The sequence below is a fragment of the Microcebus murinus genome, chromosome 7, assembly GCF_040939455.1.
Source record: "Microcebus murinus isolate Inina chromosome 7, M.murinus_Inina_mat1.0, whole genome shotgun sequence".
Lineage (NCBI taxonomy): Eukaryota > Metazoa > Chordata > Mammalia > Primates > Cheirogaleidae > Microcebus > Microcebus murinus.
Window position 1 is genome coordinate 56,049,621 of NC_134110.1, and position 288,358 is coordinate 56,337,978.

A 288,358-nucleotide genomic window follows, 5' to 3' on the forward strand; every position below is an offset into this window, starting at 1 on the left:
GCCTGTTCTTCATAGTGTTCCCTAAATTTTAACATCTTATAAATTGTGCACCATTTCTGAATAACCAGCAACCACCAAGAGTGTGGTTATCTTTTAAGTTCATGGCCCTGAAAGCATATTATCTTGAGTGTGTAAAGATCCTTAAATGTATCTACTGTCTCTCAGCTGGAGTTCTAAAAACATAGGATCAATTTTGCACATTTCTGTTTTCTAATTACTTAAGACTGATCTTCAGTCATTTTTTTCCTGATTGACACCAGTACTTCCAGTGTTATGATTTCTGGTTGTTTTTGTTTTTCTGGAAAAAAAATAATTAGTTTCTATCTTTTTTTCCTCTCTCTTTCTCCCCTCCTCTTCCCCCACCCCCAGCTCTCTTTTTTAAACTTGCAGTTCAGCCTTCTTCTTAATTGTCTACTTTTCCCTCAAGAAATTATGTATTCCTTCTTTTCATTTATTCAAGTTGGAAGAATTCATGTGGACAAGCACACATAGACACATACAGACACATAAGTGGAGGAACATATTTTTAACAGTCTCGGCTATTTGAAAACACAGGAGCACTTTAATGGAGACCTTACCCTTCATCTATTAGTCTTCTGCCAGTTTTCTGCTGTATTTAGTTCTTAAAAAAATACTTATAGGTGTCAGTTTTGGACTCTCTTCTTTCCATGGATAATTTTCAAATCCAGCAATGTTGGAAAGTGTTCTTAGACAATCTGTGCTTTGCCAGTCCACTTAATCCTTGTGACTGTGGTGTATGGGTTACCTGTCTCTTTGTGTGTGTGTGTGCATGTGTGGAGGGAAAGGATTAAATCACGTTGGAGGTGTAAACGGGCTTTCAGTACCCTTTTTTTCCTAGGTACCATCACTCACTCTGTTTTAGGACTGTAAATCAACATATCTGGAGACCTTTAGAAATTGCTTTTATTCCTTGCAGAAATTTTTCAAAGACAGGCTGGCCTGGTGGTTAGAAACATAGGCTCTGAGTCAGTTTGCCTGAGTTCACATACTGGCATCATCACTTGCTAGCTATGTGAATTATGACCAGGTAGCCTTTCTGTGACTCAGTTTTCCCATTGATAAAATGAGGTTAAACATAATACTCATGTCTTAGGTTTGTTGTAATGATTAAATGAGATAGTGTGTGGTGCTTAACCAAGCAAGTAGTAAGCTCTCAATAAGTGTCATTATTATTGTTACACAGAAGTGACATATCACTCAACAGGGAGACATGCAATAGTATAAGAGGAGGCTGCAAAAGTGGTTTAAAGAATTTTTTTTTTTGCTTTGTTTGGCATAATTTGCTTCCATATCTGTCCAATCAGAAATTTTTTATTTGGTGTAGAAAGAGCTGATGCATCTCTGCACGTTTTTTTTCCCCTCAAGTAAATCACAATCTTTCTGGAATTTGTTTTGACCTCTCCTCTAACTTCTCCCTAAACGTCCATCTCTAACCACTACTGACCGTCACCCACTGCCCTGCTCCCATTCCAGGACATGGGGGATGACATCTGTGGCTTCTGTTTTTACACTATGTCTGCAGTTGAGAGGCTCCATTGCCTAAAATCTCTCCAGTTCCTGATGAAAACTCCTGCTTATAATTCATGTTTTCTGCACACATCTAGTAAAGATCTCAAACCTGTACCCTAAGTTCTGTAATTATCACCTGTTCTTTATATTTTGGTGGTCCCTTTGTTCAAATGTTTATACTGTGCTTAAAGGAAATCACCTTCTGATCATTTTTCCTTCTGTCTTATTAGAACCACATAGATGTCTGCTGTACAGCACATTGCCGGCTGTTGGCACACCTGGTATATGGTTGTTCTCAGATGGTTTGTCTATGCAGCCACAGGAGGATTTATATGGAACTTCCACACCAGTGTTAAAGATAGCCATAGCAATACTAAAGAGGTTCTTGTGAAATGTATGATTAGGATGCACCACAGGAATTAATAATTCTGAGGCCACTGTTTTAAATCGTAACCACATTGTTTTTGTAGGGAAGTTGCTCAGTTTATATACACAGAACATGAAGAGCTGCATTCTGATCAGGGCACCAGTTTCATTTAAGATCTATATCCTAAAAGGTACCTGGATAATTCTATTTAACATCCATATGCTATATTGCTGTGAATGACAAATTAAGGTAATTTTCTTGCTAATTTTATCCTCTCTGATTATTTTTTCTAACTCTTAAAAGTCTAAGTGAATACAGTGAAAGAATACCATCTCTAAAAATGGTTTTAATATATTTTTCCTTAAAGTCAAGATTAAATTTTTTGAAGAAATTTATCAAAAATAATTTTTGAAGATTTATCATTCACTCTCAAAAATAATTTTATTGGACATTATGCCAATTTTCTTCTTAGGGTTCCTCAATTAAATAGTGACTTTGAAAACATTCTGCTAGTTTGCTGGATTTTAGTAGGTCAGCATGCACACCAAACGTGTATTAAGGTGGACTGCTCTATTTATTGATTTTCCATGAATCTGCTAAAGGCTCAAGGCAATTGTCTGCCAAAGGGGCGGCGGGAGGGCCATACATGATCGAGGTCATGCGCATCTAGCCAATTTGTAAGACGATCCCGCCGCCCTAAGCCATCAGCAATCCTTCGCATAGGGGCACACTCATGCATTCCTGTCAAGTCATCTTGTGAAAGGCTGCCTGCTTCCAGCTTGGCTTGGATGTGCAACCTTAATAAAACTCACTGAGGTCTGGGAGAAAATAGCAGATCTGCAGCAGATAGGGTAGAGGAAAGGGTCTAGAATATGTACACGCAGCTGACTCAGGCAGGCTCCAAGCTGAACGGTTACACAGAAAGGAAACAATAAATCTCAGCTACTATGCAATAAATATCTCAAGTTTTAACGAAGGAAACTACAATTACAGTGAAATAAAAAAAATAACATTTTAGAACAAAGCTAACAAATGGCTAGTTTTCTATGATTCTTCTTCAAACGCTTTCTTTGAGGGGGAAAAAGTCAAACAAACAAGCCGTTTTACCTGAAATAAAGAACTAGTTTAAAGGTCAGAAGAAAGGAGCAAGTTTTGCGAGAGGCACGGAAGCAGAGTGCGGGCAGTACAATGACAGTTTTCCTTTCCTTTGCTTTCCTCGCTGCCATTCTGACTCACATAGGGTGCAGCAACCAGCGCCGAAGTCCAGAAAACGGTGGGAGAAGATACAACCGGATTCAACATGGGCAATGTGCCTACACTTTCATTCTTCCAGAACACGATGGGAACTGTCGTGAGAGTACGACAGACCAGTACAACACAAATGCCCTGCAGAGAGATGCTCCACACGTGGAACCGGATTTCTCTTCCCAGAAACTTCAACATCTGGAGCATGTGATGGAAAATTATACTCAGTGGCTGCAAAAAGTAAGTCATTGCTTTCAGTTTCTAATTGCACGGAGCCTTTTCCGTTCTTGCACTGCAGCTAACTTAGAGTTCCTTAGAGGGCATTTGTATGTTTACCTTTTGCTCCAGGGGGGCAGTGTTTGCAAATGCAAAACTGCTTTCTCAGTTTGACTTCTTTGGTAAGCCAACGTTTTTAGGCTTGTGCAAACCTATGAATGTATGATAGCACTCCATTTGTGTATCTAGCACTGGCAAATTTTATGACATTTCTAGTTTTCTCTTTTTTGAAGCTTGAATATTCTGCTTATCAAAACTCAACTTTAAAAAAGAAAGCATGTACATATTAAGCAAGTTAGTGAAAAAAAGAAAATAATAATGACAATACCAATTTAAGATCAAATCTTCTGCAACAGGAAATTTTTATAGCTAGGATGGAAAATCATCACAAAATATTTTTTCAACCTTTTGTCAAATTAACATGAAGTGAGAATAAATATAAACTATAATATTTGGGTGGGTAGAGAAATTGTGTATGTCAGTAAAGGGAACTGTTAATTTCAGCAAGTTATAGCATAGTAGAGGACTGATTCGTCATACACATCTTCTGTCCTTGAGAAAAAATAAAGAAGATGAATTTTAATGTTAACTTACAGGAAAAGGGTTTGCCCACTATGAGAGGAGAAATAGAGCCAGTGCTGGCTCCTTCATTCAGGAGGACATGCACCTGCGGATTTGGGCTGAATGTAACTTGTGGGCTCTGCCATATTCCTGAAATATCTCCTTTCTCAGGACATGGTAGTTAGAGAGAACAGTACCTGGGGAGTCTAAGTAGCCATGTCACTTGATAAGTGTTAATGTTGAGTATGCATTTAATCCCAATTTAAATAAATCAAATTGAACATTTTATTCAGCTATTTATCTATAAATAATTTAAAAGTTTTTGTTGAAGATATGCCTATTATATTATGAACACATTTCTGCAGTCCATTCTCTCTTTGTTATCCCTTTAATTCTGTAACAGATAAGCAGCAGATAATAACTGTATTCAACTGACTCTGCTACTAGAAGGGAGGCAATGTCCTTGTTTGTGAAAATCTTTTCCCTCAAGACCTTAACTAATAGATTCACTTGGTGCATATAGTTAGGAATGTAATTAGGCTTCTTTAAGTTAGTCTGTTAACCAACCAAACCCTTTAGGAAGATAAAAGATAGGGAAAGGACAAATGTTCTTTTTTGTTCCTGTGTGGTCACTCTCACTTAGGTCACCGCCTGCTGAATCATGCCAAGTAATAGTTATTCTACTTTTGTCCACTAGGGACTGAACTAAGATCACTGTTATTTTATTTGCTATATTAACTGGAACTTAGTAGTTCCGCAGTTTCCAAAATTGGAATTGTAGTTGGTCTTTCTATTACCACAGATCTGTTATAGGTTATTGATAGGTAGGCAGAAGAATAGAAAGCAAATGAAATTCTGTAGTTTTTTGAAAATTGTAGCTTAAGTTTCAGGTACTACTTATGGTAGTACTTTAAAATAGGATATCTGTTTTTTTTTTTTTTTCCTTTTATAAAACTTATTCCCATAGTAAACAAATGAATTTAGTTAAATAGTTTATTATTTTCATTATACCATCCATATATTTTTAATGAGAATTCAATCATTATGAATTAGTCTGGATTCTTTGAGGGGAATGGGGAAGGATGTTTAATCCCAAATTTTCCTGAATGACCTATTCTACCAAAAATGTAATGTTTTGTTTGCTTAAAACATATAATCAAAATAGTAACTCAAACATAGTAATGCATATTTTTTGTTGCTATGCAATTATTCAACAGTGACAGGGTAAACACACAATTCTGCTGGACTTAAATCATGTACATGTTTCATATGTTAATTTATTTTGTGAAATAAATTTGATTCTTGTTTGTATTGTTTTTGGTCAATGATTATGGGATAGCTTTCAGATTATAGCCAAGAATAACTATTAAAATGTTCTTTTGTTACATTGACCCTTTCAAGTGTGAAAATTAAGCTGAATATATGCTGAAAATGTCCCTGTTGGTATGAGTCAGAGCAGTTTGGCTTGACTATTGTCAGTTTAAATTTGCATATCTTTTGTCATCGTTAATGTGATTGGTTGGAGGATCAAGAAACCAAATAAACCTATTGAGCAGAGAACTTGCTAAAGGCTCTCATAGTTTCCCTTAATTAGAAGGAATTAGAGGTTTTCGTCACTCCAAATTCTAAACTTCATGTGATATTTTTATTTTGATAATTGAAATGGAAATCTTTATACTGTAACCATTTGTCATGCTTAATACTGCAATTTGTACTACTTGTATTTTGATTCCAAATAGTTGCTATAGGAAGAAGCAATCCACTGCAGAAACTGAGGTTACTGGGGTATGTAAATGAAATTAATTCATCCATTTATACAACAAAGTAATTAATTAAAGCACAGTGATTATTATGCAGCTCATGGCATCACTGTCAGGAAAGTTTTTGATGCAGAATAAATGTGTGTTATCAACGCTGGTTGAAGCTAGATGATAATTATGTTAATCCGTTCCCTTCCCTGGAGATTGGTAAACTGGAGTCTTTTTAACATTCTTCACAAGGCACTGGCCTTCACTAGAAGTAACTTTCTGCAACTTACACTCTCAAACCTCATTCCTCAGCTTTTCTGGTTCTTGCAAGTGAACAGGATGAGAAGCAAGGTACGGTATGCAAGGCAACAAATGATTTCTTGGTCACCAGAAGTACTGGAACTATTATGGCACTGATTTCTCGATGTGTTGGATTTAATTCAATTTTCTATGATAACTTGTTGATCAATATGAGGTAGGTTGATAGCATCATCCTGACTTATCAGACGAGGAGGAGTAGTCTACATACCATGCCCAATATCATAGTTTTACTGGATAAAACACCTGGGTATGTGTCTGGGTTTGACTCTTTTCTATCATATAGCTCTTTTTAGAATTATTTGACAAGTCATACCAAATACCTGAGGGTGACCAGATCTTGGGTAAGTACAAATAAATACAACTGGTCTTTTGTGTCTTCTCTACTTTCTTAAATCCCTTCCTACCTTCCTATGACAGAGAAATGTACTGGCTAACATCTAGCCCCCATCCTGTGCTTCTTAAACTATTGTTTTCTGTCTCCCACATCTCAAAAGTTCATAAAGATGTACATTTAAAAGATTTAGATTTAAATATATATAGTATTCTAGGATTTGGGGAATCCTTAGAAGGTCTGTTTTGTTTTTGCCCAATGATGCCCTTTTTTTTTTTTTTTTGGTTGAAAGTATAAGTAAATTGAGTAAAAAATATGCCTTGTAACAGAGAATGAGAATCTATCTACTATAAATATTAGATATTATTAATAGTTAACATTGATTATTAGTGGAAACTGTAGTTGTGAATTAACATACAAAATATTTTAAGAATTGAAAATCTTTTATTGGAATGTTTGGCTAAGTTTTTCTATTGACAGCATTTTTTGACTAAGGACATCCTCTATTTGCATATTATATTCGTTGCTTCACACAGTTAAGATTTGGGATGCTATTACCTGAAACACATTGATATTGATTTTTAAACTCATATATTACATATATTAACATCCACTAGAATGTCACCTCCATGAGGCCAGTGACCTTGAGTGTTTGTCCACTGCCATATCCCCAAGGCCTAGAATAGTATATGGCATATATATACAAAATGATATACAAAAATGTTTGTTAAATGAATAAATGAATGCATTAGCTATTGTAATCTATACTTTACTGTCCACCATTAACACTTTGTTTGGGGTATATGCCTTACTTCCTAAATAGATTGTAAGTTGTGATATAGGCAAGGACTACACTCTATGGTTATTTTTATCATAATATGAATTAAAACAATATTGGGTCCAGAGCAGGAGAGTATTAAGTATTCAAATCATTTTTAGCCAATGATCTGAGATCTCAAAAACTTCTATATTCACTCTATTTTGTCCTCTTAATTATTCTTTAAGGATCAGCTTTGTGGCCAGTTTCTCCAGGAAATCTACTCACACTCTACTTCTCCTCTCAGGCTGTTCTTCAGTATCATCCTAGTACATTGCCTGTACTGTGTTTAGCACTGTACTTCTATTTTGCTGTGGTGGTGGTTGTTTTAATTATTTGTTTATGGGTCTGTTTTTTACCTAGACTGTGACTTCATCAAGTATAGTGAATGTCCCTTATCCATCTTTATATTTCTGAACATGTTTATTAAGTGTCTGAGTAAATATCTCTGTTATCATCATAATAAAAAGTATTTTTAAAAATCAAATGCTCCATTGTGTGGAGCTGAGTATAAAATAAAACAAATTAAGGGACCTTGTAACTACTTAAAGATGCTAAAAATTTGCTTAAATGTTAGTGCCAGCTTACTTGAAGGTCAGCTAGATCTTCCTTTGTACAAGAATTCTTTGTACTTCCATAAGCACAAGAATTTAGTATTTTCAGACCAGTAGGGAGCCATTAACTGCATACATTTATGGCATATATTCATATATAATATGTGCATATGTGTATATATATATATATATGTATATATATATATATGTATGTAACTAGAACTCACTTCTCACCTGTGTATTGTTGTTTTGGTGGCTAGAGGTGACTGTGAAATACTATGTCAGTGTGGATGCTCTTTTATATTATTTTCACAGGTATGAAATGTGTAGACAGTTAATAAATATGTTTTTAATAATTTGTCACTAAACTTGAAGAAATATACACACATAATTTATGCACAGAGATTGGGATAAATGGCAATTGCCAAGAAATGTTAAAGGAATAACTGTCTTTTAAATCAAGCTGTAGAAATGTCCCCACCAACTTCATTTGAAGAATACACTGTGATTTTCAAGCCAAGTAGGAGCCATCAGAATCTGTGTTAACTTTTCAACCAATAGTTAGGTATTATTATTTGCTTGTTACATTTTAGAATCAAAAGATCCAATAAGGAATATAAACCTTTTCAGTCCCAGAAGCTAGGCAATTAGAATTATAACAGCCTTTGGCAAGCTTCGCCCTAAACTGTCTTCATTGATGGATCTCATGTTTTGAGACAGCCAGTGGATCCTTTTCTATGGGTGTTTGGAGTCTTTCCTCATCCCGACTTTGAATTTTTTTTGAATAGCACTCATCTGATGGTGAAATTATTGGTTTAATGTACTTTAAATGAGGGTCATTTTCTTCCTTTAAAGTCCTCCTACAGTGTCTCGTTATATAAGAATAAAATCTGAATTTCTTACCCCGAAGACGTGTATGATCTGCCCCCACGCCCCTCTCTGGCCTCATCATTTACTACCTTCAAAGGACATTGCAGACACTCAAATGACTTTGGCCTTCTTGTTTCCCCAACAGACAAGCTCATTCCTGCCTCTGGGACTTTATAAGCTGTTTATTTATCTTGGAAAGTTCTTCCCTGGGATCTTGATATGGATAATTCTTTCTCTTCATTCAGATCTTCCAGTGTTTTACTTAGAAGTCTTCTCAGAAAGTCTTCTCTAAGCGCCATTACCTACCACCTTCCCCACTTTGCTTAGTGATTTCCTATCATATTATATTGTTTTATTTCTTCATGGCATTTACCACCATGAGATGTTACACTCCTCATTGTTTGTCAGATTGTTTATTCTGTCTCCCCCTACTAAGAATACAAACTTCACTAGAGTAGGGTCCTTGTCTATCTTGTTGATGTGGTGCACTGTACACCTAGAAGACTACATGGCTCATAGTACAACCTCAATAAATGTTGCAAAATGAGTGACTCTGTATTCTCACATACACTATGCTCTATGAGGTAAACCCTGTACCTGTCTTGTTCACCAGTTTTTATTTATATTATTTATTATTTTTGGTAGCAGATTGACTTTTCTAGCACAATGCCTAGAACATAGTTGGCAGAGAATACTATTTTTTTTTTATGATTAGAGAAATTAATGTAGTCCATGGGCAGATTTAGACTATAATTAAATATATGTGAAAATGAGACTCAACGATATTCCATACATTACCCTTTTAACTATGTAATAGTAGAAATTTGTATTAATAATTCTGAATTTCCATCCTCTCTAGCAAGAGTCAGCAAATTATGGCCATTGGGCCAAATCCTTCCTGCCACCTGTGTTTGTAAATAAAGTTTTAATGGAAAGCAACCACACCCATTCCTTTTTACATTGTCTCTGCATTTGTAAATAAAGTTTTATTGGACAAGAGCCACACCCATTTGTTTATGTGTTGTCTATGGCTGCTTTCCTCTGAGGAAAGCAGAGTTGAGGAGTTGCAACAGAGATCAAATGGCCCATAAAGCCTAAAATATTTAATATCCGGCCCTTTTCAAAAAGTTTGCGGAACTTTATTGCAAGAGGAATTAGTATTAATACTGGGACCATTGCAAGGTAAATTGTGAGGTTTGTGGTGTGGGAAAAAGATTGCCCTCCAGGAGGCCCAGTAATCTACAGGTCCATGCCAGTTGGCAGAGAGCCTGACTAAGCCATTTCTTGGCTTGGTGTCTTGACATGCTGTGAGGTGACATTTTAGAGTACAGGCAAGGAAATTTCAAGTCTTTTCTTTCCCTTACCCATCATGACATGAACAGGGAACTATTCCCAAAGCAGATACATGTCAGAAAAGAAAAAGCACCTGAATAGCAATACAGATCAGCAGCCTTTGCATAAACAAGTCTGGGCCACAGGGTCCTCTGGTTTATGTGCCCTGCTTCCTCCTGTGGGTTGTGGCGTTAGGGAGAATGTTGACAAAACACTGGAAGCATTCTCTTTTCTTAGAAATGGGACTTTAGCTCAGCCTCCTGCATTCAGTCTATTTAGAAACCTTTCTCCCCTGTCATGTGTTTCCCATATAAACGTTAGAATGTTCTCACTTGTGTAGATGATGAGAGGGGAGGAGCAACAAGTGGGTTGCTCAGCTACAAAATACAGAGTTTTATTAGCCCCTATGCTATAATTTGCTAATTAAGGAGGTTTTGTTTTCATTCTGCCATAGCTTTGTCTCTGTGTGGAAGCATTAGCAGCCTTTTCCTGGATCTTGTCGTCTTCTTTTCTCCCCACCACCCCCTTTTTTCATACCACAAGCTATATTGTGTCATTTGCTCAGATGCACAACTCTAATTACATTCTGAGTCATCCTCGACTTTTGTTCCAATACAAGATTATCTTTTGCGGTGAAGTTGGGAAATTCCAAACCCCCTTTGGTTTTGGCCTCATAGTCTGAAAGAGGGAGGGCATCTTAGTGTTTAAATCTTTTTACAATGTATACAAAAGATGTGCCCCTCTCTTATCAAAGAGGTTTGTAAAGAATGAGGCTCTCTGTGAATTATCTTCTCTTTATATTTAGATTCTATTTACATCTAGGGTCTGTACCTGAACACTCTGTTCTAATTATTATATAGAAATAGTTAAAGTGAGAGGTTTTTAGGGTTGTTTGGTCTTAGGCATCTACCTAAATTGCCTGAGTTTCTTCCATCAAACAAAGAAAAAGGTAAATTTTAACAGAGAAAGTGATGTAAAACATACAAAGCCAGATGCACCCTTATTGGTAGCTAATAATTTCATTGATAATGCATTTAGGCTTTTGCAGATCTTTTCTTTTGTCAGTGAGTATTGAAAGTGTAGAGTAAGGTAAATGTTATTTGTTTATCCTATGACCTATATTACATAATATATGCAGATCACTTATTACAGGTCTAAATTGGAATGTATTTCTTAAGTTTGTGTTGAAGTACTAAAAATGTATGTAAATTAGCACAGGCATCAAGATGTATCTGAAGTAAATCAGCAGCTGAAATATTAATAAATGCAATTGCAATGTAAATATATTAAATTATTAGTAATATGCACATGTAAACCATCAAGTTCACTGGTATCAAATGGTAAACTTACTATAAATTTTGAAGAAATGGCTGATGATAATTTTGAAAGATGGTACATTCTTGTTTAGTGACGCATGTACTTAACTCTTCAGGAAGAGTACCCTTTATTAGTAGTCTTGATTTTATTTCTAAAAGCTGAATTATATCACTAGATGCTAAGATTGTTGGAAATTTTCCATTCCTGGAGAACCAATACTTATTTTAAAATCCCAAACTACATTTCCTCTCTTAACAGTTGAAGGTAGTCCAAGAATTTTGTAAAACATTTTAACACTATTCTTGTTTTTACTATTCATATACAGTTAAAGTTCAGTGGCTATTTATTGCAGTTTAAGATTTGCCAAACCCAGAAGGTCTTCATGTCAACTTTATATTCATTGCACAGATATGAGGGGTGAGGATTGCAACCTAATTACTGACATCACTAGTCTTTTCATTAATATCCAATTTTTCTTAGTTTTTAAATAATAAGAACAGATCTCTAAGATGATAGTTGTTTTAATATTTAATAAATTAATAGATTTGTTGAATAAATTGAATATATCATAACTTAAAAATGCTAATAGTAAATGTTTGATATTTTTTAATAAATGAACTGATGAATTTTAAATAATTCTTAGTAATGCAACTAGATTTTCAAACAGATTAGTGGGCAGAAGTTTAATATGTCATCTAGAAGCAAATGGAGGGGCTAGAGGAGAAGTGGAGGGAGGCCTCCACCCAAGACCTCTTCTCCCTCCCCTCTCCCAGAGACATTTCTCAGGTGCATCCTTTATGTTCAAAGGAATATAGTTTCAAAACAGCTGCAATAAAACTTTCAAATAATCACATATTAGGTAGGTAAAGCTGCGCAAACCAATCTACTCGTAGGCAGGAAGAAGCAAAACATACCTGATACCTTGAATGTTTGTTGGCAAGCTAATGTAAAAATATCCAAGTCTGCTTATAGAAAGCAGATTAAAGGTATCAATGTGTAAGTTACAAAAAATAAATGGAGGTTGTTATAGACTCTTAAAATGTTGAGACCCACCCATATTTAACATGACCCAAATTTGTTAAGATAATAGATAACTCTTGGCTAATTGGTGGCAAATTATATAATTTGTCAAATTCCTAAATTACCCAGTTGTATGATAATATGTATTTATCTATTTTTCATTTAGGAATGTGTAGTGTTTGATGCTTACCTAATATTGCAAACTATAATATTCACTTCTAACAGAGTTAATTATTAAGGACAGAGAGAGAAAATCTGAATTTTAAGTAGAGATTTTGGTATTTTCAAAATTTCCCAGCTGATTTGTTCGATCTACTTAGCTAACCTTTATTTTTTATTTTACTTGTGGTATATGGCACTTGCCAGGAATTGGAGTCTCAGAACTCCCATTTTCTTGTTCATGTGTGCTGGTATTTTGGTGTTTTTTTTTGTTTGTTTTTTTTTACCATACTTATCCATGTTGTGAAAGTTAATTTACTTAAAACCGGGTAAAATAATTCTACTACTTTCCCAGATCACATGTAAGCTGCAACATGTCACAATACGCTGAAAGATGACAATTAAATGAAGGAAACACTGTTAATTCCATTAACTCTGTGAAGCTTTTTTTTTCTTTGGTAGATGCATAATGAATGGCTATTTGAAGTACTTGTAGAGTGAAGGCTCCAATGTCAGGCCTTATATGAAGGTTATTATTATATGAAAGTTATATTACATATAACTTTATATGTAAAGTTATATTATTATATGAAGGTTATTATTAATTTTCTTACTGTTTTAGAAATGGAAGTTCTAATTTTCTGGCTTCCCAGTGGCTTGCATTTTTCAAACTCTGGTTTGCTTATTCTGCACTTTAGAGACTTCTGAGATTAAAACCAGGAAAGCAGAGGCAGTGAGGCAGTCCTCCGATCTATGAAAGATAAAAGGATTCAAAGAGACCTCTGTGGCCTGTCTCTCCTTTTTATTTCTCTTCTCTCCTCTGTTAGTGTTTTTAATAAAGTTGCGTGTGATTCTCCTCCTACTGGCCATGGAGTGGGAGTGCTGCAAAGAGAGTAGACAGGAGGGAGGGCAAATGAACAAAGAGATAAGTGACTGTCCTTTTAATGGGACATAGTGAGGGGCCACTGGACTCTAGCAGTGTCAGGAGGACTGTTCCATAAGGGATGACAGTGAGTTCTGCCATGGATTTTGGGATATAGGCAGGAGTCATGGAACTTAGCACCTACCATTATCAAAGGATAGGCAACCAGTTAGCCAGTTATCTAATCAAATGTGTACTGCATACAAGGTAGTCTGCAAGGTATGGGGAGACAGCAATAAATCCACTAAAGCCCCTGTTGTTGGGAAGCATGAACCCACTGAAATAGACAGACATGAAAGCAAATACATTGTTCATTCTCACTATTTCCTATGGCAAGTTTAAAGACAGTACAGCCCAGTGATGAAGTGGGTTGTGATTGGACCAGACTACTTAGATTTGAATCCTGACACCACTTACTGGCTGTGTGACCTTGGGCAGGTTTCTTCACTTCTCTGTGTCTCAGTTTCATTAGGGTAAAATTGAGGTAATAATAACATTTACTCATAGGGTTATAACATAACTCATAGGGTTATTAAGTGTAAGCATAATCTTTGTAAATTACTTTGCATAAATTCTATCCATAGAAAGACATATTAGTTATTTATTACTAAGGTAACTTCTGGGTATAGTGCTAGTTAAATGTTGAGCACTTTTACTAACTAAAAGGCCCATTGGAAAAACTTTATATGTGTTAATTTATTTGAACACTTTCAAATGCCAATGGGAGGTAGATAGTATAATTGTCCAAATGGCAAATGGGGAAACTGAGGCATGGAATGGGGAAGTAACTTGCCTGGGATTACACAATAGCTAAATTACAGGGCCAGCACGCAGTCCCAGGGAGTCTGGCTCCATGACCTATGCTTTTAACCAACTATGGGATTAGCAACTCTTAGTATGTCTCCTCTTGTCAATCCTCAAACCTTAAGTCTATTTAAATTTTTTTTCTGTAGTTGTATTTGTGTCTAAACCCTTAATTCTTTCATACTAAATGAATCACCGCTTCCTCAAGTTCTGTTTCAGACAGCCATTTGTCCCCATCCCAACTCTAAAGCTCCATGGTTAAATTGAGTGTGGCACATAGGTTATGCTGCTGATTGAAGCACAATAGCCCGATTCTCTCAGCCCTCCCACAGGTCTGTTAACAGACCATGGAATCCTACGTCTGGAGTTCCTACTGCCTATCTCCTTAGAAGCACCATCTCTTGAAGTTATGGAGCTTAATTGAGTCTATTTATCTAAAAACTTCTAAAACATAAAGAAAGGCTTACAATTGCTTTACATGGGGTGAAGCCGCCTATTCTAAATATCTTCCTTTCAATTTAATGACCTCCCTCTTGAATTTATCTGTAGGCAATCCTGCTTTCAAAAGCAGAAGCACATTCTGGAACTTAAAATATTATTTGCATGCACTTTCTTGTGTGGGTCATTTGGAGAGTTGTAAAAATGAGAAAAAAAGTCTTGTTTTCTCAAGCAACGACCTCTTATCTCACTTCCTATTTTATTTATCATTGTCCCTATTAATTAAAATATTTCTGGTATTTTGGTACAAGGCCAAGAACACTGCTACTTGTAGGCAATTGTGATAGCTCTTCCTCTCTTTTTTCTGATCTTGGAGCCCTGAGCACTCAGATGCCTGGGCTTTGAGGGTTGCTGCCTTTATAGCTGATTATCAACCACATGAGTTGGGAAGACTCCAAACTACCCTAACTTCCCTCTGTCTCTTCTTCTCCATAGAATCTCACAGAGGAGAGAGGACAAAGCAAGGTGGGGACAAAATATAATTCAGTCATGCTTTTTACCCATCTTTGCATGGTGGGATGCATGAAAATACATTTTAAAAACCAAATAATTCAATGTGTATCTGCTTAATGACCTGAGCTCTCCATTGAATGCTGAGCACCAGCAGTATGTGGCATGTTGACATTACAGGTGTCAGATACTATGAGGATATATACATGAATAAAATGCATTTTGGGGGCAACTGTTTGGTCAGCGAAGTGATTTGAAGGATTCCAGTGCTAATGCTGAATAGCAGAGATTTATTTTCCCAGTTTGCAGGAAACTATTAAGTTAAGGAGTTCATCTTTCTCAATTTTAAGTTTCTTTTTTCATCTTGTCCATATTTTTTATCTTCCATCTATTGTGTCTGCTACTTTTCATCTCCTCTCAAGAGATAGCTGACAATATAGCAAATATATAATAATAGAAGCTGGGAAGTGACTTCTCATGTTTAGTCATACAACTGATACTTTATGGGACATGTGATTATCTTATTCTTATAACATAAATACATTTCCTGCCAATGAAATTGCTATTGCTTTGTGTGTTAAATAAATTTAATTTATCTGCAAAGAAGGCAATGGATGTTGAGTATTCTATTATACAAGCAAGTATGAAAATGGTTGTTCTGACAAGGATATTTAGTGACAAATAGGGTATTAATAAGTTTACCTTGGTAAACAATGTCATCATACAAGAAAATAGATAAGTACATATATTTTTATGAGTATTAGGCATTATCAAATCCATTTTATAGAAAAGCAAACTGAGGGCCAGTGAAATCAAATGATTTTTAAAAGGATGTATAATTTTTTTTAGGATGTAGAATTTGAACCCAGACTTTCTGAGTGGTTAAACCTGAAGCTTTTTAGTCTTTCACTTTTTCTTCACAAATTGCAACAAATTCTGAATGGTGAGGAGCAGGGAAAAGGTTCAAATGAATGGTGCTGTCCTGTAAGTTTTTGGAGAATATAATCATAACAAATAACCTTCTTTGGAGATCAGAGTAATTTACTACATATGTGTATAAATTGCTGAAGGAAGGCTACTGTTCTTAGGAGAATTGCTTCCTAGCATCATTTCTGTCCTAGTACATTTTTTTAAATTTCATAAATATATGTCAGAGGGAAATAATCCATTGCTATTTTTACTTAAAAAAATGAGTTGTTTAAACAAATTGTCTCAGTTGGGGTTATCTTGATATGAGTGTACAAATAAAGATAATACTTTAAACTGGTTTATCTGCATTTTTGCTTAGAAATACTACATTGTAGTAGTAGGTTATTTCTTTCAGCCAAAGACCAAATAAGATTAAAATATAGTCAATACAGGTGATTGTTTAATATTTTCAACATTAATAAATTAGGGTACTGTTTGTAGTATTTGGAGGAAAAGCCACCATTTGAAAAGACCATATGCCATATGTGTTTTGATATACATATTTTAAAGTTCTTTGGTATATGAAAGTAATCATTGATCTCAGGTTTATGCTTAGAAAAAAAGAAGAGAAAATTAATAAGCATTTGTGAAAATGAAGCTGTCAGTATCTCTTTCATAAATGTTTATTAATTGTCTGTTCTTTTTTTCTAAGCATAAACCTGAGATACTGTCAGTATCTTTTACTGACAGTCAAGATAAACTAATGAACTAGAGAGACCATGGTTCAAATAAATGACTACAGCTGACAATAGACATAGAAATCCCACACACAGCCTTCAACAAAGCTCTTAACTGAGAATTGAATATGTGTAGGAGCTAAGAAGTGTTCATGTCAGAGAGAAAAAGACATTTTTATTTTGTGAATATTATGTTTCACATGGGATGAAAGCTTACATATTTTGAGTTCACAAATCAAACTTGTGTAATTTGCAAGGGAAAAGGTCACAATGGAAATGAATTATCCTGAGCATAAATTATCTGTCTATATTATCCTACTATTTTGAAATGTCTTTCATTGAATCTAGTTTTGAAAATCATGGCCAAAAAGAGATCATAAACTGAAAAAATCAAATAAACTCTGCAAGCCTATTTTAAAATTATTTGTGTTTCAAATAATTCACCAAATATGTTGAGAATTTCTTTTCTTGTCAAATACAAAATATCCCCTCTGAAAAATGAGATTAACATGTGTGTGTTCCTTCTCCAATTATTGGGCATTTGAGAAATCAACAGCAAGGTGATGGTTTTCTGTTAGGAAGACACATCAGACTCACTCAGTGGAGGTGTATTAGAATCTCTGAGGAAGGTATAGCTTTAAAAATTATATATAGTTTTAAAAATTTAGAACCAAAAATATTTCCACCATATTTGAGTACTGAAACTATGTAAAGAAGTGCAGTTTTTTTTATCAACAAGGTGAGAAAAGAGTACAAGTAAAATAAGTAGAGAACAGAAATAGAGGTATAATAGTACCTCTTGTCTTACATGCCACCCTCTCATGAAGAATTCTACTTCCCTTGAATCTGGCTGGGTCATAAAAGGGAATTCAGTTTCCACCTTATTCATTACAACACTCGTGCTTGGAGCCACAAACCGAACTGCCATGTTAGAAGTCCATCTACCCTGTGGGCACTGTGTTGTGAGAAAGTCAAGCCACATGGAGGGGCCATGTGTAGGTGTTGTGGTTAGTGAGCCTCCATATTTTAGTCATCCTACCCTGGGCTCTAGACATGTGAGTAAATGAGCCTTCAGAGGATTTCAACCCCCACCCACTGAGTTACCTCCAGATTTGGAGTAAGGCCCAAGTCATCATGGAGTAGAAATAAGCCATCCAGCCATACTTTGCCTGAAATCCTGACCCATAGATTCTGTGAGCCCAATGAGCATAATCAAATGATTGTTAAAAGCTGCTAAATTTGGGGGGTAATATAGTAAATCAATGATAGTGACTGGAACAGTCGCCATTTACCTATACGGACATGCAGGGCCTACTGTGGGTGCCTATCACTATGCTAGCTGTTGACGAACAATGTGATAGATATGAGATCTGCCTTCCAGAAGCTTGCATTCAAGTAATGCTTTTGACGTAGAATGTCGTAAATTTTACTATCCTTTTAGTGACTTTTTCTATTCTTATGAGTTAACTGTTAATATTTCAGTCTCACATAAATTTAATGAGATTTAATAAATGTAACTTGAAGACTTCATATATCTTTGTGCTCCTTTGAGCAAAATTATTATTAGTAAGGATTTTTCTACCTTCAAAATAGTGTTCGTAAAAACCCTCAGAGAATGCCTAAACTCTGAGCAGAATTCCATAATATAAAAATGATTTACTGTATAGTTTATGTGTCTTAATGCTTACATTATTTTCAGTTTTTCTGATTATTTAAAAATTGTAAAAATCTCAGTGAATTCAGATTTTTGGGAATCTAGCTACTCATTAAGCTATTTTATAACTGTATACTACTTAACCTGTCATGTTTAAGCTGTAAGTTTAAATCCAGATGTTTCTGAAAGCTGTTACTGAGCATGGCTGACTGGTGATCTCTCAAATGTAAAATGAGTTAGCACCATCTGTTCAATTCCCAGCAGTTTGAAATTCCTGCAACAAAATCCATCCCAGATTCTTCTCTTCTTAACTGGTGAGCATAGGATCTGGATTTAAATGAAACAGGTATAAGAACATTCTTTAAATATATGAGGTGTTTTGCTTATTACATTATGAATTGTTTGAAACTTTTTGGAAAACAACATAACAGTAAATACAAAGACTGTGGCTATTTTCATGTCCTTTGACTCGGTAATCCGACTTCTGGAAATCATTCCCAAGGAAATAATTCAACAGAAGAAAAAAGCAATATACATGAACATGTTCATTGCAGCTATCATAGCAGAGACATTGGAAACAATAGGTATTATTATTTATTTAGTATTTACTATGATACCTTCCACACATGATCTCTAATCCTAAAATTAAAAAAAATTTGGAAAGATAAATATTTCCCACAAGCTTCAAATAAGGAAAGCACATACAGGCTCCCACAAGTAGTAAATGGCAGAACCAGTAGAAACTCCAAACAAGGATCCCCCTATAAAAGGCAGTTTCTTCAGTGATCCTGTAAATGCATTGCTAAAAATCATATTTTGACAAGAGAAAATGCCCACAGGATGTTGTATGAGCAAGGAGAAGGAGATTATAGACCTGAAAAATTATAGTAATAAAAATAATAGCTAATATTTTGAGCATTTATTATGCACCAAACTCTGGGACAGATAGTTTAAAGATGTTATTTTAATAAACTCTCACAGCTCTGTATATAGATACTGTTACTGTTCTCATTTTATAAAAGCTGTATGTATATTATAGCCCTGATTTTGTATAGGAGGATGGGAAGTAAGTATGAATTTATAAGCATAGGCATAAAAGTATTGACAAAGAATACACTGAAAACATTCACAATGCTTAATTTTTAAGGATGGAAATGGAGAAGATTCTTTTCATTTTGTTTTTTATGCATATTGTATTTATTGTGCAAAATGAGCATTGCACTTTTATAATCAAAGCTATATAAGCTATTTTTTTAAATAAAAGTAAGCATATCTAGACTGAGGTCAAATAAAAATAAGCACAAGTGAAGTGGAGAAGATGGGATTATGGGGACTTTATCATGTTACAATTTCCATCATGTTTCAAAATAACTGTTCTTGAGGCAAATAAATATGAAGGAGTCTTTAGAAATAGCATCAGAATCTGCAGGAAAGGAAACCTAGGAGAAGGATTTTGGACCATGGATTTTTCCTTTGATATCTTCATATTTTACCAAACAAGTAGGTGCCTTCCTATGAGACTAGTTCTGAATCCACTTTTATCATGTGATAGTCTTTCATTTTATACCAATTTTTTATTTCTTACTTCCTTTTTTCTATACTTTTGTGGAAAGGTTAATTTTGAAGGCACCAAAAAGGGTGAATTACAGAGACAGAACTTGGGTTGGTGTAGTTCACAATCCTTGGCTAATTTTATTCTTTGTATTCAAAGAAAAAAAGAAATTTAAGGAATTTTATTTAAGACTAACAGAAGTAAATTATAAAACAGGAAGTGAATGGGTAAGCTAGGATGGTAGAATATAAAATTAAGGTTAAATGCTCCAAGATTTAATGTTGCAAAGGGAGCAAGAAGACATAGAAGAGAGAGACAAGTTATGGTTATGTGAGGTGATATACATGACATTACTTCACAAGATCTCCATATCTATCCCAATGCAAGCCACATTGGGCAGCCAGGGCTTTTCAAAACATCCAAACTAATCATACAATTCTCCTAGTTCAAAGGCATCAACAGACCCATTTAATCCTTACAATAAAGTTCAAACTTCATAACTTATCTCTATAAGCTGACTCTTGCTTGCTTCTCCAGTCTCATCTTTTATGATTTCTTCATTGTCCTTTATGTTCAGGCATGTCTAAATCCTAGCAGGTCTGTTACAATATCATCATATATTTGTCTACCTTAGCTTTGTGCATGCTATGCCACAGCAAATTCCCTGCATCTCTCCAGTTCTATCATCCATATAGAATTTAATAAATGTAAGGGTGGAGAGATGGATGGACAGAAGATTGGAGGGGTAAATGAAGGGACGAGTGTGACTCAGGTCTTGCAGCTTACTCCTAGGTAATTGGAATTTGATAGGGAAGGTAACGAACAAGATGATAGAAACTTACTGTCAAAATTTTAAAGGACATTGACATAAACAGTAATAACAGTGAAAAAATGGATTTGGATTCTGAGGCTGTGATATGAAAGGATGAATGACCAGAATCTGGGATGATGGGGAGAGTGTCAGTCCTGACACTCCTCTGAAGTAATAGGATAATAAGGTAAACAGATGAAAGGATGGAGAATTAGATAACAGGTTAAATTATGAGGAGAAAATCATGAGAAACTTAAGTAAATAAAAATAAGCCAGAAGTCTTTGTCAAAGAGTATACTGAGATTTTAGAACCGGAATCATCACAAGAGTGCTTTACTTATAGAGTAAGTACTGTGAAAAATGCAAATATTTCTATGTTTGTATCATATGGAGCTGTTAATGTCAGATGCCTGTAAGAGTAATTCTCAGTATTACATAATGTGAGACTGATTCCATTTCCATCTTCATAAATGAGAGGAGGAAAGGACATTTTTAAGGTGCTTTAAAATTTATTAACTCAGATAGAGGTAGAGTTCCATTCTGTTTTCCATTCCTTTGTATATCCCATGCATTTGCAGGTTATATAGCACAGAATGTGTTATGGAATTGAGTTAAATTACTCACTAAGTCTAAAGTTAATAAGCCTTACACAGTGGCTTCCACCCACTTAAAAATACACACTTATACAGTATTATCAGGTAAGATATACACTGCACTATTCTATTTATATATACATACTTATATAAGGAATTATTTTATTCTTTTAAGTCTGTTTGATCCTTGAAAATGGAGTGCATCCCAACCTTGTGTTTTCAACTGGGTCATTGCACATTTGTAAGCATGTGCATTCTGTAATAACAAACTGAAATGATCTTCAGCGCTTATCGAATGGATCAAGCCTCATAATGCATTTTGTGACTTTGTATAGCATGAAGAGACTCCTGGTTACTATTAGGAATATGCATGTGATGGTGGTTCTGCCAGTTTGGGATAAAATGTTTGAGTAGAAATCTGGTTCTGTGAAAAAATAGAAGTTCTATGTTTGCTGAGCAAGATTAATGGTCTTGTAACATGGACGATATGGATGTTTATGCAAACGTATATTTATGCCTAGAAATAAAATATGCTCCCTGGGAAATTCACTTCCTCCTAAAAACACACACTCCTCTTGCATTCTCATGACTGTATCATGGAGTCAAATTCACTTAAATGACCACAATCCCTGGAGAACTGACGAGCTCAAACCAGGGATGATCAGTGCTGGTGGTAGTAGTGTTGGGGAAACCAATCACATTCTTCATGATGAAAAATGAATGGAATAAGATTAGAATCTCTAATTAGTCAAGACGTTTCTTCTTTAACAAAAAAATCAATATCTTTACAATGTTTCCTGCCTTTCTTATATAGGAAGGTATTATTTCATCATACATAATGCCCTTATATATGTTTGTGTGAGTGTGTATACCTTTGAGTATATAGTTTTGCTTTCAGCATGTGATGGATTAAAGCTCTGGATTGGGTGAGCTACTTTACCCTCTGAACTTCAAATTTCTGTATCTGTGAAATGAGAATAATAATTCCCTCCTTGTAAGGTTGTTAAAATGATTATATGAGATAGAAATCACTAAGTGCCTATTAATAAAGCCTGGCACATAGCATATGTTTAGTACATTACAACTATCTCTTGTTTTTAAACATGTTCTTTAAGAAGTGTATCCAGCAAACCTAAGTGCCTTTCTTAGACTATAAGATTTGTTAGTAATCAGATGAAGATTGATTTAAGATCCCTTTGTTCAAATCCTAGTGAGCAAATTTGCTATTCAGAAGAATTTAAATTAGTTTTTATGGCTGTTCTGCCCTCAAGGAGGTGAGCATAACTCTCTAATTCCTAAGTATGGATTATGCATAATGATTCCTTCTAAAGCATATTGTAATAAAAGAGGAAAAATCAGTAACTTTACACCGGAGAAACTTAACAAACACTACCTTCAGCCAGATGATCAAAGTCAATGTCAACAGTGATAAGTCATGTTGATACTATGTTTGTTTATTAATGTTATAAGAATAGCACAGAATAACACTTTTCTTCTGTGGTCTCTTTCTCAAGGCTTATAACCTCAGTCTAACCATGAGAAAAACACAAGAAAAATCTCAATTTAGGGACATTCTGCAAAATATCTGACAACTATTCCTCAAAAGTGTTCAAGTCATCAAAAAAATAAGAGTAGCCTAAAGAGACATCATGAGTAAATGTAATGTGGTATCCTGAACCAGTAAAGAACATTAGGAAATCTGAAAAATATGACTTTAGTTAATAAAATGAATAAATAAGTAAATAAACATACAAATAAATCCCACATTTACTGCTCTGAATTCAGTAGACACCATGGTTATGTTATACAATAGATTTCCACAGATCTTAAGAAGATATATCAGCTAATTCTGAATAATTCTTGAATGTAGCATGAATGATTGTTTTCTCAATGAGAATCTGAAAATAGTTTGGCTAGATAATGCTCGCTCCTTACAGTGAGATATTCGAAAAGGAAAAGACCTGCAAAAGAATAGATTCCAACTTCTCAGATCCAAAGAATCCTTTATGATTTTCTTGAAATAAGAGGGAGAGATAAAGTTTTTCCTACCTGGCAAGAAAACCTGGGACACTTCATAGAGTTTATGGGTGACATGATAGTTATATGTAGAGAAGATTATACTTTTAAAGAACAAAGACCCTCGTTGAGCATATAAAAACGAATATGCCAAGTCATGGAGGATGCATTACATGTAATCTGCTGTATTTTATTACCCTCCTGCAATAATGCAAATAAAAAAAATCTTTAAATTTGCTAACAACACATACTTAACATTACGACCTATATAGATGTCATTCTTTTAAGCCCTTTAGGCTACAGGCTTATAAAGTAAGAAAGCTGAGGATATAATTTTTCTTTCAAAGAACCTATTAATTTCCTTTGTCTATAATTAAAAGGACTACACATTGTACCAGAACAAGAAATCAGGACTATACTATCATTTTATTGAAACGTTATTGTTAAACAGAATATTCTCAAACATTTTTTATATTACATCAGATCTGTATTTTGTTTTGTGCATATGGATGTGGTTTTGATGCCTCTGTTCTGTAACAGCTGTAATGAACATTGTACAGATTGTACACAGATCAATTGCGGAATAGTCTCTGCTCATTTTAGCCTACAGAGAGTGGTTAAAGGCAACACTCAAGCAAGCCAGCAAAATCTGCATCATGTTATCGTATTGTATGCCTCATGGAAAGGTATTTTTAAGATGTGATATGGTGGTGTTAGCCATGTTGCCTGATGGCAATTCTTATAGCTTGGTACCTCATGAAAAACCTGTTGTGTGTTAGTTGGGAGCTTATGGAATACAATTTGAAAAGCTAGAAATCTGGCTTAGCTTTAAAAAAAAAAGTGGATTGTAGTAATAAAATTGCATAAACTAGGGATGGAAAAACATTCCAGACTTTTGTGGATTTGTGGGCTGTGTTTATCGCGCTGCTTAGTTTTCAGAGATGACATAATTAATGGTATTATTCTCCAACAGTGTGAGAATGGTTTTGTCTTAAATGTCCATCCTAGAGCTTGTGTAGATAGTTGATAAAGCCTGTGTTTAATAAAAATTTGTTCTCCAAGGTTGCATTTATTAATTTATTCATTCACTGATATTTATTGACTGGTACCATGTGTGCCCTCAAGCATCATGTTAAAACACTGGAGACAAAGGTGAGCAAAAATAAACATCCCTACCCTCATAGAGTGTATAGACCAGTGAGGACTTCAATATTAATCAAGTGATCACATAAGTAATTTTAAGTTAACACACAAAGATGATATACATAAGACAATGAGAATATAAATTAAAGGGTTGGATTTGATCAAGATATAAGCTGTTCAGCTACTGAAAATACACTTTACAACAATCAGATAGTTCACATTTCCCTTAAATATCAACCCTAGATATTAGGAACTGGTACATGGAAGTCGTTCATACCCACGTATGGCACTTATTACACACTATTGACAATAAAATATTTATCAAAAAAAAGAAAGAAAAGTACTAAATAAATGAGTCAAATTTGTATTGCTATATCCTATTGTCTGTCTTTGTGTTTATATAACAGACATGTTAGGGTTTTATGGTTCTATCCCACCAACTAACAAATACTTGCTCTGCATTCTCCCAGTTTCACTATTGTTGCTTCATGCATATAACACATACTTACTATCGTCTTTTTTACAACTTGAATTTGACTCTCAAGCAATTGACAAGAACAGGAGAGGAAAACTGGTTGCGTTCACATAGCTCAAATGTGCCAAGTGGATAGGCAACATTCTCTTGTGTATTCGTTGTAATTTGATCTTAAATAGAAGGATTCCCTTCTCTTACAACAGGCCTTGTGTAATACTTGAGGAGTTTTCAATTCAGGGAGGATACATGTTCAAGAAATAGTAAATAACTTCTGTTTTTCATTGACATACTTTGGTTGTTTTCTTTCAGTTGTTTTCAGTTGCGGTGTTAATATATTTTCAGAAATAACTTGCTAGAGGCTCACCCTGTTCAGCAGCAACAACCCGTAGGCGTGTGTCCAATGTGAGCAGTGAGAGAATTTGGAGTCCCTGTATTCTATAATATTGTGATTAAAAACCCTGTTATTAATCTTGCTATTAATATTATATGTAGGTGATATTCATAAAATTGCTTTAAAAATGACAAGTGCAAATGAAATGTAACTTATCGCAGAAGTAGATTAAAGGATGTAACTATACTGAGTAATAGGAATGACTATTTTGATAAAATAGGCCTGTCAGGGGTTTGTCAGTTTAGCCTAACAGCTGGTTTGAATGACTTTTAAAATATTTTATTGTTATTTTTTTAAATGTATTTATTATATGATTGATCTTCATTTGACCTAAATAGTATATTATGCCACGGCAACAGAAGTACTCAGAATCAGAATCATGGACTTTAATGTTGGAAGAGAGCTTAAAGATTACCGAACTTCACCTCCCAATTAGCACAGAAATACTTTATTTCTGGAGATTCCATCCCTGACAGCTCTCCTTGGCTTGATCACATGGAGCAAAGGAGAACTCACTACTAGGTGGGGTGGACAACTCCACTCGATTGCAGTTACAATACTAGGAACTTCTCTCTGTATCTAGTTGTAACTTTCATTCATTTCTCTCTGGAAAGAACAGTCTTTCTCTCTTTTACACAAATGTCTTCAAGCATTTGGTATAAAATTAATCTTAGACAACTTACTCCTTCCGAGCATCAGGTTCCTCATCTAATAAAAGGGAGCTAATACTACCTACCTTTTAAGATTTATGCAGCAGTGAAAGCTGACGACTTGTTTAAAGTGCTAGCACACTGCACGCAGAAAGCATGAATTTATCAGTGGTGGGTTATTATAGTATTATTGTTGTCATTGCATTTTGGGGAGGCTATTTTACCTCCCTAATATTTCTTTTTGCCTAGATATGCATTATTTTCTTCTTCATTTGTTCTTGCCATTTTCAGGTCAATTTTTCCTTAAATTGTAGAGCTGAACATAGGAAATGCAGATAACCATGGGACTGTTTTGTCTCATGGACATTCCACTTATTTTCTTACCCATTCTTAGTAGCTTAATCATACTATTGGATCATATTATCCCAGATAAGTCCCCAGGTTTCTTTATGTGAAAAACTTTTATAACTGTTCTTCCTCATCTATACTTTTTTTAAAAATTTTAAGCTAAAAGTAGAACTTTTAATTTATCTTTATTAAATTGTATTTTTGGGTGGCTTATTGTTTCAGCCCAGTGATATTCTCTGGTGCCTAATATGGACACTTTTGAGATTGAAAGGGGACTGTATTAATAATATCACCAAGACAATATGTAAAAACAGCATTGCCCAGGAAAACCTTATATTTCAGAATCATATTTTATATTCAGTTAATGAATGTTTAAGTAATTGAATTGCACATTGGAATTGAGTGGACATTTATAAGTCATTTAGTCCACATTCTCCGTCTATACCAAAAAACCTCTTAATCAGTCCAACCTCTCATCATCCATGTTATAATGCCCTTATAGATGATTATTCAGTCTGCTTGAATGCTTTCAGCACCAGGAATGGCACTTTCTGGAGGGATAGTGAAAAGTCTCCCAGAGAACAGCATTAGAAAGTCCTCCTAGATGGACGTCCTTCCTGGAACTTGTTCCTAGAACTGCACCTCCTAGCAATATATATGTTAAATTAATGTTCACTTGGCATCTTCCTATTTGGAGAGAGTTAGGTAAGTGGTGTGATGGCAGGACAATGACAACAGTCCCTTGCCCAAAACTGCATTTGAAATGCTACTAGTTAACATTGCCTTTAGAATCAAGTTTTCTAAGGGGAATAATATGGTTATCTGGATTATTCTTCCTAACCTATGGCTGCTACTGACAATCTTGGAAGAGGCTATTTAGTACTATATTGCATTTATTGGAAAATAAAGATGTATGCTTAAAGGACAAAGGATATAAATATAGATTCATCATTTAGTTTGTATTGAATGGAATAGGTCTTTGGTTACATTTGGTGGAATTGTGTTATACTTCTTTAATATTTCACATTGTAATTTTTCATTTAAAATGTTTTATTGTGAAATACAGCATCATTTTTTAAAGTGTATAAAAATATAATGCATATTTTCAAGATACATGCTTCTTTGAAATAGTCCAGTTCAAGTGGTTTTATCCTTATTAATGAAAAATCCACTGTAATTTGTTCTTACTATTACCAGATAATTAAATTCCAGACCTACAAGAGCCAAAAATCATCCCTAACATGTTTCACTAATACATGCAGCAGTTTGCCTATGTGAGGACTTTTCTTTGACAAAAGCATCTGTTTTTTAATGAAGAATTTTTAAAAATTAGAAATTTAGGCCACAAAGTTCTGATATTTACCCTGAAAATATCTGATACTTTCTGGAACATTTGAATTCTTACTTGTACATATTTGGACATAATTTACTCAACTGAGCCTGTCTGAATCATTTCCACCCCAACTCAAGTCCCACTTCCCCTATGGAGATAATTTATTAACATCTGTTGCTCTTATTCCATTACATTAAAATGCTTAATTGTACTGTAACTACCTTCTTCAGCCACTTTTCTTAATTATTTAATGTGTGACCAATATTGGCTCTTCTGAGAAACTTTCTTGAGTCCTCCGTACTGTTTAGCATCCTCTTTGCTTTACTGCTTTAGCTCCCTGTGCACGCCTACCCCCATCACACTTATCATACACTGTTTGTTTTTCTGTCTGACTCTTCTCCTAAGAGGAGTAGTATTTATTTAGTACTTAGTATATCCCAAGTTCCATCTATGGGCTTTACCTGTATTAACTCAGTTAATCCTCACAATAAATTATAACTATCATCACTCCTATTTCAAAGGAGAAGAAACTGGGACACTGAGAATTAAGGAAATTGTTCAGAGTCATAAAACTCTTAGTTCTAGAAAGTCTGTCAGATTCCTGAGCTTAGGCTCTTAACCACTACCCTATGCTGCTTCTCTAGATTAGCTCCCAGGAGTCAGGAGCAGGCTTTCTTCTTAGTATTATCAGCATCTAATACAGTGCCTAGAATATAGTAGGGACTTGATAAATATGTATCAAGTGAATGAATGAATATACCTACTTATTTGACATTTTTTTAGTGATAGAAGACAAAAATAGTCAATTTTAATACTGGAAAAGACATTAAAAACCTGTCTTATTTTATTCAAGCTCATATTTTGTACTTGAAGAAATCATCATGTATAAAGGTAGGTCATACTCATGTGATCACTTTTGTAGTTTAGCTGTTACTTTTTTAATCTCCTGCCATAAGCCTGAAACTATTTCAAATGTTATATATGTATGATCTCATCTAGTATTTATCTGTGGTAGATGGTTTCATTATCTCTATTTTGGAGATGAGGAAACTGAGGCATAAAGAGATTGTCCAATGTCTCATAGCTGTTAGAGGATAGATCAAGGAAAAGAACTGAGGTTGGCTGTCTTCAGTATTCATGCCCTTACCCTCCACACTAAATCAGTTCTCACATATCTAATTATTGCCGAATTCTAGACCCGAATGAATTCTCAGTCCCAGAGTCTTTCCATAGCCTGTCCCTAATTTTAAAAAATACAGTTATTCTAACTGTATCTCAATCTTTAAATGGTCTAAATTTCCTGGTGTACTTAATATATGTTTTGTTTAATTTGAGATTTAGAATTTCTTGATCTTTATAATATATTCTACATGTCTATAAAAGTTACTGAGAGAAATCCTTATGCAGCTTATAAAGCAATCCTTTAATTTATCTTAGAGAAGTTCCATTTTTAAATAGGTTATTTATGAGTGCCCTCAAATTGCTAGCAGTTGTACATAGGAGTTGATTACATGATATAATATTTTATATAATATTTATATATTAATATTATTTCATATATTTGTATTATATATTTCATATAACATTTGTTACATAATATTTCATATAACATTTTATATAATTTATATATATTTATATTATGTATTAAATGTTTAATATATAATATTTAAATATTATAATAATTAATATAATATTAAGACAATATTTAAATATTGTCTTATCCAAAATAGATTAGGAAATTTGCCCTGAAACCATAGATTTCTATTAAAAATAAAAGGTATTGACAAAGTCACTGCCTTCCATTTATTTTTAGATAGTTGTGTTGTTGTTGAAAAGATGCTGTTAATGGAATTCTTGTTGATACTTGATGAACTGGAATATAGTCTAACTCTCAGGAAGACATTTAGGGACTGCATTAGTTTTCTAGTTACACTGTAAATTATCCAGAATTTAGTAGCTTATAACTTCATACATTTGTTATCTGATAATATCTGTGGCTCAGGAATTTGGGCACAACTTATATGGTTCCTCTGTTTCAGTCTCTCATGAGGCCATAGTCCAGATGTTGGCCAGGGTTGAGGTCTCCTCTGAATGTTCAACTGGGGAAAAGTTGCTTCCAAGCTCACTTGGATTCATTTCCTTGTGGGAAGTTAAACTAAGGGCCACAGTTTCTTGCCACATGGGCCTCTCCAGTGTTCAGCTTACTTCCTCAAAGCATGAGTGCTGAAAAGAAAATAGAGAGTCTACTGCAAAGATTTCTTTTGCAACCTTATCACAGGAGTGTTATCCCATCAACATGGCCAGTTTATTGATTAGAGTAAGTCATGCAATCTAGTCCATGCTATACGGGAGGGGATTACACAAATGTGTGAATTTTAAGGTGCAGGAAAGATTGGGGGCTATCTTAGAAGCCTGCCTACTACAAGCTCAGAAATGAAAACTTTCTTTTATAAATGTAAGAGACTGAGAGGGAAACAGCGTTGACTCTCAGCATTCAATTTATGATTTCTTACCCCTTTATCAAAGTTGTGTGTTTTGTGGGGGAGGATTGATTGGTTAATTGGTTGGCTGTTTTATGCTTGCCATTAATTTACAAATTGTAAAAAATAAAAACTTTTTTAACTTTTTTTTTTTACCTTGTTTTAAGGGTTATATTGAATATATAGTTGAATAGCAGCAAGAAATTATTTTTGTGGACCCTGATTTGTGATTCATAAGGCTTTTACTACTAAATGACCCTCCAAACCTAAGTCATGTTTTATTTCATTATCTGTGGAGCCCCCACAATGAAACCTGATAATCACCCATGAGATGGGGCATGGGTTCCAGCGACCTCATCTGTAAAGATCTTATGCATTTAACCCCTTGATTTCTAATGTCTCCTTTACTTATCTGGTCTAAACTTCATCTTTGAATCTTTGGTTTTCACATTAACACTATGACCTCAATATTTTTTGTGTGGCTGAGCCAAATTATCTAGTCTGTGTTGGCTCTTTCATGGGAGGCTTAGGTTATTTTCATGCTACCTAGAACCAATCTGTGCTGCCTAAGAGATAGTAGTGAGAAGTCCTAGTAGAACAAATTTCAGTTTTGGCTTTCAGGTTTTGTCTTATTTTCTCTCTCTCTTCACATCTTCATTGCGAATGTCATTGTCATCATTACTATTTAAAAGCATGTACTTATTCTTTAATTAAACAATAAAATGCTAAAGTTTACTTAACTTCCAAGAAAGTGGAACTAGACACTTAACAGCACTGTCTGTCCTCCTGAAGGTTTACAGTCCAAAGCAAAGGACTCATGTAATCATAATGCAGTTAATAAATAAAACTTTGACCACATAGGTGTTCTTACCTAGTGGTTTGTTTATTAAATTGACCCCTCTTAGAATTGTTTGCTATATTCTTTCTTCAATAAGAACTGATAATGATACATTTAGTGGCTTGTTTTGAAAACAGAATGTTATCTAACACACTTTGTATGTTTCAGTGTGTAGAGAGAGCCTTGTATACCACCAGTATACATTTATTTATATGCTTATTCATTTATTTATGAAAACAGACCCATCCATAAGCGAAATGTAATTAGCATCCAAAATTTGTTCACTGTTTATTGTATAGTTTGGCCACGTAACATATCCTATTTGAATATAGCTTAAAAATTGCTGGGTTTTAAAGGATAGGTTTGGTAACATTAAGTCCATAATATAGCAAAATTATATGATTTTTAAATGCATTTGTTGACTTAGATGCCAGTGATTGTCAGCAGCATCATTATTTTAAATAAAAACACTGCCAATTAAACTATGACACCATCATTTCTTATCACTTTGATGGTAAAATGGAAAAGTTAAAATGGAATAGGACTGAATCTCAAGCTGATTGATAGTAATAACTCAGAGATGAGGAAACACTGAGCTGCTTTTTGTTTTATTTATTTTTTTTAAGACGAGTCTCACTCTGTTGCCTGGGCCAGTGCCATTGCCTCAGCCTAGCTCACAGCAACCTCAAACTCCTGGGCTCAAGCGATCCTCCTGCTTCAGCCTCCCGAGTAGCTGGAACTACAGGCATGCGCCACCACGCCTGGCTAATTTTTTCTATTTTTAGCTGTTTGGCTAATTTCTTTCTATTTATAGTAGGGACAGGGTCTCACTCTTGCTCAGGCTGGTCTCGAACTCCTGAGATCAAGCAATCCTCCCACCTTGGCCTCCCAGAGTGCTAGAATTATAGGCGTGAGCCATCGCAGCCAGCCAACACTGAGCTGCTTTAAGTATCTATTATGAATACAAACAAGTGGACTGCTGCTTCTGGTTTTCATAGTACTAGATGCCTTTCTGAAAATTATTTTATGTTGATCTTAGTATAATTAATTACCAGAGTTTCTCAAACTTTCACACTGAAATTCTCCTAAATATATAGAGAAAATGTAATCCCAAGTACCCTCAGGTATAGCCCAAAATGATCTAGCCCAGCTCAAAATTTGTAAGTATAAATAAGAGTGAAAAATATGATGTTATCAATTTTTAAATATAAAAATGATGCTTTTATTTACACATTCTTAAGTAAGATTAGCTTTCATAAGATGTTGCATATTTTTCCTTTGGCTTTGTGTGTCCTAGGCACACTGCAATGTGCCTCTCAGGTTCAAGTGCCCTTGGAGACTGAGGCAACCAGAGCATGGACTTAGAAAAGGATCTTAATAATTTTTGATTACCAAAAAAAAAAAAAAAATCTGACAAAGGCCAAAAATAAATCGCCTAGTCTCATTAAAGAGCATTAATACAAATTCTCTGCATTGGACTCTATACAGGAAAGGTCTTCTTGTGAAGAGTTATATCTGTTAAAATTTAACTGAAAATTATATCTAAATGAGAGATAACCGGAATTGCCTTGTTTGAGCATAAAAGTTGCCTGTAGTTTAATTGAATGCTGATTTTCCTTCCTCCCCCCATGTGCATTAATCAGGCAGCAAATTGACTAAGCATATAGTGTTCTCTGCATATGTGTGTGTTTGTTGCAGAAATATTTCTTCAGAAAGCCTTTCATTTTATAGCAAGGATTTAAACTTACCTGAGATGAAAAACAGTGGCAGGTTTACACCAAGATCTGGAGTTGTTCATTTGTCCAACAGCAGAGAAGTGCTCATTGATACACACACAAATGTTTGAATTGTTAACTCACTGGTTCAAACTACTTTATGAAAGATTAATCTCATATCGTTTTTAGTTTTATTCACAACATTCAAATAAATAGCTGTGCCTTTTTTATGCATCCAAAGACATGGTCTTTACATATAGCTCCTGCTTCCTCTGATCCCACTCGTAGCTGATCTCTATTCTTCAACATCTGGTGCCACTCCTATCCCCAGCCAAAAAAAGGGTTGGGAATGTGTACATGCTACAGAATATGTTTGTAAATACAGAATTAGAAATAAGTGCTTTTCACCTGCACACATCTGATGATTGTTGAACAATTCAACTTTGAGGGACCCTGGAGTGTTTCACCAGATTTGTACCATGAAAGCTCAGATATGTCATGAATGGAAGCATAACATGGAGACATGAATATCTAGAAACAAGTAGTGAGACTGTGGTGATGCTTTTAGTGTGTTTTCGTAGGGCAAGTTACGTCTACTGAAAATCATCTGGAGTCCATGAATTTATGACAGAAGTTTTTATCACTTAGTCACTTTTGCTGTCTTTTCATTTATTTCTAAAGAAACAGGCAGAAAATTGAAAATGAGTTTTAGAATAAATTTACATTATCATTCAATGGCCCGTACTGTTCATTTGATGCGTCTTTGAAGCTTGCCATTTTTCCTTCTACAATGACTTTCTAGGAAGGCAAGCAAGCATTTTTTAAAAGGTCTAAGACAGGTGTCCTCAAACTACATGCCACCCTCCTAGGACATTTATCCGGCCCGCTGGGTGTTTATGCCACAGCTGCCTGTCCTGCTTAGCAGCCGACTTGCCCTGGGCCTACAGTGCGCATTGTCCAACAGTCTGAGGGACAGTGAACTGGCCCCATTTAAAAAGTTTGAGGACCCCTGGAAAAATAATGTATTTAATGCAAACTGGTTGGACTATGCAAGAAGTCTAAAAATGGTCAACTGAAATTGTTGTAAACATTGGTAGTAGGGTGCAGTGGGTTTTCTTACTCATGTCCGGTTCCTACATACTATGGGTTGAATTCAAATCTACTTCTCATTTTGTTTAATTGACTGAAAATGTTTTACTTGGTTAAAGTGTTTTATACTGTATCTCCATAGAGCTGCTTACCAATTGGATAAGTTTACTCCTTAATATCAAATGAAACCAAAAATTACTTTGTGGGAGAGAAAGAAAGAGCGATAAAGAGGGAGACACACACAACTGGGATGCAGAGGTGTACATGTTTGGAGCCTCTCATATGGACAGAGCATTACAAAAAATAGGAATTTGCTGAATAGAGCTCATGAAGTCTTAAGATGGAGTTACAAGTCTCAACCTTGAAGTTTGACTCTTCTGGGTTTGAATTTGGGCTTAGACACTTGCTAACTATGTGATTTTTTGCTAGTTACTTAACCTTTTTGGGCCTTAGTCTTGTCATATTTCATATGTAAAGGGAGGATATAGAATTTATTTGATAGGGTTATTGAGAAGATTTGATGAGATAATACCTGCAAGGCAATTGACAAAAACTTAGCACAAAGGATTGGATCAATTAATATTAGACGTATTCAATGTGTTTAGTATTTGTTTAGTGGGAGGGTGAGGAACTAATATTTTATTTTAAAAATTACCTTTCTTTGTAATTATTTTAAAAATTACCTTTCTTTGTAACAAGGGATTTATTGCTATACGAAATATAGCATTTTGATGCATTTGAAATTAAAAAAAAAAACTTTCAAACTCCTTAGATACAGTTAATCATTCATACTCACCAAAATAGAGATTATCTACTAGGTTTAGTTGCAAAGTTTTGTTCAAAATATTTTAAATTGGTTTTTCTTTGTTTCAGTGTAGAAAATATTTTATATTTTATGATACTTCTACTTTTTGGTTAGAAGCATTTCTAACCTATGATTAAGTCAAGGGGTTCAGACTTTCTTTTGACATGGACAATCCTAAGAACACTTGATGAGCTTAAGTTTGCTAATGTCAAAGCCAAATTTACAAGTCAAATTTTCCATTAGTAGTTTTTCTGTAATACATTGCAATGAAGAGACATCAGTTATTGGAATCTCAAAGATAAATAAACTCATTGTTTATTCATATATACATCCTGTATGTTACAATATGATTATAAAAGACACAATTAAGGCCAAAAGGCCAATTAGCAGATCATTGTAATTAATGTCAGCATCATCAATCATATTTTGTTTATCAGTACATACTGGAATTTCAGCTACACATGGACAAGAACTGTTGTAATTGGCCTTCAGTTTCAGAAACTGGAAAGTAATTATTAGGCAGAACAGAAATTAGAAGATCTATTTTCTTTTTGGTTTAACACTCAGTATGAACATAATTTTTTGTAAAAAAATAGCTTTCATAGAAAGAGGAACTGAAACAGATTTATTTACTAATTCACTTCCATCTACAGTGTCAAATCCAAAGAAAATTCTCTCTTAGGTATTTTTTCCCCTTTTGATGTGTGTGTTGTGTGTGTGTCTGTGTGTGGTAGGTGATGTAGGGCGTGTGATTTCACAAATCAGAGACTTCTTGGGAAGCATAGTGAATGGTTTAAACTTCAGACAGTAAAATAGACTGCTTGTTTCTGTTAAAGAGTCTTATCCACATATTAATAGTTTCAGTTGACAATGACTGTGAGATATAAAAAACTCGGTTGCTTGGTTTCAGGTTAGTGGTAGAGCCAACAGTTGTACTTTGTAACTTAACCTCTAAGAAAAGAGAGTTTGTGATTGGCAAAGCTTTATTTATTATTTTAAATTTCTGCTAATGGCACTAATTTGGAGTTATTAGAATTCGTTTTCACCTCAGCAACCACAAAGAAGGCTTATGTGGAAACATGACTTAACTGCTAATCATATTATAATTTATTCCAGTAATGTTTAACTCTCTTTAAAAATGGCAGCTTGGTTAGTTGGTTGACAACTCATCTCTTAGCACAACTTGTTAGCTATTATTATTAATATTATAGCATAATCACTGTTAAGGTGATTATCATTATATCTAAATAAAGGTAAGACATAAGCATATGCTAATTTTTTTCTGTAATCTGTACATTAGGATACATGTACATGTATTAGGATACATGTACATGGAAACATCTTACACAGGAGTTTTAGATTTGTGTGTATATCTCTATGCAGTGATATGTAAATTAATATGTAATAATATAATGTTTGTACATTAAGAGAATGTGTGATAAATATTATTGTGTAGAATTTTTATTATTCCTCATACTAGAATTATAACACTAACCACATAGTTAAATTCATAAAATTAAAAGAGTATATGATACAACTCTACTATTGAGTGGAAATTACAAGTTTTGGTATATCTTCTATTGGTTCAAAGCAGGACAAAAAGTAATTTTTATCATAGAAATATTGCTTTATTAAATGTTATCTTGATCAAACTCCTGGGGAAGTAAGATGTTCAAAATAAATATAATTCAGAGATTTGCATTTTATTTTTACATTTGGATCTCTAGGTTTTATATTTCTATTTTTTATAAATAAATGTTATTATCATATAAACTGTGAGACATATTTTGGAAAAATTCCACGAAATGGTAGGCCACATTTAACATTTTTATTTCCAGGCCTTGAAAAAAATTATGCAAGTGGGTTTTATTGTGCATTTCATCTTCTTCTCTTTTGCTCAGTATTATGTGCAGTAATTTGTCTTGTTTGTAGAAACCTCAAACATTTGAGCAGATTTTGAAGAAGAAATTGGTCTAGATAGCTAAAAGTTTGAGTTTCAAGATTTAAGTAAATTCGTACTTTGAATCAATATGACTTTTAAGCATAAATGATTTAAAAGAGAAGTCAAAAAGCATATGACCTTCTCTACATCTCAATTTTTAGAACAGGACTTTTGACTTGAGATGCTTTTTATTCAGGCCTTGAACCCAGAATACCACTGGGCTTGGAGTTTCTTTTTAAAGAGAAATATGCATGTGGAATGTTGTTGCTACAGAAGAGATTATGCAAACATCTCAGCTTTGCTCAAGACATCCAAGTTCACAGAAAACTATTTGTGACTTCAGCTGCTACCCAGCTTTCTGTTTGAATGTTGACCAAATCATGTTTGATTGACTTAATCACAACAGCACAAAGAACATTTTTGAACCTATAATAAGATTTTTCTAAAAACTTTGTTCATTTGAAAGAAAGGCACAGTGAGCCTTGTCATTAATACACTAATGTTGATCTCCCATGAGCTGATATGCTGAGGCATATACCAGGTCTCCAAGGAGCATTCCATATGGTAGGCAGAAAACCAATGAAGATCAGCTTTCTGGCTTCTTGTCCTTATGAAAACATGCTTTTTGCGGCTTCATTCCAATCCCAAAGTCATGTATTTTGAGTCTTTCTAAGGCTGTGGCCATGCTTGAAAATGTTAACAAAAGAGACTGATGAGGTGGGAGGTTCCTCAACCAGATTCCTTCTTGAGGATGAAAGCCTTGATTGTGAGTTTAGTCAGCCTCCACCTACCTCTTCTGTTGGAAATATTATTATTGTAAGGTTTGCCACAGGTAAGGAATATTTAACAACAACATTGAAATCACAAACACAATGACTCATGAGGAGAGGGCAGGAATTACCGTATATGTCTATTTTCTAATAATAAGCTCTCCCTTTGAAACATTTCACCCAATTCAAAACACAAGTTGGTTCACCAAGACATATGATGCAAAGGCTCTTGTATTTGCTTGACTTTCAATCCTAGGACGGAAGGCCAGGGTTAAACCACTTAACTTACCCCATTGCCAGGGAATTCAGTGATAGCTACTAATCATAGGATATGGGAAAACAGAAGATATTTGCTGGAAATATAAGCAGAAAATTCAATTAAGACATTTAGCAACTGACTTGATGTGTTGAATTAGATTAGTAGTTGAATATGTGAGATTGCTCCATCTATTATAAAATTAAACAAATACTGACATGTAACCTTAAACTTCAAAACAAAGAAGTTGCTACAAATTTCAAACATTATTTATAAGTAAAGTTATAAAAAACAGTTATCCACATTCCCAAACTATTTACAATTAGACAAAGAAAGGACTGCTAAGCAATGAACTTATTTTGAACCAAAAAAGATCCTGTTCTTAAACTCTTCCTGCTATCTTTTCTAATCATACAATCTCAGTAAGGGGGAGAGAAGCAACAAAAGAAGGTAGCAAGACATCTGGGAGCTATTTTTAGGTTGAGTAAAAAAGCTTCCGAGGGAGAAGATGGCCAGAGAGAAAGACATATAGGAGTCAAAGGTCAGTAGAAAAGGGTGGAACTTTTCTACAATCCACTTCATTTTATAAGTATAGGCAATGTTTCAAGGAAGGACATTGTGGACATTTATACCTTTTAGACAGTTCTCCAATTGTATGTCCTTTGCTTTCTCACTAAGGACATACAAATGTATTTTACAGACCACTTTAATAGTGAAATAGATATATGTATGCATGTATATATTTAAAAGACAGGGAAATAAGTACTATCCTGAATTAAAGAGCCCAAAACAAAGTTAGACAGGTGAAATTTGTCAGAAACTCTCATTCTGAGTTCAAGTCAGTATCTATTAATACTCATGGTTGATACTACATCTCAGTGCACTAGCATGTGGTTTAGGTTGGCTGACAAAATATGTGACATTACTTTTAAGTAGAAAATGTATAATACTACTGCCTAAGTAGAGGGTACTTCTGTAAAATAGGAAGTCATGTATAAATAACAGTTTATTAACTAAAAAAAGTTATAGGTTTGTATCAAGTTGCCTATTATATTATCAGGTAATCAAAAAGGAAGGAAAACTGGCTCAAAACTTATTCTAAATGATTTGTTTGGGAACTGATTTCTATTGTACCAAATAAACAAAATAGACAATCTTATCCACTAGCAGCATGTCTTTATTAACTGAAAAGAGATAGAATCTAAATGCTGCTGATAACATCACAAGTCACCCTCTTCACACAACTCCTTCTCAACTATTGCATATTTAGGTTTTTAAGGTCACTCAAGTATATCTATTATATATAAAACAAAAAGTCAAGATTGTGGAGCACATTGTGTGCTGTGCTCAGTTCTTTTCCAAACCATTTGCCTTGGGATGTACTCCCAGTGGAGCAAAAACCTGAAGGGAAATGGAAAGGAGTTGGGCTTTAGGCAGCTGTTTTTTGTTTTTCAGTTAATGACTCTTATTACCTAAGTAGCATGTGTTCATCACTGAAAATTTAGAATACTGATAGGCTAACAGAAGTACAAATCACCTGCCGTCTTGCAGAGACCACCATAGCCATCCTTAACACATCTTTTCAATAAATTCTGCCAGTTTTTTTCTTCACATAGGTGTGAATTTATTTCTTAAAAAAAGGGTCATTCTATATATGGTGTTTCAAGATTTGCTTTTATATCTCAGCAATATACTGTGTACATCTGTTTATGTCAAGAATGTACTTTGCCACCTCATTTAATGGTCATTTCAAATTCAACTTTTTAAATGTACTCCACTTTACCCAGTCATCCACTGTTGAACATCTAGATTTCTAACCCAATTTTTCTATGATAAATAGCAAAATGTCACAATGTACATCATATATACATGTACATATCTTTAGTTATTTTTAGTCAAAATGATTGGAAGTCAAATTTCTGGATCAGGGGTGATTTGCAGAGGCCGAAAGACTTCCTCAGACAATTTGTGTCAAATCAATGTATACTGACATTAGCACTATTTGAGAATGACCATTCCTCAACACACAGAAACACACACATGTTGCGCATCTTTACAAGCATTGAGTTACCATCATTTAAAAAATTATTTAAGTGTTTATCCTTTTTGGATATAAAGTTATAGTGAATTTCTTCCTATGAAATCAATTTCAATAAAGAAAAATAGGCCCATGTAAATTTTTCATCAAAATTAATTTATTAAACATTTCAGAATGTCTAGTGTGTGTGTTTAGTAAAAAAATCTAATGAATGGAGATTTCCATGAGGAAGACTAAGAATGGAACAAGCATTTATTGAGGCTGTACTATGCCAAATTTATTTAATATCATTTAATCCTCATAAATGGAAAATAAAAATTATTCTCTTCATTTTAAAGATAAGCAAGCTCTTAGAGGTTGGGCAGTTTGTATAAGTTGACATAGGTAGCCCAAGCTAATATGGAATTGGGATGTACATCTTTTGGGCTTATTGGTCCATGGTCTATACACAGATCTTAATTGTGAAGGATAGGAGGAATTTTCATTGCTCACATTGTCTCTAATTTCATATTCTATTTAGAGGAAAGAAATTCAGCACACGTCTCTCTGTATGGAAAATAGTAGAATACATAATAATAAAATTTGACGTATTATGGTAGGCATTGTGTCAGAATGCTTGTTGATTTTATCTTTTTAAGTGTTAATGCACTGTCTTATTCTATTCATTCTACAAAGAACTTGCACCTAGGACATATTCATATGGATGCACATATGCAGATATATGTAAATATATACACACGTGCACCTATAAAGTATAAAATAAACATTTTGGAATTAGGTAAACAGAAAATAAAGATAGGAAAATAAAAATCAGCATGGTAAAATACATATTAATAGTTTTTTATTTTAAATTCCTAGTGGTGAATCAAAAATTAGACTCTAAGTTTTCTGGCAGGCAAATAATAAGGTAAATATTAATATATGAGATATAAAAATTTAGGAATTCAGAAGAAACACAGTTTCCCTGATACGCAAGTCAGAGAAACATCTTCCTTTGTTTATAAACAAGGGATACTGTAGGTGTGAGATGACATCCATGGTAACATCCCTGTGATAATTGGATTTTCATGTTTCCCAATTAGAATGCCCCAGTTAGAATCTCTCACAAATCATTGTCCAAGTGATTTATAAAATAACTTTTGCCATGTTTAAAGGAATTATCTATTTCAGTCACTTTGAGAAAATGTGAAGTGAATGTCATCATATAGATATAGATCTGTTTATACAGTATTAAAGCATTCACGAAGTTGTTAATAATAAGCCAGAATTTCCCATTGATAAAATCTCTCCCCTCATGGTAAATACAACTCAATATATGTAAAAACTTAACTTTTTTAGAGCTGTGATATTTTTTGAAAGATACATATGCTAGTATCATAAGGTAAAAAAAAAAAAGCATGTGTGTGTATTTGTGTTTAAGTGTAAGTTTTGGGAGAACAGTTTTTCTACTGAGTTTTAACCCTTTTCTTAAATCTGTACTTCCTATAGGGTCATTGAGCAATTGATGTCTACTGTTGGTAATCATCATTTAGGAAATAATTGGTAGGAAAGAGTTAATGCAAGTCCCAGAAGTGTATTATTTTTACTTAAGAAACATACATATGAAGCCACTTTTTCTGGCATTGAATAAAGCTATAACGATTAAAAGTGGGAACAGAGAGTAGGCATTGCCAAATAATTTTTACCTAAATGAGATGTGAATTGAAATAAAAGTATCATGGTGCATTTACAGAATATTCTATTAAATATGCAGAAGGCAGTCATAAATTTCCTCATCTGCAATATAATACTAATTGCATGGGGTTATTTTAGGGATTAAACAAGCTAAATCCAGGGAAATCAAATAGTGGAGTGTCAAACACAGAGTAAGTAGTGCTTGATAAATATGATTTATTCTGCCAATGCTGGTGTTACTGGTATTGCTATAGCTTTAATATCTATCATTTCCTACTCTAAAATAGGAATATATATATATATTAATATATATATACAAACACATACATCTATTCCCATTTTCATATTCTTGGCAACATCCTTGAAAATATTTCATTTGGGTCAAGAATTTTGCAGGAGTTTTGCTTAAAATAATATTACACTTTGTTTTGTTTGTTTTGGTTGGTTTTGTTTATTTTTTTAATGCTTTGGCAATTTCATGTGTGGTTGTTATTCTGATCCAAACCTGGGAGGAAAATACCTCATAACGCTGTACAATTTACAAGACCACACAGTGATTTATAAGGGTTCCCTCCCTGCCCCCCATAGAGCTTTTAATGGGGAAAACTCATCTGTATTGTTGTGTCAAGAAATCACCACCTTTATCACATGCCACAGACATAAATGAACCATATAAAAGCAAATAATCCTTAACTCCACTACAGGAAGCTAGAGCAGAATTTGAGCTTTAGCAGATGCTCAGAATGTGTAACTAGCTGTAGAAATCATGAAATGTGGATGCTAACAAGAAGTAATACAGATTATTTATCTAGTGCAATGGCTTTAAAATCACTTTTTAAAAAATCAAAATTTTTCCAACAATATCTTTTATACCATTTGGTTTCTCTAAGAGCCCAAGTCATTTTTAGTGTTGTATCAACTTTACTTGGACTTGGATAGAATGCTTTTTCTACACTATGTTGTTAAATTTTGTGCCTTTAGTCAAAATATTAATGAATCTAATATGTTTTCATATTTTAAAGATTTGAGCAATTATCTATTATTGTACTCACTGTTAAAGCCATAATTTTAACATCAGATATTTAGCTGCTTCTAAATTTTATAAATGCATTCATGTTATAACAAACCAAGATAAGACAAGTTCAACTCAAAGAAAATTATTTAATGAATAAATTCAATATAATTTCTTCTCAACTCATCATCCAGGGTGAATATGCAAAGACATATACATAATGTTACTTGAGTTATGTGAGTTAATAAAGACCTAAGAAAGAGTGCTTTGCACAAACTAAGAAATAAATAACTACTAAAACATAGCCTGAATTCAAAATGTGTTTTGCCAAATGCAAGGAAGTCATGCAAGAGTTGAAAACATCGATTCCAGGCTAAGGTACATTTGGCTATATGGTTTAACACAGAGGTAAAGAAAGAGAGTTCTCATTTATATTATGTAACAGGTAAAGCACATCCCCAGATGAAATTTTGTTTAGGTACCCACTTCCAAACACTGGCGCTTAACTGTTCTATCAACTTTGGGCCCAGAATCTCAAGTTAAAATGCAGATTTGGTGTCTTGTTCTTCCAATATAGTCTTCCTTAATACATCAGATGTTTTGTGTTTTTTGCTTTATTAATAGGAGATCATAAAGGCAGCAAAAAACTCTATCTACACTCTAGACTGAAATATATAGTTAATTAAATAGGTAACTTATTTATGTCATAAATGCAAATAGACCAAAAGTGTCCCCAGGGAGGAAATCTGTGTTTTATTCCCTGTACCACTAACTGCCTATGACAATGTTAAGAACTATGTAGGGTTTCAATAACTTTTGAAGGAAAGAGTGAATGAACAGATATTACTGGGGTAATAGAACTGTACTTGCTATTGAGGTTATTTCTTTTTTATTATGACTAGAAAAGGAAATCACTTTCTAACTTTTCTCCTGTGCTCAACCCAATTCATGTGGTTCATTACTATCTTCTGTATCCTCTGCCATCCCTGGCCCAACAATGAGCCAGACTTTGTCTATTCAGACTGTGAACTGTACATATTCAATCAAAATTAATTCTTTATATATAGGTCTGGCTACATCCCTATTTACTTATTTACGTGTCTGTGCAAACTCTTGATAGGTTGGATTCTCTCTATAGAATGTCTTCTCGAAAGACCTTTTTGCATAATTTTTATGGGAGTGGTTTATAGTTTATCTTGGTTTTATGTATAAAGAGAATTACATAAATTTGTGTATAAAGAGAATTACATAAATTTGTGTATAAAGAGAATCATTGACCTAGTAATACTGAAGACATTTACTTAAATGACAAAGTTCATTTGTTTTCTTGTCACTTTCTGTGTTACCCACCCCATCTTCCTGCCTATCTTCAGGGTCCTACCCTGTCCTGTCCAGACTACCCCCACTAGCGCAGAACAGGGGCAGACTATACATTTTTGCTTAGCGATCCTCCAGAATCTTGATATTTTACTGTATACTTATGAATGACCACATATTTAGCTTTGTATACTCTAAAGAAGAAAAGAAGGGAATAGAAAAGAAAGGAAGATGTAAGAGAGAAAGAAATGAATGAATCTGTTTAGTGAATATATCCTCTATTTTAGGAACAATAATATAGAAAACAAATTCCTTTAAGATAGGACAGTATGTCACTAGTTTTAAGGAATGTAGAAAAATGGATTTATGTATAAAATACTTTGAGCAATTTAGTAAAGAATCATCAACATGATAAAGTTTATATCAGTAAGTTTTACATATGTAATTACCTTCCTATTAAAACTTGACATGGATGAGCATTATGTGGAATATACCATAGTTCCTGCATTCTGAACTCATGTCCTTTGTCTTTCATGTAATTATCAGAAAGCAAATGCCAGAGATTGAGCTGTCACACAAACAATATAGCTTTGCCACTAACTGTAGGACCAAGGGTAAGTCACATAACTCAATGAGGCCATAGCTTCTGCCCAAGTCCAAAGAGCAAATAGAAATTCAAATTCATGACTTTCACAATTGTTTTAACCTTCAAAATCCTTTACTCAGTCTTACTCAGAAGTAAGTTTGCAAAAGAGGTAATCATTGAATCTGCTTTGGTGGATTGTGTGTGCATGTATGCGTGCGCATGTTTGTGTCTGGAACTCTACTGCAACATAACCCCACACTCCTGCCCTACAAACAAATCCCTGAAGCATCACTTGAAAGCCACTGAACTGATGGCCCTCTGAATTCCCTTCTAATTCTGTTATTCCCAACTGTGTATGTGTCATGATCTGCCTGTACAATGTAAGTGGTGATGCCTTTTGAAAGGGTATCAATTTGGCAGACCCAGCATCCACATTTATCTTATGTATGGAGTTTAGTGCTTTGCAGTCTGCAATAACTAAATAATAATAATTTGTAATAATAATGATACCTCTCTTTTTCTGTAAACTTCAGGGAGATAAAAAAACAGAATCATTTTGCCATGTAAATATAGTCTATACTTTTCAAAGTGGTGTAAAATGTATTTGATCGCATCCTTTGCTTTGAAGAGTAGACCTTTGTGTTAATTTAAAATGTGTGTGGATTTTGTCCTCTGGAAAAATTATCTATACTAGGATTCTATACCTAAGAGTTTTAGAATTGAGGGTTTCTCCCTCTGAATATGTAAAATAGGATTCTTGTTCTTTTTTTTTTTTTTTTTTTGACTGGAGTGGGTATTAATCATGATTAACAAGTGATCCTGAGCTTATTCGATAACATCATCATCTACCAGGTAGACCACCTAAAAGACAGGTAAACAATCAAACAAACAAAAACATGAGCTTCACTTAAAGAAGGGAAAGCTAATAATGATTATGATTTTCCAGGCACTGTTAGGAACTATACCTTATTTTCCTCACTTAAGCCTCATATTCCTATGTAGTAGATGTCATGAGGGAACTTGGTGACATAGTAATTGAGTTACTTTCACAAGGTCTCACAGCTAATATGCGATAGACTCAGGACTTGCTCCAAGTGTGTCTGATCCTGAATGGTTTACCTTTGTGTTGCCCCAGCAGAGTCTATACAGGAGCTAGAATGTCTCTGTTTCTCATTCTCTTCCCCTAACTTACTAGTTGGGTGACTTTGGGAAAGCTATTGACTCTTTCTTTGCTTCATTCAGTTTTTTCATTTGTAAAGTGAGGGTAATGATAGTACCCATCACAGATATTTTGGAGGATTAAATAAGTAATATGTGTAAAGCACTTAGAATTACATTGAGCATCTAGTAAATGCTCAAGAAGCAGGTGTTGTTATGATGTTAGCTATCATCAAACCTATTCTCATTGCCATTACCACTTTCCCAGCTTACTCTTTGATCAACTCTCTCTTGTTTTCATGCAACAAAGATTTACTGAGTACCTACTTTGTGACAAGAACTTTCTAATAGCTTGCAATATATCTGTGAACAGATCCCTGCCCTCAGGGATTTACATTTTTAGTTGTTCTAGGTGGATGAGATAGACAGTAAACAATACAGTTATCACATATTAAAGGTGGTGAGTGCTCTGGAAAAGAAAAAGGTAGAATAGGGTAAGGTGAGTAGGATATGAACAATGGGAGGCACTTAAAATTGATATTATTTGAGACTTAATGGAATAGTTGTAAGAATAGTACAAAGAACTCCAAAATGCCCTTTACCAAGATATGACAATTACATTTTGCTCCATTTGCTTTGTTATTCTCTCTCTCCATCCACAAACATATACATGTATACACAAATTTTTCTGAACTTTAAAAAAAATGTTATTATATATTGACAAATTATAGTTGTATATATTTGTGGGGTATAGTGTTATGATTTTTGAATATAATATAGAATGATTAAGCTAATCAACATATGTAGCACTTCAGGTATGTAAATGTGGCATCATTATGCCCCTCAACTTCTAAATATTTCAGTAAGTATTTTCTAAGAATAAAGATATTTTAAAATATAATTACATCAAAATCAGAATATATGCTATGGTATAATACTATCATCTAATTTAGAGTCTCTATTCAAAATCATCAGTTCTATCAATATTCTCCTTTATAGATGTTTTTTTCATAGCCCAGAATTCAATCCAGGATCATGTAGAGCATTTTGTTGTCAAATTTTACTAGTGTCATTCAATCTGGAAACTTTTCTGAGCCTTTCTTTGTGTTTCTTGATGTTTTGAAGAGTCCAGGCCTATGACATTCGATTTGGGTTTTCCTTGTTTCCTCTTGAGTTGAATCAGATTTTTTAAATAGGAAAAGCACTAAAATGATATTCAGTTTTTCTCAGTGCTTTATACCAGCTGTCAAAAGATGTTGCCTTGTTACAATGTTGATGTTAGCTTAGATCTTCTGGTTAAGGTGGTGTCCGGTAGGTTTCCCCACTGTGAAGTCAACATTTTCACTTTATAATTAGTGAGTAGTTTGTAGGGAAATACTTTCTATTCCTTATTGCACTTTCCATCACTAGTTTTGTCATCTGTTGTTGATGCCAAAAATCATCCGTGATTACTTCCACATTTACCAATTGGCATTCTACTATAAGGAAGAGGTTTCCCTTCTCCATTTTTTTTCATTTATTTACATCAGATGAACTCTTGGATTGTAATTCTATTCAATTTGCTATGATCCATTTTTATCACTATTTATTTTGATACAGGGTAGTTCCAAATTTAGCCAGTGGGATTCCCTTTAAGCTGGCTACTGTGACCATCTGAGGCATGATGCCCTGAACACTTCCTTACCTTCTGATGCACAAAGATATTCTAGCTCATTTTGTACTTTCTCTGCCTTTGCCAAGGAGTCAGCCACTTATCCAAGGAGGAGGGCCTTTAGTAGAAAATGGTATACAGAAACCAAAATCTGGTAACTAGTTGTGCTTGTTGTTACTGGTGTGACATTGCTTCTAGACCCTTTCAGTGAACAGAGATAAGATATTTATCTCTATATTATCTGTATACCTTTATCAATTTCTGTAATTATATCTATCTAAATAACGTGTATGAACTATTAGTTTATATTTCTAGTTCCAGTTCCCTTTCAATACTCAGTGTACATTCCATCTAGTCCATTCTTTCCATGTACCTATTGATATCTTCTCCAAAAGAAGAAACCTATTTTTTATCTACAACATATTTACTCATTTACTTGTGACTTGAATATAAAAAAGTTTGATAATTGATAGCTGATACCACTGTGGAAAACAAACCTATTAACTAGAGTTCAATATTTTCAGCATTTCTTTCCATTTTTTGTAGTAAAATTTTATACTATGATATACACACATCTTAAATGTACAGATTGATGAATTTTGTCACATGTGTACATTCATCTACCATATATCCCTGCATGGAACATTTACATCACCCTAGAAAGCTCCCTCATTCCCCTTCTTCATCAGGTCTTGGCAGAGGGGATTGACATGCAATTTTAAATGGCCTGTCAAGATGCATATCATTGAAAAGGTGATAATGAACTTGGAGAAAATGAGGGAGTGAGCATGCAGATAACTAAAAGAAAAGTGGTCTAGGTAGAAGGATCTGTCTGTGCAAAGATCCTAAGGCAGGATCTTTTCCACAAATTCCATTGGCCAAAGAAAAACATTTGCTGGGGCTCAGAGTTACTGTGGCTGGGATGTGTACTCTGTTTGCTCTTGTGAGAAATACTAAAAATTCACATGGCAAAAGACGTGAGTGCATAATTCTGTTCCATATAGGGAAAGATGATTAGGAACAGTCCAGTCTGCCACATTGGCACCTTGCCTCTGAGTGAAATGGGTAGCCTTTGTGTAGTTTCAGGAGATAACCTAACTTCAGTATCCAAAGTGCAATTCTGGTTGCTCTGCTGAAGATATACTCTAGGGGGTAAGGATAAGAGCAAGGAGTCCAGGTGAGCAGCTATTGCAATAATGCAGTGAGAGATGATGGTGGCTCAGACCAGAGTGGTAGCAGTTTAAATAGAAGTAGTTAGATTTTGAATGCTTTGAAGTTAGAGTCAACAGAATTTCCTGAGGAATTGGCTATGAGAGATGAAGAGAAAAAGAAGTTTCAGTCTAAGCAACATACTAAAAGGAAAGAGTAGCCCTCAACTGAAATGGAGAAGGCTGTATATAGAGAGGTCTGAGTGGAATATTAGGAATTGAGTTTGTTATTTTATATTAGAATTGCCTATTAGGCACCTGAGTGTGAAATCAAGTATGAAATTGTCAAGTCTGGAATTTAGGAGAGAGAGCTGAGTTGAAGAGTTAAATTTGGCAGCCTTAAGCATGTAGGCAATATTTAAATCCATCTCCCGTACTCTATGCATTAGCCACATGATCATTTTCTATTTGGTTCTGCTCTTTCCATTGTCCAGTGGATCTTCCATCCTGCTAACATTTATCATTTGAAAGCGAAACTCTGATTCTGTTACTCCCAGCCTTAAAAACCTAGCCATAGCTTAAAAGACAAAATACAAACTTAATAGAGAGATTTATAATCTTAGCAAAATCAAATCCCATTGTACTTAATAAAATCCTTTTATCATTATAGGCTGAACTCAGATGTCAACTACTCTGTTCAGTTTTCTTGATGGCCCAGCAAGAATTAAACTTTTCCTTCTTTGTGCTCCCTCCATACTTACTATATGCTCCTTTCTGTATTGTCCAATGTGGTGACCACTAGCCTCATGTGGCTATTGTGCACTTGATATATGGCTAGTCCAAATTGAGATGTGCTGTGAATGTAAAATCTACATCTTATTTAAAGATGTAGTACAAAAATATATAAAATCTATCACAAGAGTGGAAAAACAAGCACCACATGTACTCACCATCAAATTGGTATTAATTGATCAACATTTATGTGCACATATAGTAGTAACATTCATCAGGTGCTGGGCAGGTGGGAGTGGGGAGGAGGAGATGAGTATATCCATACTTAATGGGTTCAGTGTGCACTGTCTGGAGGGTAGACTTGCTTGAAGTGCTGACTCAGGTGGAGCAAAGGCAATACATGTAACCTAACATTTGTACCCCAGTTATATGCTGAAATTATATATATATATATATATATATATATATATATATAATCTAAAAAATACTTTTATATACTTGTGAAATGGTACTATTTTGGACATAGTGGGTTAACTAAAATATATTATTCATTGCACCTGTTTGTTTTTTTACTTTTTACATGTGTCATACTAGAAACTTTAAAATTATATATACAGCTTTTCGTATGTAGCTTGTATTTATTTCTATTGAACAGTGCCGGTTTACAACACTGTGTGATTACATATATGTTGGTCATATCATATCTGTTTTTCTGATAGATTCTGAGTTTTTGCAAACAGAAATTATGTTTGATTCCACCTTTTAGGACCCAGTAGGAATTTTGGCTATATGCTCAATAAAAGTTAATTGAAAATTTATTGATAAAAATAAACGGAATTTGAAAAAGAATAGACAATAGAAGGTCCATAAAATATATTTAAGAAACCCAAGTGCTTTACCAAAGGCAGCCAACTTTAGCTGACTTCATATAATTTTTAAACTAAAAATTACAATTTTGATGCCATCCTAGGGACCCAGGAACATTTTCAAAGGATAAAAATAAGAGTAATAATGTAAGTTTCTGCTCTTCATTTTTATATTTTTTCCATCCCCATTGCATCCAAATACCCTGTCTGATTTTGGAACTAAAATTTAAATTTAAATTAAAAATATCCACTAAACAATGAGATGAGACCAGGATCCACCAGAATGTATAATCAATACAATGTGTCATAATCTAATGGGAAGACAGTTAAAATGCTTCATGAAGCCCTTTGCCTCTGAGAGACAAGATTCTGATATGATAGGAGATGCGGTATAATTCACTACAGGGAGCATGTGCAGAGAGAACCAATGTTGTAGAAAAAGCAAAGTTAAAAGGTGCAAATTAGTATATATTGGCATTCCTCCTTAGGGTGAAGTGCACTGGTTCTAATGACCAGTCCAAGATGTCTAGACAGAAATACTCCTGCTGAGAAGAAGAATTAACGTCTCAAGATATGTTAATTTGATGTAAATCTCCTTTTGGCATGCTGAATTTCTCCTTTATGGTTGATTCAATAAGGTTTTGGTTTGTTATTTGGTCTCTGGACTGTTCTGCCCTTCAGAAAATTGAATAGAGAGGTAAAATTTACCTCCTATTATAAATTAATAGAAAACATCTAATCTATAAATCATTGTCCTATGTGCTTGGTCAGGTTAATAATTTTTCACTCTCATAATTGTAAAGTAATATAATAAAATGGATGTCTGACCCTGAGACTAAAGGGAGTCGCTGTTAAAACTCATAAATATTTAGGAAACCCCACATAAGCATGGTCTCGTCAGTCTGTCCCTTTCTACTCTGTATCAGCTTGACTTACCCAAATTTTAAACATTCTTCTAGACATTATAGATGATAGCCTCATACAATTTTTATCTGTTTATACAAAATCTTCTTAGACATTTACGGAACTATTTCATTTCAGTGAGAGCAAAGGGTCAGACCTAGTGCTTCTAGAATGCTGAGCTTATTTGCATGCTCAGTAACATTGTTCAACAAACACTTTGACCAATGACATAAAACAGAAGAAGGGTGGTCTATTACCTTGATTATAAATATATCCTTGCAGAATGAGTGACTTACTTCTCCCTCATTCACTGTGTCTGGCCTTTATGAGAGACATAATGATGCGCAAGGTTCACTTTAATCCTAAAGACCTGTCCTTTCCCCTAGGTATCTGAGCCAAAATAAGATGTACTTTCAGAATTCCCAGTGTTGCTAAATATCTTGCTCAACACTTAATAGTTTGAGGTTTAGGGGTTTTGTTTGGCATTAGGCGCTGGTGCCAGTGATTCAAACATGATACATTCACATATAACCCATGGACAATTGAGCCAACTTCTCCCTGCACGGAAGATATTCTGAGAGCAATTTAGACAATTATGGGAGGACATTGACTCTTCTTGGACACTCTTACTGTCATTGCCAGTAAGCATAGTAAATCATAATCAAATAGTCTGAATCTGTGCTTAAAATCTGAGAGAAGACATTAACCAGAGATTATTTTGTGTTCATCTGCCCGGTAACTTCATGTTCAACAATACATCTGACCCAATCTCATTTAATCTTTTTGGTTAGAATGGTATATCAATATCTATCAAAAATATTTCATTATTCCCATACATTATTAAGACTATCGTGGATGCTTAAGTCCTGAGAATCAGAAATTTAGAAAGGAGAAAATCTGTTGAGCTAGCTATTGTTCCAGATCTTTGGGATGACTAGGATATTTTCCCTTCCTTCAGAAAGCTTATGGTCTAAAGAGGGAGGCAGCTAAGAAAGCAGAGGTTTTTTCTTTAATTTTTATTTAGTGTTATTTTTTTAGAAACAGGGTCTTGCTCTGTTGCCTGGACTAGAGTGCAGTGGCATCATCATAGCTCACTGCAACCTCAAACTCCTAGGCTCAAGTGATTCTCCAACCTCAACCTCCTGAGTAGCTGGAACTATAGGTGCACACCACCATGCCCCACTAATTTTTAAATTTTTTTGTAGAGATGAGTCTCGGATCTCATTATGTTGCTCACGCTGATCTTGAACTCCTGCCCTCAGGCTATTTTTCCACATTGGCCTCCCAAAGTACTGAAATTTGGAGCACAGATGTGAGCCACTGCACCTAGCCCTGAGTGTTTAAGTTATATAGATACTCTGATGAAAGTATATAAAATAAAAAAAACGGAAACACACACAAAAAATTGCTAATTATACAGGCAAATAATTGGAACATGCTTAATAGGGGATGAATCTTGAGGATTTTAAAAGAAAGACTGGGCTGGGCAATTTACATTAGGGGGAGAATATTTAATTCTAGTCTCTGACATGAAGACATTGTGCAGATGTTCCCAGAAATATGAGTGTAGCTGAAAGAATGTTTTTTTACTTGCCCTATGCAGAAAAAAATGTGGCACCTTCTTACAGGCAGATGTTTAACAGGCTGAGTTAGTTGGACTTGTGGGACACAGTGAAATTTAGGGACAGTTTTAGCAATATTTCTATACTGTCAGATTGTGTGTGTGTGTGTGTGTGTGTGTGTGTGTATGTGTGTGTCAAAATGTAGTCATTGCCATCTTTCAAAGTAATCGGCTAAAACTCCTATATTTGGAGGATGGGAGAACTAGGGGAAGTGAAAGATAATGGAGTTAGGGTAATCATAGGGGAAATATAAAGCTAACTCAAGACCTTCCATTGTCTTACAGAAAGAAATCATTTCAGAAGAGAAGCAACTCACAGTCTTGGAAAATATTTTAAGGGGCTTGATTTGCTTATTCTTACACTTCATTCTTGAAAAATCTGTTACCTGGTAAGGAGTTACATAATGGCAGATATGACACTTTTAAGACCTTTAAAATAAAAGCAGATTAAAAAAAGAAGCTAATACAGCTTGAAATTAGGTTAGAAGGTAGCATAAGAAACTACAGGAGTTTGAATTTATTGCTCTATACTACCCTTTGCCAAAGTTTATTATTTCTCTTTTTTCCTTTTGCATTATTTCCCACTTACATTGCCAAAGATGTTCAATGGAAATATTTTGTGAAGTCATACTTGTGATATCTTTATAGAGGAGGTATATATGTGAGCACGTGAGAAACAGGCAAATATTTAAATAAACTTTCAACTCTCCTTAGTTTCCAGCTAATACGTGATATTTGGATCTAAGAAGTGATGGGACTCCCCTTTTTGTCTGCAAAGGTCTGGCTCCTATTATGGATATAGGTTGAATGAGAGCTGGGTCAGTCACTGGAGCATGTATGATCTCATTTTGTCATGACAGTAGAACTCTGAGGTTATTATTCTTATTTCAAATTTGACGGGTAAGAAAACTAAGACTCAAGGAGGTTAAATAAATTGTATAAGATCAAACAGCTTATTAATGATGAAGCAGAGATTCAAATAAAGATCTGTCCAACTCCTGAGCTGATGACATACTTTATAATACTGCACCATATTAAAGAAAGTCTTAAGTGAATAGGAGCAAATTCTGTGGATAAAATACAGTACAACAGTAGGCTTAGGACAACTCGGAGGAGGAATGACCAGGGTATAAGTAAATTCAGAAGGAACCTAGCAGCTTTCTTCAAATATTGAAAGGATTACCAGGCCAAAGGAGCTATTATGAGTGCTTTGCATGATCCCTAGGGGCAGAATATAAACCAATATGTATGTGGAAGTTTCAGGGAAACATTATTATATGAAAGAACTTTCCAAGAAAGATGGTTAAAGATAGACTGCACATTCTTGGAAAGCAATCAGTTTTCTGTCATTGGACTTATTCAATTATAGGTTATATAATCATTTGATAGTCTATTACCAAAGAACAATCAATGGTAAAACTCACTGTTTAGTCAATTTGCCCTTTCTTTATTCTGGCTACTGTCAGTTGAATAAACTGTGCAGTTAGAGTAAGTACCAGGAGAGTGATTGAGTGATTTTCTAAATAAACAACTGAAAGCTAACAACCTAGATTATTGCCATGTTGGGTTTCTGCTTGATTTATTTATATTTTCCTTTGATTTTATCCAAGTGTAAAAAAGGTGACTTGGAAAGTGTACCTGTTTTCTCTGGTTTAGAGTGTCCACATTATACATTTCAAGTTAAGCATATAAGATAGCTGGGATCAACATTAAAAAAAAAACAGGAATCTTATATGTCTTCAAATAGAAATTCAGAAAATATCATGTATAACCTATAGGTTATTCTGACTTACTCCTACTAAAGCAAGGAAGTGTTTCTAAATGTGAATACGTTTAAACATCAGCAGCCTGGTATTTTTAAAAAGACATATTAATGTTTGTAGATAACCTTTGATTTTCCAATTATGGTATTATATATGGCTTTAGGTCGATCATTTAAAGCATACATGTTTTAATTTAGCACAAGCATGACTCTAAATTATAGTCATGAAAGAATTAACCATTTATAAATAGAAATGCATTACCTATATAGAATTTTGAATCATTCCATATTTGTTGTCATTTATATCTGCATATTTGTACTTATTGAATGAAACAAATGAAAACTTATTTATTCAGTAACTCTGAGCATGTCACTTCACTCCCTTCGGCCTATGCCTGTCCATAAAACTAAAGGAATTGTATCAGAAATCTCTCAAGTTTCTTCTAGCTCTAAATGGGTAAGTATATAAAATTTGGTATTATATTAACTCCCAGAGAGAATGCAGAAATACTTTAAAAATAAATGAAATTAAAATAGTGAGTTTTAAAAATAATCTTCTGTGGTTTACAAATCATTTCCTCTGAAAAGTCAGAATGCTTGAGCTCCCAATTTTATTTACCACCCACCTCTATGCAGACAATTTCCAGATCTTCCTCTCCTGCCCTGACCTTTTATATTCTCCCTAGTCGTAGATTTCTTTCTGTTTATGGAACATCTTCACTTAGATGTTCTGCCATCACCTAAATCTAAACATGGGGAAAAGGAAGGAAATTCATGGTCTCCCCTAAGCTCATCTATTCTTCTTTTCCTACATCCTGGTTTCCTAGGCAGAGCCCTTGGGCTTCACTTCCCTTTTTTTGAGACAGAGTCTCACTCTGTTGCCCCGGGTAGAGTTCCGTGTCATCAGCCTGATTTATAGCAACCTCAAACTCCTGGGCTTAAGCAATCCTTCTGCCTTAGCCTCCAGTGTAGCTGGGATCACAGGCATGTGCCACCATGCCCAGCTAATTTTTCTATATATTTTTAGTTGTCCAGCTAATTTCTTTCTATTTTTTTTAGTAGAGATGGGGTCTTGCTCTTGCTCAGGCTGGTCTTGAACTCCTCGAGCCATCCTCCAGCCTCGGCCTCCCGGAGTGTTAGGATTACAGGTGTGAGCCACCACTCCTCGCCCACCTCCCCTTTCCTTTGACCCAGGCTAGTATCAATTCTGCTTATTCCTGCCCAACATTTTTTATTTCTCTACTTCTGAATTTCAACAGTGTCAGCTTGGTCCAAGCCTTGTGAACTCAGACTCTTTTAGTTACTCCTGGTGAGCCTGCCTGCCTGTATTTTTTTCCTTATTTTCATGGACACTCTGAAGAGCCATAGAATACTTTGATTCAAATGCCTTTTGAGCATCAATACATTCTCCTTTCCTGAATCTGGTATGTACCTTTAGGATGGTATTTATTTTTACATGAAAATTTCAAGCATAAATATTTACTTACATAAGTTCTGTCTCTCATAGTAGAACTGAAGTTGGTTTACCATTGGAAACAGGTTCTTTTTTCCTTTCTTCCTTATTTCTACAGATTTTATTGAACAACCAACTACTCATGTAAAATACTAAGTTCGCTGAGAGCTATAAATGTAGCTCAAGTATGGCTCTTGTCCTTAGGGAGAGTGTTCCTATTTCTTAAAGTAAGAGAAACTAAAATTTGTTGAATACATTTAGGCACTGAGTTTAGGCCATGATACAAATTATCTCATTTAAGCCTTCTTGAAAACTTTGTACAATAAAGTATTATCTTCATTTTATAAATGATAACAATAAAGGTGGGAGAAGTCAAGCAGCTGACCTCCAGGTTTGACTCTGAAGCCCTAGTTTTTAGGTCCACTGGTCTGTACTGGAATCTGTATTTAATGTTTCCTAAATTGACATTTCCATATTAAGTTTAGCATTATAACAATCTAGAAATTTTCTAAATGATTTCCTATAAATTCAAGTGACTAATATGTATTGACACTTTCTTTTTTTTCTCATAAATAGGTGATGCTATGGTCACTATCATAAAAAATTTAGATCATAAACACTCTCATAACCAGGATTCTGTATTCCATAGTATACAAGAAACTCTATATACATGAACAACTTTATAAAATAATATGCTGTATTTCTATCTGAAAAATTCATTTCATTAAAGATATATACTTTGTTAATCAAATAACATGCTTTTAAAAAAGACTGTATCTAGCGTAAAATCTTTCTATCACATTATTTTATTTGTTAATCCTGTCCTTTTATAAACCTTGCTAGAAATACTTTAGGATGCTTATTTTGTAGCTAAATAAGACTAATATGTATTTTTTTTCTTCCAAGACCACACACAACACAAAATAGATTTGTGTCTGGAGTGGTTTTTGTCAACAAACTTCAAAAGAACATATCAGATAATTTCTGTGATAACCATAGCCTAAAATCTCTATCAGGTTTAGATTTATGTAAATAGTAAAGATAAACATATGAGGTTTTTTTTTCCTGCCTATAATTTGCTGTGTTTCAAGATTACTTTAATAAATGATTACAGTGTATGGCAAAAATTTTTCAGTTTCCTTGTTTAGAATGAAATTCCTGCCTCTCTGCTAGGAACTTATTTTGTGAGAACCTGACATTTAAAATAAAAATGTTGAAATTATATTTTCAGTAAGTATTTAAAATATATTTGTGTGTGGCTGAGTAATCCTTATCAGAAAATAACATTGAAATTATTTGAAATGAAAATAAGACCACCCCCTCAAAGATGAATAAAGATGGAGACAACAAAGAAGAAGATGATGAGAGAGAAAAAGAGGAAGAGGAGGAGGAGAAGGAAAAGGAAGGAAGGAAAAGAAATAATCTTAATGTTAAAGGTAAACTGGGATTCCACATGGACCATTATTGACAGGGGCTCTGTCGTTTCTACATTTCTTATCCCTGCATTGTAAAACAAATGTAAGAGCTTTTTTCCTTCCTAGGCTCTGGTAACATTGTGGAGAGTTAAGGTGTTTAGCACCTATCAAGCCCTTACAATAAGGAGTTTCAGTATGGATTTAGAGGTATGGAATTTTGCTGACACCAGAGAGTGCTAGTCATCTAGGCCCAGCAGGTGAGAGCATAGTGGAGCGAAGCAGCCTTTAGCAGTTCCATACACAGGCTCTAGTGTCTGGTAAATAGATGTCAGTCTCCAATATTATCAGTCCTTTGCTTTTCAGAAACACTTAATTCGTTTAAATTTTTTTCTTTAGTCCAAGATAAAAAGATAGCTATGTGTCCTCTTTGTGTCTGCTCCAGCCTATCTGCCATCATATATGATCCCTGATGATTTATTCCTTCTGTAGCTTGTCAATTAAAAGTGCTCACAAAGATAAATTATGCAGTAATGTTTTTAGCATGTTTAATAGAGTCTGGTTAAGTAAACATCCTCAACAAAAGCAGCAAACGGGATCTTAAAATAAACAGAGCTACTGTGCCAAGTTCATAACGACTTATGCATTTAGCACTCTGCCCATCTTCTAAGCATGGCCATTAAAACCAGATTTGTATACTTAATATAATTGCCTTGAAACCATAGCTGTTCAAATACTATAGCTTGTTTACATACTTGAGTCCTTTTTTTCCTTCCCTTTTCTCTGCCAGCTTTATAAAAACTGGAATTTGTTTCACAAGACTTACTTCAAGGTAGCTAGTGGTAACTCTTTATAACTGATGAATTTTTGTCAGGTAATTACTGGTTCTTGTAGAGTCAACTATTCCTTGAAGAGACGTATGCTTGTCTAAAGTCCTCACATCAAGGACTCTTTGGGAAAGTATGAGAAGTTTCACATCCCAAATTAGAAAGGTAGCATAATTAGATTCTTAATAGCCCAATTAAAATAACCAAAAATATGTATTTATTGAAGCAATATATAATATTAGAAAAATATATGAGCTTAGGAGAAAGACAGCCCTGGAAATGTCACCTCACTTCACTGTCTCTCAGTTTCTGGCCCACCAGTTTCTGGTGGTGTTGGTGAGAACTGTAACTACATTGGAAGATGGTTTTTAAAATTAGAGATGCTAATAAAATTAAGTGATTGGCATATTTATTTTCAACAAATATTATCTCTTATTATTTAAATATACTAGCATATAATTTCCCATTTTATATTTCCTATCATTGTTCATAGTCATGCAAATAAGTTGTTGATTTTTAAACTATTTCTCCCACACATATCTAGGAATTGATATTCTTGTGTAAGCTTCAGTGGTTTTGTTCTTGTCCCAGTATGAGCACTTTAAGCTAAGACCTTCAATGGAAGGAATGGATGATTGACATAAAATGAGCACAGAATCTGAGGGGTTGTCCTCATAGGTCAGCATTTGGTTCTATTTGGTTTAACAACATCATTAGTGAACTGAAAAAAGGAAGTAAGTAGCATGAGAAGTACATCTGCAGATGATAAATGAAGATGAACTTCAAATTCCTAAGAGAGTAGCATATAAATAGATCCTCAGAAGGTTACTGAAATTGGTAGCAAAGAAGAGAAAGAAATGCAGACCTAAATTACAATCTTCCATATAAGCACAAGAGTGCTTTAATAATGTGAGACCCAGAAAGAGAAAAGAGCTAAACTAACAAATAGTACAATTTGCCAAGGGCACCAACGCCCAAAGGAACATAGTATTCTGTGATGATAAATGCAATCCAAATTTCTCATTTCTTACATCTAACAATGAGATTGAAGAGAGTATAGTTTAGCACAAAGTTGAGATAAAGTTGGTTTTGAGGCCTGACACCAATATTATGTGGCCTAGGGGAAAATACTTACCTTTTCTGACTCTCATGTTTCTGCTTTTGTAAAATAAAGAGTATTGCATTATACACCTCCTAGGGTTATTTTGAGGGTGCAGTGAATCTAGTACTAGATTGTAAATTCCGTGGCATCAGAAATTGTGATTTGCTCACATCTATCTACAGTTCCTATCGTGATTCCTGGCACATAGTAGGCAGTGGATAGGAAGGTTTTGAAAGAATGTTGAATCATATGGTTGTTCGGAAGGCTATATATTATATATAAGAAACTATCTTGAGCTTTTATTTGTTTACTTGCATATTTACTTGCATATAACCTGCCTCCCTTCCTAGGATGTCAGGATGGGAGCAAGAAAATTACATTCTTGTTCCCTTGCTGGAACCCAAGTGCCTAGAACCTTGATATTCAGATGTGGTTTCTTAGCCAATACATGGCAATACCTGGAAGTTTGTTAAAATGGAAGAATTATAGACCCAGCCCTGGATCAACTGAATTAGAATCTGCATTTACTATCCTTTGGTAATTTTTAAAGACATTAAATTTGGGGAATTATTGACCTAGAACATACTTGTCCCTACTAATTTCTCTATAAACTGTTATTAGATAAATGACTATAAGTGTTACCATCACAGTTAGCAGATTTAAAATCCTTAATACATGTAACATCAATAGTGCTTTTAATAGCTTTATTGGGGTATGATTTACCTATTATAAAATTCACCCATTTTAAATGTACAATTTACTTTTAGTAAATTTAGAGTTGTGCAGCTACAGCACAAGCTAATTTCGGAACATTTCCATCACTCTAAAAGGATCCCTTGTGCCCATTTGCAGTTATTTCCCACTGCCAACCCAACCCCAACCACTATAATAATATTACTTTAATATCCACCCCTGCCATTTCCCATTTTAGATAGAGAATCACTAAAGGAAAAACAAATATACCTCTTTCATTCACACTTCACTAAATAAAAGTGATTCTTAAGTAAGTTTCACTGTGGTCTAAATAGTCATTAACCATTTCCAAGTGGATTTGCTAAACAATGAAGCGTTCAAATATGACTCAAGGAGGATGTTTACCACTTTCAGGGAACAAAACATTTCAAATAATTTATTTTCTAAACTTATTGGGTACACATTTACAAACATTATCAGTCTAACAAAAATAGAAGCCATAGCGTTTAGTCTTTTCTTTCTTAATCCACTAATTACAAATCAGTGCTATCCAGTCGGGGCCAGGGCTGGGCTAGCCTACATACTCTAACTTAATTTTCTATTTGAAGTTTTGTATTTCTTTAAAAGCTTTTGTTAGCTGAGACTAACTTACTTTGGGCAAAAAGTCTCTTTAATTGTCCATCTCCTCTGCTGAATTCATGTCCTTCCGATCTTTCCCCAGGACTTTCTGAGTAGGCCAATAAATGACTTCATTGACCCCAATCACTCTGGCTTTATCCCAGGTACTTCCACCTCCCAGCCCCAAGAGGAAGTATTTCAAATCCTCTACTTAAAAACCTTCCATGATTTCAAATAGCCCATGTAATGATGTCCAGAATCCATAGCATGCATTGAGTCCACCAGACTGTTTTTTCTGGTTCATTGCTTGCCACTCCCACATTCCCACCCGGCCTATTAGACATGCTACACTTCTCCAACTACTCTCAAGATTTGCCAAGCACATCACACATCCACATCTTTGTTAAAGCTGTTTCCTTCCTGTCCAATGCTATCCCTTTTTCTCTCTTAGATATTCTAATCTTCATTGGACAACAGCTCAAATAATTCTATGACCCCCGCCCCTTAAATGTTCACCCCTTTCCTCAATCAGAATTGTCTTTTTCTAAAATTTATACTCACTCAATATGACATTTTAAGACTCAACTTTAGTATATGAAAATATGAGAATTAGACTTTAGTTAATTATGTGTTCCTACCACTTTTCACAGTATTTGGAATAGTAGGAGCCTAATAAAGAATATGTACGTTTGTGAATGAATGAGGGACCCTATGAAATCCCATCTTTAAAATTGTTGAATCTGGAATGGCTCAGACATCTGGATGAGATATATACTTCCAACTCTCCTGTTAATGCCAGTCTACTTTGTATTTTGTCTACTGAAACCTTTAAACCTCCTGTTAAGGATAAGAAAAAGTGTGAACAGGATGAGATATTTGTAGAATTGGTCCTAGAAGCCTTGCTTATGATAAAAATTAATATCCTATTTCATCCTTTTAAAATTATAGACTTATAATAACTGAAAGAACATGGAAGATAATTTTTTTAATCTGCTAGTTTTCTAGATGAGGAAACTGTTACCCAGTGTCTTTATTTCTACACTTTTCCTTCTTTCTTGGCAGAAGATTGGGGTAATCTTTTTGTTTGTAATCCTTTACCAAATGTCTCTTTATTAATAACATAATTGAATAGTTTGCCTGGAAATATCCTTTCTCTGCACAGGATTTTGAAAGCCACAGAACTATTTCATAAGGCAAATGTGGTTTTCTGGGAGAACTCATCCCTCAGACCACTTGCAATAGAATATTCCTTCCCTGATATTTATTTGCCACTTGGTCACAATAATGAAAAAGAACCATCTGAAACTAAATGAAAGGTCTCAAATTCACTTCTGGCTGCTCCCCTATGTATCAATTATATCTTTTGGGAATCATTAAAACAACACACACACACATATTCTCTCTCAATTTCCTGTACAACCCCTCCAACTGGGCAGTAATCTCAACTACTATTTAAGAAAGTTGAATGCTTAAATGTCTTTTAAGATAAAGTAGAGAGAGAAAAAAACTATTCCACATGAATATGAAATATGGGTGTTTATTAAATTGAGGAGTTTTATTTTAACAAATCAAAACATTATTGCTTTTATAAAAACTCTCTTAGTAAGGACACAAATTATAAATTGAAAATTATAATGAACCCCTATAGAAATAAATGTTTAAGTAAAAAGAACTATTAAAGTAGGATATTCGGCCAGGGATGGTGGCTCATGCCTGCAATCCTAGCACTCTGGGAGGCCAAGGAGGGAGGATCGCTCAAGGTTAGGAATTTGAGAATAGCCTGAGCAAGAGTGAGACCCTATCTCTACTAAAAATAGAAATAAATTAGTGGAACAACAAAAAATATATAGAAAAAATTAGCTGGGCATGGTGGAGTATGCCAGTAGTACCAGCTACTCAGGAGGCTGAGGCAGAAGGATCACTTGAACCCAGAAGTCTGAGGTTGCTGTGAGCTAGGCTGACGCCACGGCACTCTAGCCCAGGGAACAAAGTAAGACTCTGTCTCAAAAAAAAAAAAAAAAGTAGGATATTCTATAAAGTATACAGATAATAAGATAATAATTCTCTTGTATTGTCATGATGGCCTTGAATATTTGTTCAAATGAACCAGGGTGTAATATATCTATATCTATATCCTCTTGAAATAAATCACTGTCATTTGCAATGTTTATGAGATATCTAATACACATTAAACATTTTTCTTTAATATGGAAGTCAAGTTAAATACTTGTTCATTGAAGACTTAAAAGAAGACATTACTTGATTTCCTTAGAAAGCTATATTTCAGAAAATTTAGCAGGAAAGTAAATCCTCTTGTCTCACCTGACTCCCATTAAGGCATCGTTATAGAATAGGCAGAATTTCAAAATCATTTATGTGGAAAAAGAAATGTTTATATATTACTATAATGCCCTGGGGGCAAAGTGAAATTGATTTTTATTTTTAAAGGATTTTATAGTTTGGTTATTTTTTTAATTGCATAACCTTGTTGCAAATATTTTTTTAAAAAGCCATAAAACATCTCCTTTATCAAATAATAAAAGTTCTTAATTTTATTCTGGTATTAATTGTGTTATTTGAGAGGTACCAAGAATTTTTCTTATGCCAACATCTATTGCTCAATGGTTTGCTAGAGTTTGTTGAAATGTGTATAATATAATAACACTTTTGGATTAAAATGTTGGGGCTGAGATGCTTACTTTAAGATGTAAATTTATTACAAAGTATTTGTGTGTATTTGTATAGGAATATATGCGCTTAATGTAACTTAAACCACTGGCCACCATCATAGACTGATTTACCAAATAATCTGATTTTTAAATTTTTTAAATTATACTGTCAGTGCCTAACATGATATTCTGAGGATAGAAAAGGCAGAGCAGTTTTTCTGAAGAACTGATAGGGAAATGGATACAACCTTAAGGGGATTCTTGTGAAAGCATGTTGGAAGAACTGAAGAGTTCATAACTCTTGAGAAGGCAGGGAAGACTTCACAGAGATTGCAGATTCTTGCTAATGGAGAAAGGGACTGATGGCTGTAGGATAGAGGAGGACATTCCTGACAGAGGGTATGTGACATGTAGAAAGCTGTGAAGAGAACTACAGGTACTCTAAGAGAGCTGGAATAAAGCTGGATTCATCTTAGCTGAAATTATAGTGTGTTTTGGATCTGCCCTCAGTTCCTAAGCCTGTTGGAATATCGAACACTCAGAAAATTCCTCCTCATATATGCTCTGTGACAGCCTAGAGTGGGATATGTGTAATGGACAACAACACAAGTGACTTCCAACCAGGATCTGTGTTTTTGCAAGGCAATTTATTTAGACACAGTCAATATCTTTTATACTTATATTTTTCTAATTATAAAACAAAATTGCTGACCAATTACCATATACTAATATGTTAAACACACATACACTTTACCTTATTTAATTCTTAGAGGCAAAACAGCCTGTCCTATAGTAACTACTATTATCTCCATTTTACCCAGGGGAGACTCAGGTTTTGAAAGGTTAAATGACACCAAGGTTAGACAGCTAATTAGTACAAAGCTAAGCTTTGAATCTAGGAAGTTTGACTTAGGAGCCCAAGAGTTTTTACCTTTCATATAATTATTGCCTTTTCTAAGAACATGCAATACCAGGAGGTTCATCAGAGGGAAAAAGATTATTTTAATGCACCAAATAATTAGTTTCATATTGGTGCTGTAACAGACTATCTCAAACTTAGTCAAGGTGCAGGCCGGGCTTGTTCCTTTTGGGGGTCTTAAAGGGAGAATTCACTTTCTTGCCATTTTTTTTTTTTTAGCTTCTAGAGGCTGCTTGCAATCCCTGGCTCAGTACCACTGCTTCCTTCATCACATCTTTTACTACTGATCCTGAGCTGTGTGCCTTCCTCTTTTAAAGGACTCTGAAGATTACTTTGGGCCCACTTGGATAACTTAATCACATTTGCAAAGTCTCTTTTATCAAGTAATGTAACATATTCATAAGTTTCAAGGCCTAGGATGTGGACATCTTTAGGGGACCATTATTTAGCCTACCACACAGAAGGATGCAATCCAGAAAATAGTTATTTAAATTTTAGGTAAGGAAGAGTGAATAGGTTTGAACTTGGCCCTCAAAGAGCTCCAAGTATCATGGGGAGTGAGCCACATAAACCAAAAATGACAGTAAAATGGGAGAAGGTGCTACAGCATGCACAGTGAGCACTTAGCCTGAAAATGTTACAGAAAAAGCCACGCAAACATTTTGTATTTAAAATATCATCAGGACCTCATAAAAAACATTGGTCCCAAATTAATTTTCCATTAAGAAAATAAGCTTAATTTTAATTTAGAAATATTTCAGTGATTTCTGTGAAATTGCCAAAACATTAAGTATTACTTAAGAAGTTAAAATACTTTAAAGCATTTTGTATATATTGAAGTTAAAAATTTTAGTTCTAAAACACACACACAAAGGACAAATCCTTTCAGTACATTTGAAAAGATTCAAACCAAAAAGTTGATTCTTATGTATGTTATTACCTAACCTGTTCCTTTAAATGAAAAATGACCAAAATGACAAATGGATTTTTTTTTTCTCTCAGAAAGGAAATGTAACCCAGTTATTGACCCAGCTGTGTGGGGTTTTTTGGGTTTTTTTGCTACCTCTTTATTATTTTTATGTTAATCATAACAAACCACCATATTGTCAGAATATCTTAAAATAAAAGATTTGTGAAACCCTGCATTTCAAAAATAATATTAGTCTATAGAAAACCCCTTTGGTCTATAAAAATAGTGACTATCTTTTGACCATGCTCCGGGAATTTCTCCCTCACCAAGACAAAAGCGATCCAAAAACTAGCTAGTTGCTGGGAATCCAGCAGAGTTGATTCTTTCTGCCCTCCTGGAATTCAGCAATAGGCTTTCATTCTTTCTTCAAGCTCCCATTGGCTCTGGGGAGAAAAGACAAATAATTAACCCTGAAGTAAGAAGCATTTCACCGCAGACTCTTCCTGCTGGGTTAACAAACATCTCTCAGAAAGAGAGCTCCTTGGGAGTGTCTCACTCAGTGTCATTATTGATTAGTGACACCCATTCTCTTAGTAAAGCCTTTGGAAACTTAAGCTTCAAGGGGGTTTGATAATTAGGGATGAAGTTTTTAGTTGCCTTTTGTCCAAATTTGTTAACTGAACTGTTAAGTGATGAGATGCTTATTAGAGAGCCCTCCCCGGGAAGTCTGGGTTTCACTCTCCTGTAGTAACCAGTCTGCCTTATGTGTGGCTCCCTGTGCTCTTTCAAATGACTCTTCCCCTATTTCTCTCTAGGCTCTGCAAGTGGCACAGTGTCATCTCACAGCTCAGTGTTGTAACGTATAAGCACCTATTAATTAGAGTGATTTATAGCCAGTTATCCTTAACTAACCTAGTTATCCATTCCCTTAAACATCTTAAATACACCATTGGTTTTTGCTTATTTGTTTGTTTTTCTTTTTTAATAGCCCTCAGACCATATTACATGGCAGGGAGAATATATTTAGAATAGCAAAACTCTCTTATCCCCCCCCTCCCCAGCTTTTAGAATATTTGGAAATGAACTCAAATTTTCAAAATGCATAAAAAGCAATATTGAATAGCTTTTCTTTCACTTTACCTAAGCATTTGGGGGAAGACAATAATATGATGAATACTTTTAAAAATGCCTTTCAATGGGTTGGGAATTTTGCCAACTTAAGGTTATAGAATGAGCTAAGAGGTCAAAATAACAAGTGAAATTCATGTAAAGGTTACTTAGCTACTAGTGCTGTGGCTATTACCAACCATTGCCAAATGTGTGCCCTTGCTTACAAAAACACCTGGCAGGTGTCCGTGATTATTTTTGTCCAATCTCAGCGCTGGGAAAAACAGAATGAAACACCTATTAATACCAATATCACCATAACAAAAAGACAAAACCTGATCTAGAAACCATGATATCAAAAAAAAAAAAAAAAAGAAAGAAAGAAAAGAAAAGAAAAAAAAAAGAGTGTGTGGGATGACCAAAGAAGAGGGGATGAAGATGGAACTTTGGTTGAGAACACCTGCATTTTCTCAGAAACACATGATAATAGCATCATTCTATTTCTGTTTTGATGGGTCTTTCATGATAGCATACTGTACTTTGCAAAGTATATTGTTGCATTAAAAAGTCTCATGAAAGTCAATACTGTTTCCCACATGGCAGGTCATGGACCTTATAGATCTTTTGTAACCTCTCCAGTTGCCCAGGAGACATTCTACACGCACTAACTGAATTCATATATACTGAGATATGGGTAATAGATGGCAACATAAAAGGTGAATGTCATCTGGGAAGGAAACCCATGTGCCATCTTTCATTATTTGTAGCTTGCACAGAACCATTCTCACTCCCTAAACATTAAGTCTAGGTGCTTCATGGTTGGAGATAAGTGGAGAAAAGTCACATGAAAGGACAAATGGAAATTATAATCCTGCCTTACCTATCCTGGAAAATTTATTTACTGTACAAGCTGGCTTTCAAAATATGGCTTCTTCAGTCTCTAATGTAGGGATCCTTTTGCCTTGATCTACTTGCTAGGTAGATCTCCTCAGGTAGCCTGGTCTCCCCCAGATCCTATAATGCCTTGCTTAGTCTAAGAACTGCCTTCCCAATTTCAGCATCCTATTTTGGGAACTGTACCTTCCCCATAAATGACACTCAGAATAATAACTCATGTTTCCTCTCTCTCTCTTGTTGGAAGAAGATGCTAACCCTACCCACAGAAATTTGGTCTTACCATATGGCCATACCTTGGGACCATTCTGGAAGACAGTCTAAAATAAGTCAATATTCATACAGAGTTTCAAACCTACAGTAGCTGAGAGAGCTTTTCTTAGTGACTATAATTATTTTGGAAGCTCTTACCTAGGCAAAGGGAAAACCAAACAGAAATATTATGGACAAGGGGAAGAAGAAGGGTAGAGAGTGTACTCAGGTGTGTCATACTCTGTCCTGAGGAGACAAGAATGTCTCAGGACAGTGTCTGCAAGTGAAGGGAGGAAGAGGCACCTCAACAGACAACCAATATGGGCAGAAGTGATGAGCAAACATCAGCATTTGCTTCACCAAATGGCCCAAAGATGCTTGCTTTGAGCTGGCATGACAGCTTCATAGGACAGGATGTCTATAGGGTACTGACAGTACAGCAATGGGAAGTGCTGGTTCCTACAGGATCCTGAATCCTCCTGCTCAGAAATTTTGAAACAAAGTTCAACCCTGGACCTTAGACAGTCCCCAAACCCCATTCCTCCAGAGCACACACAAACTTATCCTTAGTTTTAACTGTATTACTAGCGAAAGCAAGCTGGTCCTGACCATAGTTAGCAAGACTCACCAAGATCACCATATCCAGGGTGATGTGATTTTCTTTTTTTTTAAAATCTGACTCAGGAAAAGGGAGTATATGGGGAACAGAGTTTGGACCCACATTATTTTTACATATTAGAATTCTTGTGTAAATTCTGCAAAAAGTTGAATTTATTTGATCATTTGATTTTAATATTTAATATACAAATTTTTAAATATATGAAGTGTCATTTTCCTCTACTTAAAATTTTCCCCTGAATTTCCACACTGCTCCATCCAGCACCACGCTGGTGAACTTTTGTTGACATAGATCCTATATTGAAAAGCATAGTATTTGTTATTGCTGTTAAGCTTCTTAATGTCTTAAGGATCTTGGTGCAAAAGAGAAAAGCCCCGTCGTTTGGTATTGTTGTGCTCCTTTATTCCTCTCCTTTTTTGAGTGCTGTGTTTATTTTAAGGACAAGGCCAAAATATTGGGATTTGGTGGCATATCCTGAGAATGGAAAGCATATGCTGCACATAAAAACCCTAGAAACGAGACTTTGAAGTATCCTCCCTCCCAGTGCAAAGGCTGGGGAAGTGAACACAAGGAGGAGGAATAGCAGAAAAGGGAAGAAGAAGGGAAGAAAAATGCAAATTTAACAGGCTTATTCTAGGATTAGATGGAGAGAGATTCTTCAAGGCACCACCCTATGCTCATCTTTTTGTCTTGTCTTCTCATTTAAATAAGATAAACTTTCTCAAACATGCTATTACTTCTTGACACCATAACTTAGTGCAAAGCATTCACACAATCTTGGATCCCCACTCATTTCCTCTGTTTTTGATCATTGACTAATCATCCAGTGAGTGCTCCTCCCTCTGAGAAACTTTTCCTAGTGCCAGGGTTGCCCTTTCTCTCTTTATTCTCTCATCATACTTTAAAACATGTGTGCTACTGGAGGCAGATTTACCTTGAAGTTAGTGAAGCCTGAGCTTCAGGGTCTCTCTCTTGCACAGGCCCCTTTGTGCCCAAGGAGTTGCAGGTTGTCCCAGAGTTGTAGCTGGGAAGGGGAGCCAGCTGGCAACTAGGAAGCAATTCTGTGTAAGCACATCTGGTAAATTATCAAAGCTGTGACCCTCCAAGTGTCCACTAACTTGTAGTTTGTGGTTTTCTTTTTCCTCCAAAATAAATAATCAGTTTTATACCTGGCTGTGCATTTATAATTTTGTTTTTATTTTCTAAAAGGATCCCCAAATGGTATAAGCCTCATGCCCCACAAAACCTGGGGCTGCACCTGGTGACTGAATTAGTGAGAAACTTGACTCAAGCTTGTTTCAAAGGATACATCCGAGGTCAGTGACAGACACCAGCTCTTGGAGTGAGAGCTTCAAAATGGTTGCTTGTGTTTTTGCCATGGCTTTCTTATGCAAGTAGTGGGAAAATAACTGTCTACAGCCTTTGCATCTTTCCAGATCCAAAAGGCAAGAAATTTTGGTAGAGACAATCCTAGGATAGGCCTCTGATAGGCTCCCCTTGAGACTGATGTGTCTAGGGATTGAGTTTCTGTGACAGGTAGCCCCTACTAGTCACATGGAAAGGATAATGGGGACAAAGCATGCACTAGAGCAGTGTGATGTTATCTGCAGAAGCAAGTAAGGCATGCTGGAAGATATCTACCAAATTACTTCTACTTTGAATTGAATTCGTTCCTTTACATATGTGCCTCTTCCATGAAACTATGGGTTCTGTGAGGGGAATAACCTTTTTTAAAATTTCTCTCATTATCCTCGGTGATGTGTCTACTGTCTTACCCAAGTGTCTGAGTAAACTAGTAAGTTAGCAAATGAATAGGAAAAAAATGAAGGTAGCTTTTACCTATAATAGTGTATAGTCACTATTTTTGCTAACTAGTCATAATTCCATACTAGAAATCAGATACCAAACAATAATCCTTTAATGTAATTTTTTTAATGCTTGGAAAGGAATGCTTTAGAAATGGTCCTTCTAATGTATTTGAGATATTTTATTTTAATATATGATCAATATGTGAATTATTATGGCATAATTTTGTAAAATTCCTCACTGGGTTCTAAGAAATATTATAATTCCAAATAAAATAATTAATCCCTTAGTAGTTGTCATGACATTCGTGCGTAACCAAGAATGTACACAGAATATTATTTTACTGGATGGCTGTGAATGCCTGCCCAGTGTTTTTCAGTTGTGGTTTGCATTGAATCCTCCCAAGGGCTGCATTATGTTTAGGTCCTGTGTGATCTCAGGAGGGGAATAACATGGCCATCAAACTAAATTTATTTTATTTTTGAAATTGACCAAAGAAGGTTTATATCGACTAATCAAATTACTAAAGAAATATTCTCTTAATCACCCTTCTCAGAACCGTGGTGCTATCAATTTTGCATTCATAGTATAATTAAAGATCTTTGACTGCAGTGTCTTTTTAGTTTAAAATTAAATGTGTTTAAGGATCACCAACCTAAAATTGATGAACTCCTGACATTCTTTTATTACCCAAGTCAAGTTTAGCCATGGATTTGAATTTATAGTTGCTTTCTTGGCTACTGAAAATACTTTATTCAGATTTAGCATTTTGAAGAGTTAACTAAGATTACAGACAGTCATTATTTTGTTGTTGTTGTTGTTATCCATAGCAGAATATTTTTTTTAACTTAAAAAGAGGAAAAGTTACCTGAAATCATTTCCCTCTATCTCCAACAACTAGATTAGGAACTAAGGTACTGTGAAAGAATGATTATACATATATTATTAACAATTAACATTTACTGAGCACTAACTATGTGCCAGGTAATGTCACAAGTACATCTTAGATCAGGTTCCCTGGGAAACAGACTGAGAGAGAGAGAGATTTGTTTAGTTTTGGGGACCTGTTCTCAGAGAAAGGAAAGAAGGGCTGGGCAAAGGGAGAATATCAACAGTTACACAGTTGGAACAGAGCCCTTAACTAAGCCCACAAGAAGCTCTTGAGCTGGAATGGCCTTTTTGGGGCCTGGCTCTTTGTATGCCCACTACACCAGGCTGTCCAAATACAATTGTGAGCCACCAGCAGTCAGCACTTCCTGTACTGGAGCAATGAGAGAACACTTCAGTATTCATGATTAATCTTTATCTCATTTAGTTAGTTTAGCAACTGGATAAAAACAGGGGGCAGGAGGAGGCAGGCTTGATTTGTAGTCTGTCAATTTCCATGGTGTAAATACTCCCACCATGGCCAATTTCAGGTTACCAACTTGATGTTAGTGAACACAGAGTTGACAAGAGATGTGCACATACAGCTCTCAGAAGTATGAGCAGGCTTCAGCACATCACCACTTTAATCTTCACTAAGCCCTTAGGAAAAAAAAAATTAATTCCTTTTGTGAAATGGGAGATCACACAAGAAATTTATTGCTCAGTTCTTCTATATATACAACCTGAAATCACCGGGTAATTATGAACTTCCCTGAAAAAATATTTACTATAGAATTTTTCACAGTGGCATTTAGACCTGCCTGTGCATATTCAGTTTCCTTTTACTATGTGTTTGAGTAGAGTCATTTTTTTTTGTTTTTTTTTAATTTTCCAAGTAACATCTAAATACTGGTTTGGGCAGTTAATGTACTGATTTCTTTAGGTTAATTAAAAAGTTTAAATTAAATGAATGCTAAGGAAACTATGATGTAAAATTAGGCCAGCCCTTTTTGTGTTCCCAGTGTGATATTTAGAGAGTTCTGAATGTTTAAGACTAAAAGCAAATCCACAAATGGAGATGGTCATATTAAAAACTTTTATGAGAAGCTACTGGAAGACAATCTGGAGCCATAAGATTTCCAAGGCCTGACCCAGAAAACAAGATCATTATCAGCTGTGCTGTGGATTTAGCCATAATAGGTTTCATGGGTCCCAGAAACATGTTTATTCTTTCATGAAAGGTTTTTTTTTGTTGTTTTTTTTTTAAGCTAGAGTTATTTGGTGAATGTTATGGGGCAAGTATGATGTGTAGTATAATGAGAGCGCCTGAGTTTTATGGAAAGAGAGATTCAGGTTGGAATTCTAACTGCATGTCCTTGGGCAAATGTTCAAACTCTCTGATTCTTTATTTCTTCAGCAGAAAGTAATGGCTTTTTTGTAGATTGTTGACAAGTTTAAATGAGGCATCAGATTGCTTGCCATGCAAGTACATAATATAGTATAGCAGTTAATGTAATTAATGTAGGAAGCTGAGCATTTGGAATTGAATATGGAGTTTTTAGTAGACCAAAGTAATTACTTTATGTTTCTTGAAAATACCCTTAAAAACTGGAATGAATTATTTTCAATTGCAGTGAATGATATTAGTAAACTCTGGAAGTATGGATGGGCTTGCCTCCTATACAATGACTCTGAAAGAATGAGTTCTAATAGGTGTTTAACATGAAACTCATTAAAATTCTATAGCAGTGGTTCAAATGGAACACCAACAATAAATGGAAGCTATTACAAGTAAGAATGTTCCAGAGAAAAATTAGCTGGCTGGGACAAAATATATGAATTGTTATGCTTATGGATAATTAGAAAATCCACTTTTTTTCAATGCAAACTCTCAAATTTCAATAAAATGACAAACTTACCATTCCTTACTTGCTTTACTGAAGCTAACTTCCTTCCTATTTAAAATAATGCACATACAATATTGTGTTCCTTGTGAAACCCCAAGCTACAGATATACTCCATTCACTGGGAGATCTTATTAAGCAAACAATTCAAAGAGCGGCTTTGCTTTTTGTACTGGACCTGATATTGACAGATGCTAACCTTACCAGCAAGACTCCTCTTTTGTATACTTGTGATGGGGAAGGAGGTTTTCTTTCCCTTTAGCAGCTCAGGAGAGGATTGCCAGAGACACTGAAGTGAAATTTCTCTTGTAAAACATAGCTTCAAGATACTTGTAAGTGGTACAGAAAAAGTGAGACTTTACTGTCTTTTTCTTTTCTTTCCTCCAATTTTACTTTGTTGTGGTCAATATCTTGAGTCATATTTATATTCTCACTAAAGGCCACTGGACATTTTTATTAGGTCTGGAGAGAAATGTTAATTGTCTTTTATTGGAAGATTTCCATGCAAACTGTGACTAATACTGCTTCCATTGTTATGGAGGAAAGAAGAAAAGGCAATTTTTCACTCACAATGAAAAATGCTGGCAGCTATTAGATAAATAAATGATACATTCTTTACCTTTTGATGAATTTCTAAGGTTTTTGATACAAAATAGAAAATTTTAAAAACATATCCAGTAATATGTAAAATCATATTTTATCTACCAAAATAAAATAAAATAAATATTGTCTTATTATTTCTATAATAATTAATAAGATCAAATTGCCAGAATTTATGACTGTCTTTAGAGAAATTCCAAATAGAAAAATTATTCTGGTAGAATTTAAAGAATTAAGCCTTCAAGAATCATTTTTGCTATAAATCCTAATTTATGTATTAATCAACTAATATAAATGTTGGAGGGAATATTAGCAAATAACTATAACTTTCATATGAGATCATTTCATTTAATGATTGGTAGTCTGGGGACTTGGCATATAGCTGTATGTTTTTATATAGATGGGCATATTTTAAAGCTACAAAGCATTAGGACAGTAAAAACTTTTATTGTTAATTTTTGTGCAATGAAAGGACACTCCTAAACCAAATACCTTGTGATTCCTTTTCCATGGGCCATACATGAATGATGACCTAAGTGACAGATATAACAAAAGTTTTGACCAATTCCCAATTCCTCCTGGGTTAACAGGAGAAGTATCATACATACGAGAGGATAATGAGATATGAAACCTAAGGCTGTTCTTCTCCACCTGACTGGGAATGTATACAACTTTAACAACTTACTCTACCAAGTTTATGAATGGAAAAGTCAAGTAAATAGAGGAGATACCAATGACTAACAATGAACCTGTAATGTTTGCCTTGGATACATGCAATCATAGTATTAAATCCCACTGATTCCTTCTGAGAATGAAACGATGACATTTTTGTTGTTTTTTGTTTTTTTCTTAAGAACTTGTGAGCTATGTCATGAATGGTGTATGACTGTTTTGGCCAGGGATTAAAAATGTTTTTTTACATTTGTACTGGGAATGAGCAAAGCCCAGATGTTTTTCTTTAGCTGCTGATTAGAGGCATCATTTTCAATGATGGCAGTAACGCTAGCAATTCCTTTCTGTACCAGTAAATAATTATTGATACAAATAGTTTTCAGATGACAGATCAGATGAATAATTGTTTGTCAGTTATTAATAAACTGACAGGCTAGGAATCATGGGCAATTATCAATACATAAAACCAACTGTGGGATCATTCGGTGAAAGCTTCATGGTTAATGGCTTTTGGAATCTGAGTCAAAGAAACCAGAGTTGAAATCTTGGCTCCTGCCCTTATCCTATCTAAGCCTAAGATTCCTCTTCATCTGTAAAATGGTCATATATTAACTCATGAAATAATTGTAGTGATTAAATGAAGTCATGAATGTAAAGCATTTATCGTAGTGGTTGACATTGAATACACAATATATAACATATTTATTACTATAATGGCAAATAAAATACATTATCCTATGAAATTAGTCAAACCTAGATATCTGATCTTTTCAATTCCCAAAGAAAGCTTTGATATAACCCAAAACTTTGGCTGGGTTGCAGTTTGTTCTGCTGGGTCAATTTGCACATTCTCTCTCTCCCTCTCTTTGTTTCTAGAAGGGAGGAATATTTTCCTCAGCTCTTATAGAGTCCCTGGCTGGGTCTGAAAATAAAACTGACAGAGACACATTAAAAAGAGAAAAACATACACTTAATAAGTTTCACATGATGGAAAAGCCTTCAGAAAAGAAGACTCAAAGAAACAGGTAAACTAATGTATGTTTATACTTAGGGTGAAGAGTGAAGAATCATGAAGGAATATGACTGGAGGACAAGAGTATGATCTAATAGAAATAAACTGAAGGAACCTAGCAAAGCCTGTTTGTTCAGATTCTTCTTGATATCTCTGTGTCTTTGAGGATAAGGATGTTCCTTCCTTTCCTCTTGGTATAGGGCGGGCACCTCTGTAATAAAGATTTTATAACCTACTTCAGAGGAAGGACAGAGAATTCTTTTATGGCCTACTTCAGGGGAGAAGAGCAAGAGAAGACCTTCTTGCTTCTGCTTTTTCCTCTAATGTCCAGGTGCCATATTTTTTTTCAGCATATCATAAGTGTACAAATGTTAAGGTTACATATATTGCCGTTCCCCCCCCTTCCCCCTTGAGTCAGAAATTCAAGCATGTCCATCCCCCAGTTGGTGCGCATCACACTCATTATGTATGTATATACCCATCCCCTCCCCCCCCACCTGCCTGACCCCACCAAAATATGGACTTTAACATGTCCTGAACACTGTTATCTCTCTCTGTGTCTCTGTGTGTCTGAATCCTCCCCCTTCCCTTTCTCCATGTGTTCGTGACACGATTAAGTGGGGTTAGGGGGTCATGACTGATTTTAGACCTAGAAAATATATTATTGATGAACTTATGAATTCGTTCTTGGCTTTAGGATACTTGTTTAACCTTCGGTATCAAAGAAAAGTAAAAGATCCATGTTTTCCTTTTGTATGAAGAACTGAATATATCAAATAATTCCAGCAGTAGGATTCTTTTCCCTTGATTTTGAGAGAGTTGTTATCCTTAGGCAGTTTTACAACTTTGTCTGAATAGAAACAAATTTCTATTAATTCAGGGAAGTTGAAAGAAGAACTAGAGCACTCTATGGTTGGTGACAGGGTGTGGTATTTGATCCCTGCCTGGCCTCAGTTGCATTGCATTATGTGAGCTAAATGCAAGCTTCTAGATTGGATCCAAAGTTTTTATTTTTCATGATCCAGATGTTTTATCATCTTTTCCTCCTTTGTCATTTACATATGAACTGCCAGTTTACTTACACTTTCAAAAACCATTAGCCTTTTTAATTTCACTATCCTTGCCGGATTTTTCAAGTAGTTTTGGCATGTATCAGCAAATATGGCACTTCATCTTTAGGATTTCCTACAAATAACTAGAGGAGCATGTAAATTGCCAACCCATATTAGCTCAATGTCTCATCACATGGGTTGGTTTATTTCCAGCCAATACCAAATTCAGTTGGATGTCACGTAATTACAAAACTACTTGGTATTATCACAAACAAGAGAATACAGATGCTCATGTGCCCAGTTTTTCTAAAGTTCTTTCATCATATTTTGTTGATGTTGTTTAAAGAAAAGCAGCTCTAATGCTTTTGGCTTGAAAATCTTATATTATGCTCAGCTAAATACGATTATCATGGAAATTGATAAAATTGTGGAAGGGGGGTCATCTTCTGGAAAAGATAGCTATTTTCCATCCAATTTGATTCAATAATCTTTGCTGCAGATTTTTTTGTATGTTCTCTGACTTAAAAAAAAAGTCTAAACCTTCCCTCTTATATAAAAAAAAATACCCAATTCATACATATCTATATTAGTCCACTTGCACTGCTACAAAGGAAATACTGAGGCTGCATAATTTATACAGAAAAGTGGTTTATTTGGCTCACAGTTCTGCAGGCTGTAAGAAGCATGGGGCCAACATCTGCTTCTGGTGATGGTTCTAGGAGCTTCTAATCAAGTTGAAAGGTGAAGAGGGAGCAGGTGTGACACATGGCAAGAGTGGAAGCAAGAGAGGGAGGAGGTGGTGCCACGATCTTTGAAACAATCAGGTCTCCTGTGAACTAAAAAAGTGAGAAATCACTCATTATCATGGGCAGGGCACCAAGCCATTCATGAGGGATCCACCTTCATGACCCAAACACCTCCGACCAGGGCCCACATTCAACACTGGGGATCAAATTTCAACATGAGATTTAGAGAACCAAACATCCAAACCATATCAACATCTCATATAAAAAAGTGAAAAGTGTGTCATGGTGCTTCAGTCTCTTGAAGAGGCTATGAAATTTTATCTTCTAGTGAGTGATCTGAGGTCACAGCATGTTAACTGAAAATAAACATCTTAATTCCAATTTACAGAGACAGAGCAATTCTATTTGCTTTGCTAGATGTATTTATCATTTTTATGAGACTATAAGGAAAACCCTGTCCCCCAGAGCCCTCATTTCACACTGTAGAATTACATGATTTAAAAAATGCTGATGTTGTTTAAATAGCTTGTGTTTAAGTACCTTGGGATTAAAACAAACTAACCCAATTTACAGTCACAGAACATTTCTGCCCCATCTTCTAACTTCTTGCTTTTTGTCGAAGAAAGAAAGTAATATGTCTCTCAAATATTCCCTGGCCAGGATTGATTCCCATAGATGAATTTGTAGCTTTCTTTAATGAGATAAGATGCACATTGGCAGCCCCATTTAGCTGCTCCTGGGATGGTCACAATCCAGTGGAAGTGAAAATAACATGAGAAGGGAAAGATGGATCTAAAGAGGTTTTTGACTGAAGACTTGAGTTAGAATGCCAGAATCCCAAAGAGAAGGGATTTGGCACATGTTAACACTGCCCTTTCCTTACTTGTTTCATAGTTCTACATAATAGCTAGTAGCATGTGATAACAATGGCAATATTCTTTAATTGGCCTTTCTATCCATTCCACATGACATCCTGATACCAGATCATGCTCTCAAGGGTACAGCTCTATCATGGCTCCCTCTTAGCAAGAATCTATTAATATAATGGTTATCTGTGATATTATGAGATGAATCTATCATGACTAACTGCAATATTATGAAATGTGTATGTAGTGTGTGTGTGTGTGTGTGTGTGTGTGTGTTTGTGTGTGTTTGCCCATGAATCCTGGCTTGTTACTCTCATAGACCTTGTTAATTCTCCTGAAGTCAGGTCATAGAAACTAAAAATATATGCTAATCTTCCCATGCCTTTCTGTCATGGATCTGGCCATAAGAAATTCTCTGACCTACTTTGTCTAATTGTAGATCATGAGACCCCGATTTTTGAAGGGGTCCTGCCCCAAACCCTGGAAAAAGGAATGCTGCAGAGAGAGGCCAAGAAGAATCTGAATAGACAGGCCTTGCTGGGTTTCCCACTCAGCCTGTCAGTATTAGCTCAAACCCTCTGTCCAATCACATTTCTACATGGTTGTCCATATCTATCCAAAGAAGTGTCCATAAAAGGGCCAAAATGGCAGGGCACAGAGAACTTCTGGACAGCTGAACTCATGGAGACTTGCAGGAAGGTGAACAAGAACTCATCCATGTGCAGGGAGGATGGTGCACCCCAACCCAACAGGGAGGAAAGCTCTGTGCTCAGGACTCTTCCAGACCTTGTCCTTGTATCTCATCTCTCTTTTTATTTGTTTCCTTTAAAATACCCCGTATAATAAACTGGTAAATGTGTTTCCCTGAGTTCTATGAGCCACTCTAATAATCTAAAGATGGGGTTATGGGAACCCCAACTTGAAGCCAGTTGGTCAGAAGTTCTGGAGGCCCCAACTTGCAGCTGGTGTCTGAAGCAGAGGGGAGTCTTGTGGAACTGAGCCCTTCACCTATGGGATCTGATGCTATCTCCAGGTAGATAGATTAAGAATTGATTAGAAGACACCCAGCTGGTACCTGCTATGGAACTGATTACTTGGTTGGTGAGTGGGGGAAAAAATCCCATACATTTGGTTGCAGAAGTCTTCTGTGTTGATTGTTGAGGTTTGAGAGCAGAGAAAAGACAGTTTGTGGTTTTCTTTCCTCAGACAACCCCATGATTATAAATTAAGTTCCTCATTTTCTTATCAGTGCTCTTTACAGTGTAGTGACCACCCATCTGTCCATCCTTTCTTCACTTTGCTGTTGATCTTACTTTATGTGGCAAGCACATTGGCTACTTACAGTGTCTTAAACACAGCCTCCATTTCCCATCTCCAAGCATCTCTCCCAAGTCCTCCCTTTACCATAAGGGTTTGCTTGTTCCTTCAGATCAATATGATATTCCCTCATTTAACTTTGTATTTTTCTTGTGACAATAGGGATCTTGAGTTAGAATTCCTATATTTTCTAGTCATATTCCTTCTCCTTTTAAATTGTTAACTCTTAACTCAGAAACAGAAAAATAAATGCAGCATGTTCCCACTTATAAGTGGGAGCTAAATTATTGCAATGCAAGGACGCACTGAGTGGTCTAATGGGCATTGGAGACTCAAAAGGAGGGAAGCTGGGGGTGAGGAGGTGTGAAAAATTACCTCTGGGGCACAATGCACACTGCTCGGTTGATGGGTACACTAAAAGCCTAGAATTCACCACTATATACTGGTGAATTCCATTACACATGGAATTCAATTTATACCCCCTAAATCTATTAAAATTTGAAAAAAGGGGAAAACAGGCAACTTAAAAAAATAGAGATTATATCTTATGCCTTTGCTACCTAGTTCATGGTTGCAAATAATTGTTCAATAGTTCTCTTATAATTACATTCCATTAGAAAGCCCACCATGGCTACCTAATCTGTACTGTATATAAGGGAAGGTTGGCTTCAAAACATAGAAGGGATTTGATGTGTTAAAATAGGCTGGATTATTGATGACACATAATATGGGAGCAGAAAAGTTTCTTTTCATTGTTTGTCCAAAAAGGGCTAAGACATGACCCTTTACTGGATCACCTTCATCTTATCAGTGATATACTCTATTGCTTCCATTGAGAAAGATTTTAACTTTTTGGTAAAAGCAGAGCATGGGTATTTTCAGACTTAAATTACATCATGTAACAGGACACAAGAGATTCTTGATATCCATTCGAGTAAGGTTTTAATGGGTAAAGTAACCCTTTTCTGGCAATGGGGAATACCTTAATAAACTCACACACTCAGTCTGACATACAAAGCCTTATGATGGGAAACTTGAGTAAGGTCTTTGAAAGGTTTCATGTTCATTTTATAAAATTATCAATGGTTTTCATTTAGGATAGAATGTCACTAAAAGAAATCTTCGTTGACTCTAAATATAAACCTAGATAATGTTAAAAGTTATTGAGTTTTTCATTCCAGATCATTCAAAATTAAGTCTTGCTCAAATGTTTTGCTCTATAAGAAAGCTCTCTCACTTAGATAAAAAAAAACAAAACCCTTCTGTATGACATGTCCACGTACACTTTACTGTATAATCATGGTGACCAGAATCACTAACAAGAAACTAATTTTAGCTCTACTTCTTTTGCACAAGGTGTCTTTAAATCATACTAGTTTTGAATGATGCAACCCACATTCTTTAATCAGAGCAGTGAAAACTGGATTTGACAACCACCTACTTCAGCAACCACTCAGAATTAAAGTTCCAACATGAAGTGTATTTTAGGGCTGCATTTTATAATTATCTGTTTAGTGAGTTCAAAGCTATTTATAATAGTAATAGTGTAACCAGTCTGACAAAATTAAAAGAGTGGCAGCTCCATGGAAGGTGACCATCATACATTTTTCCTTCTTCAAACCACCTCTCATAACCAGTGGCTATGCAAAGATTTCTCTCTGTTTAGCAGATAGATGAGATGTCCAAACTTTGATGATTTAAGTTCATTTTGTAGAGGTGTTATGCTTCATTTGGAAGTTAGTGCTCTGGTGGGCACTTGGAAGTAGGAGATGCTTTACTAGATCTTGTAGGTTAATGTTAACCAAAATGATCTTAAGAAGATGATCCTTGTTTGGGAGAGACTGCTAGTTTCCTATCCTGATACCTGCTTCCTCTTAATTATAACTCTCTTAGCCCATGTGACTAAATTCATTTTGAAATATACAGTACATTTTTATTAACTAGAGTCACCATGCTGTGCAATAAAAAACCAGAACTTACCCTTTGTACCAGTGGGTACAAAGGTTTAGTATAACTAAACCTTTAGTTATACTATATAACTATATAACTATAACTATATACTATATAACTATAACCTTTAGTTATACTAAACCTTTGTACCCACTGACCATTCATAGCTTTATCTAGTCTACTTTTTAATCCCTGGATCAAAGTGGACTTCCAGAGCTGTGTACTTGAATTTCCTAGTTTTGGGGGCCACTTACTTCTTCCTACTCGTATCCTAAAGAATTGCCTCCTTTGAGCACTCTCCCTTCAGGGTATATTGAGGGCTCCTGACAGAGCAATTAATGCTGCTAAAGGTGTCATCATGAACTCCATACCCATGTATCTAGGGCCCTTTGAGCATCACGAGCAGATGAAGGTTTTCAGGTTCTGCAATCTCAACTTGACCGCCATTTTTTCTTAATTTATGTTTGCCACCACCAAACCTGCTTATCTTCCTGTGTTCCCTTTCCCAACAGATGCTGATGTGACTGAGCCTCTCACCACATCCAGTCAACCACCCATCTTTACCTTTCTACCTACAAAATATCTCTAAAAAATCCACTGCCTTTCACAAGACTTGCTGCCCCAGGGCTTTGTATTACTGATTGTTTTCTTTTTGCCTCAGGCTCTTATATGGCTCACCAAGGCACTGTCACAGGTCCTGTCTTAATCTGAAATTTTGATATTTTGTTTGTCATGGATTTTTAAAAATTATATTTGTTACAAATATTTTATTGAAATATTGTTATATCCATATTAATATTAATGAATATTTTAATATAAATTTATAATTATTAAATATTTCACTACATGTTATTTATCTTGATAACTGAGTTTTTTGGTTAAATTTTGTGCAGGAGGCAAATACCTCACTCACTTTACTCCAGTTTTGACAATGTTCTTCAGATCCCCATTTCTTGGCTTTATTAGTTTTCCTTTATACCTGAAGACATATAGACATATAGATACACACACACACACACACACACATATGTCTCAGAATTAATCTTGTTTTCTTTTTTCCTAAATCCATTATCCCTTTCTTTCTTTCCTTCTTTCTAATAGAGCCCTGATTTTGTTCAGGAATCCACCCTTCCCTGTAAAGCCCATAAGATTCAAGGGAAGTTGACCCCTTCTTTATTGCCAGGGATTTGACCCAGTTAGTCCAAATGAAAGTATTTCTAATCTTCTTAGCAATGTTTGGTATAGATATAGCCATGCAATTTAGGTCAATTTCAGATGTTTTCCTTGGACTTATGAGAGAATTTCCACTTGTTTTCCTAGAGAACCTTTCTCTTATAGCAGTGGTTCTCAACTACAAGCTGTTTTACCACCCAGGAGACTTTTGGCAGTGTCTGGAGACATTATTGATTGTCACAATTTGGGGGATGCTACTGGCATCTAGTGAATAGAGGCCAAGGATGATGCTAAGCTTTCTACAATGCAAAGGACAGCCCCTCAACAAAGAATAATTATTCAGCCCAAATTTCATGAGAGTAGAGGTTAAGAAACCCTGATCTAACATAAACAAGAAATCATGTAGCTCTCTGATGGCTCCTTCTACTATACAATCACAGGAAAACTAGCTTTAGGATAAAGCCCAACACTGTAGATTATAGAAAGAAGAAAGGGTAAGATTGTAGGTTCTTGCTAACATTTCCAAGTACCTGTTGGATCAACTAATCTTGAAGCTGGCCTTGGCTTTGAACTTTCAGTTATCTGAGCCAATTTATTTCCTAATTGCTATGCCAGTTTGAACTGGATAATTTTTAATATTCATTAAAAACATCCTAACCTATAGAAACTGTTATATATTTATTAATAACAGGAATCCAGTTGCTGATTCCTTTTTACTTTTGACTTTTAACAAGTTCAAACCTAGTTTGTGATCCAATCTTAATAATTATAGATTTTTTTCACCTGCATATGCATTCAAGTTTTTTACATATTAGTTTATTTAAATTCTATTTGTGTATATTTTTGCCCTGAATTTGTTTAGTACATATTTTTGATAGTCTCTTTATCAATTTCACTGAATAATATAGGTAAGATAAAGTACTTGATACATAGCAGGGGACTAAAGATACACTCATACACTGCTGGTGGGACTGCAAACTAGACAATCTCTATGGAAAGGTGTATGGAGATACTTCAAAGAACTAAAAGTAGAACTACCATTTGATCCAGCAATCTCACTACTGGGCATCTACCCAAAAGATCCAATGACACTCTACAAAAAAGACACCTGTACTCAAATGTTTATAGCAGCACAATTCATAATTGCAAGGCTGTGGAAATAGCCCAAGTGCCCATCAGTCCAAGAATGGATTAATAAAATGTGGTATATGTATACCATGGAGTACTATTGAGCTCTTAGAAACAACGGTGATATAGCACATCTTATATTTTCCTGGTTAGAGCTGGAACCCATACTACTAAGTGAAGTATCCCAAGAATGGAAAAACAAGCACCATATATACTCATCAGCAAACTGGTATTAACTTAGCAGCACCTAAGTGGACACATAGGTACTACAGTAATAGGGTATTGGGCAGGTGGGGGGGGCGGGTATATATAGACATAATGAGTGAGATGTGCACCATCTGGTGGATGGTCATGCTGGAAACTCAGACTTGTGGGGGGAGGGGGGGAAGGGGCATTTATTGAAACCTTAAAATTTGTACCCCTATAATATGCCGAAATAAAAAAAAATTAGTGCCCAACTGCAGAATGAGGGAAAGAGAGGTTTACAAAACATTAAAGATTTTGATATTCATATGTCACCTGTGGACTACAGGAGTAAAAGGGAGTCTTTTGGAATGTTGCCCTGTGTAGAAGAAAACAGAGCTTGGGAGGGAGGGAATTCCAGAGACTGAGGATCCTGACCTAGGGACTTTTTCCCCAGTTCCTGGGAGATCAATCCTAAAATCTGCCAATCTCCATGACACAGTAGTGGGGGGGAGGGGAATTATGGGGTTAGAGTGTCAAAAGGCTTCTTCTCAGGGTGAGTACTAGAGCCTTGAAGTTGAATGTACCAGTTTCAAATGCCTTCGAAGTTGTTGCAAGTGTCAGGAGCCGATGATTTGTGAGGTTTGTCCTTGCTTGTGCCTCACCCCTCTAACCTTTGTCCAGGGCTGGCCTGCATAAATGGTGTAATCAGCTGCCAGTGGAGTGTGATTTGAAGGGCAGCAAGAGGCCCACTTGGCCTTAGTTATTTTCCCCTGGGTCTGTCATAACCTCCCTATTACGTAGCACAACATCTGGCTTAATAAATCTTGGATGGATGGATGGATGGATGCATGGATGGATGGATGGATGGATGGATGGATGGATGGATGGATAAATTTATTCAGCACACATATATTTAGGAGTTACTATGTGCTGGGTACTATGTAAAATGCAGAGGACCCCAAAATAAATAAAATCATTATATTTCTATTTTTCATGATGCCCACAATCTAGTTGTACAGATTGTGTACAGCTACAGAAAAGAAGGTACAATAAATACAATCATAAGTGTGGGTTCTAAAAGTTTAGAAGGAAATAAACAGAGTGCTGAGGGTAATAGACTTTAGAAGTCTTCTAAAGAAGGTGTTTCTGTTATGAAAAATGACTGTAGTTGAAATTCAAAGATATCTACAGGAAGAAATATTATAATCACATTGGCCCTGGTTATGTGTTTATAGAGTTTACCCACAAAGGGATAAAAGCAGAACACTAAAAGAATCAAGAACTTTTGATGGAGGCGAAACATTTCTAGGAGGGAAAAACTGAACGTCTGGACTGCTGTCCAAGCAGAACCGGCCTGAGCACAGACTGGAACAGGTAGGGCCTGACAAGACAGAGTCCCTGAGCCTGGGGCCAGGGGTTGAGGAACCTGGAGGGAGCTGTCCAGAACCAATGGCCAGAGCGCCATTGGTGAAACTGATGGAATGCTGCGCTCTGGGAATCCGAACTCAACAGACAAGCTGTAGTAACAAAGTCTGAGTGCAAAAAATAGTAGGAACACTAAAAGCAAAAGTGCTTTTCTTTTTTTGATGCAAAGGTGAGAAAATTGTACAGAGATGATAGAATTGGCCGCAAAGACAATTCAGTGGAATCAAATATTCTAAAATGAAAGCCTGGGGCTATTTTAAATAAACTATTTCTATGATTCAGATTAGAATATTTCATTCCACTTCTGAAACCATTTGATTTTCCATTTATCAGCTGCCTTTAGATTAATCAGAGAGAAGAGTTGCATGAATAATAAAAATGAGCTTTATCTATGATAATACTTATTTTATCTTTCCAAATTTGAGGAGCAACTGCTGTAGAATGTAGTAGAATAATTGCTGAATGAATAAATGAGTGAATAAAGGAATAAATGATAGAATATGATTTATTATTCTGCTGTCTATGACACATTGATATGATATTCTCACATCTTCCCTTCATTCACCTGACACTGTGCTTGTGGGAAAATACAAAAATAAATCTTACCTTGATACTGATTTTTATATAAAGTGCTATAGTTTTATTTTTGCATGTGATTAGCCAGGCCTCTAAAGCTCCATTATAGATTCTTGAAGCACATAAGCAGAGACTGACCTATAAAAGATGAAAGTTCAGCTTTGGGAGTAAGCCTTAAACTAAATTTGCACTGCTTCCTGATGTCTACTTTAAAATTCCAAAGATAAGAGTCCCTTTGTTTGCAATCTGTTATCACTATTTATTGCTGAAGTTGTACTTCCCAAGGAGTTGGATGGGTTGACTTTGAACAGTAGCAGTTCATAAAGACAGCAGAGCTCTCACCTTCCAACCCTATCTCCTACTTTGTTTTTCTATTTTCAGCATGAAGACTGTTTTTAGCGTCAGATGGAGGAACACATTTTTCTTTCTAAAAGACATCATGGGAAATGAAGGGAAGTAAAACCTCAAAAGCAATCTTTTCAAACTTGTAAATTTCTCTCTATAAATCATGATTTCTGCTTTCTAACAATAACCAAGGAGCCTTCTTGAACATCAAATAGCTCTTGCATAATGACATATTTTTAATATTCGATGTATGTAAACTAGAAACGGATAAAATAGCAAACATTTAGAAGTTAGTGAATTAAATGGAAAAACACCTCTGAAAGTACATCTTGTATTGTTATTGCAAAACCACAATGTTACCAATATTGGATAAACCCTGCCTGAAAACAGCTGGGTTTTTACTTTCTCTAATTGTATCTGATCCAAATCACTTTTATTTTTTTTAAGACAATATCATTTCTGTACATTACTCTTACTTTCAGAGCTGAGTTCTGGACTATGTGCCAATGCTTACTGAATTCACTTTCTCCATGTTTGTGAATGAATAAGCGTGAGTTTGCAGCCCACTGCTGAGTTTTCATAATAATGAAGGAACAATGGTCTTTGAAAGTCACAGATAATCCCCACTCCTCATTGTGGTCATCTGTTTCAATCCAGCTTTTCTCTGGAACAACCAGAAAGATACAAAATTGACTGATGATCTTCTCCCTTCCCCTGCCTGACCCTGCATGCATACACACCCCCTCTCATAGAGGTGCCAAGGAGCAGTGAAATGACCAAAAGGCAGGGAGTAGGAGGGAGAGGAAAGAAAAACAAACCGAGTGATCAACCTCAAATGACTGAGTGTTGGCTGTTTTCTATTATTTACTCCCCTGAGCTTTCTCAGATGTGTTTTTTTGAGAAGACTTTCATGTTGTCTTTTCTTTCGTCTCTTATAGTTAACCACCATTTTCCATGCAAGGGGCTGGGGTGCAGAGCACTTGAATGAGGTCCAGGTAGGCTGCCAGATTCTCAAGATGCTTAAGCACAATATTTCCATCCTTGATCTTCTGAAAACAAGCTTTTAAATTATGTGTGAACCCCTGTCTGTGATGCACAGAAAGGAAAGTCACAAAGTAATGAGTGAAAATTCACAAGCAGCTCATCGATCTTTGATATTTACATACAGCATTAAATATGTGGATATTTTTCAAATTATGCATTTTGGAATTTGGTATGTCCATTTTATAAAGGGCAGCCTGCAGTTCATAAAAACATGATCCACATTGAGTTATGTCTGATCTACTCTCTCTACCAGAGGTTTTTAAATTTCTTGTATCATGAATTAAACATAGGACAGTCTCATTCATTTGAATAAAATCCGCCCACTGGGGGTCAAACGCCTGACCTGGGTCAAATCTGTGGAAGCGCCATTGTGGAAAAGAATGCCCTCTGACCATGTCTTTTCTGTTTCAATTGTCCAAGGGCTAAGAATGAACACCAAAGAGGAAGGAACACATCAATCTGAGTCACCAACACTTCAAAGATGGTCTTTCTCAAAAGACCAATACACTGCAGGCTTTCATCAGACATAAACTGACTTAAAGGAGTTTCCTAAAGGAGATAGACTTTATGTAAAACTGCTTTTTGTTTGCTGTAGGATTTAATGGTAGAGGGAATTTCTTTGTAAGTATAAAAATAATTCTAAAAGTCATTATTATGATGATTTATGGAGTAACAATTTTGTTCCAAGCATTATGCCAAGTGCTTTACATAAATTACCTAATTTAGCTATATTAAAAACCATATGAGATAGCTATTATCATTATTCTTTATCTATATTGTTATGAATGATGAAAAGGAAGCACAGAAAAGTTAAGTATTTACTGAAGCTCACAACCCATCAGAATTTTAATTTCCTTTATGTTACTCCACAAGATAACATTAGATTTGGAAGATGACATACTTAACATATTTCATTAAGGTTTTTAAAACTGTCTCAAAGATCCTACTAATGCTGATATAGTTTGTTTTGGGGATCCTCAAAAAGGAATTTCATATAATTTCGGCTATTGATGATCATTTCTGACAACTTGAAAATGTCACTGTAGAGTACATATTGCCTGTGAATATTAGAAGATTTCTATTAATAAATCTCTAGATCAATCTTTTTCAATATTTATTTTCAATTTATATTGTCACATGTTTTTACTTAAGTTAAATCTGTACCTTATATGTATGTAAGGTACAGATTTTATTAAAAAGATAAATGTTAAAAAACAGAAAGAACCAGAGACAATATTAATGTCTTTACTATATAAAGAGCTTTATGAATCAATATGAACATGTAGAACAACTGAAATGTAAAATAGAGAGTGTGACAAGGAAATTCAATGTAGAATAAATACAAATGGTTTGACTCAAGCACATATGACAAAATGTTCAATATCAATTATAACTATATAGGAATGCCAGTTAAACAGTATAATATTTTAACTTATTATTGTAAGATTAAAACCTATGTTTTATATCTAGTATTCCAAGGATACAAAAATATGGTCATTCTCAAATATCACAGATGGGAGTATAAATTATTAAAACATACATACACATATATATATAGTTTAAAATATAAGTAGAAACCCCAAGATTTAAAAATGTTTATACTTTGTGATCAAATAATTTTACTTATAGTAATTTAGATGAAGAAAATAGAAACATCACTTTTATCTACAAAGATATTTAGTACAGTTTTATTTTAAATAAAAATTTAAATAATTTATAAGCTCAACACAAAATATAAAAGCCTGGCTAATGCATTTATAATATAGCCATGTGATAGCCATACTTTGAAGACTAATTACATACAGGTTGAATACCCCTTATCTTAAATGCTTGGGACCAGAAGTTTTCAGATTTCGGATTTTTTCAGATTTTGGAATATGGGACCCAAGTTTAAGCATGAAATTTTCATACATACCTCATACATGTAGCCTAAAGATAATTTTATACAATATTTTTAATAATTTTGTCATAAAACAAAGTTTTGGCTCAGTTTAGGTTGTGAGCCAGCACATGAGGTGAGATGTGGAGTTTTCCATTTATGGCATTGTGTCAGTGCTCAAAAAGGTCCAGATTTTTGAGCATTTTGGATTTTGGATATTCAGATTAGGTATACTCAACCTGTAATATGGAAACATAATACAGTGCATTTATTTGCAATATATCATTGAGGATAAAAAGAATACAAAACAATATATATAGTGTGATCTCAACTTTAAAAACAAATGTCTTCTATATAGCTCCACATATAATATAGCTATGTTATATATTACATATACACATTATATACATACATATATGATTGCATATAATAGAACAAGAAAAAGTGTATCTATTATATAAACGTGGTAGAATCATATGTTATTTTTGCTTTATTCTTTATATATTTCTGCATTTTAAAATTTACTATAATTAATATGTGTATATCTTATAAAATCTTATTTAAATACCAAAGATAGCATATTTCTTACAAAGTAAAGATGAAAATATGGTTGATACAATAAGGAATCAATGCATGGTGTTCTCAGGGAGTAATAACCCAATGTAAATCCCAGTCATTTCTATTAGTATAAATGTTTACTTGTGTTGAACACATGGGAGAAGTTGAACTTCACTATTACTCACAGAAATATGAATTAAAACAAATACAGCGATTTTCCTCCACATCTGGTGATGTTCAGTGCTGCTGAAAATGGAAAGAATAGGCCTTTTCAAATACTGCTGACTAGAAGTGTATAATTGGTACAGTCTTTTTGGAGGGCTGTGTGTTAATGTCTATGAAAATTTTAAATGCACAGACCTTTACAGTTAGCAAATTTACTTCTACAAAAATACCCACCTAAGTGAATAAAATTGGATATGTAAAATATTCATTGCAGCATCTTTTATACCAGCCAAGTATTAGGGACAATCTAAATGTCCTTCAAAAGAAGAATGTTTAAATAGATTTAGTAATTGCTAAAAAATAATTGAGGGAGATCTATATGTAATGATGTAGAGTGATACCTCAAACATATCAAAAAAAGCACAAGACACAACAATGTTTATAGTATGATTCAACTGAGTTTTTAAAAATATATAGAAAAACACTTGAAGACATAAATCTTAAATTTAACAGTGCTTATCTCTTTGGAGGGAAACGAGCTAAGGGTTGTTGGATGCAATGAAACAGGAATTTCATGTTTAACTTTTATTCTTCAGTGGTGTTTAAAGTTTTATTGGGAGAAGTATTTATGTGTAACATATAATTACAATGATTTAAAATGATAAACGACTCAAGAAAAGTGTTACCTATTTGTTTTAATCAAATACTAATATATTGGCACATATCATCATGCTGTTAAAACTGTAAATTAATTTCCACAAAATAAGAGTATTTTCCTCCTCCTGTTAAACTATTTTAATTTTTATGGCCAGCACAAAGCTGATCTTGGCAACAGTGGAAGGCATTCTCACAGGAGGAGAACTCCATAGAGCAAGGCATTTAATATATTAAGTTGCAACAGCCCTTTCTTTAAGGCTTTTGGTTGTATCATCAGCCCTTAACAAAACATTTTTATTTCTCCAGTTTTAAAATCCTCCAGTGGCCATTTTACTTGGTTTCTTTTTTGTCTTTCATTTCTTTATGACACTGATGCAAAACAAATTTCGATAAAAATGTCTTGTTCATTTTTTGACTGCTTAACTCTCTGCTTTCAAGCAGAGAACATTAATATTTTGATAGAAAATAATTTCTCTTTGAATTAGATTATTTTTCAAAATGGAAAGCAGCCCTGTTTTTTTAAATTATAAAAGAAGTTTATGCTAATTTAAAAATATTAGGTATCTAAAAACACAAAGAAAAGTAATTCTATCACAAAGAGATAACCAATGTTAGCATTTTGGTGTCTATATTTTGTGTGCATCAAATTTCTTATAACTCGATTATTTTCACATGAAAATATCATGAAAAGGATGAAAAGGATATTTTCACATGAAAAGGATATTTTCATATCCTTTACCTTTATCATCATTTATGATATGATAGCAACACAGTATTCTACCACATAAATATTTCATTTTTAGATATCAAGGTTTCTGGCCAGCCCAACTGGTTGCCAAGGTAATAGCCTCTTCCTCTTCCTTGTTGGCAAAACCTGCCTCACATAATACGGGCTAAATGCCAGGTATTCATGTATTCTTCTTTGCAGCTAAGGTGTGGGCACGAGCCCTAAAACTGGCTAATGGTATCAATTAATAAGGTTCCAGGAATAGGCTTTCCTCTTTGGCAAAAAGTAGACATACTTGGAGAAACTGCCCTTCTTCCTCTCGTTGGATGTGATCATGTGAGGTGAGATGCCTGGAGCTGCAGGAGCTGTATGGTGACCATGAGGAAGAATGCCTAAGAAAAAACTATGCCAAGGATAATAGAGTTTGAAGATTAAATGATTCTAGATCTTTGATGACAGTCCTGAACTGCTGAACAAACTCTAGAACTGCTTTTTCAGAAATTCTTATGGGCTAATAAACTACTATTGTTTGATTAACTTTAATCAAGTTACTATGTTACCTGTATCCAAAACCAATCCTACTGATAGGGTATTATTTCCAATTTTTCCTCCTCTCAAACAAAACTGAAATGTTCGTTGTTAAATGAACAATTGTATTAATTTGTCCAAATGTTTTCCTGAAATAGATTCTTAGTAGTTGAATTCCTGGTTCAAATATATATTTAAAATTATTTTAAGACCCTTTTAGCCAGAATTTATGATTCTCATTCTTGTGTGTGTGTGTGTGTGTGTGTGTGTGTATATATATATATATATATATATATATATATATATATATACACAATATATATATGTGTGTGTGTGGCATATATTTTATATATATGTGTGGCAATGGTTTAATTTAGAGATTAAGATCACAGACTAAGGAAATATGTGCCATCAGTTGGGTTTCTACCCATATTGCTTATTACTCCATTGACTTGAGGCCTGTGACTTAACTTGTTTCTGCTTTAGTTTGCTCATCTGTAAAATGGGGATAAAAAAGTATCTACTTCTTTGGGTTTCTGTGAGGATTACATAAGGTGATACCTGGGAAACTATTTGAACTCTAGTGCCCTTTGTTCCTTTGTGTACCCTCACTACTATCCTAGTAATTGATATATATTAGTTTGTTAATAAATATTTATTAATAGGTGAAGGAATGAATAATGGGTCCAAGGTTTTTATCTGGGCTAATGTTTTCTCATATATAAGGGTCTCTAGGATCCACTCTGTTTGTTTTTTCCTGTGTTATTTGTCTTTTTGCTGGAACTATGGTTCCAGCATTGAGCTGGATAGTAATATTACAGTTACAAGTCAGTGTGGATTTTTAACACAGAAGAAGCTCAACTATGAAACATCCTTAGGAATAGCACACTGGGTTACAAAAATGAGTTTGCTCCACTCAAATATCAACTTGCTCTTTGACAAACAACATAGCATTGGATCTTCAAAAGAGAAGGGTTTTTATAGTTTATGTAGTCTCTTCCTTCAGCCAATGAAGTAATTTGTTCCTTCTCATCCCAGACATTTAATCACCCAATGTCTGATTGAATGTTTCCATTATTATTATTTTAAAATCCTGGAGGTGGAGAGTATGGAAAAGAAACAAAATTAGAATACCATTGTCTAAATATTATTTTATCCAACAGAAGCACTAAGGCAGAACAATGACATCACATTTCCTAGATATTGTAGTTTGGGGCATTGATTGTAGATTAATTTTTTTAAAATTTTTAGATCTTTCCACACTGATTTGTTTTAGAGAAATAGAATTCATAAAATGAACTATGAGAGACATCCAAAAACATCACATATTTTATATCCATTTAAACATATACATTTGTGACAATGTATGTGTACATACAAATCTGAATTCTACAGTAAATTTCATCATATTATTAAGTGCAAATAAAGTAATCCTACATCAAAGGACAGTTGAACTTAATGGAATTTTTATGTGGAGTTCAACTATCTTACCCTTTGGCTAATGACTATCAATCAGCCCACTCATTGCCCTCAGTTATGTATTATCCTTTTGAGGATTTAAAAGAAGGTCGCATCAGATCTTTAGTGCATTATCTCATCTCTCTAATCTACTCAATAGTATATAAGGCTACCAAAATGAAATGACTGTTCCAACCTGTAGAAACAGCCAAGATTGTTACATTGGTTCTTTTATTAACTCTTGCATTTTAGTGACTCTGTGAGAGTGTTTTATTTGGAAAAAAAGAAAAAACTTGTATCTGAATATTAAACTTTTTAAAATATAATTAATGAAAAGGAAATGAAGTATTCATATTCCACAGTTTATTTATTTATTTTTTTAGTGACAGATATCAGTTACTATTAATGCATCAGCCGGAATGAAATGCTGAACAGTAGAAAAACTGTGGTTCCACAGAGGCTTAAAATAAAGTCTGTTATGGATATTTTATATAGGTCTTAGTTGCCAAAAAGCAAAGTCTATGGACTCAAAAGACTGTGTCAGTCAGTAAGCTACAAAACAGATTGCAGGAGCACCAGAAAACACATTTCAAAAAGTAACAGTTTTACAACAGTATTAATAGTTAGAAACTGGCATTTTATGTTACAATCAATCATTTGTGGGGGGGTGTTGCATTTGTCTGTTTTTGAAGACCAGCCATTTCTTGGCAGGATCTAGTGTAAATCTATACATTTCCAAGTTGGTTTTTTTTTTTTAATTTCAAATGCAAGAGCACATTAACACGATTCCCTGCTTAGAAAGCACTGATTGTACCCTGTTGCCTCCTGTATTTTCTAGTTAGCAATTACTGTTTTCCAGTGGACCATGATGCTTGTTGTCTACTGCTACAAAGAACAATCATTCATTTATTCATCAGCTGTTTATTGAGGACCTACTATGTGCTAGACACTTTTTTAAGCATTCAGAATATTGCAGGGAACAAGCCAGACAAGACACCTTGCTGTTGTGAAGCATTATTTTAAAAAATACTATTGAATTCATCAATTTGGCTGAATGATCAGGATGTGTTGGTTTTACTCATGCAGCATGCCTTTGGGAATGGGAATTTAACTTATGAAATATATTTTGAAATGTATTTGTGTCAACAGTTTGAAAGGAAGTGACTCTCCTGTTTCCTGATTTGACTTCCCACAAATGGGGGTTAGAAGATCAATGTCCTACCTCAGAAAAGAATTTGGAACAGAGTTAGTATGTGTTAAATAAATATTTTCATGTTTTAGAAAATGTCTCATTCTCCTTTTAATGAATGTGGCTTTACTGTGTTTCTAGCAAACATAGGTTCTGGAAGAAAAGAGAAGACCTACCATGCTAATTCATACTTTTTATGCTGGACTCTTCTCTGAATAGGGCCAGTCTTGGAGTGGGAGCATCTCAACTTCCTCAAAGTTTTCTAAGCCCCTTCTTCCTCACAAGTGTGGCCCTTGGTTCCTTAAGTTGTCAGTGAGATTGGCATCTCAAAGTAATAGTGGCGTTGCTGGTGTGACTGAGCACTGTGCTGACCCTTTCAAGTCATGTCACTTGGCCATGTTGGGTATCAGGATTCATGTTCTTACAATTACAGGCGTAGAATGAAAAGGGTTTGGAACTAGAATCCCAGGAAATTTCTGGGAGATGGCACAAAGCTGGAGCCTGGCTCAGCTACTAACTTGTGACAGGCTCTTGGATTAGCCACAGCCTCATTGTCTGCAAAAGATCTTGAAAGGCCTTTACTGTTTCATGTCTCTGAGGATATGAACATGAATATCATATGAATCATCTATATTTAAAATGATACTTTTTTTTTTTTGAGACAGAGTCTTACTCTGTTGCCTGGGCTAGAGTACAATGATGTCATCATAACTCACTAGGACTTCAAACTTCTGGACTCAAGCGATTCTCCTGCCTCAGCCTTCTGAGTAGCTGGGACTACAGCTGCACACCACCATATTCAGATAATTTTTATGTTTTTTCTTTTGTAGAGACAGAGTCTTGCTATGTTGCCCAGGCTGGCCTCAAACTACTGACCTCAAGTGATCCTCCTGCCTCAGCCTTTCAAAGTGTTAGGATTACAGGCATGAGCCAAAACGCCTAACCCCAAAATGGTGCATTTTTTAATGAGACAAAATGAAGAGCCTAACACAAACACTTTTGAGAGAGAAATGCTTATTTCTTCACGCTGATTAATATCCAAATCATTTTCACAGTACAATAAAAATTACAACCGTTTGTTTTGGTAACTTTTTTACTTAACACATTATAACATATTTGGAACCAACTTCTGTTTTTAGGGGAAATTTAAAAAATAATGCCAACTATCTTCCTCTTTTTGACTCTTTCCCCCAAACCAGTCAATAGTCCTTGTCTTACCCTCACTGACTTTGGAAAAGACTGTTCTTGGTGATGGAAAATGTAGAGGTCAGAGAGAAGGTCAGAGAACAGGAAGAGAAGCTTCTGAAATAGGAGATGATTTGAGAACCTCACCCCAGAAATTGTCCTGGCCCCTGGTTACACCCACTGAATGTAGCTTTAATATATTATTATGTATTTGTCAAACTACTTAAATTGATCCCAAATAAAATGGACCTGGACATTTTTGAACCCTAATGGAGGCCTTGAAAAGTGAGGGTTTTTAAATTTGTTTTCTTGTTTTAAATACATCTTCTAATATTCTTTTACATTTTATCTGAACTTATGACTTCCTAATTTGGTTAAGTACTACAGCTACTGAAATAACTCTGAAAAAATGTTTCTCACGATTTTCTCAAAACAACTAGAACTATGGAGTACTGAAAATGTCCTAGTGTCTTCTCAGGCATCGTTTCCTTGTGGAATAATGATGACTCTTTCTCCTAGTGGTAATCTCTCCTCTCCTCATTTTCCCATCCCACCCCTGTAGAAGCAGACTTGAGAAACAGAATAAGAAACACTGGTCTTTATAATAATACATGAATGTATATTTAGCTTTCTCTGGAGATTAAAAAGAAAACTTTAAAAAACTAGGTACCACTCTGTCCAGAACAGTTTTGATTTAAGTCTGCTTTGAGACCAGAAAATGGATCATATGACCCATTGCCAGACCTTCCATGCCTGTGAGTACTGCAAAAAATACAAAATCTTTGACTCTTTGACTCACAGGGCATTTTCACACTTGGTAGGGAATTTAAAATTTGTAAAGAATTTTAAAGCTTAAAAATAATTTGGCTGCAATCAAGCAAATCTTTGAGTAAAGTCCTCACATTTCCCTTGAAATAATAGAGCTTAAAATCAATTTAAAAATTTAAATTTAGATTTCATTTTCCAAATTTGCTTGACAGAAATTTTTAAGCACACATAAATAGAACACAGAGCATAATATACCTATCACCCACTACCAAAAACTATTCAAATTAACTGACACTTTGTAGCACTATGAGTAAACAGTCTAAAATTATTTACCTGGATAAAGTCAGTATTTTCCATTACTTTTTCAAATTCATCCAGTTAATGAGAAAATGAAACAGACTGTTAAAATCATCTTATTAGTATGTTATATATTATTTTTATGTTTTACATGCTTATAATCAGTTAGAAATTGTAAAACTTCAGTGAGATCAATGTCCTGACATAAAATAAGAATTCAATTTGTGAAAACTATTTCTACTTTTTGGGGCATATTGACTATGGTTATTCAGGTAACTGTGTGCTTAAAATACATACAAATCCTTCAGAGATATTTAAGGCTTCCATCCTTCCGATAATACCTTCAAAGGTATTGTCAGCACCTGGGAGCAGGCCAGTTCAGGAGAATTCATCTGCCTCATGATGAAGGGGAAAGACTCAGCCAAACCCAGATAATCTGATAATAATTTAAGTTTTATTTTGGCTTTGGTATTTGAATCATAGGAAACGAAAGCCCTTCCATGCATGAACAAGTTGGCCTTGTGTGGGCCAAGGGTATGTGTTGAGTTTGTTGAATAGAAGGAAATGTTTTGATTGAGAAAATGTCTCTGCTAGGTGGGTTTCCACCTAGCCATTGAGGACTGATAACATAACCTCCACAAACTATAAAGCAAGATTATAGGACTGACACCGTGTAGCAGTAGCTTTTCGCTCGGTAATGAAGGAATAACTACTGGAAATACAGTGTTTAGAGAGAAGGGGAGAGACCAAAATCTGAAGGAGAAAATGGCCTCCCCAGCTAAGTTCCTTCCCGTATTTCCAAGGACGCGTGGAAAAGGTCAGCGCCATTTGCTAATTTCTTTAACAACATCCATACAGGTCAGCTGTTTTCAGCAGACCTTTGCACACAGCAAACAAGAAGCTTTGGGCAGGCATTTTCTCCTGTCCATTAACTTGCTCACACTCATTCCTTCCATCCATCCATCCATTCTTTATTCTAGGCCCAGCTCCCACAATACGAGATAAGAAAAATGGAAGCAAATGAGAAAATGTTTCCAATATTAATAATTGCATTTGCTGGTTCTGAGAGCTGACTAGTTATTTTTTTAATATTTATATTTTTTTATTGATGCATAATATTCGCACATATTTATGGGTTACATGTGACATTTTGTTACATACATGGAATGTGTAATGATGAAGTCAGGGTATTTAGGGTATCCATCACCTGGAGTATTTATTATTTTTTGTTGTTGTTGGTAACATTTCATGCCGTCTTTTCTAGCTATATTGAAATAGACAATACATCGGTAACTGTAGTCACCCTATTCTGCTATGGAATGTTAGAACTTTTATTCCTTCTATCTGACTGTATTTTTGCACTCATTAACCAACTTCTCTTCCTCTCCCTCAACCCTAACTGGTTCTTTTGGCCACCTTCTCCGGTCTCCCCACACCCAACTTATGCTTGGGAGAAGGCAGCGCTGCTGACTTTGTGCTGTGGCTTCCACCGTCTGGAAGCTGTAAAAGAAGTAATCCTTGCGAACCATTTTAATGACAAAGTTATGTTCATGAAACACCTGGTATTTTTGTGAGTTATTACAGACTTGTGACTTATATAAAGAGGGAAATAAAGAAACTTCTTTTAAGGGGAAAAAAAAACATGTCACCCTAAGAAAAGGGAAATGTTTGTATGGGTCAGAAGCATCTGGCTTTATTTGAGCCTAACGCTTTCCAGTTCACATAATTTTCATATTGCTCAACATAAGCCTTTCAGGTGTCCCAGACATGCTAGCCTTAGGGGCATTTAAATGCATATGCATTTCCTTTCACCTAGGAAAGATGGTTTTGTAGCATTCGCATGCTAAATTAAAACAAAACAAAGTAATCACATGTTCCTTCTATGCGTAACTCATGTCATTATTGAAGAAGTTGAAAGCGAGTGATGAAAATTACTTAATTGAGTCTTTAAATAACCCTCTAAGGTACAGCAACTCTTCCAAGGGTGAATATATAGTTTCCTGGCCAGCATCCCTTCCTTCTTCCTGTCACCAGCAATTTTCTGCTTCCCTTTTGACAGTCCTTAGTATGGAATAAAAGGGAGAGTTGCTGAACTGCCAGTCAGTTTGCTTGCTTGTACTCTATTGCATAAAATATTTAGTTGGAAATAAAACTGTAGGCATTGGATTTTTAGTCAATGTTTTAAAAAAGGCTAACTAAAAAGAGCTAGTTTTAGTTATGTTTGACTTTAATTTCCTTACATATATCTATTATTTCCCATTTCTAAAGATAATAAGTTTTTAGTTATTATTTTGTGGTTGAGAATCTGGATTTAAATGCCTCCTTTGTTTAAGGCAATACCTCCAAGGGTCAAAATGCAAAGATGAATGAAAAATAATGTGACTAATTGGATAGGATAAATAGACACACTGAAGATAGACAGATGCCTGACGTGAATGTCCCAGCATGGTGTTTAGTCAATCTCTGATCCTCTTGTAATGTCACCAAAGTAGACAAGAGCCTTAGCTACTAAGTTGGTATTGCCATACGTTATCATTATATATTTGCTCTCTCACTGCCTCAGGTATAAGTAGATTATGATCTCTCCACCAAATAGTAACTACTGAGACAAACCTTTCTCTGTACCATTCAGGTTCTAAAGTGCTTCGTATCTCAGTGGCCACTTTTCATATCATGATAACAACACAGAAGTTTCTGTTTTAATGTTGGAGAATGTAAGCCTTCCCTAAAGAATGAGGAGGATAAATGACTTTGATAACCTCTTTGAGATCAATTCTTTTATCCCCAGTTCTGGGCATACAGTGATGAAGCACATCCTGGGTTTTTCTTGTAAACTCTAACAGTTTTGGTCTCTTAAGAACTACCAATTCTATGTCTCTGAATAGTATACATGACAGAGGTAAAATCAGATCTATAAGGTTTGTTTCAAAGTGACACATATGTAAATAATTATCCAAAGTTTTAAACTTATTTGCTAACATAGAAATGACAACATATTTTTGTTGTAGATATTATGAAATATCCTTATTTATAGCCAGGCTAATCATATATTATTGAATATAGAGGTATTTACATTTTCTGTTTTTGTTAAGACTTCCAAAAATCAATGCAAACTTGTAAAAATGTTTACTTTCATCTTTAATTAGGAAATATATGGTGAGAAAATTTTCAACAGTAGAAGATGAAATCAAATTATGACTCTAGTGGTATTATGCATGGCCTACTATATTTCTTCCGCTGGAAATTCTTAATAAAAATATGGAAACATGAAATCAAAAATCATAAAAAGGGAAGAAAACTTAGAGGTCAATGAGTTCAGTCGTATCCCGCAGCATAAAGTCTTTTAACTGCATTCCTGGTAAGAGTCCGCAGCTGCTCAATAAAGATATGGTGAATAAATGAAACAACAATAATAATAATAATATAAACCCTCTAGATTTGGCTTGAACATTTCCAGAAATTCCCTTCCAAAGTCAGATGAGTCCCTTTTGAACAGTTCTAGCATTTAGAATGCTCTTTTCTCTATTACCTGGTGACATTCATTACTTCAGTATTTATTATTAATTAATTAACATCATCTAGATATTTTCCAATTTATAGAAAGAGAGTTCCCACTTGAAAAAGATAGCTGGACCACTATGCCAAACTTAGTTATCCTGGGGGCTTTTTAAGAAGAAAAGGAACAGAAAAAGATATATAAGGAAGCTCTAGGAAGAGCTACCCTTTTTTTAGTTGGGTTATTAATGTTTCACATTGCTTTAACATGCTGTTATCCTTTCCAAATAATGAATGCAAAAGTTACATAATCTAAATAAATACAGAAGGGAAAGCCTATCAATACCATATTGAAGACTAGGATAAAAATCATACAAATTTATTCTGCACTTTAGGATAAGTGGCTAAAAAGCATTAGTGATAATCTGCTAATTCAAATGGCTCCTATCATCTTACCTCCAGATAGCCTACATTTTCACAAGTGAGAAAAAGCAGGCACTTTGTCATGATATCTCTTAAACCTAGCCTCCTTCCTTCCCTACCCCCTCCTTATTCTGACTCTGAAAACTAACTCCTCTGGGATAAACCCTGATAACATTAAATCTGGAACTACCATCAGGGCTGTTTCAATAGATCACCATGCTGAATCTCCTGGCCTCTGTCTGGGACTGAAACTGGGGCTGGCTCTCTGGGAAAGTGCTCATTAATCTTCCCTTGCCTCTGGCCTCTGGTCTCTGAAAGATAGCCTAGTTTCTTGCTTGTATATTCTAGTAAGAGTCAACTAAGAGAAGAGTTTTCCCTAAAATGCCCTAATTGAAGGGAGAAAAAGTAGGAATGAGAACACTATAGCTCTGTGGCTCTGACCATCTTAATTATCCACTCTCTCGGTTTCCTGAAATGGAAAATTACTTCTTAGATGTTCCTGAGGACCAGCCCTCTAGCTCTAACCCCTAGCTTTAGGAAAATATCAGTATCTTTCACTGTTCACAGAATGCTTATTGAGCACTGTAATGAAATTGACAAAACTTGTGAGAGAGTGAGTCTTTCCTCAGGATGAACAGTCTCCACAATGGTTGCGGAGTTAAAACAGGTCAAAGGGAGATTACTGCCAAAGACAGAAAGTCAAAATGCATCAGTGGCAGGAGTCCCCACCTATTTCTACTTATGCTTCTGCTCTTGTTTTTTTCAGTGAACTAAAGCAAAGTCCAGAATGTATTCCTGCTCTGTCTATTGCAGGAAGTAGGTCAGGTTTCATCCCCTAAATTTAAAGAAAGACCATATTTCATACAAACTTGACAAACTTTAAGCAGTCAGATTTATTGAGATATAATTAGTATATAAGTCACATTTTTTAAGTGTACTGTTTGATGAACTCCAAAAAATGTATGTAGTTGTTTAATCACCACCACAATTAAGATATAGAACATTTCCATGGTCCATAAAAGTACCCCCATAACCTTTTACAGTCAGTCTCCTCTCCCTATCCCAGCCGTTGGGAGCCATTGATCTTCTAGACTTGGTACCTATAGTTTTGCCTTTTGGAGAATGTTGCACTCAGATTTTTAAAAAATAATACTCATAGTAAAATACTTATAGATTAAAAGTTAAAAGATCAACAAGTGTTAATGGGAAAAAATAATACAAAATAACATGATTGGTATGAACATTTTATTTTATAGCTTCTGATTTGAACACTAACTTTTTTTACTTTACATTGTGTACAACTTGTTCAAACACTCACTATTACCCATTATTAGGCCCTTCTTGATGAACAATAAGACTGAAGCTGCCACCATAATCAAAACAATACAGTTCGGCTTAAGAATAGACAAAGAGATCAGTGGAAAGGAATGAAGAGACCAGAAACAGATCCACACATATATGGGAAATTAAGATATGGCAAAGGTGGCGTTTCAATTCAATGCGAAAAAGTGGACAATTTGGCAAAGCAACTTTTCCTGAGCAAATAAAAAATTACTTTATACCACATATAAAACTAGATCCAGATAGATTGAAACTCTAAATGTAAAAAAAATCATTAAAATGTTGGAAAATAGTTTAGGAGAAGAATATGAGTAGAGGATATAATCCTAAGAAAAGTGGGAAACCCAGAAACCACTCATATCAAAAATAGATAAATTTTTATGGCAAAGATGACTTAAAGTAAAAAATAAAGATAGATTTTAAGATAAAAGCTATCTTTCATAGTCAAAAATTGCCTGCAAACTGATGTGAAAAAATAGTCAAATGATAAGAAGCATTATCTTAGTAAATTTGTAACCTCAATAGCTCATAAATAAACAGGAGCTAATCCCCATTATTAGTGAGAATAGAAATTAAAATGATGATAAAATAAAATTTTTTCTTACACCAGATTGGCAAAATTTTAAAGAGGAGTAACAGTTAATGTTTTTGAAGATATGGGGAAAAATATATTCTAACACATTGGGTTGAGTGCAAATTCCTTTCATCAATTTGAAAGGAAATTTGGCAAAATTGAAATTTTAAACATCATTTTGGAAATCTACTGAAATACGTACCAATACTCATATAATTATATACAAGACTAGTTTCAAGGATATTTATTATATCATTGTTTAAGGGGCAAGAGACAAGCCAAAATTCTTTCAAGAGTAAAATGGTTAAATAAATTGTGATACATCTACATTTTGAAACATCATGTAGTGATTAAAATGAATTATATTTGCCATTAGATGCCGATGGATATTCATTATGTTCATTTGACAAAACATATTACACAGTAATGTGTATAATATGAACTCACTTTTGTAAAAAATTAATACTCATATGTATATGTATGAACACAGAGAAAGCTATAGAGTTATGCACACCAGGATGTCAGGCTCTTAACTGAGGGGTGTTAGAGTGGAGGAGATTATTATTTTAAAATATGTATTTGCATTATTGCTCCTATTACAGTCATGAGCTGCATAACAACATTTCAGCAATGAGGGACTGCATATCTGACAGTGGTCCCACAACATTATCATAATGCTGAAAAATTCCTTTTGCTTAGTGACATCGCGTAGACATGGTAATGTCAAAGCACAATATATTCCTTTTATATGTTTAGATATACAAATACTTACCCTTGTGTTACAATCACCTACGATATTCAGTCAGTATAACACACTGTACAGGTTGGCAGCCTAGGAGCAATAGGCCATATCACATAGCCTAGATGTGTAGTAGGCTGTACCATCTTGGATTGTATAAGTACACTCAATGTCACAGGGTAAAATCACCTAATGATACATTTGTCAGAATGTATCCCCATTGTTAAATGACATATGTCTATACAATGAACATATACATATTTTGAAATTGATAAAAGATACATGGGAAAATAAAAAGGGTACACCAGGCTTCCAGGCAACATGGGGCCAGAGACAATAAATTAATTGTTACATATACTGAGAAACTTGCTCCCTGCCATGCCCAGGGGACCTTGCCCCCATTATGATTGGAACCACAGGTATGAAATTACACAACATCTTGGGGCCACAGGTTTTTGTCACAAACAGAAATCTGTGCTCAGGAAGCTATATTTGTGAGTTAAAGTAAGTCTTGATTAGTAGTTAATTTTTTAATTAAAATTTTTTCATTGCAATGGGACTTGGTAACTGATATGCCAATTGTAAAATACAACTTTAAAAAAAACTTAATGACAGCAAATATTAAACATTGGAACTCTGAGTTGAAACAGATTTTTGGTCTATCGCTGTGTTTTAATAGTAGAGGGGATAAATAGCAGAGGCAGCAAAACATGGATTCTGGAACCAGACTTGTTGGATTCAGAACGTAGCCTGGCCTCATCACTAGATCGGTGAACTCGGGGGCAAGTTACTGAATCTTTCTCTGACTCGGTTCCCTCAGAGGGTTGTTCTAAGAATTATGGTTATTATATGTAAAACATTTAAAATAACACCAGGCAAACACGAATTGCCAACTTATGTGTTTATTACACAAATGAATAGTAAAACCCTCCTTTTATTTTCTGACTATTCTGTACCATTTTTTGAGCAATTCGTTGGGGATTTATTCTGGGTGCTCTTGAAACTATAAATTCTCTGATGATTTAATCTCACATATGATTTTAGTTACCAACTATGGACAAGACAATGATATCAACCATTTTATGAACTTCAGGAGAACAGCACCTTGTATCACTCATCTCAGTACCTGTACTGCTAAGTACAAGATAAGCTTCAAAGTGTTCAACTCAATATTTTGAACCAAACAGAACTGAATGGTGAAACTCTCTTAGTCACAATGAATTATGTCCTGCTTTCCAATCACAAACAAATGCATATTATTGTTTATTACAAGGTCAGTGTTAGGTTCCAATGGGCTCAGTTTCTTAAGCGTCAATTCTATACCTGCAGGCTCCTTTCTAATAGTGACACACATACTAGAAAGGTGAGTTGATAATGGAAATGTATTTTCTGAGCATGAGATTAAAGATAAGGAACTCTCTGAACTATTTCTCGAAGAGTAAGTGATGTGTTAAAATTATTATTGACAACTCACCTTATGGTGTATTTGACCTGTTAACCTTAAAGGGAATACAGCTAAGTTTAGATTTAAAGCCTTTGAAATTTGTAATTTACCACACATTTTGGAAAGGAAGTAGAAACCACAAGATGCTGATTTTGTGCTCCTAAAGTGCTTGCTGCAAAATGATTTTTTTAAGGGAAAAAAACCCTTCTGGTTCAATATTTCTGGCATGTAAGAATGTACAGAGGGATGTTATAGCACCCTTGCCACAATGCCTGGGTCAAAGTTATTTTTAGATGCAAAGAGTAGCCACAACCACTGTCTACAACTCTGTTGTTTGAATTTACTCTGTGCATTATATATATATATATATATATATATATATATATATATATTCCTAATTACATTTTAAATGTTTCTGAGGAGCTACAAACCTGCTGTTTTGCACAGAGGTTTACTTTGGCAGTATGTAATTGTTTTTATTATATGTTAGCCTTTGTTTGGCCTTACCGTAAGCTTAAACAGACAAAGGATCTCCAGGAAAATTAGCCAACTCTCAAATCTGGAGATGTGAAGAGTCCCCAGTGGAGGATTTACAATGAAACTAACAGAGACTAGAGACGGTCTTTAATTTGCTATTCTGTCAAGGTTCTGCCACATCCATTATTGTGAAGTGTAATTTCTTTATATATCAAATTTATTCCTCCCAGATTCCTGCAGAATTATACTTCTTTTCAATTCTCAGGCTAACCTGACTTTGGATAGCTGAACTCCCACATGTTATGCATGGCAGACCTGGATATAACTCAGAGAAAACCAAGGACTGATGCTGGGCATTCAGACAAAGCATATAGTCCTTGCCATGATCAGAACAAACCCTTAAAGGCCTCCAAGTTATAGTGCTAGATAGTATCAAAGTCATGATTAGAACCCAGATTTCCAGGCCCAGTAATTCTTCATTTTTATATCAGCACACTTTAGTACTGGCTCATCATGACTATAAAGGATGTGGAATTGAAATAATGGGTCCATTTGGGCCATCTGAATCCCAGACACTATCTTAACCATGTGGATGAATGTATTCACACTGTGTGTGCAGCCATTTAGACATATATCCACAAATTAAATAAACAGAATATGGCAGCCTTCTCTGAACCAATGTCTATAAAAACGACCTTTGACAATGCCCTTGCTGGTAACACATCAAATAAATTAAAGAAGTAACTTCTAGTATTAATTTGATCCACACAATGCAGAAAGAGTTTTTGGCACTAGGAAAATAGTACAGGAAATGCTCCCTACTCTCAGCCAATCAATTCAGATTAACATGAATTTCTGCCCGGATATGGAAGATTAATGCCTCAGTATCTTTATAAATTCAAGGGTGTGGATTGAAAATCCTGTCATAAAGGAGACCTATTCTGGAAATTATGCTATGTGAAGTCTATCAGAGTGGACAGGAATGGTACAATCAGGCAGTTTTTTTTTTTTTTTTATTAAAATGACAATGGACTAGCATGTTTGGGGAAGGAAAGTTCAGAATAAATTTCTGTTTACAAAAGGGAACTTGACTCCTTTCAGGTATATTGGTCATTGACCAAAATATTTTGTATAATATTTGCTTTCAGGAACTTCTGCAAAAGTTGTCAAAGTTACCATTCATTCCTCATAATTATGATTTTTATACAGTTGACATTGCTGAAAACTAGGTTGTTAAATAGAAATTAATTTCTTCATAAAAACATTTCATTTGTCATTACATATTGAGAAAACCTGTTGAGAAATGATTAATATAGATCACTAGTAATTTTGTTTGTTAGTCATACTGTTAAATTGTAGACCAACCACAAGAAATATATAACAGATTCTCAAAATATTCTTTAAGACACTGAAAATTCAGAAAGGAGTTGGAATACAGGCATTTTGATAATTTACTTCAAAAATAGAAATTTATTTCTTAAGCTGTGGGAAAAAGTAAGGAGAGCTTCAATAGTTCTTCATTCAGTACAAACTTTAATCCTAAAAATTAATCTCCATAGAGATTATAGTGTTGCTTGGAATCAAGTCTTTAAATAGTACCCACAGCCAGAATCTGAAATATTTGAACATTTTTCTACAATTTTTATATGTCAAAGCTTTTTTCAAAATTTAACCTTGCTCAAGATTGTGAATAATCGACTATTGGTATTATTATAATTCTCCCAAATGATCATCAAGTATAAAATGCCATTTCAGTTTAAGAATTATCTGTTTGAAAGTTCTGTTGCCCCAGGGATTTTGCAGAGCAAAATCCTTTCCATAGAGGAAGATGCTCGCTAGCATTTTTGTATCTTATGTCAATGATACCTTAACAATGGGCTCAACAGATGAGGAATCATGATAAGAAGCGCTACAGCAACTGTTATGTCATTTCAATACATCAGGGATCTGAACTCAAACAAAAGAATCTGTACTTGGAGAGTATCTTTAGGTCATTACATCAGTGTTTCTGATACTCAGCTCCTTCAATCCAGAGCATGCTACTTTCTCTGTCTTTTAGGACCTTGTTCAAAGCTTACTTCAATAGTCACCCTCTCTGTGAAGCCCTTTTCAACTCCTCAGAGTGTCTTACTTTTGTTTCCAAAGCACACCATACAGTTATGGGTTTTCATAGTTAGTATGTCTGTCTAGCCCACAAAACCATTAATTCTTAAAGGAATCTCATTTTTGTAACGTAGTATTTAGCACAGCACCTGGCACATAGTTCATGTCTGATGAATGCTTTTTAAATAAATAAATAAATTTCCATTAAAAATAATATAATAATACATGTTGCCTTAGATTAGTTTCTACTATATATTAATTCCATAAGAGACTAGTCTGTAGTCTATCAGAAAAAGGCATTCTGCACAGTTATTGATTTTGAGACTGTGTTGGTATATAATACTAGCTAACATTTGCTGAGACCTTATTATTAATATCTGCCAGGCACTATTATGAATATCTTACATGTGTTATCCTCCCCCAAATTCTAAGATGTAATTATTATTAACATCATTAATATTATGATTGAATATAAATATTTATTTATAAATTGAACATAAATATTTGAGAGTCAACTCCAGGCAAGCTGACTCCAGAGTCATTGTTCTTAATCACTGGGCTTCATTGATTTCTAACAAATACTCTATTGAAATGCTATCTATTGGATGCTCCACTCAATGGATAATAGCAGCTTGTGAATGACTTTATGTTTTAAGACAGTATCTCTTGTTACCCATTTTTCTGTTATTAATTCCCTATAAAACGTTACAAAACATTGAGACTTGTTACTACTAAAGAAAAATTGCTTGCCACTACCAAAGAAGGGAAAAAGTTATTTACAGAATGGAACTATGTACTTATTGATCAAGAAATCTCACTATTATAAGTAAAAACATTACATAATTTCTTATATGGTAAAATATGTTGTTTATAATTAACATAGGTAATATATATATATATATATATATATATATATATATATATAGTATTTTTCCTGAATATGAAGACCTTTTATATCCAATGTCTGTGTAGATAGATTCCCAGGAGCTCAATATGTCTTTTCCTACTTTAACACAGAAGATTACTGAGAATCAGAGAGGTTAATTAGAGGTTCTTAATCCTGTATACATATTTAGAATCATCTGGATATCTTAAGATAAACCAACAAAACCATGCCGATACCTGGAATCCCAACCAAGATAAATTAACTCAGAATCTCTGGGCTGGAGTAGAACATTAGCATTTTGTAAGCACTCTTCAGGTGATTCTAATGTGACATAAGTTGAAAACCAGTAGGTTAAATGAATCATTAAAGACTCAAAAGTTGAACCTTAAATCTGAGACTTCTAACTCCACAGGCTTTGATAGGCCATGTCCACATCCTCAAACTCAAAACCACTTTGTGTGTCCTTTTTTAAGGATTACTGACACCCTAATTACATTGTCACATGTGCAATGGAAGAGTTTTTGTTCATTCTTAAGAGTAAGTTTAGATGAATAATATCAACTATTGATGCCTAACCTGTCTCCATCCAAAAATCTCATTTAGATTATAGAATGATGAGGTTCTATGGGGAAGTCTGTTGGAAATATAGCACACACACCCACCCACACACACAATCTCTATTATGTGCAAAGTTTCCCAACCAAACAGTCTAATGTAAAACAATATAAAACAATATGCTTGCTGGGCAAATGCCCCTTAAATTCTAGCCTTCCATTCCTAAAGTTTTTAGTCTTCCAACCTCTCTTACATAAATTTCTGGATTTTCCTCTCCCTTATAGTTTAATACTTTCTCTCAAAGTTTTGATGTTAGAATGTTTCTGTTAGGTATCTTTTCAAGCTGAAAAGCTTTCAGGATGCCCATAAGTTTTAAAGAAGGTATTGTGAGTTAGTAAGTGCCTACCTCTGATGTAATTTTGAATAATTCAGAGTGAGACAGGCAGTATATTAATAATAACACCTTCACACTCTATAGCCAATGGGACTTGAAGTATGACTTGCTGCTGCTAAGGTTATTGCTATGATAAATCTGGAATTGGATGTAACAAGAACAAGTCCTGGATAAGCTCAGTTACAGCTGTTCTCTGACACAGCTGTGTTCACTCAGTTTGTAAGGCGTACTCTGCTTTGGCTACAATTAGCATGAAGGTTCTCCCCAACTCTTGCAATCTCAATTGTACACTCACCCTTTTTTTTGAGCTCTGTTTTGAATCACTCTCTTCTTGGCTGGGATCTGTACCACCAATCTAATGCTCACTGAATACCTCTCACGGTGGCCTACTCACTCCCTTACTCTGTCTCCTCAGGCCCTGGTTAGGATTGTAACTGGGTAACCACATGGATGACCTGAAATCATAGATACCTCTATACCTAACCCCTATAGCTAACAGTCTTGAAGTTTCCTTCACTGTTCTGTTTATCTACTGGTGCATAATAAACTGCCCCTGAACTTTGTGGCTTAAAAAAATTATCATCTCTCATGGATCTTGGGAATTGACTGGGCTCAGCAGGGAGGTTCTTGTTAGGGCTTCTCACATGCAGTTGCAATCAGATGGCAAATGAATGGGGCTGGAGTCATCAAATGGGCCAGATATCCAAGAGGGCCTCTTCAAATGGTTGGGAGTTGATACTAGCTATCGGCTGGGGACTCACCTAGCTTTAAAGACTAGAGAAACTATAGGCAGCCTTTCCAAGTGGCTGTTTCCCCAGTATTCCAAGAGTGAACCTTCCAAGATATCCAGGTAGAGCTGTAAGGCTTCATAAGTCCTGGCTTCAAAGTCCCAGAATATCTTTTCTGCCATATTGTATTGGTAAATACAGGTCAAAAGATCATCCTAGATTAAGAGGCAAAGAAAATATATTCCACCTCTTGACATGAGAAGAAGTAAGCCCTTAAAGGAAGAGAAGAGATTAATGGCAATCATCACTGAATATCTGTCACACTCACCATATTCTCGTTTTTACCCAAAAGTCATATCTCTTTGGAATGGTAGGTATAGACTAGCAGTTAACTCTCCGAATTCTCTTACAATCTTAAAAATTATTGAGAACTTTTGGTCTGTATGGGTTCAATCTATTGATATTTGTTGTATTAGAAATTAAAACAGAGATGTCTAAATTATTTAATTTATTGAAAAATAATAATAAACCTATTACTTGCTAACATAAATAACATATTTCATTGAGAAATAACTATATTTTCTAAAACAAAATCTTTTAGTGAGAGGAATGGCATTTACATTTTTGAAAATTTCTTTAATTGAAGACAGCTAGATTCCTGTATCTCTTTATGCAATAAATTGTTGTAATATGTTGTTTTTGTTAAAGTGTATGTAGAAAATACAGCCTTAGAGAGATATGTTGGAAAAGGGAGGAACATTTTCATAACCTTTCAGATAATTCTGAATATTCTTCTTTGATACTACACCAAAACTTGTAGTAGTTTCTTTAATGTTCATTGAAAGGTGGAATCTGAATTCATGCCAACAAATTTCTACACTCTGTTTTATCAAAATCCATTGGTCTATTTATACTTTGAAAATATTTTTTATCAATGTGTGATTTTGTGACACTGGTCATTTGGAAGATATTGGTTCACTATGTTAAACAGATCTCCCAATTATGATATATGTCATTATACAGTATCAAAAAATCATATTTGCTAACATCAACACATATTGTATCAAAAGTCTTTAAATGTTTGAAAGGTGGGACAACAGTGAAATCTAGAGTAAAACCAAGCTGGCCCAAGGTTTTCTGCAGGCTATAATATGCAGTTTTGTCAGAGTGCCATTTTTGTGTGTGTGTTCAAATGATTTTAATTATTGCTGTGCACAATTTTTTAAATATGCAAATAAAAACTTTTAAAACCTGAAAAAAAAAGATTAAATCTGAAGGAGCTATATCTCTGTGGTCACTAAAATACGAGCTGCTCCATTCTGATCTGGAGGCAGCACGTCAAAAAATCTTGATGAGATGATGCGGTCTGGTCAGACAGAGATCTAGACTTTAGTTCTCCTGAGCAGTAACTGGTTCCTCTATGGTGTAGATTTGAACCCATAAGTTTCCAAATGACATGGATAGAAGTTGTGGGAGGTAAGTACAAGGGGTAGAAGATAGCCATTCAGTAGATACCAGTGCCTGCCTCGATGTATTAGCTTTTGCTATTATCTCTATTATAAAAAATATAACTGCTAATTGTCTGTTTTTCTTTTATCATTGTTCAGATTTAAATATATGGATGCACAGGCAGATAGAGAAGTTGTATTTTAGTGTAGAAGAAAGGGCGCTGAAGTAGAAATAGATACTGGAATATCTATTCCCACCAACTTGTTGATTCCTGATTGGCTTTTCACAAGTCATTCAACCTCTAAGGCTCATTCCCTCCTTCGAAAAATTAGGGGTTTGGGTAGAGGATTTCAGGTTGTCACCTTGCTCCAAGTATGTTGATGACTGGCTAGCGCAGGCTCACAAAAAGCAATTATGCACACCTTTTCCGAATTCCATGTTTCATGACATCAGTTGGTAGCTTGAAATCCACCATGGTGGGAGTATTTACACCACAGAAAATGGCAAATACTATAAATAGGGACATATTTTTCTTTTTCAAAGAGCCAACTTAGCAACACAGCACTGTTATTTATCTGTAACATCCTTATACTAAGGAGCATATACATAATAACTGGGAACTTGCTGCAGTGTCCAACATGTGGGATATTGGAGCAGATCTATCTTGTGACAAGTATGAAATTCACACACATTTCAGCTGGACTTGGATGTTATTTTCTAATTATCATATGTGGTTTATCTAGACTGTTCTGTGATTTTGCAATCTACTTGTTGAAAGAAAAGAATAAAAATGAAATAAGAAACCAAAAGTTTTATAAATGCTGTCAAAATTACTTTTTATTTTTCTGTTATTTCTTCAGATTTATGACCTATTAATATATTTCTTCCATTCTACCATTTAAAAATTAAGTTTTCTTGTTCTGTCTGAAATAATAAGTGACCAATTTTTCGGGTCAATTCAGAATATAGAGGTAGAAATAAATGAAGTCAATAATGGAGAGTAAAAATTCCTGCCATAAAGCAAGCCTGACCATCTTACCAAGATTTCTAAATGTCTATCCTTTATGTCTTTAAAAAATCATTTTTTATTGCCCATTTTTATTAAAATCATTTTTATTTTATTGTAGCAAAAGAATAAGCAAAGAATAGGAAAAAGCAATGGACACGAAGCAGAGAAGCAGCATTTATTCTAATCAACCAAGAAACCTTAGCTAAGTCGAAAAATTAATGCCCTATAGGGCATATTTTGCTTTTGGAAAAATACCCTCCCATCTCCCATTCCTGTCACGCCCACTCATAACGTCCTGGTCTGACATGAAAAAATGTTCCAGTTTGCTTTTAGAAATGTGATTCAATCTTGCTAGCAGGGATTCCTTTGAAAGATCCTTGACCCATTCTCAGGATGCTCTCAGTTTGCCAGAAGCAAGCAACAAACGGGATGGGGTTTCACAAAGAGAGAATTCAGAAGTCTTCATGAGTGTAATTCCTCTTCAGGGCTGCCCTCACACTCTGCCAAGACCCAGCAAGGTACCTCCATGAGGGCACTTTGTCTTCTCTTTCAAAGCTATCCAATTACTCAGTCTCCAAGCTATGAAGCAGGGGTTCAGTAAGCATGAAGTGGTTCTTGGGAATCTCTGGAGAAGCAAACATTGACAGGTAATGTCCTAGCTGTCTGTCACTATCCAACAGGGTCAATCTCTGGACAAGTTCCTGGCACACACAGTGTTGCTTTTAAGTCCTGCTGATTTGGATTTAAGTTTTTCCCCTTTTAGCATTTTGCCTGAAATTTCTGTTTGAATTGGAACACCCTAACTACCAAATTAAGTGTAATGAGCATGATAAAAAAAGTTCATTGAAATTTACCACAGCCATTTGAAGAAACTTCCAATAAAACCAGAAAGAGAGCCAATGGCCATCTGCCCAGTGACATAAAACAAAAAGCTGCCCACCAGGAGATAGAAATAAAACACTAAGGAAGTCAGGAAGAGGAAGAATCCAACTTTTCTACAATCTCCACTTATCTAAATCTCAGGCCTTCCCAAGAATTAGTGAAATTCATCTGGAATAGTACTCTATATGGTCCCCAACAGAGATGAACATACTTTTATTTTGCTAATGACAAAGTATTAAGCAAACACACACAAAATCCCCATACACAAACACAAATGAGTTATTGGTGGGGTCCTTTAAAGTTCTCTGCCCCACACAGTGGTCACCAAAATAAGTAAGACTTTTTTGTGCTCTATGAGTTTGCCTCACTTTAATAAAAGAAATAGTGATAGGTAAGTGGATATAATGTGGGGAAGAAAAGATTTTCATCTCAGAATAGTGATATATTCATTTTCAGAGACACATTTCCTGTTTGATAAAACGAGAAAGGATAGTGTGTCACCAGATGAGTTGGTTAAAACAATAATCTTCTTAATAAAGAAAACTACAATTCATAGAGGGTGAACTCACACTGGCTATGTCTGTGTCACCTATAAAAACCAATTGCCTTAAGAAATAAAATTTTAAAGAATGTAAATTGAGAGGAAAAAATAATCAAAGCAGTTAAATTGGCATCTAGCTTCTTGTGTGTGCATGTGTATACATGAATATGTATATTCCCTCTCACTATGTGGATATGTGTGTGTGTGTGTGTGTGTGTGTGTGTGTGTGTATGTGTATTCTGCACACAATGACAAATAACTGGTTGGTGAATATATCATGTAGCCTTTACCTCCTGTCTTTGTAGGTAGAATCAAAGATTGCACACAGATTTTAAGTCTCCAGCACATGTGTATAATAAACTTTAGGTACTAGCATTCCCTCTGTATTCTACTTAATTATTGCATTAACATTTTCCTAGTTATTTTTCTTAGCTATTTGTATTTTCCTTCTCTCTTAAACCACATTTTCAAACTAGAATATCTCAGGGCTGTAGTATTTGATGATAAAGCATATTTGTTAAATTTTTTTGCAAACAATATTCATAGTTACAGCATGTGTACACAGTTTCTTAGATTTTTGTGTGGAAGTTCTTTCATCATTTTTTACCAGTATCCCTTTGGGATATCTCAAGACCCCAACATCTGGTTAGTGGTTTCTTAGAAAGGCACATTTTTTCAATACAAAATGTTCCTTTTCTTAAAATAACAATAACAATGTAATTTGCATGCCTTTAGTAGCTTAAAAGGCTGAATAAAACTCACTTTTCCTTAATTAATATCAGCTTCTCTCTTATCATACTACAATGCACCTGCTCTGAAATAACATAGTTTTAGATTAAAAAGATATACGCAAATAAAAAAAATTGGGAAGTTAGTATGCAAAATACAGAAATAGTTGGATTACTCATTAAAAGCTAAAGAAATGATCCTATGGTGGGAGCATGGGTAACATGAAACACCTGTTGTGTGTGGATGAGATAGACTAGGGACGGGTTTAGTGCTGATAGACTTGAGTTTAAACCCTGGTTTCATCGCTTTGATGTTTGATGAATTTTTTTAGCCACCTCTGAGACTCAGTATCCCCATCCACAACATTGTCAGGCTCCTACCTCAGGCTTTTCATGAATATTATTTATTTATTTAAACAAACAGTGCTATGTTGCATACTCTATGCCAGGCACTATTCTATTTTAAGGACTTTCTAAATTGTAACTTATTTATTTTCAGGTCAGCTTTATAAAGCAAATATTACAGTTCTACTTTAAGACATTTAAATATGGTGACTTTCAACCAGGAGGCCTTTGGTCAGTGGCATACCAAGGGAAGGAGTGAATGAGGTGGCTCACTACAAGTGCAAGTCAAAATGTCTGCCTTTTTAGGAGATAATTTAAAAATAATAACAAAACCAACTAAAAGTTGATCTGCATTTTATTGTTTTCAGGCACTGGTAATTCTAAGGAATTTCTGTGGCAAAATATTCCTCCCTTTAGGGCAGATCCCTTCTATTCCTTATCTCTGAATATCCACTGCCCTCAATATTTTAACATTGTTTTTAAAATAAAGTTAAAAGCATTAAAAAAACTTTTGAGAATTTAACAAAAATATGAATACACAGTAGGACTACAGATAGTATTGAATGAACTAATATATACATATATAAAATATAGCATATACCTATAATAATGTTAGGTATATATAGCCTATATATATATATAAAATATATATATACCTTTTTATGAATAATTGACATAGTGGCATCTGCATTTTGCCTTATATACAAGATGTTCACTGGAGATTAGAACGTTTGGTAAAATTTTTAACTCTACTTTCCTCACTACTTGCTTCATTTTTGAAATATGTGAACAGACATTTTCAGAGAAGTAGCAGGTTAAAACATATAGTTTCTAAAACAACAACAATAACCATAATAATAACTAAAACAGAATGAATAACACTTCATTTCCACAATTTTTTAAACAAAAATATTCAAGCCTGTCTAAGCCCTAGGAAAGCTTATTTAATTGAGTTGTGAATCTATCTCAATTCAGCTTCAAACTTCAAATGGAAAAGTCTTATTTTATGGGGGAGATTGACTAGATGCAATCAGAAGTCCAATTTTTCAGCTAGCCACTTAACTATGCAGCTGTCACTTGGGACATCTTAAAAAGCAGTGTATACTAAAATAACGGAGTCCACTTTGGCAACTGATGTGATTTTTAAAAATGACAATATCAAAGGTTATTTTGAATGGCTATATTAATAGAGTCTAAGGATTAATTAAACTTAACCAAAATATTACATGAATTTATGCATTTTAATCTTTGGGTCATCTTTTCTTTTATTCAATCCACTTATCTGTTTTTATATTCTTGACATGTTTGTGTAATTGAAAGGTTTGGACTTTGAACTTGGGTTTTTCAGGTTCAAATCATACCTCTACCTCTTATTTGTCATGGAAGGTTTTAGTTTCCTACTCTGGAAATAAGTGGGACAACATTTATATCACAAAGTATGCTCTGAAGATTAAATGGAGTAAAGTCTACATCAAGTCTAGTTTTGTGCCTGCTAGCTTCTTCCCTCAAGTCTCCCTCTCTTATTCCACTTCAAAGATCAAAATATTTTACATTAGCCCTGTAGAGTAGCTATCTTTAAATTTCTCCTGCAATGAGTTACTATCTTTAGGAAGTCCCTAGGTAAGGTTTGGAGATGGATTAAATGTCAGCATCTGCAGGTGGGGCTTGGCTAGAACACATAGCAGATTTATCCAGAAAGGATTACAACTGGGACTGCTATGTGTATGCAAGTGTCATGAGGCATCTAAGAAGGAAATTCAGCCTGTTCATTTTTGAACAAGGCACCAAACATGTCCAGTATGTTTATTATATAGTTATTTTGGAATAAAGGACAAACAAAAGCTATATTTCAACATTAAGAAGATGTTGATGTATACTTAGAATTTTTTGTGTGTGCCAAAAGAAATAGAACATTCCCTTGCAAAAGTGTGTATTGAAATGAAATGAAACAAATGGTCCTTTATTTATTTATGTAAGGCTAGACATTGGGTATATTGCATCATTTAAGCTTCATCCTTACACTTCATTACCTACTAAATATGGGCCCTGCTTGTAAGTATTTGTATAATCAGTGATAAGCTGTACTTTGAGACAGAGTGGTGCAGATCAAGCATTAGAAGAAAAAAAAAAAGAGAAAATCGTACTTAATCTTTTGGAACACTTAGAGAATATTTGCTTCAAAATTGGAAATTTCCTGAACTCCAAGTTAAAAAAATCTTAGAACACTATATTTCCCAGACACACTGAACCACAAATTACATGTTGATAGCTTGGAAATAATGGCCACAGTAGTTATAACAGATATTTAAAAATTTTGGAATTTAGTGAGAACACAAAGTCAGACTTGAAGGCCTATATCCTCAGATTTTCTTATTTTTCAGTGGGATAAAATTCACATTCCCTTTAGCCCAGCACTAAATACCTACCACAATTTGGCTGGGCCTCAGTGTATTTCTCAGTACTTTCTAAAGGCTCTGTTATGGTGGGAGTAGAATATGCCCTGCTCCCTCCTCCTGCACCAGAAGAGGTGTGCATTTTCTTCTGTCTTCTATCCCTTTATCAGATCCTTTCTTTCCACTAGCAGTTCCTTCCCTATTGTTCCCTAAATATTAATCAGATTTGAGTTTAACTTATACCTTTGCCATGAAAATTTTCCCCTTTCCTCTAAATTGCAGCAATCTCCCTACAAATGAACTCAGGATTCACATATTTCCATACTGAAATTATTACTCAAAACTTTGCTAAACTTCACCATGTACATGGATCCTCTCATTTCAGCCACTTGGTGTTCAACTTATGGCAAGAAGTATGAATTTAAACTTTTTCGATGTACTCTACATGGTTGTATGCAATGCAGAAATGTTAGGCAGGGAAAGAAGACATTATAGTGCTGTGCTCTACCTCTTAAGGTTGAATGTAAGGACATGTTAGTTTGGAGAAGTTATGCACTCATGGAGTGCTTGCTGAAGAAGGAAAACTTCTGTTTAGACAAAAGGGATGAAAGTCTGTAAGGACAGAGATAGTACCTGAATAAAGGAGGCAAGTGTACTTTTCCTGGGGCCCTTTTCTCTCCTGGCTCAACCTCAAGAATAGAAAAATCTACTAATCCAGTTGGGTCACATTCTAGAACAAGAATTGGCCATATATTCTAGAAGGCAGAGAAGGACTACCTTAAGACTTTACTCACATGAGCATGCCAGATTCTTGGACCTCTCCTGGGCTCTCACCAGGGCAGCTCCTCACTGCTTCCTCTTCCACTGTGGCTGGGGCAGTGAGATCCAAGTCTTGTTGCTGGTGCTTTCCTCTCTGTTCTGTTCCTTTTATCACACATCTGAAGTGTCAAATCCCACCCTTACCCTTAATGGAGTTCCTAAGCCAACATGGAGCCTGGCTGAAGTCCCTTGTTCACTCTTTTCCCCTTCGCTCGTTGTGTGCTCAGTACATGTATCAGTTCTGTCTCCTGTGCTTAACAGGAGGATGGTAGGATACTAACATTTGACTGTTAGTTTTAGTTAAGGATGAGCTGGCCTTGTTACACTCTGGTACGAAGCTTCAGGAGTTTACATCAGGCATCCTCCAACTACGGCCCGCGGGCCACATGCAGCCAGCCAAGGACATTTATCCGGCCTGCCAGTGTTTTTGCTGCTCCTGCGTGTCCTGCTTAGCAGCCAACTCGTCTCGGGCCCACAGTGCGCATGTGTGGAATGTGTGCCGCACTCTCCAATGGCCCTCCAGCGGTCTGAGGGACAGTGAACTGGCCCCCAGTTTTAAAAGTTTGAGGAATACTGGCAGTTTATCCAAGAGCTCTGTATTAGAATTTGGCAAAACAACCCAATTAATAAGAATATAGAACTTAGGTTCCTTTTTGCCATTGTCCCTTGGCTTTATATTTCCTAGGGCAACTCAAGGGGCTAGGGTTATGGCTAGACAAAAGATGGATGTAAGCATTTCTTATTTCCCTGGCTAAATATCATCACATACCACTCCAATGCCCACCGTGATTTTTAACAGTGAAGAATGGGTTTCTCTATCTCATTTAGGGGACTGAGGGTGGCATTAGGTTAGTCTGGGAAATGCAAGTCAATTCTTTGGTCCATAGCCATGTGCTCTCCCTTGTCAGATAGAATGTTCTTAGAAAAATTACAACCATTAGACGGAAAGCAACGGACCACAAACTGTCCAGAGGTGTCCATCACTAGTTCACATAATGCTCTTGAGAGAATCAGAAGACACCCTAGTCCTACACAAAGCATTGTATTAATAGTTTAGCAAGCTAAAAGTGGTTTTGATTTCAGCTCCCCGCACACCCATGGCTGGTGGGCCTTAGGCAAGACAAAATCTGCAAGACTTTGTGGTGACCTTCAGCCAGAATATACAGTTCATGTGAGCACGTTGGTTTAATTTGTTTGTCTTTTTTTAAGGTATATTTCCTCATGAGAACTGCCATTGTGTAAGGCACAATTAAATGTAAATATTATACTTTCTAATCTTATAATAATTTCCTGATAAATATATCCAATAAACTAGTCTGTAGCATTATATTACAGTCTATTGCAATTGGCTCTCCTGGTCTCCTATTTTCTTACCACGACTATATTTGATCACACTTTTATGATGGAAATAACCTGGTCTTAATCTAGTTGATAAAAAAAAAAGTTGGCAAGCCTCTTTTATGAGTAAATGGAAAGGGGTTTTGCAAGGCAGCATATATAAAAAAGAAACATTAATCCTAACCCTTCACTCTCTTAAATGGGAATTAAGGTCAACATTCTTAGAACAGCCAACTGAAGTGGTGCTAAGTTCAGAAATTCTTTGGAAAGAAAACAAAACAGCTGACTTTCACTGGAGGAAAAAACATTTCAAGAGTTAGATGCTAGCACTGGCAGTGTCTTCCCAAGCCCCTTCAACTAGGTCATTATTTTAAGAGAATAACAAAAAGTCATTTAGGAAAGATCACCACTATGCTTATCAACTTAATTCTTGATTTGAATTAAGTCCTTCTACTCCATTATAAGACACAGTAAATGAGATTTTTCCTGAAAGCCTAGGTTGCCCCTTAGGAGAAAGTAAGACATTTAGAAAAACACAGAAATCTTTTAGTCTATCAGAAATTATTGATGCACAAAAGAATATATTCAAGAGAGTCTCTAGAAAGAAAAACTTCCATTAGGGTAAGACTTACCAAATTATTTTTTCAGGCTCAAAAGTCAAATAGTATCTTTTCAGAGAAGAAATACTCCTATGAATGATCTCTCATGAACGTCACTCCTTAAATCTATGTCTCTCATTTCAGCATCCAATATGACAGATATTATGATACTCAGACACCTTGACAATGCATTCTCTTTCCAATTCCCAGAGTGATCAATTGTATAGTTTTCTTGTTCAAGCATATTTTAAAATTCAGCCTCTGAGTCTTAAATATGATATTGTGACTTATAAACACATCAGCATAAAGACAGTGTTCCTTCAAAATGTGTACATTTTCTTCAGATCTCTCCAAATACATTCTCTGATTCACAAAAATACATCTATCTTGAACTTGACTAAAAATAGTGTTGAAGTTAATTCCCACTTAAGAGAGCAGGGAATTGAGATACTGAAAAGAACAGTTAGGAAATGGAAACGGATTTACACTTTGTCAAAGAGGCAATTTTGAGCACCTTATTATAGCAACAACATGAACTCTTTGTGAATTTAGTTTTGACAGCATTGGGATTATCACTTTTCTATCTGTGATAAACTGTAGCATGTATTCACCATTTGTGTCAATGGCTCAAATGTTTTAGCATGACAATAAGCTAAATCACATTTTACAAAGGAATTAATAATAATTGGGTGGTGTTATTCCCTTGTTAAAGATGAGAAAACCATGGTGAAGAAATTCAGCCTTACCCTTAAGTCATGCAAATATCTTGCACAGACTCTAGTCAAGCTCATGACTTCTGCTTGGTACTCTTAGGGACTTATATAATGTATACAACACACAAACCCAGGGGGAAATGTATCATAGGTAGTGTTGTTGAGCTACTAACCAAAAGTGAAGTATTTTTTGTTGTTTCCACCTCACTGGAGAACAGATGAAGGTCATAGACTCTAATGTTTACTGTCATTGAGTTTCTGTGAGGGACTCTTTCTCTGGGCCATGGTCTTTAAGGAGAGGTAATTTCAAAAAATGTTAACAGTGATCATTCCAGGCCCAGCACTGTGTGACTCTGTTTCCGTTTTGAAAATATGGCCAAATTTCAGTTATCTGATAAGTTAAATAGTAGAGTTAAAAATAAAATTAGAAGTTTCAATCTCTGCCTTCTGTTAGAATACAGAATAAGAATTAGACAAAAAACATTTGGTTCTATGATACTGTAATTTTAGGAACACAAGGATAGTGGTCACCTCCTAAATAACCTCACATTTCCTAAAATTATTTTTTATATTCTCATATTATATATTCTGAGATACTTCTTGCAACATTGTAACAATTATTTATATGAGTAGTTTTCAACCGGGCATGATTCTGCCTCCAGTGTCTATTTAGCAATGTCTGGAGACATTTTTGGTTGTCATAGCTGGGAGGTGCTACTAGCATCTAGTGGGTAGTGACTTTGCTAAACATCCTATATAATACACAAGATGTCCCCACACAAACACACACACACAACAAAACATCATCCTGCTCTACATGTCAATAGTTTCAAAGTTGAGAAATTCTATTTAAATTTATAAATAAGTGAACAACTATTCTAATATAAAATTTTTTTTCTAGTATATTCAGCTTTGGTCCATTGACACAGGTAGGATACATGTATTTTCAATGATGAAATCTTCACTTGAGCTTATAATGCTCCCTGAGATTTAAAAAGTCGGAATTTAAGGCCGGGCGCGGTGGCTCACGCCTGTAATCCTAGCACTCTGGGAGGCCGAGGTGGGCGGATTGCTCGAGGTTGGGAGTTCGAAACTATCCTGAGCGAGACCCCATCTCTACTAAAAATAGAAAGAAATTAATTGACCAACTAAAAATATATATACAAAAAATTAGCCGGGCATGGTGGTGCATGCCTGTAGTCCCAGCTACTTGGGAGGCTGAGGCAGGAGGATCGCTTGAGCCCAGGAGATTGAGGTTGCTGTGAGCTAGGCTGACGCCACGGCACTCACCCTAGCCAGGGCAACAAAAGTGAGACTCTGTCTTAAAAAAAAAAAAAAAAAAAAAAAAAGTCGGAATTTAATTGAGTAAACTGGATCTTTTAGAAAATGAAAGTAGCCAGAAGAGCATTAAGTAGGAAACCATTCATTCATGCCTTTGTGTGAATTAATGCAATGAGGAATGATTGTGGAGAAAGGCAGACCCGAATGAATGCCATAAAAGGAAGGTTATGGAGCTGTTAGACAGCTTAACAATGCTAGGCACCAGGAGAGAGGAGATTCAAGAAGGATGATGGTGCCCAGTTTTTCTTACTTTCAAATTTAGTCCAACTATTCCCCACTATAAGGCATGAAGAGTAGCGGAACTCACATATCTTAGTTTCAATTCTTTTCTTTTTTCTGGTTCAGCTTCAAGGAGGTTGTGATTTTTAAAATACCAATGATTGACTCTTCTTTGGAGAAGTTTCTGTTCATTTCCATTGCCCATTTCTTGATGGGGTTGTTTGATTTTTTCTTGTTTATTCTTTTAAGTTCTAGGTAGATTCTTGTTATTAGACCTTTATCGGAAGTGTAGAGAGCAAATATTTTCTCCCACTGTGGGTTGTCTATTTGCTCTAACGATCGTTTCCTTGGCTGTGTAGAAACTTTTTAATTTGATCAGATTCCATTTGTTTATTTTTGATGCTGCAGTGATTGCCTTGGGGGTCTTCCTCATGAATTGTTTGCCTAGACCAATATCTGATAGGGTTTTCCCAACATCTTCTTCTAGGATTCTTAAAGTTTCATGCCTTAGGTTTAGATCTGTTATCCATATGAATGAATTTTTGTGAGAGGTGAGAGGTTGGGATCCTGATTCACTTTTCTGCATGTTGCTAACCAGTTTTTCCAGCACCATTTATTGAAGAGAGAATCTTTTCCCCAAAGTATATTTTTGTCTGTTTTATCAAAGATTAGGTTACCATATACAGATGGTTTCATCTCTGGAATCTCAGTTCTATTCAAGATATCGATGCTTCTGTTCTTGTGCCAGTACCATGAAGATTTAACTATTATTGCTTTATAGTACAGTTTGAAGTCAGGAAGACTGATGCCTCCCAGTTTGTGCTTTTTACTTAAGATTGCTTTGGCTAGTTCCATACAAAGCGAAGAATTGTTTTTTCTAGATCTGTTAAGAATGCTGGTGGTATTTTGATGGGGATTGCATTGATTTTGTAGATCACCTTAGGTAATATTGACATTTTAACAATATTGATTCTACCAATCCATGAACATGGTAGATTTTTCCATCTGTTTAAATCATCTGCAATTTCTTTTTTTAGTGCTTCATAGTTCTCCTTGTATAAATCTTTCGTATCTCTCATTAAGTATATTCCTAGGTATTTAATTTTCTTTGGGGCTATAGTAAAGGGTATTGCGTTTTTGATTTGAGTTTTTGCTTGATGGTTCTTGGCAAATATGAAGACAGAATAATGACCTTCAAACATAGAAAAAAAAATGCTCAACATCTCTAATCATTGGAGAAATGCAAATCAAAACCACAATGAGATACCACCTAACCCCAGTGAGAATGGCCTGTATCAAGAAATCCCAAAACAACAAATGCTGGTGAGGATGCGGAGAGACAGGAACACTCTTACACTCTGGTGGGACTGCAAATTAGTGCAACCTTTGAGGAAAAGAATTTGGAGATACCTCAAACAGCTAGAAATAGAAATACCATTCAACCCAGCAATAGCATTGTTGGACATCTACCCAAAAGAGCATAAGTCTCTCTATTATAAAGACATCTGCACCCGGATGTTTATGGCAGCACAATTCACTATTGCAAGGGCATGGAAACTACCTAAGTGCCTGTCAATTCATGAGTGGATAACTAAAATGTGGTATATGCTCACAATGGAATATTACTCAATCCTAAGAAACGACAGTGAGCTAGCACCGTTTATGTTTATGCTATCCTGGATGAAGCTTAAGCCCATAATACAAAGTGAGACGACACAAGATCTGGAAAATGGGCTACACATCTACTCGCCATCAAATTGATACTGACTAACTAAAACTATGGTGCTCAAAAAACAATAGTGTTCAACAGGGATTGGGGGGGGCAGGCCCACATCTTAAGGAAGTGGCGAGCATTGTGTGGGGGAAGGGATTAATTCTATCCCTTTTTAGGGAGAGGTAAAGATATACATTGTAACCAAAATATCTGAAAAAAAATCTGCAATCGGGAAGTGGGCAGAGGGAAGTGGGGAGGAGGGAAGGGTATGTACATACACAGTGGGTTCGGTGCACACCACCTGGAGGCTGGACACGCTAGAAGCTCTGGCATAGAGGGGTGGGGGTGAGCAGGGGCAAGATATGTAACCCTAACAATATCTGTACCCCCATAATATGAAGTAATAAAAAATACCAATGATTGAGGAGAACAAGAGTAAAGGGAATGCTGACAAATGAATACATCGGCTGACAAATTATTTTATTGGCTTCTTGGGATGAGGAGCCTCAAGAGTTCATAAATTATATCACTAGCCTCTCGTCCATGATATGTAGTATTATTCAAAAGCCAAAAAATAAGCTATCGACCTTTCTACACCATTCATTATTTAGTTTTCTTTTCTTTTTCCTTTTATTTTTCTAACCTGAGTAATCTGCTACCTTCAGACTCTGTCTTTGCTATTGAGGATGCCATGTAACAAATTCAGACAAAAACCAATGGCAATAGCATCCTGCATGGTTCAAGCTGTAACTCTTTGCATTAATTATCTATTGCTGCCTAACACATTATGCCAAAATTTAGCACAGGCATACCTTGTTTATTTGTGCTTTGTTTTATTATGTTTCGCAAATTCTGTGCTTTTTAGAAATTGAAGGTTTGTGGCAACCCTGTGTCAAGCAAGTCCATTGGTGCCATTTTTCCAACAGCATGTGTTTACTTTGTGTATCTGTGTCACACTTTCTTACAATATTTCAAACTTTTTCTTTATTACTATAACTGTCATGGTGATCTGTGATCAGTGATCTTTGATATTATTACTGTAATTGTTTTAAGGTGGCATGAACTGTGCCCATATAAGACAGCAAACTCATCAATAAACCTTGCACGTGCTCTGACTGTTCTACTCAGGGGCCATTCACTCATCTCCCTCCCTCTCCTTGGGCCTCTCTATTCCCTGAGAAACAACAATATTGAAATTAGGCCAGTTAATAACCCTACAATGGCCTCTAAGTGTTCAAGTAAGAGGAAGAGTTGTATGTCTCTCACTTTAAATCAAAAGCTACAGATAATTAAGCTTAGTAAGGAAGGCATGTTGAAAGCCGAGATAGGCTGAAAGCTAGGACTCTTGTGCCAAACAGTTAGCCAAGTTGTGAATGCAAAGGAAAAGATCTTGAAGGAAGTTAAAAGTGCTACTCTAGTGAACACATGAATGATAAGAAAGAAAAACAGCCTTATTGCTGACATGGAAAAAGTTATAGTGGTCTGGGTACAAGATGAAACCAGCCACAACATTCTTTTAAGCCAAAGCCTAAGCCAGAGTAAAGCCCCAACTCTCTTCAATTCTATGAAGAGTAAGAGAGGCGAAGAAGCTGCAGAAGAAAATTTTGAAGCTAGCAGATGTTGGTTTATGAGGTTTAAGGAAAGAGGATATCTCCATAACATAAAAGTGCAAGGCAAACAGCATGTGCTGATTAAAAATATGTAGCAAGTTACCCAGAAAATCTATATAAAATCCTTGATGACGGTGCTACACTGAATAACAGATTTTCAATGGAGATGAAAGACAAAATGGCCTTCTATTAAGAAGATGCTGTCTTGTACGTTCATGGCTAGAGTGGAGAAGTTGGTGCCTGGGTTCAAGCTTCAAAGGACAAGCTGATTCTCATGTTAGGAGCTAATGCAGCTGGTGACTTTAAGTTGAACACAATGCTCATTTACAATTCCAAAAATCCTACGGCCCATAGAATTATGCTAAATCTACTCTGCCTGTGCTCTAGAAATGGAACAAGAAATAAAGCCTGTATGATAGCATATCTCTTTACAGCATAATTTACTGGATATTTTAAGCCTACTGTTGGGACCTACTGCTCAGAAAAAAAGATTCCTTTCAAAATATTACTGATCATTGACAATGCACACCCAAGAGCTATGATTGGAGATGCACAAGATTAGTCTTGTTTTCATGTCTGCTAACACAGCATCCATTCGGTAGCCCATGAATCAAGGAGTACTTTTGACTTTCAAGTCTTATTTTTTAAGAAATATATTTTGAGAGGCTATGGCTGTCATAGATAATGATTCCTCTGACAAATTGGGGCAAAGTAAATTGAAAACCTTCTGGAAAGGATTCACCACTCTAGATGCCATTAAGAACATTTTTGATTTATTGGAAAAGGTCAAAATACCTACATTAACAGAAGTTTGGAAGAAGTTGATTCCTTTCCTCATGAATGAGGACCCACAATTCTTGAGGGGTTCAAGACTCTAGTGGAGGAATTAACTGCAGGTGTGGTAAAAACAATAGGGAACTAGAAGTGGAATGTGGCAGCCTGGCTAAACTGCTACAATCACATGATAAAACTTAAATGTATGAGGAGGTACTTCTTATGGATGAGCAAAAAAGTGGTTTCCTGAGATGGAATCTACTCCTGATGAAGATACTGTGCACATTGTTGAAATGATGACAAGGGATTCAGAATATCACACAAACTTAGTTGATAAGGTAGGAGCAGAGTTTGAGAGGATTGATTCCAATTTTGAAAGAAGTTCTACTGTGGATAAAATGCTATCAAACAGGATCACATGCTATAGAGAAAACTTTCATGAAAGAACAAGTCAATCAATGCAAAACTTCATTATTGTCTTATTTTAATAAATTGCAACAGCCACTCTAACCTTCAGCATCCACCATCCTGATCAGTCAGTAGCCATCAACATCAAGGAAAGACCTCCAAGAGCAAAAAGATTATGACTGACTGAAGGCTTAAGTGGTCCAGCTCATGAGTAAAGTGTGAAAGACTGCAGAAAAGAAAGTCCTTTATAAAAATACTGTGGGTGTGTGAGGTCTGGGGGCAGGGATTGGAGGAAGATTGTGGAAGGGAAAAAAAGAAACAGTATTTTTCTTTAACATTTTAAACATTATATAACATAATTGCCTGATCATCTGATTTCAAGGGAGATAAATTAAACTATAACACTATTCACATTATTCACATATTCATCACCTTACATAGTATGACAAGGACTTGGAAAGTAACAATATTGCAAGTGTTGAATCTTTAGCATTTTTTAGCAATCAAATATTTTTAATAAAGGTGTGTAATTTGTTGTTTTAGATATAATGCTATTGCATACTTAGTAAGATGACAGTAAAGCATAAGCATAAATTTTATATGCACTGGAGAATCAAAAAACAATTTGTGTGACTTGCTTTATTGAGATATTTGCTTTATTGTGGTGGTCTGGAACTGAACCCACAAACATTTACCTTCTCACCTAGATCGTTACAGTTGGAGATCTGGTTATGACTTAGCATAGGTGGTTCTGATTCAGGATCTCCAGTCCCTGAAGACTTGATTTGGGATGGAGGATCCATTCTAAATTGATTCACCTGGTTTTGGTCACCCCTTAGGGCTTCTTAAAATATGGCATGCCATAGAGTGAGGGATTAGCAAGAGAGAGAGAGAGGCAGCAAAATAGAAGCCATAGTAGCTTTTATAATGTAATATCTGAAGTGCCATATCATCTCTCCTGCAATATTTTACTGGTCTCAAAGACCAACTCTGGTAGAATACAGGAGTGGACTATGCAAGGGTGTTACAACCACAAAGTAAGACTCACTGGATCGTATTGTACTCTGATTACCATATTGATGGTGTCTTTAAGTTCTACAATCAGCTTGAGTCCATTTAATTGAAGTGTTTACATGTAATCATACACAGATAAGCTCTGCCATGGGTAACTTAAAAATAATGACAAGTCTTGTTGGGAAAAGAAAAAAGTGAGTCCATGTTCTAAGGAGAATTATGTTGAGTTTATCATACATATTCACAATGATATTTAAAAAAAAAACAAATATTTTTAGGTTTTGCCAGTTTTATTGTCCAGAGATAGCTTTTGTGCTAATCCAGCCAGAATTCTGTCTAGTCTGCCATGAAATATTAACTGTTGGCTTTTTAATGGTATAATTCAAATAAAAATTAGAAAGAATTAGAATGAGTAAGAATTACAAAGGACTGACTTCTAGTCCCTGTTCTCCCATTTCCCAGCTGTACAACCAGAGTTAAGTTTTTATCTTAGATGCTTCGTTTATGAAATAGATTTAATAGCACTCATCCATAATGATTGTTTTGAGGACTAAATACTATGATGTGAGGCAAAGTATCATAAATACCATGATGTGAGGCACATTGCTGTGCACATAGTGAGAACATAATAAATAGTAGTTATGAACTTTAGCTTCCATTTCAGTGTTTTTTAAACTGAACATTCTGACCATTAGTAAGTTGGGAAAATTAAAAATGGGGTGAATCAGTCCTTCTTATACAAATGAAATAAAAATTGAACAGTGTAAAAATATCAGAAGTGGGGTCGGAGACTCAGTTTCTAGGATTTATTGTGTCATTGGAGTTAGTATTGTTTCATGAAACTTTTGTTCCTTATTTATGCGCACACACACAATTATGTGTTAGTGTGTGTGTTCGTGGTGTGAGTGTGTGTAGTATTTGTTCCTTGTTTTGATTAAAACTATACTGTGGGTCCCCTCTTACTGTGGGTCACAGTCAAAAAAAATGAGAAAGCCACTACTCTAACCTGACTTAGTTATATTTATGTTTTTTGCTGAGGGGAACCAAGCTTATTCTCTTACACTGATTGCGTCTCTCTTAATGTTGGGAAGTCTTTTAACGTTTCTTTGTTGAAGAATCTCTTCCTGTTTAGAATCCCATTGAAAGATGAAATCCCAATGCTCATAGAGCCATGACCTTTCCGTGTTACACCATTAGACATGCCCCAGGCGAAGACACGGCTCATTGCTTCATGCCCAGTAGCTTGGTGGCTGCAGATGCATGAATGGTGAGAGTTACAGGAAGCTCAGAAATCTCAGCGGACTTACACATTTGGAATTTTTTTATATAGCAAGGATCTATTAAATACATGGACTTTTTTAGTTGTGTGATTAAATAAAGAAGTGCTAAGCCCCTGAGGTTTATGAAATTCTAAACATCAATCCATCTTAACGAGGCACTGCTTCTCATGGAGGAAAATTGAAGCCTTTCACTGTCAAGTTTGCCAAGTTTCCAGTAGTGAACCATACAAATGAATGGGTTTTTAAAGAATTATTTTATATCATGTTTATCCTGTCTTAATTTTGCATTGATAGTTATCATTAGTAACTTGAAATTTGTCAGCTTCAATTTATCAGAAAAACATAAAAAACCTTAAAGTCTTACAATATTGTTACTTTTCAGGTCCTTGTGATCCTATGTAAAGTGATGAATATTTTCATATGTGAATGTTTTAAAATTTATCTGCTTTGAAGTCAGATGTTCAATTAGTTAACTATAATGTTTACAATGTTAAAGAAAAAGACTATTTCTTTTTCTTCCCTCTTACAATCTTCCTCCAATCTCTGCCACAGACCCCACACACCCACAGTATTTTTATGGTGGACATCTGGGAACTTTTCTCACTGCAGTCTTTCACTTTATTCATTTCTGGCTGAGCAATTCATAGTCTAATCATCATCAAAATTTTAATTTCAGGTATTTCTGGGTTAAATTCTCAAGGAGAAATTTCCCTCTAAAGATTTGAAACAAATTGCACATGAGCTTTCTTTATACCCAGTGGCTATAAAGTCCAGAAAAATTAGTCAATATACAGAATAAATGGCTTTCTAATGTAAAATGGAATAAAATAATATTATCTGTTTCCAGACTTTATGTCTACCATATAATACATAGATATCCTGAGATAGTGTTACAAGGAAAAATACTTATAATTCTTTAAGAATGAAGATTTATAAAACTTTTTAGCATTAGACAGGCAGTATGTATAAGGGATTTAGAGTACTTTGTAATAAATTGTTTATATTTGTATGGCTACAGTTTATAAAATAGTGTCATTCTAACTTGACAAAACTGTTTTGACATAGATATTGTATTTACAGATAAGGAAACTGAGGCTTAGCATAGTTAAGTGACTTGCTCATAGTCACAACATTAATAAGTGTTAGGAAGCTAGGCCTCTAACAAATTTCTCATTAATGTTTTTTGTTGTCCAATACCATCTTTTGCATCCACACCTATTGAGGAAGTTTAAATCCAATCCTTGCCATTAAAATCTTTTATTTTATTTTTCAATGTAGGTATATTCATGATTTTTCTTGTTTAATCCTCAATAAATAGTATAATATGGGTGCATTATGCTTCCCTTTTTTTAGACACAGAAGCTAAAGCACAGAGAGGGAAAGAAACTTGCTCAAAATTTTACAGCTAATCAGTCTCTAGCCTAGAACAGTCAGAGTCCAAAGCTGACTGCTCTTTCTCATACAGCGTTTCTCATATGCTGCATTTCATGTAGGTATGAATCAGAACTTGGTAAAAGAAATAATGCAGTGGTTAATATTAGTTGTTCATTGTCTTCTGTGATAATTATGTACACCGTTACACCAGAGAATTCACACTCCTAATAAACTCTCAAACTATTTCTTCCAACCTAACCACAATCAATATGAGTATCTGACATTTGCATAGCCCCTTACAACTGACCAAGTATTAATATTTTGACATACACTATTTCATTACAACAAACTTCTGAGACAGTTAGGACAGGTATAATTAGCATGATGATTTTACTGATGATAAATGTTTTTCTTATAGAAATAACAAACCTTAAAATTCACATGGCTGATAAATGAAAAAAAAAAGCAAATTACTCAGGTCCCCTGATGACACATTCTGAGAACTTTCCACAACACCATGCTAAAGATAGCTCTGCATGCCGCAAGATTCCACCTGCCTGTGGGAGTTCACCAAGACCTTTCCCCGACTTTGGAGGAAGTCAGATAGACCACAAAGATTCTTGACTTTTGATATGAGAAATCCTTACAACTGGGCTGTTAGGCATGGTATGTATTAGTCCAGTCATAGACCAGCTGGGGAAGAATTCTGGTTCTGCCTTGAGCCTCATTTGTGTGTCTTTTGGGAAATTACCTATATTCTCTGACTCTCCCTTTTTTACAGGTGAAAAAGTTGTGAAAATTGTGAATAAACAAATGTGTGATTTCAACCAGGATGGTGGTTGTCTAGCTAACTCATTGGACATTTTTCTAAAACACATCTTGTGCTGTGGTGTGAGAATCCTTGGCTTTGAGAAGTCAAGAATGCAAAAGTCTTCAGTGAGATCCTAGGATCTATATAATGTTTGGGCTTCATAGTTTCCTGGAATAATAATGATAATTTTAATATTTAAAAGGTTATGATGAAGCTGTGAATTCTGAGAGCAGTCAGCCCTAGGTGGGAATGCACATCAGGACGGAAAAGAGGCTGATGAAGCCTGCACTTTCTCCAAGATATGAATGTGCTCAGTCACGCTGAGTTAACTGAGAAGACCAACCACACTATTTCCACTCTATGAGTATATGAATAAAAATGTCATGGATTTCACAAATTTGGTATATATTTTTCACAATCTTGTATGAGATATTTCTATTCTAAGAGTTACCACATTATAGTGATGTCTGTTTATGTTTATCTTTCTCACAAGATGGAACTAGGCAAGGATTGTGTCTTTTGCATCTTTGTATTTCTATGGCACAAGGCCTGTTAACATAGAGCACATATGAAAGTTACTCAATAGCTATTGATTGAACTGCATTTATTTTATATAAAAAATTTGTGAATATGTATTGCCTATACCCATCTACATGTGTGTGAGTATCTGTGTGTCTTTGCTGATATTTAGTCTACCATTCTGTTCTCTTATACCTACTTGGTAAGACATGGCATTTTCAAGGGAAAACAGTTACAGTCTATTACATCATGCCATATATATATTCTATGTATATAGAATATGTACATATACTGTATGCATATGTAGACTATATACATATGTATGAATATCTATATAAGATATATAAACATCTGTATAGTTTTAGAATATATAGCCATATGTTCATATAAATATTTATATATACAGAATATATGCATTTGTAGAATATATACTTATATTCATATTCTATATGTATATAATATATACACATACATATATTCTAGAGATATATATAGATACATATACACATTCTATTGATATAGACATATAGATCTATAAATATCTAAATATAAATATAGATTTATATAAATCTATTTAAATACAGACTTATATAGATCTATATATATTCTAATTAAGATTCCATAAAAATACATATATATTTATAAAATTTCTATAAGTATATTGAAGTATAAGTTTGCTTTTAATAACTAAAAAATTTTTGAGGAAAAATTATTTCAGTTCAGCAATTTCAATTTAGATATAGTTCAGCATGTTTTAATTTAGTAAACAAGAAGACATTATTTCCCAAAGAAAAAAATCTTGTTTGACTATTATTGATTGGTTTTTGTTGGTAAACTTTTTAAAATCCTAATATTAAAATTCATTCTACGAGAATAAGTTTTCAATGTGAATATATGAATGTTAGAATACATATTTAGTTGACATTTGTGTTTATTTGAAGGCGTGATGCTGTAATGAACAGAAGTAGCATGATACTAATCCACATGACATATGACAATGGTGTCTTTGTTTTGGTTGAGTAAATGAAAGAAAGTGCTAATGCTTTTCAGCAAGGATAATTAAGGTGGCCATAAATAGCCTATCACTATGGAGCTGAGGAAAGAATAAGTCAACTTGTCATATAAAATAATTATATTACATATTTATGCTGGGTTTAGGAAGGCCTCAAAGGCCCCACTAAATATTGACTCAATCATTCTTTCAGTATTCCTAAGCATGGTAGTGATGAAGGGGAGAACAAATATATGAAGACATTTTTACAATCGGAAGGTGATAACCAAATGTTAGGTGCCTTCATTTCTCCTCCAACTGGTGGCAACTCTCAAATGCCTGTAGGATCTGGGCAGCTACCCTTAATAGCTAAAAGAGCCAGAAGTTTTATGCCCAAGAGAGGTAGGAGCAGTGGATAACTGGAGATTACATGTCCTGGTTAAAGGCAGGACATGTAGTTTGGGCAGGAAAGGGCCTATATGTCATCTTTGCAGTAACCAAGGACCTGAGGCTGACTGGAGTGGAAAGAGAATGCCGTGGCCATCAGGGAGACTTGAGTTTGAATACTGACTCCAGCATTTGGGCTCTGTAATCCTAATCATGTTACCTAACTTCTCAGAACTTCTGCCATTTTATCAGTCTAAGAGAACCATACCTATATCAAAGTGCTGCTGTGAGGAATAATTAAAGGAAGTAACTAAAGACCATAGCTCATTGGCTGGCCCACAAGAATTGCTCAATAACAATGGCTTTTGATTCTAGGCTTTGCACCCAGCCCTTCCCTTTCAGTAAAGATCACCTGTAGGCTGTTTCTGTTCTTTTATTTTCTTTTGTTTATTTGTTTTCTTTACTTCTTAGGAAGCCAGGGAATTGGGGGTCATGGGTAGTGGGCAACACTAGAAGATAAAACCCAACTGAGCCAGTGGGGCACAACTATGAGGGTAGCAGTGTTTTCCAGGATTGCTCTGACCAGGCTACCACTAAACTCTGCCAGATGTTTATAAGTTTCCCACTAAAAATGAATGCATTCTAATCACATTTCTTTCTTTTTCTAGTTCTTTATTTTTTTTTCAGAATATAAAATTAAATTCTCCTTTTCTTAAAGAAAGTGGAAAATACCAAACCATTTCAAGAAGAAAATAAAATTCACCTGTATTCCCATCAGCCAGAGATAGGCACTGTTCACAATTCAGTGTTTCTTTTCATTTTCCAATGCATACAAATGTGTGTCTGCATACACTTACCATAATTAATAACATACTTAATATATCATTTTGTATACTGCTTCTTATGTTGAGTAAAGAGGGTTTTTGTTCTTAAACCATGGAAAGCTGGTACATTTTAGTCACTTAGTACCTTAAAACCTAGACTATATAGTCCATTCAACGCAAGGCTGCCCAGGAAGTTGGGAGGGCTGTCTTTATAATTGTGGCCATAATTATTTTAAAACCTTAATGCAGTAATTTATGTTTGAGAAGAACTATAGAGTCAATTTTTAGTTCTGGTAACATGTTTCCTTTTCTTTCTCAACCCCCTAATTGCTCTCTCTGGGAAATAACTATTTGCCAAGGATAAAAATTATTCATTCGGATTCTTGAGATACATTCTTTAAATGGGGGAAGATTCATTACACAGCTTTTCCTTCAGCTCCTTAGAGAAGAAACCCTGGGAGCTTTGTGAGAGTCTGAGAAACAATTTGTTTCTTCTTGCATCTGAGCTAGAACTCATGGTAACAGGAATCTGATAGAAGTTGTATTCCTCTCCTCAGAGTAAGCTAGATCTTGGATACAAAAATATTTTATTAGTAGTTAGAATTACTAAACCTAACTCACTCCTATAATTCATAATAAAACTATACTGCTAATATGTCTAAGTCTCAAAAACATAATATTGATTAAAAATGAGTTGAAGAAACATGCAATAGGGTAACATTTTTGAAAACCTTGAAAATATACTAGAGAGTATGGTATATTATTTTGAACATATAATCATATTGTAAAAGCCATATCAACTTCAGAATAAAGTTTATTCTGATTGGGAACAGAAGACACTTTGGTTGTCTACGTAATGAATTATTTCTTACTAAAAAAGAAACATTCAAAGCAAATATGTCAAAGTGTGACATCTGTTAAATATGTATGGTAGTTTCATGCTATCTACTATCAACATTTCATGAGTATAAAAATATTTCCAGGAATCCAGGATTTAGAAGTTCCAATAAATTAGACCAGCCTTCTTTCAGATAGTGAAAATGTAAAGCTTCAAGTGCTTACAGCTTGTTGGGTGACTAAATTGGGAGGAACACTATCAGGTGATCTACAGCTCCCAGAACTACACTAATGAGTCTTTAAAACTGACTTTTACAAAATTCCTCTGGCAATACTTGTAGTAATGAGAGCAGGTATTTTTTGTAGTTACTCGTGCTTAGTTTCATTCTTTTGTGCTTGTGTGGTTAATTCTCAGAGAAACTAACTCATTGTAATGGTAATGTGGGCTCTCATCCAATAGCACTTGAGATGTAACAAGCATCACCAGGGCACCAAAATGGCCTTTGTGAAAGAAGAAACAATGCCTAGTGTCTGTAGTCCTTTGATCAAAGTGAGGAAAAATAGGGATTGTAGTTAATTTATAAGGTGTCAGCAATCATTATCCTTTTCTTATGCTTTGAACGCTGATTTCCATCCTAATAATTCTTCAGTACTTGGACCAATGTAATTTAAATAAGAACTATTCAACAAATATTATTCAGAAAAAATTAGTTGGACCTCACACATAATGCTTTGGAATGTTTATTATACAATGACATTGACAGTTTTATGCCTGTACAAACTTGTTGCACATTCCATTGAGTAATCCCATATTGTAGAAGAAAACACACACACACACACACACACACACACACACACACACACACCATTTATTTTGCCTTCTTTAAGCAGATGAAGGAAAATTAATTAAAAACTCATAAACTTGAGAGATATTACAGAAGAGAAGAGAAAAAGATAAACAGAAACTTTATTTCAAGAAAGGAAGTAGCATAAATGGAATGGTGATAACAGCCTAAAAAGTTAGAATGTTGAATAAAGATGTTTCATTGGACTGAGGTTCAATTTTAAGTGCTAATATGTTGCAGTTTCATATGACATATCAAAGTAAAATGATGGCAGTTTTCTACCTAATAATGGTATTCCTGAGAAATCTATAAATCTCTTAATTATTAAAGCGTTTGAACTTCTGTTACAGAGTATCTCTTATCACCTGCTGAGTATTTAAATTTCATGACCAGTCCTGCAGTGCTTCGTTTAAATGCAGAGGTTTCTTTTAAAAGATCATCCACATAAGCTATTTGTTTGCATCACTGTCATTCATCAAAGGAGAAAAAAAATGTAGTTTGCAGAAGATGTTTCTTAGAAGAGTTACCCTGTGGCATCTCTTTTACCCCCTTAAGCCCCCACGACCTACTAGCTGCTAGGGTGGTCTGTAGTTCAAATGTCAAAGCTTTCTCTTTTTAAGTGAATCAGAATGTATTTTGTGTAACACGTGGGGGGGGGGGTGTTAAATTGCATTTCAGATAAGCAAGAAACTAAAAAGCATTAAATTAAAGGAAGACATGTTTGCAATTTTCCTTTTGAAACAATATCTTGTTTAGTTTAAAAATGATCACTTTTAAAATAATGCATACCAAGTTGCTTGATGGTTCTTCCATTCTTCTGTTATCCATGTATAAATTCAGAATTTGAGAATAACATTTCTGGGTTGTTAGGCAAAATACTAGAGATGTCCCTGACACTTTAACAGGCATTATCTATAGTGATTAAATTTTACGTCAAATACACCTCATTCAAAGGAAAGTGATGTATTGGTTATTTTAAATGGACCTTTAACCAAATAAATCACAACAAAATGAACATAACTACAAAGTATGAATGTGGAATTTGACACATACAGATTGGGAGTATGGGAATATGTGTGTATGAGAGCAAAATTGTGCAAATTTATATCTGTTTGTATACACACAACATACATGCTTATCTATGTTATTAAATGGGTATACTTTATGCTTAGTATGTTTGAAAATACAGTAAAGTACACAGAAATTATCTGCTTGAGCCTTCTGCATGAATGTCATATTAAAAATCCTACATCATGCCCTTGCCCTGTATGTGTGGTGTGACCTCAGCAGCATGCCCTTGCTTCTGATTGATTTATTTATCTCTTGATTTCCTGAGAAGCACATTCCAGAAGGTGGTAAGGAGAGTCACCTTGCGTAAGCACACACAGTTCCTTGTGTCCCACCTTACCTTTCTGGTATCCTTTCTCAAACCCCTACCCTCAAGCTATCTAGGCCATTGTTTTTTATATTAAAGGAGACAAAAGAGATGCATGCCATCCCTTCCATATTCATTTAAGACTGCCTCTGGGAAGACTTCCTTGATTTTCTCTTTTAAAGGATTCATTCCTTTCTTTATTCTACCACATCAGGCAGTCAGGATATTTGGGCTTTCATTCCAGCATTTGTAACATGCTTACATTACTAGCAGTCTCAAGGAACAGAATTGAGCTTTACGTCATTTGGTTTTATGTATGGCACAGTGATTAACACATCGTTAGTTTTTAATGTCTTCCCTGGATTTTTCTTGATTAACGTAAATATTCATAGTAGAGGTGATTCGGAAAAGCAAAGTAGAAATACCCAGTTAAACAAGGAGTGATATGGTCCAGTAAGTGAGAGTATTTGTCTTCAGACCTATGTACTTTTGCATCATTTACACTGAGATCATTGATAATTGCTAATATGATATTTCCTACTTAGAAAAACAAATGTAATTAGGCTAAGCTCACAATTGGAGACTTTCAATATTTTCATACACAAATTCATTTATTTGTGCATTAATTAGTTTATCTAAATTATATTGAGGCCCTACTTTATGCCAGGCAGTGATAGGAAGTGATACCAAGTTGAACCAGACAGTGTTTGTGCTTAAGCAACTAATGGTATACTGGGGTCGTGGGCAATGCTATTATGAAGAAAAAAGGCACAGATGGTCTAGAAGTATAAAGGAAGCGAATTAAAGAGAGGGAATTCATGAAAGGCTTTCTAGAGGAGGAAAAGCTTGAACTGAGTTTTTGAAAACAAGACCTAGCCAAGGAAAAGGGAGGATGAGGTAGGAAGGAAGCCTTCCAGTTGGGGCAAAGTCATATGCAAAGGCATGGGGGGGGAAAACCAAGAATAGTGTGTGTTTGGCAAAATGTAAATAAGTGTGTCTGAAACATAGGATACATGTATAGTGAGAGGGGCAGGGTCCCCTCATTGTCAAGAGTCTTCTATGCTGATTAAGGAGTTGTTGCAGGTAGTGGAAGCCACTGAAAGAATTTAAGCATTGGCGTGACAAGGCCAGATCTGTGCTTTAGATAAATCCCTCTGGCTACGCCAGGGATGATGGATAGAAGGAAGCAAGTCTGGAGTCAGGAGACCAGTTATGGGGTCATTAACAAATCCAGAAGAAAAATGAAGAGAGTCTGACCTTAGTCAGTGGCTGTGAGGATAAAGTAATGTGGTAGGGAGAGAGGGAAGAGGGGAGTGGAATGGACTTAGCCTTCAAGAGACAGAAGCAACACAATCTGGCGCTCACTGAATGTGGAAAATGAAGAATAGTCAAGGTGATTCCCCATGGCTTGGATAAATGAGTAGGTGATAGTGGTGCCATTCTTTGCAACAAAAAAACATAGGAAAAGGCCAAGTTGTGTTGGAGAAAGACAAGGAATATATTTAGGACAGAATGATGCCTGGGGATTAAGAGATTCAGGAATTCTAGCTTTTTATCTTAAAACAGATGTGCCTGCTATAGAGACTTGATCCAGGGCTTTTCTATTATATTTCTGGTATCATTATTTTTTTACTTCCATTAAGGATATGTATGCTATATTTTATAGATATATACATTCATATTTCAATTTTCTGTAATAAATTAAAATTCAAATCTTATAGACTCCTATACTTTATAAAGGAAGTTTTAAATCAAGAAATTTGAGAGCTTCATGAGTCATTAGAAATCATCAAATCCAGCCCTTCATTTCATAAATGAAGATCTTAAACCCAAATTGCTTAAGTGACTTGTCCCAGGTTCATGGAGTAAATCAATGATAATACCTGGATTAAAATCCAGATAGACTCCTGGCTGACTGTGCTCTTGATATGCCATCTCCCTTTTTAAAAAGGTATAGGGAAAAATTAAGCAGGCACAAATATTGTTAAGGTTTCATGACTCTGACATTTTCCTTGTGTGAGAAGGTGGGTGTAGGAGAGAAGTGCCAGGCTAGTAAAATGTGTTTTGGCAGAGAAGACATCTCGTTTGTTTACAAAGAGAGAATGACTTTCCTGGGTCCTGGCCCAACTCTGGGGCACTGTGAATGACTTTGGCAACTTTCATCAGCCACAAATATGTGGTCTCACAAGAGTTACAATCAAGAAAAGCAATTGTAGGAGAATTTGTTCATACGGGATTTTCTGGGGTGCCCTTATATCTTTTCCATAGGCCTCAGTGGGGATGCTGCTACTGCTTCTTTAGAGGTGATATAACAAAGATCTGCTCACCTGATTAACACCAGTAACTGGAAGTGTCTCCCTATTTACAGGAAGAAATGTTGTCAGTCACAGGCAGATTCCATCACAGCATTCACTAACTCTATTGAAACAATGAATCTACACATTTCTGTTTCCTACCAGACTCCACTCATTGTACTTGTAGTATCTGGCACCAGACTTAGTACACAGTACATATTTATTACACATATGCTAAGAGTGAATTGAACTGATGCAGAGTGTCATAAGTCTGAACTAATAGTATAGTCTGGTCTTGGTTTTGGCCACCTGTGGGGTGATGCATAAGCAGAATAAAAATCAAGGGGTCACTGAGGCTCAATGACCAAGGGGCAACAGGTGGACTTCAGTGCTAGGAAGCAAGAACAGAGTCCAGAAAAGAAAGTGAAGACCCCTAAAACTGATGTAGCATGAATTGGTATTGGGAAAGGGGACATCCAAATCAGGAGCCAACAGAGGTAAAGCAAGTAGCAGGAACCAGGAAATTGGAGAAGGAACATGGGGTGGGCCAACAGCATTGACAGCCATCGCTGTCGTCTCAGCCTGACGTGAGTCTGAGTTTCCCACACACTGAGGGGCCACAACCTGGCATCTGACATTGATTAGCTGTTTCACCTTGCTTTCTATAACCTCTCTGAATCTCAGTCACCACATCTATAAAACAAGATCCTTGGAGCTGGTAATATTTAATATCTCTTTCAGCTTTCTTATACTAATGGTTTTCTTTTTTTCCATAAATAGTAAGTGTTCCTCAGATATCAAAATGAGAAATGGGACTCATGTCATGAATATCAGTACAGAAACCATTTTAAATGTTAGCTAAATAGATCTATTGTCTAAAAAGACAAGTGTACTTCCCCATTTGGTAAAAGAAACAGTATATTGGGAGATCTAATAATAGAAATCCCTGCAAATAATATATTTGGCCTCAGCCATCTTTTTTATAAGGCCATAAACCTAGATATAGTTGCATTTTCAATATTGCCACTGATTTATGAAATAGTGATATTAGATAAAACCATCAACATTTGAGGCATTTTTTGCGTTGTTTTACCTTTTTATTGCTTTCCCATATTTACCCTTTTACTTTATTTCATGGTTGTTTTGCCATAACTGAGTAATACCATATGCACCAACATTCAATGAGGGTCCACTTAATCCACAACATATTTTAAGCAAACAATGCCTTTGTCAATTTTTATAGGGTTTAAAATGTTATTTTCTTAAGAATTACATGGGGAAATTATATTCTTTGTGCTTTAAGATAGGCTCTGGTTTAAGAGTTCCCTTGCAGTGATCTCTTGAAGTGAAATGATAGGGAATGCATTTTGCATATAAGACATGTCATAACCTCACACAGATTTTGGTTCTCATGAACATGAAGTACCAAGAATTTTAAGAGTCCAATAAGAGAGCTTTTCTAAACTCTCTCTCTCATAATAGAGAGTGATAGTATTAATTCTCCACTTTAGTCATTGGGCAAAGGACAGGATAGGCCATTTATGAATGAGCTACAAATGGCCGATAATCTTCTTAAAAATATTTTTTTTTTTAGTCTATTTAATCTTAGTACTTCTCATACAGTTGACTGGATATTTGCTTTCTCACTATGTATAACCTTTTCCAGGATTTGACAGCCATCAGTGTGCAAATGTTTAAATTAAAAAAAAAAAATTTAAGTGATCAATCATTGAACAAGTTTCAGCTCATCATTTCTGTAGCTTTCATTTTACATATTCCCTGCATGAATATTGTGTTATCAGAATTTGTCTATAACACTGGTGGCAACATGCTTGTGTTTGATGGAAGACTTTCCTTTGATATGGAGCACAACCTGCTGGGTAATCCCTCTAGCCTCTTCCAAAGCAATATACCAGCTCTGCCACCAATTCACCATGTGATCTTAGACAATTTACTTAATTTCCTTGAGCCTCTGTTTACACATCAGTGAAATGAGGAAAGTAATACTTACAGTATCTGGATTGTTGCAAATATTCAATGAACTATATATTTGTAAAACCTGGCACATACCTAGCCTCACTAGAGGTTTAGTATGTTGTTGTTATTCCTATTCCTTTTGTTATATTTAACAATGGTTGGTAAGAAATAGAATAGGCAGAACAAAACAAACTTGTATTACTACGAAAAAAGGTAGGAACTTATGAGAGAATTTTTAATGATCCCCTTGTATTAAAAGTACTGACAAAGTAAACTTTCCACATACCTGGCCCTACAGTTTCTGATCTCACCTCTAATTAACATGGTCTCCAATATGGGGAAGCTGAGTGAAAGTGATCCCTTTCTATTGATGCATGATTTTTTCAAAGGAATAAGTAAATGCATACTCAAGAGCTGGCTTAAAAATGGAATCAATCAATCAATTAATCAGTCACTCAGCCAGCCAGCCAATCCAATAACTGAGCAGTTCTCACAACTCTGAGGCTAGTGGAGCATCAGAAAATAGAGTTTAGGCCTTTCTTAGATGTCTGACTTTTCTTTGATCGCCATGAAGTCAGCTAAGACCTCTGTTTCTTAAAACTATGTAATGGAATCAATTCTCTCCTTGTAGGTTTGGCATAAAGATCAAATCAGACACTGTATATGAAATCTCTTTGTAAATATCAAATCGCTTTACAAATATAACATTATTTCCTTACTTGAAAATCTTCGTTAATCATTTGTCATCTCTTTCCAAATCATATACATCCTTTTCCTAGTCTTTTGGACAATACCTTATAAAACTCTGGAGTGGCAGTATAGTCAGATAATTTTATGATTCAACTTGGGAGACTCCTTTATAACTCATCAGCTCTTGTGGTCAGCAACTTCTAAGCTTGAAATTCACACCTTGGATGTTTATAAAATATTAAACCTTAAGGTAGCCATTATTTTATCTAAATATATTTTAAAAACCAGTAGAAAATATATGAAGACAATCAAATTTGTTACAACTCTTTCCTGCAACTAGCTGATATGGCACATCAAGATGGATTTCACAGTTATACATCTGCAGAGGAATGTTTAGAGATAAGATGAAAGCAGTCCTCCTTATTAATCACACATTGTATGTTTGACTTCTGCCTCTCTCCTCGGCCTTTAAATCAACTACATCTGGTTCTTGCTATTTAAGTGCGCCATTACCTTGTACATTAAAAGGCAGTTATTCCTAGAGAAAGCAGCCTCATTTGATTAAAAAATAATTAACCAGAGTTATATTCATACTACTCATCATGGCAGCCCAAATGAGAATTTTAGTATAGGTTGGAGACCTACTTCATTTCTACAGCAGTGTCAGCAGAACTGAGAAGCACTTTATGGCTGTGATGAATGCTAGTATGAAACAGTTTTTTTGCTTTGCCAGTGTTAATTTTATAGTATCAAAAAAAAGCTTAATAGTATAGTATCAACATCTGACACATAGATAGGATTGCAAAGCAGCTGAACCTGGATATAACCACCCTATGCCAAAAGGTGTCCTCCTCTGTGAAGACCAGGGCACATGGTTGTTACTATACTGAGAGCAAGTCAAGCTTTGGGGACGGAGTCCTGCTAACCAGCTGCATAAGAAATTGATGTATAATTATCAAACAGATCCTATATTGGAGTTTGCTGATAGTGAATTGTCCCTCAGAAGGGAAATCTGCATAGGAAACCAAATTTCTTGTTAAGTGGTGTGTGTGACATAGCAGAGTAATTCCGATGGTCTAAATCAAAATCAGTGCTACTCAAGGAAATTGTTGTTATTTTGTAAGAAGGTAAGAAGCTTGCACCAGAATGTAAATTATAGCATCACTTTTTGCTCATATACAGACATATATATTAATATATGTCCCCAACCTATACTGAAATTCTCATTTGGGCTGCCATGATGAATAGCATGAATATAACTCTAGTTAATTATTTTATACTCCAATAACACCACTTTTTCTATATATCAGGTGAACTAAATAGTGTGCTTCGTGACAGGTAATTTACATTATGGCACAAACTTCTCATCCCATGGCTAACTGATCACAAGCAGTTAGCATAACAGCAGTTATTCTATGGACTACACTTTGGGAAGTACTGGTTCTTTGCCTGAATTAGAATTACACTGGGAAGCTTTATAACATATATAGTTTCCTAGTATGTACCCTTGAAGATTTCTGGTGTGTTGTACCTGTATCTTCTTCATTTTAAATTCTTTCCATGTAGTTTTGATGAACACTCAAAGTTTAGGGACTGTTATAACATAGAATAATTAAGTAATGCTAGGCTGAATAAACTAGAGGTCAAGAATATGGGTTTTGGAGTTGGGGGTTGAATTCTTGCCTGTTCTTGAGCAAGTTGTTTTGGAATTTCTGTGCCTCAATAGTTTCATCTATAAAACACATAAAGTTGCTGTGAGGTTTAAGTGTAGTTATATTAATAAAAGGAACTTAGCTCAGTTCCTGCTACATAGTAGGCAATTAATAAACGTCAGCTTTAAATGACAGGTATTGTCTTCACAATGAGAATTACCTGCTGCTTTTTAGGATGTGCATGTTCATGTATATGCATACATACTCCTTTGTCCAAATTCCCTGGACAAATAAGGAACATGCTGCTTATGTTTCCCTGTCTAAGCCTTCTTTCTCTAAACATTTGTCAAATGTAATAATCAAAACATTTTGGTTGTAAATGTTAAAAACTTAAATCAATGTAATTGAAGGTAAAAAAATGTTGGCTGCTCAGGGGGAGATTATTAAATCATGCAACTTACAACTGAATGTCCAAGGGTGCATCTAGCTAAAAACATTGAATGGACCCACATGCTTGAAAGGTATCCTTCTGTCTCTATCACCTGGCTCTATCTGGTCTATCGATAATATCAATCTATTCAGCTACCTAGCTATCCTTCTGAGCTGGCTCTGGTTTTGTGGTAGCAAAATGGGCATCAACCTTGTCAGGCATATATGTTACCACCTTACTAACTATAGAGAAAAAAGAAGTTCTTTTGAAAACTAGTTTGACAAAATTCTAAAACTGAGGCTCGATAGCCTTACTTTGCAGTATCTTTCCATTCTTGAATAACTCATACTTGCTAAGTAAGAGCAGAACATTCTGGTTTGCCATGCCCTAACATGTACCTGTTCCTGAAGCTAAATTGGGACAACACTACCTGAAGCATTTGTTCCGAAGGGGTAAAAGATAATTTCCCCCAAAAAAGTTAAGAGATGTGAGAAGGAAAAGGGAAACACATGATGTGGAATCCAAACTGACAGATGTTTATTACTCTGACCTACCCTCTTTTCCTCTGCCCTTCCCTTGTCGTTTAAATATATTGGTTCAATTGGAATAAAGCCAAGATTTGGCCCAGAGACCTTAAATTTGTTAGGATAATTTTCAGATATTTATTCTAATCTAATTTGTATTTGTTTTATAATAAACTTTTATAGGTTGAAATTCCCTCCCACATCTAATTTGGGAATAAAGAAGGAAGGGGAATATCTTACATTGACCAAGAACAGATTCAGAATTTATTAATAGCATTGTGAGTTTGATTCTAAACTTTCCTTTTTGTTAGCTTGGGGAAGAGTCATATTTGATAAATAGAAATAAGCAAGGGATGATGTTAGAAAGTGACTGCCAAAGTTTCACAAAGGGGAATTTACATTTAGGCTATATTTATTACATGATAATAATGTTACTATGGATTATTAAATAGTGGATGTATTATGGTTCACTGAATCAGTGAAAATCACGTAGCTGTTAATGATTTGGAACCCGGCTTGCGAAGCACGACTTGGCAGAGCTATCAAGTGGTTGAAAGTGTTGGTATGAGAGTTAAGGACTTCAGCGCTCAAGTCCAATCTGGCCGTTTTTTGTGGTGTGTGGCCTTGGACCTGACTTCTCTGGGATGCAGTTTCCCCACATGTGTAATTGGGTAATGAAATGTAGTCACCACGCAGTGGTGGGGGAGAATTAAGTGCACTGACAGGGAGGTGCAGGCTTCTTCTGTATTTTTCAAGCCGTGCATATGCTTAGCCTTATTCTCCCAGTGCCTAACAGGCTCCCTTGCAGCAAGTCACTTAATAATTCTTCTTGGCCCCATGGTACCATTTGTTTTACAACTATAGTGTTCTCTACAAACAGTGCCATAAAGGACTAAATGTTACCCAAGGCATGAAGGGCTAAGATCAATTTATGGGCTGTGCCTATTTTTGAGTTTGCAAAGGAGCACAGAGAATGGTTATAGCTAGCTCTCATGCTCTGCAACTCATTTCATACATCATCATTTATACGTTAATATTCCCCTTAAAGGTTTTTGTTTTGATCATTTGCCATCCATCCTTCTACTCCTCATCTCCCAAATGTAGCATGGATTTTTTAATTTATCATTACAAAAATTGAAGCAGCAGGCTGAATTTTTCTGAGATAAGTGTTCAGCATGGTATAATGGAAAAATGAGAGCACCAAGATTTAGATTTAAATTATTGTATGAACTCTGCTGCATTTGTGCTGCGTGACCTTGGGTTTGTTCCTGACCCTCTCTGATTCTGTTCCCTGAGGTATAAAATAAACAGAACAATGACGTTGACTGTGTTTAATTCACATCTCTGCTGAGAGGGTTAAATGATATAATGCCAACAACAGAAAGCATAATCCAAGTGCAAATCATCGTTATGATTGTGATTATTATGTATGTGTATCAGTTTATTAGGAGTTTGTTGACAACTGGATTCCTGTGCACTCTGCTTCCATTTCCCCAGCTCCCAGAGATACAGAGGATCCCGGCCAGATGGCTGATTTGCCAGCTGCATCTTGTTTTGTCATTGTAAATATTACATGCCCCAACTGGGAGGCTTTGCTTATAATGTAGTATGCTTTGTCCTTTGTCTCTTGCAGCTTGAGAATTACATTGTGGAAAATATGAAGTCGGAAATGGCCCAGATACAGCAGAATGCAGTTCAGAACCACACGGCCACCATGCTCGAGATAGGAACCAGCCTCCTGTCTCAGACTGCAGAGCAGACCCGAAAACTGACAGATGTTGAGACCCAGGTACACTCCTCGGGGCCAAAGCCCAAACTCAACCAGGAAGGTTTGTGTGTGTGTGTGTGTGTGTGTGTGTGTGTGTGTGTGTATGTGTGTGTGTGTGTGTTTCCTTTAGCTTGCTCCATAAACACAGAGCACATTTCAGCACTCAGATTGGGGAAACATATACAATTTTGTTTATTGGTAATAACAACAATGACTGCCTGACATGCTGTGCATGTTTCTTTTGATTTAATGAGGGTTGGTATATTTAGCTTTGCATGTGTTTGCAAAAACAGGGCTGGCAAAGGACCTAATCAGTATTTAAATTCAAATAAACACTGTAGCTACCAACCGTGATATGATATGTGTCAAACAAAATAACCATTTGCATTAAATTGGTGCCTTTGATGTGCATTTTTGACCTGTCTTGTTTTGTCTCTGGTAATTCTCTAGCTATAATGGCACCTGCAGAGGGTTTGTGCATTCAGTGGATAGAAAGGAAAAGCCAAATGAACTGATCAAGAGAGTGAAAGTGAATGTGTGTATATGTGTGTATGTATCTCCCTACCAGGGACAATGACATACTTATTTGAGTATAAATCAGTAAAAAACTAGGGATGCCCTTTGATCATCACTGTCACAAACCAATTATCACAGTTTAGTGCAAATAGCAAGTATTGATTTGATGACTAGAAGATGATATTTTGGTTCCCTTTTAGATATGAAAATGGCCATTTGGTTATCATTCTGAAACTCAGGGGTTGACTCTGTGTCAATGTAGTTGATTTCTGGCATCTAAGAAATATGTCAATTCAAAAATTAAGTGCAACCTTATTTCTAATTTATTTCATTTGTGTTATTGACATCACAGATATGTACGTATTTAAAGAAAAATAACAATGACAATTTATGTGGACAGAGCATTTTATATAATACAAACAACTTTCCCATTTACAAATGGTTTTTTATGAAAATCATTTACAGTAGATAGTTCAGAGAGTTTGAGTGATTTCTCACATTGATACAGCTAGTGAATAAAATCTAGGACTCAAACTCCAGATTTATTTCTCTTCTTTTCTATCCCCCTTAATTAGTAATACTAATAATTAACTAATACTAATAATTAATAAGAACTTAAGTACTGATTGCATTGGAGCAATGAATCACATAGGCTTTGGGAAAGTTTTTTTTTTTTTGCTGCACATTATCATCAGATCAACATGAGGGATGGGGGAAAATTTGTAACTGAAAATTATGACTTTAATTGTTTATCTTCATACTAAGAAAGTTTCATAATCTATGCATATTGGCTTCTTGTGGTATAAATAATGTGATTGTATTTTTTCTTATTTTTATTAGAACAGAATGCTCATCTTTTCCTACAAAACACTCTCATATATTCAAAAACTGACACAGTATATCTTACTTGATTGCACATTTGAAATTTTTATATATCTCTGTTACAATAAATTTTATGACATAAATGGCAGGGGTTTATTTAAGTTTTCAATCCCCCAAAATGTTATCTTGGAATGTTTTTGTTCTCTTTCCACCTTGGAATTGGATCTGTGGAGAAAAAAAGTCGCATTGTTAGTTTGTTAATCTTCACACTGTTAAGATGCATGCTATAAAAGTTTTTAAGAGAAAACTTTCTTTGTCTTCATTGTTAAGGCCAGAAGATGTGTACTTTTGGAAAATAGCACAGAAAATTTAAAGAAAAAAGAATATATGAAGCAGCTAAAATTTATCCTTAAAGGCCAATGAAAGTTTATTAGATACAACAGTAACAATTTGAAGATAGCTAAAACCAAGAAAACATGTAAAAAATCACAAACTTATCAGACCTAGCAGTGAGAGGAAAGTAGAGAAGGAAAACAATGGCTCAAACTATGGCTCACCTTAAGAAGTGAAGCATATGTGTTCATCTTCATTTTAATGTCTTCTAATTGTCTATGCTATTTGTAGCAGTGATGCTCCAAAGCTTCATGTTGTAAACATATACCCTTGTGGTGCTTATTTCAACTATTACAACAGGATGTGTTCTGCTTAGACATAACCATTCATGTGCACTCATGTCCTGATGTATAGCCAACTTTACAAAATGAATTCTGAATTATTCTGTAAACTTGATACACTTTATGCATTTATAGTAAGCATTTATAAACCAATAGATCCTTCTGTGCTGTCCAGGTATGCTCTCCTAATTTTGCTCCTACATTCATCTAACTTGACTTAACTTTGGTAAGTGTTGCTTTTCCTAAAACTGATTTTAGGTCCTCAGTTAATTCAGGAACTCATGACAATGGCTTTACAATACATTTTAGTGCCCTAGCTTTCACTGTATGATCTTCTAAAGATAAGTAACTTATTGCTCTCTAGTCCTCTGCTGACTTTAGACTTGCAACTTAAAAAAAGATGATAGAGCCATGGTTTTACTGCAAGGGTATTTAAAGATACTGTTGTGCTCCATAAGCATCATGATCAGAAAAGAGACCTATAATGAGCACATCTAAATAACCCTGCTGGCCATGATGGTGAGAATCAGGAAGCAACATCATGCCCTTTCCTTCCTCCTTAGCCTGCCTTACAATGTTTTTTCTCACTCTGTTATCAGTTTGTGCCATTATCTCTTTGCCTTCAACATCCTTTTTCCAAGTTTGCAATATAGAGGGGTTAGCTTCCAAAGGTTAGTCACGTCCCTTCCTATAATGTAATTCTATTCCTCACTTTTTTCCTCAGGAAAATTTGGTTTTAGAGGAACTAATAGACAAATTGCATTATAATTCACCTCTAGTAATCTGTGCTTAGCTCAATTCTAAGCAGTTTTGGAAACATTATTTAATAAAAACAATAAATGCTATGTAGTAGATAATATATATTACCATCCCTTGTTTAAAGATGAGGAAACTGAAATATGGAGAGGTGAAACAACTCACCCCAGATTAAAGAAGTAGTGAATGTTAGAGTGAGAATTTGAACTCAGTCCAGCATCAAAGTCTCCATGCTTTACCAGTCCTCTATGCTGCCTCTCTCTGTATACTCCTTCTTTCTCTAGGTTTACAGACTAGTAAGTGGGACTAAGAAGAGGGTAAGACAGAATCAGATAAAGCAAAAGGTAGTGTGGATCTAATAGGAGCCACCGATTGCTTTCTATAAATGGTGAAGATGCTGCTGCTGTTCTGCTAATGACAGTAATGATACCACCTATTATTGCCATTCTACCATGTGCCAGTCACACCATCTCAGGGAACTGTAGTACTGTCCTTGCCACTTGCTGGCTGTGTTCATTATGGAAAAGTTCCTTAGACACTGAGCTTAGCTATGTTTCTTCCAGGTTCCAGTGCTTTACATGGGAACTTTAGTGTTAGAAATGAAATTTAGTCAAATATATAAAGATATATTTTGAGTACTTACTTGATGCAAGATGCTTTAATAGCTACTATGTAGAATACAACAAAAAAATAAAGCAATTCTTATTTTCAGGGAGTTTAATTCAGGAGGATTTTCCCTAGTAAATTTCCTGCATGTCTAATCCCATTTTATCATCTGCTTCTCAGAAGTCACAAATGATCACACCTATTGTTTGGACCTCAATAGCACAGTTAGAAATATAAGACAATTCAGGAACAGCTTGTTCGATGAGCAGGGATCTCTAAGCAGAAACAGGTTTCTCCTCATATCTGCTCTCAAAGGAAAACTCTCAAAGTTGAGGCACTGTATCTCTAACTTGTTGAGGGAATAGTTGTATATTTAACATTTAGCTTTGGTTTAACAGAAATGGCAGTGAAACAGACTCTCTACTGGGTAATTCATAGAAAATACTCCGATAATTAATTTTCTTACAAGGTTTAGAAAAATGTTTGATAAAGGCAAAAAGTGCTTGCTGAGCCCACTAGCAAAGGGCTTAGCAAACTATGGTCCACAGTCAAATTTGACCAGCCATTTCTTTTTGTAAGTATAGTATTATATTATAAATACATATGTTTATATATAATGAGATTATCATATTATAAATAAAATATATTTATATAATATATTGTAATATAATATGTAATATAGTATTAAGTATTATAATAATATACATATTATATTATAGTATAATACATACAATATTATAAGTAATTATATATTTTTCTTTTTTTTTTTTCAAAAGATGTGCTTGTGGGATGTATTTAGGCTAAGAAGGAAATGTGTTTTGTCATTTTAATGGAACACTTCTATCATTGCCAAGCAACAAGTTCCATAGACACATGGCAGAAAAGTGGTCAATTTATCATAGTTTGCTATGCAGTTCTCTCAGTTGCCCACTTTTGAATTTCAGGCCTATTTTAATATACCAGTAATATGTAATATAACATGTGTATATAAATAAAATATAATATAAACATATAAATATAAATTCTTATTTATATATAATAATTATATTGCATTAATTATATATTATTATATAATAACTAAGATAAACATTAATTTCCTGAGAGTATCTAAATCCACATTTATATTTTCTCAACTGCTTCACCGAAAATTTTAAGAAGTTTTGTTTTTCAAGGTTTAATAGTCCCTATTAATTTAGAGTAGTCTTGCACTTTTTTCCCCCTGAGACTGACATTTTAACGAACCTGGTAAATTATTTCATAAATTATCTCATATTCTGAATTTGTCTGAATATTTGTTTATTTTGCCCTTTAATTTGCTCTTCCATCTCCTACAGTTTCTTTAACTGGAAGTTAAGTTTAACGGCTTGTTTGTGTTGAGTTGAACATTGTGGTAAGGGTGCTTTGTAGAATTCCTGGTCACTTACTATTGCATGTCATCAACAGGCACACATGCCAGACTGCCACACCCACAGTATGCTGTTTATTAGCCTGATTAGGGTTATAGCCTCCATATCACTACATCTCAATAGTTCACTTTTCCCTTAGAAATTAAAAGATAACCCATAGAGTAATACTTTGTTACATTGCCCATCATTGACCAAATAAATTACTTTATTGATTTTGCAAAATGGTGATTTTTTTTTAGAAGTCTCTCATTCCTTCTGCATGTGTCAGCCTTCATTCTTCTGTAAAAATCTAATTGCCAAGACATTATAATTGATGTTACTTTTTTTGTTTGGAAAAAAATATTAAACCAAAAGTAAACACAGGTCTACCAACAGGGCTCATTTCAAAGTTAATGTGCTACTGAAAGAGATTTTCTTTCATGGGCCTTGTATTTCACCTCAATCTCTATCTTTCTTTTAGCATTAATATTAGTTTAAATATGATCAGAAGCACTCTTAAAAGTATTAAAGGGGAGCTATCTGAAATTTTCTAGCTCACTTTCTCTGGGAAACTAATAATTTTTATTTTTAAATGTTTGTTTATTTTTTAAAGACAGAACTAAAGTTTTACAGACCATAAATCCTCGATTTTAGGTTCTAAGCCTTTCTTACTTTGTGGCATATTTTGGAAAACTTAATCTTTGAAATTGTTCCTTCGGGGGCTTATTCCATGTACTCTTCACTCTTTTTCTTTCTTCTTTTTCTTTTTTCTTTCTTTCTTTTTTTTTTCAAAGATGTGCTTGTGGGATGTGTTCAGACTAAGAAGGAAATGTCTCTTGTCATTTTAATGGAACACTTCTATTATTGCCAAGCAGCAAGTTCCATAGACATATGGCAAAAAAATGGTCAATTTATCATCGTTTGCTATGCAATTCTCTCGATTGCTCACTTTTGAACTTCAGGCCTATTTTAATACACTAGTGGAGACAGTTGAAATAAAGCAGCAATGAAATCAAAGTGACGGGGAAAGAAAAGAAGGAATTGGCATTTGTGCTCAAAACTGGCCCAAGAAGACCGACATTTAGCCTGGACTTCTGAGATTGGGCCCCCTCCTTCTCCCATGATGCGATGCAGATTGGATTTGAACTGCTACTAGCTAGTCATGTGGGCCCTGTTACCCTCTCAGTGACCATTATCCAACTGTGTAAAACTTACTGTTTATTCTTCAGCATATCATCCAACACATAGCTATAAGCACCCCAGTGTCTAGACCTGTGCTGGAGTCTGTAGGTTTAGAAGGCTTCAAACAGAGTGGTTCTACCTCTGTGCTACTGATGTCCTAGTAGGGGCAGAAAGACAGCAAAGGAGTGAACAGACAGGACCATTTTCCATAGGGATGATTCTGTAAAGAAAATAGAATAAAGACAACCTGAAGAGTGAGGAGGGAGTTACTTTACAGAATGTGACCAGAAAGGGACTCTCTGAGCAATACTTGGGTGATGAGAAGTTGTCAGCCATGCATCTGGGAAGGGGATGGCATTCCATGCAGAGGAAACTGCAAGTGCAAGGGCCCTGAGCTGAAAATGAATTTGGCATATTGAGGTGGCAGGAAGGAGGATGCATGATTGGAGCATAATAAGCAAGGAGAAGAGTAGCCGGAAGTGAGATCTGAGAAGTAAGCAGGGATCTGATGGTGGCGGCCCTTGTAGGCCAGGCTGAAGACTTCGAAATTTATTCTAATTGCAAAGAGAATCCATTCGCATATTTAACATAAGAGGTGGCATGATATGTTTTATGTTTTTAACAAACATATGACAAATGTACTAGAGGTAGGGCAAAGTAGAAGCAGAAAGACAAATGAGAAGCTGTAGTGGTCTCCAGACTTAGACATGGGCAGCTTCGTTTTCAATTTTGGGTGGTTCCGTTCTGTTCTCAGTGGAGATGGAAAAGAAAACTTACTGTCCTTTGTATTAATAAAATAAAAATTTTGGTATTTGAGAATGTAAGGAAGTGTGATCAGAAAGCATGGTGAATATGGGAGAAAATGAATTTTGATTAACTACCTATGATATACTTGATTCAGTGAGACAATATATCTCTCATTCATAAACAAATACTGTCTTCTCTGTGCCAACCACTATTCTAAGTGTCACCAAAACATACAAGTGTTTTATTCCTATTTCATCATTTTATAAATTGTCACTCAATAAAGAAATAAAAGTCTTACCTGGACAAAAATACGATTAATAGTTGAAAGTTATATCTTCTGTATCCCTAATGTTTACATTCTCTATAATTTTTTCTTTGAGCTGCTACTACTCTATGTTCAAATCCTATTTTTCCTGAAATGAAGTGATGCAGATTTGGACAATATTTTAAAAAATATAATGTACTCTAAAAACATAAGATGAGATTAGTAGTAGAAGTTTAGACTGGCTTTCAGATCCATTCTAATGACAGCTGTTTAAATGAATCGCAGCTGCTTAAACTTTTTACAAGTACAATTGCACCATCTCACCATTCTCTGCCTCATCTTCCCCTTTCCCTCCTGCTCTACTCTTTGTAGGGTGAGGATTAAAGGGTAAAGCAAGAGAGACCAAGTCAGGCTAAATCATACATGTGCAGGTTCAGATCCTGTCATCATTTAAAAATGATATTCTGTTCAATGTGGATCTTTTTGCATTAATTTTGATCACTTTAAATGTTGCATTAAAGTATTACTTATCTTGATCCCTGAGTTTTTTGGCTCCCCTTTAAATTCTACAGCCAAGGCAGTCACCTTTCTTACCTCAACTTAGTTCCTGCCCTGTCCCTTCAAATATATCCCCCTCTGCTGCCACCTTTTATAACTCAAGCCCAGCCCTGTATCAGTATATTTTGAAAAGACTTTCTATGTACATCTGATACAATCCTAGACTTAGACATGTTACAAAAAAGGGGGAAAACTCTAATGGTGTCATTTTTTTAGAGGAAGACCCTTTATTTTGATATTGATTCTACAGAGATTTTCCCCTGTCCCTTTCAATAAGTAGTTCTAGGAAAGATGTGGCAGTCATAAAAGTCTTCAAATAATGTAGGGAGCTTTGAAAGCTATTACCTTCTTCCTTGCCTTTTATATCTCCCTTAACCCTTTGCACTTGGATGTCGATTGTGGATAATGTCGAGTGGATGATGAGAAAAAAGCAAGTGAGTGCAAAGGGTTAAGGAGGAAAGGGAGGGGGCGGACAAGATAGACAGGGACAGGACATTGACACCAGTTTGAAGGCATCTCTAGGACTGGAATGTGGGATCTTTGCTGGAGAATGGTAGGTTTTGTGTGTGCAGCTCACAGACTCATGCCATATTAAGGCCCAACTAGCCACATGACTCTTTGTGATTCCAGATGAGTTGAGCATTTAGTTTCCATAAGGGCCCAGCATAGTGGAGTTGAAAGGATGACGACAATCTATCTCTGGTGTAATCTTGGTTCCTAGTCACTTCATCTCCTCAGATTAAGACCCAGAATGGCTTGACTCTCCCTCATTTTAGTTTTCTGTGTGGAGCATTAGAATCAGAAGCCCAGATCTTCACTTGGTTCCTTTGTAAATTGGGGTTCTCTCTGAACCTTAGTTTCCTCATTTGTAAAGTGGTAATAACAATTCCTCCTTCAACAAATGGTCATGTCTAGTAAGCGCTATGACATCTGGAAGGGCTGGCATGACCTAACACGACAGATAGATGTTCAATAGATGTGTGATAATGAATTTGTCTAAACTATGTCAAGAGTTGTTTGCACATTTCTACCTGTTTTTGTGAAGTGATGAATCAAAGCAGATTTATTTTACATGCCTATTAGTTATTCATAATTGTCCACAATGTCTAAGATCTTGTACTAATAAAACCTTGCATTTGTAGATATTGGATATAAAATATATGAAGCAACTAGCATGATAGAATATCCTAGAGTTTCAGGACACAAAAATTGAAATCACAATGTTCTTGTTCAACTGCAACCTCAGTGTCAAATCAATATAATGTATAAGAGGCATGTAAAGCGTTAGTAGACTGTACAACATTTGATTAATTATTCTTGAAGGAATATTTTTTAAAAAGAAAACAAAATGAAATAAAAATCCCCGAATAATTGTTTTCTACTCTTTGATTTCTGATTGAATTTTTATGTTTTTATCTTTTATCTTCAGGTACTAAATCAAACTTCTCGACTTGAAATACAACTGCTAGAGAATTCATTATCAACATACAAACTAGAGAAGCAACTTCTTCAACAGACAAATGAAATTCTAAAGATTCATGAGAAAAACAGGTGACTATTATTATATTCCAAAAATATTTACTTATCTATACCCTCTACCTCTCTGCCAACTTTTTAAAAAATGAGGTTGAGATGGTTTACAAAAAAAAGAAATATAGAGCTAAATTAAATAATATAAAAAAGGAGGGTTTATGGTGAATACAGGAAGTATGTCAACAATAATATTAGTACTGTTGCTTATACTTGTGAAACACTTGCTTTTTATAACTTTTAGCATTAATTTCTCTAATGTTTAGTTGTTCAAATCCTACCATATCCACAAAAATTATTTGATTCTGTAACTGAGTTCAGTGACACAAAATATTTACATTTTTCAGCATAATCCAAATATATAACTATAGAGAAAATAATTGAGCCTATTGAATTATTACTCAACACTCTACTCTTAAACTTTTACAATGCTACAGAGTTTTGGAATTCAGATATCTTGCACTAGAAAGATGAAAAATTTATATTTTTTTCAGAAAATTATTTACATGTAAGCTGATCAAGAGTTCTGTTTTTTCATTTAAAACCATGTACTCTAGATGTAATAAATCTCTTCAGTAAGCTTTACAGATGTCATAATATGAGTATGCTTCGTAAACTATGAATCATGTCAGATAAGTGAAATGGGACTTAGAGAGCTTGAGTGCTGGGACAGTGAAAGACTTGACTTTAAAGTAATTAACATTGATGATGGAAAGTTCAAAACACTGACTTCAGTAGGACAAGTATCTTGTATTTCATTGCATTTTCTTATGAGTATTTGGAGAACTTGAAGAAGTTATAGTTCTTGGGTATTACATTGAATTAAAGACCAGTGTATTTATAGAAACTAATTAAGTGCCATTAAGTTAGTGGAAGTAGAGTTTCTTTCATATTCCAAACCAGGAAGTCACCTAAGAGAACTGCTGGTTCTCCTCTTACTTTACAGATGAGGAAACAGAGACTCAGTAGAGGCGAGTGACCTGTCCAAGGTCACACAGCTTGCTAGTGGCAGAACCAAAAATGTAATCCAAGTTTCTTTGCCAATAGTCCTCCTATCTCTATTATAACACATGGCCCCTTCAGACTTTCTACAAGAATTTCCCAACTTTATGCTAAAAATAGACCTTAATGCCAATAATTACAATTAAATTTCTGCATGAAGAAGATAAACCTGTTGGTTTGGAATCCGGAAGGGGTTACTCATGCTCTATAACTTGTATTTCTAAGTTTTACATTTATTTATCTTTGTACCATGTCATGGGGTAAACTGTATAACTATAAATAAACTTGACAGGACTTGACTCTGAGCTGGCTGCATGATGAAATGTTTTAGAATTGAAAATCCTGTTGAAAAATATCATTTATCCCACTGCAGTTTCATCAGACATATACAAGTATACAACAGATATATTTTACCTCAATCATCCATTGATTTCAGGTCATGCTCCATGCTCTAATTTTATCAATAAAATTGAATCCCATTTACAGTAATATATTTTAAGGTGCTACTTGTGAAAGCTTTCTCCAGGAACTATGAAAAAGTAAAACAATGACAATTTTACCTAATTTTTCTGAATGTTTATTTTTTTTAATTATATAAATACTACATTTATTATAGAAAAAAGAAGAAAGGACACAAAGTAAAATTAAAAACCATAGTTTCATCGCACATATATATAAATATATTTTTCACAAAAAGTTGTTTTGAAGCTGCTTTCTTTGGTGATAGATACCTTTTTATATCAATAAAATATCTCTCTAATCTTATTCTTCATAGCTGAATATTTCATTATAGGTATAACCTAGAGTGGTTTTAATCCACTCTATCCTTGGACCTGAGTGAGGGTGCAAGCTCTCAAAAGAGCTTTGCTCTGGAACAAGTAGAAGAAGCTTCTCTATGTGCTGCAACCTCTCAGGGGAATCCAACTCCTGATCCCATGCACATACATAAAAAATTCGTCAGTTTTTCACCTTAATAAATTCTAATATCTACAGAAAACTCAGGTTTTCCTTGCATATAAAAATCACACCATTTACTGATAGTGTTAATTTTTTCAGGATTATAGGAGTTCCTTATTCTAGTAACATAGGTATCTCACAATGAATTTAGGAATTTAGGCTTTAATTTGAAATTCATTTCTATGCTCATGCTGACACATCTTAAATGCATTTTATATTCCTACCCCACACCTATTTCATTTTTGACCTTTGATCCCTCAAGTATGGCATGTGGTTCTGGGTGTAGTTTTCTATCAATTTTTGTACCTCCTGGCATTGCTGTGCTTCTACGTTATCTATCTTGTGGAAGGGCTCAATGTGTATAATGGAGTGTTGTTTGAACACCTATTCTTAAACCGGGCATATTCTATTTTGAACCATTTTTTAAAAGGTGGACTTTTTTTAATATAAACCAAAAATACCCATTTGTGATCCATAGCATACTTTCGATTCTATTAATTATTATTGTTTATTTTCATGTGCAGTAGAATTAGAGGAAGTCTAACAAGCACTTTGGAGAGCCACAAAGTAATGTGCTTCCCCCATTCAAGTGGATAGAAGGTCAATGTCAAGCATGAAGTTGTTTATATTTTTTAAAAACAGTTTATTGATTATTCCTACCTATTCCTTATATGAATTTTAATCTTCCAAATGCAACAAGAAAATAGTTCTACATGGAAGCATCTCTGAAATGTAGGAACAACATGCCTTTAGTTGGCCAGGTCTGGTTTGGATCAGCTAATACACTTTGCAAAGGGGATTATCTAAATTAAGCTTTCCTTCCTCCCCAAGGAATGTCAGGGGTTGTGTCTGGGTGTGTGACTTACCAACTTTGAGTATGTTGGGGCCTCAGCTGCCAAGTCAGTGAGCTGGCCCTTAGGAAGGTCCACCACCTCTTTGGCAGAACAAGGAGGAATATTTTATGGTTAGGATTATACTACACAAACATGCTGAGAGGTCCTGCTGATTTATATCCTGACAAATTAAATGCATCACTCGTAGGATTGAAAACGGATTTTTGGCCTCATTAGATTCATTTCTTTATCCCCTAAATGGCCAAAAGCACAAGCAGAAATAGGATTAGCAACATTTCTCTACTGTTTGTTTTCCTAGCAGTCTGTTGGGGGTGACTCCAAGAAGCTTCCCGTCCCGTCTGCTTTCTTCAGGAAATATTTTTTTCTTTTTTGTTTGATGCTACCCTAATGTCTAAACTGCATTTTATTTTGTACCTCAAGGAAACAGCACTTGGAAGTAAGCGATCCACAGTTCTCCCATATAATTGAAATTACACAACCAAGAACCCAAAGAAATGGAAAACCTTAATATTTACCTTGCTCATAAAGAGATTGGTATGAACACCAAGTGGGACATGAAATTGTAAAGTTTTATTAGTTTCCTCAGTATGTTTCCTTCTGCTTCTGTTCAAAATAGTGGAAAAGAGTTATACAAGGAATGATGTCATGATGCAGTTTCCTTCAGATGAACCAAATATGAGACTGAATCTGTTGGTCTAAAAGTTTGGTCAACTGGCCAGGTTACAGGGCACCTGCCCATCTCTCACTTAACCCTAACTTTTTTCAAGGTGGTAGTATAGCCAGGCAAAAGAATATCCCAGAAGAAATCTTTCTGCCTCACCTGGGTGTATAGGAAGGGGTATCACCACCCCATGTATATAAAGATGGAGCACGTGGGCTTTCTTGATAATTGTGTTAAATATGCAGAGTGAAAATTAGGGAAATCTTCAGTAAGGCCCTTCAGAGAGAAATGCAACTAGACATGTGATGGCCATTCCAACATAGTTTGAGCAATACGAGCCGCTGCCTAACTATCTATCTACTAACTATGAGGTAAACATCTATGCCAGGTGCTTTATATTCACTACTGCTAATCCTCCAGCCAATCCTTCCAAGTATGTATTATTTCCATTTTACTCATAAGAAAAACTGAAGCTCACAGAGGTCAAGTAACTTGCTCATGACCAACGGCAAAATTAGGGTTCAAGTCCATGATGATTCTCTGCCTTAGTTATTATAAAAATTATTTTTCCAACATGATGCAGCCTCAGGTATAACTGATGTGATTGTCAAGGCAATCTCTTAATACAAACAAATGTAAATTTGAAGAAAAGGGTAGACTAGTTGTTTTTGGCTTATTACTATGCAGGTAATTATTTATTTCTTCTAATATTGGAGTTGTAGATATAAACTATTTATTTTACCTTGACAATTCACTGATCTTATTTGAAAAGCCTCATCTATCTTCCAGTTGGAGTTATGGGAAGTTATTAAGTTAATTAATTTTAAGTGATTGAAGCATGTGTAATTTCAAGTTACCAAAATATGCCTTACAAACAAAGTACTGCAATGGTATAATAAGTATTGATGTTTTTTTTCCAGCATATTATGGGGGTACAAATGTTAAGGTTACGTATATTGCCCATGCCCCCCTCCTCCCTCGAGTCAGAGCTTCAAGTGTGACCATCCCCCAGGTGTTGCACATCTCACTCATTGCGTTTGTATATATATATATACACCCTTCCCACCTCCCCCCTCCCACCTGCCTGACACTGGATAAATGTCCACTTAGGTGTTGATCCGTCAGGAATTGATGTTTTAATACTTAATATACCTGAATAAATTAAAAGTTAAATCAGTCTTTTTAACTAAATCAATTCTCCATTTGATAAGTTTATTACAAATTGCTAAAGTAACACCTTGCTAACTTCTAGCATTAGACAGGCTGAATCATATTAGTTGTGTATATCATGGACCAGAATAAAGTGCCTTTTTGAATAATACTATCCTATTTTATATCTTGTAGGTAGAACACCTAGAGATTCTGATGTTAAGTAGAACATTGTCTTTTTTCACCTTTCAATTTTTAAATAATGAGTTTAATGGCATATAGCATTTTTTTCTTTCAAAGTACAATAACCTTAGGATCTTAGAGTGAAATAGAATCTTGATCAAACTGGAAATATAAGGGTCATATCTTAATTTTTCCCTTTTCCTAATTCCCAACAACTCACCACCACTGTAGATACCATCAATTCCATCTTCTAAATATTTTTCCAATTCAGCCTGTCCTTCTATTCACGTTAATTATGTCTTAGGTCAAACGCCCTTGTCTAGGCCATTGCAATGACCTCTGTGCCTTAAGCCTTATGCCACTCAAACCTATTACCCAGAGCCCTGCAAAGTCTTCTTTCAATGCAAGTCAGACTGTTTTTCTCTTTTAATTTTCTATCAACCCCCCCCCAATGATTCTCTAAAACTTATTGAAGAAAATTCACGTCCTTTAGCACAGTCCATGGTCATTATAGTTCTAATTATGCAGTCTTACTTCTAGTCTTATTTTTTAGAAGATATGGCCTAATAGCTAAGAGCGTGAGCTCTAAGGCCAGACTGCTTGAGTTTCATTTTCCCTTAATCCCTGATATAATCTGCTCTGTCACATATTATTTGTGTGACTTTGGGCAAGTTATATAAACTCTGTGCTTTGGTTTCCTAACTTTGCAACATAGGGATGATGATAATACTACTAAATGGAGGTGATGTGAAAACTAATTGAGTTAATGCCTACAAAGCACTGAGAATAGTACCTGGCATGCATAGTAATGTTTAATCATGTTAGTTGTTGGTATCACTCTGTTATTTCAGACATGTTTGATGTTTGCCTTGTCTTATATACCTGACATTCCTTATTCAACTCACAAATTTCTGTTCATTTTTGAAAATTAATTGTCTATGTCAGCTGCTCAAAGAGCCCTTTTCTTACTCTACTAGATAGATTTTCTCATTATAAGTTATGTGATAGCACTGTACCTGTTTTTTCCCATTATTTCATGTATTGCACCACATTATAATAGATATGTGCTTGTATCAGGGTGTGGCCTTCTGGATCATAGGGACTGGGTTTTATATATCATTGTCTTTTTGCTCCTGGGCACAAGTCTCTACACTTAGCACATTTAGTATTAAATGCTTTTTGGATGTTGAATAAGTAATGAACTGGCTTATGTCCCAGGAGCTGCAACCCAGCAAATGCCATTTATACACACATACACATACACACACACGACTAGCAAAAATATTTTTAGCGGAAAACACAAATTACATAATTTATATTAAATATTATAAATCTATGAATTGCCTCTAACATAAATGAAATAGAAATAGTGTTTACAACACTACTCTGTATTCCCAAAAACCCATTATTCAAGGTTAACACAATCCACACTCTGAAGTTCACTAATTCAGCCGAACTTTTTAATTTCTACACTAGACCCATGGCTGTTTACCACATTTCTCTGAAAAATTTTTAAGAAGTAAGAAAAACTTGATGTATTTCATGTATAACATTAAATTATATACATGTGTGTACAATTGCATGTCAAAGCTGCTATAATTCCATACTCTTACACATTCACCCCCAATTGTAGAGTATCGCCATTAACAGATTTAACAGTTCACTGCCTACTCTTCCAGACTTTGTCTATAAATAGGATAACATGTACATATGTATTGAGAGTGTGTATATCTGTGTGTGTTTACACAGACACATACCCATACATAATTGCACACATGTACAAGTATGTATTTATATGATGTATTCTTATGTATATAGATTATTTTAAATGCTGGGACTTTTTTCTACTATTTATTTTATAACAACTTATTATGGATATCTTACAGATAACTATATACAAATATACCTCATTCATTTTAAAGAATGAGTAGCAATCCATTTTTATAAATGCATTGTAATTTATAATTTCCTATAATCATTATTTATATTAACAAATATATATAATTTATTGGAATTAGAGTTGATGTGATTATTTAAAATTTTTTACATATGTTGACCAGTTATCTCTAAATTTTACATTCTGTCCAAGGGTTCATGGGCTTTTTAATTTCCCAAAACCTTGGTAGCTATCTTATTAATCTTGGCTGCTTGAGAGGTTGAGTTGTGTATGTTTTGACATTTCTTGACCATTTGCATTTCTTTTTCTGTGACTAGCCTTTGCACACATGTTTCTCAATTTTTTTTTCATGTTATGATATGAAAACATCTTTATTGAATGTAATCTATCAGTTGAATAATTAGAGAAGAATTTTAAACAATTGCATGGTTTAAATAAGTAAATAAGTGATCCATTTAACAAAGGGTTATCTGAGCACCAGCAAATGGAAGATATAAAGAACTGATGAGTAAAGGTGAACTAGACATCAGTCCTGCCTTTAAGGTCTGCAATCTAAAGGATCTTAAGGGATACTGGAGATTACGGCCTTTGTCTCTATTAACTTGTCATATTATTCAAATCTGTGCTTTATTTGAAACTGAATTCTCAGTCTGAAAAAAAAAATTGTTCTTTTATAGCATTCTTCCAACAGGGAAATAAAATCTGCTTATGATGTGTTTTCTAGGACTCCATTATGACAAAATACAGGGACTATCTTTAGAACCCCAGAGCCAGAACATCTCAGTAAGAAGGAAAGTTTTAGATGAAAGAGAAAAAAATGAACAAACAATCATTTTTCTGTTTGATTCTTTAGCATTGTTTCAGCTCCTTAATGGATATTAAAACTCTGTCATATGTTACAAATGTTTTCTCTAGTTTGTTATTTATTCTTCAGTCTTTTTTAATAGAAGTATTATATTTTTATGGCATGAAATATATCAACATTTTTTCTTCTTAATTTCTGAATTCTGCAGTACAGTTAGCTTATTATTTACCCCAAGCTTTTAAAAAGATATTTACTAATGTTTAATTATAATATTTAGTCTTTTTCTTCAAATTTGAATTAACAAAGGTGACTACGAATTTTGCAAGTAAATTTAGTGTGCTCGAATTAGAAACTTAAAGTATAAATTGAACCTGAATTAAATATACCTTTGTTTAAATGGGGTGGAGGGAGAAATGACTCTTTACAAACCCATTTGCGACACATGTTGACACCATACGTATTAAAAATAATGAAAAATATTGAAACATTCGTAAATACATTCAGACAGATAAAAATTAGGTTTCTGTATTTTCAACATCTTCCTTCTTGATTGAAGAGCTATATTCACACAGATAAAACTTAGGCAACTGTCACCACTGTGAATTCATTGGCTGCTATGTTAAGAACTCTATTGTGGGAAACAATTTGAAAGAGAGAGCTTTTTCTGTGAAAGTTTCAAGATGTGTTCAATGATTTGAGATATTTCCAATAAGATATGTTGGCAGAAACAGACTGTGTAAAACAGGGGGAAAAAATCAACCAAATGCTTTAAATAGGGCTTTATGTACACTCAATTAGAACTTGTTACTAAAGTTTAAGGTCTAGGTAATTTATTTATTTTATTGTTCATTAAAGTGCACCTCTGCCTCAAACTAGAAACTAAGTGCCAAAATTCTATGCATGTCTCTTCTCAAAGTGTTTCCAGAAAGATGGGAAACAGGAAGCACTGAGAATCCTGTGAGAAACTGTCTTTGGATTTCTAGCTCAGTTTGTATAGATTTAGGTACACGGTTTCGTAAATTGTTCTTCTATGGAATGCTAATCCTAAATGATGTATCTTAATAAAAACCGGTGACTTAATCTAGGCCTCCCCAAAACTTAACAATGGAACTCTTATTTAGCGTTAAAAAAACAGACTGAATATACCCTACGAAGCAGTGCTCTGGAGTTTGGAATCAGCATCCAGGTTTTGTGTTACATACTTAAACTTAAGCTAAACTTATTCTTGAAGACTGTCATCAGGGAAACTCTGACCACTTTGCCTACTTAACTTTAGGACACTGGAGCTGTATTCTTGTCCTTCAGATCAACCTCTAAGTGCAGAGGTCTCCATATCTAGCTGAGGGGGAAACTCCCAACTGATCTGGGTAGGGAAAATGTTAAAGAACCAATAAAAGGATTCAGGGACAAAATGGAATATGATCAGTATATTGAATAAAATATAAATTTATGACAGAGGTGTTAAGGCAGAGTAGTACTTAATAAAATCTCGGTCCACATTTAAAAAGCTGGTTTGGCAAAGAAATTTTGTTTTTATACTTGGAAAAATGGGTAGGTTTAAATATTGCGAAATACAAGTTTCCAGAATAAAAATATGGAGAGTAGCAAATACTCAGGAGGTGCTAAGGTGATGCCTTGGTTCTTGGTATAAAATGAGCAGAAACAGGTAGAGATTACATTATACTAAATCAAAGAGATGAGACTATGTAATACTCATTGTCACAGCAGTGGGATGTCATGGGTAGATTTGAAATCTAGCAAGTTAGAAGACATGGCTTTTTATCCTGGTTCTGACACTTAATATCTGCATGGTGTTATACAAGACACTTTAATTCTTACCTATCTATGAGGTATTGTAACATCTACTTGGTGTTTATTGCTATATTGCTTTAAGAATCAAAGGAGATAAGGTTTTTTAAAAAAGCTACGCACTGTATTGGTACAAGAATGATATAGTAGGTAGAGATAGTATATAGATCTTTCTTGCATTGGTACAAGAAAGAGATAGTAAGTAGAGATAGTACATAGATTTTTCTGGCAAGTAAGCTTTGGATTCAAACCATACTGGAAGTAATGACAGAGAAGGGCCGACTTCCAAAGTAGATTATAACCAATGGCTGAGAAGAATCAAAGAAAAGAGAACACAGTCTTTTGGAACCCAAATATGAAGAGAAGATGAAACAGAGGGATGAGGGCTGTCAAAGGAAGGTTCACGAAGAGATCAGCCTTGCCTGAAGACGTCTAACAACTTATCATTAATATGAAGGATGTCCCTAATAAATAAAGTTAATAGAGAATTACTGGAGTACAGACATTATTAAGAAAGCTCCAAGTGAAGAAATAAGATGGGAAAATGAATAGAAGAGATAATTAACTGGTAAGACTTCCCATTTGGAAAGCGGCGCAACATGTTTCCAATTTGCTTGTAGTTGTCATGCATGTTACTTGGGTTCCCAAAATCCTATGAGATGTCTGTGATGTAGAGCAGACTTCTTACTTCTATGAACAGTCTCTTCTTCACTCTACATGAATATCTATTCTGTCAATTAGGTGACAGTCTGTGTTAGTGTCTTTTCATACCTGCTAGTCATGGTACATTTTAAAGTATGGTAAAGTTCAGTTAGTGAATTATGAAAATGAATGTTCTTTCCAACATGCTAATGTATATTTCTTGTACTCAGAAAATGCAGGTATTTTCTTCCACAAGCCAGTGTCCAAAATTGTTTCCTTTGGCACCAGAACTTCTTTGATCAACTTTCCATTCTCAGCTCTTTCCAAATTATCCTGAAAAACAAAACAAACAAAGCTCCTTTACTTACATCACAGATCGTAGCCATCCCCCTGTGTATGTCCTCTTGATCAAGGAATACATCAAAAGTGAAAAGTGAAAAAACGTTGATGCAAAGGTCCAAAAAAAATGTATTATGTCTGAAACAGAAGTTTCTTATAGCTGCTGTTTTTTTCATTTGAGGTTTTCTCTCTAAAAATAAATCCTCTAGGTTAAAAATTGTAATTTTATATTTTACATAATGATTGACGTTTAGCAATTAATAAATACAAGTTATAACGATAACATGATATTTTCCAAACCAGAATGTTACCTGCTGATTAGGAAAACTGAAAGGTATGAGCTCATCTTATTTCAGGGAAAAAAGGTAATTCAGAATTTTTATCCAGTATTATATGACTATATATTTTATCCAGTATATATGACTATATATTTTGATATATACATGATTGTCTTTTAACAGTTAATGCTAAATTTTCTTGGTAGTATGCCATAACTCCTATGAATTTAAAAGGCAATTTTCTTTAAGCTAATGACTGCAAATTATGGGCATCTTGCATCTGATCATTACCCCAGGAATAAGAAAAAAATAATTAAAATGTAAATTGAGAATGAGCTAAGGCACTGGCTGTGTGGATTAATTCTCAGTTCTGAAGGCCAAAAATTAATAGGCACTGAGAAAACCTCCTTTGACATGCACAGCAAATACACTAACCAGTTAACCAGTAGATGGTTTGAAACTTTTACCCAATAGAGACAACAGAGAAGTTGTTTTTTGTTTTTGTTTTTGTTTTACCATGAACTTCTCCAACAGCAACAGGTTATTGGCACAGGAAAATTACTAAAAGATGGTGAGTCATACCCACTCCTTAGAGATATTGTCTTTCATCTTATTTTCATTTCCTTGCCTAAGTTCATCTCCAAAATTTTTTTTTTTTAAATGTAAGTGACCATCACAGTTTCCCTCAGTCACTATACCCAAGATCTATAAACTGTAATTGGGTTTGCTTTGTGATCAGTACAGGGCAGGGCTCCTTTCTCTATTGGTGCCCAGTAGAATGAAGGCAATTCAAAACAGAAAGGTGGCTTTTCTTATCTTGCAGAAGCCACAGAGCTTCCTCTAACAGGTCTCAATGTGAAATTTTCATATGTGAATCTGGGCACACTACCAAAGGTGTTGTAAATTAGTAAGGTCTTATTTATAGAAGTATCCAGGTATTTTTAAGGCTTGGCTTCACAGGCAACTTTCCTGCCATATGCTTGCAGGACAGGTTTATTGGCACAGGTCTGGAGTGCCCAAGAGCAGTTATCCCCATACTTCTTAACCCGTATAAAAGACAATCAGTTATTAGAGATGGTCCCCTAGTACATGGAGTTGAAAAATGTGGCTTTTTCAACACACTTTATTTTATTATTTAAGTATTGAATTTAAAACACTCCCTAGTGTCCCCTTTTTGAAAACTTATAGTAATGATTCAGTGCTATATTTCTCCAAGGTAAATTAAGTGCCCATTCCGGTATGTTGTATTTGAATAACACCTTGTAAACTAAGGAAATGGTTGAACCTTCTGAAAACAGAACTAAGAAAACTAAATAAGCCTTTCCCCTGAGGAATACTAGTATATTAGATACACTATAAAATGTAAATGCTTTTTATTTCCAGTCAGTTGCTAGGATCCAAGAGTGCTTCTGCATTGTCTATCATTTTTAATGTGCAATATACAAAGGGAGTATTCTTTCAAGAGCTCAGAGAAAAGAAAGGTCCTGAGTGGAAGATTGTAACACTCTGAGCAAAGCATCTCAAGTCTTTGCATAAGATCATGCCACCAGCCCAGTGGAGCCTTATTTTTCTTAACTATTTGTGTAGTGATTTGGGAACTTATGGTGTCATTATGGCTCATCCTGGAGCTTAAATTGAGAAATAAAGTAAGCTAGTGATTATGATACAGGACCAGGTATCAAAATCTCAAGAATTCATTGTGACTTTAGGTAGGTTACTTTCTGGTCTGTGTTTTCTGTGTCAATATACCATTCTTGATCCCACAGAACCACTGTAAGATTTAATCAGTGTTTCTTATTGGACTTATTTCCTTAATGAAAGTTGAACTATAACTTCTCCAGACAGTAACTATTTGGGTCTATCTAAGTCAGCAACTCTAGGTAAAAAATACACCCAAGGAAATAAATTATAATTAGAAAGCAAACATTACTCTGACAATATCTGGTTTAATGATTTTTCATTTGATATGTTTTATATATAATCTTTATTTTAAAAATATATGTATTCTTGAGTCTCTCGCTTAAAAATATTTTTATGGTGAAATATCTCATTAAAATCTCTAATCTTAAGTAAATTTAGGTACTAATTGAATTGTAAGGATTTTAGTGGGTTTTTTTTTTTTTGGTATAGCATTCTCAAAACTAAATCTTACTTTCACTTCCTTGTAGTTTATTAGAACACAAAATCTTAGAAATGGAGGGAAAGCACAAGGAAGAGTTGGACACATTAAAGGAAGAGAAAGAGAACCTTCAAGGCTTGGTTATTCGTCAAACATACATAATCCAGGAGCTGGAGAAACAATTAAACAGAGCCACCACCAACAACAGTGTCCTTCAGAAGCAGCAGCTGGAACTGATGGACACAGTCCACAACCTTGTCAACCTTTGCACTAAAGAAGGTGGTAAGAATTTCTTCCTCACTTTGGTGTTGATTTTATTTCAACATATGAAATATTTTATTTCATATGAGAAAGTAGATACTCAATGCAACTTTCTAGATTGCATTGATTGCTGTGTAAAAACAGCAGAAGAACTTCATTCTTAGAAGCATTCATGAAGTTTCATGACAATTGTCTCATGTTTCTAACTTCAGAGAATGTATTCATAGCTTGAATTTATGAATCCACAGTATCTTTTTAAAAGAGCTTTTTAATTTCTTCTTTTAACATTAGATAAAATCCATTATACTATCATGGATAAATATTGGGTATTATGATGTTAGACACTTAACTATATAGGACAGAAATGAGCCAGTATTAAAGATTACTTCAGAGTGTCAGTGAGAATTTCAGGGGGATTCCCATATTAAAACTAATATTTATTATTTCTTTTTGGGGGGTGGGCAAGGGAAGGAAATTATTGCTTGCAGAGAAGAGGACATACTGTTCCCAATAACTACTATGAGTGAGAAAATATCATTGTTACTAAAAATATTTATTAAGATCACTTGTGCTTAGTCCTGTGCAGGGAAGATTTAACAGATATTTCTAGGCACATTTATTCTGGGGTGTCTTTGTGACAGTGGAAATTATAAAATTTTGATGTCACTAAAACGTCTGGAGCCATTTAACCATAGAAAATATCTGCAAGTCTGTATCTCTTTAGAAGACATCCATCTGTCTACCTATCCATCCGCCCAACAATTATCGAATGGGTTCCTCTGTGTGTACCAGTCCACTTCATGTAGAACCCTTCCTGAGTCTCAGTATAGCTTTTCAAAGTTTGTAGCTTGAGGTCATCTTCCATAGTTCTACTCTATAATTGACCTTGCTCTGAGTGAAGACGGAATTGTAAATGGTGGAGAATACCACTTACATCTGAAAGTTATTGTTGTCATTAAACTGTGACTGGTGTGACCATGAAATGTCTTAGTGTGCATATGCAATGTATACATATGGAGGCTCCTTTAATTTAATAGTGGAGTTGAGCTACAAGAAAAATTAGCTCAATTTCATACTTACATGTATAGATATGAATATAGAGGATAACTCCATATTAAGTGATCTTGTTTTAAAGACCTTTCAAATTTCTCTATTACACTCCATTACCTTGAGTTATATCTCCTTTAGATAGTCTAAATGAGCCTTTAATATACTTTGTAAAGCAATATTTTTTAAACAGTGAACTCCCAGAGCTCCATTTGGGTGTGCTCAGTAATGTGATTGGGAAGGAAAAAACCTGCTAATCAGTCAGAGTCTGCCAAAACCTTGAGTTAGAGTCCACTGGAAGGAAAGCATGGTAGGATTTTGCCAGAAAATTTTAATAGAGCTCATGAGTATTTAAAAATTAAGTATTAATATGAGACATATCTATTCTCATATTGCACTGAATCCATTTGGGAAAAGATTGAAAACACATTTTTCTTATCATCATGAGACTTAAAGCACATGGAGTTGAGTAGTGTTTTTTTCATGATTTTAGAGCCGTCAAGCCCTGGTGATTCTCACAGAGCTCATATGTCTGCGTACTTATCATAATTTAACTTCCTTTCTGAGTATTTGTATAATAAATATGTCTTTAAGCTTTTAGAGGAATGGGGGGCTTTAAAATTAAATGTCTTGGCTAGGTTTGGAGTTTGGGTACAATATTAGGCAAGCAAACCATCTGTTAAATTCAAGAAACATTTATTGGAAAATTATGATGGCAAGCATGATTGATACACTTAATATTCACTTAGGAAGTGAGAAAAGTAACTGTGTCTAGTCTATGATGTAACATATTCAAAAAATAGAAATAATAATCATAGAGACTGAATTTGGCTAATACTCCAGGCCTCTAGACACCTATTTTCTCTTGAATGATACAATCCTAAAATAAATCCTGATTTAACTACAGGATTTGTAATCCTAATGTAAGATAATTGCCCAACTTTCCAATAAGTTCTGCACTCTTATAACTATAGATTTCATTTGCTTCTTGTTACTTTTTTTTCCTAAATCTCAGAGTTAAGTATTCTAACTAAATATTTAGTTATTTTAGGACTCAGATAAAAAATGGAAAGTGGCTTTCATAAGGTTTCTATCAAGATTTTAATTCTCTGAGTATTTTTATTTCCACTGGAGCCATAGTAGTCTTCAGTTATTGTAAATTTCAAAATTTAAATGGCTACTAGCATAATACTGGATTAAATATCAATTAATAAAATGAACTTTTATTTTAATTTCAAAACACATAGGTAAAACCTTTCTCTGCTTTATGACCAAGAATGTATTTATCATATGAATTTACTATTTATCAAAGAATTATATATAAATATTTTACTTTTACATTCATTTATATGCAAATATCCCAAAATCTATACACTATAAGAAATGCATCCAATTGTTAGAAATGTATATTTTAAAGGCTCAAATAGATATCATCTGTGAAATCTTCAAAAACATAATGAGTTCTTTCCTAATCCAAAAAGCCAAAAATTTTAGTTAACCCCAAAGGTCTTCTGGCTTCAATCTGACCCAATCATTTGTGGAGAGAGTCTGAATGTAATACTACAAGGCAAGAGAAGAAATTTTTCGTGAGTTTCCCTTGTCATTGGCAACGAATTTAACCTTTATGAACCTGTCTAATCATTTATAAAGTTAGGATAATTGTGTCTACTTTACCATGTTAGGGAATTAATTTAGATGCTCAATATAAAAGCAAAGAGCACAATGCTGAGGACACATTTGACTCATTAAACTTTAGTGCCTTCTTTCCAAACACACATTTATTAAATGCTATCTATAAGCAAAATTCTTTCTCAGAAAATGTCTAAATACAATGCACTAGAATGTTTAACTGTTGACAGTTATCCAAACAGCTTTTTTCCAGCCTCAGTTTTCAAATCCCTAAAATGGGATCATAATAGCACACCATATGTGGTACACCATAAATATATACACCTTGTACTTATCAATTGTTATAGTTCAATGTTGCCAAAAGAGTGGATTTTAAATGTTCTCATCACAAAGAAATGACAAGTATGTCAGGTAATGAATATGTTAACTGGCCTGATTTGATAATTCTGCAATGTATACATGTATTGACATATCACATTTTGCCCCATAAATATATACAATTATTATTTGCCAATAAGAATAAAATTAAAAATAGGACCTGAGGCCGGGCGCGGTGGCTCACGCCTGTAATCCTAGCACTCTGGGAGGCCGAGGCGGGCGGATTGCTCGAGGTCAGGAGTTCAAAACCAGCCTGAGCGAGACCTCGTCTCTACCATAAAAATAGAAAGAAATTAATTGGCCAACTAATGTATATAATATAAAAATCAGCCGGGCATGGTGGCGCATGCCTGTAGTCCCAGCTACTCGGGAGGCTGAGGCAGGAGGATCGCTTGAGCCCAGGAGTTTGAGGTTGCTGTGAGCGAGGCTGACACCACGGCACTCACTCTAGCCTAGGCAAGAAAGCGAGACTCTGTCTCAAAAAAAAAAAAAAATAGGACCTGATACAAATATATATAGTATGTATGCCATATATGACATATACACATGCATGTATGTTATACATAGTAAATTATCAAAAATTGTAGTTTTTATTTTAATGCCTTCTAAGGTGCTTATAATGCATTAAAGTTATATGATTAAGAATTCCTCAGAAGTGTTCACTAGAATTGTATCCTTTCCCCAAGTATTTGTTTGGCCCAAGAACTGTAAATCTATCTTTGCATGTAGGGAGTGTGTTTGTTTAGTTTTACACACTTTTTCTACTAAAACATTTGATGTCATGAGATACATTTAAGCTAAGTACAACTGATAAACACATTTTCTGAAATAATTCACCAAATTTTCCTGTCCTTGTTCCAAATAGATAATAGTGGTGTCTTGGGGGGAAGGGGGGGCATGGGCAATATACATAACCTTAACATTTGTACCCCCATAATATGCTGAAATAAAAAAAACACACAATAGTGGTGTCTTAGGCAAATACTCATTGCAAACTGAATTACATCCCTTTTGTAAGGCTTCTGGGTAACACATTTATTTTTGTCTAACCTTTGTCTGCAAACATTTGGTCACATTTATTCTTAGAAACATTACCCACTAAAGAAATATTGCCCTGAATGTTATCACGGTGCCAAAGCTTAGATGATTGCTTCATGTTTTTGGCAAATCCAAATTGCCAAAATTAAATAGCTACCAGAATTAAATAGTTTGCACTGATAATGGCATAGAAACAAAGTTTAAAATTCTTTGGGGGAGGGTAATCAGGTAGTGAGACTGTCAAACATTCACTAGTCATATGTGTACAGTGGTGGTTAAAATGTCATCACATGTTGAACACACATGTGGAAAACATCATATTATGTGATTGAGAATTTAATTACCAACAAAGCATGCAAAAAAAAAAGAGAGAAAAGAAACATATAGTATTTAGGGCCATCATAAAATTGCACAGGTTAATTGTCTCACTGTCCAAATCAGCGTGGACCATGTATCTGCTGTACTAAGATGTGATTCATAAATTTATCTGTTCATTCAAAATATAGCTTTGTAACAACTGTCCATTTCAGATTCTCTTCTGGGGATAAGGATGTTTATCCACTTTTATTTAACAAAGACTTGAGAAGTTTCTATGATGTGCCAAATGTTGTTCAGACCACTGAGAAGAATAAAAGATATATTTTAGTCTGTGGCTTTAAGGAACCTAGAGTTTGGTAGAAAAAGGAACAGATAAACAATTATTTTCAAGAATTCTTGGCTAGAAGTGAGCCCAGGGTACCTGGGCCACAGCAAAGCACACAGGAGGAATATTAAAATCATGGCAGAGACAGAAGGATGGGGGCAGAATCCAGCATCTGTAAAGTCTTTAGCAGAGGTCCCCAACCTTTTTTGCACCAAGGACCAGTTTCATGGAAGACAATTTTTCTATGTACTGAGGCAGCCGGGAGACGTGGGGGCGGGGATGGTTTGGGGATGATTCAAGTGCGTTACATTTACTGTGCAGTCAAACCTCTCTGCTCATGATAATCTGTACTTGCAGCCGCTCCCCAGCACTAGCATCACCACCTCAGCTCCACCTCAGCTCACCAGGCATTAGATTCTCATAAGGAGTGGACAACCCAGGTAGATCTGTCGCATGCGCAGTTCGCTCCTATGAGAATCTAATGCCATCGCTGATCTGATGGGAAGTGGAGCTCAGGTGATGATGCCAGCGATGGAGACTAGCTGTGAATACAGATGAAGCTTTGCTCACTCACCTGCCGCTTACCTCCCGCTGTGCCGCCCAGGTCCTCACAGGCAGTGGACCGGCTATTGAATGTTTCTTATGGCTCTAGCTTGCTTAAGCTTTATGTGTGCCAACTTAGTCCACACAATAGTATGAGGGAGCTACTATTAATATGTCTAGATTAATTTTATAACCTTTATACAGAAGTTAAGAACTTGCCCAAGGTTACATAGTTGGAAAATACTGATTTCAGAATTAAAACATAGGTTGCCTCTCATGGGGAGGTGAGGGCTAAGGCTTCAAAATGAAGCAAGTGGAGAATGCCCCAGTGAGTGCAAATAACATGTACATTTGCCAGAAGCCGTGGGAGCATGGGAGGAGGGTAGGATGCATTAGATCCATAGCCTAAATCTCACAATCAAGGGCAAGAGAATAGTGAAAGAGGAGGATAGAGTGGTAAACTGAGGGAGTTCAAAGAAGCCCACATCGTTTCCCTTAAAGCAATATATAAGGACAATGGTTATGTTTGCATATAAAAAATGTCCCCAGTGACAATTTAGAAAAAATGTACTAAAAAGTTGACAAGCCTGAAAACAGGGAGACCAGATGGGTGTTTTTGATATTATTATAATATTAGCAAATATTTAGCACAAGCCAGTCTTTTAAGCTCTTTCTGTATATTAACTCACTTAATTCTAGTAACAGCCCTATAATATAGGTGCTGCTATTAACCTTATATTAAAGGTAAAGAAACTAAGACAAAGAGATAAATAATTTTTAAATATCACACTGCTAGCAAGTGAGCAAGCTGAGATTTCAACCCAGAAAGTCTGGTTTTAGAGACTGCATATTACCCACTGTACTCTGTTGAGAGGGGAAGGTAGAATTGATGGTTTCATCAAATTCTCAAAGTGATCTCCTCTGAAAGAAATAATAAAGGTCAAAATTAAACAGAGGCAAATAGAAAGGTAAGTAGAAGAAATTTGTAAAAATAGAAAATTTAGAATCAATAAGAAATTAGTGACATCCTTATAGAATCAAACATAACTTTCACATGTCTGGGTTAAATAAGTGAAGAAGTGTTGATGAAATTCTTTAAAATCAGCACCATAGGAGGAGAATTAGGTTTAAGGGAGAAGGGTAATGAGTTTAGTTTAGACATTTTGACTGAGGTGCCTATGGGAACAGAGTCTGGTAGGCAGAGAAATAGAGAAATCCACGACCACACAGACTGATGTGTCCTCATTGGAGCTAAGTGATAAAATCATTGAAGGTGCATAGAAAGCAATGACTCTTATCTTTTAGGGGTCACAATCTATTAGGAAATCTGATGCAAAGTGTGTTCTCTGTCCTCTCACTCACTCCAGCTCCACAGTGCAAGGACACAGGCACATGTTTGCATATAATTTCAGAGAATTTACATACTAAAGTTATGAGCCCATTCACTGTATGAAGTAATGAGTATAAAATTGAACACAGAAAATCGGGAGTTTTTTAAGGGACAGAGTACAAAAACAGGAGACCAAAAGAAAAGCACAGAATTTGGGGAAAACAGTAGTGAGCAGTGTTATGAAAGGGAAACAAGTCTATTATGAAAGGTGTTCTTTTCAGTGGCAAGTAAGCATAACTGTCAAGTAAAAAGAAGAGTGAAAAGTGAATTTTGGAACTGGGATGTGAGCTTTTGTAGGCAGAGTTTTAGTAAACTACATGGTTTAATTGAACATGTCAAAGACAAAAATGAGTGAGATAAATAAAACACAGAAATCATTATATACCCACACTCAAGAAACTTGACAGATAACCATTTTTAGGTAGAGAGGCACGTAGCATAGAGGAAACTTAAAGAATGAAAAACATGAACACATTTATGTACTTAGTTTTCTGATAAGAAGTACAAATTTCAACTGATAGGAGCTTTTAGGAAGTTCTTTTTCTAAAATTAAATCACATCATTTGAAAAACATAATGATACTGTAAATTTTTAAAGGCTCTATATTATTTGAGCTAAAGTGTCTTTCCCAGAGGCTGATTTCAGTGGTATGGAACATTTGATCATTATTTTGGGGCCCCTGGCCTTCTTAAAAGGGGAAATGAGGCATTTGCTTCCTTCTCAGTGCTGAGGAGTCATTTGGCTCTGTTCTCAGAATAATTCTACCATCTGAAAGGAATTTACCTCCCGTGCAGTGTCTATTGAGTTTGTGAAGTAAATCATTCAGTTAAGGGATGAGATCGTTTGAACTGCAAGTCCCTTGAGTTAAGAATGACTCTAAAAACATCACACGAGATCGGAGGAAATTAAAACTGTTTGAATGTCACTCATATAAACAATGATAAAAATAGAAAATGCCATTTTCATTGACTGGGGGAAATAACTTGGTTTTTCATTGACTACTTGTAATGCACAATTTAACATTAGGTAGAAGGAAAAAGAAAAATACAGGAAGTCATCCACTGAACACTACAGTGAGTACTTATTCCCGTTTAATGAGGGAAATGCTTTATCTTGACAGAAAATTATATGTCAAACATTTACAATTTCCTTAAAATGAACCACACTATCTTGCACTTCCTTTCATAAAACCCAACAGCTTAAGGCAAAAGTGACTGTTTATTTTTGGAAATGGTATATTTCTCCTTTTTGATGGAGCATGTTATCTGCTTTTTGAAAAGTTGTAATTTCTGTTAAAAAAATTGTGTGAATAGTGGACAGCCAAACTAATGATAACAAAATCAAAAATAATACAGTCCTTGACCTCTCCCATGAACTATTTCTAAACCACATCTTTTGGGGGAGATTTGAAATTTTGTGGTTAATTCTCTTTTGGAATTACAGTTTCAACTTCAGAAACAAGATGAACTAGCTGAAAAGGGATATCTCCTGGTTCCAGCTGGGCCTGGAAGTTACCAGGATGAAAGGCCACAAAAAAAAAGTGTTTCCTTGATGTTCCAAAATTACTATGAACAAATTTCATCTCTTCTTCTCTTGTGCTTTCACTGACTGCTTGGCAAAAGCAAAGAAGCACACATAGTTTAAATAGACTTTCAACTAAGTCATTTTCTGTACTCATACACACTCATGTCAAATTCAACAGATATTTTCTAAATCCAGGAACAAAATGGAACAATGGACATTAGTTGTGGTTAAGCTGTGGTACTTTACACTGAACCAAATGACACCTATAATTACTCTGAGAAAAATTAAGAAAAAACATTTTATTAACATCATTCAATAAGTATGCATCACATCAACTACAGAGTGAAAATATTGTGAAATTTCTTATACTATAAGAAGGGAGAAAAAGTAGATAAAAATGCGAGAAATATTGCAACTGTACATTTATCTTTAAGTGCATATAAATGAATATTTATTTTTAGCATAAGATTTTTCTAAAAATCAATTGCAAAGAACCTTTAAAACTAGTGATACAAAACACTTTTAGCTTCCTATGAGAGCTCAAAATTTATTATCAACCAGTGTACCAATATCATAACTAATTTTAAGTACGCTGGAATCTCCTCCTAGTACCTAGTGTTCACATTTTGAGTGGGATTAACTCTGATAAGGAGTCATATTAATAGGCGACCTCCCAAGGATGACTTACCTTTTTAATGGATTTGTGAAATCAAATTATTAAATATAGTATCAATTTAGTAAAACCTCTTTTAATTTGTGTATTTTTTGTGTTTTTACATGTATACATAATTATTTTTAGTTGTGAATATCCTGTCTTCACAACCAGAGTTCTTTTAGAATAGTAAGTTTGAACTTTGGGTTTAATTTTAAGTGGAGATGATTCTACAGGGAAGTTTTTCCAGTTGTTTAGGCCTCATTTACACACAAGCACCCACAAACCTACTCTCAACCATACTTAATCCTCCAACCCATTTTCCTAGAGCTATAATTTAGATTGAGATGTTCTCTGTCCAGTATCTTGGAGTAGCTATGATGTATGCCATCTAGAGAGTGGGGCATGGTGGTTTAGAAGGAACAGGAATTATGTGACATCTGAGTTCTAGTCCCAGCTCTGCTGCAGGATGGTTTAACATAGAAGTACTACACACCTTAAAGAGTTTGCCTGGTATCCTAGACAAACTCATATATTTTATGATTCGTATCAGTCATTCCATATCATCTCTTGATTTTGTATCACTCCTAATGACTGAGAAAGTTAGACCAAGTAACCAGGCTGTGAGTATATTACCTTTTGTTTGAAACTAAATTACTTTGAAAAATTTGGACCATCTTTCATTAAATCTGTTAATTAATGCCATGTATTCTCAGAGGAAAATATTTTACTAAGCAGAATGCAGAAGTCATATTAGGGCAGAAATTTGCAGCTCAAAGGAAGTCTTCAATGAAGCTGATTTGAACTATTTCTATTTGAAGCAAATTGAATACTGTGTTATAAATTAAGAGTGGCTCATTAGTGGAAACTTTCATAGATAAGTTCTTTAAGAGTAATATAATAAATAACTTATTGTCAAACAAATTATTTTGTATTGAAATACAAAAACAAATTAATCGGGGTAAATCCTGAGTCAGTGTCACTTTTAACTTTTAGGCTATGGACATGAAACTCAATGTGGCTGTTCAGGAACTTCTTACTTTCTAATCCTCTGTTAGCTTTTGAAATTGTGGGCTGTCACTGCTTCACATTTCTGTTGTGAGTTCCCATCTCATAGACAATTCTACTGCCGATACCTCTCTTCTGTCCTTGTGACAATGCTTTTACTTCTTTCTTGTCATTTCTACCTCCTGTCACTTTTCCCACACATTCGCTTCCATGAGAAGAGCCTCTACCCAATCAGAATTAAGACTTGTCCTGAATCACTCAGGACCCTGGGTGTGACCTTGTCAGCTGAGATAAGTATTCCTTGGGATTCTGTGACCAATGACTCATCGGAGTTCTATTTGGGTTTGACCTTATAACAGAGACCAATAAGAAGTAGTTAAGATTTTCAATTTTATAGTCAGAGAGTTCTACTTACCAGTTTTGGTGAAGTCAGATAGCATTTCTGATCTTCAACTTCCTCACATAAAATGATATATTAACAAATCTACCTCATAAACATTTATGAGGATTAAATGAAGCATGTAAAACACACTTGGCACACAAAACTCGGAGTTTAGCACATAGTAAGTGTTCAATTAATGTTGGTTGATTTTATCATGACAGCAATTATTATAGTTCCACCAAGAAAATGATAGTTAAGATTTTATAGATTATCTGTAAAATATGTGCATATAAAGAATTTAAATGAGAGTGAAACAGTTCTTTTTCAAAAGTTTGTAATTAAAATAATAATGCAGTAGATAAATGATATTCAAGCATTTATCTATATCAGAGTTGGAGGGAGTTTGGGGAAAATGAATAGTAGCTTTTTAAAAAAGGACACTTTTAGCTATTTAACTAAAGACATTAAAAGTATTTAAGAATAGAAAATATTCGTTTGTTATACTGTGACACATACACATATAAAGCCATATGTGATTGCCATTTTCATAGGTTAAAAATAGTCATGCTGAGCTATTAACCCACAGATATTTAGGTTTGTATGCACATGTTTTATATAAGAAAACATACCAACCTTGAAATTTTCCATTTATAAGCATAAAGCTTATATATATTTATGTAGCTATACATATTTGTATGTATATTTATAGACTCATTGGTAAGTTTCCCTCACCCCTACACCCATCCACGAAATATTAAAACTTGGACTGCCTGGAAATCTTTTAATTTTTACACACCCTTGAAATACAAACTTTTACCTTCTTACACTTCTAAAAGTCTTTTCAAATAAATTAGGATTCTAGAGTTTTCAAAATGGCCTTTCTATGAAATGCCCTCAGAGTTGGCTGAAAAGCACAAAATCTAATCAATTGATGATTTGCTTATTTTCACCTTGTCAGATATGCTGTTTTATTCATCTGTAGGCTCAGTTAACTTCAGTGATCTGTTGTGTTAAAATCACCGATTTAAGGTTAATTCCTAGTGCTATGATTTCCCTAATGATGGTGGTCCAAAGCATCCCACAAAATCCTTGAACAAATAACCTGATCCACATGCATTCTGATGTTTGCTAAATACTGGAAAGATATAAACCATTAGCGACATGTAAGGTTTAAAAAGAATGTTTGAAGAACTGATTTTCTTTATAGCAACTTATTAGGAAATGGATAGGAGCAAGGGTTTTGATTTTTTTCTTTATATTGTCTCTAGTAGCAAGGCTAATTGCCTTTTGTATTCTCTGCTAGGGCTGCTGAGAGTCAGAATTACCAATTCCACATTCCAGGAAGTTTTCTCTTGAAGGTTCATTTGAATTGAAGTGACCCTCTGCTTCAGCTTTCATGGTCCTTCCCTGAAGTCGGTCTGGTGGTGGATATACCATCTGGATTGAAATTTCTTGAGCAAATGAAGGGAAGATCAGGATAAAGTCCACAGCTGGTAGCATCGGAGTGTCAGGTTGCTTGTTGACTGAAGGTTGGCTGGTGAAAGACAGACACACACCTGCTTGTGCCCCCATTCTTTCTCTTTAGATGACGAAGATTTAGTTGTACAGATAAGACTTAAAGAAAAGAATGAATAATGATTCCTTCCCAGGACTTTCTAGATTTATTTGCTGATACTGGTGTGGGTGAAGTCTTTGAACTGACATACCAGGCTGTTAAAATATAGCTCAGATAAGCTTTACTACATGTTTTATTCTTTCAAGTGTTAGCTCTTCTAGGCATCTGTCCCTGAGTCCACCTGGCAGATGGAGGATATTCTCCTTGCATGCTCCCAAAGCACTTGATCCATACCTCTAAGATAACAATTGTCTGCATTCTCTCTATTTGGTGCTGTATTTAAACTGGTTACATTAGAGCCCTACAAGCTGCTGCTAGCCATCTTGTGACCAGGTAGAGAGCCAAGAATAAGTGGATTAAGAGAAAGATAAAGAAACCAATTCCTGGTCACATTGTTTAAAACCTGACCATATCTTACTTAAAAGTTCTACCCAGGATTATTCAGTCACATGATCCAATAAATTATCTCTTTGTTTAAGCCACCTTCAATTGACTTTTCCCTATCATGGAAGATATAAATGATGGAAGATACTAATCATGGTTATAGCTATCATGAACTATCATGGAATTTCTACTGATATAACAGACCTTTCTCCCATCAGGCTGTGATCACATTAAGGGCAAGTTTGGGTTTTCTTATGTCTGTATCTCCATTGCCTAGGAAGCAAATAGCAGATGGTCAGTTAATATTTGTTGAATTAATTAACATAGAATGGAGTGAACTAAGAGAGGACAAACTAAGCAGGGAGAACAATGAAAAAGCCTCAGTCTAACTGTCTTATATTTACACTTTCATTAATTTTTATGTGGTAACAACTAGGGATGGGTAGTAGGACCAGCAAGAGAAAGAGAGAACACAGGATTTAGAAGGAAAGATGATGTAACATTAAACAAATGAAAGTTGGGGTAACAGTAGGGACTGCCCAACAGATAAGTAGAAATATGGACTTGGAGGTCAACAGAAGGAAAAATATACTGTTAAAATGTTTCTATATCTTAGAAATCTGTCAGAAGTTTGAAGGCATGATAGTTTACAAAAAGAACAGATGTATAAGGAATAGAGATCCAAGAATGGGATCTTAGTGAACATCTATATGGTGAGGAGAGAAAGAGAAACCAATAAAAATGAAAGAGAACAGACAATTAGAGAAGTTGAAAAGGGACTAAGTTGAAAGGGAATAACACAGAAGGTGAGAGGAAAGATAGGCAAAGGCAACTTATATGTGTAGAGGGAGGGAGTGGTGGAGACTTACATAAGGTGGCTTTGATCTCCACAGTAAACCCTAAAGCTCATATATAAAGAGTGAGAGAAGATAGGCGTGGGCTTTAGTCTTGCAAAAAGTGGAGGGGCGTGCAATACACTCTGTGGGAAATATGATAGAAAATCTATTAGAAATGACTTAGTATTTGCAGTCTAGAAATGAGCTTGAGAAAGTGAATAAATGCCTATCCAGGGGCTGTGGATGAAAGGACATCGGATGAAGAACACCAAGAATGTCATCCGGACCATTATTAAATGCCTGACTCAGATCAAGGCTAGGAAAGGGTGAATAGGTATGGCAGGGATCTAGACTCTCAGAGGAAAGGTGAACTCATTAGGGATTAAAGAAAAAGAGAAGAAAATATAAGAGTATGTGGTCAAAGAAGGAACTTTCAAAATAAAGATTGACTGAAAGCATGAATTAACGCCTTCATTAAATTATCATTAAATTAAATTATCATTGATTAATTGACTAAATCATCCATTATTACAAAAAATTTAAACCACTTCGAGGGACAGGCAAAGCCCTCTGTCAGATTTCTGGATTGTTTCTTCCAGCTCTGTCCAGCTAATGCCTCTTTTATCCCCTTTCCATCAAGTCTTTTTTATCTGTCTCTTGTCATTTACCACACTTTCCTCTAGATTCTTTCATCTAATTGAATCTCAAAATCTCCTAAATATTTTATCACCAGCGCTGACACTTGCAATATTCAGAAAATTCATTATTGACATTGTCTTTCTATATTTTTAAAATATTTCCTATGTGTCCACTTGTACAATATCTAAGCATGACATTGAACTTCAAAAATCTCCAGTACTTCACAAAGAAAATAGTCATGTAAAAAATTATAAGGTTAAAACCTCTACAACCACCATGTTGGTATATATGTCATATATCATGTCATCTGAAATAATCTTTAAATCTTAATTATTCAGGTAAAGATTATAACATACAGCAAGATTAGATTACATGTTTCTTTTGAACTTAAACAACAATGATGTAACCTGATTTAGTCAATGAATGAAATAAGCCAATTAGCCAACATGGCAAAGAGAGGAAAGATCAATATGACTCTAATATAACCAGTCAACTGTCACTACCCTGGATCCGGTCAGTTACAATGTCTGAATTTTAGGATGAAAAAAACAACATCCATTACTCCATACATAGATTGGCTAGGCTGGCTTTCCACACTCTGCTGTTGTCCCTTCCATAAGAAGAAATAATAATATGATGTTTCCATTAACAATGGTATTATCATTACCACAGCAAAGATAGTAACTCCTACTTCTTGAGTACTTACTATACTTCATTCACTCTGCTTTGTGTTATCTAATTCACACACCCACCTTAGAAATATTTATAACTTATAACTTTATAGATTAAAAAAAAATAAAAATCTTGAAGATCAATCTACCCTTATAGAGAGGATCTTCTTCAAACCACAGTATATAATAAATGTATCCAAGGTAAGCTGTGGATAAAGTTTTTAAATTGATTCAAAATTCTTTTATACTCTAAAATGTGGCCTGAATCAAATTTTTAAGCATGTGTTTACTAATTAATAAGTAATTAATACAAGCACTCCAGTATTTCCAAAAAGAATGACTATTTTTTCCTGGAAAGAATGTATTTCATTTTCAAAAAATACCAAATTAAATTTCAAGAAAATGAAATATATATGTCAGATATGTTACCCTAACAACAAAAAAATCCATAAATAGTATAACCATATTACTAGTTGTGCCTTTTGATGGTAAACTCCTCAAACCATTTTCCCAGGTATATAATCTGTAGACATGATTTGGAAAAGATATTTATGCTGTTAGTTTCCACAAAAATAAGATAATACCCAACTTTTTCCTTTTTTTTTCTGTTACTGAAAATGTGTGAAATAGCTTCCCTTTTCCCACACACAACCCCTTTACCCAAATCTTCCTGGAATGGAAAAGAAAAGGGAAGGGGAGGTGGCAGAGAAGTGAGAAGGGAATGTATTCTCTTTTCATAACTAAAAAGGGAGGGCAGGAAGTGGTGTATACAAGAGAAGAATTTTCTCCTTAGATAAATGACTTTCTTAGTTTCTCACCTAAAAGAGAAAAATGGGTTTACCATTGGGTTCCTGTTGACCACATCTTCCTGTGTTTTTCATCCTCTCAAGGGATCATAAATTTTAGTTGATATTTCTTTACATCCCCCCCTTTTTTTTGGCATTAAATTCTGTTATTTTCTAATTTTCAATAGATGAAAAGTTCCCGTATTTAGAATTTAGGAATCTTGTTTGTTTCATTTTAGAAAAATAGCAGACCATGTCCATAAAGTTAAAAAATGCAAATACCAGTGAGCTGCATTGATGCTTTTGAAAATGATACGTTTATATAGTCTATTGATAAGTCCAGTGTCATTAAACATGGCTTTCTAGTAAGCATTTTTATATGCATTTTAAAATTGCTATTTGCATACATTTTGTATAGTACTTCTTCACTACCATGTGAACATGTAACCCTCTAATTAGTTTATTTATTCTGTGTTGATACAGCAATTGTGATAGTAGTGTTTGGATGTGATTATTAATATAACTAGTTAAAACCATTAGTGCAAACATGAGCTATATAGAAAAACATGATTTATTAAATTCCTTAATACTGTTTTTATTATGGCAACATATCAGAGGTAAATATTTCATTTTCTTGAAATATAGTTTAGTATTTCTTACAGTTTGAAACATTTATATTGAGATAGCAATTCTTTCCACAAAGATTAGACTTCTTACCTATAAGTTAGTAAACATCATGCAACTAAAATTTAAGTTAGGCTAGCATTTTAGATTTTTAGAGCATTTAAAATCAATTTAAAAGCATTGATTTCATTTGATGCATTTTCACTCCAAGTGATTAAAAGCAGATATTTATTAACAGGATGTCTTAAAGGCAAGATTACAAAATATTCTTAATCTTAATGTCTAGAAAAATGTTAAATGAAACCAATTACTAAAATGATATGTAATAGAAAATACTAAATCATAAATATTTCATAAATGTAACACATTTTTAGCTAAGAATGATTAGAGTCATTTTGTATTTTTATTTCATTAATAAGAACTTAATAAGGGATAAGGCTCAGTGAATAAAATAAGGTTCTTCTCAGTAGGAACTACCTCTGAGTAAATTTCCTCTCCACTTGACTTCTAGCTTTTTCTATAACTTGTCCCCCTATATAACTTAAGTCTTATTCATTTGCTTTTTTATTTGTATATCATCTGCCTGATGGTTTAAATTCAGTTAAATTTTCTTTCTGGTAGTTAAATTGGGTCATAAACTCAACTATCCAAATCTAATTATTTTGAGAGTTGCTTTTTGTTTTTATTTTATTTTTTTTTATAAAAATAAAAGCTCTTTAGTCTAAAGCCACAGAAAAACAATGCTACCTACTTTTAGTGTTTTAAACTTCCATATTGCATACATTTGAATTTATTTTCATCTCTTCCTTCTCCACAAAGTGTTTTAGCATTTTTTTAAAACTTTTCTATGAAATGTAGGTAAGAATGTGTTAGAAATTTTGCCAGAAATATTGGTGCAATTGTTAACAGTTGAAGGTATTACATGACCAGGTCATTTGTTCCTTGACTTGATATTTTGAAAAATAAGAATTAAGAAATGATGTAAAATTAAGTATTCAGTTATAAATTGCTCTACAGCCTTTTCCTTCAGTTTTGTAATTTTCTAAGTTACCTCAAAATCTAGTATTGTCTTTATGATTGATTTTTCAGTAAATGCAATATGACATTTGTGTGGAGGAAATGAAGACATGCTTAGCTATGCTTGGGGTCCATTTGGGTACTAATGGTACTGATATTCTTATTCACATATTGCAATCTTTTTTTTTTTTTTGCAGTTTTACTAAAGGGAGGAAAAAGAGAGGAAGAGAAATCATTTAGAGACTGTGCAGATGTATATCAAGCTGGTTTTAATAAAAGTGGAATCTACACTATTTATATTAATAATATGCCAGAACCCAAAAAGGTAAAACCCAGAAGTGTTTGTTTACAAGATGTAAACCAGATCCTAGTTGAATTGCTGGATAATCAGATTGATTTGTGAGCTTGTTAAACCGGAAATATATATATGCCTGAACTCTTTTCTCCCAGAGACACTCTGTTTCCCAGGTCCATAAAGGATGAAAACCCTATTGTACAGACATCCCCCAAGCCCTATAACCTTTTATTTCACACAAATTTTTCTATTTATTCTCTGCTATTCCTGGGATGCCCCATTGCTCGTAAGTGTTTGCCTCGTACAGATGACATGTTGAGGTCACTACATCTACCTTGAGCATATGTGGAAGAGGTAGGAGCCGTCTTCCAAAGTCCCAGGAACCTAGAGGGCATTCACAGTCCAAATATTGTGGGGAGGAAGCAGAGAACATATAGTTATTTGCAGAATCATTGCTCCTGTTAGGATGAGAAAAACATTTCCTATCTTAATTCATGATCTTGAAAGGATTTGCTTTTCATGTTTACATAAAATACATGCTTACATAAAAGAGTAGGTTGTAGGATCAGATCATCAGTGTGTTGAACAAGACCCAAAGTAAACCTTGAAGTAAGCAAACATTATCTTCCTGCTGTCACATGTCTTTTATGTACTTTCTCCCTCCATTTATTCATTAAATCATTCATTCATGCCTTCATTCAAGACAATTAAGTGGATGTCATTCATTTGTCAGTCGCTGACCGGGGACATAAATATGAATGATGAAGACAGGCAATGACACAGATAGTTACAAATTACTGTAGAAGTGTAGCGATAGACTGTTTGAAACAAGGTATATGGGAAACTTTGAGGTTAGACAGCCAAAGAGAGTGGGATGAGAGGCAAGAGCCCTGCTCTTCAATATATACACTCTTAGATGCCTAAGATGCACATACCCTTGAAGAATGGAACAACTTTCCTCCCCTCATTGCCCCACCTAAATTAACTGTCCCATGTCCCCATTTCCTCTGAGTCCTGTGCAAATGCTTCTGGAACGTCTTCTCTGATTCCCTCAAGCAACTGCGTATACCTTCCTCACTACCAGGGCTCTAAAAGGCAGGGACTGCACCTTTTATCTTTGATTTCCTGGGACATAACATAGTTTCTGGCACATAGCAGGTCCTCAATAGATATATGCTGGAATGAATGAATGAATGACCTGCTGATGATAATATCAACACTTCTGTATAGTGTATAATAAGTCTAACTTTCGCTTCCTGATTGTTAGTCTCCCCAATAGGCAAGAGAAGTGGATCTTGGAGACCATTTTGCTAAATGTCTTGTAACTGCAATACAAGGAGTCTAGATTCTTGTCCAGGTCTGATCAGATTCTACTTCCCTTTCTATCACTGTCCTGCCTCTCTCTCTCTCTCTCTCTCTCTCTCCTGATTTCAATAAGGACTATGGTTTAAGTTAGCTCAGTGTTTACTTTTTTCTACTTTCGTGGGACAAAATTTTTTTCTTGAAAAAGGCCATCACTGTTTTCTACAACTGGGGAAAGGGGGGGGGTGGAGTAAGCCCAGGAGGGAGGAGAGGTGGCAGGTACCTATCAGAGAATTTTGGTTTCACCTGTTTTTTATTTTGAGCTTCTGTGCAAGATTTCATTGAATCAAGTGCTCCATGACTTTTACAAAACCACAAAACTGTTAAGATACAATTGGAGTCTGGTAGTGAGGAGAAGAGTTACCCTCTTACTCATTATAAGAAGGAGCCTTTTGAATATCCTAAAATCATACTTAAGCCAAAATTCAATTCACACACATACACACACCATACACATAACACACACATAGCATATAAAGTGTGTGAGAAACAGTACTGTGGGTGGGGGGTGGGGAGGGGATGGAGCTAAAATATACACTCTGTAATTTACAACCATACTGTCCAAGACCTGAAAGACCTCTAAATTACAATCCACTTGTACTACAGCTTGTAACTTGACTATAAACATAAAGTTAACTAAAAACACTAACTCACCTTCCTTTTAGACTCCTAATGATACTATATGATATACATGAACATAAAATAAAATAATTTCCAAATAATTTCTGATTAGGAATATTCACACTTTTAGAATTTTTCTCACTCATCACCAGCACCTATGATCTGGCACTTGTGGAAGGAGCCAGGCAGCAGAAATAAAGTTTTGATCAATCCATGATCTTTTATTCACATATAATCACAACTCCACTGTAATTCAAAACATTTTCACATGTAAATAGTGCACAGGCTATTTGCAGAACCACTGCTCCTGTTAAGTTGGAGAAAAATATCCTATCTCAATTCCTAATGTTGAATACATTTGTTCTTCATGTTTACATAAAACAGAGTATTAGAGGCTCCAAGTCACCAGCTCAGTGGCTGGCTCCTGGGTTGGTTTCATCAGGATGACAAGATGTGAGCTTACACCTCCACAAAATGATGGATTTTGCACATTATGGAGATTTAGGATTGTTCTGGAATAAATTAAACCTAAAATATTAAATTCACAAATGTCAAATATCTGCTAGTTTAAACTTCTGAGATTTGGGTCTAAGAAAAAATAATAGCCTGAGTAGGTTAGCAGTAGTATCAGTATATACCTGTAAGAAGCAAATGTTGTCCCTTTAGAAATGGCCCCATGGCTTTTTAACACATCATCTAGTCAGCACTATCATTAGATTTAGTTTTAATGGAATAGTAGCAGAACGTGGTGAGAAGGGGAGATAACCGAGCGGAAGAGAGACTTTGGCCTTCTTCTGGACTTAGGCATTCATTCTCTTGTTTTAGTCTTTCCTCTGTATAATTATAGATTCTCTCATAAGCAATAATACTGTTCTATAATGGAGACAGACACTTCAGACTAACATACATACACTTGTTTGCAGGCAACAAATTGTTTTAAATCCCTTATTATAATCACATAGTGTGGCATTAATAAGAACGAAATGGCATGGATTTCCTCAAAGTAATTTAGAAGCTGAGTAATACAATAGTTCAAATGTTTGCCAGTTCAAATGTTTCCTCTTATAAGCAGTTTACACACACATATATATATATCTGCTCACTCATTTACTCTTTTCAGCAACCTTATGAGATCTCCCTATGAGTTTTCCCATTACCCTTATTTTAGAAAAATAACTTGTCCAGAACAGAGTATTAGTAAATATTGAACACTGACTTTGAAACAAAGGAATCTGGCTCTAAGACTTAACTCTCTTAACCAGAGGGCTAAGCAGGCTCATTATTTTATTAGTGGTGATTGAAGTAACACCATTTGTAATTTTTTAATGTGAACCTATTACCCCATGTGACATGTGAGTGACACAGGCAAGGATTTATTATTAGAAAATTAGCTGAACTGATTCATCTTCTCATTATAACCCATCTCATTCCCACCATCCTATAATCTCAGTTTCTATTTTGATATGTCATTGGTATTCTCCCAATCCTCTAAAGAGTGTTAAGAAATTCATATATAGGGCTTTCACCTTCCAAGTAGACTGTGCATTATAGATATACAGTTTGGTGCCATCCTTGGATGTGCTTAGCAAAAGCTTTTCTCATTGTAATGCTTCCAGAAGTTCTGGCAAGGGTAAGAAACTCAAGACAACCTATATAATAATAGCACAGAATGGTCAGAAATATATTATATGGACCAGTCAATAAAATAGGGCTATTTAAGACAAGTTTCAAAAACTATTAACAGAAGTTATTCATCCTTTAGTCAGAGAGTTGAAAGTATAACAGAATTGTTATACAGTGATTGTTTTGACTGACATTGTTCTATGCCAAAAAAGAAATGTCTACAAAAGTTATAAACCTGTTATCTTTTCAAATGCAGAAGCCAAAGGTGGTTTTCTAGGACTATTTAATTTTTCAAGCAGAAAGGAAATTAGAATTAGGTCATTTTTATATGTAGTTTTTGCATTTATATTATTAATGGTTTGTGGTTATTTTCCTCTCTGAATTCTCTTCAATGCATAGGAGTAGGAAACAGTATTTTTCCTTTCATGTCATGTTTCCAAAACCAAATGCCCTATATCCAGCTTAGTTTCATCCAAAAGATGAACCGTTAAATCATAACTTTGCTTGTTATAAAATATTCTAAATTTATTTCTGAATTCATAATTCTCCTAATTCTTGGAAAAGAACTATAACAAATGGGTTGAGCCTTTTTCATTTAAGGTTATGGAAAAATAATTAACATCCACAAGTATAATCATTCCAACTTGTATGGCACATAAAAGCATAAAAACTATGTGAATCAAATTTCCCTTTTTTGTTTGGGTTTAAACCTCCGTATTATGTTAAAAGGTGTTTAATGCCTAAAAGCTTTGACCTTGCCTGGGAAAGAAGCCAGTTCAGCCTTTTCTTGGAGAGAGTTAAGCCCAAGTCATATGATCAATAAGTACAACAGGCATAATAAATGTAGCGGGGCCTTGTCCACAGAAAGGACACTGCCAGATGTCACAGACCACACAATATTGGCAAATGAATGTTTTAAGCCTTTCATGTTTCAGATCTTTCTGAAACCTACCATCTATGTTCTTGAACTTCCTTCATCTGTTAAGTAAATAAATTTTCTTCTGACCAGAAATAACAGTTTTTTTTTTGTTTTGTTTTTGCTAGAATAAATCCAACTTCTTAAATATGTATATATAATATAATATATATACAAAAGTAGCATGCTTTTCAAAAACCAGTGATGCCAATATTATTAACTAGAAGTTAGCAATTGTAATCCTAAGGACAATTTTTTTAACTTCTACATATGTTGGTTTTCTATATTCCATATCATTTATAATAAATCAAATTATTAATAAATAAAATTATATGCAATGTTAAATAATAATAACTATAATATAATACATTAAATATTACACTATATACATATAGGATATAATACATAATAGAAACACATAATATCTTATCAGTAAAATACATCTAAGATATGAGAGTGATGACAGTGTGTGCCACACACCATTCTAAAAACTCTGTACACATTGACTCATTTAATCCTCACAAAATATCTAGGAGTTATGTAGAGAGAGCAGAGGTGGGATTTGAATCCAGGCAATGTAGCACTCAAATTTATGCCCCTAACCATGGGGTCATTCAGCTCTATTGTGCACATATTCCATAAATGGCAGCTGTTATCATTCTGCCATTGAGTCTTAATAAGAATTGTGGAGCATACATCCAATCCCTTAACCTCTTTGTAGCTCAGTTTCCAACTCTGTAATCTGCCTGCAGAATTTCTCTCTCTCCATGGAGCTCTGGATTTTTCTCTGTGCCTTTATCTAAGAAGCATTCTCAGCACATCTTAACATTTACAAGTCACTGGATGTCTCTGTTTAAAAGGAAAATTGTCTTTTCAAAAAAAATTGGAAGTGATTTTATATATAACTAAGTGCATAGAATTTTAACTACATATGTAACAGTAACAAAAAAACACTTTACAGCATAGTTTCCTCTATACATTCTATATAAACGTAGTAATTCCTTCCTTTGAGTATGTATTATATATAGCTTTACAAATATAATTTGGCATGCTGTCAGGCAATCAGTGTCCATCATGAAACAAAAATCTGGGCAAAATCATTCTGGATTAAGTGGTCAGGACAGGGTAAAATTTAATCGAGAAACTACTAACATTAGCTAATCCTAGCAAAATGTTTCCTTGGTATTTTCACTTGCCCTTGTTCTGATTTAAATTTTACCAGTAAAGCTCTACTCTGAGCCAGTTCTCTTAAATCACCACTTAGGCCCTCTTTAAACTGTGCCATCTGACTTTATTCTCACAGGAATCCTGCATTCTCTGTCACCAAGGTTACTAATGGTTCCTGCATTCAAATTTAGTGTATGTTTTTCTTCATCATTATTTATCTTTAATTCTTTGAAACATTTGATGAAATTGATCATCTCCCCAACTCAAAATCAGTCCCCAGCTTTCCTTACTTTGTATTTTCTATTTACAATCAAGTTTTCCTAATTTACCTTTCCTTATTGCATCTCTATTTATTCAACAAATACTCATTTAATACCTGCTAAAAGCTAGGCACTGCTCTGGTACCAGGGACAGCAGCAAATAAAAAGAAATCCCTTCCCATCAAAAGGTTACTGATGTTTGTTATCTCCATTGGTTTTGCACCAAAGCCCATCCTAGGGGAAGCCTATTCTCCCACATATTCACATCTGGGATAGGAGCTAGTTGAGTCTTTTCTTGGCTGGAGTTCAATAATGCATACGTCTTCATGCTATCAACTACTCCTTTCAAGCAGATTACTTTCAATAATCTTGAATTAGGAAGACAGGGTTCAAATCCTGAATGCACAGTTCAAATCCTAGATCTGGGACTTATTGGTTAGTATAATCATGGTTAAATTACTGAACTACTCAAAACCTCAGTTTTTTAAATCCATAAAATAGAAATAATAATCATGGCTACTTCCTACATAGGATTATTGTGAGATTAAGTTAGAAATTGTATGCAATGTGTTTAAATTATCTGGCACTTAACAAGCATATCATTGTTAATGGCTATTCATGTCTTATTCCCTTATTCTTTTATCTATATTTTTATCCTTGGTCTGCCTGTAGTATATCATCTCTAACTGCTCAATAAACTCCCCTTTTTGGTTGTCTGTGCTACCTCAAACTTTAGGTATCTAAAACCATAATCATTTTCTTCTCTCACATTAATTCTCTTTCCTAAATTTCTCATTTACAGCATTGTCTCTTTGATTTTTCAGGTCATTGAGTTGAAACTTATGAACTCCATCTCCTTAATTCTATGAGAGCAGTCACTGTTAAAACTTTGAGTACATGATCCATATTTTATTTATCATAATATTCTCAGTTGTAAAATAGAAATGATGCCCAGGAATGCTTGTCGAGTGAAAAAATAAGTGAATGAATGAATTAGAATTAAAGCAGATGAAGGACTAGCTAGAGATTTTATTGAGGACAAAGAGCAAGTGCAGTAGAGTTAAAGGATTAGTAGCAGGGGGACACTGGGACAGGGAGGGACATTTCAAAAGTCTAATCTTGTAGATGAGTAATTCCTAGCGATTGTGAAGACATACTAGATAGGTGACTGTTGTCAACTTAGAGGGAGAGCCCTTGGAACAGCAGTTATCTTATTTCATCTACCCACAAATAGGCATCTATATTTCAGTCCCTTTCATTCTAAGGAAGTACATAGACAATTGTCCATTGAGTGACAGTTCTTGCCATTGCTTTCATATCCTTTAGCAATTTATGTTCCAAATGCAATTCCTTAGGAAAAACACTTGAGGTTTTTTCTTTAATCAGAGCTTAGCTGGGCGCCCACACAGCCTGCCTGCTGCTGTTGTATCCTATCCACACCTTCAACATGCTTTAGTATTCGATTGCTGAGGGACTGGCGTTCTCATAGCCCAGCCCTTGAATAATCAAGCTGCCACATTCATGCTACATCAATTACAGTTATTGCTCTCCAAAGGTAATCCCATTACAGATATGTTTCTCTTCTTGGGTTGACTCTGGGGGAAATGAGTCAATTTCTAAATAAATACTATTGTATTTAGAGTAATTAAAATAAGCATAAGTCTTTAAAAGATTTGGATAACTTTTCCACATGGGAAAGAAATACTTGTCACAGTCAGAAGGGATACAGTATATCATGTTCTCCTGTTATTGTTCATGACTAAAATTCAAGCAAATAATGTATTCTCCATATGCTCAGTTACAAGTTTTGCCTCTAATGTAATATTGAACTACCAAAAATAACTATTGTAGTATGTAAGTGTATAGGAGTTAATAGGCAATGAAATATGTAATAGTAAAACATACATGATTTTTTAACAATTATTTTTTTGAAAACTTTGTTTTTATTAACATATTGCTGTTTGAATCAATTGCAGATTTAAAAATTCTGAATTTTATGTTTTGGCTATAAATAGGTATATAATTTTAAAATCTTTGGTAGAATTTTTAAAAATCTGAACATACATAAGTGCCTATTTCCATTTAAGACAAAGATTTTTAAAAATATTTTATAGTCTGAAACTAAGACTTAATTTTTAGCTAAGTGATTAAATTTTTTGTTAGTAATTCATGCACCATTGGTAGAATTTAATCAGAAACAACTCAAAATATGAATCATAGTAGGAAATAACCAATAATATGTCTAAATTAACATTTTTCAATGTAGTAATTTTTATTTTTAATCTATAGTCCTCTGCACCTTATTTCTATTTTGAAACATATTTGACTTTATTTTCCCTTTGTCAGGTATTTTGCAATATGGATCTTAATGGGGGAGGTTGGACTGTAATACAGCATCGTGAAGATGGAAGTTTAGATTTCCAAAGAGGCTGGAAAGAATATAAAATGGTAAGATGGAAGAATTTACAGTGGTTTTTGATGTTTTATCATCATGAGGTATCTTCTTCATACTATATAATCAACCTTTGCATTTTGGGGTGTTTTTGAGTTACTTTTAAAATAAAATGATACATGAGTTGCATTATTTTCATTAGATACAAAATACTCATAAATCATTTTCAGTAAATGGTTTCCATGTGTGCATCAGAAAGAAAAATGCATTACTGAAATTATTTGGTGAACTCTTGTCTGGATTCATTCCTAGTTGAATAGGGGTGGGGGAAGCTAGAACTCGGACCTGGGCTGGGTAGGTGAGCCAGGGCAAGGGAGTTGTGCGGAGCTACGGGTTTGGAACAGAGCGGCTAAAAGCAATGACCTCACTCACATGGCTGGCAGATTGTTGCTGGCTGTTGACCGGGAGCTCCTCCATGTGAGCTGCCCATGTGGTTAGGCTGGGCTCCTCTCACTATGGTGACCTGGGGTTGTCAGATTTCTTTTGTTGCAGTTGGCATCCCCCAAGCACTAAAGTACTAGCTTTCAAGCCTTTTAATGTCTTATTAGACCCCAAAATGGCACTGTGTTACTTTCACTGAATTCTACTGGTTATAGCTGATCACAGGGCCAGTCCAGATTCAAAGCAAGAGGAGTACACAATATGAACTGTGAGGCATGGTTCATTGGGGTCTCCAAAATAACAGCAGACATCATCATCGTCATCATCATCATCATCGCTAACCTTTTCACGGCTTAATATGTGTCAGCCCTATACATAAATTCTTACCTAATTTTTTATATCAACCCTAGTAGCTAATTTTATTCACATTTTAAGAGGAAACCGAAATTAGAGAGATAAACTTTTCCAAGATAATATAGTAGATGGTTGAAATAATCCATAATCCAATAGGCACATAATCAATGTCTCCAATATTAACTATTAAAATCTGCTGACAGAATGTTGGGCACATTAATGGACCAAAATCTTTATTTATGGATTAATTCTCATTCTTTTACATCTAAAACTTCTAGGTAATTCTTGTGTTGACTTTTTGACAAACTTCTTTCTCAGAAGGTAAAGAAAAAAAGTGATAGAAATGCTGTACTGGCCTAAGTTCTGTCTGGGTATTTTTGTGGACAATGAGTAAAAACTGTGATTGGTCGACATCACAGTTTAGCCATAAATAGGTTCATATTTGGTCAAACAGCAGTAAACCAAAGTTCTAATAAATGGATGGAGGTCTCTAGTGATGTCACTGTGTCTGTTACTACAGATATTAAGTTGAATACTCTGAAAGCATGTTAAAAAAATGTGGAGTTACAGAAAGTTGGAATCTTGATGTCTTTAATAAACTGTAAACTTAAGACAGAAAGGTAGGCTGAAGCAACAAGAAAGAATTCCACAAAGATAATTGTAAAATCTTTCACCTAGATCAAAAATATTAAAAAATTAACTGTGAGAATATAGGAAAGGTGACAGATTGGCTTAAATACCTAGTATTTGAAAGATAGAGAGATTTATTTGGCTATAAGTTAATTGTGTGCTTTTGACTACTAAAACACAAATACTAAAGTACTCAGTCTACCTTCATAGCAATTTTTGGGTAACAAAAAATGCAGAACTCACTGGTGTCTGCTATGGTCTGATTACACCAAGAATATTCTGGAGGTTTTCAAACAAGTGAACTTATCCTAGAGGTTACAAGTGTGATGGGAAGAATCTGGAAATTATGTCTGTAGCAGGTGAGTACCGGAGAAAACAAGAATTTGTTGTCAGCATGTCTGATAGCTATTTCAGTTAGCTAGATGGAGGTGTGTGGGCCTGGAGCCTGCTACTCAAAGTGTGGTCCAGGGTAGCAGCAGTATTAGCATCATCTAGGTATTTATTAGAAACACAGAATCACAAGCTCCACCTCAGATTTCCTGAATTTTAACACTGTATTTTATCACTGCTTTGGAGGGAAGTGCAATAATGAATGGAGGAACATTCCAGAGAAGCAAAATTTGGCTAAGTCTAAACAAAACTCTCTAATGGTTAATTCTAACATGAAATGGACTACCTATTAAGTGGCACGCCCTTACCGTCTTCAGTGGAAACACCCAGGTAGAAGGGAGATCATCATCTTGCAGGATTGTTATGGAGAATTGGAATGTTAGCTTAGATTCTAAGGCTCTTTCTACCAATATGATTCTAAAAACATATATGGGAGAAAAAGATTATCTAAGTTCTAAAAGAGGACTCTGAATTATGTTTATATTAACAATTTGAGTCTTCATTCTGCCATTTATAAGGGAAGTGATTTTTGGCAAATCACTTTACCCATACATTAGCTTTCTCACTTGTTAAAATAGAACAATAATAATACCTCACCTGCCTTGCAGGGATATGGTGAGGATTAGAAATAATACAAGTAAAGCACTTTGGCACACTGAATTTTCAGTGAGCTGTTGTTATTATTATTATCCAAGATTAAAACTTCAAAGACTGCAAAAATTTTACTTATCTCTGCCAAAAGTATTATTTTTCAAAGCACCTTAATTCAAGATTATTTTTACCACTAAAATGAGATGTGAAGAAGGCATCTGAGAATCAGACTATAGATAGAGATTTAGCCAAATCTGAAATTCATTATTATTGAAATTAATGATAACAGAAAAATGAATGTTAAGTTGTCATTTTGGTAACTTTCCAAAGTGGTGAATTATTAGCTATAAACATCTGCTGCCTTGGCAAGTAAGGCATGTTATTTAATAAATGAGAGATACTGACTTATTAAGTATGGAATTGGTTCATGTCTTGTAAGTATTTACCAAATATATCTATTTCTGATCACTTATTTTCATTATTAGAACAATACTGAAATTATTCTTTAATCATAGTTTTTTATGGTGTTTACTCCTCTGCTTTTTTAAATAAGAAAGACTACTATGCTTTATCCAAACTTGAAAAATTGATCAGCTGGGTGTCAATTCTGCATGATCAGAAAATGAGATAAGCTCCAAAATTCTGAAATATTCTAGCAAGAATGAAGCTGAATATATATATATTTTTTGATTGGAAAAATTCGTCATATGTTACAACGTGGTTAACATACACCAAAACACATGATAGAAAATGTTTCAGTTGTTTTCTTCAGAGCTTTTCTTTCCCCTAAACACAAAATAACATGACTCAAGCAGGAGTGGATATAGACTGTTTCTGCCAATTCTTGTCAATCACACCTAATTAATTCTATTCCCTGCATCTAAAGAATTGGCTGTTCACTTCTTCAGCTTAGGGTGCACACCCTTTGGGAAAGCAAGAACTTGGCATGCACCACTTCATCCTCAATCTTCATCAGTCTACTGTCATATACATCAGGATGCTAACATCTTCCTTGGGCACTGAGTGTGGAAATAAAGTTTTATCTCTCCTTCCTTTCTGCCTTTCTTCTCTTCCGCCTTTCATACTGGTTAATGTCTATGGGCTACCTCTTGCTTCGTCACATTTCCAGAAAAATGTATGAAAATTATCAATGCATGAAATTACAAATATATATTATATATTACATTATTAATTTTAAACTCCTCTCAATATGGAAGATTTGCAGTTCATTTGATTCTTAACATTGGCTTTAAGCTCACAAAATTCTTTTACCTAAGCTTTGTTTTCACTTAACCTTTCTTATTAGGAAATTCAACAAAATCTAGTTTATGGATTTGTAAAGATGTTTGCTGAGAGAAGCAAGTCTGGAGTGGGCTTTTTAATGAGGCACTTAGGAAACTATATTAACTGCTTCAAGCCAAAAGGATGCCATTTAGTGGCCCCAGCAATAACACTCATCAGCAGTACTTTTGCATATAAAGCCCAGTGAAGCTAGGAGTTGCAAATAGTACCCTTAAATGGCCTAACTTTATATTGTAGTAGGCAATGATTTAATGCCCTGGAGACAAACTTGCTTTGTTTTGCAAAGAATTACCCCCATAAACAGAGCTTCCTATTGACATGAAAAATTTCAATCTAAGCACCGTATTTTCTGGGAGTTGTTTCTGAAGAGAAATTAAGAGCACATTTTCAACTGCATTTTAACATCTTCACATTAAAAAGAAAAAATGCATATGAAATTTAAAATTTTGAAATAAAAAATTTTTTTGCTGTTTCTTGGGCTGTCTCAATAGTTGGAAGAGATGTACAGCTTAGCTGTATATTAAAGCACCTTTGGAAAGCCACAGTTCATTCTTATCTGTTTTCTTTAATAATTTGTATGAAAAAAGATGAAATCCATAAAAAATACATGGACTGTGTCTGGTTTCAATTTTGCTTCATCTATAAAAAGTCAACACTTCCTGTGAGCATTATCAGACAAAACAAAGAATATCAAAGACAATTATTTTATTAACTTGGAAAAGAACAAACCAAAATCGAGCATTTCTGCAGGCTTTGGCAAACACTAATGAATGTTGGTCTTTTCTCTGAATGCATTTTTTGAGCAGGACATACCTTTTAAGGCCAATTTTAAGTCAAAATTCATTTAGATTAAATTTCACTGTACTTTTTATCCTTTTTTTAAAGAACTACAGAAGAAATAAAATTGATTGACAATGTATCTGAATTATAGTATCAGAATGTTTCATGCAATTATGATTGGCATCACTAAACATAATTTTTTATGAAAATATATGATATAGCATCCTTGGATTTTATTCATGAAAAAGAAGAAATTCTATTTTTATTACTATAATTTATTCATTGCTGCTTTTTCAATATCAGCACCGAATTTTGTATAAGCTTTTATTTTTATTTTTATGGATGTTATAGGCTACTTAGGGTAAAATAAAGATTGGTGGTAAACTGTTATGTTCAGAAAGTATAAACATATTTTGGGGATAGCATTGTCTATTTGTATTTTAGGCCTGAATATGAATATTTTAAGGATGGTTTCATATACATAATCAAATCCGTCATCCCCATATGGGTCTCAGTATGATGATGGGGTCTTAAGTCTACCTTTTCTCTCAGTACTACTCAGATATTAATGATTTGATTTATTATAATTCTTTTGAATTTTCACTGGGACTAGCCATTTCACATCATACATGGTTGGTTTTCTGCTTTTGTTTCATAGAAGACTTACCTATGGAACCTTTTAAATGTACAGATCTTTAAGCCCACTCCAGACATATACTGAATCAGAATCTCCAGGGGGAACTAAGTCACCTGTATTTTTTAAAAGCTCCACAGTTGTTTCTTATATACACTCTTGCTTGAAAGCAACTATCATAACTATTAATTTATTATTATGGTATAAGACCTTTAGAATCACCTCTTTTATAGATCCTAAAACTTGTGAAATGTGGAAAGAGAGGAAGTAAAACAAATAGTACCAAGGGAGACTTGAAGGAGACAGGTGATCTTTAGCATTAGGAAGCAGAGGTCAGAATAAAGAAGTAGTCTATGCTTTCATTCCTACCACAGTTTGGCCCCAGTTGAAATTATTTCGTTCTAATTTCTTATTTAATAATTTCTTATATTAAAATGATAGTACTCATTTGTATAAACCAACATTCAACTTACAATAATACATTAGTCCTGAGGAACTGAGAGCCTTTTAAATAATTATTCCACTATTCCTTTATTAATTTTCAGGCTAAAACAAGACCCTGGATTATTTTTGTTTCCTTTCTCATACACACTGGAAAGGAACTTGCTTACCCACAAATAGTTCATAGTCTCATGGAAGAGAAGCAACTGAACAGAAAATTACTATGTATTGTGATATATCTTTTAACCATAACAGTAACTAGATTTTAAGTGTTTTTCATATATCAGCATTCAATTAAGTGCTTTAGGTATATTATCTCATTTCTTTCTCACAACATGATATATGGAAATGATGTTTTTAATCCCTGTTTTTCAGACAAGGAAACTGAGGCTCAGAAGTAAGGTAGAAGGCCCCACCGCAGATATGTGGCAGATCAAGGCTTCAATTTGGAGCAGAGATAAGGGGTAGAAGTTACTTAATCCAAGCCAAGCCTTTGTTCCTATGCGTCAGATCTGTGGTCATGCCTGATAAATTATTCAATAGACAGTTTACTAATGTGGGAACCCATTTCCCCTTCTTTCACGTATTTTTCATCTTTATGATGAAAAAGTTATTTCTGCATCGCTGCACTTGACTGTTAGAAGGTTTCCTCCCTTTGCTATCTCTCTAACAGTCGTTTTGATTCATTGTAGTGAAACATTTTGCTCCCACAATAGGGCATGTTTGGACAGTTTTTTGGGAAGTTTCTTGAAGTAGACTTTGGGTTTTTAATGGCCATTTTCAGTGCTTTCTTTTTAGTTGCTTCTTCCTGAAAGAAGAAAAGGCAAACTGTTGAGGAAGGGATATTTATCTCCACTCAGGGGGATGTACAGGCCTGCATGTCAAGACAGACAGCGATGGAGGCTCTTGCAGGAATGAGGCTCATGCTTGTCCATTTCCGAGGCTCACCCGAGATCACTACACTTTTCCCTGGGGAAGCTGGAGAGTTTTATCCACACAATGCTTTCAACAGCATGGAAATATGTGACCCAAAACTTAACACTTCATCATTCCCAGCCTCTTTATCCACATTTAGTATAATTGTTGAATCCCTTTTCAATGACTGCAGAGAAAAGAGAATCATCAAGTGGCTAGAGGGAAGATTTTGACATGTCTGAGCTGAAAAGAAATGCAAGGAAAATTCCAGTTGTCTTCTTTTTCTTCCCAGGGGCTGCTGCAATTGAGAAAGTGCTAATTCTTTGACTTCCAGCCCCCTGTAACTTTCTGTTTTGCTTATGCATTGGAGAAGGCTAGCTTTGCTCTTCTCCTTGGTATTTCGCACCAGCTGCCGTAAAAATGTGTAAAATTCTTAGCACATCCGAAATTGCTCTAATATTTCCTGCCCCTGTGGAACTTTTACAAGCATCTTAGCAATAGTGAAGCAAGGAGCCAATTGAGTACTAACTTCAATGGGTCCTATATTTTTGGTCTTCAGAGGAGTATATACCCATTGCTTTCTTGACCCAGTTAAGCAAAAATCTAAATTAAATTGGGGAATAGCTTTAAAAGTGTACATACATATATTAATGCATTTCATTTTAACTTTAAATCTAAAAAATATACATTCATTTATGCATTTTTTAACATAGAGCCAAAGCCTGGAATTATAGGTCAGTGTTCTTTCATAAAACTTGCCCATAATAGAATGCATGTGATCTCTAGTTTCAGTTTCTTTTAAGTTAAAAATTTAAGTTAAAAATTCTTTAAAATTTTATTTTTCCCAGTCTTTTAGAGTTTCAACAATATCTAATTCAAAAATATTTTTTAGTGATTTGCTTTTATTAAGCAAACCTAGATATTTAAATTAGGTTTTATAAAACAAACATTCTCCTTCGCACTAATATTTAACTTATTTACATAAAATATTATAGATATTATTACAATAATCGAACTGGCATAAATGGGTTTGGTCAAAATATGACTGGCCTTTGGTAAGTAACTCACTTGGCAGAAGCAGTGGTGCACAGGTGATTGTGATCCAATTGGAGACTTTAAAAAACATTTCCCTGAGACAAGGCCATAATGTCTACAAGATTGTGTTTTAAGGGTTACTTCTCTAAATGTAATTGCAATGTGCTATAATATTTTGTTCCCCTTCCTTCCTCCCTGTGTACCAACTTCCTCCCTCCATTCTCTCCTTTCTTCCTTTTTCTTTGAACTTAAATGAACACTGACGGAGTTCCCAGTGTATACCAGTTCTCTACTAATTTTTAATTCTTAAATACAACACAGCTTCTAGCAGCTTCTGTCATCAGGGAGGTCACAATACGGTCAGTAAGGCAAACATCAAGACTTACACTGAACTTCAAGTCTTACCAACAAGTACTTTCTGAGGCATTTGTGAATACCCAACATCTAGAATGCCAGCCATTTTGTAGGGTTCTTTATTTTCCTATTGCTAACATCTCCAACATTAAGGGTTGCCTTTTGAGGGGAGGGGCGTTTTTTTCAGCCCCACAAAGAAACTGTTTTGCAGACTTAACAAACTTGACTTCCCCGAAGAGAACAATAGAGCGATATTGACTACAGATAGGGAGCAGTCAGCCAGCTTGACTCAAGAGCTCTTGCAAGTAGGCCATCTGCCTCAACATCCCAGTCCGTGCCAGCAAAGCAGTATAAACAGTCATAGTCATGGGTTTACAGGTTTAATTATCAATATTTAAAAATGAAGCTCCAAAAGTCAAGGGTCTAGTAATCTATAAATTTATTATAGGAGCATAATTGGACTCCTGAATAATAATAACAAAAGCAATAATTATATTTTTAAATAAGTTCTCTAATACCACCCCGAAAGTATTCATTGAAAAATGTTTAAATTATGCTCAAGATACTCCATCAAGTAGTATTTTAGAAACATTTTCAAAAGCAAACATTGAATTGAGAAGTGTTTTCTGGTTATTCCTATTAACCAGACTCGTCTAATCCAAAATGTCTTATCCAGACAGATTTGAATGACAGAGGTTTTACTGTAATAAGAACTAGAAGCCTTGGGAGGCCGAGGCGGGCGGATTGCTCAAGGTCAGGAGTTCAAAACCAGCCTGAGCAAGAGCGAGACCCCGTCTCTACTATAAAAATAGAAAGAAATTAATTGGCCAACTGATATATATATAAAAAAAAAATTAGCCGGGCATGGTGGCGCATGCCTGTAGTCCCAGCTACCCGGGAGGCTGAGGCAGAAGGATCACTCGAGCCCAGGAGTTTGAGGTTGCTGTGAGCTAGGCTGACGCCATGGCACTCACTCTAGCCTGGGCAACAAAGCGAGACTCTGTCTCAAAAAAAAAAAAAAAAAAAAAAGAACTAGAAGCCTCAATGGAAAGAAACATAGCAGAAAATTATCAAAACAAGTCAGTAATTGGAAAAAAGCATATGAAAATGTGAAAGAAATATCTTTAAAATAACTTTGTTATGATTTAGAAAATGATGCTCAACATTAATAGAGTCTTTCTAAAGTAACAACTGCATCTCTGTCTTTTTTCCCAGGGTTTTGGAAATCCCTCTGGTGAATATTGGCTGGGGAATGAGTTTATTTTTGCCATAACCAGTCAGAGGCAGTACACGCTAAGAATCGAGTTAATGGACTGGGAAGGAAACCGAGCCTACTCACAATACGACAGATTCCACATAGGAAACGAGAAGCAAAACTACAGGTAATCATGCTTCAATGTAGTGCTCGACTACCCTTGACCTAGCCACTTAATAGATTTAGTGGAAAAGTATGAAGAAAGAAATAGTGAAAGTCATCCTTCAAAATGAGAATTGGGTTGTTTGCGTAGGCCTGTGACAAAGAGATACAAAAGAACCTGTAAAGACTTCTTCATAGCTTTAAATTTTGTTTTCATAGACTATATTTGATGTTGGCACAAATTTTAGAAAATGGTGAATTAAATCAAGCATAAAGTTAATTGTTGTGTTACTGTTATGAAGGTGCAGTGAATTCATACATATAAAGCTGATAACAGAAATGACTCCAACTCAGTGGCTTAAAATCAATAATCTCTCCCTTTTAGAAAAAAAATTCTAGTTCTACTTCCTTTATTTACCTGTCTTAAATTATTATTTTTCCAAATTATCTTGAAGATGGTAAGAGTAAAATTGTATATTTTTGAATAAGTTATATAAAAGAGAAGGTGAGGCATAATTTAGAAGCTTCTTTGGTAATCTAAAGAGCAAAATAAATTCAAATATGACATCAATATAAATAATACATCATTGCAGACATAAAAATAGACAAACTATACACTTGTAAATGTTTCTGATTATTTTTTGATGAACAGCTTCTACACTAAAAAAAAAAAACAGCTAAAAATATGGCAAGGAAATAATGTGATGTGGTACATTCATTCCACAGACACTTAATATGTTACTTCTATGTTCCAGGAATTCTACTAGGCACTGGAGACCTAGCGGTTAGTGATGAAGTATCTAGTCTTACAGACCTCACAGTCAAGTTTGGTTACTAACTAGGGCACTAAAAAACTGGCTGGCGTTTCTTAAGAACACAGAAGATAGTTTAGTTACTTTTATATCACTAATCATTAATGCAGTCATTGATACACAGCCTGTTCTTCATTACCTATGCCAGCTTTCTAATCAGTAAATTAGAGTTGCAGTGGCTTTTAACAATATTGTGACTACTCTACATCTATCTGGGAAATACGATGTGTGCATTAAAGGTTTGGCACTTTGCTTTGAGTAAATTGCAATGATAGCAACCAAAGCCTTGTGTTTTTTTTATTTTTCAACCTGTGTGGTTATCTCCTCATAGTCTGCCTGTTTCTGATGCTTATTTCTTTTCAAGATATACCATTCTTTAGAGGTTTGAATCTGTATCTTTTCATGGCACAACTCATTTTCTTTTAATGGATTACATATGGGATTGGTTCCTTGGAGACATAATAATCATTTTCTTAACAAATAGTAATGATGTCACCACAACGGAGGATGAGAAATAGATCTAAAGAGTTGGTAGTCTCATGGGGGGTGGGGGAAGCAGGAGTGTACTTAATGACAGCTCAAGAAACCAAAGAAGAGACATTTATAAAATGCAATGGGGTGTAAGAAGAAATGTTTCCAAGGAGGTCAATATTTTGAGAGTTTTATAACAAGAAAAACCACTGTTCAACATCACGGGTACTCTTATGTAAATGTTTTGACCTGAAACTTGAAACTGTACGAAACTTGGCTAATGTCAGACAGCCTGACAATAGGACTAGCCAATAATTAGTCTAGTCTTTTTCTAGGCTCCTGAAGAATTTGCTTTGGTTCTCTTCCAAACTGTCTCTCCATTCTCCATAGGTGGCTCTGTGTGTGTGTGTGTGTGTGTGTGTGTGTGTGTGTGTGTGTGTATGCACGTGTGTGAAGCTTGAGTTAGTGTTAGGGGACAGAGTGTTTGGTAGGTTTAGGAGGACTGTTGTCATCTGCAGTAGGCTTCAGGGTGTGTGGTATGAATGTGACTCTGGCATCTGCATGATCAAGGAGCACTTACCTCCTCTTCCAGTGCCCTGCTGCCCTCATTGTGTGTCTGTGATGCATATTCCTTCATCATCTGTGTGATTCTGTGTCTGTGTGCATGTGAGGTGGATCTATGATAAAAAAATAAGTCTTCCCAGCTAAGCTGAGGCATACACTCTTAAATCTCTATTTTTCTTTCTTGAGAGAGAAAGAATTATAAACCTTAAGAATCAAAATTATAAAGCTAGAATGAACTTAAAAATTTAATTCCAAACTTCTGGTTTTAGAGGAGAGAAAGTTGAGGTTCAGAAATATACAACGTTTTGCCCAAAGAAGAAGAAAGACGTAAATATGGGATGTTTGACGCATACCTCATTCGGTGCGGTTTCTGTTCTGTTGTGCTGCTGTAATAAAGTTGGTGGTTCTGGCCTGTCCTCCTGCTGAGACCCAACAGAAAGAATTGTAATCATCACCTTCTCATGTAATTAAGTGTAAGATTCACGTTGGCATCAAATGGGAAATTAGAACTCATTAAAACGTAATGCTTGCTCTAGTGAAAGATTAGTTAAAATAAACACACTATAAAATGGTGTAATTTTTTGTTTCAAAGGAAAGTGGAACAGAGGCAAGGGAAGCTAACCCTTTGTGACTTTTCTTCCTATGTGTGTCATCCCTCGCGCCCAGTACCCTGCCCAGGCCCAGTAAGGCCACGAGTGGTCAAGTTAGAAACCTGGTTCCATCATTTCCTTGGTGTTCTTTTCCTCCATTCATTTCTCTTCTCTCTGAATTAGGATACCTCTTTGTGACAAATTATGCAAAGTGTTAATATTAAGATTTGTGTAATATTCCATAATTATGAAATGATTTTTAACACTTTAATCATTCACTCCTTGTAATGACTTTTTGAGGTCGGTATTATTAGACACATTTTAAAGATAAGGAAACAGGTTTTGGTCAGTTGACTTGCTCAAATTCAACTAAATTCCAACTAAATATCAAAACCATGGAATTCATGCTAGGTTTTTTGTTTTATATTATGATGGTTTCTATTATTTTTCTTCTTTTAAGTTACATTTAGAATTTGTTTTATTTCTTAAAAATATTTTATCTTAGAAATTTTATTTAGAAAATTATTGTAATAGCTGTATTTATAGTGTATAAACCTAATTGATTTTTTTTAAATCCGTTTCTCATGCTCTTGACACATGTTGATTAAAAGTAAGTGCTGTAAATGAATGGAAGAGCTTATAAATGTTTATGTAATACACATATTTTCCTTTTATCCGCTAAGGGAACTCCAAGTGATTTTCTCAGATAAAAAATAAAATCTATAGAACCCAAGAGAATGTAAAGAAGAAAAATAATAATATGAGTGTCATGATAAACATATCATGTGAAATAACACATAATCAATGTGAAATTATTAAATGCTTTCTCTAGAGAGGTAGTATTATCTAAATCCTCGTCATCTAACACCTAGACTATTATAGAGCCATTCTGTTTCTAGTCTTGATACTCTCAAATATATCTTCTACAGTGTTGTTGAGATGTTATTTTTCTAACAAACAAGTGGACTTGGGCTTCCCCTCCTTCATATATTTCAACAGTGTCCAAATATCTGCAGGTTAAAGTCTACCACTAAGACTCTTCATGACCTGGCCACTGCCTACCTATCCAGCTACCGTACACTCCCCTCAGCTGTACCCAACCAAATACTCTCCTCATTACAATTATGTTCCAGTAACTATTTGCAATTTCCCTAAACCCTCCATGATATTGTTTAGGCTGTGTATTTGCCCTGTACACATAAACCCAACTTTGTCACATGGATATATCTTAAATCTTTAAGATTCTCTCTTATTCCAGGAAATCTTCCCTGATACTTACTATGGTTGATGCTAGGCTGTGCAACCCCACTGCCCCCCTTTCAGAACCGAAGCATTTTTCCTTCCACCTTTTGGAAATGTTGACTGCAAGCTTGCAGCTGAGGTCCTCTCAAGGCACTGCCTGTGCATAAAGAGAGTCACATCACCCAGGTCACTGATCCTTTATGCAGACAGAGTGCATCCAAAGACTGGTCAGTATAAGAATATAAAGGCCCTCTTGCCCCAACTTGGGACAATTCTGAAGGGATGTCTGAGGTCCAGAATTCTACTTGAGATAAGCTGAGGTCTTCACTGTGACTGCATATGAGCCCTACTTCTCCCTCTGCTCTGTCCTGCTTCCTTCACTCTGCCACAGACCCCAAGAGCACTCTCCTCTAAACCTCCCTACACTCATTTCCCAGAGAAATACATCACCCTCATTCTCAGGCCAGTTTGCTCTGTGCTCTCACTGATCCATAGCACTCTGGATAACTGTCCAGTATCCACATTCTAAGACATTAGAATGGTCATTAACTAAAATTGTGTGTGGGTGTGTATTCTAAGCTTTTAGAATCTAGAAATCATTTTTAGCAAAATTCAGGATATATACCTAATTTAGCCAAGTTATTAACTAAGAATTGATAGTTAATATTTGGTGTATACATCCTGTGCACCAGTTGACTTGTTTCCGTATGAGAAAACTGAGGCGTAGTACTTCACATAAGGTCACAGACACTAATATGAGTAGGAGTCAGAATTTGAACTTCAGTCATATAATTACCCACTGTATGGCCATCCCTCAATGAAAGGAAATTCATCAGTTAATTTCTGAAATTAAATAAACTCAAAAAACATATTCTAATATATAGTATGTGTTTCTTTTCACCCCATTTCTCTCTTTAATAATTTGAATGCCTTTGGACACATTATCTCATCCCTCTGGTTGTCAATTTTCTGTTCTTATAAACGAAAGTATTTGTAAAGCTCCTTGCAACTCAAAAATTATTTTCTGGAACAGGACTATTTTTATGTATGCCTTCTTTTCTATTTTTATAGTTTTTTTCAATTCTTTGATGAACAATTAAATCTTGATCTCTCTAAAAAATGCTTCAGAGTTTGGGATCAGTTTAGGGATTACAGTGACCTTTTACTTCTCATGAAAGCTTTGCTTGTTCCAATACCTAGAGTTAAAAAACGAATACACAACCACCACCACAACAACAAATACTTGAAAAAATAACAGATTAATGTGGGGTTGAGGAGATGGCTGTGGTCTACTGGCAAGAGCTCTGGAATAGGAATCAGAGATGTGGAGGCTGTAAAGAAATCTGGCTTCCCAGCTGTAAAACCAGCATGCTTTATCCATCAGAGAAACAGAGCCATGATAAGTATTTTGGAAATAAGGTTAAAACACATGAGTGAAGCCTGGCATGATGGACAAGCCAGGGTTTATGAAAATCTGAGAAACCAAGCACATGTAACCACCAAAGTGAGAGTACAAAAGGGGAGATTGATGGAAATCTATTGCCTTGCTGTAACTTACCTGTGGTTGTGCAGTCAAGCATCTTGTGGTGGGGCTGGAGCTGTTGCCAGTGTCAGGAAGCCAAGCTGGGTGCTGAGTGAGAGAATGGACAATGTGGAAATTGCCAGGCACCTTGGCCTCTGACCATCACCATATCTCATGATGTCTTGAGAGTCAGGCCATGCTTCACTTCCACTTCCCAAATCTCACGCAAAGCCTCCTTTTGGCTAACTCTAACTTGGACCCTTACAAGGGAAGAGATTCTAGGAAATGAAGTTACCAAATTAACCAAATTGATAATAGCACAATTTAGCTATACTTTGGGAAAATCACCTATCATTTTTATGCCTCGGTTTTCTTATCTTTAAGTAGGAATAATATCCTCTAATCAGAAGGAATATACAAACATACCTTGTATTTGGTAAACCTGAATGCCATGCAACATGAAAGATATTTAGATTGTTTAATTCACTTTTTATCACAGCCAAGAAATTTATTATTAAGTCAATAAAAAATTCTTATATTCTCTCTTGAAATCCCCATTTCAAAATCTCTCAAAAATGTCCTTTGCTGCTTGGTAGTTATTTATTTGGATTTAGGATCCAATCCAGGCTTACTCATTGCATTGGTGGTCATGTCTCTTTATCACCTTTTACCTAGAGCAGTCTACCACTTATCCACTGTTAATGTTTTTGAAGACTCTGGATCAGTTTGTCTCAGAATGTCTCTTTCCAGATTTATCTGATTATTTATTCCTGATTCAATTAAATCTTTTTTACAAGAACACTGTATAAATGATATTGTGCCTTTCCTATTCTGTCACATCCAAAGGCACAAAAGGTCAGTTTTTCCCATTACTGGTTGAGCTAAGTTTAATTCATTTACTAAGGTTTTGTTTTTGGTTTTTGCAATGGGAAGTGCACTATTTCAAAGAAAATTCTTACAAAGGATCATAAGGTATAAAACACATAAACCTGATTTATTTTGAAATGGTTATGGGAACATTGTATAATGTCTCTCCTTGCTAGTCTCTCAACCATTAGTATAGCACAGTTTAAAAACCATTGTATTATGTTATTATAACTAAAAAAGTAATATTTACCAATTGAAAATGAATTTAGTTGCACTATTTTAAAGTATGAAAACAGAAAGAAAATTATATAAAAAATTTGCAGCCTTAATTTTAGAAAATTAGTGAACATATTTCATTGAAAAGTGATTTTGCATGTGATTTTTTTTAGATCTTGGGAGCAGTTTGTTCCTTAAAGTTAATTTATGCGCTATCTTTTTATGGTATTAACTCAATTAGTAAATCCTTTGCCATAGATGGTATAATGAGCCTCTTTTTTAATCAACAGAAAATTTGTATTCAGTCTAAATGAAATTTACAAAGCACATCTTATATTGTAATAATAATCTTACTATAATATTTATAATGCACACTTTGTGCATATTCATATTTTATTGTCTTCATATTATTAGGGATAAATGACATCATCAGATTAGAACTGATTAATTATGGCTATCATGAGCCTTGTTCTGGAAAAGATTCAACATGAAGAGATGCATAGAATTTTGGACCAAAATTGTGGAAAAAACAACTAGAAAATAATTTGGCCAATAAATGTCTGTTTGCACAAGGTTTATTTTTAGCCAAGATCTTCACTGGGATGTAGTTTGATGTAATGTGTAAAACATTGTATTGGGAATGCATTTTTTTCACTCTAGACTTGGATATGCAGTTAGTTTTCTGAATGACCTTGGACAAGTTGCCTTACTTTTTCAATCTCAGATCCTCAAAAGTAAAATGAGAAGGTAAGGCTGAAGTTCTTTCCAGTTCTATGACCTATTTTTTTTTTTTTTAATCATTAAAGTATTCCCCTGTCATGTATGTATTACAGAAACAAAACAAATGTGTGTGGATAGAATTCTCTCAAGCCTCCCATGTAAACTGGAACCCTGCATTTTTGTAGGTATTGCAAAACTTGTTTCACTTTTTCAGTGAAATGTTTCTCATTTCTCTGATCCTCTGAGCTACATGGTCCTGGCTGGAACCAGCAGCAGATGTGTTGAAATACTAAGAGGAAAGTTATATTTTATAGCAGTTCTGAACTGAGTAAAGTAGAAAAAAATACATAGGGAATCTCCTGGCAGTTTCTGCCCTCCTGAATTTCTAACATAAGTTTTCAAACTCAAGATTTTAAGTAGTTGTATTTTTAAATAATTTCTCCAACTTAAGTGTATTGCTTTTCTTTAGACTATGATTTTTATTGTAGTTACTTCTGAATACAGAAGAGGAATCATTTTAATCATCAAAATTTATATTTTAGACTCCTTGACTGAGATGAAATATTCAAGAGGAAAAAAGGCTTCCTTAGGTCTTCAGAGGCATGGGAAAGGCACAGTCTTACAGAGTGGCTTTATACCTTCTTTAGGTCTTCTAAGTGTCAGGAAAAATCTCTTGACTTTAATGCAGATTAATGTAGTCTCTGGAGTCTTGGATTTTTTTAAGCCGACAAAAACAAATGCCCCAGTGCTGTTAGGTCTAAAGGTTCCCAGAGGATGCCTGTCACAGAATGAGTAATGCTAGGACTCAGGCAACTACTATCCTAGAAACTTGCAGGTTGGCAAAGGTCGCTAGAAATAGCTAGCACTGCCTCTAGGAAATAGTCTAAGGAGATGTCTTGGGATCCACTGCTCTGGGTCCCCTTACTACTGTTTAAGGTTAAAAAGATGAAAGCTCTATCTTCAATGAATGAAATATTTTTTTTATGTGTTTATTATGTGCTGTCCTAGGATGGGAGCCTACCTGTGTGATGGGGATACGAGGGGTGGGTGGTAGCAGACAGGCAGTAATCAATCACAATACCGTGAACACTGTGTATAAGTAAAGACAAGTATAGTATGAATAAAGAGCCATGACCAATTTCAGAAATTTGGGAGGGCTTCCAAAAAGTGGCCTAATTTGATATAAAAATAGCGAGTTGGAATTATCTGGGGAATGGTTTCAGAGTTGTGGGGTAGAAGAGGGAATAGCATGTATGAGGGCTCAGAAGTGAGACTCGGCATGTCTGGTTAGGAAACTACAGGTGCTGAGGTATTGCTTAAGCTTACAGTGTATAAGGGGCTAATGATTAATCAGTCATGCTGCCAAGAGCGAAAGAGGCCGGACCACCAGCAACATGCAGAAGATAGGTAACCAGCGATGGCCCTGAGGGCAGCCTCTTTGAAATGGCCTTTCTCACATCGATTTTTTCACTGAATTTTTGATTACTTTGTTCATAAAATATGAACGACAATGTGCAGGATACTGTGAGTGAAATAAAACCCTGCAGAACTCAACCCCTGTCCTTCAAGTTTCATCTCTTTGCTGGATTTGATTTTCTTTATCTTTTAAGTCTTACTTCAGCATGTAGAGCTCTTCATCCAAGATGGGTTCTATACTCTTCCCCCTTCTGTATACCTCCACTGTCTCCTGTGCATGTCTTTATCACACTGGTGGTAATTGCTGTTCCCTGTTTTTAGACTGGCACCTGTCTGGCAGGCAGGGCCCTCTTTACAATGCTTGGCATGTGTTTGGAAAGAAAGCATTTCCTAATGCATATATGAAAGACATATCAACAAAAATTTTTTGTATGTATTCAACAAACACAGCTGACTACTAGTATATGGCAATTATTGATCTTGATGCCAGAAATTCAGAGAGCAACAAGTCAAAATTTCTTTCCTTGGAGGCTTACAGTATAGAATGACAGGCTATGGCAGTTCCCATGTAAGATTTTTAGTAACATGCAATGTCCTTTAATTTCTTGGATTGTTGTTTGGATGAGATTTGTTTTCTGATCCATTCAACTCCAAGCTCTTCTGTTTCTTTTATCTTTACCTGTAAATAATATGCAAGAATTTCTATATTGCATGATGCCAAGCAGATAAAGTAAAATATTAATAGCATGATCCACAACATACCTTGTTCATTTCCCTTTTAACTTGATGTAATTTTGCTTGCATCTATATAACTTTCCTAAAATCACTCTCTTAAAAGTTATTATAGTTTGAAATCATAGTCTGCATTCATTTGTTTATCCATCCAGCCAACCACCAAACATTCATCATGTTCCTATTATTTCCCTGGCACTATGCCAGTTGTTTCCAAACTTGAGTGTGCATAGAGTCAACTAGGGTGCTTGTTTAAGGTATAGATTTCTGAGTCTCACATCCAGAGATTCTTATCCTGGAGTACGACCTAGATGTCTCAGTCCCATCAAGTACACTAAGGTGCTGCTGATACAGAAATAACAGTTTTGTAACACTGAAAGGAGATACCATGCTTGCTGCTCTTGTGGGATTACCAGTTTAGAAGAAGAAAGCAAACATGGGATAGCTGACTTAAAAATTTCAGCTGCAGTACATTTTAGCAAGACTGGTTTTTTTGTTTTGTTTTTTGATCAAGGAGTCATGGACCTTTTTAAAAAATGATGGAGGTATGGACTTTTTCCTCAGAATAAAGAAGAAACACACAATTTTGCTTATATTTATGTGTGATTCAACTCCATACTCAAGAGACTTTGGATAAGAACACTTGGGATGAGGCTATTGTTGGGCACTAAAGAAAACTGGTCAATTCTACTGGGGTTGAGGATGTGCCACTGGTTACAGTGCCTCCACTGGTCACAGTGGAGAAGAATGAAGGGGACTGGGAAAGGCTTCATAGAGGAAATCCTTGGTGATCTGTGAAATGATTAAGTGTTCCTGAGTCAAGTATGGAGGACGGTGGCAGAAGAAGGAAGAAGAAGGATTCCAGCCAGAAGGAGCAATGTGGACAAGCACACAGAGTTGGGACAGAGCCTGCCTTATTGAGAGAACAGGAAGTGTCTTGTACGTAGGAGTTCATTGTGCTACAGATAACAGAGGGCTATAATCCATGATAAGGAGTTTGGACTCTATCTTCTACTAATTGTGGAGAGAAATAAGCACACTGATGATTTTGGTCAACGGAAGAATCTGCTTATGTATTCTGGAGGCTTATTTGCATACTTAATTGCAATATAATGTCCAAGTACAACAAGACAAAGAATTCCCTCTTTGCAAGAAACCTCAGACAGTGCCTCTCAGTGGTTTTCAACATTGTATTCACCCTTTCCTCTCTCTTTTTCTCTCTGCCTTCCCTTAGGGGATACTGAAAAGAAAGTATCTTGCTGCTCTTTAAACAGAAATAAAAATGAGAACAAACCTACCTCACTTAAACTTGTGTATACTAAAAAATCACCAGTGTTGATCACAAGTTTTACAATGTCCTGACTTAATTTTTGGTAAGAAAGCAAACCCATAAACTCTCTGAGATGGCCGTTGGCCTGGTCTTTTAGGCACCAGCAGAGGTCCAGCCAGGGAGCCACTCACTGGGAGCTGGCTCTATCAGTCACACTTGACCCCAGGGGAATCGAAATATGTTTAAGGGACTGTTTGTATTTTTTACAAGGGTCTTAGTGCCATGTAATTCATTTTGGCACTCAATATTTTGATGTATTCTTAGAAAAGGAGAGGGATACTGGAAGAACTATTTATTTTATTTTGAAATAAAAACAGAGAATCACAACAGCAAGTATTTCTGAACCTTGGAAAATATAATTTCATTATCACAAATCTCATGAATATACATATATATATTGTTTAATGTACAGATCAGAGTATATTTTCTCATTACTATGTAAAGGCACTGAGTGATAACAGTATATGGGTTTGCTATTTTCTTTGGAAAAAGAATTTATTATGAGTTTTAAACATGTGTAAGCTCATATCTGTTACTGAGAAACACTAAGAATTATATTTTACTGGCATTTTGAAGCAGGAGTCACTGGCATCAGTATTCCTACTGTTAAGAGCTAGAGAAGAACTGGGAGTTTGATAAACTCATTTTATCTAAGTTATACATCATATTAGTGTTTGTAAGTATAATGTTTAAATTTTTAACATACATTAAAAAGGTATACTAACAAAACAAATGAAAAATGAGTCACAATTTGTACAGGTATAACAAAAGCTAATATCTAAAGTGATCATAACAGAATCAGAGAATAAGTGAAACTAGATTTTCTGAAACTTCCCATTATTTGGGCTGAAGTTTTCTGTAACTCTGGAAATGTATCCTTTTTAATCACAGCACAGATTCCCAGGACCAAGAGTATCTCAAACTTTTTTTATACTTGTTTATCTTCTACTACACATGTTCGAAGATAAATAGCATATCTACCTCAGAGTATTTGAGGCTTATGAAACAAATAAGATAATGTTATCCTTCTTAGCATAAAGGTTAGGGTAATGTGCACAAATTCTAGTGACTCTCCCAATGATCTAGTTCTCTCTGAAAACAAATGACAATAATTAAGAACAATTTAATGAGATAAAGCTTTCAGGAAGTGGACATATAGTTAAAGGATAGGTTGGCATGGGTGAGCTTTCCAGGATTTTTTCCCCAATATCAGTTATAAGTAAAAAAAAGAAAAAACAAACAAACGTGTGCTCAATTCAACCAATAAAATACCGTATTATAGGGCAAGAAAAATAAGATTCTCAAAAGATCAGAATTTTAATCTATTAAAGACAACTGTTTGAATTAAAGGATCATTATTCAGACCGTCTGGATTCAAAATAATGTAGACCTTAAACTAGGCAGTCAGTCAGCCAAGTGACTCTTCTATTTCTTGTTCTTTATTTAGTCTTCTTGGTCTATATAAAATAAGAAAAACTTTCAAAGGATATGGGAGCTGATGGAGTTGAGAAAATTGCTCCTTTTCATCTTTAATTTCTCCAGCTTATTTCCCATGCATGTGTCTTCATTAGCTGTTTCTATCGTATTGTTTTTACTCCTCTCAGTGCACTCATATATTTCCATCAAGGTCATAAATGTTTATACTTATTTAATTTAGACTTAGTCATATACTTCATATTTACTGAGCTACTGTGTATTTTACTGTTAACAATTAGGGAAGTTTGATTTTGTGTTTGATTTTTGTTGTTGTTGTTAATTTTTGTTGTTATTTGCTCTACATGCAGCAGTCTTTTTAAGGGCTTTAATGTATTACCTCATTTAATCTCCACAACAATATTAGAAGGACATTACTGTTATTAGAGGCATTTTACAGATGAGGCAACTGAGGATTGGAAAGGATAAGAACTAGACTGCAAACCCAGGCAGTTGAGCTCAAAATCTCTGTTACGTTTTACTGTTTCTCCAGACACAGGGTACGTGACACCATCTTACCCTTCATAAGCTAATGGCTTAATTACTTACTTACTTTGTGGGTGTGAGGGGAATGGAAAAAAAGAGAAGAGTTTTGATTAATGTCTTTGTTGCTAGTTATTTTATTTATTTATACTTATTTTGTACCAAACAACCTATAGATCAACCTAAAGCTTGATCTTTATGTGTGGGTGTTTCTTTTTTTTGTTTAAGATACTATATATCTTTATTATATCCTTAGTTTTTGATTATCCAAATGGTACCAATTCTTTTCATCTCCCTACTTACATTCTCTTTTCTTTTGAAATTTCTTTTGAACTTTTCTTTTTACTTACAGATTTATATTTGCTAATGTAGATCATTGTCATACAACTGTTCCAGATATATATTCACTCACTTTTTTACAGGTGCTCTGACTTTGCTTCATATATTTTCCTATCATCTTGTCACATATACATTGTTAGGCTCCTGCAAATAAGTAAATGATTCCGTTCACTTGTGGACAATTGAGTAACAAAATATATCCCCCAAGATGTGAAAAAGTCAGTGCCAACAAACATGTTCTGACATCCTTCTTTGCTAATGGTGCACAGCCTTTTCAATAGGGCAGGGGTGGGACCGAGGAGAGTGGAGACAGGCCTGGAGCAGCAACCGGGAGTCACAGCCATGTTGGGAAACTGTCAGATTGAGTCATTGCTACCAGGCTCTGAAAGAGAACCATGAAGGTCATTTTGCATTTTCTTAGTAATTGTGAGAAAGACAAACTAGTTCCATATGGTGGCGGAGAGAGAACTCAGGGCCAAAATAAAAATCTGCTCAGCTTGTCAGTACCTAAGACCTTATTTGAGCCTAATTCAGATAAGTTTTCTTATCTAATTATTAAAAACTTGGTGTTAATGAGTGACCAGCTCTTAGTTTACCTGTATCAAATAATGAGATTTGGCTGTTGGCATTGGGCCAATAACTGGAACTGTGTGCAGGTAAATAGCTGCTGCAGAAGAGTGAGCCCTTTGGGTATGAAGAGGACCTATCATTTACTACACAGTCCTTCCCAGAATCCTTGTGGGGCTCCACAGAAGCACAGCTGTTCTCATTTGTAAATTTCTTAAAATAGTTTTGTGAAGAATCATTTTTATGAAATTCCATCTCAGTCTCCCAGTGCAAGGGAATGACTATCCAAGGGAGTGTCCCTTCCTTAGAAGATCATAAGCCACTCCTCTGTGACAGCCTAAGGGTATAGACATGGGGGGGGATGAATGCCACTGTATGCAAATTACAAGGTCCACTCATTCTTGTGTAGCAAAAATAAAATACATTATTCCTCAAAATATTGGTCCCTTATACTTTTAAATCATTCCAACCAATATGTGCCACTGTTTACATTGCACATTTTGGGACTTTTCTCCATTTCTTTGTGTTTTAATGATTCCTAATCTGGGAAAATCTTAAGGAAATATTTTCACATCTCACTAGATTATTTCTTTTTTTTCCAAAGTAATTTTAACTGAAAGATTTACCTTAAGCATGTTTTCCTTTTCAGTTTGTTTTCTGATAACAGTTGGCAATGCACACAATGCAAATAAATCATTCAATAAAATGGAATAATACAAATTAAGACATAGCCTTTCTTCCTTTACTCTTATCTACACAATACTTTGAACATGTTTTCATAGAATTCTGGAGTTTCTGAGAAAATAAGAACAAAAATAGAACTGGAAAGATCAAGAAGGTATAGGAGAGTGTATACACACACATTTAATTATTTGAGTTGGGCAAGCAAGGAAGTGGGTACCTATCTAGGTATCTTGAGTATCTGATAAATGAGATGCAAAAGCTATTCCTCTGAAAAATGTGGTCCAGTTATATTTGGTTATTAGAGTTATTTATATTTGAATTTACTTTTACTTGCTACCTTGACCCTACCAAAAATTACTTATTTAGGACACCATCCATTTATTCAATGAACATTGAGGTCTTTCTGTATCTCATAGACAGTTCTAGATTCTCGTGATTCAAAGATGAGTAAAATACAGTCTATGCCTCAAGGAGCTCACCGTTTATTATGGGAGATAGCTAAGTACAAAAATTAAAATATAGCTAGCCAGTAACATCAGAAAGCTACCGCTTCGATTCTCTTTGAGGTTATAATTGAAACAAATTTTGAAGAATGGATAGGAGTTCAGCAGCTATTCAAAGCTGGAGAGGGTTTTCTGGGACCAAGGCCCAACACATGCAAATATATTGAGAAATGTGAGAGTGCGCTGCTATGTGGGGGCAAGTGATTGGGTAAGGCTGGAGCACTATGTGCGTGTGCGGAAAGTAACAAGGGATGGAAGGGGTGAGGGTGGGGCTGGTGTGGGGGAAAGAAGACAGTAGACAAGGACTGGACTTCAAAGGCCTTGTGAACCACAGTAAGGAATTTGGCCTTTTTTTCTTTGAGTGTTTGGGAAATAACTGAAGGATTGCAACTAGGGTAGAGGAATGATGAATGAATGTTTTTGAATGAGCCACATGGAACATGGATTATAAGGGGAAAAGGAAGAAGGAGAGAAACTCAAGGCAATGGGACTAGTTGTAAGACTTTATTGAACTAATCCAGGGAAGAGCTGCCAGGATTAGAAGAATGACCTCCAAGTCTTAAAAAGATCTAAAAAAATGTCTCTTTACTTAGCCTAATATATAGCATTGATTAGTTTTGTATAAGGGAAGTTCAGGAAAAAAATATTTCAGACTTCATTCTAACCTTAACTACACACCTGCATACATATTTAGAGATACATAAAGGCACCCTTAAACTTTGACAATTGATGATATGTTCATGCATTGGCTTCCAAATGATGTTGGAGAAGAATATGTAATGGCATGGAAAAGTGGTCATAAAATTATATTTGAAAATCATCTTGTAAAGAAACATGTAAAGTGTAATTCTATTTCTATTTGTATTTATACATGAGGAGAAATTGTTTTTGAAGGTTACCTCTAAAGAGAGAGATGAGATGGGACGTGGGCAAAAGCTGTATTCGTATCGCTCAAAAATATAAAAATGTGTTCAGACACATGCACACTTAAAAATAAATAATATTTTATATTTGGAGGGAGAAAAGGAAAAGACAAAAATTATATAATATGTCAAGAATAACTATTCTTGGCGATGAGTGAGATTTGGGTTTATTTTTATTTTCTTTTTACTTCTCTTTATTTCTCAGATTTATAATTATGCATTTGTATTATCTTGGTTGCATAAAGAAACAATTCTAAATTATAAGATTTAGACTGTAACCCTCATGTGAAGGGATAAACGTGTAAACTACGTATCCAGCACATAGCAATCACTCACTTAAAATCAACTAAATATTTGTGTTGAATTACCTGAAAAAGATACCATAGAAAATCATTGCAACCTAGAAAGTCTATCAATATTAGACTACTGCAGGGAAGCCGGTATTGACTTACCATAAGAAAGAAGAGCTTGAAGCTCTGACTTGGGTGGGGCAAAGACAATATATGTAACCTAAACATTTGTACCCTGGTAATATGCTGAAATAAAAAAAAAATTAATATATTTTAAAAATAACAGAAAAAAGAAAGAAGACTGTTACAAATCACAGAGAAGCTAAAGATCAGAGTTGGAATTGTCATTACTCATTCAAGGGTCCCTGTGGAATAAACTCACCCAGTCCCAGTAGAGCAGGAGCTTTCAGGCTAGCAGAGTCACAGCTACATAATTTCCCAACAAGTGACTTTCTGATTACAGTTTGGCTTTCTGTGTGAAATTCTAAGGAGACCATGAGACTGGGTTCCCACAATGCTCTGACAAAAGTTTCTGTTAGTTTTACAAGTGTGTGTCTGTCTCTGAGAGGCTGAGGACCTCCAAAAAAGTGATCAAATCAAAACTTGAGTCCAGATCTGGGATGTGGTGAATTCATCCAGGTAACATGCCCCAGAACTCCCTTTCGTGATCTATCACCTTATTTTCCCCTAGTGAAACCTGCCTCCACTTGGGCTGGCTGCAGCCTCAAATGTGAATTGTCACTTAAAAACATTCTACAATTTTTCATCACCAGTGACTTTCAGCTTGCCTCTCAGATGTTTAAAATACAAGCTTGTATGTGATAACTCAACATTTGAAAGTTATTTGGACTACTGTTAACTAGACATTGCATAATTATTGAAACCAACAAAACCTGATTGGGGTTTAATTGTATACTTTGCTCTGGCTCAAAACTCTCTGCAGAATATTTGAAAAACACCTTGCACATACATGCAATATTATTGTCCTTTGCTAAAATAATATTGAATACCACAAAATAATAATGGGACATACACATGCCTAGGTACAAACAAAAGATAAATATATACCTCCAAATACTAATTGATCTTTGTTATTCCAGTTTGATAATAATGTATTATTTTGCTCAGAGCTAGTAGCATAGGTCCCAGAAGTGTCTCACTTATACATAAATATTAATCACCCATTAATTATACTGTGGGTGGTTAGGATTCATAAATAAGACCCAGGCACAGAAGTGGTGACCTATGTGGATTCAAAGGGAATATTGCTAGATGATTCTGGTAATACCTTTATGTTGGTACAGAGGAGCAGTGTTAGGTAGAGTTAGAGAGAGGGGGTAGAGTGTTTTCCAGAGAAACCTTGAGTGTCCAGCTATCAATACCAACAACTTCAGGTTAGTTACTCTGAGCTCTGAGGAGCCAATGAAGGACCTGAGCAAGTTTGCATTTGTTCAAAGCACTGCACTACCAAGAAGGATGTGGAAGTGGCATGTAGGATTGATAGGAAATGAGCAAACATCAGCCAGGGAGCTACATTCAGTAGCTATTGTGATGTGCCCACTAGTTTTTGGATTCTAGCACATTATTCTTCAAAATGTTCTCTGTGGACAGTCTGCAAAGAGTAATCCGAGATGCTGGTTGAAAGTAAACACTCCTAGGCCTAGTGAATAGAGCTTTTTCACAAAAGATCAGATGATTTATTATACTTACAACCATTGGAGGGCCATTGATATAGGTTAATGAAAATTTTATATAAGAAATGTTTCTAGAGAGTAAGATAAGTTCTTTGAATACTGCAATAATTGAGATTAAACAGGTGGGACCTAGAACTTAATTGAATATCATGAATTATTGAACCACTTGAATATAAGTCCCTCAAAGGCCTGGGTCTTTATCTGTTTTGTTTGCTGATATATCTTAAATGGTAGAACAATGTCTGAGTTATTATAGTTTGTGCTCAGCAAACATTTGTACAGGGAATGCATAATAATTAAATGCTTAGAGTTTTTATTATTTCAAAATATAAAGGGGTATAAATATTTTTGTTACATGAATATCTTTTATAATGCTTAAGTCAGGGCTTAAGTCCATCACCTGAAGAGTGTTCATTGTACACAATAGGTAGGTTTTTACCCCTCCTCTTCCCCTCCTTTCTTCATTATTTCCTATGACCTTTATATTTCTTTGTGCCCATATGTGCCCATCAACTAACTTCTAGTTATTAGAGAGTAAATGTGGTATTTGTTTTTCCTTTCCTGAGATACTTCACTTAGGATAATTGTCTTCAATTCCATCCAAGTTGCTGCAAAAGACATTATTTCATTCCTTTTTATGGCTGAGTAGTACTCCATGGTGTGTGTATATATATATACTGAGTATATATATATACTGAATTTTCTTCATCTACTCATTAATTGATGGGCACTTAGGTTGATGCCATATCTTTGTGATTGTGAATTGTATAAAAGTTTGGGTTTTAGAATCAAACACAACTAAATTCCAGTTTATGTAGCTTCTCTAAACCTTTGTATGCAAAATGGAGTTATCACAGATTTAATGCAAAAATTAAATTAAATAACAGCTGGAAATAATTTAGTAGAGTGCCTAGCACAGAGTAAGTCCTCAGTGGATGAGATTTATTACTTTTATTGCTATTAAAATAAATTTAGCACATCTGCAGTGTTAGATATTAATGGAGTGACATGCTGCATTGACGCTCTAAAAAGCATTTTTGGTTAGAGATTAATACCTGTAGTAATAAAATAAACCAATGTTCTTTGTCTGAATTCTGCATTATCAGAAATCCATATGAGTTTGAATATGCATAGTGAAATAAACACCAAGCACACAGGCTGTAGAGAGCTTTACCAATTTATAATTTGGAATCCTTCTTTCCTGCTTTTCTTTCTTCTTGTTTCTTTCTTCCTTCCTTCCTTTTTTTCTTTCTCTCTTTCATTCTTTGTTTCTTTTCTTTCTTTTGTCTATTGCTTCACATAGCTTGGGTTTTACAGTAGCTTGTTGGAAGGGCTGAGTTCAAAGAAGAGAGAAAATGATGAAAAAGGCAAACATTCAACAAGTTGTTCCTCTGGGTTCTGTTATTCTATCAAATGGCTTATATCTCTTCTTCTTCTTTTTTTTTTTTTTTTTTAACTTCAGGTTGTATTTAAAGGGTCACACTGGGACAGCAGGAAAACAGAGCAGCCTGATCTTACATGGTGCTGATTTCAGCACTAAAGATGCTGATAATGACAACTGTATGTGCAAATGTGCCCTCATGCTCACAGGAGGTAAGTGCTATAGGACCATATTCTATGTTTCATTGGTTCAAAGCTTGAGGTTTCTTCTCTGTGAGAAATGGGTATGATCTTCTGGTTAGGAAACTGAAGAGCAGGTTCCTAGGATCATTTTCCTCTGCCCTAACTTGCCCTGTGTTCTTGTACGTGACATTGCTAGCATAGTTAGAGGTTTGCCTCCTTCCTCAACACCTGTAGTGGAAGTGTGCTAAGCTTGATTTTGAATAAAGTTTTTAGTCTCTTGTAGAACTAGTTGTTCTATCTTTTAAACAATGATGAATATACCCTTAGTGTAATGAACAATATTTTTGGGAATTGAGCATATAGAGCAATTATTTCTTACAAAATGCTTTGCAACTGTGTACTAGAGTTTATTTATAATTTATGAAGAGGTGTGGTTAAACCTAAAGTTATACAATTCAGACAAACTATACCAGGGTTTTGCATTATCTGGTATTGACCTTTGTGAAGTATTTTAGCTACTATAGGAGATATCATTAAATAATATTGTATCATAGATTAAGAAAGTTAAACCTTTTTACACCTCTTCAATATTTTCCTAGCCTTCTGATTATCCAAAAGAGAAAAATTTCACTTTGGTCCTAATGTATCTGTAACACTTCTTCAGTACTTACTAATCACCCTTTTTACCAAAGATAGAGAAGACCCTTGTCCTTAGGCTCAGAGCCTTGGTTAGGTAATGGCATGTACCTAGAATTAAATAATGTTATTTTAGGCCGGGCACAGTGGCTCACGCCTGTAATCCTAGCTCTCTGGGAGGCCGAGGCGGGCGGATTGCTCGAGGTCGGGAGTTCGAAACCAGCCTGAGCAAGAGCGAGACCCTGTCTCTACTATAAATAGAAAGAAACTAATTGGCCAACTAATATATATAGAAAAAATTAGCTGGGCATGGTGGCTCATGCCTGTAGTCCCAGCTACTTGGGAGGCTGAGACAGAAGGATCGCTTGAGCCCAGGAGTGTGAGATTGCTGTGAGCTAGGCTGACGCCATGGCACTCACTCTAGCCTAGGCAACAAAGCAAGACTCTGTCTCAAAAAAAAAAAAAAAATGTTATTTTGTTTTAATGTTATGAGTTTTATATCTACCTTCTATTATAGCAAGTGGTACTGGTTTCCTCTTTAAAGGAATGATATAAACTTTGCATTTTAAAATGCATTCACAATATTTTATACTTTAAGACATCATTGATTTAAAGAAAAAATATTAAATATTAATTAAAGTTACAAATGAATATGGAAAAATCTGTGAAGTTGATACATGACTGACTGAAATTTAGGAAACACTAAGCTGAAACCCAATAACAAATTATGTAACTCAAGAATGTTATAGGCTCTGGCAGGAAAGGAGTTGGAACCAAACAAAATTACAAGGGAAATCTCTTTTTCAGTGTTTCTCCTTTCACAATTTTACTGTTTCCCTCTCTTAATGTAATAGCAATCACTCCCACCTTTAACTGTTCTGATATTCTTTCTGTGTTATTCTATAACAAAACATATTTTCATACCAGTAAGGAAAAAACGGTTTGAAGCTAATATTTTCCATTCCAAAACACTGTATCACTACCATTATTGCATGTTACTACACATGTTGTACACTCTTACTTAAACAACAGACCAACTCTGTAAGATAGCAGGGAGAGAAACTGTTACCTCTACTTTGTACATAAGGAAACGAAAGTCAGTTAATGTTCACCATTTTATCCTCAACATTTGGCACAGTAGATTGTGACACATAGGAATTCAATAGAAAATATGATACATGATTCAATGACTACCTTGTAGCCCTTGAAATCACTTTCAAATTTTAAAGCCAATGAAATGAATGATTAGGTTGACATTTTTTCCATCAATTAACAGAACATATGAAAGTATGAAGGGAAGGTTTTGGAGAAATCTTTCCATCTTCCTCTTCATCCCCAACTACTCCTCTGTTACTACTACTGCCAAAGCACAGCCCATGGACTCCCCAGCCACTCCACCCACATTGACAGCTTTTCAATGTGAGACCAGCCCCAGTATTATCAAAACCAACCTGTTATGATTCTACCTCTATCATACTCTTTTCCTTAAGCTTTGAACATGTTGTTTTGGCATCACATTTAATGTCATCAAATATTTTAAAGTCTCCTATACATAATTTTATGACTCCTCATTCAAAAAAAAATAATTGCTACAAATCTAGGATGTTTAAAAATTGGCACATGCAAGGTAGATCTTGAACTTTTTCCTGAAACAGATTTTTTCTTTTCATTACCTCCCAGATTCCATAAATGAAATTGTCAGCAACTTTATAAATAAAGGAACTTCAGTTTTCCTGTTTTCTTCCCATTTTAATATTGAAATACGCTTCATTTTCTTCATGTATATTTTTATAAATAATTTTTCTTACCAAATAAATATAATGCTTGAAAAACCAACAGTAAAATCTTTCAAATGTGTTCTTAGAAGATCCTTTCAATATGTTCATGTTTCTGTCACAATAATGAAAATACAAAGTGAATGAAAGAGGAGAATGTACATTTTGGTTGTTGATGAGAAAACTCCATTGCTCAGATTTATGATTTTATTTCTGCTTTAAATGATTGAACTTTGTCATGTTCTTTCATCCATAGTCATTCTTGGACCCACTTCTTACCAACATACACATGTATTAGGGAGAGAAAATTTCCACTTATTGGTTGGGCTGGAATAGTCTAAGTAAATGTGTTTTTGTAATAAATGCCATTATCCTATCAAATATCCTTTTGAAAGAATCCAGGTCTTGCAAAGCTATTCCCTCTACAAAGCTGAAATGTAGAATTTAGATAGCTAAGAACTGGAGAACATAAACATGAATGTCAGTGACAATCTAGGTAACTGGAGTATTGCCTGGAGGACTTAGGTCCTACTTAGCTACTCCCCACCACCACTATTTATCCTCTGTCAAATTTTCCCTTAGAACCAGTTGCTTCATCTTATAATTTTTCCTTTTTCTTTTTTTTTTTAATTTGTATTTGAGCTTGTTTTCTATTTAGTCTCTTTTAAGCAATGAGATTTCATACTCTTTGGAACCAATAACTCATAGTTCTTTGTCATTATCAATTAAAGCTTTGTTTTATCTTATTTATTTATATATTTTTCCTCTGTTTCTTCTAAAAGAAAGTAAGGTAGAAATAAGACTAAAGTAAGATTTATCAGCCACTAACTGTCCTAGATAATTTTCTTCAAAAACCTGGGGGTATTTTAGTTGGAGAATGTGGTATCATTGTTATCCTTATCTGTCAAAGACTGAACAGTGCAAGATATGCTTAATTGAAAGCAGAAGGAATTTCAGCTAGACACAAGGTGGAACATTTCGATCTTTGTTCCTTCTTTTAACTTCTTAGCTTTCTTCTATCAATTTAATGTATTTTTAATGAGTACCTTTTAAGGAGGCCAACTACTATTACTAGTATAGAGGAAGACTGACTAGAGCTTGCATATATATATTGAAGAAGATTGTCAACAAAAATGTAAACAATAAATAACAAAATTTAAAATCATAACAAGTTTGTGGACAAAATATTACATGTGATAGAGTTATTGGAGGAAGGGAGAAGTGACTTTTAGGGGGAGTGTCCGAAGATCAAAGATTAGAATGAATTGTCAAAGAGGTTGTGGATTTCTAGTTACGGACATCTCAAAGAAAATAATAAAGCAATATTTATATGAAAGAGTTTAGTTATATACTTTCCTGTAGCAGTGGGTCTAGTAAAAATAGTCTCTCAGGTTTTCTTATGATTCCATGATTCTATTATCCCATGTACTCATTACAGCTGCTACTAGGAGAAAACAAGTGACATGACATTATTTTTCAATGCGTAAGTGATCATTTCTAGTACATTATTGAGTTGAAAGGTGACATGGTGGACTGAGAAGCATCATATAATACATTTGCATTAATAAAAATAGATAACACAATATTTCACATACTCTTCCCTGGAAGTATACATACTTATTCCTACCTTACCCAAAAGCCCACAATTCTTCCATCTAGTTTTAATATTGAATAATTTTCTATTTTTCATTACACATTTCTTAATAGATTAGAGAATATATTTCAGGGACAAAATTGCCACCCACATTTCCTGTGGAAATGACTCCTTCATTAACCATTAATAGAGATGATTTGTCAATGGAAATTTATAAGCCAGAAATATTTGTCCTGTGTAATAGACCTTAGGAAAATGTATAAGTTTTCTCCTCTGGTTTCCCCCTTTATGTCGGCTATTTCTGCAAATCTGTATATTTCTGCAGTGGAGGGATAAATTTAAGGGGTGACTATAGGAAGCATTCTCTTAGTCTTTCAGGAGAGCTCTTATTGCGCATCCTGAGCCCAAAGAAAAGAATAACTTTCATTAAAAACGTAAAACTTAAAGTAGTTTTATCTATTGTTTAACATTAATAAAATGAAAATGTAATCTCATTCGATGTATACTTTTTTATAGATTTATTATGTATAAAATAAATATATAAAAATAAATACGCCAAAAAGCCCTCTGGCTCCAAAATTAAGAAAGTAATATCTTTTATTACTAGATTGTCATATTCAAAGCAAACTTATATTCAACTAAACCATAACCTTTGGCATTCGATTGGGAATATTCAAAATAAGTATTTCTAAAAGTCTGTTGAAACTACAATTATTTAACTACAGTTGTTAAAATTATAAATAAATAATTATTTCTAGAAGTCTCTTATGAACTACAATTATTAAAGGTTGCCAACAACAAATAGCAAACAAACATGTCATTGTTTTACATTCCTTACTTTACTTTTCGTTCAAGGCAATTTCCATATTTAGTACATAATATAAAAGCTATGTAAAAATGTGACCTAACCTTCTGCAGAAAGAAACTATTGCGGTAGAAACTCTGATCTCTTTTCCCACGCATAAACTATGTCAGCTGACAGACAAGACTTTCTAAAGCTAACAAAGGATAATTCTCAGTTCAGTCCTTAAAGAGAGGATAAAGCCGTACACATAAATTTCTTAGTACACCCTAGAACTTACCAGATGCTAACAGCAGAGATTTGACAAATGTTTACTTGGCCTGCTCTATAATCTTGAAGAAGACAAAGAAAATGACAGAAAGTAGCAGCTCTTTTAACTGGTGAATGACACTGAAGTGACAAGAATTTGAGGAAAATATAATTAGCTTAGCATTTTAATAACCTAGGAAGGACATGCTAAACATTATCAGATAACTGCCTTTCCCTAGGTTTCAAGGTAAAAAAAAAAAAAAATCTTGAGAGAAAAGGTCCATATGAATAATTTAAGGTTAACTACAGAAATCTACTTTGCATTATTTTTATTTCAACCCAATATCTATATCTAGTACATAATATGTGAGTTTATTCCACACAAATGTAAGATCCTTGAATGCAAGGATTTGGTGCTGTCCACCACTGTATCCCCAGTGCCCGGCATCGTGTGTGGCACATGATATATGCTAAGTAAATATTGGTTAAATGAATGAATATTTTATCAAAAACTCTACAAGGACCTTGAAAATTACAAATGATCCTGGTGAGAAGACATAAAAATAATGTGAGTATGAAAGACTCTTGGATGAACTAAGATTTAAAATATGTAAATATAAATATGCATTTGGATGCACAAACATGGAACAAAGGAATGAACACCAAGGGTTGAGACTGCTATAGTTCGTATGTCGATTTCCTCCAAATCTTATGTGGAAATGTGATCCCCAGTGTTGGAGGTGGGGCCTAATGCGAAGTGCTTGTGTGGACCCCTCATGAATAGATTAATGCCCTCCCTCGGCAGGGCCACCATTAAGTGTCACTCTAGTAGCTCCTGTGAGAGCTGGCTGTTACAAAGAGTGTGGCACCTCCTGTTTTCCACTTTTTTGCTTCCTTTCTCACCATGTGATCTGTGCGCATGCCAGTCCCTTTGCCTTCTGTCCTGAGTGGAAGCATCCTGAGGCCCTTATAGGTGCCCAATCTTGAATCTTCCCGTCAGCAGAACCATGAGCTGAATAAACCTTTTTTCTTTCTAAATCATCCAGCCTCAGGTATTCCTTTATAGCAACACCAAATAGACTAAGACAGGGTCTAACTTTTAAGAATAAGTAAACCCCAAAAGACTAAACTCCAGAATTGTAAAAATTTGACTGTTAGGTTTCTGACTTCCAAATAAATTTGAGCTTCCTAAATGCAGAGTTTAAGATTATATTCCTTTTTTTCTGAGGAAAAGTTTCATTTGTTGGAAAAAGAGCCAATAATATCAGACAATGTCTTTCATATGTGTGGAATAAGGTGACTTAGAACTGATACGCCCATAGCACAAGACTACAACCAAGGACTAATAATTGAAAGCACATGAAAAATAACCAATTAATTTTGTTTGAATTGCACTCTAACAATAACATAGCAAATATAATTGGGCTCTTACTAACAGACATTTTTGCATTATCCTAAATGATTTATATTTAATAACTTAGATGAAGCTTCCAAAAATCCTTTGAAATAGAGACCACAATAATACCTTTGGCAAGAACTGAGATATAGAAAAGAGAGATAATTTGTCAAAGTCAAAGAGTTTGTGTCAGAAGTAGAATTGAATGCAGGTACTCAACCTCCAGAGGCATTCGGCCTATCTCTGCCTTCTACTGCCTCGTTAAAAGGAATGACATTTAAAGAGAATGATAGTGTTCTGTTTTACTGTTTGCAGCATAATTTCACAAGTATTTCCTCACTTAAATATGATTAAATGTGAAATGAAGTCCAAGGGAAGGGAGAAACAGGAAGAGAATACCTAGAAGTTTTAAACAAATTCAGTGTTACTAGCCAGGATAAACAACTTTTCATCTATGGAACAAAAAGAAGAGAAAGGAAAAAAGAAAATAAAAAACAAATCCTTGGCCTGAAGGAGATATAGTATGAGATGACAGAAGGAACACAGACTTCTAGAAAGGGACTTTGCTTCCCGAATACAAATTCATACAACTGCTAATTAAGGCTAGCCATGGGTAGGGCCAACTTTGTGCACATAAACTCATCAAGTGACTTTTTTCTTTATGATCTCACTGATAATGATAGCACTAATCAATTCAGTTTAACCTCATTCTTCTTGATGGAAGACTAAAATCTTAGTTTCTGTGCAAACTCTTTTGCATATTGCTGATTAGAATGCATGCACTGGAAATGTATGAAAGAAATCCATAAAAACAGATATACCTTTTCATTTTGCTGTACTTTTTGCCTTAGAAAAGAAGTGTTGAGAGACATTTTGTTTAGGATTAGGAGAATTTGAGAGTTAGGTTTTCTGACTTTCAAATAAATTTGAACTTCCTGAGTACAAAGTTTAGAATCAAGTTCCTATTTTCTGGGCAATGTTTCATTTATTAGTGATAAAATGTGAATTTTCTGCTTCAGAGATAAAAGACTCAAATGATTTTTAAAGGCCTGGGATAGTTATTACAAAGCTAAATTTTAATGAGTTAAGTGTAAATGAATTAGAAACATGCGTCTCAGATTTCTTATTAAAATATACATGAGGTTACAGGTTATGAAGAAAAATGCTTGGCAAAGGACATCTCAGCTGTTGCCAACCTTAAAACATTTGAGACATTTTTATCAGTGTCCCAATAGCAGAAGGAAGCTTCTTTCTTCCATCCTGTGCTTGCATCACTTGAGTCCTTTCAGGCTTAAAGTGCCTTTCCTAGATTAACTTCTTTTGCAACTTTCTCATTTGTTATTCTCAGGCACATACAAAGTACAAAGTTAGTATTTCCCCAGGATTGCAGAGAATATATAATTCAGCTATTTGGTGCCTTATCAAAGAGGAACTGCAAACCCAGGCATACTCCTGGATTCTGTTCCCTGAGAACATCTTCCACCCCATGCAAACTTATATTTTTACCAAATACCTATGAGTACATGTGACTGCCCCGGAATACTAAGGAGTACATATGAGTAACCAGGAGTGTGCTATACTTTCGCCTGCTTTATAGAAATATCCTTGAAACCACACACATCTTTTCAGAATTTATGTTTAAAATATATGATTATGCTTAATTTTTTAACAAAAGGTAGCAAGTGGGCACACTATTTGAAATATTTGATATGAAAGAATTCTTCAGTTTATTTGTCTAGTTTGTTTTATTGCATGTGTCAGAGAAAACAGAGGATACGTGCCTACACAGAAATAACTATTTCTGCTACTTTGAAGTTCAGATTATGTTATAATAAAACTAAAATGGTCATGAGAAATAATTGCTCTTATATTTTACTTTTTGCCATGTTGATTCATCATCTTCATTATTGGTTGCTCTCTGATAAACCATGGCCCATTAGTTTTAAGGTGAAGAGTTAATTGAAAACTTCAGCCTCTTTAATTCCTCATGAAATAAAAACACAACATTGAAAAAAAATCCCATGTTAGGTACTTAGATGCCAAGTTTCTATAGTGTGTTATTGTACAACTGTACTCATTTGGGTCCAAATTATGTTTATATTTCTCTAATAAGCCCCACCCAGCAAATAAGAAAATATGTTGGTACTGATGACTTTATCTTCATTATTTAATTACTATTATGATGTTCCAGAAGATGTTATTGCCCTAAACTTTTGTTATTGCCCTAAACTTTCTGCCCCATTTCCTAGAAAACTTACACAAAACACATAGGATTTTACAGGCACTAATAGAGCATCACCTTATTTGATCCTTAAAACTGTGCTATGAAAATGGTTGATCAGACATTATAATCCATGCATTATGAATGTGACCCTGAAAAAGTTCCTTAAACTGTGTGAGCATTGGTGTCTTTATTGTGATACTTGCCACAGCACATAAGGCTGCCTGAGGGATAAAATGAGAGAATGCATGTAAATATCTTCATATTAACTATTCAATTAATATAAAACCATTGGTATTATTGCCTAGGATCTCTTGGTTATTAATTGATGAAGTCCGCATCAAAGTCTGGGTCTTCTAAATTTTCTCTAGTGCCCTTCAGGCTTCCCATTGCCCACAAGAAAATTTCTAAAAGGATAATGAAAACCTCTATGTTCTACCTCGTGTTTATTTTTCTAGCCCTGCATTCTCAAACCTCTTACCCACTGGCACTCCAGCCAAGCCAAGCTGCTGGCAGACACTCTCTCGTGCTCTTCCAGAGTACAGACTGCGTTTAGAAGCTCTTTCTGTCCAGTGAATGCAAACCCATCCTTCAGGACCCTGCTCAGCTGTTAAATGAGTGAGCCTTATGGTCTCCCAGGCAGTTAGGACCTTCTGCCTCTGTACTGCCATAAAATTTTCCTCATCCTTTTGTTTAATGGCCATCATCTCATTTTTTTTAACATTTTGTTTGTCTCTCTCCTTCACAAAACTGTGCACGCTTTCAAGTCAGGAATTTTGCTTCATTCAACACTGTCCCCTAGGTCTGTCCATTGGTTAAATTGTGGAATTGATTCTATACTCAATTTTCTCATCTTCATCATGCTGCCACGTAAGCTCAGAATGGCTTTGGCAGATCATATAGAATGGGGTCTCTAAATAGTGTTTTATTAAACATTTAACCTGGCAGATCTGGTTCCCCTGGTTAAATACTGGTTCCCATTCCTAGAGAATGTTTTACTTATTCACTTGATGATGGACATACTGGCTGGCTCAACTATAAATTTTTCCACAAACATTGTTCAACTTTCCACCAAGACTGCCTCTTTCTCTACCTTTATTTCCTGCAAGCCTCACCTTGTTCACTGTGCACAGGCTACATGGAAGTCCCTTCAGTCCCTAAACACAGCAAGCTGTCCTTTTTCCTCATGGCATTTGCATGTGCTGTCGTCTTCAGAAGAGTCGTCTTCACGTGGCTGCCTCCCTCTCCTCCTTTGGTCTCAATAAATAGCAACTTCTTCCATGCATGTGAAAAATTGAGTTCTTCTCCTTCATAGCTCCCGATTATTTTTTCATGGCATTTTCTAGTCATGATTTGTAGTTATTTTATTTACTTGCTTACATTATTATGTCTGCTTCTCACATTATAAGTAAGTTACATGAGGGCAGGGACACATCTGTCTTGTCAAGTATTGTGGTGCAACATTCCATGATAGCTACATATTGAACAAATAAAGAAAGAAAAAAAAAGAATCCAATAAGCATAGGTGTTATGTATTGGGTGTCTATCAAATACACCTTTTTAGTAGACTAAACAACTTCAGACAACAGAAAATTCACCAGGAGAACCAGTCAGAGTCAGTCAATCAGTCAATAAGCCTATAGTCACTCACCAAACATTTATGGCTTTCCATTGCTCTTAGGATAACAAACAAAGACTGGGTGATTTTGTCTGCAGACCCTCTTAGCTTCAGGTAACTGTCCCTCTTGTTGACCGTGAGCCAGCCATGCTGGCCTTCTCTCAATGTCTCCAAATGCCATTCTCCTTATCACAAATGCTACTCCACTTTACTCATTAGTAAAAAACCACCAGATCAATTTGTCTGATTCTCTCAGTCTCCTACTGTTTCTTGTCTCTTTCCTAAGCTTGCACAAAGTTTCCCAATGAACTATCCTTTAGCCTGTGCCCCTTATTGCCAAACTGTTATTGCGACAGATGCTTGTCTTTCCAACTCCCCCAGGACTCTTGTGACTTTCTATAAACCAAATAAACAGAAAACACACATTTTTACTGTGAATACCCTGGTGTAGCTTGGAAGATTATTCTATGAGTTGTCATCAGTCTCAACAATTAGAGTAAGTGTGTTTGCTTCAGAGACCATGGTGGATATTTGAAAGACTATGAAAGTTTCCTTAATGTGATGGAAGAGTGCCTCGAGGTCACAGAAAAGGAAGAGGAAAGATAAAACATGGAAACAATAGGTTGAATTTCATTTTAGAGCTTCATTTTAGTCCTTTAGAGAGAGTCTTCTGGGTAAATGAATCCCCTAATATTAGAATGCCTTTTGTAATATAAATAGCATATTTTTACTAGCTGTACTGAGCAAATATTAGAGGAATTAATCCTCAGGAAAAAAAGTGGAATTTTATAGTCCCTCCTTCTTTTCCAAACAAGAGCCTTCTTGTCCCTTATGTTTTGACTGCATTAACATTTATGTTGTTTGCATACAGTTGGTGAAATAGCACTGAATATAGTGTCTTTCCAAATTCATCACGACATACCTTATAGTTCCTCAGTATGAACTAGTGATTAATGCAGCTTGTTATGCCTCTAGTGTGACTTTATAAACACAACCCAGCTGTATTCATCTTCCAAAATTGAAAAATGAGAATTAGCTTTTCTTCATTTTACTTTTTCTAAAGTTTCTGCAAGATGGTGCTCATGTTACAGTTAAACATCAGCTGTACAGCTTTCTCTTTCTTTAGCTATTAGTCCCTTAGGTATAAGTCTGTAATCAAAGAGAGGTCAGCTATATCCAAATAAAAATATGCCAGAATGTCTCTGGCATAAATCTCTCCCTAAAGATTTCAGTAGTGTTACTTCAGGAGATGGGGAAAAGTACTATGCTTTATCTAAAAATTTAAGAACTTAATTCATTTAAAAAAAAACTGAGTTATCCTGTTATCCTTACAGAAAGCTTTGCAAGCACAAGATTTCCATGTTACTCATCAAGTTCTTTTCCTTTTCACTAAATTTGGAAAGCACTTAAAATAATCACAGACAAAATATTGCTATATAGGAGCTATATGGCTATTATTAATGAACACTTCCCATGTTGTTAATAAACTATAGAGCGGACACGTTAATTAAAATTCAATTTGAGCATCACAGTCATTGCACAGTATCCCAGTAATTTTAGAAGCAGCTTAGGGCCAATTCTTGACAAAATTATTAAGTAGATGGATAACATCTTTCTATTTAGATGTCAATTGGTTGTCTAAGCTTCTGAATTTCTTCACTAATAATTAATTGTTCTATTCCCATAATAGTCTAGAGTGGAATGTTTCTTATGAGTATCTCCAGTTAACTTGTCCTACATGTAAATCTAGGCCTAGGCCTAAGATACATGGTTTAGAGTGCATCTTGAAGCCCGGAGACTTCCCATACTAATGGAAGTGAGTTCCAGTGGAGTCATACTGAAAGCTGGTTTTTGTGGGAGCATCCCTTCTTCTGATTGTTCATACAAATCCTGAGTCAAAAGTCATTTAAAACAGTTCCACTACTGGGAAGATACTTATTGGAATGCCTCCTATTTGCAAATAATCACAAGTATGAACAAGTTACCCAGCAGTTGATGCCATTAATTTCTAACTGTTCAATTTATTTATAACTGTTTCTTCTCTCCTTCTCTCTTGCATTATTAACTAATTTTTCAGGCTGGTGGTTTGATGCTTGTGGCCCCTCCAATCTAAATGGAATGTTCTATACTGCGGGACAAAACCATGGGAAACTTAATGGGATAAAGTGGCACTACTTCAAAGGGCCCAGTTACTCCCTACGTTCTACAACGATGATGATTCGACCTTTGGATTTTTGAAAAAAGCAACTATAAAAGCAAAAAGAAATCTGGAGAAGCTACCAGAGGAGAAACTGCTTGAAAACTTCTGAAGCAAACGATATCATTTCCCTTCCAGCAACAAGTGGTAGTTATGTGAAGTCGTCAAGGTTCTTGACTGTGGATTTGGAGACTTTTGAGTTCACAGAAGTCTACTCGGGGTCACTGTATTCATATGGCTTGACTATAAATTGCCACTAACTGTCATGCGTTAAAAAGGGAAGAAACTGCTCAGCTTGCTGTACTTCAAACTACTACTGGATCTTATTTTGGAACTGTGGTAGCCAGATGATAAATATGATTTATTTCATATAAAACAGGAAAAAAAGGAATTAACAACAACAACAAAAAAGAATATATATGAAGAATAGAAACAGGCTTGCCATAATTCTTTGAAAAAGATGTATTACACCAGTGAAAGGTGTTAAATCTTTTATTTTGTTTATTTGTTTGGGGACACAGTCTCACTCTGTCGCCCAGCTAGAGTTCAGTGGCGTCATCATAGCTCACTGCAACCTCCAACTCCTGGGCTCAAGTGATCCTCCTGCCTCAGCCTCCCAAGTAGCTGGGACTACAGGTGCATGCCACGAGGCCAGGCTAATTTTTCTGTGTTTAGTAGAGATGGGGCTCAGTATTGCTCAGGCTGGTCTTGAACTCTTGAGCTCAAGCAATCCTGCCTTGGCCTCCCAGAGTGCTAGGATTACAGGTGTAAAGCCACCGTGATCGGCTGGAAAGGCATTATATCTATGCAGACCTACAAACAAGTTTATACTGTTGCAAAATTGTGATAAAAATTCAGGAAAAACAGAATTGCCCTTTGAGTTGATTAAATGTTAATGGATTTCAAAAATCTAATAGTTGATTTCAGTTTACCTACCCATCTTCAAATGTAAATTCCATTTTTGTAAGCCATAATGAATTGTAGAGCATGGAGAATAACAGTGTGAGGTAGAAACCAACTCCATTACTTTTTAACTTTTTGATATGTCTTTCACATAAAAATGGACACTATCAAATAAGGACATAGGAGGTGAAAAATTACCCCCTCCCATATTATGGTTTTCATTACTCTAAAAACTGACTGACTGATATACAAATATATTTATAACCTACATAAAGTATAAAGAATGTGAAATATATCAAGTTCTTAAAATAATCTACATGCATTCAATATTTCTTTTGATATTATACGGAAAGCAGTATTGCAGAGTGTATAAGTTGGAGTAAAACTATGTAAACTGGAGCAGTTCATTTTACAGTATCTTTTTGCATGTGTATACATATGTGTAACTTCATTATTTTAAAAATGTTTTTAGAACTTTAATTCTTCACCCTGTTAATTCTTGCTAATTTAAATTTTGCTAGTTAACTGAAACATGCTTACCAGATTCACACTGGTCCAGTTTCTATAAAAGATATGTTTTGAAATCTATGAAAAATAGAAGAATTATAAATATCATTGTACATAGAATGTTTATATCCATGATAAGCCTAATAGCTGTTTAATCTGTAATATGCAACATTGTCCTTAATTGATGCAAATAAACACAAGTGTTCATAGAAATCTATATTACTTAATGAAATAAATTGCTTTTCATGTTTTTCTTCTTCAGGCTGTTTCCTTGGGCAATAATTTTTTAAAATTATTAGTGGAGGAAATTGGCAAAACTTTCTACATTATAGGTAAGAGAAACACACACACAAAAAGAAAATTAATCATAGTCACCTGACTAAGAGAAATTCTGACTGCTAGCTGCTATAAATCTCTTAATGAAAATATTCCTATGGGATAATCTATTTTAAGTGAATTTCTGGGCACAGCCTTTTGTGGCAACTTGAAGTTACTACAGTATTCAATCAAAAAGTTCTCTCTGCCTCTAAGTATCCAAGCTTGCAATAGTAAACAGTTTTTATCAAAACATGAGTTACTATGGGATGAGAAAACTGAAACAGATGTTGAGTCTCTTTTCTTAGAAAAAAAAAAGTTTTTTTCAAGGTAACAATTCCAATTTCAGACTTGGTGACTTGATCCACTATGCCCTACTGGGTTTCCTCCATTTGTGAGAATAAAGCTATACACATTTTTAAGGAAGTATTTTTTTAAAGTTTACCATCAAGTCTTTTTTATATTTATGTGTTTGTATACAACCTCTTTTTATCTTACAAGCGACATTTGCAGGTGTTATACAGTTTTTCTGTTCTTGGTGGTTCCTTCATAGCACAATTAAGCCTCTTTCTCTAAAAATCTTCTCAATTGTTTTCATTTAAGTGAAAGAAATTGAGTGTTTTATTCTTTTGTGTTCCTACAGATTTTTTTTTTTACCAGTCTTTGGATAAGGAATACTATCTACAAACTCATGTTACAAAAATAAAATGAAATAATTAATTAAAAAGAAACCATAATACTTACCGTTTTGTTACCTGGATTTGAAAAATGAAATATTGTTTTCAATTATTTATAATAAAACAGTATAAAATGTTTTATGACTCCATTATGTGCATTGTGTAATGCCTACATGTTTATGGCAGTTTAACATGTGTGTTCTTTGCATTTAATTATTTCAGAATTGGATAATTAGGTGTTAGAATTTTGTCTATAAATTTTATATCAATAAAATTCATGTGGTTTCTATGCAAATTTCTTCATATCAATCACACCATTGTTTGATTTAAATAAAATTAAAAATAATATTTGTGCAACTTCATCTCATTTTAAATACATAGAGATCTATGAAAATATGGAATCATTGAAAAAAATTTACCAAGTGAACTAAAGCCTCAATCTTTGAAAAACTTTCAGTTTGGGATGAAACAAGAAAGCTTAGACCCATTAGAATGGTAGGTCATAGCAATGGGTGTGAGTCCCACATCCCTGCTGTATGATTGCTATGTCCTATCAATTATTAAATGCTATATTGTCATGTGACAATGTACAACAAATTCTGGGAACTCTAAATGTGCAGTAAGAGGATGTGTGTTGAATATCTGAGCTTGCTATCAAGGGGAAAAAGGAAAGAACATTATGGAGATGATACTAGACCCCTCAACCTGACATCCCATCAGCTGTCTTATCAGCTAGTCCTTATAAGGAAGCTTCCTGCCTTTGCCCTAGATTCTGCTCCCACTGCCACCACATTGCATCAAACTTTCATTAATTTCCATCTAGATGACTGGAAAAGATACTCTTTCTCCTGCCTCTCCCTGCTCCTATTCACCCTGTAACCATGCAAGCTTATTCCTTCTAAAGCCACACTTCCAAACATGTTTCTTCTCTGCTCAAAACCCTTCAGTATTTCCTCACTACGGGAACTTAATGATTGCATGAGAGGTGGGTAAGGAATCAAGGTCATTCCAGATTTCATCTTGGTTAGATTGAGGGTGGTACAAGTGGCTTAAAATAGGGAACATGATTTTTAGGAATTAGCTATTGAGGTAGGTTTGACATGTTGAGTTTACGATGCAGCAATTCAAGTTTGACAGTTCAGTGTATGAGTCTGAGTTCAAGCAGAAATAAAGTGGAAGATTTGGGCCCCTATAGTATGTAGGCATAAATTAAAATTCCAAAATGAGATTTTTCAAAAGAGAGTACAGAGTGAAATACATCTTGGTGAAAACTTAATGGACATGAAAAATTTTAAGGAGCAGGTAAACAAAGAGGATTGAAAACAGAGGTGAGAAATTATGGCTAGGTACAGCAGAGGAAAATCAGAAAGGAATGGAGCCCTAGAAGTGAGGCAGGTAGATTGCATCAAGACTCTGGGATGCCTGATTCACCGCAGAGGGCTGGGGTTATTGTGGCTGCAAAGTGTGCATTGGATCTGTCATTCAAGAGGCCACTGGTGATTTTTGAGAGCAGGATTTAAAATGTAGAGGTTAGAAGACCCACAGCAAGAGGGCTATAAACAAATGGAAGGTAAGAACATGAGAAGAATTAGACTTTAGACCTTTGGTATTTATAATGATTTCTAGAAAATTATAATAGGCTGGGACTTTAGAAATGCATAGCCCTGGGCCCCACCCCAGACTACTGAATTCATTCTAACAAGATCCTCAAGGGCCTCTTATAGGCACTAAAGTTTGTGAAGCTTTTGGGTTAGATTTTTTAGAATATACTTTCAATAGGATGGCTGAGAATGGAAGGAAATAGGGAAACAGAGGGACAGGAACAAGGATGGAGATGGGTTTTAGGATGAGAGGTGCTTCAGAGTATTCTCAGGCTAAGGAAAGGAAGCCTTTGGAAGAGATGAGGCTGAATCGAGAAACAGAAATGTCCTTGATGGAGGAGGAAGTGAGAGGAGGCTAGTTTGAATCGGAGAAGAATTATCTCTTCCTCTATGAGGAAAGACTGAGGGAATGAAATGCCATAGAGGGGAACAGCCACCTAATGTCCTCTGTTTTTTAGAACTGGAAGGAAAGGAAACTTTATCGGAGTTTAGGCAGTTAATTTAAATGGTGTTTGAAAATAGGTATGGAATAGCCACTTAAGATAATGGGAGAACTAAATGTTCAGAGAATTGTGACTTCACTGAGTGCTATTAAAGGTTTAATTGAGATTGGAAATCATGAGTATGAACAGACTAATCCACTTTGTCTAGGGATTATTATGTGTGTGAAAATAATAAAATGAATACCACCAATCAGTTTAAAATCTTCACTCAGCCACGTCTAGGCCATGGGCAACATCTAGTGACCAGTTCGAGCCTGCAATATGTGTGTCTATGTGTGTAAACATCCAGGAAAAATTGGATGTTTTAAGTCCACCTTAATTTCTCTAAACTCAATTACTCACCATTTTCCTGTTTTCATGACATTTTACTTGGTTTTCATAGTTTGACTTTGTTCTAGTCAACTTTTAACATCCTTGTTCTCTCTGTGAGGAATAAGTTCTTTGGATCAGGGGTCTCACATTTAGTGACACATTATTTTTGTGTCCTTAGCACCTAACATTGTGCCAGGAACATTCTTGAATCCCAATGAAGTGGCAGGCGGTGTGCTGTTCTTTTCTCTTCCAGACTAGAAGCTCCTTGAGTTCTTGTTCTGTGTCATATTTTCATTTTGTGTTTTCAAGTCCCAGCATGATACTGAGACAGCTTAGGTGATAAATACAGGTTGATTGGTTGGTTAGTTAGATGGATGGACATATGAAACATGAATAAAAACAGTAAGAACTCAAAGGCTCTACCAAGTCTTTTTTTTTTTTCTCTGAAAGTTTATATTTCAAGAAAAATCCCCCTCCTTCCCACCTTAGGAGGGGACACCCAGAGACCAGATGGGAGGATGACAGCACCTGGGGCAGTGCAGTGGGAAACAGGAGACAGAAGAATTTCCATTTTGTACAAGAAGACAAAAGCCTCCACTGTAGTCTCTCATGGACTGTTAGGTTCTGATATTATTGCTGTAGTGGTGCTTTAGGTGAAGGGGGGAATGAGCCACTTGGAGACGGTGCCTGCTATGCAGAGAGAGATCAGTAACATTTTGTTGACTGTTCCTGGGCAAAGCTCAGTCAAGATTCTGAGAAGTCTTGAAGCAGACTTTATTGGTGCCCTTCGCCACTTACTTTTACATAGAAAAGGTCATTTGCTGAGAAAACTTGTGATTCTTTATAGAGAGTTTTTGGTTTTTTGGTGGCCAACAAAGCATGCTCGGCTCCTGCACAGGGCAAGCTAGAAGACCTGGGTAGTTAATGTTTCAAGAAACAGTCCTTAACAGACAATATGTATTTGCAGATAAATATCTCACCTCTTTCTCTTTGACAGAGGAAATTCTGGGGTGTATTCTACACTGTTTTCCAGACTCCCGAGCAGAAACGAACTCTCCTTGCTCAAATTGCTAATTAGCCTGATATCACATCATTTATTGCCTTATTCCCTTATGAACTTATTTCCAATCCTTTATGGGTGTTTTCTGGAATCACCCCCCAAATAAACTACTTGCCCTTAAATCCTTTGCTCAGGATCTATTTCCAGTGGAATCAAAACCAAGAGAGGTCTACTTATGTCGAGGTGCATTCCTGACTAGTGAGAGAGAGAGTGATGCCTCCAAGAAGATGAAGGTCAGCTGAGTAGGAACAGGCCCAGAGGAGACCCCATGAGGACAGAAGGAGACAATAGTCAGTCCCTCAATGCAGTCATCTAAATGCCAGTTGGGAATCGTATTTCACTTCTGTTACTGTTCTGCCACTTACAGAGTTTAGTTAAATGTACTGGCTGGATCGAATATACTATGGAGTTTTGAGAGAAGGATTTGTGCCCATCTTGTGCTAGAGTAAATAAGAGGAAAAAATAACTTTCCCTGAGGCAATGTTGAGGGTAATCATGGGGACAGGAGAATTCTCCAAGATGAACCTTGAGTGCTATGAATTAAAGTAGCCAGTCATACTGCCTTCCTCATGAGAGGCTGCTTTCTACAACTATAAACCTGAAAGACGTAAGTATTAAGCAAGTCATCAGATTTTGTAGAGTGCCCCCAGTTAAAAGGCACCCTGTATGTAGTGGATGCATTGGCCCAGACCCAAACTGGTGGCCTACTCCCACACCATTCCTCCTGCCATTTTGGAATGCTTCCCACCGCCCCACCCCCAAATCCCCTGCTATCTTTCTACTGCTCCAACCTTCCTGATTGTACAGGCCCACAACATGTTTAGTCATATAAACCATGTAACTCGGTCTCTCATGCTGTTAGGAATGATTAAGTGCAAATTCAAGCTAGTTTTCAGCATTATTATTTCAGTAGAAAATATTTATTTGGCTCAAAATATTTTGGGATGTTTCATTGTTTTCCAACATAAAAGCTTTTTATTTGCTCCAAGAAATATTGTATCAAATATTTATTTTAAACTGTCATATGTCCTTTTGGATTACTGCACTGAGCTTTCTGCTCAGCGTCTCATGAGATCAAAAATCACGATGTCAGCAGCTACATTCTCATCTGGAGCTCAGGGTTCTCTTCCAAGCTCTTTGTTGGTAGAATTAAGTTCTTGGGGTTGTAGAACTGAAGGCCTATTTTCTTGCTGGATGTCAGGTGGGGGCTATACTAAGCTCCTGGCTGCTCTCAGGGCAGGTTATCTGCGTGGGCTTGACCTGATCATAGGGCCCTTTAGAACTGAGTCTAGAGATCAGAGACAGGAATGAAATACATCACAAGCACAGTCTTAGGGATTAGACAGACCATGTACAACAGGGGGTAGGAAACTTTGGGGGCCACTGTAGAGGTCTGCCTATCACAGATGGCAAACCAAGGGTATAATAATAGTCAGCTTATTAGGAAAAGGGTTGAGTGTTTTGGAATTGGTGCATATGCAGTTAAATAGTGTCTTATCTATCTATTGGTCATAAGATCTAGGCCAGTGCCCTAATACTGACATTTACTCTGAAAACTTATTTTACACTCTCTGAAATTGTTTCCTTAGTTACCAAACATTTGTACTCTTTACTGGCTTTTCCTCCTCTTTTCTGTATCATTGTCAGAATAAAGAATGAGATCATTTCAAGTATCTATTATGGGTATGAATTTCATTTTAGAAGTCCAGACAGGCAAGGAATATTATAATACTCTATGTGTTGTAAACAACTTAATGTTGCCTATGAACCTCCCATCAAGCCAGCAGGGAAATCACCTCTGTCATTCTGGGGCTCCTCACCCCAGTGCAGTGTGAAGGTCCCAGACTTGCCTGGAGAGCCAAGGTCATGGGCACCACATCTCCAGTCATCTTTCCACATCACCGATCCCTGAGACACACATCGTTCCTGTCCCAGGGCCTCCTTCAGGTCGCCCTGCCCTGCTGAAGCCGAAATACACTTTGGGCTGGGAACCACATGGCCTTTTCCCCCATTGCCCCATCTCACCAGCACTTTGGGGCACTGTCTGCAAGTAGGGTGTGGGTGTCTGCTATTTGAATAACTCCAGGACTTCTGTTCCCTTCACAGTCTCCAGAAATCCCGACTTTCATGTCTTGGAAAATTTCTCCCTTCCTTCCTCTTTGAGTTTCCCTCCAGGACTGGGTGCTCCCTGGGAGGGTGCAATGCCCAGAGCAGCTCAGCAAGTACAGGGCTGCCCGAGATAATCGCTCTTGAAAGGAAGCCTCTTTCACAGGCCCTGGAGATATTGTTAAGGACAGAAATTTCAAAATTAAGTTTTGCTGATGTTAAGAAAAGAGGAGTAATGAGCAAGGCCCTGAAGGCCCCGCCTACCTCAAGCCCCAGGGTCCATGGCAGCACCCCCAGTGCCCCAGGTCTGTTCGGAGGCACACCCTTTTGGGTCGCTCTCCAGGAAACCCAGCATAATCCCAATGGCCTTAGGTTCTTGGACACAACATCTAATAAAGAAAAATTCTTGATATTAATTTCAAATTTTCCTTTCACAAACACATCCCCAAGGTAGAGGAGCAAAAATCAGCTACCTTTTGAATGGAGAAAAGGGAAAAATACAGCTAGAAAAATATTTATTATTAATATGTCTAAAATTATTTTGCCACACACAATTTGCAAAACTATGTAATTAACTTGGGGGGATGTTACATCTGTATAAGTCCCATTTAAATAAGTAGATTTCACTCTATTCTTGAGGCAATTCTAGATTATATTTGGATCCAGAAGATCTGAAATAACCCACTGATCTCAGCATGGTGGCCCGTCAGTCTGGGGTGACGTTCACATGCCCACCAACCCCAGTGTCTTCCAAAGTCTATCATGACAGTTGATAAACATAGGATTCAAATGTGATTATCTGATTTCCACTAAATTTTCTCAGTGGGACTGAGCCCCTGGACTGAATCACAGACTGTCTAAGGCCTTGGCAGCGCACCTAAGCCAGACCAGTTGCTTCTTCCTAAGGCTTGAATCATGCCCTTGGACACGCATACACACTAGCTGAGACGCTGCTTCCTGTAGGATGGATTCTGACACCCTCTTAGAGAACTGACGCCCTGCCTCCAGCCTGAGGCATACATTACAGAGCTCTGCCTGTCGGGCTGGCCCATGTGCATGACAGTGACAATGCTGCTGCTGCTGCTGCTGATGATGATGATGGTGATACTATAACAACCACAACTGCAGTGCTATTAATAGCAGTTAGCACCAACCTTGAATACTGATACTATTATTAGCAATACTACTACTAATAGTAGCTAACATTTATTTAGTATCTATGGGCAAACTGAGGCACCGAGAATGTAAAGGACCGTCCAGGGTGATACAGCCACTAAGTGGTGGTGCTGGAAGTTGAACCCAGCAGTGTGACCTAAAGTCACACCGTCCATTTTTACAGCCACTAGCCAGACGACTATGGAGCAATTGAAATGTTGCTCATCCAAGGTGAGATGTGCTGTAACGTAAAATGCAAACCAGAGTTAGAAGTTTCTGTATTTTTTAAAAAGATGTAAAATATCTCATTCATAATTTTATATTGATTCCATATTGAAATGTCCATTTCTTGAATGTATTGGGTTAAATAAAATGTTATTAAAATCAATTCTACCTGTTTCCTTTTAGTCTTTTTAATGTAGAGACTATAAATTTTAAATTATTCCTATGGCATGCAATCTATTTCCATTGGAGAGAAATAGTTGTCCAGAGACCACACTCCTACTGCTACACAGCACCAGTGACAATGCAAAATGCACTGCACATACTACAGCTGACCCTTGAACAACACGAGTTTGAACTGTGCAGGTCTGTTCACATGTGGATTTTCACCTGCCACCCCTGAGACAGCAAGACCAATTCCTCTTCCTCCTCCTCTTCAGCCTACTCAGTGTGAAGACAACAAAGAAAAAGATCTTTGTGACAATCCATATCCCCTTAATGAATAGTAAATATATTTTCTTTTCCTTGTGATTATTTTTAACATTTTCTTTTCTTTAGCTTTACTGTAATAATACAGTATATGATACATATAACAACCAAAATATGTGTTAATTGACTGTGTTATCTATAATGCATCTGGTCAACAATAGGCTATTAAGAGTTAAGTTTTGGGGGAATCAAATGTTATTTGCAGATTTTTGATTGCCTGAGGGATCATTGCCCCTACACCTGCATTTAAGGGTCAACTGTGGTTTATTTAGGCTCCAAATAACCCTGAAAAGCAGGTATTAGCTTGTCCATTTTGCCAGTGAAGACAGCTAAATGTGATCCAGTAAGGCCCTTGGCAATGACCACACAGTGAGTAAACTTTGCTCTCGTGCTCACTGGTCCAGGGCTCTTGACTCTGCACTCATGCAAAATTCTGCTAATCTTATAACCTTGCTGTAGGGATTCTTTGATGCTTTTAATATTTCATGCTTTCTACTTTCCAAGCTAACCTTGATAAAGCAGTTCAGTCTTCCAGCAGAATAGCTTTACAAGATCAGTCAAAAAATATTTATATTAGCTGTAGCATATCATATCAATTCACAATTGGGTTACTAGCCCCCTTTCCATCTCTTTCTTCTTTCTGTGCAGAATCTTCTGGTTCATTTCCTAACACGTGTACACATTCTTGTGCAAATTCTTGAAAAACACGTTGAAACATTTTTCTTATACTAATTTTGCATGCAAATGTCATTAAATGTGAACACAAGCCTATAGTCTTGCTGTACTGAATGTTCACTGAAGATTGGAAGAAATTCCATGTAACCTTATATAACCAGAAATTGTGAAAAGGAATTAATAATTTTTAACCACCAAAACTTTTATTATATATATTGAATGAGTGTGTTTTATGATTTCAGTAAGTTCTGCTACTCTGCAAGGCTGTAATTATTTTTTTTTTACATTCAGACTTCTTTTATTTCATTATTTTTTATTTCAAAATATTAAGGGGGTACAAGTGTTTTTATTATAGATACCTTGTATGATGCTTAAGTCAGGGCTTTTTGTGTGCCTGTTACCAGAATACCGTTAAATTAAAAAGCTTCTGAACGGCAAAGGAAATAATCAGCAGAGTGAATACACGACCTACACAAAGGCTGTCGTTTTACCTTACATCTTTCACCATTTGAAGTTACCTGAAATGATGTTCTATTCCTACCTGTTCTCTGCCCATAGGAATCTGCCCATTAGAAGGATGGCTCTGGGCTGCTGGAGGGCCAGAAGCACATTTCAGCCACTCTGTTCTAAATGTGATTCCTCAAATACAAAAGTCTTTCCCACCCAAGTCCCACATCTTTGTGCCTTTGGGTCCCATTGTCTGGAATGACTTCCATTTTCTACCCTGTGTCCAAAATTTTGGGGAACCTCCATAAAACCCTTTAAGATTTTGCTCTAATGTTACTTCTCCTGTTACACTTTTGCTGATCGCCAGTGGCCTCGACCCCATGCCCCTGAGTCCATAATATTTTGAAATCCTTATGAGAACACCTAACACAGGGTATATTTACTTGTTTGTGACTTTCTTCCTCACTAGAATATGAGCCCTCTGATCTGTTAACTAATTGTCATATTCCTTATTTAGTGCAAAACCCAACCCTGTTGGACACAGTACATCAAAAGAAACATTTCTTGAAAGAATCGCACCATTTCCTCTCCTTCTCATGCACTCTGTATTCTGGTCTGTCAAACTTTCAGTTTGTCCCTTGATCTGGTTCTTTCCTGTCTCTCTGCCTCTGCACATTATGTGTATATATGAGATATTTGTGATATTTACATGTATATTATATGATATTACAGCTAAGACTTCTGCCAGCAGTATGCCCTCAATTTCTCCACTCCTTCCTTCAGTTAACCAACTCCTCATCCCTTATTCTTCCTCTGAAAGGGGTTTCTGATATTTGACCAAAACAGACCTTCTTTCTGTGTGTCCTCAACCTCACTCATGCTCCTTTTTGTTTTATTTTTTCTTTTCTTTCTTTCTTTCTTTTTCTTTTTCTTTCTTTTTTTGAGACAAAGTCTTGTTTTGTTGCCCTTGATAGAGTGCAGTGGCCTCATTATAGCTCACTGCAACCCCAAACTCCAGGGCTAACAGGACCTGCCTCCGCCTCCAGAGTAGCTGGGACTACAGATGCATGCTATCATGCCCTGCTAATTTTTTTCTATTTTTGGTAGAGACAGGGTCTCCCTCTTGCTCAGGCTGATCTTGAACTCCTGACCTCTAGGGATGCTCCCTGCTTGGCTTCCCAGAGTGCTAGGATTACAGGCGTGAGCCTCCGCACCAGGCTGGCCTCTCACTGCTCCCTGTACTTTCGCCAGCATTACACTCTGTGCCCCTTCCTGGTAACAAGCAACCTGAGGGCAGAGTCCAGATCTGCTTTGCTTTCCACTGCCTCCCCGAGGTTGTTCAATAAATATTTCTTGAACAAAAGGATGAATGGATTTTATTCAAACACAAGCTTGTCATTTTTACACTCCATTTAGCACTTCCATATATTCCCCGTATATTATTTAGATATACTTGGCGAGATTATATAGTTTAAGGGAATGCCAGGATCCAAACATAACACAGTTAGAAATGTTTTTCTAAGGAGTTTATTTTATAGTGGCAGGAGGTGGTAGCTATTATGTGAATGAGCCTGTATGGATACACAGGCAGAGTAAAGCTTAGGAACAGCTGTCCTGCTGGTGCAGCTTCTCTTTTCTCATTCCTGTTGACATGAGCAATGGTACCTCCATCATATCCAACCATCCAAACCAGAACCTGAGAGTTAGTTGCCCACTACCTCATGACTCAACTTCACCACACAACACCAGGTCTTTCTGATTTTACCTCTTGAATCATTCTCAAGCACACCCCTTCCTCTCCTGTCTGGGTCTTCATAATCTGCCAGCTACACTACTGCAAAATTCCCCTAACTGTTCTCAAGGCTCTAGCTTTGTCCTCTAAGCTCATCTTCCCACTGCTATAAAAGTGTGTATTTAGAAATGAAATGTGGCACCCCCCCTCCACAAAATCATTTCAGCTGGTAGCTCCTCATCACCTTGAGCAGCAAGTCCATTTTCCCAGCATGGCAAACAAGGTCTGGTCCCTGCCTACCCTGCTAATCTCTTCTCCTTAGATTTAATGTTCCAATAATGTGAAATACAATTCTCCCCACAAACCAGGAGATTTCACACGTCTATGTTATTGTTCATCTTGTTCTTTCTTTCTCACATGCTCCTCTCTTTTCTATTCCCTTATATAACTTTCACTAAACCTGTAAGACTCAAATAGAGAGTCACCTTATTCAGCAAGTTTCTTCTTTTTATTTCAAAAAATTTAGGGGGTACAGGTGTTTTCTATTACATGGATGAATTGCACCATGCTGAAGTCAGAGCTTTCAGTGTACTCGTCACCAGAATAGTGTACATTGTCCTCAATAGGTAGATTTTTATCCCACATCCCCTTCCAACCTCCCCTGTTCTTAGTTTTCAATATCCATTATACCCTTCATTTAGCTCTCACTTAAAATGAGAACATGTGTTATTTTTCCAATTGTGAAATACTTTACTTAGGATAATGATCTCCAGTTCCATTCAAGTTGCTGAAAAATACATTATTTCATTCTTTTTTATGGCTGAGTAGAACTCCATAGTATATATGTATACATATATATATATATATATATATATATATATATATATATATATATATACCATATTTTCTTTATCCACTCATCAATTGATGGCACTTAGGTTGGTTCCATAGCTTTGTAATTGTGAATTGTGCTGCGATAAACATTTGGGTACAGGTGTCTTTCTTATAAAACAGCTTCTTTTCCCTTGGGTAGATACCCAGTAGTGGGATTGTTGGATTGAATAGTAGGTCTACTTTTAATTCTTTGAGGAATCTCTATACTACTTTCCATAGTGGTTGTACCAGTTTATATTCCCACCAACAGTGTATAAGAATTCCCTTTTCACTGCATCCACACCAACTATTATTGTTTTTTGCTTTTTAACAAGGGCCATACTAACAGGGGTAAGGTGATATGTCATTGTGGTTTTAATTTGCATTTCCCTGATAATTAGTGATTGAGCATTCTAAATCTCATGTTTGGCTTAGTGTTTCTCCTCTGGATGAGCATAACATCCTGTATATATCTCTGTCTCCACTTTTAGATGTTTACTCATGTTCTCCAAATTTTCATCATGTTCTTTGTCAATAACATTGCTGATTATGCACCTCAATTGTATTTATTTGTTTATGAATGCAGGTATATATTTATGAATGTATTATGAATGTATTCATAAATTTTATACATATACTGCTCTGGTAATTGTGTATTATGCATTATGAGGTATATGTAAAAATAGTCATTGTAAGCACCAGATAAAGGTAAAAATAAAAAAATTTAAGGCATTTTAAAATATCTTAATGCAATCCTAGCACTCTGGGAGGCCAAGGAGGGCGGATTGCTTAAGGTCAGGAGTTCAAAACCAGCCTGAGCAAGAGCAAGATAACGTCTCTACTAAAAATAGAAAGAAATTAATTGGCCAACTAATGTATATAGAAAAAATTAGCCAGGTGCATGGTGGCACATGCCTGTAGTCCCAGCTACTCAGGAGGCTGAGGCAGCAGGATTGCTTGAGCCCAGGAAGTTGAGGTTGCTGTGAGCTAGGCTGACGCCACGGCACTCACTCTAGCCTGGGCAACGAAGCAAGACTCTGTCTCAAAAAAAAAATAAATAAATAAATATCAATGCATTGAAAAACACATTTTTCCTATAAAATTAGTAATACTATTTAAAGAGAGCAGTGTGACTTCATTGGCTTGTTAATTCTGACAATCTTTAATTCTTTAACACATAAGTATTTAAAAGATTCAGAAAGCCCACATACGGAAACAAATTGATAAATTAGATTTCATCAAAATGAAAACTTCTGCTAATTAAAAAAAAAACATGAAAAAAGGACTTATAACCCAGATAAGTAACTCCTACAACTGAAAACTTAAAAACAAACACATTTTTAAATATCAAAAAAAGACAACTCACAAAGATACAGAAATGGCCAAAAACCTCAGGGAAAAGTGTTCAATAGTATCCACCATCAAAGAAATGGCAGTTAAAAACCACAATGAGATTCCACTCTCTTTTCCCCCCATGAGAAAGACAGATTAACAACACCAAAAGCTGTATACTTCATGAAACTGAGAGATGTCACCGGCCTTGTTTAGCATATTCTTATAGAGTTAAGCAATCCTATGACCTATGAGAAAGAACAACATATTTACAGAGAAAACAAAATGTACAAGAATATTTGTAAGTTTTATGTATCATAAGTAAAGAGAGTAAACAACCCAAATGTCCATCAAATGGTGAATAGATTTTTTTAAATGCGGTACCTGCAAACAATGGAATACTACCCAGCAATAGAAAGGACCAAACTACTGATACATGCACTAAAATAAAAGGACCTCAAAAACACTGGGCTGAGTAAAAGAAGTCAGCCACATAAAGATGCATACTGCATGATTCCTTTTTTATTTTTATTTTTATTTCAGCATATTATGGGGGTAGAAATGTTTAGGTTGCGAATATTGCCCTTGCCTCACCCGAGTCAGAGCTTCAAGCATGTCCATCCCCCAGATGGTGTGCACCACACCCATTAGTTGTGTATATGCCCATCTCCCCTTCCCCTCTCCCATCTGCCTGACATCTGATGAATGCTATTACTAAATGTACACTTAAGTGTTGATCAGTTAAAACCCATTTGATGATGAGTACACGTGGTGCTTGTTTTTCCATTCTTGGGATACTTCACTTAGTAGAATGGACTCCAGCTCTATCCAGGATAATACAAGAGGTGCTAGATCACCATTGTTTTTTGTGGCTGAGTAGAACTCCATGGTATACATATACCACATTTTATTAATCCACTCATATCGATGGGCACTTGGGTTGTTTCCACATCTTTGCAATTGTGAATCGCATGATTCATTTTATATGAATTTCTAGAACAGGTAAAACTGCAAGAAAAGAAATAAGAAGTGTGAGTCTCTCTGGGGAGTAGGATTAACTAGGAAAGGGTCTGAGTGAATCTTTTAGGATAACAGGAGTGGTCTCCATATTGACAGGGATATCAGCTCCATGAGAGTGTGCACTTGGTAAAATTTATCACATTGTAGAGATAAATTCTTTACAAAACAATGATTGGATAAACCAACACCAAAACAAAGACATATCTCTTTTTAAAAAGTTACCCATAAAAGGCAGTACAGGGAACAGATACAGAGAATACAAGGATATAGGACTTGCCTGGGTATACTTTGTTCTGTTGATTTTATTTTAGAGCCATGTGAATACTTTATGCAATTATAAAACAGAATTCATTGAAAAACAATACCTGTACATTGAATGGCAAATGAATTGTGTGAGTTAACTGTACAGTGTGTTATTGGAACAACCAGAAAAAGAGGAACTATTTCAATTAATTTTAATGCATAGTAATTTGACTGTATGCCCCTCGTGGGTATATGCTAAATACACACACAGAATTAATTATATTATTGTTGATAGTGTTGGTTTTTGTCATCCAGAGACCACCGTGTATGTTTTGCAATATAACTCAAATGAAAAATTATGCTAATGTTTTGGGCATCAAGAATTTTAGACCGGAAAAAGGTGATGCTGATGAAAGATCGGTAAGGATAAATAAAACTGTTAAATCTTGAATCCGAATTATTATTTTCAGTGTGGATTCAAGATGAAATTTCTCATCTTAAAGAATTTATACTAATTTATATTAATCACGTCCATTGGAATACATTTCTATGTAGAGGAATAAGTATATAGATTTGCTTTATAAGTTCAACACCTCTTAAAAAGGACTCTACAAAATATTTTAAAGATCCTATCCATACATCCTATCCTATCCAAGATATCCTATCCATATCTTAGATGCCTTCTTTATAAAGAAGGTATATACTTAAGAGTTTAAGTGCTCTATGCATTTCTGGATATATGCACTTTTAATTTTTTGCCTAACTTGCTTGCCTATGAAGGATTCAGGAAATTATATTTTCTCCTCAACATTTCCCTGTAATCCTTTTGCAAAATTCCAGTAAATAGCAACTGCTCCATTAGTGGTTGCACTTCAATTATTTCCACAAAGGATTTTTTTTTTTAAGAAAATAATTTTCTGCTGAGAATATATCATCTCTGCTACAACTTTCCTTTGGTGGTTTATAAAAGTAAGTAGTTCTTTGTGCTTTTTATTATTGAAACAGAATTGAGAAAATACCTTTAGCTGAGACATGTTAGAAATATTTGTGCCTTTCTCCAACTGCATTGCAAAATTTCCAAGTTGGGTGGCTTCTTTCTAACATTCATGTCTACTCATCTGTATCAATTGTGGGCATCTTCCAATGATTTTATTACAAAGGAATGCATTTAAAAATATATTTCACATGTGTAATATATATAAGTATATTTTATATTGTTTTATCTGGATTATTTTAGCCATTGTTATTGCAGGAAGAATAAGCATATCCCTAAAAGTATTTAACTTTTTCTTTTTATCATTAAGTAACAAACCAAAACATCAAAAAAGACTTTTAAACATTGATTATTATGCTTATCACAATTTTGTAAAGTCTAGTTGCACCTCTTATCATTTTAAAATTTGCACAAAGGTATAGGTATTTGTTTTTATGTTTTGACTATTTCCTTCCCAATTCTTCATACTAAATATGAGTCAGACACCAGGATCCATGTGGATAATGGGTTTGTCATAATTTCTTTGCTTTGAACAACTTTGGACTTTATATTTTACTTATTTACTCTTTATCATTTTTACACTTTTTTATTTTATACAAATAAACAAAAACAAACATCTTAGTATCTTATCTCTGTAATCAAAGGCTTTTCTTGCAGAGACATGTTGTAGGAAATCCACTTTGAAACTATTCTTCTTTCTCCTAAGATTATCCTAGGTAGGGACTAGGTTTTATTCATATCTATCTATAAACCCATATCAAAGTTCAGTGTTTGGTACATGCTAAACAATTGTTTATAAAATGAAAAAGAACTGAAAGACTAGATCTTGATTAAGGTATAAATTTTCTTATTCTCTCAGAGGCAAACATTTGGCCTGGTTTACTGTATTTATTATCTAAAGTTCATTTCACTCACTTTTTAATGAAACTGTTTATAGATTTATCAGTGTTTAATAATAACACAAATTTCATTAAAGCAAGTTATATTTTATCATACTTCTTAAAAATAGGCTCTCCCTGAGTATCTGAAATCTGATCCAGAATGTTACATTTACAGGTATATGCTGTCTTTAAAAGGTAGGCTCTAACCCTAAAAAAATGCCATTGTACTAGTCTCAATATCATTGTCTTCATTTAAGAAAGTAGGAGTCAAACCTCAAAACCATAACTGAGACATGATATGTGTGCTTCTCTTGGATATTTAATGTCTACAACCAAAATAAATAATAATCCTTTGCCTCCACTTAATAATATTACTAGGTTTAGTCTCTAAAAACATGCCTGAAATTTAAGACTTCTTCATTATTAACCACTATTTATTGGCCTTAAATAATAGACTTGAAGCTATAAAAAGGGATAATTTCTACCTTAAGGGTTTGCTGTGTAACTTAGACCAGAAGTTCAATGGAAATGTTTCAGAGTAGAGCTCTAATTTTAGCTGCATTTGGAGTTCACAAATGCAATTATAAGGAGCCAATGACCCCTCAGTTATGACACTTGAAATTGCAAATTCCAAACCAGTCAATATTTATAGAGCACCCACTGGGTGGAAAATGCTGTAGTGGCACCACGCATAAAAACAGTCAGCATTTTATTATGAGGAATGAACAATTCAGTTAGGACACCACTGTGTCAGACTCTAAATATCATGTTAGTCACCCTGGCATAAAATTGAATGGCATGTTAATAAGCGAATTCACTGAATTATATTTTGTTTCTACAACACTAACATCTTATCCATGATGCCATGATGTGCCATGGGTGCTGTACTGTATTGAGCCACCAGATGAAGCTTGTCGATCATTTCCACCTGTCGTTGGGATGCTAGGGCAGGTGTCCTAGGTTCTATTTGAATGAAAGCTCTTGATCTCTTTCTGTAACACAGTGAGTGAGAATTAGGGCCTGATTCCCAAAGAGAAGATGGAAGCTCTCAAACTAAAAAAAAAGGGAAAAAAGTTGTTGCAACATTTTGGGGAAGGGTGCCTCAAAAATAAAATGCATACCCCATCATAGGTAAAAGGGTTATCCCCAGCTGAGGGTCAGTATGCATCTCTGAGCAGCAAATATTCCTGACAAGCATGCTAGGAATATGGGAGGACCTAACCAGAAAGACAAGATTGTCAGGAAACCAGCACCAAGTAAATATACATCCAAAGCAGGAATCCGCAATTGCTCTAGCGCTACAAGAAGGCTTTGAATATGAGTGTTTATCTGGGTATGTGCGTGGAAGCCTGCTTGGGGGCTTCGCTCTGCAGCATGGGGAAAGAAGGTAGGTAATCGCAGGAACATTTTGTTGGCATTGGGGCAAATAGCAGAGCACCCAAAATTATTTTAGGAAATCTGACCATAAACAAGGTAAAACAACAGCAAAGCCTAGTTCAGGATGCAGGTGGGAGGAGAGGGTGGAGGAAAGGCACTAATAAGATAGAAAACTAGTTTTAGGAAGTTGTTCTGGATGTTTAATAATGTGTAGTTTAGAGCAGTGTTTCCCCTGAAGCCAGAGGCTATTCTCTAGAGAGGGAGTGCTGCCTTAGCAGGCCAGTCTTGTGCTGGTACGAGGCAAAGCTTTCCCTTTTCCCGTAGGCCTTAAGAGGCATCTGAGCCCTGCTGGGAGTGTGGGTGAGGGTTGAAATAGGAGCCACCACAACCGGTCACATTTATCTGTTTGTTTATTAAAAGAAAACGAGTAAAGGTTAGGAACCAGGTACTGCCCTAAACTGGGGATAACGTTGACATAATCTCTGCATCACTGAGTTTGCATTTTTATGGGAGAGACTTCGCCAGTACACAGGTAAATTATACAGCCTCAGATAACTAGAGATGCTATTAAGAAAATGGAGCAGAGTAGGACTTCAGAGCAAAGGAGCAAGGAATGAGGAGGCTGTTTTAGAGAACCTTGTCATGATCGTCATGAGAAGATGACTTTAACGGGACTGGAATTACATAGAGAAATGATGCGGGCTAAAGCTCTGTGGACAGAGAATTCTAGACGAGGAAGCAGCAAGTATAAAGTGGGGAAAGCAGGCACAAGCTTGGGGTGCTACGGTAGAGAAGTCAGCGTGGAGGGAGTCAAAGGCTGGGCGTGGTCAGGGAGGTGGCAGAGGTTGGCAGCAACCATGTGGTGTCTATCTGTACAGGGTATTGAAGGATTTAGGCTTCGGTGCAGGTGCTATGAGAAGTAGTGGAAGGTTCTGAGCAGAGAGTAATGCCATCTGATTTAATTTTTTAAAATTAATGAGGTGTGCACCGTCTAGGGGATGGTCACGCTTGAAGCTCAGACTTGTGTGTGTTGGGGGGGGCAAGGGCATTATTTGAAACCTTAAAATTTGTACCCCCATAATATGCTGAAATAAATGAAATAAAGATATGCATAGCTTAGGCATAAATGACAAAAATAATTATCCCAATGTTTCTGCTTTGGGATGAGAGCTAGAGCTGGATGTGTGATACTCTTCCTCTCTTATCACGGATACTACTATGGCCCAGAGAATAGGCCACACATTTTCCTAAGTATTATTCCAGAAATGTCTATCAGGCAGCAGTTTAAATTCTTTAGAGGGTGTCTATACAAAAGAAAGTGTTAGGAAAGCGATGAGTAAAAGCAATCCTCAAAGATGAAGTCACAAAGCAAAACTTTCAGGGCATGAAATGTTTTCTAAGATAGGCAAGTCCTTCTGTGGGTGCAGGATGTAGTAATAATGAAACACACTTCTTTTTGTAAAAAAAAAAAATCACTGCCAAAAATTCCTAAATGATGATCAGATCAAAATAATCCATTGGAACAGAACTCTGGTAGGAGATGGATGCTTCTTGCTTCAGGATCATCTCCCCAGTGTGCTCTCACAGTGATTGTCACCTCTCAGACAACAATTTTACTTACATTCCTTTGTGGGCACACTTAAATAAAACCCTAGGAAACACAAGAAGTTATTTTTCCAAAGGTTGGCATCTAGATTATTTTAAAACAACATTTTTTTATTTTTAGAAGGAGAATTACTTTTTTTCCCAAAGGAATACATCAGTTACTTGGCCTTTACCTCTCAACTCTCACCTTCCCAAAAGGCATCTCCAGCAATCTACAGACTCCTCTATATGGAATGACTTAATTTGGCAGAGGACAAAAATACCAATTAACTTTATTTTAATTCACTCAACTGTGTGATGTCTGGAAGTTGATGACTCACAAGAAAATCTGACAAGAATGTCTTCAGATCAGAGGGAAATTGCAAAACTTCTGGCCGTGCACCAAATAGGCAGACTTTGGCAACATCCTGTAATAAACACCAGGAGAAAATTGTTAGGTATGCAGCAATTTACTCAGGACAATTTTTAAAACGTTTCCATTGGATTAAATGTCCTTTGCTTTTTTTAAATTGAATCTTGAGTGCCTGTCTGTGTTTGGTATTCTTCAGAGTGAACTACTAATTAGAACCAGACCTAGCACAAGCATCTCTGAAATGCTCCTCAGTTAACTGTTGACCTGTAACACTCTTGTGATATCTACTGGGTTACTAGTATGCAGGTACTTGCCTTTAAAAAAAACAAAACAGAACAAAAAATCCCACCAAACTTCCTATATCAGATACATTAGAATTGAGTAGCAAACTTGACTTTTTTCTTAGCATGGAGTTGCCAACAGTAGATATTATACTCATCTAATATGTGAAAAGTGGGAATACCTAGAAGCCATTCAGTACAATGATTCTGACGTTGGACTCTGGCATTGATCTAGGCCTCCATTTTAATCATGAATTCTTTACTTATTAATTGAGTGACCATGGACTTGCTAGTTAACCTTCTCAAGCCTCAATTTCTCATCTGCAAAATAGAGCTAACAATATAAACTCCTATAATTAAGGGTTAACCATCAAAGATAAAGTAAATTATGTAAAATGTTTAAGCAATGTTAAGTAAATTCTGGATATAATCATATTGTTTTATAGATTTGTAAATTCTGAATAAAAATGCTGATTTTATTTATACATATTGGATTAGATATATTACCAGATTAGTAATTTTAATTACTTCACATATTAGGTTAGCTTAAAAACATTGATCCCCTCTAGCAAATATTGGTTATTTTAATTTGTGGAATGTCCATGTATTTAGTTTCAGCACTCAAATCAGTCAGTCAAAATGGCTGAGCCAACTTTGTTTGTAAACATTACCTGAGATTAACTTATTCTGAAATCATATAATTTTGTCATTTGTTTCTGAAGCCTAATTCATTGAAACTGGAACATACCAACTATAAGAAAAATAATATATTAATTGACAACATTAATTTTATTTAAATCTCTCTTATATTTCTATGTATTCAGATTAGTTTACTATCCCCCATGGCAAATTTTGTATAAAGAGTTACCATGTCTTAAAATTTTTATATAGGTTAAAAGACATAAAACAAAACCACACTTCTAAAAGGAAGTAAATTCTCTGGACTTCCAAGGGAAACAGGTGACCTAAAATGATATGCTCACTGTTCTCTAAAAGTCAACCAGGGTACTGACTCTAGATTATAATACCCACTCTACACTTTCTAAAATATAACCCCATAGGGATGAGAACAATGATTAATCTTCATGGAATGTGGAGAAGGAGTAGAAATAATCCCAAAGGTAACAGGTTACATTAATGCAAAGATGTGCAGTTTGTAACCAACATATTGCGTAGTACCTAGAAATGAATAGGAATGAAACAAAGACTGCAAAAAAAATTATCCAGTTTTGTACCAGGAATTTAATAGAAAAGCTTAGGAAGCATAAATCTTGTGATTGGCCATCCAGGAACCTCAGTAGTATCTATCCCACAAGGGTTGAAGAGCTTTGGAAAAGATGCTACAGGGCTGAAAGTGTACAGCAACTAAAAAAGCATTTTTAACATTCCAAACTCTTTCGTACCAACAAAGTACATTTAGAAGCATCATGGAAGGGAAACTGAACCTTAATAATTACAATAAACTTGTACTTCCCAGCAAGTCATTTTATTTCTCTTCAGATTTGGAAAAAGTCAGTTTAGATTTTTGCCTTAAATTTGAGCTCTTAACTCAATGACTTATGACAGAAGTGTAATATAGAAAAAGAGACTCAAACTTAAGACTTTATGTGGCTCATAGCAACAATTCTTAATTCGATGGTCTTCTCCCTCCTAGACTTGTAGCTTGAAGTTTATGAGTGTCAAGAAGGCAAAAGTAGGTCAAGAATGCTTTCGTAGCTTGACATAATAAAAGGAGATTGATAAAAGATTTCAAAAATGATCAAGATATGCACTTTACAATTCAGCAATTCCAAGGAAATATGAGGATAATTTTTCTAATACACATGGAGTGAGCCTGATAATATTTACATATTTAAAATTTGTTTAAAAACTAAATATGATTGACAGATTGTTTGGCATGTATATATACACAGGAAGGAAGGAAGGAAAGAAAGGAAAGAGAGAGAGAAAGAAAGAAAAAAGGAGAGAAGGGAAGGGAAGGGAGGAAAGAAGGAAGGGAGGGAAAAAGAAAGAAAGAGAAAGGGAGAGAGAGAGAGAGAGAAAGAAAGAAAGAAAGAAAGAAAGAAAGAAAGAAAGAAAGAAAGAAAGAAAGAAAGAAAGAAATAGAGAGAAAAGAAAGAAAGAAGAAAGGAAAGAAGAAAGAAAGAAAGAAAGAAAGAAAGAAAGAAAGAAAGAAAGAAAGAAGAAAGAAAGAAAGAAAGAAAGAAAGAAAGAAAGAAAGAAAGGGAAAGGGAAAGGGAAAGGGAAAGGGAAAGGGAAAGGGAAAAGGAAAGGAAAGGAAAGGAGAGGAGGAAGGAAGGAAGGAAGGAAGGAAGGAAGGAAGGAAGGAAGGAAGGAAGGAAGGAAGGAAGGAAGGAAGGATTGATTTATTGGGATTAGGTCATTTTCCTTTGTTCCAGGGTTACCAGCTGATAAGACCTCCCTGGGAGGAGGTTTCTAAAAAGGTATTTTAAACTTTTACCAATGACTGATGATGTTATAGAATTCATGTTTAACCAATTTTTATATGACATGAAGTAGAGGAGACTATCTAACCTATTGACCATCTGTCAGAATCCCTCCCCACACACAAAAAAGATAAATGTAGTGAGGAGATAAACCTAATAGAATATTTGAAATTATACATTAAATGTAGAATTACAGTGCATGTTCACTGTAAAAAATAATTTTAGAAAAAGATCAAATAGGAAAGGCTATAAAGTGAAAATTGTAAGATTCTTGTCAATCCTTCTCAGACTCCTACATGCTCTTCAAACATAATTACTCTTCAATGTTTCTAGCCTGCCTTTTCAACATTTTCTATGTGACTATTAGCATACACAGATAGATACACATGTAGCTGTTTTGTACACATTTTCTAAAGGTTACATAAATGGATCAAGTTATAGGTGCTATTTAACAAGTCTCTTTTACTTAACAACGTCTCTTGGACATATTTCTAGATCTCTCTCTCTCTCTCTCTCTCTCTCTCTCTCTCTCTCTCTTCCCTCCCTCCCTCTTCCCCTTCCTTCTCTTTCTGTACACACATACGCACACACACTATATATAGAGAGATTAATTCACCATTTACTTGTAAATTTACATTGGGAATATAGGACTTCTATGTTCTATGTTCCATCTTTGTTTCAGGTAAAGTTACTCAAAGCTCTGTTCTCCCAAGAGGAAGTGAAGGAATTGGGAATGTTTAACAGAAGTAATAGATAGAAATCACAATAGTTATTTTTTAAATAGTATCAAATTCGAATAGTCTAAATTAGATATGTCCTGTGTGGGATGAATTTGAATGACTGTCATATAGAATAGGAATTCAATATGTTCTGTACCTTGTAACTACATGCATATTGTTGTGTTTTGAGGAAAAATGACCTGATTATTAGAAATTTTCAAACAGGAAATGAGCTTTTTCAAAAGGTAGTGAGAGTCCCATCCTCGGGGATATTCAAATGAAGGCAAGAAGACACTTGGTAAGTAGGCTATCGAGGGAATTCAGGAAGCATATGAAAAAAAAAGTAAGCTTTAAGTTTTATATTAGTTGGTCTGGAAGGATTTGAGCCTGCTCTGGGGGTATCTGTCTGAAGGAAAAAATAGCAACGAGTGGAAACCAACTTTAACAAAGTCCCTCTTTAGCCAGCAAAGACCTCAGCTTGTTTTTTCCATCAAATGACCAAAATAATGAAAACTCAGTAATTAGATGTTGGCCTCTTTTCTAAACTTAGTTTTTTAAAAAAATATTTGTCCTATTTCATGGATTTTTAGTTTTAAAATGTTAACAGTAAATTTACTCAATTTCTTCAGCACTATGAGAAGAATCAAAGGGGAAAAAAAAGCAAAACTCTAATGACCAATAACAATATTGGGAGTGCAGATTTCTATATTTTCAGTATAGTATTTTATTTCTACAGCATATTATTTCTTTTGGTAAAGCTAAATTATTGAGTGAAGCAGAGGAATGGTCAATTTTTATTCAATACTAAATTAAAAATCTATAAAGCAGAGATAGCACTAAACTCAGGAGATGTGTCACACTATGGAATCAGACCTTGATTCAAGAGATCACACTGCCATTTACTAATTTACTAGCTATGTGACATTAAGCAAGGTACTTAACTTCTCTGATCCTAAATTTTTGATCTATAAAATGAGGATAATTGTAACTACCTTGCAGAGCTGTTGGGAAATTTTAATAAGAGGGCAAAACCCTAGCTCGGTCCTGCTACAGAATTCGTACTTATAATGTTAGTTTTCTTCTCTTCAATCAACTAATTGATTCTGCTTTTTTTTTTCATTTGTTTGTTTGCCTTTAATCAATGAACGAAAATATTTTCATAACACTAAGCAGCATGAGGGTAAGACAATATCTGGTTGTTTGTCATGATAGACTTAGGACTTGGCACAAAGTAAGCACTAAAAATTAATTAAGTTGATGTAATTTATAACATTTTAATTATATCTTTAATTTGAAAATGTTAAGATTAAAATTTTCACTTCATTTCTTTGCCACTTTGTGACTTCTAATTACTATGCTAAAGCAATGATCTAGTCCAAAAACTTGGAAAAAGCAACTTTTTTTGTATTGTGAGATTCTATGTCTCAACAGAAGCTATATCTTTTTATCCTCAAATACAAGAGGCCAAATATTCTATAAGACAAATTTTTGGGGCAGGCCAAAACCCCATGATCCCTAACATCTGACTTTATGACCAAGAATATCTGCCTTTTAAGAATATATTTGTACATGTCATTAACAAAATTAACTTCCCATTTCAGTATAAGAGTCAAAGACCACATTTCCAGCAGAATACATCTGGTTTGCATTTCATTCCAAAATTCAAAACCAGGTGTCTTTCATGTGTATTTAATTTTAGAAGAAGGGAGTACCAGAGACATGGAATGATTTGAAGTAGTTTAATAATACAGATAAAGGATATGCTGATATTGTTTTGCAGAATACAATTACTCCTTATTGATGTTGCTGCTCTTATTGTTGTTGGTATGGACTGAATTAAAATTTTCTTTCAAATTGCAGCCATGGTATGTAAGACAGTAAGCCTGATTTTAGGTACCCATTGAGCTCACACACATTCGTAAATAAACACTGTATATATTCAACGAGATTTCAGAAACTAGACCCCAGAAAAAGAAAGAAGAAAGGAGGGAGGGATAATGGAGGGAGGAAAAGATGGAGAGATAAATTGTTCACTAACATCTTTAGCAAACAATTAATCATCCTTGAGAAATGTGGTTCAGTTTCTTTGAGAGTGTGAATTTTAAATAGAAGAATAATTATTATATTAGTTATGAAAACCAAGCTGTCTTAGGGGAAAATGTTTTGATAAATGAAAGGCAATTTCATCTCCTTGTGTATAGAGTGTTATAAAATGATTTCCATTGGGAGAATTAATCTACTTTTAATTTAAATAGAGCCCACACTATGAATCCACACACAGTGTTTATTTCTCTCAGTCATCAGAAAATCATCAATAATATACACCTCTTCTGGTGTTAACAGAGTATATGAAATTTTATATGCTAAAGCAAGTAAATTCCACATAATATTGATCATCAAAGAGTGAGTGATTATTTTGTAGAATCACTAATACTCAGAAATTGAATTTTTTAAAAAAAATTTAGTCAATAATGATTTCTCTTGAACATACCCAAACAGAAGTTGACAGAACAATCATCTATGTGAAATCAAGATAATAAATATTATGCCCATATTAACTAATTAGCTAATAAATTGACCACTATACATAAAAAAACCTATAAAAACCTATAAGTGCAATAAATTATTAGGCAACTAGCTTTGAATCTAAAATTTTCTTTCAAATTTTGTTGAAACCATATGTTCTTTCTTTCAGGGAAGCTTTCCGCAAACACGGTCCTTACTTGGTAATCACAAACCCTCCATCTCTATTGAAATATCTCTTGATAGAACACTAACGATACAGAGGTCAAGTTTCCTAGCACAATGATTATTATCATGTCTTAAACAATACCTCTTTATTCATTTTATTACATGATTTGTGAATAATCAATACAAAAACACAAGAAAATATTTTATTTAGTTCAAAGTATTTGTGCCACAAACGCTCAGACCCCTTCTTGCATTAGGTGACTTATGGTTACAGGGGGAACCGTCAAAACTCTCAGAGCCACTTTCTGGGTATATCCAGCCGCTTCAACCCCTAGATTCAACACGTTTCTGTGAATTAATCATATATTCAGCAGTTTTCAGGGAGCCCAGCTTTGTGTTCATATCATTTGTGCAATACCAGTACTGAGAAATCATTTCACCTCTTTGCACTTCAGTAGTAAGTATTAAATAAAATAATGCATTACATGCACCTCTTTATCTGGTCTATAATAAATAATCAGTATATTATTACTATCATTAAAATTATTGCTATTACAATTACTTTCATTAACTCTTAACTCAAGGGGAGGACAACTGCTTAATGGAGCTTTATCAGAGTGCACAGGGTCAAGTATAAAGATTATCAACCAACAAACTCAGACATTTTCACTTAAGTTGAACTTATAGAATAAAGAAACACACTCCTACAAGCTAATTAAGATTAAGGATCACATTTTCTCTTAAGAAAAGCAGAAATAAGTTGGGCTTTTCTGCCTATCTCAGTTTAAAGATTCTAAGCCTTATTAAAAACTCAGTAAATAATGGCTTTTCATTAATTTGATTTATTTAGATGTAAAGAAACTGGAGAGATGCACATCCTGAACTTATTACATATCCCAAACTCCTAAACTGCAGAGGGAATGGAATAAGCTTATACTCCATACTCCAGAAGCAGAAACCAATGCTTTAAAGGTTGAAACTATTTCACGTAAACTCTAACACATGGAAGGAATTTTTTTCATATAAACTGCAAAGATTTGAAAGGAAAGATTGATAATCAAAATGCAACACGACCTTAAGGTGAACTTGGTAAGTAAGCCAAGATTCTAAAGGTCAGAGTTATTTCCTTATGAGTTGATTCCTCACTTACCTAAGTCTCTTAGGGATCTGCAGAGCTTATAGTAAGTAGTCAACTGGCAGCAGCTGGGTTGGTTATCAAAGACATTCATTGGATAAACATTTATTGAGTATCTATTATATAGCCAGATGCTATGCCAGACTGTACAGATAAAAAGATGACCAAGATGCTTCTGCTGCTGCCACCTATAGAATCCAGTGCAATGGGGAGTTACTGTACAGCATGGTGACAAAAGTTGCCAAATGCAATGTGTCATGTACACCTGCAGGAAGGGACACTGCGATCTACTCAAGGGATAAAAAATACTTCACAGAGATTGTAATGCTTGAACCAGCGGCTACAGAATAACTGTCTAGGAGATTCTTAGGGTAGCAATCTGGTCACAAGTGGTTGGCTTCAAGTTGTGTTGGCATAGTATTTTATATAAGATTGATAGATAAAATGTCAGCTGTTCACAGGAGAGAAAAAGTGGAGGAGAGCTGACATTCATTATGAAGATGTGCTAACATTGCTCCAAGTCTCTCTCCCCTCTAAGTGCCACAGCTAATCTCAACTGAGCATTTAAATATTAGCAAATGTTTGCAAGATTAAAATGTTGAGCAAGGCATGCCTGGCAGGGAGGCAAGATAGGAAATAGAATTAGGAGATTGCAACCGTTTAATTTGGTGAGAAGAAGTGGGTCTCATTCTTGCAGCACATTAGAATCCCTTCTTAGGCTTTTAAAAATTACCAATGCCCAGGTTTCACCCCAACCCAATTAAATTATAGGCTCTGGAAGTAGAGTCCTGGCATTGGTCTTTGTTAAAACTCCCAAGGTGATACTAATGTGCATTTGGGCTTAAAATTTATTTATCTAGCATAGCGTTTGTGGAGAGAAAGGAGAGGATGAAGAGGTAGCAGTGAGTGACACTGGCGAGGTAGGCAACCCTATCTCAGATAATAAAATTTGGGTCTCATTATATAAGGAAATTAGAGATGCCTTCAGGAATTTTAAAATGGGAGATAATGTGGTAGGATGGACATATTATGCCATTTTGTAAGTAATATTAAGGATTGCTTAAGTAAGAATAAAGTAGGAAGTAGGGAAACAAGTTATAATTCCAGTCAAGAGATGACACATGCTGCAGTGGAGGTGCAGAGAAGGGGTGGATTTGAGAGATATTTATGTGTCTGGGAGAGTGAGAGACAGAGAAAAGTCAAGGGGGAAAGACTGCTTTTCAGGTTGGGCAATCTGGTGGATGTTTTTACCAATCACTAAATCACCACATACAGCAGAAAATTAGAAGGAAGGCATATGAAAGCAATTAAATGAGTTAGACATTGGACATTTTGCATTCTAGATGCACAAGGAACAACTAGATGGCAGGGCATGTGTATATGTCTGGGCTGATGCTCATAAGAAAGATCTGGTTTGGAGACTTGGAGATATAGAGATTTGGACATCAGCAGGATATTAATGATGGACAAATCGCTCAGGTGAAGATGACACCCTGTAGTGAGTGTGCAGAGTGAGAAGAGAAGATGGCATAGCATAAAGCCATGGGAAAACATGGCTTTAAAATTCTGGTTCAGTCAAAGAATAGCTCAGTCAGAGGAACTGATGTCATAGAATAGCACAGTAAATAAAATTCCATTGGTTGAAGCATGCACATTTGCACATTAGAACTCTGCACATTAAAATGAGATCCCTTTTTTAAACTATGAGACTAACCACCAACATCTTCCCTTTCAATTCTGAACATCCAAATACTTTTTCTGATAGTACATTTTTATTTATAACTGGTAGACTTGTAGAACAATTTTAGATAGCAACTCAGAAGTATAAATCAATAATTTTAGAAAACATTTTATAAATCAATATTATTTCTAGTAATCTAGCCTAAGAAACAATTATAACACACACACAAAACCATCAATAAAAATATATTTAATTCACAGTAATATTCATTGTATTCAAGGTATTATTTATAATAGTGAAAAAATTAGAAATAGCTTAAATATCCCTCATTAGTGCACTAATTAATGATACATTAAAATGTCACATTTTTATATTATAGTAATTAAGAAGATAGGTTCTGGAATGAGTATTGTTATGTGACTGTAGGACATTACCAACCTTTCTAATCCTTCCTTATGTTATCTATAAAAGAAAGATTATAATATCTAGTGCATAGGTTTGACATGAGTATTAACTGGAAAAAAAATACAAAGCAAAATTACTAACATTAAGTGCTTACAATAATATAGGCATTCTTATGTTAGTATTTTACACAAAGTTTTAATTCATTTAATCTCCATAAAACCATAGTAAAATTGTTATTTTAAGGATGAGGAATCTGATGTGAAGAGGGTTGAATAAGATCATATAGCTACTAATTCTTCCAGGCAATATTCAGAGAGCCTTGATTTTAAGCCTTGGCATCTGAGAAGATGCAATAAATATAGACAATTATTACTAGTTTAAAAGGTAAGAAAAAAATATTTAAGAAAATAGTGCTTGTCTTTGTGTAGTGGGCCTATGAATATTATTGTTTTCTTCTGTTGTGCTGCATTATTTTAAAATTATTTTATCATTAACTTTCAACTTTAAGTGCAAAATAAATAAATAAATAAATAAGTAACTTAAAATAAGTTACAACACAAGAATCTGAGTTCTATTTGTGCTTCCACTACTGTCAGAAGTAACTTCACTGAGTTTTTCACTTGAGTGTTTCTTTATTACTCTTAAATATAAAATGTGGATGATATTCAACCGTGATTTTCAATACTTTTAGCAATGGAATTCTTTGTTTTAAGAAAATCTATTTTCAGAGTCTAAGCTGGTAAACATACCCAACATATTGCTTCTCTGATTATAGTAAGGGAAGGATAAGAGGCTTAAAGAGGGAAATACAGAGTAGGAAGGCTGGACTACCATCCTCCCACAACACACACACTCAAGAGACACATTGTTATACCTCAGCAACATACAATCTCAAATTCTGAGTCCCTTTAGTTAATAAGAGTTTCTCACTCATGCTCTATGTCTAATGAGATAAGTAAGTGGGAGTGATGGGATATGGAAAGGTGGAGATGAGAGATTCAGCTCCACACAGTCACTCAGAAATCCAACTTAAAGGAGATCCTTCAAAGATTCTCCATCTCATTGCTTTACTTTCAGAAGCTCAGGGACTTCTTGGTTATAAGGGCAGGGAAAGAGAGCCTGGATAATTGCATAGGGTCTTTATTTACCTTAACCAGGAAGTGAAATGTTATTTCTACTCACATTTCACTGCCAGAAATAGTCATATGGCCCAGCCAATGATGAAAGGACTGAGAAATGCAGTCTCCCACATGCCTGTCAGAATAGTAGTTGTTGATGAAACCTAGCAACATCCACCCAACACATCAATGGGGCCTAAAGGATTCCTCAGAGCACACTCTTACTACATCACTATAAGAGGTGTTTGATTATATCCTTTCTATTCAAGTAGTCAGTGAATCTCTGAGATCTATAAAGACTTTCAACAATTCTTTCTTGCAGCCAGCAGCCAGCATACATAAATCTATATCATATTGCCTCATTGACCCTTCCTGTTCTTACATTTTGGGGTGCAAATAAATGTCCATGTTCTTCTTTACATGAGCACAACTGGTAATATGGTTATATATATTGTTTCCATTAACTATCATCTTCTAAATGAAATAGGGATTTTGTGAGAACAAAAAGAAAATCTGTGTTCAAATACATTCCAAAAATATTAGATAAATAAAATTAAATAGTTATATTTATTGTATAATGACTTTTTAAATATGGCAGCATAATTGTAATTTTTCACAAGGTAGTATAATATGCAGCACTTCCCAATATAAAAATTCTTTATATTGAATAATTATCCAAAACTTTCAAAATTCTTTAGAAGATAGTTATAAAAATACTGCAGATTGTAGAATATGGCATCTACAACACAACTACTATTATGATGTTCATAGATAACTCTGAATCATGTTGTGGCTTGTCCTATTATTTTTAATGCCTTCAACAGCCACAGGAGTGAGGTACAGATAACCAAGGTCCCAGATCCCAAATCCCACATGATAGTGGGTGTGAAGTCTCTTAGCAGCAGTGCCCCTGAACTGACTGCAATGGTGTTACACAGAAATTTATGCATGGTGCTATGCAATGAGGGATCTAGTTTTCAACACTAACCCTGATAAAGAAGTGAGAAAATCTTCCACTCTAAGGGAGGAGGATATGACTATCACCTACATTGATACAGCACATCCGGTGAAAAGAAGACAAAAAGAACAGAGTATTCAGTCCACAGAGAGTAACAGGATCAAGTTAACAGATAAACATTATGCCTAGGATTAACTGGCAGAGTCCAACATTTTGCAGAATCTTTTTATGATAGAAGTGTGAATAAGCAAATTGATAAACACCAGGTGCCTTTTTCAAAGTTTATGAATGAGGTCTGAAATGAAAATAAAGGATCACAAAAAGAGAAGTTACAATCTTAACCTAGGTGGTGATATTTTGAAGAAAAAAAAGATTCAGCAGAATTCAAAAGATTAACATACTTTTGTCCAGAATCTAGTCCCTTAGATGCACTGACCTAGGGCTTTGCCAATTTATTTGTGAAGAAAAGGCAGCTGTTTGATCAGAAACATCTCTGAGACAAAGAAAGAAATAGCTAGAATTCAGCTAGAATTCCCATCCTTGACCACATGCCTTTTTCCAGCACTAGTCCATGAGAAGGATACTCATTTGATGTTCTAGACAAAAGCACTGTTTGTTACTTGATGGGCTTTAGCCTCTGAGTCTTTCCTTGGTCTTCTATGCCACAAACTGCCCTGAATGCTATGAGAGACATAAGGTTTCCTCTTGACACTCTTGCCTCCAGATTGACTAAGTAAGCTTTTATCTGCACCTTTGTCTTAGAACCAAATTCAGTCTTTGTAGTCTCATCACTATAAATGGTATAAAAGAGATATAGAAAGAGGAGCCCCCCCAAAATGAGCATCTTTTCCTAAAGCTTAGAATAGAGCTGTCCAAGTAATACCCTAGATGGTTTCTTTCCTACATGGGCATTACAAGGGGTAGGGAAAGAATGGAAGGTTCTTCTCATCACATGATAATGTTACTGTCACTCTCCAGCACTCCAGTCCAATAGGATCCCTAAGGTTTGAGTGCATGACATCAGACAATATGTACAAGGGGAATTCAAAAAGTTCATGGAAAAATGAAATTAAAAGATAAAAATTAAAAATATAAACTTTATTTCTCAACAGGAGCTCCAACAGGTCAACACACTTTTGTTAGATATGATACCAGCCATTTAGTCCATCCCCAAATTACTGAGTGCCATGGGACTCCAATCATGTCAGTGTAGTCCTTTTTACATTATTAAGTAAGAGACAATGAGTGTCCTTTAAAGACTTTTTTAAGATTAGGAAACAAAAAGAAGTCAAGAGGAGCCAAATAAGGACTGTAAGGTGGGGGCCTAATGATTTTTCATCAAAACTCTCACAGTATTGCCCTTGTTTGACAAGAGATGAGAGGGATGAGCAGGATCATTGTTGTGGTGGAGAAGAACTCTCTGGTGAAGATTTCCTGGGCGTGTTTCTGCTAAAGTTTTGGGCAACTTTGTCCAAACATTCTATTAATAAGCAGGTGTTATCATTCTTTGGCCCTTTAGAAACTCAATAAGCAAAGTGACTTGAGCATCCAAATAAACTTGCCATGACCGAGTTTGCTTTTGCTTTGTCTGGATCACTGCAACCTCTTAGTAGCCATTGGTTTGATTGTGCTTTGTCTTCAGGATCATACCGGTAATACCATGTTTCATTTCTGGTTACAATTCTTCAAAGAAATGCTTGAGGATCTCCATCCCATTTGTTTAAACTTTTCATTGAAAGCTCTGCTCTTATCTGCAGCTGATCTGAGTGCAACAGTTTTGGTACTCATTGAGTGGAAAGTGTGCTCAACTTTGATATTTCAGACAGAATTGTATAATCTGAATCAGTTGAGATGGCTATGGTGTAGGATATTGTTTCTGCTGTTAATTGTCAGTCTTTCTCAATTAGGGCACTAATGAGATGACATTTTTCCTCACAAATTGATGTGGATGGTCTGCTGCTATGGGCTTCATCTTTAACATTGTCTTCTTCCCTCTTAAAATGAGGTATCCATTTGTAAACTGTTTATTTCTTTGGGGCATTGGCCCATAAACTTTTTGTAAAGCATCAATGATTTTGTCATTCTTCCACCTAAGCTTCACCATAAATTTGATGTCTGTTCTTGCTTCAATTTAGTAGAATTCATGTTGCTCTAGTAGGAAATCTTTCTAAACTGATGTCTTATCATTTTTAGTGCCTCAAACTAGATTCTGTTCAGACATGTTATAACAAGTCAGTATGAGTTTATTTTGGTGCAAAAAGCATTTTGCAATGTATGCATAGTTTTTTCTTTCATTTTCCACAAACTTTTGAATACCCCTCATATCATAGACTGGGAAACCTCTCCCTCCTGTGAGGTGCAAGGGAATGAATTACTCAGAAACAGCCATGTCTTCTACTTCTCCTTTTCAGTACTCCCAGATATTTCTTGGTCTGTCAGTAAGAGAATGGGGTATGTTTCCATACAAGTTCTGGAACAGCCTGATATGATGGTACTTGAGAAAGGAACAGTGAACTTCCTAATGGTGGATCTCAGAGTTGGTTGTGTTTAATGCTCAGTCAGAGGCAATGCTGGTCTACTTCAGGCTCTCACACAACAGGGGAAGAACCTTATCCTTTCAATAGCCAGGATATTCCCAGAGAGAAACAAAAGAGCAGAAAGGACAATGTTTCAGAAAACCAGCCCTTCTGACAAATTCTACAGATAAGTTACCACACCTAGCAAGGGCAACAGTGAGTCAAGGAGGGGCAGGAGGATGGGATGCTACACAAATGGAAAAGAAAGCAGGGGTAAAGGAGTTTCTCACATCCAACAACACACAGAGTTAAGACTTCATGATGTCCAACAGAGCACAAATGCTCATGGCCCTCCCCAATGCTCTCCTATCTGTGATTCCACCTCTGAGTCAATGTTTGCCACTCATCCCTCCTGTGGACTCATCTAATTGCAATCACCTCTGTGGGGAACCCAATTCTGTTGCTTTCTTACCTTGTCTAGACCTCTCTTTTCTTTTCTTCCTGTCTTGTTCATCTCTTGTCACTTCTCCCACCAGCTTCCCAGTGAATGCATGGAAGAATGATGTTTCCTAGCAGCACCTGCCTTATAAAAGAAATCTTCTTTCTGTGTGGCAAACTAATGACAGGCACCCCAGGTTTTCTTTGCCATTTATGCATCTTTTTTTATAAGCAAAGAAAGGCACATTTTAAGAGACTATATAAAGGCTGGAACTTATTATAAAAGTTTGAGGTTTCTGGAAAGACAGTTTTTGGATAACAGAAGTTTCACACTACCACCAGGGTTACTATTGACTGTAGTTCATAGTCACTACACAGTATGTCAAAAATCTTCAGAGAGAGCGCTGACAGGGTTGTCCAAATAGTGTGTCTAAAGGTATTTTACTAGTGTGGCTTATTCATGATAACATACAGTCAACTTCAGGACATACTTGATCTGCATATTCATTTGTGAATTAGAAAATGAACTTGAATAATTTTCTCCCAAATTATGTTTGTTACAAATTTTATGTCACATGATTATACTTTTAAAAATAAATATTTTAGAAACTATGAAATTTTTATTATTCCTTGATATTCCATACATCTTGTCTAAATGCCTATGTTTTCTTAAAATTACCTCTAATAATTATGTTTTAAATGTAATAAAATATAGCTACATAGATTGATAGAGAGTAAGAGAGATAGATACAGGTGATAACCTCCTGTCACATCATTGCAGCTAGTCATTGAATATCTTGCTTTTTCTCTTATGGAAAAATAAAATCTAAGCATTCTGCCAATGTTTTTTTTTTTTTTTTCCTAATGCTTCAAAAAGCCAGTTTATAAAGCCATCACTTGCCACAGAAGCAAAAGAATATAAGTCATAATACACAAAATATGTCAAAACATAGTATGGATTATCAGATCACTCTAGTGTGTAAGAAAGACCTTCACAACCCTGCCAATTGATTATGGGATTTGTGTCCCACAGTGGGCAAGCTTGGTATTCCATCAGGAAATATCATATTACTGTGTCGAATCCATTGTGTTTATCTTCAGCAAGTGTTCTGGACAATGTTATCAGAGACAACAATTTTTAAGCCTCAATATTTTAGCAAAAGTCAGACTAAAAAAATCAAAATTTTAGTTTCCTCTAAAGCAAACCTAGGATATAATTTATGTTTATTTTTAGGTAGTAATAAAACTCCCTAGTAAGTTTTCATTGAACCATCCTTTTTCTATAGCCATGATTCTAAACTTAAGCTTTTTATGATAAATAATCTACACAATGAAGAAAATAATTTTCCACATAATTCCATTTTTATTTAAAAGACTATAGAATAAAAAATTCATATTAATTCTTTTAATTTTTCCCCAAATTCAGATCTGTGTAAGGTACTTTCAGAATTTTTTGTTTTGAAATCATGAGTCTTGGTTCTGTAGTACATTCTTATTGAAATTGTTCCATATCTATGGAAGTGAATTAGTTACTATAAATGTTTACTATTATACACCTCTTGTTTTCACTGGAAATATGCCACAGTTATGATCAAATAATACATAGTAAAAAGAATAAAAGGCCTCTTAGGGTATTTTAAAAACTGGATTCCAAAATAATACATCAGAAGGTCAGAATGTTCAGAGCAATTTAAATCTAAAACAAAGTGAATAAAAATATGTCAACAACATATAGAATTTCAACTTATTCATTGGACTCTTCAATTAATTAAAAATATTATAATACTAAATTTTTAAAATTTAGATGAACTAAAAGTAAGGAAATTGTTAATAAAATACAGGTCTTTTATGCCATTCCAATTTTTTTGCTATTATCCAGGGCTTTTGTATGAAAGAATCTAAAATGTGAATATATAAGTTTCACTATGAAATGTGATGTGCATTCATCAGAAATTCTATAGGAACAACAAGAAGGATAAAAAATTATTTTCAAAGATGTACCAGATATTACAGGTGAGAGTTACATAATTTTAATTACCATCCCCAAATAAATTCTATTCATTACCCTCAAAAATAAATATTCTCATGACACTTCATTCCTAAGTGATTATAGAATCACTTACCTATTGCAATCTTTCTACAAAGTATTATAAAATGATCCCTTTTTTTGTCTCCATATAAAACTTGGTCATTTACATGAGCGTTTTCATTTTCATACTTTTGATGTGTCAAAAAGTATGTCAAAAGTATTACTCTCTAAATTTCAGTCTCTTCATTTATAAAATAAAGATATAAACATCTACTTTATGATGTTCTTGGGAGAATCAAATGAAATTACTTTGCAAACTGTAAAGCACATGAGATAAAATCATCTATTATTTTTATAATTTCCTGTAAATACACAGCTTCCTTCACTACACACTCACTCCCCATCACCATTAAAATGTCATGATTAAATGCTAACTGAATGATGGGAAATCCAAAGCCTTTTAATGTATTTTATCATCTCAAACTATTACCATTCCTTTTTATATGTTTGTATCCAATTTGGTAAAACCAATCAGGGGAACTGGGACTACCTGTAGAGTGCAGTAGTGATAGGAAGGAAAGGCATGGAAGCAAAGCCTTCTTGAGCACACATCACATGCTAGGCATTTTGCTAGAAATCATTTCCTTTTTTAACCTTCAGGGCAGTACATATTATGCCCATTTTATAAATGAGCAAAGTGATGACCAAGGTACAAAGCTTAGGATAGGGGGTGCAGTGTTGTGTTATTTGTTCTACCTTTCCAACATATTGGAGAAAGAGCTCTTTTTAAAACATCTTAACCAACACCTACAAAAAAGTTTCCTTTGTTGAAAATCCCTGTCTGTGTGGAGGAATCAGACACAATGCCAAAACTGGCTGTAAACTGAATCCACTGAGCATTAATCCACAGAACTTTCTGGATGTATAGTAGCCCCCAGTGAATGATGAACATAGGTGATTCAGAAACTAAAAGACAGGAGCCAAATATAATTTGTAAATAGCATGCACAATCACCCAGAAGTTAATTTCTTCCAAATCTTTTAAGTGAGGCCACTCTCACCCAACTTCAGCCTTGCTTTTATGTACAACAAAAGTTCCCCTTTTTGCTTCACATTCTGGCAGTTACTTATCTTTCATCTCCAGCAGAATGAGTTATTTTTCAAAACAACATAGTTACTGTAATAAGATGGCCATGGGGTTAGGTTAGCACAGAGCATTTTTGTAAAGAATAGACCTACTTTGTTCCTATCTATTATATAACCAACATTCTTGACCAAAGCCTTAAGTTTAAATTTTAGACATCTAAGCAAAAATTTCAAAAAGGGTTTCCTTTAACTATTTTGTCCTTATTTTCTAATTGCCCTTATCCCTTTTTAATTGAAAAATAACCAGGTCTCTCATAGTAGAAGGCACTCTCCTGATCCCCTTTCAGTATAGAAAGAGTTTGGTTCTAAAATAAGTACAGGCTTTTAATTCAGGAGAGCTATCATGGCCACTCAGTATCTGTATGATCTTGGGTAGGAACTTTAAACTGAAAAGCCCCAATTTCCTCAAGCGGGTGAGAATGACAACCTTGACTAACATTTTTTGCTGGGACAAGAAAATGAAATGCATATGTGACAAAGTGGTCTTTAGATGGCAATGCTGTTACTTTCAACACATCCTCACCAAAACTTGTTCTTGTTCATCCATTTGTTCATGGAACTAGAAATATTTCTAGGATGCCTACTCTGTGTCAGGGGTTGTGCTAGCTGCAGTGAAGGATAATATCCACTATCACTTAGCAACTCAAAATAGATTAAAGACTTAAATGTAAAACCTGAAACTATAAAACAACTAGAAGAGAACAAAGGGGAAACACTCCAAGATATTGGTCTGAGCAAGGATATTTTTCAATAAGATCTCAAGAGTAGAAGCAAAAAAGTAAGAACAGACAAATCGGATTACATCAAACTAAAAAGCTTCTGTGCAGCAAAGGAAACAGTCAACAAAATCTGAACAGATATTTCTCAAAAGAAGATATTCAAATGGTGAATAAGTATATGAAAAAATGTTCAGCATCAATCATCAGAAAAATGCAAATCAAAACCACAATAGTAGCCAGCTAGAATGTCCATTATCAAAAAGATAAAAAATAACAAATGTCAAGGATATGGAGAAAGGGAAACTCTTATACGCTGTTGGTGGGAATGTTAATTAGTACAGCCACTATGGATAACAGTATGGAAGTTTCTCAAAAACCAAAAATAGAACCCATCATATGATCCAACAATCCCACCACTGGGTATATAACCAACAAAAATAAAATCAGTATGTTGAAGAGATACCTGCACTCCCATGTTTATTGCAGCACTATTCACAATAGCCAAGATATGCAATCAACCTATGTGTCCATCAGCGGCTGAATGGATTAAAGAAATGTGGTATATATACTCAGTGGAATACCATTTAGCCATAAAATGAACAAAATCCTGTCATTTGCAACAGCATGGATGAACCTAGCAGAGATTATGTTAAGTGAAGTAAGCCAAGCACAGATCAAGTACTGCATGATCTTACTCATATGTGCAACCTAAAAAGTGATCTCATAGAAACAGAGAGTAGAATAGTGGTTATCAGAGACTGGGGTGAATAGGGGGACAGGAGGAATGGGGGGAGGTTGGTAAATTGGTACAAGATAACAGTTAATAGAAGGATTAAGTTCTAATGTTCTATTGTGCAGTAGGGTGACCACAGTCAACAATAATGCATTGTATATGTCAAAATACCTAGAAGAGAGGATTTTTGAATGTTTTCAACATAAAGAAATGATAAGTGCTGGAGGTGATAGATATGCCAATTATCCGGATTTGATAATTACAGGATGTATACATGTATTGAAGCATCACATTATGCCATATAAATATGTACAATTATTATATCAATTAAAAACAAAATAAAACTTAAAAAGAGAGAAAGTGATTGCTGTTTTTAAATTCTAGCAAATTCTAGAGTGGAGAGACAGCTATGAATTGGAAAATTAGCAAAGAGGACAAAGACAGATTTTCATGTTACATTGAAGCAATGAAGAATCTGGATACATGTTATGATGTGAAAGATGAACAGCACAGGTATATCCAAGGAAGACCAGGCTTGTTCTATTAAATAGGTCATGGTAATGCTATATGGAGCCAAACTGTAGATGGCATTGAAAATCAAGCAAAGGAATGTAGATTTTATTTTAGTAGGAAATAGACTTTGACAATTTTATAATAATAATAATATGATCAGAGGAAAAATATCAATAATGGTGGTGTGAGGCACTCAGGTAACCTACTCACTAGTGAAGTAATCACTTAGCTAATGAAAATTATAAATAAATAAATAATCATTTAAAATTTCTGAAAATTTATTTAAGAAAATCAATTAAATCTCAGTGATAACAGTGAGAGCCTGTGGCATCTTAGTCACAACCCACTCCCATCTCCTCCCCTCAGTTCACTGTAACAGAAGCTCTACTCCAGGAGGATGGGGCATTCTCAAAAACAACAGAGCAATCAGTTAGCAGGTAGTGGAAACTAATGGTTGGATGTTATGTCTGGAGACCTCAAGACAACCCCCAGCTCCACACTTCACTACGATGACTCAAAGGACTCACTATACAGTCTTTCTTATGGTTATGATTTATTATAGCAAAAGGCTACAAATCATAGTCAGGAAAAGATTCATGGGATGAAGTCCAGAGGAAAGCAGATATAAATTTCCTAAAGTTCTTTTCCAATGACTTCACACAAAATGCACTCAAGAAACTAGTAGTAGAAGGGAATTACTTTAGTCATGCAAAGTACATCTATGAAAAACTCACAGGTAAGGTTATACTTAATGATAAAAGATTAAATCGCCCCTCTAAGGTTAGGAAGAAGACAAGGATTGCACTTTACTGGAGATTCTGGTTCAGGCAATTAGGCAAGAAAAAGAACTAAAAAGTATCCAGATGGGAAAGAAAGAAGTCAAACTATTAATATCTTTATTTGTAAATGACACAATCTTATATAGAGACAATCTTAAGAAATTCACATGCAAAAATATATTAGAACCAGTTAGTACAGCAAGATTGGAGGATACCTGGTCAATCAGTGTATGAAAACCAATTATATTTATATATCCTGAAATAGTGTATCCAAAATTGAAAATAAGAAAACAGTTCCATTTGTAATAGCATGAAATACCTAAGAATAAATTTAACAATGAAGTACAAGACTTTGTGCATTGAAAACAATAAAACATTGGTGATAGAAATTAAACAAGACATAAATAAATGGAAAAAGAGCCCATGCTCATGGATTGGAAGAATTAATATTATTAGGAGAACAATTCTCAAACTGACCTACAGATTCAGCACAATCCCTGTGAACATCCAAGCTGCATTTTATTCAGAAATTCACATGCTTTAAGATTTATGTGGAAATCCATGGAACCCAGAATATAAAAATTGATCTTGATAATACAGAACAAGGTAAAGGAACTCACGCTTTCTGATTTCAAACTTACTACAAAGTTGCAGTAATCAAGACATAAAGATAGACATCAATGGAATAGAATTAAGAGTCCAGAAATTATCTCTTACATTTATTGTTAATTTATTTTCAACAAGGCTGCCAAGACAATTTGATGTAAAAAAAATGCATTTTCAACAAGTGTTACAGGGACAACTTAATGTCTACATGCAAAAGAATGAAGTTGGATTCCTACCTCACTGCATGTACAAAAAATTAACTCAAAGTGGACCAAAGATTTTAATGTAAAAGGAAAATATACAATTTTTAGAAGAAAATATCTTCATGACTTTGGGTTAGACTGTGGTTTCATAGATATGACACTAAAGATACAGGCAACGAGAGAAAAAATATCAATTCAACTTCATCAACATTAAAAACTCTACTGCTGCAAATATAATCAAGACAGTGAAAAGATAACCTACAGAATGAGAGAAAAGTATTTGCATATTATCCCTCTGAGAAGACACATGTATCTATATTAAAAGAACTGTTACAATTTAATAATAAAAGATAAATAACCCAATTTAAAAGTGGCAAAGGATTTGAATAGAGATTTCTCCAATGAAAATATACCAATGGTCAACAAGCACATGAAGAGATTCTCAGCAGCAGTAATCATTAGGGAAATGCAGACCAAAATCACAGTAAGATACCACTTCACCCACTAGGAGGACCTTAATCATAAACATAAACAATAACAAAGTGTTAACAAGGGTAGGAGGAACTGGAGTCCTCATATATTGCTGGTAGGAATGTAAAACGATGCAGCTGCTTTGGACAAATATTTTGGCATTTTGTCAAAATGTCATGTAGAGTTACCATATGACCCAGAAATCTGCTACTAGGTAGACACCTAACAGAAATGAAAACAGATGAGTCCACAAAAACTTGTACATAGATACTCACAGCAGCATTATTTATAATCACTGAAAAGTGGAAACAACTCAAATGTCTATTAATTGATGAATGGATAAACGAAATGTAGTATAGCCATACAATGAAATAATATTCAGTCTCAAAAAGGAATGAAGTGCTCATACATGCCACAGCATGGATGAAACTTGCTAAGTGAAAGAAGCTAGTCACAAAGTACTGCATGTTATGTAAAAGTACTGCATGTTCTGGAACTGCATGTTCCAGAAAAGAATAGAGAAGATGAAGAGAAATTGACTCTATCATACATTGCTAGTAAGGGAGTAAAATGTACAGATGCTGTTGAAAACAGTTTGGTGGTTCCCCCCAAAAACCATATGACCTAACAATTCCGAAAGAATTAAAAACAGGGACTAAAGCAGGAACATGCACTCCCATAGTCATTACAGCATTATTAACAGTAATCAAAAGCTGGAAACAACCCAAGTGTCCATAAATAGATGAATGGATAAACAAAGTATATACATACAAGGGAATACTATTCAGCCAATACAAGGAATGAAGTTCCGATACATGCTACAACACAGATGAACCTTGAAAACATGCTTAATGAAATAAGCCAGACACATAAAGACAGGCGTTATATTATTCCACTTACACGAAATATGTAGACTAGGCAAATTCATAGGGATAGGATGTAAATTAGCGGTTGCAAAAGAAGGTATTGGGGAATTATTGCTTAATGGTTAAAATATGAGGTAATGAAAAATTTTACTCCACTTAGATAAGTGGGAAATTATGCTCAAATCTCTCTCCTCTCGGGGGATGGAGAAGTCGAACTGTGATCCTCCACCACATGTTCCTCAGGTGGAGACTGAGGAAGAGTCTCTCACCCAAGTTTTTAGGGACACTGAAATCCTAGGAGTCAACTGAGCTAAGAGCTGAGAGAGATTCTCAACTCCAATTAGCCAAAAGGCCTAGTAAGTGGGAATAGAGAGGTGCAGCCAGGGATTCCAGGGCCAAAAAAAAGTGAACCTAAGAATAACAAGTCAACTGTTAACAGGAAGAGGTCTGGGTCAATTGCTTGTAATTTTTATTGTGGTCTGAAATTTGCTTTTATGTGTCAACCACAGCTGTAGAACTAGGAGGCAGATTTGGTCATTTGTTCATTCAATAAGCATTTAGGCATCTATTGTACCCTGTTAGGAACACTGCACTAAATATGAGATGAGATGTGGGGCTTTCAGCCATATCAACACATTATGGCTAAGAAGGGGGAAAAAAACCTTTGAGACAAGAGCCCCAGGGAATTCTAACATTATTGCTGTTGTTTTTAAAAGGAAGTGTAAAAGGATACCAAATATTTCTTGCATGATGTCCCAGCAAGGAAATTCTTACACCTAGTTTGAAAAAAAAAAAAAAAAGCTGGAAGATGAAATCAACTGTGGGAATAAAGCCCTTTTGACCTGGTGACTTATCTAAGCAGAAAGTTGCTTCCCTTGACAGTGGTTAAGATGCCTTGTTTGTACTCACTTGATCCCTGGGCTCCTTCACCCTCCCCCAACTGCCATTTTCCTGAAAACAGTTAAAAGGCAAAGCAGTAAATCAGGAAGTCTCCAAACACAGCAGGGTTCACTTTACAGTACTGCAGGGTTCGGGTTGAAAACTGAAGTCGTCTAATTCCATTTTCAAAGCTGAACATCTAATGGTGGATTATCATTAATGACAGACAGCATAGTGTCAAAGGGTTGTGTCAGATTCCAGACCTTTTCATGCTTTAAATTCCTATGTTTAATCAAAGGTTAACCAAATCATTGCTGGTAGCAAACTGCTGCTTCTATGTACTGTGGGTGGCCTGTCTTTGCCACTGAGTCAGACACTGCTGACAAGGAAAAGTATGAACTTATATTTTAATAGTTCGTATATGTACATTCCTTGATGTTTACCACTTTCCCCAAACTGTAACAACTAGCTCATGAGAAATTTGGGCTGGAGAAGCTATGCCATTTTATCTTTAATTGGAAAATAACTTGGTTATTTCAATATATAATTGTTGACATAAATAATGTCTTTGGTTAAGCAAACATTATTGAGTCTCAGAAATGTGTCCAGTGTATTCAGAGTTGACTACAATAAGAATCCTGCTTAAGCCTAGACAGATACAAAAACAGAGCATTCAATTAATTGTGATAATTACTATAGTAGCAGGATATACATAGGAAAGCATAACTTTTAGGCAGGATCAAGGAAGACTTCCTGGACGAGGTAGTGTTAAACGTGGACTTGGAAAGAAAAGTAGGGGTTTGCCAAAACGAGGGAAGTGCACCATAGAAGAGATAGTAGAAATGACAATGCAAAAGAAAAAATGTATTGAAGAGCTTGGTACAGTCAGAAGACCCAGAAAATTGTGCATGTGTGTATAACACATGTGTGCTCAGGGTGGGAGTTGGGCGGCAGACTAGGGCAAAGTCTGAGAGGCTGGAGAGGTAAGTTAGGAATATCATAAAGAGCTTCCCATGATATTCTCTGGAATCATCACTGCACCCTGAAGGTCAGTAGTTCTCTACTTGAGCACTCATCACCTGAATGGCTCTTTAAAACACAGATTGCTGAGCCCCAACTGCAGAGTTACTGTTTAAGCAGGTGGAAGGGATGGTCCAAGAACGTGCAGTTCTAACAAGCTCCCAGGTGACGCTGATGCTGCTGGTTAGGGATCAGACTCTGTAAATCCTGCTGGTAAGTGGGAGCCAGAGCAGTTTTTGTCTTTGTCTTTGTTTTTTTAATTAACAGCATGATAGTATTTACATGGTAGAAAGGATGGAAACATTAGGGTATGCTGGTTGCAGGAAAATAAGACACGTAATCCATTTATTCCCACTTACTGTGTGCAGCATTCTGTGCTAAGAGCTAAATTTGTAGCTTTCATGTTGCATATTGAAACTACATTAATAGGTGAGTCTTAAGCATAGGGCTTTGATTTAGCTGAGTGTTGGAATTGCAGATGGTAGAGGAGAGGAAGAGCTGCAGGATAGTGTTGGTCTTGGTAGCTGCAACTAGAGGGCCCAGCTGTTGGCTGTTAGTGCAATGGAACATTTCCACCAAGGTGAATGGAATTTTGGCACAGTGGGCTGTTCATTGGCTGTGGTGTGAGAAAGGAGACTCGACCGGCTCCCATCGCCTCTCCTAGGCTCCACTGGTCCCCTAAATCTGGTACATTGGCAGCTGCAATTGGACCCCATCTTCTAAATGTAGACACAAATGAGTCATCTAGACATTGCTTGAAATTTCAACTCCTCATACCTGCTTTCCAAATTCTCCTTCATCTATATAGCATTTATTCTTGAGAGCCTGGATATCTGACCAGACTTCAAATAAGCCAACTTTATTTGCCCCATCTTCATGCTATTTCCCATAGTAGTAATGCCTTTCTCTTTCCTTGTCAAGGCAAATCCCATCCATCCCTCAAAGCGTAGCTCACATTCGTCTTCTTTGACCCCTTCCTTTATTTTTCTAGCCCACAGTGATCCTGCAAATTGTGAAATTCTATGACCACAATCTGCTTATAACTCACAATTTAGTACTTAACTAAGCATGTTTCTGACCTCAGCTTAACGTTTCTTCATCAGTCTTAATTTCTCAGGCAGATGGAGAATTCCTTGAAGTTCTGTGCTACCAGGAAATTATTGAGGTGCTCTACACAAAATAGAAAATTAGTTTCTCAAATGCTGATTCATAATGTCAATCTGTAATGTCAATGAAAGGAAATACAATTAAGACCTGAATCAAATATATTTCAATTGGCATAGTAAGATATTATAGAAAATTACCTAAAATTTTAAAAAGTAACCTAAACATATCTAATAGATATTCCCTGCATTCATCCTCACTGTGCTTGACCTATGATAACAGCTCCATTTTCTGATTGCTCTTATTCATATTCTTGTAGGCATTTGTCTTCCTGTCTTTGCTTTTAGTTTTTTGGTTTTTATCATTTGCTAGTTTTAAGCTTCTGAATTGCAAACCACAGGGAGAGGTAGGAATAGTAGAGATGCAGAATCTGGAAAGTGGAGACTCCAGGAAAATGTCCTCTGCACTCACTCCTTAGCCTTCCTGCTGCTGTGTTTGGGACTGGCTCCAACTTGGCTTGATTCCTGGAGTCTGTGGTGCCCAGAGCTACCCTTCTCTAGCAGACAACCTTGCTCTCCCAGATACAACAGCATTATTTCGCAGATCATTCCCAGACTACCTTTCTAAGCCAACCTTACTACTCCCCCTGTCTAGACCTGCACTTTAAGCTTTCAGATGTTTTTGCCCAAGTGTTTCACAGTCTGCAAACATATCATCCCATAGACAAGCATAAAGCTTACTGTTTGCCCCCAAGGCCATGCCCCTATCTTGCTTGTCATTACTGGTAGTAGGAACATCATGCCACTGCAATTCTCCCAGGCAGCCAATATGGGGATCGTTTTAACTCTCTTGGTTTATTTTTGTCCTCAATTCTTTGTCCATAACATTTGCAATATATCCAGATTTAACCAGGAAAGGAGAAACCTATGTCTTGCTAATCACATGAATTGTGGTGACACTGGCCTTCCTCTTCTTTTGTCCATTTAATTTGAATTGGTCTTTCTGTCCATAGTAAATGCAGTTGCCAAAACTCTAACACAATTACATTTATTCACACACACACACACACACACACACACACACACACACACACACACCACTTCTCTACGGAATTTATAAACTTGTAAAGAATGAGTGGCCTAAAAGTTGGCCACATGTGTATCCTTATTTGCATTGTTCTTCCTTCTGACCACTGAAATCAAGGTGGACATTGGCTTACCTTCAGCCCTTTTATTCTTTTGTCCTCTGTGCTTCTACAATATTCTCAAATCTGGTATAATCTTTTCCTTGATCTAGAAACTATTTTAGGACACTTTCTCCTTCAAAGAAGATCAAGAATTAGCTAAATCAGCCCATTTGAAACACCAATCTTGAAAGGCTAGGGAGGCATTATGATTATGTCTAACTTTCTTTTAATAATCACCCTAGGCTAACCCATTCATATATTAAGCTGAAAACTTTTTTAGATTCTGACTGAAACTTTCTTTAGAGTCTATGGAGATAATAAAAAAGTCATGGGCAAAACAGTCTAGAAACTTGACAGAAATACCTTGAGGTAAGGGGAAATGAATAGTGGCAAGTATGGTTGCCCTCCCATTTATTTATGTGTCCTATCATCTGTCATAACAAAAACAAAATAACAAATACTAGATATGTATAGAATGAATAAATTAACATCAGAATAATGCACAAAAAATTGTAGCATATTGGAAGTGTTCCCACTGGTTCCGAAGCATGCCATGTTGTCAATTAAATATACTAAAGTTTAATTTTTATGTTTTGAAAACATCACTGAGAAGGCAGCAAAAATACATAATGAAAACTATTTTGAAAATGTTATTAATTTATGTTTCATTTCAGAAGAATGGAATCTCTAATTTATGTCCCAGAGTCTTGTCAAAAGAGTGGTATTGATTACAGTGTTATACTCTGGAATCTCTCTAAGCTTTAAACTCAGCTTGAAAGCAGGGTTGTGAATCTATTCTTGAGCAAGTGTAAGGCAAAGTTGTTATACTCAAATAACTTTAGTATTCACATTAAAAGTAAAAATAACATTGAAATCATTTTAGGTAGACAATTTGCAATGGCTCCCCTGAGTCCCCTTAATAATTTTACATCCTGAAATCTCTGAAACCTTGATTGATGCATTGATAAATGCCTTCTTCTGTTTTAGATAAAAAAGAAACCATTGACTAAAACTAAAGCCAAGTTTTGTCTTTAAAATATCTCCAGCGAATGTCAAACTATATCAAAGCCTAATTCGCACTGCAACGCATATCATGAACATTGTACCAATCATAAATCTCGACTTTAAATCCAGATTTTATAATGACAACTCTGCTTTCAAACAGTTATATTGTTGGCAAGATGTCTCTGAAGACTGACTGTAGGGATTACAAGGTCATCCTTGGTTCCAATGAATCCCATAAACTTGTGAATAAGAAGCCCTTATTTTTCTAGGGCTTTAAGTGTCATGATAAGGAATAGAATATGTCAATAAGCTGCTCCACAGATTTCCTGTCCTAGATGTCTGGATATGATCACATCTCGGGTAATAATTTTGCCTTATAATTATTTATGGGAGATCATTTGGAAACATGGATGGCTAAAGTAACCCAAACAATATTTAAAGTTACTTGCAACCCTTAAGCGAATTTATTAATTTTGATAAATTTTAATTAATACCAACCCCAGAATAACCAAATTTAGATGACTTTGAGCACCTTCTTGATTATTCATATTATTTTTAATGATTGATTGTTTTCTGAAAATTGTTCTTTCCATATGTGAGCTTTAACTGACACCGAACCTCAAGTCTAATTCAGATTGCAGTAAGGAAATGTACAAGAATGTTCTCCACAGCAGTTCTCTGATTAAGAAACTAGAATTTCTCTGTCACTGTGAATATTCCATGATTCCTAATCTATGAACAACTGCTTCCATAGCCATTTGCATGATATTCCACTCCTCCTAGCATGGACAGCTGACTCTGCCTTACTCTTTGGGTGCATATACTTGATTCTCCTTCTCTGCCTCTTGCTTTTCCTTCCTCTTTCTTAAAAGTCAGAAAACCTTTTCTGACAGCCTCAATCCCAAGGTACCATTCCCTTTATTTTTAATTCCCTGACCCTCTTAGCTATTTGTATTACTCTTTACTTCGTGTGTCACTAGCCTGTCTTTCATTCTCAGAAAAGCAGAAACAATGGAGTTTTTCCTTAGTACTTGCACAGGGCCAGCTGTAATGCTCAGTATGCAGTTGGTGTTTCATATATGTTTCACGAATGAAGGGATAACATTGCAATCTGGGAAAACTTCTCAGTAGCGTTGTCTTGCCCACTCTTTGTTAACCCCCATGAAATAAAAATAATAACGTGAATTATTACTATATTTCCCCATGTTCCTTTCTGATCATCATTTGCAATTGGAACTATCTGAAAGTGTTTTGCCCAAGTGTAGGCACTTGGAGAAACAAGGAAGAAAATTGGTTCATCCTTGGGCTAACGATTCAGGATTCATCTTGTTGATTAACAATCATAAGTTATAATGTGCTTCTGATATAAAAAGTGATTTTAGGGAGACCTATAACTTGAAATAAATTATTCTACTTATAACATTTTTTAAAAGTCAAGAAATGTTGCCCACTACTAAGCTGTGCATCAGATTTTTCTAGCTAAGTCATTTCTAAAATAAATCTAAACTATGTACAAGTATACTTCCTCTTCTGGAAGCCTGGTATTATTGTTTCTTAGACCTGGGAACAAAGTAGAAGCAGGCTGTTGAATTATGTAGAGCTGAAACCAAAGGCTTCCTCCACCACACCTGTTAATTACTCAAATGAAAGGCTAATTCAAAGATGTAACACAACACTGTTGGCTGTCCAAAACTGCTTGCGTTGCCACAAGTTCACTTATGACTCTCCTAGGAGTATCATTGTTGTGAAACCTATAGAATTAGAAACTGCCCCCAAATTCTGCTTGGCAGAGAATGCAAACATTTCACTCATGTGGCACTTGTTTGTCAAATGAGCAAGGGCAGGGAAATTGATGAGGGTACTAATTATTCTTGAAAGAGCCAGAGAGGAGTGGAGAACATTCAAAGACTTTGAAATGAAGTAAAGAGCAAGGAATGCATTTCCCAAAACTTTAAAAGTCTTCGGATTCACAGACAGCAAGGCTGGTAAGTGGGACAGAGCTTTCTCAATTAGAAACAGGCCTCCTCCTCTATTGCAATCCTGATGTCTCCCTTGTGGATTAAAGCAACTGGAGCATAAATTTCTGAAAATTGTGAAATTTTCTATTTTCTTTCCAACATCGAATATCCATGCATAATAGGGGAATATAGATCATAACTACTTTGACTAATCTTTTGTCTTGTTGGTTATGAAAATTAATGTTTTTTTTTTCCCTTTAAATACCCAAAAGGAACACCATGGTAGTTCAAATAGTAGAATATTTTAGGAAACAAAGCCTCAATTACTCACCATTTAAACCATTTATGCAAAGGAGAAATCCTGGACCCAAGTAAAATTACTCTGGACTTGCCAACAAAAGCCAGGTTAAACTTGGTTTCTAAGCCACAGATGCTTACCTACATCAAAGTTACAAGTAAGAAAGGCTGGGCACGGTGGCTCATGCCTGTAATCCTAGCACTTTGGGAGGCCGAGGCGGGTGGATCGCTCAAGGTCAGCAGTTCGAAACCAGCCTGAGCGAGACCCCGTCTCTACCAAAAATAGAAAGAAATTAATTGACCAACTAAAAATATATATAGAAAAAATTAGCCGGGCATGGTGGCGCATGCCTGTGGTCCCAGCTACTCGGGAGGCTGAGGCAGTAGGATCGCTGAGCCCAGGAGACTGAGGTTGCTGTGAGCCAGGCTGATGCCACGGCACTCACTCTAGCCTGGGCAACAAAGTGAGACTCTGTCTCAAAAAAAAAAAAAAAAAAAAAAAAGTTACAAGTAAGAAAGGTTATGAAGAGTTAGAACAAATCGCTTTACTTAGTATACTAATACAAACTGGCAATTATTTTAAGCTCCCTGCAAGGGAAATTCAAATAGTTATATTATCTTCTGCATCCCTTCTCCAGAAAATAAAGAAGGTACTAGAAGGCAAGGATCATTATTAAAGGAGAAATAGCTTAGGTGAGCAGGCACATGTTACCATAGGCAGAGACTTTGGAGTTACTCTGCTCAGGAGTATTTACATGTTAACCAGACATGGTTAAATATTGAGAAACTTCCATGCCTAAAAAATGAAGCCTTATATTGAGAAACCAAGTGGTATGACTGTGCTTAGGATGGAAAATATTTGAATGTGTACTGTAGTATGATAAGCTAAGTGACATCCATAAAATCATACCAATGAGGTATCAAAAATATTCGATAAAAGTTTACCATTTGCAGAACACTGTAGTAGGTTCTATGAGAGCTTGTACTTGCCCTCAAAGATCTTATAATTCAGTAGTGTCACAGGAAACATGCAGCAATCTAATGAGAAAATAGGTGGTTTAAGTCATAGCATAGAAAGATGTTATGCAAGAGCATGAAGACTAGAAAACCAATTCTCCATGGTGGTCAAGAAAATTTATGATAAATAAACATGCACAGTTGCTTGCTTTGCCTAATTGTAGAAGCATTCCTACTGGCAGAACTCTGCTTTTCTGCTTTTATAATGACTCTAAAGTTTTTCATTATTGATTTAATGGAGAGCATGAGTAACCCTGAGAAATCCTCTCCTCCCATTTCTCATCTACTTTGTCTTCTATTGGCTTTCATGACCCCCTCACAAGGAGTGGTTGATATCATAAGAATTGTCTTAGCATTCTTTTATCCAGTATAAAATGATTGAGCTTCCCCAGGAACTCAGAGCTGGGCACATCCAGATATAAGGTATGGTTGGTTATTAAATAAAACTACCATGAGGAGTTAGGGTTGGGTATCCCCATTTGAACTAAGGAAATATGTTGGAAACATACTCAACTAGGACAGAAAAGACATGTTCTTCCCAGAGGCTTGCCAACTGCTTGTTCCCGTGCCAATACATTTGATCTCAGTGATCTCCAGTAACTGGGATTATGGCACAATAAAATGGAATCATATTGTGCCTGTTTTTTTAAAATAGGCACAAACTGTGAGCACTATTTGAGCATGCAGGTACAACCAAGAGTTCTGTCCACTTTGTGCCCATCATGAGTGTCTTGCAGCACACTCTGTCCAAGGATGCCCTGATGAATCCTTCAATATGCAGCCAAAGGCAGAAAACCATTTCCCAGGCTGAATGGGTTATTCAAAAGACTTGAAAATGTTCCATGGTTATTCAATTTCACAACCACTATGTCTGGATTACAGGAAATTATATCTAAACTAGGACAGAAAATCTACAATAGAAGCAACCAGATATTTGAACTAGGATAATGACTCAAATCTTTAAGAAGAGTTTTGTTTATGCTTTTTTTTTATTTGGTTGATTTGGTTTTTTTTATTAGAAAATACTAGATTGGACAACCCTGGGTCCATGGAAGAGAAGGGTATGTATATATCCACTATTTCAGGCAGATAATTGACATTTCCTTTATTTTACATAGTAAATTTTCCTGCTGTCGAAATGGATACTTCAGTCAATTACATGTGTTGTTCTCCTTTTTTCCCCCCAGTTAGATATAAAGCAGGCAATGACAGGCAGTTCTCTGGTTATATCCTGGCATCTCAGAAGAGAAATGTCAAGCAACTCAGTGCCTCAGAAAAGTTTTGCTCAGTTTTGTGGGCCCAAGGGAGCTTAGCTATGAGAAAGACTTAAGCTAAGAGTGGAGAGTGGGTAAAAGCACCGTCCTTAGAAGCCTTCCTGCATGAGTTATTGGTTATATGTTATCTTTCTTCTGCCATTTAAATCCTTGCCTCTCTTGTGCTTTCTTTCCCCTTCTTTGAAATGTGGGCCACAACAAGCCTTCAGACCACAGGGTATTCCAAAAGTCACCATACATAGGGAAAATGGGATATTGTGGCTAAGTGTACCTTTATTTACAAAATATCCATTACAGAATTTTTTCTTTGTATGGAGACTTTTGGGACACCCTGTATTCAGAGGTGCACAGAGATGTTGGAGAAGCTGTGGGTTTGCATTGCCTGTGAGCTTGCTCACACATTTGCCACCTTAGTCCACTCTGTAAATCTGCCACATTCTCAAGTCATCTTTTCTTTTTTAAATTTCATATATGTATTTTTAATTTCCAAATGTTATGGGGGTACAAATGTTTTGCTTATGTAAATTGCTTTTGAACCATTTGAGTCAAAGTTATGTGTGTTCATCACCCAGATAGTGTGCATTGTACCCACTCAGTGTGAATTTACCCATCCCTTCCTCCCCTCCAACCTGCTGCATTTCCAACGAATGTTATTTCCATATGTGCACATAAGTGTTGATTGATTAGTTCCAATTTAATGGTGAGCACATGTGGTGTTTGTTTTTTCATTCTTGTGATACTTCACTTAGAAGAATGGTCTCCAGTTCTATCCAGGTTAATACAAGAGGTATTGGTTCACCATTTTTTTTATGGCTGAGTGATACTTCATGGTATACATATACCACATTTCATTAATCCACTCATGCGTTGATGGGCACTTGGGTTGTTTCGTCTTTTTAATAGAATGTCTTTTTTTCCTTTGGGTAAATACCCAGTAGTGGGATTGCTGGATCAAATGGTAGTTTTACTTTTAGTTTTCTAAGGTATCTCCATACTACTTTCCATAGAGGTTGTACTAGTTTGCAGTCCCACCAACCCTGTTTAAGTGCTCCTATCTCATCACATCCACGCCAACACTTGTTGTCTCAAGTCTTCTTTACAGAAGGACACAATTCTATTACTTGGGAAAAGAGTGTTCTCATCCTAATTTTGGAGAGTTAAAAAGAATTTCCTCATCCAAACCACTTCAGAAGGACCCAAGTCATTCACAGAGTGGACATGAGTACACATTAAGCCTCCCCTCAGTAGACAGTATCTGCACCAAACTGACATAAGCAAGCCTAGTTCCACTCAAAGCAATAAAAGCACCACTCTGTGCTTCCTCTTCTCTCCTGAAAACAGCTCAGCA

General features: G+C 35.3%; 1 protein-coding gene and 1 long non-coding RNA gene across 3 annotated transcripts; one reads left to right on the top strand and one right to left on the bottom strand.

Moving 5' to 3' along the window:
- The first annotated feature begins 2,634 nt into the window (after positions 1–2,634).
- On the top strand, positions 2,635–236,147 carry ANGPT1 (angiopoietin 1). 2 transcript variants are annotated; one of them, XM_012786322.3, is made up of 9 exons: positions 2,635–3,382; positions 145,151–145,306; positions 154,226–154,347; positions 167,071–167,303; positions 184,285–184,412; positions 192,678–192,779; positions 201,806–201,972; positions 220,848–220,978; positions 233,317–236,147. In XM_012786322.3, the coding sequence occupies exons 1-9, from the start codon at positions 3,086–3,088 to the stop codon at positions 233,475–233,477; spliced, it is 1,497 nt and encodes a 498-aa protein (XP_012641776.1). In that variant the 5' UTR covers positions 2,635–3,085; the 3' UTR covers positions 233,478–236,147. The 2 variants fall into 2 exon arrangements, with proteins under 2 accessions (XP_012641776.1, XP_012641777.1); XM_012786323.3 differs by having other exon boundaries at positions 2,637–3,382; positions 167,071–167,300.
- LOC105883275 (uncharacterized) lies at positions 111,813–116,850 on the bottom strand. The gene is made up of 3 exons (XR_001159732.2): positions 116,792–116,850; positions 112,492–112,618; positions 111,813–111,894 (listed from the first exon to the last, which is right to left on the bottom strand). It is a non-coding gene; the product is annotated as an uncharacterized LOC105883275 (long non-coding RNA).
- Positions 236,148–288,358: the final 52,211 nt, after the last annotated feature.

Excerpts from the sequence above, each read along its gene's own strand:
- ANGPT1 (XM_012786322.3), top strand. The coding sequence starts at position 3,086 with ATGACAGTTTTCCTTTCCTTTGCTTTCCTCGCTGCCATTCTGACTCAC. Across the intron at positions 3,383-145,150 it reads ATACTCAGTGGCTGCAAAAA|CTTGAGAATTACATTGTGGA; the intron begins GTAAGTCATTGC and ends TGTCTCTTGCAG. Across the intron at positions 184,413-192,677 it reads ATATGCCAGAACCCAAAAAG|GTATTTTGCAATATGGATCT; the intron begins GTAAAACCCAGA and ends TCCCTTTGTCAG.